This window comes from Corvus cornix, chromosome 8, assembly GCF_000738735.6.
Source record: "Corvus cornix cornix isolate S_Up_H32 chromosome 8, ASM73873v5, whole genome shotgun sequence".
NCBI lineage: Eukaryota > Metazoa > Chordata > Aves > Passeriformes > Corvidae > Corvus > Corvus cornix.
The window spans coordinates 2318567-2604608 of record NC_046338.1 but is presented as its reverse complement, the minus strand read 5'-3'; the positions used below and the strand labels follow the sequence as shown (position 1 = coordinate 2604608).

The 286042-nt window shown below is 45.1% G+C and overlaps 5 protein-coding genes across 24 annotated transcripts in view; 3 read left to right on the top strand and 2 right to left on the bottom strand.

The window, feature by feature from the left end:
* PATJ (PATJ crumbs cell polarity complex component) overlaps window positions 1–137862 on the top strand; it is a 140000-nt gene extending 2138 nt beyond the window's left edge. Inside the window, exons 2-45 of one of the 4 annotated variants that reach the window (XM_039555941.1) lie at window positions 2601–2660; window positions 3914–3973; window positions 4056–4222; window positions 5855–6037; window positions 7363–7502; window positions 9277–9469; window positions 11163–11291; window positions 12905–13117; window positions 15786–15888; window positions 17088–17176; window positions 18407–18545; window positions 23375–23451; window positions 25830–25886; window positions 27261–27395; window positions 30925–31089; window positions 31868–31996; window positions 46687–46896; window positions 47766–47885; window positions 50733–51104; window positions 52218–52338; window positions 52865–53021; window positions 54021–54092; window positions 54935–55112; window positions 55945–56055; window positions 56814–56891; window positions 59947–60064; window positions 82482–82678; window positions 89257–89348; window positions 96958–97030; window positions 99697–99789; window positions 103952–104023; window positions 104336–104453; window positions 105043–105176; window positions 117010–117093; window positions 119166–119359; window positions 121129–121276; window positions 122333–122419; window positions 125090–125207; window positions 126871–126911; window positions 127180–127302; window positions 128378–128482; window positions 131822–131925; window positions 133435–133558; window positions 135205–137862. In XM_039555941.1, coding sequence (XP_039411875.1) covers window positions 3952–3973; window positions 4056–4222; window positions 5855–6037; window positions 7363–7502; window positions 9277–9469; window positions 11163–11291; window positions 12905–13117; window positions 15786–15888; window positions 17088–17176; window positions 18407–18545; window positions 23375–23451; window positions 25830–25886; window positions 27261–27395; window positions 30925–31089; window positions 31868–31996; window positions 46687–46896; window positions 47766–47885; window positions 50733–51104; window positions 52218–52338; window positions 52865–53021; window positions 54021–54092; window positions 54935–55112; window positions 55945–56055; window positions 56814–56891; window positions 59947–60064; window positions 82482–82678; window positions 89257–89348; window positions 96958–97030; window positions 99697–99789; window positions 103952–104023; window positions 104336–104453; window positions 105043–105176; window positions 117010–117093; window positions 119166–119359; window positions 121129–121276; window positions 122333–122419; window positions 125090–125207; window positions 126871–126911; window positions 127180–127302; window positions 128378–128482; window positions 131822–131925; window positions 133435–133558; window positions 135205–135351 — 5532 coding nt within the window. In that variant the 5' untranslated portion in view covers window positions 2601–2660; window positions 3914–3951 and the 3' untranslated portion in view covers window positions 135352–137862. Of the gene's footprint in view, window positions 1–2499; window positions 2661–3913; window positions 3974–4055; window positions 4223–5854; window positions 6038–7362; window positions 7503–9276; window positions 9470–11162; window positions 11292–12904; window positions 13118–15785; window positions 15889–17087; window positions 17177–18406; window positions 18546–23374; window positions 23452–25829; window positions 25887–27260; window positions 27396–30924; window positions 31090–31867; window positions 31997–46686; window positions 46897–47765; window positions 47886–50732; window positions 51105–52217; window positions 52339–52864; window positions 53022–54020; window positions 54093–54934; window positions 55113–55944; window positions 56056–56813; window positions 56892–59946; window positions 60065–82481; window positions 82679–89256; window positions 89349–96957; window positions 97031–99696; window positions 99790–103951; window positions 104024–104335; window positions 104454–105042; window positions 105177–117009; window positions 117094–119165; window positions 119360–121128; window positions 121277–122332; window positions 122420–125089; window positions 125208–126870; window positions 126912–127179; window positions 127303–128377; window positions 128483–131821; window positions 131926–133434; window positions 133559–135204 lie in introns of those variants that run through there. The other 3 variants (XM_019291620.3, XM_039555943.1, XM_039555942.1) reach the window with 3 other exon arrangements.
* Window positions 137863–141368: 3506 nt separating this feature from the next.
* KANK4 (KN motif and ankyrin repeat domains 4) lies at window positions 141369–164187 on the bottom strand. Its single transcript, XM_039555958.1, is given in 12 exon segments — window positions 141369–142853; window positions 143505–143705; window positions 144558–144700; window positions 146040–146259; window positions 146628–146715; window positions 147260–147472; window positions 148750–148861; window positions 149813–151159; window positions 151162–151250; window positions 151393–151786; window positions 153156–153234; window positions 164085–164187. Coding segments are annotated over 11 exon segments (2913 nt in total). The 5' UTR covers window positions 153172–153234; window positions 164085–164187; the 3' UTR covers window positions 141369–142763.
* A 9728-nt stretch (window positions 164188–173915) lies between these two features.
* On the top strand, window positions 173916–185833 carry USP1 (ubiquitin specific peptidase 1). 3 transcript variants are annotated; one of them, XM_039556343.1, is made up of 9 exons: window positions 173916–174035; window positions 174238–174403; window positions 175666–175789; window positions 176123–176230; window positions 176728–176888; window positions 177483–178195; window positions 179301–179471; window positions 180602–180803; window positions 184215–185833. In XM_039556343.1, exons 2-9 carry the CDS (start codon window positions 174243–174245, stop codon window positions 184936–184938), a joined length of 2364 nt encoding a protein of 787 aa, XP_039412277.1. In that variant the 5' UTR covers window positions 173916–174035; window positions 174238–174242; the 3' UTR covers window positions 184939–185833. The 3 variants fall into 3 exon arrangements, with proteins under 3 accessions (XP_039412277.1, XP_039412276.1, XP_039412278.1); XM_039556342.1 differs by having other exon boundaries at window positions 174210–174403; XM_039556344.1 differs by lacking the exon at window positions 174238–174403.
* A 2295-nt stretch (window positions 185834–188128) lies between these two features.
* On the bottom strand, window positions 188129–280961 carry DOCK7 (dedicator of cytokinesis 7). 15 transcript variants are annotated; one of them, XM_039556326.1, is made up of 51 exons: window positions 280864–280960; window positions 272140–272245; window positions 258574–258749; window positions 258406–258474; window positions 255854–255983; window positions 255535–255747; window positions 255064–255149; window positions 253001–253067; window positions 251650–251799; window positions 250847–250927; window positions 249623–249788; window positions 248846–248988; window positions 247239–247332; window positions 246123–246285; window positions 230215–230332; window positions 229403–229473; window positions 228556–228694; window positions 228281–228382; window positions 227941–228027; window positions 226955–227186; window positions 225469–225633; window positions 224202–224371; window positions 220482–220574; window positions 219206–219295; window positions 218084–218179; window positions 217841–217981; window positions 217610–217723; window positions 216357–216527; window positions 215484–215623; window positions 211870–212039; window positions 210923–211077; window positions 210095–210277; window positions 209534–209669; window positions 208408–208504; window positions 207948–207965; window positions 206022–206118; window positions 205297–205431; window positions 204524–204676; window positions 203881–204039; window positions 203515–203615; window positions 202396–202588; window positions 201827–201970; window positions 200756–200887; window positions 200176–200190; window positions 194872–194997; window positions 193917–194006; window positions 192865–193101; window positions 192034–192177; window positions 191178–191284; window positions 190025–190192; window positions 188129–188663 (listed from the first exon to the last, which is right to left on the bottom strand). In XM_039556326.1, the coding sequence occupies exons 1-51, from the start codon at window positions 280899–280901 to the stop codon at window positions 188621–188623; spliced, it is 6414 nt and encodes a 2137-aa protein (XP_039412260.1). In that variant the 5' UTR covers window positions 280902–280960; the 3' UTR covers window positions 188129–188620. The 15 variants fall into 15 exon arrangements, with proteins under 15 accessions (XP_039412260.1, XP_039412261.1, XP_039412262.1 ...); XM_039556327.1 differs by lacking the exon at window positions 200176–200190 and having other exon boundaries at window positions 194872–195006; XM_039556328.1 differs by lacking the exon at window positions 200176–200190.
* ANGPTL3 (angiopoietin like 3) lies at window positions 235752–245414 on the top strand. Its single transcript, XM_010408742.3, has 7 exons — window positions 235752–236334; window positions 237403–237513; window positions 238291–238408; window positions 239117–239230; window positions 240450–240545; window positions 242120–242392; window positions 243894–245414. The coding sequence occupies exons 1-7, from the start codon at window positions 235831–235833 to the stop codon at window positions 244073–244075; spliced, it is 1398 nt and encodes a 465-aa protein (XP_010407044.1). The 5' UTR covers window positions 235752–235830; the 3' UTR covers window positions 244076–245414.
* Window positions 280962–286042: the final 5081 nt, after the last annotated feature.

Below are 286042 nucleotides of genomic sequence, written 5' to 3'. Positions count from 1 at the left end.
AGCAGTTAGTTAGCACTTGTGGGTTTTAATATCCCAAAAGGTTTCAGCCAGGCTGAGTGGGGAGAACATCCCATGAGGCCGTACTTTTCCTGGAGGGATGCAGGTTGTTGGAGGCCAGGTTGAAAGACACGAAGCAGAAGCGGTTGTGGATGAGTGGGGAAAAATGGGCAGAAGAATCTCTGCTGGCTGAACCATGTCCTCTTCCAAACCCCAGCAGCAAAGCCTCAATTTCCATCTTCCAGCAGCCCTTTGTGGAGAGCAGGTGCTTGTCAAGGCTGCTGATGGGATGTGGGGATGTCATGTTCCCCTCTGGCTCTGGAATCGCCGGGGCTGAGCGCTCCCTGTCTCTGTGCAAGTGGCAGGCGTCTGGCAGGGGGGTGATGGCAATGGAAGACTTAAACCTTTCAGCTCTTCTGATGACCTCTGCTGGCACCAGCATGGGGGAATTCCTTTTTCCTTATGTTGCTTTTGAAGAAGATCCAAGTCTTGGGATTTCATACAAAACCTTCTGAAGTTTTCCCACTCCCTCGGATGTGTTGAGTTCAACTCTCAGAAGTGAAGACAGTGGAACCCCAGATGGATGCTGTCCTGGGGTTGGAAAACACTCAACCTTCTGAAATTCATCATTTTCTTGATGATTTTATGGCTATGTTGGAAGTTGTGACATAAATGTTGAACTGAGGTTTCCAATAAGATAAATAAGCGTTTATAGAAGTTGGAGACTGGAGCTAAGGAAGCGGAATGTGGAGTGCATGGAACTGATTTTAACAGGACAAACCAAAGTGTTTTGGATCATTCTTCAAAATTAACACCTAGGAATGGACTTTCTAATTTATCAACTGTTTGTTGATACTCTGCCTGGACTTAGAGTGTGTTTGGAAAATGTTTAATGATAAACTGTTTGGGCTGTTAAACATAGACATCAATAATACATAGAGATGTGAGTTTCTCTGGTGCCCAAAAGCCAATCTTAGAGGCCTGTCCTCAATTATCCATGACTTGAACACTAAATTAGTTTATATTTTCAGGGTTCCCTTCACACCAGAAGGAACTGTTTGCTTTAATTTTTTCCCCCCCACTCTCTTATGGAAGAAAGGAAAAGAAAGAAGTACTGAGTGTGGTTTTAACATATTGTACCAAAAAAAAAAGAAAAAAAATCACTAAAAAGCATTGCAAGCTGGCTGGAGGCCAGCTCTGATCATGAGGAACCCCAAAGTGCTGTGTAAACTTGAACTGTTATTAAACCACCTGAGATCCACTTGGGCATCCACTGGCACAAGTGGCCTGCAGTGGCTCTTAGGGACACTTGGAGCAGCTCAAGCAAGAAGCTGAAACTTTCTTTAATCTTTTTTATTTCCTCCTGTTTTGTACCTCCTTCTCCAGGGAGCTTCTGCCTCGATGGAGCCAAGATCTCTTACCTATAATTCTTCTCCTTAAATTTAAATCTCCGATTTTCTCAGGTCATAATCAATCATTCCCCATTGTCATAATTGCTGTTGTTACACCCTCTGTAATGGAAAAAAAGATTAATTTTGGGGATGGTTAGCATGGCACTTGGAGGCTGTTTTGGAGTGAGACTGGGTGTTTCTCGTGGTGCAGTTTGGTCCTGCTATGAGGTGTGAACACATCACCACTTCCCCTCTTGTCCCCCTCCTGCCAGTGCTGGCAGCTCAGAGCTGGCTGGGCACAAAGCTCACCCCACCAAAATGTGAAGGATTCATTCTGAGTGTTTAGCTCCCTGTTCCAGCTCATGGTGGGATCAGCTGAATGGAAAATGGAAAGGGAAGAATAAATGCATGGAAGAGGGCTGGGGAGCTGGACCAGCCTCTTGGCTTTGGCTCTTGGGTGGGCATGGTGCTGTCAAGTCGTTATTTCCTGCCATGCTGGGTTTCTTCTCTGGGTTTAATCTTTTCTTCACCCCACTGCTGATTTAAAGGTGTTTCAAGCCACTTTTCCTCACAGGAGTTATTTTCCATCCCTTTCTCATTTTGGTTCGCTCGCTTTAGAGTTTTTTTTTTTCCTCTTTTAACTGCTGATGTGAGGTAGAAAAACAGAGGAGGGAAGCGAATGGAGTGAAGTTAACCCGGGAAGAAAGAACAAATTTCCATATTCTTTGTCCTGATTTGTTAAGGTTCATGCAGTATTTTCATTCGAGGAGGTTAAGTTTTGTCTTTCTGGTTTAATGAAGACTCAGGAGTGTGTAAGGAAATGGTGTTTTCATCTGTTCTTCACAATCAGCTCTCAGCTCAGAATCAAAGGCTGCTGTGCTCTTAGAAGTGTTTTATTTCCAATGGAAAAGAAAATAAAGCTGCAGCACTTCCAAAAGTTCAGATGCATTCCTGAAAATCTTTCAGGGGGTTGTATGGCTTTGCTGCTTCAACTCTTGCTACGAGTTTGATTTAAAATGACCTCCTAAATCTGTTAATAGTCTTGCAAAGCGACTCCTTTTGCCTGGCCCTGGGTGGAAACCACACAAACCCACCGAGTTCTGCAGGAATTCCTGCAGGAGCCAAAGCTGCTTGGATATGCACAGCAAAGGGTGCATAAATTTGAAGTTTCAGTTTGTGACACGCCTCCATCTACTTCTTCTTTCCCATTAGGTAAATCAACCTGACTCTGCAGGAGAAGGGAAGCTACTCACCTGCATAATTAATATTTTGGTAAATATAACACTGTCCTCCCAGAATTCCAGATGTTTTCACTGAGAGCACAGACAGCATCAGAGGCAGAGCTGAAAGGATCAGAGATCCTGCTGGGAGAGAGCCCCTGGAATGTGCTTCCCCTGGTGTCACGTTCACCATATGACCCTTGCTACTCTTGAGTTGCAAGACAAAAAATAAGTAAAAAGCTTTTATATAGAGAGAGGGGTATGGCTATTTTTGTTCCAACATAATTCCAAATATATTATTCTGAAATTACACACTTATATACTGGATAGAATTAAAATTACATAAATTGTGCTGTTAAATGGCTGACTTCTTTCAGAAGAGCTTGTACTAGGTGAAGGAATCTTGTTTGGTAGAGCTGCCGTGATAGATTTCAGAATGACAGGCTCCACATCAACTTAATAACATGCAAGCAAGGGTACAAATTTATCATCTCTGCTAATTGCAAGTCTGTTGTTTTTATACTGCCATCTAGGCCTCGGCCCCAGTTGGAGACCTGTTCTATTTGGCACTGTGGAGGAGCATGATAAAGGATATTCTGCTCCTTAAAAGCTTGATAAAGGATACTTTGCTGTTAGTGTATGTAGAAAAGAAAAAGGCAAACACCTGCAGGAGAAGAGAACAGGTTTCCTTCACCTGTTGTGAATCAGGCTGTGATTGGAACTGACCTTCCTTAGGAACATGTTGGAATAGGGATTACTATGCCCAATTTTGGGCTTTAATTCTGTGCTGTCCCATGAGTGGAGGGAACAACATTCTTTTATAGGGAAACACAAAAGTTTCACCTGTATTGCCATCCAGCAGGGCTGAACGATCATGATAAGAATACTGTCTACAAATGATCAGGTGGAAAATAATCTTCTAAATAATAGGTAGATTTTAGCTCTGTGTATATCTGTGAAGATCACAATTATAATGTCAATATCCAAAAGAATTTGGTTGAGCATATCTGTGTTTCGGTTTTCTTAACCTGCATTTTTATTCATATTTGAAAGCGTTGTTTATATTCCTTCCTGTGTGTGAAAGGCAAAGCACATGAAACAAGGACAAAGTTTTGAATATGCTGAGGCTATGTTGAGAGCTTTGTTAAATACTTGGGGTAAGCAACAGGGTAGTAGTATTTTTTTATTAAATTTGTTGTAGTTAGCTTAGTATTTTATTACTGCATTTATCAAATGTTACTATTCTGTTGGATATATCATTTATTAATTTGATTTTTTGTTGTTGTTGTTGTTTTTAAACCTCAGCTAGGTTATTTTGAGTAATTCCGAAAATACCCCTCAACATGCCTGAAAATCCTGCAGCAGGTATGTGGTCTGAAAATGATTCCTTTTGCTGAGTGCTGAGCAAAGAAGCTCCATTCCTAACCTGGACTCCTTTGTGGTGCAGATAAGCAGCAGGTGCTGCAGATCCTGGATCGGCTGCAGGCAAAACTGCAGGAGAAGAGGGATTCCCAACACCAGGAAAACCTGACTATTCTACGGAACACCCTCAGGAGCCCCTTGTTCAACCAGATACTGACTCTCCAGCAATCCATCAAGCAGCTGAAGGAACAAGTGAGTGTAAAATTACTGTTGTTGGTGTGATGATAACTCTGGGCAAGTGGAAGTTGAATCAGGATGTGTAGGCGTGTGTTAACGAGGGCGCTCTCGTTAATAATCTGTAACGTGGTGTGAGTGAGTGTTGGGCTTTTTTTCTTCTGTGGAGCTGGTGTCTGCAGAGGCACTGCTGAAATGAGAAGTGGTTTTGCAACAAACAGGTCATGGGGCAATGTGCTTTAAAAGGGATGCAGGAGAGGCAGGGTTGTGTTGGAAAAAAACATCTGCAAAAGACATCAGCTCCAGTATTTTGAGTCCTGAGCAGTGTTGGAACTGGGATCCTTTGTTTTTCACAGGAACTAAGTGCTGTTTATCAGCTCACTGGCAGCATCTTTTCTCCCTAAAAGACAGCATCACTTAATTCCCTCTAATTTTTACAAGAATGCTTAACCTGCTTCAGGATGTAAAGTGTAGAAAACCCAGCCTGAAGATTTGCCAAGCTCTGATGCAGCCGTACCCAAGCGAGTTTTAAAATGACTCGGCTTCAGCAGCAGTTGGAACTTGTGTGGGTTGGTTTATGAAGCCACGTGACATTTGATTTTGCGGACAGGGGCATCCACAGCACAACCTGATGAACACATCTCACCCTGCAGTTAAGATAAAATCATGAGCAAACTTAAACCCAGCAACTGAGCAGCAGCAATCCCCATCTGTGCTGCCACAGTGCCCAGCCGGAATTACAGCAGGGTGGGTGTCAGAGGGACAAGGCCACCTTGCTGTCGTTGCCAGATGTCTTGCAGGTGTTCCTGCCTGGGTGGCCTGGTGGTGGCTGTGCTTTTCATTATCCCTCCTTCCCAGGTTCCCATAGATGCTGCATCCCTTCCTTCCAAAGTTTGGATGCATGTTTGCAGGCTGTTAAAAAATGTATGAAAATGCAAATGTATCTAAGAAGTTACTGTGACGTAGTGGGGTTTATATTCAGAATGTTCAGAACTCTCATATCTCGAAAATTTAGGTTTTCTTGAAATTCTATTTAAGCATGGGCAGCTTCATTCAGGATGGGATTTTCCAGGTTATGATGTCACGCTAGGAATATTTTTGCATTTCTTCGTTATCAGTGAGGACTAGAAGTGCAAGTCCTAGCAGGGATAACATGTTCAGTGGTAGTTGGTTTGTACCCTAGACTCTCTCCGGGGAAGGGATAATACAGACCAGGCCTCAGGCTTCTGAGTGACTCAAAATATTTGGATTTTTGTGCCAAAGTTCTTACAAAGCTTTGCCTGACAGTTGCAGCAGTGCTTGAGAGCCTCTTTAGAGTTTGGTGCTTTTGCATGTGTTGTTTCTGGAACACCAGGGTGAAAAGAGGATAAGGGGCACGGGCAGGGGAGAAGCATGAAAGAAACAGAGAGAAATGAGTGGAGTAGAAACACAGCTGAAACATTCAGGGAACTTCTGAAAAACAGTTTAAATTTCATGTGGTAGCTTGGTTATAGCTTATCTATTAATGCTGCCTGATTTATACAGGTGAGTATATTTGTGTGAATGGGCACAGGTATTCTCCTTTGGCAGCCTGCACACAAAATGGTGTTTGTGGAAAACCTTTCCTTTTGTTTTCAGTAGTTTTTCCACACCTTTGTTCATTTTCAACAGCTCAATTACATGCCCCCTGACCGCTCAGTGGATTTTGATTTTACCAAGAGGGGGTTGTTGGTGTTTGCTGACAAATCAGTCACTGCTGGGACACCTTGCACTTCACCTGGACCCAAAGCATCAGCCTTCACTCCAAACCTGGGAGTTAATGAATTTAACATGATCATCCAGCAAATGGCAAAGGTAAGGCTCTCAGGGTTAGTGAACCAAACTTTTGTTCCTTTTGGAGCATTTCACACTGCTTTTTTTGTTGTGTGTCTGGAAGCATGGTGCCTCCTAACCAGGAGAGAGTAGAAGTGTTGAGAACTTTTCCCTGTGGAAGATAATGTCAGGAATAGGAAGTGGTTTGGTGGCTTGTTTTGTTTTTTAGCTTTCTTTGCCAATTTTCTGGTTTACTTTCTACCAAACACACCAACATAGTAAGAAAATTTCGATTGCCAGAAAGCATTTTTGGTATTTGATGACACTTAATTGAAATTGGACATTTTCAGCAGAAACTTGTTTTGATGGAGGCACTTTTTTATCAAGTACATTTTAAATTGGAAACGTACCAACTGTATGAACTGTGCAAAGTATTAAAAGAACTAGCATGTAATATTTTATTTAACTCTTTATTTAGTGTGTCTTAACTTTGTCAGACAGATGCAGATTTTAAAAGCTTGTCATGTAGCATGGACCAAATTCCCAAAGAATTTCTACAGGTGCAGACATCCACCCATGGGGGACTGGCATTTATACCACAAATGTATTGTTCTCTGTTATTTTCAACCATTAATTTAATTGGTTATTCATGCCTTTCTATATTAAGTAACTGTTGCTAATTGACTTCCTTAATGTAGCTGTAATATTTTGAGCATTACTCTGCTCATTAGTGTGTCATTAACTCATCAGAGATAAGATTTACAGTAAAGGCTGCACGTTATTTGGAATAAAAGAGCTGTGATAGCAGTGCGTTCTCCCAGTAATATTTCCCAGTAAACATCCCCAGCAATCTTGTATTAGAACTGAAAAACAGGCAGTTGCAAAAGCAAACTTTTTTTAGCATTAGGTGTGAAGCTACAGGGAGGGGAAGGAAATTAATTTTCTGTATTTAAAAGCTGCAGTCTTTTGAATGCACACCTAAAAATCAGCATTAAAAGCATGCGGAGCCAAAACACAAGTAATTTAGTTCAGCTATACAGCATTTCCAGAAATCCCAAATATATTGCTCTAGACAGCACTTCGTTCATAGTTTTCATCCAGTTTGGAATTCATCTCATAATGTGAATGAAGTGTGAAAGCAGCTCTTAAATTCCCTGAGGTTTCAGAACCTCAGAGTGCTTGCATATCCAATACGTTGCTATATTAAAAATAATAAATGGAGGAGCTTTTATAGAAATAACATATTCGGTATTTTGCCTTTGTTTAGTCTTAGGAGGAGAATAATTCTCCAAGTGTTCATAAATTTTGAAGTAGCTCATTCTATTGCTTTGAAAATTAGTAAGTCATTTTATCTTCTGTTTTATTAGGGAAGACAAATAGAATCAATAAAGATTGATAAACCTTCTGTTGGAGGTCTCGGATTTAGTGTGGTTGCCCTTAAAAATCCCAGCCTGGGAGAAGTTGGTATCTTTGTCAAGGAAGTCCAGCCAGGAAGCATAGCTGACAGGTGAGATCTTCATAATTGTGCTGGAAAATTGTGTTTTCCGTGAAGGGAAAAGTCATGACCTTCACGTTGAAAACTCTATCAGAATAACATGTTTGTCTGGGTTATCTGGTGGGATATTTTGGTGGTGGTATCTTGCTTTTCAGCTAAAGGGACTCATATTTTGAGGATCAGGTTTTCAGATGAGTTCTAAATATCCAAGCCATTCATAAATGGAATTTCCAGAAATCATTACTCACTTCAGAGAATCTTGAGTCCTGATTAAAAAAACAAAAGAAAACTCTGAAAAAAAACCCCAAAGAAAATAAAAATTAGATTCCATTTTAATTTTTATCCATTGTGTCCCTGAAAGATTTTTTTTTTCCCCCCCTTCTTCCTTTATTCATGTGCCTCTGACAATGCCCTATTTATAGTTGGTTTTACTGTTTATTTCCTGTGTAAATTTAGATCCACTCCTCCCGACAGATCCCTGCACAGATGTCATCATAGAATCGAGGCTCCAGGCAGTTTCTTCCTGTATTGTCTGTGGGTTTTCACCCAACAACAAAAGACAGAGCAATCCTTTAAAAATAAAATGTGATTGTAAAACCACAAGAGTTGGCATGAGACAAATGCAGTGCTTGGAATTATGTTTCAAGAAAATGTGTCTAGATTTCAAGTCATTGGTGTCACTTTTTAAATAACACATGTCAGGAAGTGCCAACACAGGATGACAAAAAGAGTGGGGAGAGGTTGGAATGATAATGGCGATGGGCCCACAGAGAACACACCAGAGAACACTTAAAGAAAAGCATATTAAGGCTCTTTCAAAGTGGAGACAGATGGACTGATCCGGATGTCAAAGGAGGGTGAATATCTCACTTTAGGATTTGATGACCTGCTGCTCACTTTCTTTGATGAGAGAATCTGAAATATGGTTAGTGCTCGAAGAAAGTGATTTCTGGGAAACATCTTAAACATGGCATGATAAAAAGGAAGTTTAAAATGCCTTAGTTAAGATGTGCAGTTACATTGTTTGGGAGTTTATAAATTTCCCCAGCATGCTTCCCATTTTGCTTCTGAGACAAGATCTCCTGGAGACTTTTTTGGATTCCTACAGAGCTTTGAAGGCAGTGTCTGTCTATGTAACAGTTTGGTCTCGTGCTCAGAATGAATATTTAACAAAGGAGATGAGTGATGGTTTCTCTCTTGTCACAAATCTAAATTCATCACTGGGGTGAATTAACTGTGAAATTTATATTATCTCAAGGTAGCAACTGAACTGTGTGTTGCTCCAAGAAAGTTTCATGTCTGAAGCTTGATACTATAAATTTTAAGTAAAATATAAATATGCAGGACATCAATCTTTAGATTAAATAATGATACAAAACAGCATCAAAGCCTGAGTTGTGGGTACTTAGAGATGGCATCATGTAGTGCTAAACATAATGAAGAATAGTTCCTAGTTTATTGTGTAACTACAAAAATACTTTTTTTCTGCTTTGTAGTTCAATATCATCAAGAAAGGATGAGGGAATTGAAATTAAATTTTGAATAGAGGCATGGTAAAGAGTTGAGCAAATTTCTGCACCATGCTAAAGCTGGAACAAAATGTGGCTGGGCAGTTCAGAACAGTGTGGATTGAATGTAGTTTGTAAGCTGGGGAAGGCACCCCAATAAGCAGATTTTTAAAATACATAAACATTTAACCTTGCACAACTGTTCATATTTCAGTTACACGAGCCTGATGTGAAGTCACTGTGCCGCGTTTAAAAATTGCTTTCAATGTTTTGTTAAGGGATCAAAGACTGAGGGAAAATGACCACATACTGGCCATTAATTGCACGCCATTGGATCAGAACATTTCCCATCAGCACGCCATTGCCCTCCTCCAGCAATCCACAGGATCCCTGCATCTGGTGGTGGCTCGGGAGCCACTTCAAGGGAACAGCAGAACCGCCTTATTAAGTGATGTAAATCCACCTGAGACTGTGAGTTGTTGTAATGCTGTCAAAATCAGATTTTCAGCTGGGCTGGATATTTTTTTTTCCGTGGCTCTAAGTGTTTGTGTTAGCAAGTTTTACATGGAGGGATTTTTTCCTTTAATCAGATTTTATATGTGATGACATTTCGTTTAGACTCACCGTGCAGTAAGTACAAGGCTTCCATTGCAAAGCTACGTGGAGTTGTCATCAAACAGATCCTGGGTTTTTATGGGATAGCAGAAGCTTTAGTAGATCACCATATTCTTATCAGCAGGGTCTGTTCAGCACAGGCTGGATGAAGCATTTGATGGGGATACCCAGCTGAAACCTACTTGTGCTCAGCAATTAAAGATGCTCTGATTACCTCTTAAAAGAGAGTAAACATAACCTGCCATGAGCACTGCTTGAAACAGCCCAAGCAATTTAAACTGGCACTGCTCACACCAAAAAGCCTTGTCTTTGTTTTAAAAAACAAACACAATTTATCTGTTAAAGAACCTCTCAATCCCTGTTTATTTATCAGCTTGTTTTGGTTCTGGTTTTTTTTTTTTTTTTTCCCCCATCTGCAAATTTCAGTGATTGGGAAGCCTTTTGTTTTTGTGACAAAGGAGAGCTTGTCACTGGGACATGTAATAAACCAGGGCTGAACTTCCATCTGTGTTCCACCCATATGGTCCAGGTGGCTTCCCTGAATTCGGTCAAACTGCACACCTAAATCCAGGGATTGCAATATTGGAATCTGAATTTATTATGCTATTAGATTTTGATGAAAATCTGGGTAAAAGCAGTGCTTTTCCTTATTCTTAGTAATTATTTCCCTCATGATTATTACAGAGGTAGTGAAATCTGAAGGTTTTAGTGGCTAATCAATATTGTTTATTGCACTGAAAATTTTAAAGAATTAAATTTTAACTGCTTTTTCATTGAAAGATCCGCACTGAACAGACTAACAAAATACAAATATATATCTCTGCAGGGGGTCTTTAAACTTCTTTTATGATATTTAACTGGCTTTGGCAAAGATTTTCAGTATGCTAATAAATCCTTTATTCGCAGAAGACTTAAATCTGCCTACTTTGCTCCATTTGGGCCTGTATGAGATATTAATCTGACAGAAACATTGGCTGGGTTTAGGTTGCTTAACAGCTTTGTTATTTTCAGGTTGTCTTGTAGAACATAAGGTCATGATACAGTGTAGCTTGGAAATTTGCTTCCAATCCAGTATGGCAGAATATTATGCTGTGCTATTAATTCAGTGCTGAATGGTGCTGTTCAGAGTGTGTAAGTGAAGTAACAGAAATAAGAATTTGGGCAACACTGACTGAAAACTGGACCAGTGCAAGCTCCTTGCCTCTGTTTTTCTCTCTTGTTTGCAGTACTCTGGATTTATAAAAAACGAAAAGGATACTTTTCATCTTGGCAGGAAAACCTTAAAATTGCTTTTTCTTCGTCAAGCTTTTTCCTAGTATCCTGTTATCCTGAAAGTGAAGGACAAAATGTGTGTTTAAAAACAGATGAGAAATCCCACTGCGTATTTATGAGGAAATGGAGCTGAGTGAACAAAATCCCACAGATCTCCAATACCTGGGGTGGAAACAGAAAATTGCTCTGATTAATTCTCCTCATTCCTGCTACACGTGGAAGTGAGAAACATTAACGATCATCCGAAATTAAAATCTCCTGTTTTTATTAATTGCAGATTCACTGGGGCCACATTGAAGACGTTGAGCTGATTAACGATGGTTCAGGATTAGGCTTTGGAATCGTAGGAGGAAAGTCGAGTGGAGTAGTTGTAAGAACAATTGTTCCTGGGGGATTAGCAGATCGGGTAATTTGTTATATTATGTCACTTCTTATTTGATTGCAAAGTATAATTAACTGCTTTTGACAGTCTTAAAATAAACTAATATACTTAAACAAAAGGAAGCTGATAGCATCAAAGTCTGAATGCCAACACATGCTTCATAAATAAATACATTAAAGGTATGATGGAGGAAAAAGTCAGCACCTGATATAAATTAAGTTGTTTCTCAGACAAGCTTTGGCTTTTTTAATGTTGTTGAACATGCAGAAATTCTGAAAAGTTGCCTGATATTTTTCATACTTTTGGTATTTTTAGCCTTTGGTCAGTCTGGGGCAGAACAAATACTCTGTAGAATTTGGCAACATCTATAGGGACAAACTCTCCAAGTGAATTGTCAAGCAAGAGAATCTGCCCTACCAAAGTCACTGCATTGCAAGGTTCAGTTTAGAGATTGAAAATGTCCTGTTTGTAGAGGGTTTCATTGAAGGGGATTTTGATCCCTGCCCTGCAGCCTGACCAGTCCAAGGAGACACTTGGGTTTGATGCAAAGCCTTTTGAAGGCACCGTTTGTACCTTGATTGTTGTCTTTAAAGACTGGGTGCTGAGTGTTGCTACATTTCAGGAGTAGAACACTTGCAATAACAAAACAGATTCAGATTTTTAAAATTAATTTGGTCACGATGAGTTACGATATTTGAGGACTGGAACCCATAGAGACAAAAGAGAGAGGCAAAAGTACTTCCTCTAGTACAGGATGGAAATAAAAGCTGGAAATTTGGAGAGCTTTACTGGAAAATGTTGGCTTTTTCTTGACTGTCTCCCTCTGAACCTGTCGTGTATAAATGAGTATTTTTTAATTTTTGTCTAACACCTGTTTTGCTGTAAGGAATAAAGTGTTTTGGCTACCAATGAAGCATGTAAGCTAAGAACTCACCACATCATTCTCAGCTGAATGAGACATCATTAGGAACATGTGAAATAATGAGGCATGTACATGTTAAAATTGGATGAGTTTGTAAATGAGTTTGAGTTGGTTCTGGGAATAACCCTGTGATTGCTGTATAAATCAGTGCACCAAAGGTGGTGGAGCTGTGCTGATCAATACCAGCTGAGGATGTGGTGGTAGGAATTCTTGCTTAAAATGGAAATGATGATGTAGGTCATGAATCACAATTATCAGGTGAAAAATAGGTTGTGTGGAGTCTTGTTACCTCCAGTGGATTTACTCACTCGAGTTGGAGCTGGTCACATAAGAAAAAAATTGCCCGGCTAATACAGAAGTATGAGGGAAAAACTCTAGAAAGTCCTCAGTCAAAATGCTGTGCTTTTATTCTAATCCCCTATCTGATGAGGAGCGTTCTATGAAACAGAACACACAACAATCTGTGAGATTATAAAACAGTGTTGCTGCCTGTTTTCTCCTAAATGAGTCAAAGGGTGGGAAACCCAGCATGTGACTGTGCAAACGCGTCCTTGAATTATTTACTATGTTGCCATAGTGGTCATTTTGCTGACATTTCCTCCCATTGGTTCTCATGGCCGTGAAGATGCCCCTGCATCGTTCCAGTTTTTGTGATAGAACAGATACTTTGTGTATGGACTGGAAACGCTTTTTGCCATTTAATTTGTGCTTGAAGGATGGGAGGCTGCGGACAGGAGATCACATCTTGCAGATTGGAGGGACCAACGTGCAAGGAATGAGCAGTGAGCAGGTCGCCCAAGTGCTGAGGAACTGTGGGAATTCTGTCAGGATGATCGTTGCGAGGGACCCCAAGTGTGAAGTCGTGGAGGCTCCACCACCTCCTGTGAGCTGGCCAGTCAGCACATTACCTTCGCTTCAAAATGGGAATGTGAGTATCTCTGCTGCTTCCTTGTGACATTTTTAAGCATGTTTGTGGCTTGTGATCAGAAAGGAAGAAGAGAACAGAATGTTCTTGGGGCCTAAAGTGCTTCTCCTCTCTTGAGTTTCCAGATACCATATGCTGGTATTTAAGTGGTCTTTATTATAGCCCTGCCTTCTATAATTTTTCCCTTTTTCCTGTATCTTATATATATATATACCTATAATCTTGGGATTGGAATGACTGGCTTTACAGAATTTATTTCAGAGTGGCTAATTTAATTACCAAGACCATAAATGTTATCGATAAGTGGTACTTTTAGTTCTTCTTCTTAGCTCATTACATTTTTTCTAATCAATCATTTGTAAGTGGATTTAAAACTGGACTGTGAATTTCCCTAGTCTGAAATCCAGAGAGCCACGGCCACACCAGAATTATTCAGCACAATCATCTTTTTATGAAACATAAGTGTAATGTTTTCATAGTCTACGCTACTGCCTGTGATAGGAAATATATCTAAAAATTTTGAAACTTGTTTTAGCAAATCTTATCATGGTCATATCAAAGTCTCTTGTTTTTGAAGTCATTCTTTTCAGTTTTGAGTAATTAAAATCAACAAATGCTACACTAAGTGTACAGTAGGTCTCGAAACATAAACAAAGCTGTGCTTGTGTACCATCTGCTACTACTGTGCTGCTTAGATTTAGGTGTAGAATCTGAGTAGCCTTTTCTTTCTTGTTTAGTTTCTTGAATATGAGTGAAGAGAGCTGGGGGTTTTTTGAAGCACTGTTTTTAAAAGTCACAGTAGAAGTCACTTCACTACAAACTCACCTCTTTGCTCCTTGGGCACAGTCACTGCAAAGGCAGCTTTGTGTTTTACATCTCTGGAAAAATGCTGGGGCTGTGTCAGTCGAGTATTTTGGGTCCTTCTCAAGCTCCTCTTCTCCCCAGGGGGATCCCAGGAGGGATCAGTGCAGTAGGAAACGCAGTGTCCAGGAGATGGGAGGGGGTGATCTGCATCCCTAAGGTTGGAGCCTAAACATTGGGCTTGTCCAATGCTCTGACAAAAGGCTTTCCAAGGGAATCAGTTATGAGGCCCTTCTTTCCTGACTGGATCATATTTTCCAAGGCCCATATTAGAGGCAAAATAACACAGTCTTAGTTTTGTTTCCTCCACAAAATACTGTTTTTCTCTCTTCCTGTTGTCACTGATCAACCCTGAGCACTGTAAATGCTGCAGCCTTTCTAAAATGGGATTCCTTCTGGATGTCTTTTCAGTGACCTCTGTGTTCCTGCTATGCAGTTTAGAGGAGGGAATATAATTTTCTGATCTAAATAGTGCCTTCATGTGTAGATTTGAAGAAACTCTTCTGCCTGGTGCTAGGAGAGATTTGCTGAAGACAAGATTAGTGGTTAATCTGAATGTATTTATTAATTTAATGATGATTTCAACGATCCACCATTCAGTTTGTGTCAGATTTATAATGGAACTTATCCCTATAATCTAGTTTTTCTCTGGTTTCTGAGTACTTTCACTAGCTGTGAGCTTTGGAATAGAAAACATTTTCCTTTTCTCTTTTTTGCAAACCAGAGAAAGGCATTTTTAACAGGTGGTTAGTTATTTTCAGTTTTATATTAATATTTGATTTTCTTTGGATTTCCTGTAGTAGAGAATAACTGAAACTACTTCTGTCTGTGTGTGAGCACAAGAAAACAATCTTATTATCTGTACTGTCCCAGGCAGTGACAGCAGTGTGAGCAGTGTGCTGACTGTATTTAGGACTTTGCATTTTGGTTTTCCTGGACTCCCTTTCGATTATTTTGCATTCTACCAGGAGTGTTACTTAGAGAAAAGTGTTTATAGGCAGAGCACTGACTCTGAGGAGCTTTTGATTGTCAAAACAGCCGGGCTCTTGAGGCCACAGCTCCATTTCAGGTGTTGCTATGGGCTTGTTTACTGGAGATAAGTGACAGCATCCAAACTTATCTTCATCTCCATCAGCCTTTTATGGAGCAAGGGAGTTGGAAGGCATTTAATGAGCTTAATGACTTTGCTGGTGGAGGGAGGTGTGTGTGATAACGAGATAGCTGCCCATCGATTTCTCTTCCTTTGAGAAGTGAAATAGGTATGGCTGGAACTCTGGGCTGCTTTTGATATGGGTCCTTCCAAAGCTGATACTTGGCAAGCATTTGATTGAACTTCTCTTTTTTCACTCCCTTAAGAAATGTTTTCCATTTTCCCAGTCCATTTTTTGCTGTTGGCAGTGACAGTATCCCTCTTGATTTCATCACTTTACCAGACCTTACTCTCATCATCTTCCTTTTGAACTCATTGGCCTGTATCTGATTACAGAAAGCAAACAACTCTATGTATTTTAATTTATCCCTTGCAATCCCAGATTTATGTGCTTGATTGTTTTTCTCTTTTGGTCTCACCAGTGTCTGTACTGTTCCCTGTGTGAACTCTTGCCTTGCACTTCTGATTTTTGCTGGTCAGAGGAGAGTTGCACAGACATCCCAGGGCCAGCTTTGTAGGGACTTTACAAATGAACTTACATTGCCTTTTAGAAGGAAAAACAAAATCACTGTTCACTTCTGAGGATCTTAATTAACCTGTAATATTGTAATGGCGCTCGGAAATTCAGAGGTTTTTTATTGTCTTGTGCTTTATTTATAGGATAATGACAACTTTTTTGATACCTATGATGTTGAACTTATAAAAAAGAATGGGCAAAGCCTGGGAATAACAATTGTTGGATATGCTGGCACATGTGACATAGGTGAGTTCTACAGGATTTAATTAAGTGTTGGACAGGTGCTTCTCAGGTAGCTTTTATTGACTATGGGGAAAATGAATAGCTCCTACCTGTGCTAGGATATGGGAATGTGGAATCAGGGGGTTTTCCTCCCCTCGATTCTCTTTAAATTAAAGCTCTTAACTTGTCTTTCAAATATCAGTGGCACAAATGATAGTGTGTTTAAAATTGGCCCGACTGAATGTCTGGTTTTATGCATAGGGTAGTGGTTTTTATCCCTCTGCTTCCTCATGGGAATCAAGGAAGTGTTCTGGGAATGTGGTGCAGCTGGACTTGCTCTCCAAGCCTCTTTGCTCCCAGGAGATCCTGTTGTGATGCCAGTCAGGAATCCCAGGCCAATGGCTGGGGAGGGGGCACGTGCCAGGCAGCAGGGAAAGGTGGGCTTGGAGCATCAGGGGAGGGGCTTTGCTGAGCACAGACAGACCATGTTGGGCAGGTGTCTGAGGAAGCTCAGTGTCCAAAAAAGGACGGATGAAGTGTCAAGATTCACTAGAACTACAGATCAGCATTTATTTATTAAATAAATGAACATATTTAGAGGGAGTGTGTGAAAGGGAAGTGTTAGTGTTTCAGGTTTTTGGTTTGTTTGGTTTTTTCTTTCCTTTGTTTTTATTTCCTTGTTCTCATTGGGAGTTAGAATTAATAATCAAACGCCAAACATGACAAAGGACAGCTTTTCTGATTTCCATGTTTCTCTTTTCTTTTTTTTTAAAGAAAAGTCCTTTTTCATTAAGATTTAAAGTACTAAATTCTTTAGCTGTAAGATGATTGAAGTCCTGATCAAAGTCCTTAAGCACATACTTTACTTTTAGCTTATTTAGTCCTATTGAAATCAAACGCAGCATGGATTTAAGTGATTGTGGTTTAAAGCCTGGGTAAGCACAAGGATGAATCCATGGAGGAGGTGGCCTTTTGTGAGCCATTTTAAGGAAAAAAATTTGAGGTCAGTGTACAGGTGGTTGTGTCAGTGCTGGTTTTTTCCACCAGATATCCTCAGTTTTAAGTCAGGAGTGGTAACGTGCAGATGGTGGGGGTTTATGGAATCATCACTTTGTGGACAGAAGGAACTGTGTGAAAAAGGCTGGAATTAAAAATCTTATTAAGAAAATAAACACCTTAGGTTAATGCAGTGACTTGTTTCTCTTCCCCTCCCCCCCCAACAGAACCTTCAGGGATTTTTGTGAAAAATATAATACCTGGTAGTGCTGCTGACCACAATGGCCAAATTCATGTTCATGACAAAATTGTTGCTGTAAGTAAATACTGTGCTTATATATTGCTGTAGAACTAATACATTTCATATCTCTGTTAAAAGAACAACATAGTAAAGACTTTCTAAAATTAATTAAACCTCCTCTGCTTTGCAGAAGAAATAATTTGGTGGTTCGTGTTTGTTTAGGTAGACTTGTGACAGAAATGAGCTTTGGCTTGCTGTGGTTAAAGTATTATTTTATATTCAAAGTAGTAGTAAATAGTAGTTAGCTGTGAAAGAGGCAAGCATTTGGATTAAAGTGTTTCAGAGTGGAGAATCTTGGCTCTTGGCCTGCAGTAAAGATGAGCAGCATTAACTTCTACTTGAATTGAATGTGATTCGAGGATTGTTAAGATTCTGCAAGACGTGGCACATTGTTTGTGTTCCTTAATGGCTGTGTAGTGTGGATACAATCAAAATGTTAATGGTCACAATTTAGGTTTAAAAATCCAAGCTTTATGTGTAGAAAAATGGAAAAACCACTGAATAACAGTGAATTGAATAATAGCCAATTTTGCATTCACAGCACAAGCAGGACTGAATTCCACAGTCTTTTTGTTTTAAGAGATAATATTTATAGAGATATGATTTTAAATTACTTTTAAAATGTATGCCATGCCAGACCTTCCAAAGCCAGCTTCTCCTTTGTGAGAGCAAAAACTAATATAACCTTTTATCTGCAGGAAAGGCCCTGTTGATGCATGATCTGACAGTGAGGTGAACAGACTATCTGGGGTGTAAATTAAAATATCTGAAAATGTAAGAATTGGGCTGTTTAGGGTGGATTATACAGACAGTCGTGTGTGGAAGTTTGTGTTAGAAATCCCTGGGACAACCAACAGTGATAATGAACAGAGCTGACTTTTAGGTTGGATACTCTGCATCCACAGTCCTTGTCAACCTGGTTTTGGTAAGCAAAAAAAACTTAAGGAAAAATCTGGGCATACTTGTATCATATTAGTAAATTCTGTTTTGTGGTTGTCCCCACGAAAACAGAAAGAAGAAATTACCGCTGTGTTTCCTTTTAAAATGCATTTTGAAAATAAATTCTCATCAGTGAACTGTAACGGATTTAATGAGATTGTTTTGCAAATACTGCTGTCTTGGGAGAGTAACCCTGTAATTCCTGCACTAAATAACATGGCTGTTGCTTACAGCCTGTGGTACTTCACAACACAGCCTAAGAATGCAGCACAATTACTGTTCTTTGATACAACTTTCTTGTTTTAGGTTGATGGAGTCAACATACAGGATTTTACCAACCAAGAAGTGGTAGAGGCCCTGCGAAACACGGGACGGACTGTGCGTCTCACCTTGCTTAGAAGGAAACCTTCCTCTACTGTTTCTTCAGAAACACCTTCAGATAGAGGTAATTTTTTTTTTTTTTTTTCTAGCAACTGATCTTATTTTTCACTCCATTTACAGCTACCTTATTTAACAGTTTAGGACTGGATACCACATGATCCTTGATGTTTTTAAGGGCGCACTGTTGAAAATTAAGATACTTAAAGAGGAATGGAAAGAGACAAAAATAAGAGATTCAGGAAAATTCTGTGCAAAACTCCTTGTGTAGCCACCCCACCAAAAAAAAAAGGGAATTAGTGCAGTGGTGTTCCTACTTCCTATAGTTTGCAGCATATGATTTGGGTTTTTTTCATCTATTTTCACAGTGCAGTCAGCTGTTCCAATCTTTGTGTCCCCTGGAGCTGTAGGGACTGAAATTAGTGTGGACACTAAGAATGAGGGAAAACAAGAGCAGAAGGATAATCTTCACAGTGAAAAGCAGCAGAGTCTACACCAAGCAGGTAGATAGGGTATCTTGCAGTGCCTCTTCTGCTTCTGGTTAAAGGTTACCATCTTTAATCCATTTTCAGTACTGGCCAGCTGTCATGGCTTACTCCATCTTTAGCTTTTACTCTGCAATGCTTTCTGAAGTAAAGCTCTACCTCTTGGATCTTCCAACTCTTTCACCCCACCCTGTCCCCAAAACGTAGCGCTGTCCACAGGTTTGCTCAGAGTGGATTCTGTGGTGTCTCAGGGCCTGTAATTCTCTGGATCTTCTTCCTTGCATAAAATTTGCCCTTTTCCAGTCAGCAGTGATCCCCTTTGTTTTGGCAGGGTCTTTTTAAGGTTACAGTCAGTGGAGGTGCTGCCCTTTCAGGAAAGACTCTCATAACTCTGTAGAGCTCAGTGATTCCCCTTTCTGGTCCTGGTCCTGCACTGATGACCTGAGGTGTCCTGCCTGCAGCCTTCCCTTGAGAGAGACTTTATCATCCTCCTCTGCTGCCAGGGCCCTGCACCAGCCTGCTGGGTGAGCAGCATCAGGAGATGGAACTCCTGGGAATTCATACTTCTTTCCTGATCCAGTGTTACCTCAGTCATACCCATTTAATGCTTGGACTCCATCATCTTAGAGATCTTTTCTTGCCTTACTGATTCTGTGATCTTCTTGCCCTCACACGTCTTAGACTCCTGCAGAGTATTTTCATGATATTCTTCTGGTTTCCTGTACCACATCTCTGATACCCATTTGCTGCAGTTTCCTCTTCTGGCACCGCAGTGACTTCATCAGAACTCAAGTCTTGGGTGTAAAGACCTGATAGCTGGAGTTCACAAAAGGCTTTTTTTAACAAAAGGCATTCAGACACAGGGGCAGGTCACAAAGGCATGGGCTGCTCTGGGTTTTAGCTGACTTTGGAACCAAGGCTGGAGGTCTTTCCAGAATCTTCAATTTCCCCACAGATTTCTGGGCTTCTCTACAGGAACTTCTGGGTGAATTTATACAGCTTGTGTTAAAGTCAGCATAAATTATCCTTATGCCTTGTAGTTTCTAAGATATGTAGATGTAATAGAGGATTCTAAATTACGGCTGTCAATGAATAGCAATTTTGCTGTGATTGTCGAAGATCTGTCAGTATTAAAGACAACCTGGAAATGAGAGAGATGTAGCAGTTCCTATATTCCATTCTGTTTGACTTTTCTGTCCAAGCCTTGTAACCAGACATCCTTTGTTGTGACTTTTGCATGTTCCCAGAAATAGCAAGCCAGAACAGAGGTGGTTGAGTAGCTGAGAGTTGGGGTTCTCAAAGCATTGTTTTGCTATGACAGAGGCTAGAAAAGAGCAACACTTTGTCTGTCCTGTGTCACTTGCCCAGGTTTTTTTTTACTGTGGGACTTCTCTGCATATTTCACTCCTGCAGAAATACGATGTATGAGATTTCACCTTGGAATAGAATTTAATGGCCAAGTTTAAATTCCAAAGATAGGTGCTTATTTTGGATGTGGTGATGGGCACTTCATTATAATGGTGCTAAAGTAAATACTGCTAATTTAAGCCTCTGACTAAACTCTGGAAATGCTTTTAGAAGTTTAATGTAAAAGGTATGTTTTATAAAATGCGTATTACTTCCCTTTAAGCCCAGTTGTGTGAAATTCTTATTAAATTGTGTTTCCTGGGGAGGTATTAAGTAGTAATTCTGGCCAGGCAAAGCCATGCTTAAGCAGTTCTGGTACAAAGGCAACAGGGTTTGGGCTGCAACGTGCACAAGGCCTGAAACTGTGCAGGCAATGAACTTAATAGCTGCCTCTGCAAGCCTGCAGTCTGGGCAGAAGTGCTCCATCCTGCCTTGCAGGAGTACTCAGAACTCAGAGGGACGATGATGGGAGTCAGGAGCTTAAGAGATGTCTGGGGAAAAAGCCCCAGCAGTAGGGCAGGTGAAGGTAGGGCTTTAATGAAGGGCACCAGAGCACAGTACACACCCTTGTGTAGTAACTTTGTGAGACCAGGAGGAAGCTGCAAGAAAAAAAGATCCCAGTTTTGAAGAAGCTGACAGTTTTGACCAGAAAAGATGATTTTTACAATACATTTGTGGTTTCTTCTTTATGCTTGCTAATTAGAAATTAAAAACCTCCTGGAAGCGCAGACAGAAGGGCAGGCAAAATATGCTGAAAAGTTGTTGCTAATGAAAGCTGTCCCTGGGAAGTGTTTTCATTTCTGAGGCCTTGGACATTATAGAAGACATGGTACATATGTCAGGTCATGAGGAATTCAGCTGGATGAGAGAGTAGAAGAAATTTCCTATTAGCTGCCATGTGGAAAAAGCTGTTTGGGGAAAAAGGAACATTGTAAGTGAATTGAGTGATGCCACTGGAATTGAATATATTCAATCCAAATCCCTTCAGCCCACATTTCCACAGTTCTAAGGACGTTACAAGCAGAGACTTCAAAGTGTATTTGAAAGAAAGAAAGGGGAAAACTTCAAATGGAGACGTACATCAGCACCTGCTCTGAACAACTCGTAGATTTTGGTAATGTGTTTTGGAAGTGACAAAAAAAAATCTGTATTCAGCCAGCTGAACACAGCTTACAGTTGCTGAACTGAACTTTGAGCCTGACCCTGAGATTCATTATTCCTGGTGAACCTTAAAATCTATATTTGGCTGTACCCGGGATTGCAGGTGCTTGGGTCCTGTGTGTTCACACTGTTGTAACTCTGTAATAGCAGAAAAAGAGACTAAGGAATTTCTGTCCCTGTGTTTGTCTGCAAATGGAAGGAGCAGAAGAATGCACTGGTGTTCTGGTTTTGCTACAGTTGGGAAGTAAAGCCAGTGATCAGCCCATGCTTGATGATAAGTCTTACATTAGAAACTTAATTTCCAATGAAGTCAAAAAACCTTAGCTGGCAGTTGAGAATTTTAGGACAATTTGTCTTCCCTTTTTTTTAAGGAGATAATTTATTTCAGAGAGAACTGTGGGCTGTATTTACAAACCCGAGTTTTTAATCTTGGTGGGGTGTGTTTTTGGTAGGAGAAAACAGCTGTCAGGATTGCTGGAATTCTCAGATATCTGTGTCTGCTTGAGCCTGTAGGTTGAAGATCCTCTTTCCAAATGACATCTCAGTTGTGAGGCTCTGAGGAGTGTGGTTTCTCAGTGCAGATCAGACAGAATTTGCCTGTCTGGCATGGCTGAAAGTGAGCTGGAGAGATGCAGGGGTGGGCTGTGTTGTAGAAGTGAATTTCAATCTTTGTTTTTGATGAGTGGAGAACTTCAAAGTTATCAAAGTGTGTAAAGAGGATTGTATTGCAGAGCTTTATCTTTGCTGTCTGCAAAGGTGTTGAGAGCAGAGGCAGCTTGACAGGCCATTTGTGCAGGCTTTTGCTCCTAGGTGGGCTCTGAGCTCCTCATGGTGTCTTCACAATTCCCCCCTGAGGTATTTTACTCACTGTTGTTGTGCAAAACGTGAGCTTGTGCTTTACATTCAGAATTTCAGAGCGACGCAGCAGCAACACCGAGTGGTCTGTGCCTTGTCTAGACATCTGACAAACTATTGCAGTCATTCAGGGGGGGGGAAAAAAAACCCCAGTTTTTGGTAATTCAGCCCCCAGATGCTGCTGCTGTAGCTGCTCGATGGAATTTGCTGTAGAGCTTGATTCTTACCAGTTACACATTGCTCCAGCTTGGAACTTTATACGTGAGCTGAGCTTCTGGCTGAGGTCAAACACAGGGCAGCCAGTCATTTTCTGCTGTCTAGCTCTGTCAAATTGTCTTACAGGACTGTAATACTGCCTTGGTTGCATAAGTAAGAAAGCTGAAAAGATATAAATGTCAAGATAGCCAAGTTCCCACGGAAGACTGGTTTAGAACTGGAGCTTATATTAAAGCTCATGTTACTTACTGGCCTAATTAAAGTAGACAAGCCTTTATACCTGCCAAATGTATAAATAAAGTCTGTGCCTGCATTGTGCTGACACAGCCCCTCGATAACAGCAATATCTTGTCAGGTGTTTTCCTTCTTCAGGGGGCTCGTTTGGGTGGGAGATGATGTTTCCCTGGAGTGGGAAGCGTTTTTATGGCAACAAATGATGAAGCCGTGTGAAATTTGTTTTGCAGCCTGAAAGAATGATTTATTTACAGTACTGCGTGGTACAGAACTCACATCTCATCATCAAGCATCACCTCTTCTGCCTCTCAGCTGAATAAATCACACTTTTACAGGGGCTGGCATTTTGCATTGTTTTTCCTAAGAAAGACATTTTTGATTTGCACTGTTTGATAGACTCAGCTTAATGCACTTCCCTTTTGGGGATTATTCCCTCTAATCTTTTATTTACACTGAATTTTTATTGGAGTATTTAGAAGTAAATGTACTTCTGAATGTACAATATGCTTGTAAATTTAATATTCACTTTCATATTTAGGAAGAGTCCCACTCCCTCCAGCACATGAGCTAAAATCCAAGTGGGAAAACCTGCTGGGACCAGAATACGAAGTTATGGTATGTTTTATTTCAATAAACTACGTTCATGAATGTTATTTCTTTAAATTACAGATCTGTGAGCTTAGCATTACAGGCTGTTTATAGAACAGTTCAGTGTTTCGAACACATCAGTAACATCAAATTTTCTTTCCTGTAACATCAGGGCTGAAATGTATGTTATAATGAGTTGGGAGATTTGTTGCCCTTTTATTTTATTCTGTTTATATAGATACTATTGTTATACAAATACAAGGCAGGAACAGTGATTTAAGGAAATCAACTGTCCTGTTAAATCTGCATCACAGCAGCCACTTAAAATATATGGCATTTTTATTATTTCATTCATGATCTATTTGTTTTACTGGGCACTGAATAAAGAAAAGGCTCAGGATAGAGCTTCTGTTTTCACAAGAATCTTACAATTCTATCTGAAGAATGAAAGAATGATTTTCAAACATGCTGAGAAAATACGAAGTAATTCTCAGTAGTGTAACTTTGTGGTGCCAGTGTCTAGTAGATATTTCTTCACTTCATATTAAATAATTGCCTAGCAAAAGATTGTTTTGATGAATTGTCACGAGGAGTTGATGGAAATTGTAATTCACTTGTGCTTTTCAGTGCTGGGTGAGCCAGTGAGTACAGATAAAAGACTCCGGACAGTGTTCTTTCCGAAGCCTTAAAAAATTCTCACCACCACCAAGAAAACGCCCTGTTTGTCTTTGCAATGCTTGTCCAGTTGATTTAGAGACACTTATTTTTACTACTTGGAGTAGCCATCGCTCCAGTCACTCGCTGGAAGATTTAAAGTAGCTTTAAGAATTGCCTTGAGAAACTCGCTTCCCTTCTTTCCATTAGCACTCCTTTAAGATCTGAAGTTCGTCTAAGATTATGTACATGATGCAATAAATCTGTTTGGCTGCTCACTTCAGTTGCTTGGTATTCCCATCCTTACATTTCAAGGGGCTGATATTACCTCCCTGAGCACTATCACACTTCCCACAGAGGACAAAAACCTGCTTAGTTGGTGAATCTGGCTGTTCCCAATCCTTCTTCAGCCGCCGCCGGTGAAATGTCAGCAGTGAAAATGTTAATGATGGGGCCTTTTGAATAATAGAAGGGAACTCTTGTGGCATCCCATTTTGAAAGTCATTTTTTGGTTCTGGTCGCCTGTGCCTCTCTCCTGTGTTCAGTAGCAATGTTCTGTTTGAGTCCAGGCTGTGACACCGCAGTCCCTGTGTCACACTGTCCTCACTCGGCTCCCAGAACTCATCCTGAAGGTCCCTACAGGATTCTCTCAGGAGTATTTATCTTCAGAGGAAATAGCTGTTTGAAGAGAAGGGTTGGTGGCTTCTGTGCTGCTGGTCCTTTGTGGTGCCAGTGGAAGGAGCTGAGATCCTGGGCAGGAACGTAGGACCATGTGGTATCAGTCAGGCTGAGGAGCTACCAGTCATAAATCCATTTAGTTACATGCATGGACATGAAATGGGTTCTATCTGGCAGGAAAAACACCCTGAGTACTGGAAAACAACATGCTGGAAGCCCTACTTAAAATTAATCCAAAAGAAAAGTCTAATCTTTATTAAACTAGAAGTTTTCAAAGAAAAGCTACCTGTTTTTTGCAGATCTACCCAAGTGTAGCTTTCTTTCAAATATTCAACTTCAAGTGTCCCAAATTCCAGCCCTGGGCCATTGTCATGATTTGACAGCCATAAATTGGTACTAAATGATCTTTAAGGTCTTTTCCAACCCAAACCATCCTATGATTTTGTCTTATTACATTTAAAATTGGAGTGAAGAACCTTCTAAGGTTACAGATAAATCTGTTATGTTAAGGAGGGACAATACAAGAAAACTGGTGGTGAACACAGTCATTTTATTAATCTTAAAAAAAGATACTGAAAGGGTTTCCTGTCCCTGCTTGAAATAACCCACTTGCCATTCCCATTTGGTAATTAAAGTTCTGTATTTCAAGCCATGTTAGCAACAGAAGTTGGTGGGTTAGTCTGGATGTGAGATGGCTGCACTATAGCCCGAGGTAACAACTTAAGCTGTCATACTTTCAAATTCTGATTGGCAAGTCCGTGTGGGTATTTGTGTCAAACATAATGGCATTTTGTGCTTACACAGGATTACTGAACTTGACTAAAATTGGCATTTGGGCTCCAGGAATAGGATAATATTGGAGTCTGCTAATAGTGCATAATCACCACATTCCTACTTGTAAATGTTCTGTGCCTGAAAGATTTTTCTAACATTTGTTTAAAATTCTTTCACATCAATGTGACTTTGTTTAAGTACAGTTTATTTTGCTCGTGAGTTTTTTTGGCAGAATTTCATCGTTCTGGTAAAGTCTTTATTGTCCCGCTGTTGAAAAATGTTCTGATGTCCAATTTTAGGTTGTGAACGTGGATATGCCCTTTACAGACGATTCAGAGCTCCAGAAGTACTCAAAGGTAAGACTTCCATGGTGGTTTCCTTCGTGGTGTATGTTGGCAGGGCAGTCCTGGGAGGACATGACACCATTCCAGATGTGTTTCAGGAATTTAGTGGTTTTGTGGCTCTATATTTTCCAAAAAAAAGGCTGCCAATATTCTGCTTATCTCCTGGACTGATCCGGTACCTTTTCATAGCACAGGCAAATGAACCTTTTAACAGTTCATTACCAAACCCCCAAACAACAAAAAAACTCCCTCAAACCATGCACATAAACCCTAAATTTAGGGGTACTTAATTGCACAGAACGGCAGAGGTTGAAACTGCTGAACTATGCCGTTGTCCTGCAGAGGAGTTTGCCACAGTAATCCTGGCTCAAGGAAAGGGAGGTATAATTAATTTAAATTGTCAGAGCTTACATTAATTTCACTTCTAAGAGATTTTCAAGATACATATGTTAATATTGTGGAAAAGAGGTTTTAGAGGTGATGAATTTATATATTTGTGGGGACATCTCACTGGGGAAGGGCCATAAAGTCATAATCAGACATGGCTGTGAAGGAGTGCTGTGGATCAATGGATTGCTCCTTTTACTTGCATCCAGAAAAATAGCCAGAAAATTCCCAAACTGAGGGGGCGGCTCCTGCTGATCATCTCTTCTTCCCAAGTTGCCATGATTTCTGCTGCCTTGTCTGGATAATGTATCACTTTTATTCGAGTTTTCCTAATATTAGACTTAATATTAAGACTTAAGGCACTGAGGGTTGGAGTCTCCCTAAGGAAAAACTCCAAATTAAGGAGGCCAGTGGGAAAAGGCTGACACAGAATCAGTGATTTCCCCTTGCAGAAAAAGGGTATCAGTTTTAGTAACTACTTACAGAGAACACTTCATGGATATTTTTTCTACCTCAGAGGAGTGTGGCTCCCAGAGGAGTAAGAACTTGTGGTGAGATTTTATAGCAATTATGGAATTTATTTTATTCTTTTATTTATTTTTATTTCTTTTATTTTTGTTTTGCTCCAACTCTATGGAAGAGGGGTTGGAACTGGATGGTCTTTAAGGTCCCTTCCAACACAAACCATTCTGTGATTTGTTGACAACTCACCTTTTGGGTGGGATGGACTTTAGCTGGTACTTCTCTCTGCATTTTTCCCAATAAGATCAATTATTTAAGAATACAGTTCAGATTGCCTTTTCCCCCAAAGAGCAGACTGGTTATTTTTATTTGTGCAAACAGTTTGTGAAGAGAAGTTATGGACATCAGATGAGGTCACTGTGAACATTTAATCATCTTACTGTGTGTTTGGTTCAATTTGGTGAATCCTAAATCTGATTTTATCATGGTAAGTAAAGATTTATACTTAAATATATACTTATATTTATCTTTTGGCAGTTACTACCCATCCACACTCTGAGATTAGGAGTTGAGCTGGACACGTTTGATGGACATCATTATATATCATCCATTGCTCCAGATAGCCCAGCTGCAGCACTTGGTCTTCTGCAACTGGAGGATGAACTTCTGGAGGTAAAAAAATAAAACAGAACCCCCACAAAAATAAAAATTATGTGTTTCCTTTTTGTTTGGCCTTCTTAAAATGCTTCTCTTAAGTTCTGGCGTGGCTGCTGTGTGTGCAATAGTAGTATTCCAGAGTTAGTTGAGGAAGCAGAGTTGTGCTTTGGAATTCACATTCACATTCACGCTTATGGACAAAATGTCAGATTCTTGTGACCTCTCAGTGACTTCATGGTTTTTTTTTTTTTTTTTTTCTGAAATGTTTTAACGTGAGTATCAAGAGTTACAAAGGCAGAGATAATATTTGTGTTGAATTATTTGTAGTCCTGTGGCTCAGTCTTTCTGCACAATCTGGCTTTAGCTTTTGTGGTGGATAATCTTTCTGAATATTTGTCACTCCTAAAAAATTTACAACAGTCTTAGGAATAGTGGTTCCAGTTACACAATAAAACTTTTTTGTTGAGTGTTGAAAGATATTTGTGTGTATGAGCAAATACATCAGTTTGTTTAAATGTGTATAAAGAGGTATTGGGAGTTATCAGAGTCACACCAGACCTATTTTCTCAGGAAAAATTATTATTTGATAACATTAAAATAATTCCTATTTTGTATGTGTGTGTACATGTATCCATTGGTATCTCAGCCTGCAAGTGAAAAGACATTAATTTCTTATTGAATGCATGCTCCTTGTGGAATATTTTGATATTTGAACCTTTTTTTTAGTGGATGCAAAGAACATTTAATGGAAACAGAATTAGGCCTTCTGAAAGATTGATTTGTTAGGTGTACAGCTATTTTGCTTTTACTTCTTCACTCTCTAACATCAAAAATTCATACTGATATCACTAAGACCTAAAACATTTTCTTATTGCTTAATGCAGGAAATCTTGATTCCTGAAGGAAGGGATTAATGGAATGCTGGGAGTGTCGTTTAAATTGCTTGGCCACTAAACAAAAAAAATTTACACAAAAAGCAATAATGCTGTGCTCTAGAGTAACTTAGGGAACTTTAATTGTATATATTTAACAGTTTCATGTATTACTCTTAGAATTAAGTTCACAGGTATGTCCAGACCTAGTGAGTATAAATTTTTTGCTATTCTGTAGTTGGGGAAAAAAGCCCCCAACAAAATAAAAATGTGCTCTGGGGCTAAAGCTGCATGTGCCAGGTTTAGCCCAAACTATGTTTTTGCAGCCAAGTTATAAATCCCCTTAAATAGGGGTTTGCAGTGGAAAAAGTGACAGCCCCATTCCCCAAACAAGCAGCCTTACCTGGGCCTGATACATTGGGGATTGAAATATGAGCAGCAAGGATTTTATTTTTCAGTCTACAGTGAGGTTGAATGTTGATTATTTTTAATGATGTGTTTGAATTATGACAGAAAGCACGTTACCCCTCCCCTGCCCTTCATTTTAGCTAATTCCATTGTGTTCTTTTTTAGGAGTAAATTGCTTCTTTGTGCCCTTTTGTTGTACAATTTCCCTGCTATTTGAGGGCTGGCTGGCTGATGGGCTGAATGAGTGGGTGTAGGGCACCTTGCCTGCTCAGAGGCTGATTTCTGGCAGCTGCAGCAGGAGAAATGGGAGTCCCCAGGTCTGCTGGGGGGTGAACAGTAGCTCTCCCCCATCCATCATGGGATGCTGAGAAGTGCTGGTAGCTTTCCACCACGCTGCCACTCTCCAAGCATTAAAAAATCCTTACGCGTAGATCCTTCTGCTTAAATAATTAACTAATGGATGAGGCTGATAGCTCAGCACTTGCTATAATTCTTGCAGAAAAAGCCCAGAGCAGTCTGTCTTACCGTGGTGGAGGCCAGTTCCACCACTCTCAATTTTTCTGCTTGGCTGGGATGTAGAGTGTGAGAGGAACTCTGTGTTTCCCAGCAGTACAAACTATGTTTACACTGCAAGAAAGGAAGAAGTGGGGGGAAAAATAGAAGTGGTCAGGAAGCAAACGTTGGCTAAAGTGGGATTGCTGTGGAGCCTAGCTTGAGGATTGAATCCCTCTAATTAGCAAGATCTGGGAGGTGTATGGAGAGGCTCTCCCTCAAGTGCACACATGCAAAGGTGTGTCCATGTCTGGTGAATGTTTCCATGCTCTGTTTTCTTGGATCAGATGTGGTTTCTTCTGCAGTTTGGGTATGGAGGGAAGTACTGAAGGTGATCTTTAGCTATCCCCACTTGCTGTGCCTCGGTTCCTTTTGTGGAGTGACTTGGATGGGGGGTGCTGGATTCCTAAACCAGTGGCTGCCCTCCAGCAGTGTGGACATTTGGTCATGAGAGAGGCTTGAGGCAGCCTGAAAGAAATCCCTGGAACACACAAAGTGTTGGGATTGAGTCCACAGCACTGATTGGGTTAAACCCCTGCTCTTTTGGGGCTGCAGTGCTGGTTAACACAGGTGATATTCAGACCTGTGACACCTGCTGACATCCTGCATTCCTCGTATTTAGGGACAGCCCTGTGGTGCAGATAGAAGTACCCCCAGGATATAAAGGTTATAAAATAGGTAAAAGAGGATGAATCACGGGGGTTTTTTCCTGCAGAAGTAGAATCACAGAGTGGCAGAATGGTTTGGGTTTGAAGGGACATTGAAGCCCATCCAGTCCCACCCCATGCCATGGGCAGGGACACCTTTCACTATCCCAGGCTGCTCCAAGCCCCATCCAACCTGGCCTTGGACGCTTCCAGGGATGGGGCAGCCACAAAAAAGTGCAACTGCAGTATCCCATTTTTAAAGCACCATTATCTATCTACCTACCTACCTACCTTTATCTTTTTTTTTCTGTTTCAAAGTCAAACACTAATGTTTAGAACATCCATTAACAATGTTCTTCTGTTATCACTCACAATCTTGGTTTTATGGTAAGGTAAGCTTTGACCCTTGTCTGGCTTTCTGGTTAATTGCTTACTGTCATTGGTTTCTTTCTTACTGTACAAATGCTCTTGCCTGTTTTCTGTAGGATCTATTTTTGTTTCAACCACTTTGTTGCACTTTAAACCGGCAAAGTTAGAATCACAGAATCATTAAGTTTGGAAAACACCTCTAAGGTCATTGAGCCCAACTTTTAAACTACTTGTGGTAGTTCTGATTTCAAGTTTTTGATTGGAGCTCAGAACCCCTGTTTGCTTAAAATACGGTGAGAAAATCAAATGTTTTAGCTTTTGACGTTCAAACATGTAAGCCTAATGTGGAAAAAATTCCCCAACAAAGAAACAGGTGAGAAAGAAATAAGAATTCTAGGAAAGGTTTAGGCTTGGAAAAGTGGTGAGCAGAAAAGAAGTTAGAGGAGGCTGAAGAGCCATGATTTAGCAGTCAGTAGTCACAAGATCTTGGAGGTGAGGTCTTACAATAACCTACATATTCTTCAGAAGTGTATGTTAATAAAACCGTGCAAGCTGTGCCAGAATCCCCAGGTAAAATCAGACTTTCACGCTCAGACGGGGAAAAATATACGCCAAAAAAAGAAAAAACTAAATTCAAGAATTCGGTGGATATCCTTTAATTCTCTTTGTGTGGATGTGTGTTCCTGTTCCATACAGGTAAATGGAGTGCAGCTGTATGGAAAATCCCGGCGTGAGGCCGTCACCTTCCTCAAGGAAGTGCCACCCCCTTTCACCCTGGTGTGCTGCCGGCGGCTCTTCGATGATGGCACCGAGTCCCTCGTGGATGAGCCCCCCGTGGCAGCTTCCCCTCCAGAGCAAAAGGTAGAGTCCTCCTGTCATCCACTGGTGCAAAAGGACAGTAACTTTGTGGAAAACTGCAGGTATTTCTGGGTTTACACGGGTTGGTCTTGAGAAACTTCATTGTCCTGGGAAGACAAGGTAGGTAAATCAGTGAGCTGCTTTGCTGACTGTACATCCCATTCGTCATCCCTGCACTTAATAGGTGAGTGAGAGCTCTGAATTACACTAAATCACATCCTTGCCACCATTAGCTGATTGCTTCCATGTTCTGAGTAGGTTTTCATAGAACTGGGAAAAAAAAAAAAATTAAACTTAGAAGTTTCTTTCCGTTGCAGGAGCTTTAAAGTCTCAAACTAAAGCTTGACACTTGTGGTTGCTCCTATTTGTAAAAGTATTTACAGCTTGGCTTCTCATCTTTTCTGATTGTCTGGCCTTTCTATTAGCTGTCTGTGGTTAAATCTTTTATGCTGTTTATTTTTCCTTTATGCATCTAATGGGGCAGCTGAAGTTCATCAGCATGTAACAGGTTAGTAATATTCTAATAATTAATTAGACTAATACATGGGTATTTGTGTGCCAGGTTGGGCTCTGATGCTCAAAACATGTAGGCCTGGGCCCTGGGGAGTACTCAAGGCAGCAAGCTGGAGAAAACTCTATTCATAATGCTCAGTGAAGGTTTAATTCCATGAAAGGTCACATTTTAGGGCATGTATTCACCATTAATAATCAAAATGTTGAAGGAATAGTGTTTGTAAAGAACTGAGAGAATGGTATTTGAACCAGAGCTTTTATTTTCCAGGTGAAACCTGAGGAAGACTTCAATCCCGAGGAGGAAGAAGGGGAATTGGCATTATGGTCTCCTGATGTGAAGGTTATTGAGCTGGAGAAAGACAAGAATGGTTTAGGATTCAGCATTTTAGACTATCAGGTATACCTTCCTGTATAACTAAATGCTAAAAATCCCTTTGATCCTTTGTCATGCATGGTGCCTTAAAGTGGTATGTGATGGTGATTACTGGGTAGTGGACTTGACACTTGGGCCTAGAAACTGTAGGGAAAAGCAATGTATTTTGAGGCCAACTCTATAAAGAAGGGAGTGTTCTAAACCACTGATTATTGAACATGATAAAGTGCAAAACCTTTAATGAAACTCCACCCCTTAACTCTTGAGTTTAATGACTAAATGTTGGGGAAGGTTGGTTTTTTGTTGTATTTTGTTTTAACTTGGAATGACTTTTCAGCTGTGAGAGTGGCAAGTGAGTATTCTTGGGTATTAGTTGGAGTTGATTATATTCTTAATTGCTAAACTCCTTAGAAATTAACAGACAAGTCTTTAATTGGAGGGAAATCCTATTAAAATTAACGATTCCTTCTTTCAAAAATACTGGCTTCAATTAAATATGTAGAAACTCTCAAAATCTGTAGTCAGAATGAAATGTTCTTCATGTTTCTAGTCAACGTGATATATTTTTTTAAACCTCCAGTCTTCATATTTATAAGGGAATCAAATAGCTGGATTACTCTTTATAATAATATACACATCACATCTGAGTGCTGCCTAAACATTGTAGTTTAATGAAATGTGTTCAACTGTTGTACATAAATGTCAAGTGATATAAAATTCACTTTTTGATACAATAAGGCAGGAGTTGGGAATGAATTAGAAGGAAAAAAATATTTGAAGTATTATGCAAACCCATTAATTCTATATTTTACCAGTGCGATTTAAGATTACTGAAAATAGATCCTGTTAGTCATTTTAGCTGACACATGTTGTGTTGCAGTGCCAGCTCTACTCTAGAGTTGCTGGGAGTCTTTACAGAGCAGTAATACACAGATTTGCTTTTAAGTTCTCATATAATCAGAATTAATGAAGGCTTTAATAACAGGCTTTTTATTTACTTATTCGCAGATGCAAATACACGAGCAATGTTGTGGTACTTTCAGCTAAATTTAAATACATTCTAATCAATTCTAAATGAGTGGTAAACCACTTAATCTCAGATCTTTATAATTTCAAGATATTTATGTATAAAGTGTATAAAGTACGTTCTTTTGTTTGGGATTTGCCTCTTAGATCTTTTACACTTTTCATCATCTGCAGATTAATTTTGATAGGGAGATATCTGTGACTGTTGTGTGTGTTTATGTAAATACATCCATCACATCCTTGAGTGCAAGGCAAAGAAAATAAATAATTGTCCATGCTACAGTGGAGGCAAGGCAAAAAAAAACCCCCGTGTGTGGTTCCTGGGAGAGTGTTTGGAATTCTTAACACAGACTTGCTGGGGAGCACAGAATTACAGCAGTGTTTAATTGTGCCTTAAAGGACCTGGAGAGCCTTCTTTAAAACATGAAAGGTGTTTTTTTAGGCACATACTCTTTTTTTTTTTTAACCAGAGAAAATTCAAGCCTTATAATGGAAAATGATGCTGCTTGTGCTGTGTATCCACTGCTGATTTTGCTTCTTTTAAGGAATTGGATTTTTAATTCTTTTTTAGGTGTTTTTCAATGAAGATGGGTCTTCCCATCTTCATAATCTGTGAGTGACCAGCCTTTCTAGGCTCCCATAGTGTTGATGGAGGTAGGGTGGGGAGGAAAATGCTTTTGAAGGGGAGATTTTGAGCAGGCAGCCTGTTTGTGATGCTGGTAATTAACACACAAGGACTGACTCTCTGTCCATTGCAGAAATTTAAGGAAAGTTTGGTGTTACATACCCAGCTTGGAGGAGGTGATGTCACTACCCTGGGTTTTGAAGATCTAATTATTTCTGTAGCTGTTGGTTGAAATGACGCTTCAGCAATACTGGGAGGGCTTCTGGAAGCTCAGTGGGAACAGGGAAGTGGCACCGGCGTTAAAAAGTGGCTCTACAATTCCACCTCACTTTGCCCCACACCAAAGTGTGACAACACCTTGGAAAGAGTGGATCCCAGCCCTAGAGAGGGACTGGTGGCTGTTGCCTGCAGTGTTTAAGGAGCCCTGCTCCTACATTTCTGACAGTGAGAGATGCCAGACACGCTGCAGAAGCACAAGAATGCTCAGCAATTAGAGACCAGGCTGCTCCCAGTGCTCTGGAAGTTTCTTCCTGCTGCTTTCCATTCCTCTTTGGTACTTGTTTTCAAGCACAAGGCTTTTTACCTTTCCATCTTAATTTTAATTGTAGAATTAGATGTGGTGCTGAAAGCTCCTGTTGTATATAATTTATAAAATTTGCCATTTTGTTTCTCAAAACTGGCTGCATTCTCAGCATAAAGGATGCTGTGCCTCAGTTGTCCTAAATTCTGTGCTTCCCAAGTCATGCTCTGGAAAACAGAATTAATAAAAACTCTTTGTGAGGCAGAATAGGAGTCTGAGTACGTGGAAAACTGAAGGCTGAGATCGAGAAAATTATTACTCTGGCATATTAATTTTTAATGGGCTGTCTTTCTAATAATGTTTCATCTATCAAATAAATGATAAGCATATCCCAAGTGACTTGCAGGATATTCCCAGAAATGTACAAGCATAATTCCAATGCCTATATATTTTAATGAACTAATTACAAATTAATTATACCAATTATGCATAATCAATAGTATTTCTACTTTGTCCTGTGTTTTCTTTTGATTGTCTTTAGGGATTTAAAAGCTTAAAACAGAGCCACCTTCTTTTTTTTAATAAGGTTTGTGCAAATGTTCTTAAAACTTTGGGGTGAAGTTACTCCTTTTACTGTGACAGGATAGTCTCAGATATTCTTCATTTTCCTGTGGTCTTTATGTATTAAAAAAAAACCCTTTTTCCCCCCTTTGAATGTTATAATTTGTAATTTTGTAGTAGGAAATCTGCTCTGCTGGCAGCAAGGTCAGTACTTGGCGAGAGGGGAGGTAGATGGGAAGCTGAGCCTGTGGATTCTTGAAATGATGGATTTCAGTGGATTCTTTTTTTTCTTTTATTTAAGTAAGAAACACTGAAGATGTCTTAAAATGAAATCTGTGGTTTTTTCTATTGTCACCACTGCTTTGGAGCCTGGTCAGAGCTCCTAGAGCCAGGAATTGCTTTTTCTTGATGGTGCTTAGATGGGAAGGCTGCAGAGGTCTCTTGGCCATTAAAAAGGTGTGCTGCTCAGTCTTGTGGCCAACTCCTCCATGAAGTAATACCCTCTGCTTCCCTTAATTTCCTTCTAGTTTCACTTGGAGAAGTTGCTCTGCCTTTCACCTCTTCACTAACCTTTATGTAGTGCTGCTGGCACAGGTAGTGCCAAGTGTGTTCTGATGCTGAGGGAGGGACCCGGGACGCTGCTTGTGGAGCGATTTGGGATCACCTGGGATGGAAGGGGCTACAGTCAGTGTATTTCATGTGCTTTATCAGCAGACCTGAAAGTATCCAGCTTAACAGTACATTTGTCTAGCCTGGAACTAATCACAGAATCTCAGAACGGTTTGGGTTAGAAGGGATCTTAACTCTCATCCAGTTCCAAACCCTGCACCTTCCACTAGACCAGGTTGCTCCAAGCCCTATTCAGCCTCCTGGCCAGCAAGTCAAGAGCTAAGCCATTGTTTTTGAGACCAATCCCTTTTTCTTAGACAGAAATTAAAAGATACTTTTATCAGGTTAAAATAGAGAAATGCTGTCTAAAAACACCCGTGATCCCAGGGCATTAGAGCAAGAGGAAAGAAAAATCCCACAAGACTGCTAGAGAAAAAGAAGAGATCCCAGTAGGATAGAAGGTCCTTTGAGCCCTGAAACCGTGTTTACCAAAGACCTGATGCTTTGCAGGCTAACAGACTCTGTCAGTAATGTTTTACAGAAATACTGGAAAAACCGCAGGTAGCTGAATTGCAGATTTCTTGAGGCAGTATTGACCAGAAGGTAACTTGAATGGTCTGATGAGCTTTTATCAAATTAAACAAAAAGCTGAATGGACTTTATGTGGAGCTTAATTTACTGTGCTTTGAAGTCAGAGTCTTTTTAAAGCAGCTGTTTCAAAGTGCATGAAACTGGAGAGGGTGAGGGGTGGAACGGGGAGGTTTGACATTTTACATAACTCTTGGGAAGGACTGTGAGATGCTGTTCCTCCCTGTCTGCGCTGAGAGATAAGTCCCCAGTGCCTGGTTGCTTCTGCACAGTCCAGCTGCCCTGGAGAGCTGTCAGGCTGTAGGAGCTCATGGACTCACCTGCTCCAAGTGATCCATGGAAGCAGAAAGAGGCATTTCAGCACTCCAGGAGCTTCAAGTTACCCTGAGCTGGAGAAGCAGCGTGAATTGTGCCTGCCTTGAGCTGCCTGGGTCAGTGCTGCGGGGATTTTCCTGTGGTTTAGCAACAGGGATCCCACAGCTGCCTTATTCCTGGCTTCCCTTTATTAGTAGTAGCAGTTTTTCGTGCTGTTGAACTGAAGTCTCATTTGCTGCACATTCAGCAGGTTATGTTTTGTCCTTCTCCCAGGGAACATGGGAAACAATTGTTTTCTCTTTTCTAACAAAATCACTGCATAGTCATTCACGGCAGGAAGTGGAGCAATTTAAGTGTCTCCAAATATCTTTCCTCTTTTCTTTATGCCCCAAACAGGCTCCAGATGCAGCGTTACAAAAATGCAAACTGACTTCTTATTTGTAGAAGGTGGTATTCAAGTAGATGATTTTTTTTTTTTTTTTTTACTTTCTTGGTCTGTTGGGCAGTGAGATGCAGGCTGGAATGCTTTGACAAGTTGCTGGCTAAACGTTTGCCCTCTTGTGATAATTTGAGCTTTTGTCTGTTCTTGTGATAAGTTTGTTATGAACAAAGAAGCATATTCACGTCTTTGTTAAGCACATTTTCACCTGATCATGTGATGGAAACCTGTGGCTTACTGGCAAAAGCTACACAGCTGTATTAAAAAGCAGTTTTACAATGGCTATCAGCTTGGTACTGGGAAAACTGATAAAGGCAGCTTTTCTCCCATCTCTACAACCCATCCACATTCATTAACATCAAAGTTCTGTAAGCCTCAGTACCAACTGTGTTGGTACTCATCTCACGGAGGATTTGCTTCTCTCCCCCTATGGGAAAGTTCTACATCCTTTAAATCATATTAAGCTGCTTCATGTGTAAAATAATTCTTAATAGTGTGTCATGAATTGAATCCAGTGTAGCTTTTTGAAAAATTCTCTTGGAGTTCAGCTTAAAAACTACTTTTCAGGACCTAAGAGCTGGTGAATGCAATTGAGCACATTCCTGGAGAAGTTTCTGAGGTGTTTGTGATTAGTGGATTCCGAAACCTCAGTGCTGCAGTAGTAATGTGTTGGGAGAGCAGAGACCACTTTAATAAGAAATCAAAGAGATTTTGTGTCTCACAGGAAGATACAGACAGACCCACAGGAACAGCTTGATGAGGGACAGATCTGGAGAACCTGGAGGCAGGAAGTCACATTAGGGGTTGGGTATTCCCTGACACTGGGCTGGAGGGGGTCATCAGTTTGACCCTAAATGAGAAGTTAGGGAGGAATCTCATAGAATAACAGACTTCTTTAGATTGGGAAAGTCCTCTGAGACCTTTGAGGCCAATTGTTCCCCTCAGCACTGCCAAGGCCACCACTGCCCCATGTCCCCAAGTGCCACATCCACACAGCTTTTAAATCCCTCCAAGGATGGGGATTCCACCCTTGCAGCTGTGCCAGGGCTGGACGGGCCTTTCCATGAAGAAATTTTTCTTCATACCCACCCTGAGCCTGCCCTGGCCCAGCCTGAGGCCGTTCCCTCTCCTCCTGTCCCTGTTCCCTGGGAGCAGAGCCCGACCCCCCCCCGGCTGCCCCCTCCTGTCAGGGACTTGTGCAGAGCCACAAGGTCCCCCCTGAGCCTCCTTTGCTCCAGCCTGAGCCCCTTTCCCAGCTCCCTCAGCCTCTCCTGGGGCTCCAGCCCCTTCCCAGCTCCGTTCCCTTCCCTGGACATGCTCCAGCCCTTCAATGTCCTTCTTGTCGTGACCTCAGGATTCCAGGTGCCTCAGCAGTGCCCAGCACAGGGGACAGGCACTGCCCTGGTCCTGCTGCCACACCAGTGCTGACAAAAGCCAGATTTTTGGTCATCCAAGCCATGCACAGCCAGTTTTTCCAGGAGAATGCTGTGGGAAACAGCGTTAAAAGCTTCACAGAAGTCCAGGTAGACACATCCACAGCCTTTCCCTCATCCACTAAGCAGGCTTTGTGGTTTTGGCTGGGATAGAGTTAATTTCCCTCTTAGTAGCTGGTGCACTGCTGTGTTTTGGGTTTAGCATGAGAACAATGTTGATAACACAGTGATGTTTTAGTTGTTGCTAAGTAGCGATTACTCTGAGTCAAGGACTTCTCAGTTTCCCATGCTCTGCCAGTGAGGAGGTGCACCAGAAGCCAGGAGGGTTGATCTGAACAGAGGGATATTCCATACTGTAGGATATCATGCTCAGTATGTAAATGGGGGGGAGTTGGCCAGGAGGGGTGAATCACTGCTCAGGAACAGGCTGGGCATCAGGATTGTGCATCACTTGGTTGTTTTCAGGTTTTATTCCTCTCTCTCTTTTTGTTATGTCCTTTTTCATTATATTTATTAGTATTAGCATTTTTATTGCCTTTTACTTTATTCAGGTATTAAACTGTTCTTATCTCAGCCTTGGGTTACCCCAGCCAAAACCGGGGCAGCAGATTTTGGTCGAGCAGGACATGCCTTTCACGTGCTGATCCCCAGGTTGTCCCGCATTCAGGAAAGGACTGAGATTTTCCTTATCCCTCCTTTTGCTGTCTTGTAGAGCAAATTCTAGGAGCATCCCTCCTGGCCCTGTGAGCTGCAGCAGCTCTGGACAATACCTGAGTTTGCAGAGAAACTGGAGCATTACTGAGAACATCTGTTTTTCTTTGCTTTGTTGCATATCCTTGAAATAAATGCTGAGCAGTATTATTACTATTAACCTTTAGAAATGTTTTCCCTTCTTCCCCTAAATTCTCCAATCTGGTTGTTCTTTTTCATTTCCTGCTAGAAAGAATAGCTTTTAATAAAAACAAAAAACCCCAAACCAAAGAAATTCATTATTATTCCACAGATGTCTTCTGCCTGCGAGAGAAGGCGAGAATTTAAAGGGACAAAACTGTAGCTGGATTTTCTGTTAACCACTTGGTAAATCTCAGCAAGGCTGAGATAATGTAGATGAGGCTCGAGGAAGCTGTGCTGGCCTGGCAGTGGGCATGTGGAGATGATGGAGCAGTGGGTGTGGAAGAGCTCAGCCCAGAGAGCTCCAAATCTGTTCTGAAATGATGAGATTTGAGGTGTATGTTGGTGCTGATGGATAAGCATGAAGTATCCTAAAAACTCACGGAAGTTTTGAGGTGTTCTGTTTTCTTAGTACCTCACCCTGCTGGAAGATGCTGCTCCCCAAATCCAAGGAGTATTGTCCCACTAGGAATTTTCTGTCTGTTTGCAATGTGGTTCGCTGTAACCCTAAAATTCTCTGCAACCTTTCTGCCAACCCTTCTGTCTGCTCCCCGTCTACCCTGTTCCGCATCCCTGGAAGTGTTCAAGGCTAGACTGGATGGAGCTCTGAGCAACCTGGGACAGTGGAAGGTGTCCCTGCCCGTGGCAGGGGGTGCAATGAGATGATCCTTAAGTTCCCTTTCAACCCAACCCAGGCTGGGGATTCTGTGAGCCTTTGGGCCAAGTCACTGTGTGCGGATCCTTGTTGCGTAAAACCCAACCTGTCCTGTGTGTGCCCACTTTTATTTTGCAGCTTCTTCTGCAGCAAGTCTTCCATAATTCATGCGTTTGCTGTTCGTGAAGCAAGGTTTCCATGCAGAGGAGAGCTCTGGTTTGTGTGAAAACACATCCTGCGCTTCCACAGGCTTTGACCAGTGCTGAGGCCAGCTCACCTCACTGGTGGAAGTGCTGCTGGGCTCTCTGGTTGGATCTTTAGTTCAGGAATTCTTTGAATCTGAAAGCTGATCAAACCCACAACCTGTGTTAAGGCCCACTGAGTGCAGGCTGTGTAGGTGATACCATTTATACTTTTTTCCTTGGCTTGTTGGTATTTTTTTTCTTCTTTCCCACACATCTCTATCTCTTCTTTATCTCATCACACAGTGGCTTTCCTCCACTTCCTTAGGAGTTCAGGGTTTTTTTTTTTTTCTTATCTCTGTGGCTTTTCCCTGTAGTCAGCACTCAGTGTGTATTTTCTGGAGCTGCAAAGTCTGAAAGTCTAAGATACTAAGAGAGTCTAATGAATGTAATCCCTGTGACTTTAGCTCTGTCGAGAGCAAATATGAAAGGCGGATAAAACGTTAGATGGATTGAGAAGTTTGATAAATTAAAAGATAGCGACAGGCACCTGAGTCCACTGCACAGTGACACTGAAAACGCCCAGAGCCGGTGCCTATCTTTGATTTTTTTGTTTGGGAAGAGCAGTAGTGTGTGAGGTCTTTTCCCTGGGGTCCCTGGTCCACAGCAGAGGGGTGGGGACTTCGCTGTGCTCTCCTGCCCTGCCAGACCCACGCGGCTCTGAGTCACTGCCGGCCACCGTGTTCGTTCTAGCTGGGGAAGGTTGATACGATTTCAGATCCCAGATGATGAAAGCCTGGTGTGGGAAACCCATTGTGCCACCTCCTCCTCTTATTTTGCTGTTCCCTCTCCTCCTTTGGGTGGGGCTCTGTGTGGTTTGTTTCTGGGTTTTTTTTTCCCTTCCCTGCAAATTCCTGTTTCTTTGCTGACATTTCCCACAACAGTTTTGATTAATGCCGGCTGCACACCAGAGCTTCTGAAATTCATTGCTTTATTCCCTCACTGCAGATCAATAAATAGTAATGTTTTATTTCCAGTGCTTTGCCTTACATCACAGCAAAGTTCACCGTTCCTTCTTGAATACTGCTCTGTATTTAAGTTTGTGTTGCTTCAGCACATCAGCCTGCAGTTTATTTCTTTGGTACAGCCAGAGGCTGTGCGTTGTGTAAGCTCCTTCCTGTGCAGTCCTGCTGACTGCAACCAGAGTGGAAGAGGCAGAAACAGGTCTGAAATGCTTCGGATTTCACTCCGATGCAGTGGATCTAACGAAAACCAGTTGAGCACTTTCTCAGGGATGTTTTTCCAGGCTCTAGAGTGCCTTTGGCAGTTCCTACAGCCAACTGCTGTAAACATGTTGGAGTGAGTGAACAGAAGATTTGGACCTTGAGTCTTAACCCTAAAGTGAGGCCACCTTAAGGAGGGAATCAAACCTCACTCACAGCTGGCTCTCCCTCTCTTCCCTGTCTGTTGTTGGGAGGCACTTTGTGCTTTGAAAAGACTGCAGGATGCTTGTCAGTCCTGATTCTTGCATCCCATTGGCATTGTTGGTGCCACTGTGGAGGGTGGCTCTGCAAAGGGAATAACAGGCACTTCACAAAATGAGAGCACGAATGAGTATTTTGAGTAATTGCACAGCACCGAGCATATAGGTACATTACTCGTGCACTTCTACCTTTGTTCTACATAATAGTGAGACAAACATAAAATGCCTCTGGTTCTTTTCGTTGTTGGCGGGTGTCTTTTCCTTGTACAGCATCAAAAGTGTTGTGTCTAAGAGTCTTCCAGCCTGGTATCTGAATCACTGAAGAGTTTTAAATATGGATATGTGTGTTAGACCTGGAAGTGGTCCCATGCAAAATGTAATGAAGCTGGGCTGCTCTGACCTCTGAGCTCCAACGCGTTTGTTTTGGCTCCCTCACAGAAACCTGCAGTATACAAATTGGCACTTGTAAAAATGTTCAGATAAATCAAAAAATGGTACAGGGGGAAAAAAGTTTCAAACTGTTTCTTTTGGGATCCTTTGCCATGCTATTTTGGATGTGTGTTTTTGTGGCAGCAGGCAGTTTGTTGCTTGAAGAAAGCTGAAATATTCTAGGAAGTCAGGCTAGCTGGATTTAGATCTCAAGTGATGCCAAAACTAATATAGCCTGTAACTAAGTGAGAGTGACTTTGCACAGGGAATGTCAGTCACCCGCAGCTTTGTCTTACATTTTCATATGAGCCTTTAAAAAAGCAAAACACAAACAAAACCCCGGCAAACGTGAGAGCTGCTCCCATCCAATAGAGTCGTAGTTTCAGTGCTCCTCATCCTCGGCGCAGGGAGGGTCTGCTGGGGCTGGCTGGGTGGATGGGGTGGGTTGTCAGAGCAGGGAATGCCTGCGGTGGTGGGAGCTGGGCTGGCCTGGAGTGCCCTCTCTTGGCTGCTGCACACCCCACCTTTCGGGAGGGACAAGGGAACAGGCAGCCTGGTTTATCACTTTAATTTCCCAGCAGAATGGACAGAGGTCAGCTGCACTGGTTCTGCCTCCAGAGTTGCTTCCTAAGGCCCTGTGAGTGTGGATGTTTGGTGCCCGTGGCAATCGAAGCCACAATAAAGTTGCAGCTCCAGCGTTGCACGTAGGACGCTCTTAACTCCCTGCTCCTGGGGCTCTTAACATTTTAGCAGAGCTCAGGTTTTTAAGAGATTTCATACTGCTCCTAACCCAGAGATCCCAGAGGCAGCAACTGCAGTGGCCCCTGCCTGACTCTCCACTGCTAAATGAATCCAGAACAAATGAGGCTCTGAAAATAAGGAGAAAAATTTGACACCTGGACTCCAGGAAACATTTGCGGATTTTGATGAGGGGCGGGGGTAGAAGGGAAAACCTATGGTTCAACATAGTTAAATATATGGTGTGCTAAGAATGAATAAATTGTGGCTATTTTAAACAAGTTCATAGACTCTGTGGCTGGCTTGGGCACAAAGGGAAGGACACCAGCTACAACACACGAGTTCCTCAAAGGGTTACCTGGAGGCCACTGTCCTGGGCTGCTGCTGCTGCATGGCAGGGGGCAGCTCTCAGCGTTTACACAAGTGGCAAAAGTTCTCACATGTAATTCCTGTCTTAAAAAAGAGCTTGTGTCAGTGCTCGTGAGTTAAGGGGGTTTGTCTCCTCATGGCCCTACTTTGCAGTCCAGTTCCTTTTCCCATTGTTCATAAATGATTCATTGGTGTAAAGGAATCCTTCAGGAAAGGTGAAAGCTCCTCTTAATTGTGCCAAGGCTTGTTCATGACCGTCTTGGAGGTTTTTTCCAATCTTAATGTTTGTATGATTCATTCTCATTTTAAGATGGCCAGTTTGCATGGGATTGCCCATTGCACTCTCCTTGTGCTCTGATACAAAGCCATGTGATAATTTCTTGAAATATTGAAATTGTATCACTTCTGGGTTTGAGGAAGGAGTTTCTCCCCAGCTTGCAAAGTCCATCCCAGTAAATGAGCCCTCACTTTAAAGCAGAGGCTGAAATCTGGTCCTCCCTGCTGGTGACTAAAAATCACTATTATCTGGCTTAACATGAGCCAAGTAAAATGAGTCTAGAGCCTCAGGGTAGGTGTACAGTCACACTGGTGCTCTTTAGTGACTTGGAATGGTTCTAGCTGGTCTGTTAACATGGAGGCAGCCCCGAAATCCCACTGTGGGAGTGAACTTGCCTTTTAACTATACTGACTGTATACAAACTATACCTTTGCCACTTAGTATAGAAGGCAAGGATCTGGTTTTCATCCTGCTGCAAGCACTGCTTTCTTTTAAAAACAAGGCAACAGCCCTCATGGTGCAGTTGCACTCACCATTTAGAAAATGTGAATTCAGTGAATTTGGTGTTTGCTGTCTTGTTTTGGCAGGTGTTTCTTTAGGGTGTGCTTGGGGTCGAGGGTAAATCATAAGGCAAGGCTTCAAAAAATCACAGTGATCCTTTGGCTTAGATGAGGAAAGCACAGTGCAATCCACCGTTGTGATAGAATATTAAATCACAGAGGGAATATGGATGCGTGATTACACCTTGAAATTCAGTGGGTCTGTGCCTTCTTGTGCAGCTTTTGTTGCATTTCTCGTGGCAGTCGCATCGTGGTTCAGCCACTGGTGAACTCTGAGGTTTTGAGCGCTGCTGGTGCTGCTGGCTGAGCTCTCACTGTGCAGTTCATCCCGCTCTTCTCTCCCTGTACAATAGCTCCCTCTGCTTGAAGTCAGCAGTGGAATTGTTTTCTGCTCTCCTGGACAACAGTTTTTAGCATGGACCCCTTTTTTAAGATTTCTGCTGCTCTTCATGAAGCAATTCCAGTGCATGGCTTGTGCTCGTGTGTGTTGTGAAGCAGGGAAAGTAACCACATTGTCCTCAAAACTTCTTTGCCTAGGATCTGTTTCTTTGCAGGACCTCTCTTCCTTTTTAGAAGGAGGACTAAAGTTGCTTGGAACACTTCTTTCAGCTAAATTATCTCTTACCAAAACATGGTGATTTATTGAGCAAAACTGTTTTTATTTCAGTGGTGAGTTGAAACAGGGCTGTTTCTCATCAGAAATGTGGTAGTTAGGCCACTGACCCTGCATAGAAGCAGCTAATGGTGAGATTCCCATGTCCTGCTTAAGTGGTTCTAGACCAGAACCCAAAAAAGAGCAGCTTTGGATCAAGCAGAGCAGGGGTTTGAACCTGGTTCTCCCCCATCCTCAGTCAGCACTGTAATTACTGGGCCAGTCATTCACTCACAGAATTTTGTAAGCTTATCTGCATGGGTGGGGGTGAGTGCTGGGTTTGTTTTGTTCATTTTTTATCAATATAGCTAAGCCAGCAAAAGTCATATTATAAAAGCTGTTGTGTCAGCAAAGGTGTAGTTTTGCTGAGAGAGCATTCACCCATTCAGGGAACCAGCATAAACCTCCCTTGCTACGGCGAGATGAGCCCATGATAGGAAAACTTGCTGGTTTCGTTCTCCAGCAAAGCCTCCCCAGTGTGAACTGTGCCTGCTTTGCTGCAAAGTGGCTGTCTGGGCAGGATCCTGGGTGTGCAGAGATGTCCAGAAGGTTATATCTAATTTGCAGTGGAGCAAACCCCCAGATTAAAACCACCTCAGAAGTCTGTGTTGGTTCCAGGGTCGTTGGGCTGGTTGGGCACAGGGGTTTGCTGGCAAGGGCAGGCAAAGCCAACCCTGAACAAAGAGCAATGATAACTTCAATTATCTACATTCAACACTTAAAGCAAAGCTGGTTTTTTTGGTCCATCCTGGAATCCCTTTGGATTCTTCTGAGCTTCCTGCTCTTTGGTCTGTTCCTGAAAATCTCCCGAGGGGATGCGGCTCATGGCTGTTGAAAGCACAGGGAATCCTCCCCTCAGCACCAGGTGCAGCAGGTTTGGGCACAGACACTCGGGCAGCACGAGCACCTTGGCACAGGAGGCAAACACAGGGAGCCTGCTGGGCTTGGCTGCCAAGACATGACACTCATGAGAAAACCTCTTGTGTGCACTGCGGATAAATTGTAAAATCGTAAGATTATAAAAGAGCAGGATCAAGCAGTAGAACGGGAGAGAATTGTTGCTAATCTTTATTTACTTGAATCCAGCTCCAGCTTGGCTCTTCCTGCTGAACTCTAATTTCACTTCTCTAATTTCAGCCTTTTACAGATATTACAGGCATTGCCTCATATGTTTGCACATACCTTAAAAAACATGTGCCCTCGGAAAGCAGTGTATAGTCATATAAAAATAAAGAGTTTAAAAAGCATTCCTGTTTTCAAATTAGCACTGAGGTGCTGAATTCACGGTGGTCTTTGTGATTTGAATTTTGCCCTTTTTTTTATCCCTCCCATGCCCCAAATAAGATGCAAGTCCTGAGGGAAAAACAGCCCATGATTATGCATTTGGAGAGCCAGTGCATGCAAGGAGCATTTCTGAACTTTATCAGCCCTTACCAAGGGGGAGAAAGGCTATTTGCAATCTTAGGAAAACAAACGAGGAAACAAAAATTTTAAAAAATTAAAAACCCACACAGTTGTTTTGTGTCTCTTTCTGCCACCATAAAATAATTTATATTTTCATTGGATTGAGGATAATTTTTTTAATGAGTGAAGGCATGATAGAAGTGGTACAGGACACAAAGGAAAGGCCAGTACTGGGTAAAGGAGTAAATGAAGTGGGTATCTTTGCATCAGTTTACAATGTGTATAATATTGTTGTGCTTCACACTCTCTGTATCCACCACTACAGTGTTCCTTGTTCTCAGTAATCATCTTAGTTACTCTTCTGTTGCTGTCTCCTGTACCCTGTTAAGGAGGAGAAAATGTCTTTTAGAAGTTGTCACGTGGATTTGACAAAGCAGAAATGCTACAGTAACACAGCACACATCAACTGCTGTCTCTTCAAGATTTGGGGGTTTCATTTGAACTTAATATTTTGAATTAAACTTCTGACGTTGCAATGATTTTTACCATCTTTTTTGCTGCTCTGAAGCCCTCGGGTGACGTGCGGAGTGGTTATTTTCTGTGACATTAGCACGTCCCAGGCTGGATGGAGGCTGGTGGAAGGCTGCCAGTGTTGTTGTTCTATTTGCAGGTTGGCCTGGCTGTGTCTGTGTGTGTAAGGAGAGGGCAGGCAGGGTATCGGTCACCTTTCAGATCTTAACATTTCTTAATGGATTAGGCAAGTGATGGAATATCTTCCTTTTTGCAAACTGTAAGCCCTGGCAGAGTTAGCAGACAGTGTTTTTTGAATGTCTCAGCAGGCTTCATTTCTGTAGCATTAGAGGATGAACGTGCTTGAGTGCTCTTTACGCACTCCAAACAAACATCATCTTTCAAGGCCTTCACTTGTGGGGTGTTTTTTTTTAATTTTTCCCCCCAGGATCCCTTGGATCCAGCAGGAACAGCCATTGTGATCAGCTCCCTGGTGGCAGGTGGAGTGGCCGAGCGCGGGGGGCAGATTTTGCCGGGTGACCGCTTGGTGTTCGTGAATGAGAAATACTTGGATGGTGCCACCTTGGCAGAGGCAGTGGAAGTGTTAAAATCTGTGCCCCCAGGTACAGTTTCCCTTGGAATCTGCAAGCCTTTGGTGGTAAGAACTGATTTTAACTATTTTTTTCTTATTTGCTCCTATGGCATGTGTAGAGGGGGTTGTTGTGTTTGTGGGGAAGAATTCAGGGTAGGGTATGTGTGCATTTGGGAAACAACTGAGTTGCTGTGCCTTGACAGGTCCAGAAATTCTGGCAAATGAGCAGCTCAGTGTCCAAAAGGTCTGACTGGAAAACCAGCACCCTCAAGTTCCTCCTTAAAGCACATCCACGTGGAACTGGGAGATGTGCCTGGGCAAATCCATGTGCACTGTGCACAGGTGTAACATGGTGCCAGCAATTCAGCAACCAAGTTAAATGTGTGCTGGTGCCCATTTCTCTCTGAGACACTGCTAAGTGCTTGCTTGAGCTTTGACATCAAAGAAACTTACTCTGTTTGAAGTCAAGACTATAAATTCAAGCAGAATTTCCTTTTTCGAATCAGGGCTTTGGAACAGTAGTTTACTGGGGAATGCTACAGTATTGTTCATCAAGGGCACCCAGGCAAAATTAATTAAAGCCCCAGTTAATAGAAAGTGCTTGTAATTCAAAGTGGTAAAGGAGTTGTGAAATAGGAATGTAGGAAAGCTGTTAAATACATTCTTTTCTAAAAATTGCTATTTCGATGTTCATATCCTTGTATTTGCCTTTCTTTCCTACACATCTCTTGAGGTTTTAGCACATCCGAACCAGTATCTTCAAAGAATAAAAGCTGTTGACTTCATCCTCTCTATTTATGGCTTTGTATTGTTATAATTCTGTAACCTTTCCCTGTCTCTAATGGCTGATTCTCCTTCTCCCTTTTAATTTATTGAAAAATGTGGGGATTCTTTTTGTCATTTTCCTGACTCATTGTTGGGATTACCTGTTTTAGGGAGAAAGCAGAGAGGAGGAGAACATGCACGGTGTGGATACTAACAGCATCAAAAGCAGCCCTGGGTCTCCAGAGCCAATAGATAACACCAATTTCTCAGTAATACTTGAAGCACCACAGGTATTTGGTTACTTTTTTGGTTCAACTCAAGTTTATACAGACAGGAAATCATGTTTTAAAGTAAAAAATACGGTATGTTTTTCAGATAAGACTGAAAGTATTGGATTCCCTCTGAAAAAGCCTCTAACAGCAAACTGTATGCCAAGTGCATCGTGAGCAGGGAGCACTTAGCAATGCGGTTCCCAGACTGCCTTATCAAATTTATTAAGTCATTAAAATACCTTGGGTTACCTTGGATATGAAATAGGAATGCTGTGTTGTTATTATTGGTCAGAAGTGGTGGGATCAGCTTTGCAGAGAAAGTAAAGAATGGAAGCAGAATGCTTTTAATTATCATGAAGCAAAACAAAAAAAGTAGTTTAGAGTACAAGGCACTCTTGAAATATTTTCTTCTTCATAGCCTTCTGTAGCCTTCTGATGTTCTCTGGAGTGATTTCTTTACTCTTGCCTCAACTATCTTCTTTCTTACTATCTGAGAAATAATTCTGTTTATTGTAGGAGGATGTGGCAGTAAAGATAGTGAGAAACTCAGATACCAGGGTAATAGGCAATAATATTGCAGTTCTCACCAGTGCAGAGCTAGAGAGATGTGGATATCTTTGAACTTTCATCTGTTCTCGAGTGCTTTGCAAAATTCATGCTGGTAAATGTATTCTTTTTAGACCAAAAAATACAATACATAAAGGATCATCCAGAACTGCAACACAGGAAGAAAAATAAATTCCAGATTTTCGTGTAGCTAAACATGTGTACCTGTCTCTGGATGCAAACCTATTTTTAATGCTGAAAGGGTAGATTAGAAGCACAAAAAGGAGCAGTATTATGGGGTAGATGTGGGTATACTGTGAAGAAATCAGCCTGGATGATGATAAATGATATTTACTGATTTTCACAGTGTAAAACGGCGTTTCTTGTTTTCTGGGTGTGTGGGAAGGGTTGCAGAGAATCAGTCCTCTGCCAGCTCAGATTGGTTTTCCATTTCCTAAATAAAACCAATGTCATTAAGTACTTTTAAAGAAAATATTTTATCTTAAAGTCCTGAAACTGGAGCGATCAATTTGGACAAAACACCCGCAGAGGAATTGACTTGCATTTTGTTTCACCTCATGTGTGACAGCTTTGGTAGTAGCTAAAACTCCCATCCATTTATTACCTTACCTGCTCACACAGGTGCCAGGAGTGGTGTGTTCTGATGGCTCCCACTCTGAGGCCCTGGCAAGCGAAATTTCAACCCCAAAATGAAGGAACTTGAGGATTTTATTTGCTGCCACCGTGGACTTCGGTGTCACGTTTGCAGCATTCCCTGTGCCACCGGTGGCGTCTGGTGCTGCAGTGCAGCAGTCAGGGATGACACAGAGCAAACTGCTGGATCAGGGACACAAACCCTGTGTGGTTCTGAGCAGAGCCAGCTGATTTAGGTGCCGTGCACTTGGGGAAGTGTTGGGAGAACGATGCTGCAGGAGCCAAGGGAAATGAAGTGAAAATGGAGAGAATTAGGATCTCTTCAGCCTGGGTGTTTTGTGAGATCAGGTACACGGATCGAATGGATTAAAGGGACATTTAATGCTAGTTAAATTAATAAAATGGGCTAATTTCTAGATTGCTGGTGTTCTGCTTTCGTGCCAGCTATTGACTGCATTGTTTCCTTATGCTCCTGCCTCTCTCTTGTTTTCTCTCCTGCCTCTCACTTGAATTATACAAACATCTTGGCAGTGTCTGGGGGCTTTCCCTCTGTATTTGTACAAATGTAACAAAACAGGATCCTGACACCGAAGGTCAGAAATGGTGCAGTGCCGTGGGGAGTCTGGGAAGGGGCAGGAAGCAGGAACAAAAACATTTTGTGGAAGGAGCCCTGAATCTGTCCATTGGTTTCAGAGTCTGGGGGTTCAGGGCTTTGAAATTGGGTTTGAGGGTTCTTCGGGCCACAGAAGCTTGGTGGCCTGAAGAAAAGAGGGGAAAAGCTCTCAGTGTGTGGCAAATTCTGGAATAAGTAGAGGGCATAAAATCTCTGCGGCCTCACTGTGAGCCAATGAATAGCACCCCATTCCATCTGGGAGAAACAGGAGTTGTTGGAAGTTGGGGAAGCACGTGACGAATCCCAGGAAAAGAACTGTTGAGTGAGATCTTTCACAGTGGGTTTTAATACCTTTTCCTTCAGTTTTGTTGTTTGTTGTTTTGGTTTGTTGCTCTGTGGTTTGAGTTTGGTGGAAAGGTGAGCTCTGTTCTCTTTAAAACAGGAAGGTAATGAGCAGTTATTTATATCCTTTTTTTGGGGGTATGTGGGTCATCCATTTCCCCTCCACTCTGGGTTAAAAGTTGGATGGAATATCCAAGATAGGGAAAAGCAAGTATGGCTTTTATTTGGGGGGGATTTGGGGTTTTTAAGTTGCTGACACTGTTGCATAAGCAAACTCTTGGGCTGTTTATTTAGCTGATAGTGTTTTAAGAAATGTTCATGCATTCATAAAGCAACAGCAGATATGTCTGAAGCACAGAGGTACTTTAACTAGATTTATATGTACTTTTTCCTGTGGTTCTTTTAGTGTTAATTAATAATTTCATTCCCTAACTTCAGTCCAGATTGGTTTTTCCAAATGGCTGCAGCAGTATCTTAGCTGTGCAACTTAAATTTCTTTATATTAAAAAAAAATAATTGCACTGTCTACTTTTGCTGTTAAAATCGTAAGTCAGAGAGTCTATTTTCTTGTAGAAAACGCAAAAGGTAGAAGACTTTTCACTTTAAATATCAGGATGCACTTTTAACATGGGCAAAAAATAAAGCATAGCTTTAAAAGAGTTGGGAGGAAACATGGTGTGAAATCTCTCTTCCTTTAATGATCTTTGCAGGGTTTCAGAGATGAGGCACCTTTTAAAGAAGAGTTTGTTGATGAACCCCATTTGGACTTGGGAAGGTCATTTCAGCTTCCTCAGAGGGATGATGAGTATGGGAAGGAGTCCTGGGAGATGTGTGAATTTCTGAAACCCAGAGCAGAGGACGTGGGCGAGGAACGGGAAATGTTGGTGGATGAGGAGTATGAAGAGGATTCAGACTTCCTGAAATGTGATGCATCAGGTGGAGAGAAGGCAACTTCAGACAAGAACCTGGATACAGAACGATGGGCAAAGCAACTGGAGACTGCTGAAATACAAGATTTAAGATCCAGTGTTAGCCTAAGTCCCAAAGAGTCCCTGGAATATGCATTCAGTAAAGATCAAATGGTAAGGAATGCTGTGCTGGTCTCCATGCTAAGCACAGATCCCTCAGGGCAGACTCCAAAACTAAACCCTGAGGACTCTCTCTAGTGTTTTAATTACTGCAACTTAACTAATTTATTTACTTGGGTACCTCTAGCAGACACCAGTCTATCCTTTTGTACATTTTGGAAGGGTTTTTAGGTTACTTATTGTCTGTATATTTACCTGCTGGAGCAAGATATGTGGTTGGTTATTTACAGGCATCCTGAATTTGTCTTTTTACCCATCTCTGACTTGTGGGGTTGGGTGTTTTTTTTGGAAGCTGTGCTGATATGGGGCATGTCAGTAGCAGCAGAATGTCACTTCATGGGTTTGATAGTCCAGGGTCTTCAGTGAAAGAAGATCCCTCTTCTCATTTTTTAAACCCAAATCAGTTCCTTCAGCCAGGTTGTGTAGTTGAGCAAAAACTGATGTGGTGCAAGGAATTATGGCAAGGATGCTGATGGATAAAGGAGTAGGAGGAGACAGCTTCAGGTAAATTGCAAAACTCTTATTTATACATCTTTCTCCAGTATTCTGAGAATTATTTTTTTTTCTGATTCTTTGTTCATCCCCTTACCATAAAAAAAGTTCTATTATCAGCCTCCCATGCACCAGCGTCTGAGGTGTGTGTGCTTTTATATGAAAAAAATGGAGCAGAAAAGGATTTAACATCACAGCCACAGAGAATTTCAGGTTTTGTTTGGCTTGTCCCCTTAAGCAGTGTGTGTAAACAGATAAAATGAAGTTTCTACTGACAAGAGTGCGCAGTATTAAATTTATACATTTGTTACTTATAAAAACCAAATGAGCAAGAGTAAAGAAATTTTTGTCTGAATTACAGGTGAGGAGAAAGATACAGTTGCTTTATATTTCAATTGCATACAACATTTTTCATGCCTCTTCTTAATGCAGTGCATAAATGAGCAGTTAGTATTTAAATGAGCAGTTAGTATTTCATAGTTACCTGAATAAATATGAATGTAGCTGAGAAAATGTGTATCTTTGCTGTAAAAATTAATGTTCCTGTCAAATACCCCTGTGTAAGTTAATACCATTGCTTTCTAACTTTAATTACTTCTTTTCTCCTCTGTGAAGTGTGAAGAGAATGCTACTGTAAGGTCACACTTTTCTGGAACCACAGCACACAGCAGCTACCAAAAAGACATATTTGATACTGAACCAACCCAGTCAGGAGTGAAAACTGAGATGGATTTAGGTTTGTAAGAAGGTTTTCCTTTATCTCATAATTTCATATTTATATATCTAAATTTTTTACCAAAACGCAAACACTTCTGAATGATAAAATATTCAAATGAAGATTGCTGCAGGCTCAGGGCAGTCTGGCTCTAAGTACATTTCAGCTTTGTAATCTCGCTTCCTCCTCCAAATCTGGTCAGTGATAAATAAATATAGAAATAAAGTGACAGGCACTGGAGGTGACTTTAGCACAACTCCCTGTGGTAGATAATTGCCCCATATCTTGGGTTTGTGATCTGTGCTCAGGAGCAAAGCTGCTCCTTGTCAGATGGCCAGAGATGCATGGTTAGAATTTGGTAGATTCATCAGGGAAATAAATTTATCAACCTGCCTGAAGTAGCACTCCCTGCTCAGGAGGAAGGAGCTCCAAGCCTTGTCCAGCCTGGCCTTGAGCACATCTGGAACCTGGTGGGATAAAGGGTTTCATTCCAAGGGTGTCTGGATGGAGGAAGCAAAAGTTCACATCTACCCCTTTTCTTCTTCAGGGGCAAAGCTTCAGAGTGACTCCAGAGGACCTGGGCTTACTGTTGATTTGGAAGCTATTGAAAAGGAAGCACTAAAAGAGGAGAATTATGTTTTTTCCAAGAACAAGGAATCTGAGAGAGTAACCACCTTAGCTCAGCCTAGAACAGCATCATGCAGGTATGGAGGAAGAGTTCAGGTTTTGAAAGACATTCAGTTAATGGTCTTAGCTGTCCTCTTGCTTTACTCAGCTGAATCATCATTAAGGCTCTGTGGAATGCTCAGATAGACATAGAGACAGATCTGTAACTTCTACCCCAGGAGACGAAGTTTGGCTTAAAACATTAAAACTTCCCATGTTTCCTCCCCTGAGTATTGGAACAGAAATGTGCAAATGGCTCTGCCACCCCTTCACTTAACTCCACAGTGAGGGATGTAGCCTTTACTCATGGCTCCTTAAGGAGCTCTCCTCTTGGTTTTCCCTTTCCTTTGTTCTTCCTTTTGGGAAGAGCAGTTCAGCCAGGGCTCTCAGGCCTCTGCAGGAAGCTTTAGTCCTGCCTGTGGTGCTGAGGAACCTTGAGCTGGCACTGGGTGTGGATATTTGCCTTATCTGTCCCAGTCTTTCCCCACCAATTTGGGGTCAGTGGGTATTGGAGCTTTCGGGGCCTGGTGATTCCAATCCTCAGTACTTCCCTAATTTCATCTGCAGTCTTCTCTCAGAGGGAAAGCAGCTCAACAGTAAGGTGAGAGGATTATTCTGTAGGATTTAATGGAACACACAGGATCTGTTCTCTCACTTGGATCATGATCTGCTTACTGGTTTTGGCATGTTTATATCCCTCTCCAAGCATCACAGCATATTTATCAGAAAGTAAATGTTAATTGCTTAAATAGTCATTTCAAATGAGTAAATGCAGTGCAGATTTGTGTATCACAGAGCAGCTTATAAATTTGGTCTGCCCATCATGTTTATTTCTGGAGCATTCCTTAAGTACATTTAAACCTAAATACAAAAATTCCTGTCTGGTCTGTTGACTCTGTACATTTGCTTTAAACTGGGCAGTGTGAGAAGGTGTTGCTGTCTTGCTGCCAGATACAAAGTATGTGAGGAATTGTGACCTGGCATGGGTGATGCCTCTTTTATTTTTTATTCCTCCCCTCCCCTCTGCCCCAAATTAGTGAATTACCCGAGAGAGAAGAAGGAGAAGGAGAAGAAACTCCAAACTTCAGCCACTGGGGACCACCACGGACGTATGTTCATGTGATTTCATTATTCCTTCCCACTTACCTTATGTCTTCTTTTCTGTGAACCAGATTAGTTCTTGTTGGGTGGTTTTTTTTTCCTCTCCTCCTCTGCCAATAACTTTAGGGTACCTGTGTACCTTGGGCTTTCCTGAAGACAGGGAATTTTTAACAGATGTTCAGCAGAATTATGCCTTCTATTTATACAGCTGACTTGGGGAAGCTTGGCTGGTTTAGGTTGTGGATGACCTACAAGTTCTTGCTCATTTAATAACTATTAGGTGTGAACAATGCACATAGTGCTGTGCTGTCTCCCTTTCCACGGGTTCCCTGCTAAACCCCATGGCAGAATTCCAAATTGCCAGGCCAAGTTTTAGCCACATCCTTGTTGTATTGTTAACATTTTTAGGTGAATTGTTTTTATGGTCCCGAGTAAAATATGATCAGAAAGTTCCTGCTTGAGGTGATGAATGTGTGCTGAAGTCAGTGTTCAGAAAGTTGTATGAAATACTTCATTATTTGTCTAGTGTGCCACTTGCAGGGCTTCCCATTCCCAGACACTTTGCTCAGGCTGAAAGAGGATGAGTGTTTACTTGAAGATCTGGCTTCCTCTGAAATAAAAGCCTCTGCCCAGTGGGCATGGATTGGCAGCAGAATTTTGTTCTTTTTGTGGGGTGAGATCTGCTCAGGGTGAAAACTCAACTCTGTTGAGAGCATTCTCAGGCTTCTGACTTTATCTCTTTACTATGTTAAATCTTCTTGAAAGACCAGGAGCTTACATTGATTTAAGGCTTTGCATTTGTAGTTTAAAAAAAAACCTGTTTGAAACTGTTAAAACGTGTTTTTTTCAGTGTTGAGATCTTCAGAGACCCTCACGTGTCTCTTGGAATCAGTATTGTTGGTGGACAAACTGTCATAAAGCGCCTGAAGAATGGAGAAGAACTTAAAGGGATCTTTATCAAACAAGTTTTGGAAGACAGCCCAGCAGGAAGAACAAGGGCTTTAAAAACTGGAGATAAAATACTTGAGGTAAATGGAGATAAAACTTCCTTTTTAGTCTAAGAAATAAAAATTGACTCAAACAGCTTTGGGTGGAGAGAGGAACAAAATACTGCCACCACTTCATGAAGTATTGACAACACTGTGTTTTGAAAACCAAAAGAAACCTCTGGTGGTGTTTCTTTTTTTAAGGTCTGACTATGGAGCTCTTTTAACATTCTCCTGTGTATTTAAGAAAAGATGTGTCCTGGTGTCTGAGGGAGAAGTGAAAAAAATAGGAGTGTCCTCCTCCCATATAAATGAGGAATAAGTTATAGCATATCTATAAGCATAAATTTAATACATACAAGAACAGAGACTGTTCATACTGAATTATGGGCTGTTATTTTGTGTGTGTGGATTTAGAGTAGTTAACTGATAACCAGTGTTTGGGATAAATCCCTGATTCTGGCAGGTGCTGGAGGGGGGAAAATGTCATTCCTGCCTCTTACCTCTGGTTGCTTTTTTTACTCATTTTTCTCCAAATTAATACTTCAGAATCTGAGGTGCCAAGCTGATAGTGCTGTTCAGGTTTGATTTACAAACAGGTAAAATCTGAAAGAGTTAGATCTAACATTATGTAACACTCTGACAGTCTCATTCCTTATGTTTTTATCTAGAATTGTTTTGGGCAACATATGGCCATCTTTTAATTGTGAATACTAAATAGTACACTTTTCTTTAAACCATCATCAAAAAGTACTTTACAAATAATTCCTCTTGACTGGTTTTGATGCCTTCCTCAGATACACTAATCTTCTGCAAGTGTGTCTGATGCCTTGTAATGACTCTGTACCTAACAAAAATAAACATTGTTTGTCAGGTTTCTGGGGTAGACCTACAAAATGCCACCCACGAGGAAGCAGTGGAAGCCATCAAGAATGCAGGAAATCCTGTGGTGTTTGTAGTCCAGGGCTTGGCTAATGTACCAAAAGTAAGTTTATTTCTATTTTTATTCCAAAACTTAGTAATGTGTAACATATAATGTGTAAATCTTATTTTAAACTTGGCTAAATTCCTTTCAGGCAGTCCTACCAATTTTTGTGCCCAAGGATGGATCCTTTCAGTCAGTTACAGACCAATTGATTGATTGATTACTTCTCTGGCCTGATTGGAAACCTCATTTCTCTGATTTACATGGAGTAGATGTAAATCTGTTGACTAGGTGTTCATTCAGCTCTCCCACCTGGGTAATAAGAGTCTGACCCTGTGCATTTTCATTTGTCCATATTTCATAATCTAAAAATAAACTCTGAGTTTATATCCAGAGAAACAAAGGTGTAATTAAAATCAGTCAGGTTCACACCAGCAGCTCCTTGTAAAGTGTGTCACCAGAGGGACCTGGAACAGTTACCTGGGAGCAAGTTTAATTTACAAGAGATTTGAGGCATCTCCTCATCTTCGAGGCCAAGGCAAGAAACTTTTTAAAGCCTTAGTAAGAGCAGGCATACAATTCTACCTGCCCAAAGTACACACAGAACCCCCCAACTTCTGTGTACTTTTGATGTAAGAATGTAATTCCGTAGATTCAGTGAAAGAATGTAATTTATAGACTGCACTGCAATGCCTTTCTACATGGGACAAAATGCAGAGTGCGCTGGGGAGCTTTGTTGTTGTCAGGAACTGATTTTGGATGTTTGTTTTGCAGCTATAATGCTCTGTCTGATGTGTGTAATGTACATTGTTTTTCAGGTGGTTTCTCCTGCCCAGCCTAAGGGAATCAAAGTCAGCAAAGATCAGGATGCAGACAAAGAAAATAAGAGTGATAAGGTATTTATTCCATTCAGTGCTATACCCAGGTTTTACTAAATCAAATGGTATAATAGCATGTATTCTAACTCTATGATAAGCTTCCTCCGAAGTCTGAAATTAAATTTGAAGTGTTTTGTTGAAATATCTTTGATTCTATGATTTTTTGCCAAATTTCTGCCAAATATTCTGACATATATTCTGTAGGTGTCTGCTGGGTGCTGAAACCCTGTACTTAGCACAGCTCCTCACTGTCATCTGTCTGAAGTACCTGTTTTGCTCCATGTGGAGGCAAATTGATTCCCTTTGTTCAGCAGAAACAGAGAAATGGCAACATGTACACAAATAATATCCTTGATGCAAGGCTGCCTGAAATGCAGTAAAATCACCTTATGGGCTGATTAAATCCACAGAGTCTCCTGCATTTCCCATGGCTGTGTAAAAGGAGGAAATGACCGAGGGATCTGTGGCTGCTCAGCTAATTGTGAAGCAGTTACTGCACAGTGACTTCTAAATCACTTCACAGCAGCTTTAAAGGAGAAAGTCTGTTTGGAAGAAAACAGGGAATTTGTTTTAATGGCTGCAATAAGGGAAAATTTTAATTTTTCATTTTCGTCTGTATCACTCTCATGGCCTTGGTGTTCTCCTGTGGGATTTGCCCTGACTGAGGAGTGTAGTTCAGGTAGTTTGAGGGTGTGAGAGCAGCAGCAGCAGAGACAGAATTAATGTAGACAATAAATTTTGCCTGGTGCAGTTTAACTACAAATAGGATGAAGTTTTCATTTGATCCTACTCAGCACTCTGGTGTTTGTTGGGTACCTGAGAGGACCCTCCTGCCTCCAAAAGTTTTTGTGAGACTCCTTTCAGATCCTGTCGGGGACAGGAGCAGCGAGGCTCAGTTATCAGAAAAGGTGTTGAAGACATGCTTTCATGCCAGAGGATAATACTTCCAATGAAGCACTTACAATCCCCTTTTCTTGTGTTTTTTTTCATCTGTATTTCCAATCTCAAAAGCTCTCATCCTCTGGCAACGTGCTGCCTTTAATCTGCAGCACTCCGGTGTGTCGCGTTCTGCAGTGTTCCAAGGTTAAAGTGGGAGCCTAATCTTTTTCAGACCTTTTTCATCTATTGCTGCTATAAACTGGTGGGTGGAATATAGAAGAGCTTCAGTGCATAAATATGTAGCTCCTTTTTGGCTTTGAACGTGGGCTCACAAAGCAGTCGCACTGCACTTCTGTGGGGCCGTCTCGGAGTTGGAAAGAGTTGCTATTAGTGGATTATTAGTCCACATCCCTGTGGGGAATCAGTGATATTTCTAGTCCAGTCTTCAGAGAGTCACAAAAGAGTTTGGTTTGAAAGCAGCCACATCCAGCTGGAAAATCTGCCTTTTCCTGTATCTTTTCAAATGCTGAAGGTTTTCTCTGATTTGATGGCGTTTATCCTCCTCTATTGATCTGTTTGTTTCAAAATGATCACTTTAATTTATATAAAACCACTTAAAACAATAGTGAACAAACCAGACGACAACATTATTTTGCTGGTTGGCTGTGTAAGCTGTGCTTTTGCCTCCGTGTTAATACAAGAACGTGGTGTAATGGAGTAGCCAGGCACAATTTTCTCATCTGGCTTTTCAGTGGGACAGGAGGAACGAGAGGTATTTGTCCCTCTGAGCCATAGAAAACTGCTGGGTAAGCCTGGGTGCCTCCTGTAATTTCACACAGACTTTCTAGCAAATGTTTAAGGTCTTAAAAAGCCAAAGGGTCAACATTTAGACTGTAAGTTATTGCTAAATTACAGCGATAATAAAGTGACTCATTTGTCATAGGCAGCTGAGAGAGAGGCTGCAGATTTTCCATCTTTACCTGCTCAGTAAAGTAGAACCCAAGTCCTCCCTTGCTTCCTGGATCATCTGGGTTTTGCACTGTTCTGTCTGTGTTGGCTTCAAGAAAAAAGTGGGAGGCACATTAAGTGTGCTGTATGCTTTTAGAAAGCAGCTGTTGTGCTTCCAAGTGCTCTCACTGTACACTTTTGCTACTGGTAGATTGAATTAATTTCATTCATTATTGTACTCTGTGTTCAGTGCAGCACTTTCCTGTTATGTTTTTTAAATGGATGAGATGACAGATATCTTTACCTCACAAAATTTTCCACATATTGCAGCTCACTACTTCCACCACTCTCTACAAATTCAGCTTCAAGAATCTAAAAATCAATACGCAGGTTCAGCTTTCATTGCACACACTGAAAAAAACCCACATTATCCTGGGCTTGGTGTGTTTGGGTGTTGTGTCATATTTCCCAGCCACAGAAGGAATTAATTACGGGAATTCTGGGTGCTCTAATGGCATCTCCTCCCTGGTGTTTCCTCTCTAAAATGCATCCTGCTATTAATAGTGGGCTTGCAAGGGATGCAGCTGAGCATCATTTAGTGGAGTCGTCGTTGGTGCAAACCAAGGCAGGACCCAGCTCCTTGGAGCTGTAAAACCAATTGCTGAGCTGAGCCAGTGCCTCCAGCAGACTCCAGCCTGCTCTGTATTCCTGCCATGCGCCGCTATATGCATCATTATAGGAGCTGCCTGTATTTATGTGAGGTAATAGAATTTTATTGGGAGATATAACTCAAAATCTTTATTAAATTTACGCCGAAGTACGGACGGACTGTGATGGTTGAATATTCATGTATGGACTAAGAGGATTCAGTTCTTATTTTATATTTTAAAGAGATTGACGTTTATCAGCACCAGACAGTTTTGTTATGGAGTCTAATAAGAAACAGGGTATAATTTAATGTTTGTTTTTAACCCTTGATTAATGTTCACACTTTGACGTTTATGACAATACACAAGTATTTTTGTCAACAAGTAAACGTGCATGCACAGTTGTGTTTTGGTTTCTTTTTCTTGATGTTCAGTGTCACTTCTTGCTCTGCTTTCTTGCACATAAAGCCTTTGCTGCAGAATTTAGCATTGTAATTAAGTGCTGTGCCTGTGCACAGTCAGTGCAACAGACAATGGGATTTCTTTTCGTGTGCTCAGAGGTTACAAAACATGTAACTCTTTGTCTTTGAATCCATCAGAGAAAATATGGGGCTCCACCTCCCATGAAGCTGCCACCTCCTTACAGAGCACTCGAAAGGCATCATGCAGAGGAGGCTGCCCTGGATGAAGAGGAGGATGAGGATGCTTGTGCAGAGAGTGAGTAGTGCTCCGATCATTATGTCAGATCGCACTTGTGGGACACAATCAGGTGGGGATAAGCCATTGATTGTTTGTGGGAAGTGGTGCTCAGTGTGGCCACAGCACCAATCCTCAGCCTGGTTTGTAACTTAGATAGTTCTTCTCCTCAGCCAGGCGCCCAGGGCTCAGCTCTTCTGAGGAGATACAGGAAGAGCTCTGTTTGTTTTCAGTCCCAGAACATCTAAGCCGTGTCTGGAGGAGTTGCTTGGGCAGAGATGTCAGCAGTGACAGGAGATGTTCTGTTTTACTGCTCTAACTGCAGTGGTAGTCGAGCAGTTGCGGGTTGAGGACCACTGGTGCAAAGTCCTTGTCCAGAAAACCTGCTGCTGATCCCAGGCAAGGCTGTTCAAGCAAGATGGTTTCCTTTAAAACGAAAAATCTGCTGACGTGTTGTTTCGGTGCTCTGCTTCTGGTTTTGTAGCACTCTTCATGGGAAAGGTTCTGAGGTTGTCCCATTTGGGTTTGGCAGTGGTTTGTGGTGATACTCACTCTGTTGGAAGAGCAGGGGCCTAAGGAGTAGGAAGCAGTGCCAGTGGAGAGCTTCTGGCAGCATGATTTAGATTCCAGCTGCTTTTGAATTACAACTTTGGTTAATTACAACTTTGGTTAAATGGAATATTATTATCCATATCTTATCTTGCAGTAAAATATTTAGGAATACTGAACTTACAATTAGGAGTCCTAAATTACTTTCTAAAATCAGTTACCTTTTATCTTTATGCTCTTTTGTACCAAATCAGCATAAGGTGGGATGAGGCCTTGACCAGCCTGGTCTAGAGGAAAGTGTCCCTGCCTGGAGCAGGGGGTGGAATGAGATGATATTTAATGTCCATCCCTGTAACATTCTGTATTCTGTGTGGGCTTTTGTTGGGGTTTAGTTTGTATTTTTTTGCTACAGTGATTTTCTCATCATCTTGAGCTCTCAAACCGACTCTGTAAACCTCAAATTGTAACAAACTAATTCCAGCTCGTTATTAAAGCTCTAATTCCCAGTTAAAGGATAAGTGTGATAAGTAGGCTGACACCTGAGTTATCTAATTAGGATATGCCTCAATCCAAGTGCTTGCTGGGCCTAAGTTAATACTTTGCACAGAAGTAATTCCTTATTCATGGGCTTGGTCATTTTTTAGCTGTCCTGCCATCCCTAATGATATTGCTGGCTGAGTCTGGAAGCTGAAAAGGTAAAGCTACTGCTGATATTAAATTCATCAATCCTACCAGACTTGGCAGCAGCACACAGATCTGTTCAGGGGAATCTCCTTCTCTCTCCCCTTTTTACTGACTGAATGTTTTGCAGTGGCCATCTTTTCCATGAATCTTGGAAAACAGAGATATATTCTTCCTCACCTCATTCTGTTTCTTTAAAAATAAAAACAGGCTAAAGAAGCTTCAACTAAGTTTGTGCCTCAACCCTTGCAGTGAAAAGCATGTTAGAAGTGATCCCTCTGTACTTGATGACATTAAGCATCTTGGCAGCTGTGGAATGGGCCTTTACAGAGTCCCTGTTCTGTGATCATTTGAAAAACAAAATTTTCTCTGCAAATTCCAGTACAGTATTGTTTTTGTGAACTACTTGATGCTCATAACTTCTGTCCTGATTCTTGAGCACCTTTCCCAGAAATCCCAACCCAGGCAAGAACTTGTCTTTCTTAACTGCCCATTTGTATGTCCACATTGCTCTGTTCCTTACCCACTTATCCAGCTAATTCTACTGGGTTTTTAACCTTAACTAATAATAAATCAACAGGTGAGCTGGATTTATTGCCCTCCTTATTTAGAAGATAAGGTATCTTAAAAGGAAGATGTGGTGTCAGCCCAGGTAAATTCACATCATTACCTCTCCTTTATTTGCTCCCTGTAGTTCTCAATCTCTGTCACAGCATGGAAAGCTTTAGAGGGCATTTTGAGGTGGGACAGCTGTAAATCTGTCCTCTGGTTGTGCTCCTGATGGATTTTACTTTATTTTATTTTTTAGCTTTCTTATTAATGCAGCTGCAGTGCCAGGAACCTGCCCATCAATTTCTTTCAAACTCCAGAAATACTTTACTTGCCCTTCTTGACATTTTTTGTCCTTGCTTTTCAACCCTTCCTCTCATCTTTTGTCTCCACATCCTCCATCATTCCCCAGACTGAAAATGAAAGTCGAGCATTGTTAGTCCTCCTTCCATACTTGGAGAATTTTCCTTTCCTTTCTGTCCCATCCATATTGCCTCAGAGTCTCCATGTTTTGTCTGTTTTCCCTTTAAAGTGGCTGCATAACCTTTTGGTATTGACTGAATTTCCCCTGTGGGGTCTAAACCCACTTGCCTTTTGGCAATGCTCCTTTTTATTTCAGCTTTCCCACTGCTGAAGCTGGAGCTCTCCTTGCTGACCTGTTGGAACAAACAGTCATTTCTTGTAGATGTTCTCCCTTTTCTTTCCAAGTGTTGCTTTTGATCTTAAGAGGGCAAATCCTTGTTGGGAACAGAACTGTGAGGTAGTTTTTGGTTTAGAGAAACTCCAGACATGTCCTCCATGTTTCTGTGGTTTAAGAAGTCTAAAGTTCCAGCTGTTTGGTTTGGTTTTTTTTTCAAATGTGACTTCTTGCACCCAAGACCCTCAGTTTCAGATCTGCTTCACCTTTATGTTTCATGCCACCACTACTTCCAGCATAATTTCCTAAGTTCCTAGGTAGCTTTTGCTAGACTTTGAAGGCGAATTGAAAGTTGTATTTCCTCTTGGTTTATTTCTTCTTCTAGTGGCACTGCCAAATCTTTTATCAGTACCCAGCTCTGAACCTATGTGTGGGTTTTGTTTTCTCTTTGCTTTGAGGTTGCTGTTTCAAAGCTTTCAGTTTATGCATGAAAACAGTTTTGCACAACTTGCAGTGTGTCCATCCTGTTGCAAAAGGGGCTTTCAAAATGCTTCATCCTCCAGACCTGAAACATTACAACACAGGTTTGGAGTTTTCCCTTCCCACACTTGCCCGTGGCAGACGCTGTTTTGGAGAAAGAGGTTTTTTTTTTTAGACATCCCAAATCTGAAAAACACCGGGTTGTGAATGGGATTTTTTTTTGCCTTTTTTTTTTAATCAAAACAAGTAAAAGGAGGGGAGAGCACACAAAGGAGCTGTTTGTTCTCATGGGCAGCTGTGCTGCAGACGGCATCAATAGGCACTGGTGTGTTTCCCTGGAGTGGGGATGGCTGGAGGTGTGCTCTAAGAACCTGCTAATGGACTTATGTGCACCCCGTGGTGGCTTATTGCCATAATGAGGGGTTGGTAGTAAAAAGAAGCAGAGGAAATGGATGGGCAGAGCAGTTTGTAATGGAATGTTTCGTGAGGTTTTCCTTGGGGGAATTCCTAGCTGTACAATTTGGATATGCTTTTGTGACCAAGTTGCAGCAAACATAAATTAGATAGGAGGGAGCTGAAAAACCATTCTAGGAAAACTGAAAAGACAACTGGCAAAAGAACTTGAAATCCTTCATTCCAACTGCTGTTACATTTTTAGTGAAATCTTTTGTCAGTTAGTTGACTGAGATCGATCCCGTTGGTTTCAAATGAGTCTAAAATAATAAAAATAGATGGTTAATAAAAAATTTGTGGAAGGTGGCTTAGATAATGGACTAAGCTACTGCTGTGCTCAGACTTCCTGTCTGCAAGGATATTTAACTGTATCTAATAAGGGGATAATAATGCCCCCTTCCTTTTATTTTGTCTCTAGATAATGTAGAAATCAATGAAGCTGTAAGAAAGCATAATGATTTATCTTCCTAAGATGCTTTTTGAGGAACAGTGGTTTCTCTGCTAAAGCAAGAGATTTTAAAACTTCCCTGGTATTTTGACTGTGCATTCTTGACTCAGAGGGTGGGGAGGCCCTGGCATGGAGAAGTTGTGGATTCCCCATGCCTGGAAGTATCCAAGGCCAGGTTGGGCAGGGCTGGATGAGCTTTGAGGTCCCTTCCAACCCAAACTGTTCCATGGTTCTGTGATTCCCCGTTGTGATAAATCTGTGGGTGCAGGAGGGTTGGGTTGGGATTGAGCAGCTCTTAACACACCTGAGGTTTTTAGCAGCATCCAGGTGCCAGTGATGTCTGTGATCAGTGAGAGCACAGTGATTTCATTAAAAATAAAAGATGGAAGTAAAAGGAATCGAGTTCAGTTGAGACTTTGAGGAAGGTATGGTAAAGTACATGGGCTGGGCAGAAACAGGATCTCTGGAAGTGTCTGTGCACTGCTGTGGGCAAGGATGGGAACGTGATGATCAGCATTTTGGGAAAATGCCAGGATTATTAACAAATGACTAAATAAAAGCCAACCCACTCACAACTCCTGGGTGTCTCACTGTTTAGAGTCTGGTTTATGCAAAGTTGTGCTAAAACAAAGGAAAATCAATCCTAACTTTTACTTTTCATTTTGGGGAGGGGATCAGCTGAAAATGTTGATCTTCAGTGGAGGCAGCTCGTGTAGCCAAGCGCTGCCTCTCCAATAGATGTCACTGCAATCAACAGCAAACAGAGATGATGCTCAGAGGGGAAGATGTAGCTTGGAGAAAGGCTTCAAGCTTTATGAAAATAAAATACTGCAAAAGTAGTAATTGCAAGATTTAATGTTCTTAAATATAGTACCAAGTGTTTTTAATACGGTGGATTTCCTTAGATCAGGCAAGAGCCAGGATTAGACAAATAGAGCAGACACTTTCATTTTTCTGCTCTGTGTTAATCTCTATTTAATGTGACTCTGTGCTGCTAATCTTCTTTTCCCATTCTTGTTCTGACCCATAATTAGCTCAAATGCGTGGGGTTTGTAACCAGCCCTAATATCAGATCCAGAACATGCTGGGCAGAGCCACAAAGCTGCTGTGCCACACGGGGAGGGATGAGGGAGTTGGTGTCACTGCAGCTTGAGGTGGTGGGTTCGTTTGGGGTTTTGTTCTCGGGCTGGTTTCTTCACTCCCTTTGTGAATCACACGCACAGTTATCATCTGATGAAGTATTGCGAGAGGAAATTACATTTTTGATGAAGTAATAGTAAAATTGCAGCTGGGACTTCTTGTGGTTTTTACTGTGTGCTTGACATAATGCACTGAACAGATGGCTGTGTGTGTGCTGTGAGACATATTCTAAAGGAAGGACAATGAACTTTAAAAATGAACAAATTAATGATATTAACGAAATAACTGAGTATTTTGAGTTGTTTTAAATGTAGCTTTTGGAAGAGAGAATTAGTAGGACTTCCCAAAATAACTAAGTATGTTTATAAATTCAGAGAGAGATTTTATCTTTGCTTTTTTTAATTACTAAATGAAGGATTTTGAGTCTTTTCAGTGTTTCAGTTCAGCATTCATTGCAGCGAAACTAATATTGCTTGTTTGGGGTTTCAGCAAAATACAAGTTATGATGAAGTTTGAGCCTTTTTATGCTTATAATGACAGATTGGTTTTGTTTTCTGACATTAAAAAAAACCCCAAACAAACCAAGCAAACCCTATGCCACGAACACATATCAGTGTTGGGAAACTGCAAGATTTGCAGCGTTGGGGAATAACAGATTTAATGAAGCTGTTTGTGTGAGAGAAATTAATTTTTAACCCCAGTAGCTCGCAGGAAAATGGATGCTCAGATAAATAACATTATTAACTGCTCCTTTGCCATGCAGTGGGTCATTAAGCAGGAAGGTACCTGCAGCTGCCAGCCACACAGCCACGCTGGGGGTGACTCGTGTTTGGGGATAGAGATGTCATTCGGATGCTGGCAGAGCACAAACAGCAGCTGGGAGCATCCGTGGGTCAGATGTGGGAATCCAGGGATCTGCTGCTCCCTGCATACTTCCATAGGCAGCTCTCCTCTGCTGGCAGATGTAACTGGGAGCTTGTGGGCAGCCCGAAATTAATATAATTGATGGCATCTCGTAATAGAAACAGACAGACGGTTTGCCCTTAAGGAGAGAAAAATCTCAGGAAAATAGGCCCAAGGTCGTCAGAAGGAAGACAAGCCCTGAGCCTGTGTGTGATGAGGATTTGAGCTGCTTACAGCCCTGAATGTTTGTCAGGAATGCAGATTTCCTGAGTACATGCTGGTATAGCAATGGTACAAGGGGGTTTCCCAGGTAAGGATTCACATCTATCTCTATATCGTGTTTGTTTCCAGCAAGTCATTTTTAAGCATTTTTAGTGATAATTTAGAACTAGTGAAGTGCTGGAGAGAGAAAATAATAGCAGAGATCTTTTTTTTTTTTTTTTTTCCCTTCAGTTTGAAGCATGGACATATAGCATGATTGGAATATTGAATGCATTTAATATCTTTAAAATGTTTTGGTTTGTGTTTGCTTATAAATCATTGCTTCTGTGTGTGTCAGTGCTCAACATTCTTATATACAAAACTGGCTGGAGCACACAGTGCTTAAAGTATAAGAATTTGTAGCATTAAATTTCTTGCTGTATAGAATAATCTACTCTTCCATAACTGTTATTGTAATGCAGAGACAGATGGCTGAATTTTCTTCACTTTGCTTGTTAAGAATGTGTTAGGTAAATGTTTTTAGACTAAAATAAAAAGCTGCTGGGAATCTAAACTGAATATTCAGCATTTTCATGGTAGAAGGAGGCATAGCAAGAATAAAGCAATGTGATAGTAAACAAATGAGCTATTTGCAATGAAGGATAATCTAATCTTTAAATATTGCCTGAGATTGCATTTGTTCTTAGGTAAGATCTTTTCTTCCAACACCAGCCAGGTATCCAGAGAATGGCACTGAAATGCTCGGCATGAAATACACTGATTTGATGTTATAAGGCTATTACATTGTCTGGGGCTTGGTGCAGGTGGCTGATGTTGTTTGGGATCTTTGATCTCGCTCCGGTGTTACAGATAAGTAATTTCAGAAAGAAGATAATGTCTGTGGTATAAATCTGTAAACACAGGTACAAACTTGCTAAGAGACGATGATCCAAGTAGGTCTTTATATTGCTCTCACCCAAGTACTCTTAATATCACTGCAATGACTTGCAACTAAAAACATGTTTAAAGGATGTAAATATTTAAATAGACAAATGAAAGGCAGACACTAGCTCGTAAAAGGTGGTTATGTGTTTATATTCTTGACTAATAACCTGGTTTTGAGATGGGAAGATACCTTTTGTCATTACCATCGTAAATGATGTTGCTCCAATGCACCGAGAAAAAAAAATTAAAAAGAAAACTCCACAGTGCCTCATGTCTTGCCCAGACTAGCACAGCATTGCTTCCAGTTAGAATACACAGCAGATTATTTGCATAATAGCTCTGTTCCAAAATGGTCTGCTCAGTTTAAGCAGTAGCTGCTCCCAATATGTACTGGAAGTAAGGCTCTAACAGAAGGGAAATATAAAAAATGTTAAATGACAATAATTTTATCCTTTACAGACGTTACCTAGTTTTCCACAGTATTGCAGCATTTGAGACATCTGTCCAGAATCACTTCTTGAACTGTCAGGAGGAAGTTGAAGTTATTTTTTTGCTTCTCAGTCTGAAGGCTTGATTCTCCCTTATTCCCTGTCATGGTTTAGGGGCCGCTCACCAGTTTGAGCAGGTGTGTAATTGCTCTTTATCGGGGTAGGTGGCATTGAAAAAGCAATCCCAGAGTATTTAGCTCTAGGTCTGCTGGCTACAGCACACTGTGACAGACCAGGGAAAATTTGCTTTATACCTTGTAGTGGCCACGTGTGTATTGAAAACTGATTGCAAGCTAAAGACATTAGGAAGGAAATCTATATGCAGATATACTTCTGTGTGTGTGTGTGGGCTGTCTGCATCAGAGGAACATTTTTTATCACCAAATTCAGAACACTTTTGCCATATTGGCTTTAGAGGAGATGTGGCAGCTGGCTGGAGGGCAGGTGGTTCTTTCTGCTACCCCAGAAGTAATAATGAGCCCTTTCTAATCAGTGTGATGATGTGCATGTCTGTTTTCTTCATCAGTGCTTGGAGATCGTGGCTTGTGCTTCTCTCTGTGCTTCCCCAAAAAGTTATTAGAGGAAATGTTATAATCTGAGGTTGCCAGAGAAGCTGTGGCTGCCCCATCCAAGTGGAAGTGTCCGAGGCCAGGTTGGATGGGGCTTGGAGCAACCTGGGATAGTGGAAGGTGTCCCTGCCCATGGCAGGAATGAGATGAGCTTTAAGGTCTCTTCCAACCCAAACCACTCCACGATTTTGTTATCAAGGAAACAGCAAATTTCTGCTGCTCTGGCTGTAAAAAGTGCTGTGGCTGGAAGGGATGGGGCTCTGCTCCCCAGAGGCATGGGGTGAGTACCTCCCTCCGAGACACCCCTTAATCCAGGCCACCTGAGGAATGGGAAAGGATTTCCAGCATCTAGATGGCACATCAGGTACCACTGACCAGGGGCTTCTGGTGCTGTGAGCTGCCAGCCCTGTCCTTGCCCTGCCCTCCACCTGCTGTCAGCATCCACAGCTGGAATTCAAGATCCAAGGGCAGAGTTCATATTGAGGGGGAAGGGAAGTGAGTGGAGCAATGGGGTTCCTGAGTCAGGAGGTTCAGCAGGAGCACGGGACCCGTGAGGGGACTGTTTGTGGTCGTGGTCTGGGGGAAGGACAAGAGTGGGGGAGGACCCTGCTCCTCTGCATTTCTTTGTGCAGACAGGCCAGCACAGAGCCAGGAGCCATCCCAGCAGCTGCAGCTGAGCCAGCTGAACTTGAGACCTCCTGCCCAGGTGATGAGTGTTCTACTGCCAGGGGACAGAGCTGCAGGTGAATTACAAACGTCTGAAGCTGGGAGTGGTAAACCATGACTTTGCCAGCTCCTTTATGATTGTTTTGTAGGTACTAAGTGCTTTTAACAGTGGGGATTTTGTTTTGTTTCAGTGCATTAGGTAGTTTCAGAGGGGTTCTGCATCCCTTTAACTGAAAAACAAGCACGTTAGTTATCACAGATTTATAAACTCCGGTGTGCTTTTTCTGCAGTTTCAGAATGGTAAGCCTAAGCAGGTTTTTTAACCTGTAAATGTTATGCTTGTACAGTATCCTGAACTCTTGTTTCTCTAGAGAAGTACAGACTTCCCACTCCTTAAGGTGAGGTGGGAAATCATCATTTTCGTGGTGTGATGGTCCTCGGAAGATTACAAGATAAGATAAGTTCCCATAATGTCTTGGGGTGACTTTATGATGTGTATCCCAAATCGCTGCCCTATGCCCAGAAATTAATTCTTGTGCCTTTCTTGTGCACACATACTTGTAATGTGCTGTTACTTAGTGATGAACCATGTACCTAAATTGGGAGGGATTTGGAAGGAAAAGCCAGAGGGTGGGAAGGCACAAGGCATTTTCTCGTGTGTGCACTTGCACATGGAGCTAAGTTACGGCTCTTAACACTGTGCTGTGAGAGCAGAGAGGGGTTGCACCTCCCAAATGGCTTTTAGAGGCCTTGTGCTACTGAGCCTCCATCCCTCCAGGTGCTCTGGGAGGAAAGAGCACTCCCTGTATGCCAAAAGGTGTATATCCTGTATCACTACAGTGTGTGATGGTCCTGGAATCCATCTGGCAGAGCTGTGACTGTTCCGTGGTGCAGAGGAAGGAGAAAGGATGAGATTCCCTTGGTGCTGGGCCTCTTGCTCCCTGTGCCAGGCTCACCTGCAACCTGGACCTTCAGATTTTGTCATTTTCCTGCACTGAACTGTAAATCTTAATGCAAGGTTCTGGACCAGAAACTATTTTTTTCCAGGTGTTTGGCAAAAAAAATCCAGTTTAAACCCATAAGGTTTGGCTGTAATTTCCTCCATCCATTTTGTAACTTGCTATTCTTTTAAGGATAAAACAGGTTATTTAGGGATTAATACAGTATCACTTTGTTGTGCATCATTAATGGATTTAAATAGACAATGCTATAATTTTACAGCAAGAGTTCATTTCAGGATTGATTTGTTAGAAGTACGGATGATGTGATTTTTAAAGTATTGTTTGTATAGAAGATGGGATTTTTTAAATACTGTTTTTCAAGGGCAGAAAGTCACTGAGGGACCAGCCTGCCAGCATGGTGCCTACTGAGGTATCTCTGAAGGGCTGGGAGAAGAGTGGAAGGGGAAAAAATGGGATGAGACAGGGATGTGATGGATGAGGGGGTAAGGAGAGCTCTATGCAAGGATGAGCACGAGCAGCTTGTGAGCGACGGCCAGGAAAGAGGTGGGAAGGGATTTTGTGAGGAATGGGGAGCTCAGCGAAGCCTTTTGGGGCCAGAAGAATGTGGCTGTTCCTTGTGTGTGCAGGAGGGATGTTGTGGGATGGGGATGGGCAGGCCTTGCACAGGGACACGGGGATGGGGATGGCTCCTGGCATTGGAGCATCCTCGGGATCACCCTCCGGCATCCCTGGATGGGGCTGTGCAGCAGCCAGCTGGGACAGCTGCCCCAGCCCCTCCTGCCTGTCCCTGGGCTGCCTGGTGTTGGCAGTCCTGCCCCTCTGCCTTCTCAGCTGATTCCACGATTCCGGAGCACCAAGGTGAGGCAGGGCAGAGGCAGCGGCTGGGAGCCTCCAGCCAGGGCTCCAGTGCAGAGTTGTGAGGGCTTTAATGAGTGGTGCTGTGAGGGCTGCAGCTAATGAACCTGGCTTCCTACAGAACAGTGTCTCCCCTTCGCCTGGCTTGGGTGTCAAGGAAGGTGTGAGCTCTGCTTTAAGCTTTTCCTGTGGCTGGAGCCTTCCTGAGGCCTTCCCTCGAGAGAATTCGCTGACTTTAATAAAGTGTGAGCTCACACCCAAGCCTTTCCCCCAGTCAGGGTATTTATCAGGTTTCTCTCCTGCCTATTTTCATGAACTTTTTATAGCACCTTGGAGACCCCTGGTCCACCATGAGATTTGCTGCCAGTCCAGAGATTTGGGGCCAGGAGCTTGGATTGCACGGGGGATGGTTGCATGTGCTGAGTTCCTGTAGGAAAACAGAATAAAATTAGCTACCCTATTAGAACTAAGCTTAATTTCTATTAAGAGACTAAAATATAATTAATAAACACTGGAGCATGACCCCTGGACTGCAGTTGGGAAGACCTGGCATCTCTTTGGTTGGTTGCCATCTGTTGGATGTCTTGCTTGGCCATCTGTCGTAAGAGACACAAAGCATCTTGAGACTTGTGGAGCTCCACGCCACAGTTCCCAGAGGTCAGATAGCCATGTAAATTTTAAAATAAAATAAAATAGAAAGCAGGATCCATGGAATTCCAGCTTACCCAAAAGACAGTGTTTATTACTGGAGAGTACATCGTGGATGCATCTGAATCATCTGATTTGAAGGCTAAATTCCATGAGAGGGGAAAAAAGAATCAATTGAATATCAAGCCAAAAGAATTACAGTAAAAATTACCATACCCCACTCTTATTTTTCCCCTCAGGCGTTTATTTTTTAACTTTCTCTTAGTTGATTTCCTCCTCCAGTCAGAGTGGAAAAAGTGAGTCTATTTAATATAGTAAAGTTTATCCATTTAGCTCTTCCTCCTGGATTAATCCTTGGAGATGGATTTCTTTTGCCAGAAGGAAAAAGAGAGAGTGCTTGACGTATTGCAAGTCTCTGCTCACATATATCATCAATTTCCTGATTATAATTGTGTTCATTTCAGAAATGCCCAAAGCTTAATGCATTAATATCTTTATTTCATTAAATACATTAGAAGAGAAGCTATCTGTTGTCTAATAACATATTTTGGTACTAAAAAAAAAAAAAAATCATCTCTTCAGACACTCTGTTCACTTCTTTGTGATACAGTTTTTTTCCTGCAGAAAAATGAATGCCTTGCTTAGCACCTCTTATTTGAAGGAAAGGTGCCTGACCCTGGCACTTTTATTTTACTCTTTTGTGGAAGAGAAAACAGATCTGCCAGGCTGCATCCTTTGGAGAGCTAAAAAATAATCGGAATAGAATTTCTAATACAAAATATTGTTTTATTTAATCAAATCTGTCAAGTGTTATGATGTCATAAGTGCAGCACAAACCTGATTAACTTCTCCAACAGGCTCTCAAGACAGCTGGTTAAATAAGATGTATGGTTTATTTGGGGAGAGTGTGCAACTGCTTTATGATTTCACAGGATTATTCAGTGGGGGATTTGTGTGGAGAGGAATTGTTATCCGTTCCTCTGTCCAGGTTCCCCTGCCTCACCTGATGGAAGAGGAATTTGGCAGCTGTAAATGCAGGAGCTGCTTCTTGACTGACACTTTCAGTGCTAGGGAAAGATCTGTGTTCTCATTAGCACTGGGTGCCCACTTATTTTCAATTTATATCACATAGGACAATTGAACATTCTTCTTAAAACTCTTGCTGTCTCATTTTAAGAAGAGACCTTTTAGTGAATTCTTTATTTTGTTGGTGCCTTTCTCTTTTGGAATAACAGCCATAGCTCAGCAGTGTGTTTTCAGCCTGGAAGTTTGTATTTTAGTGTATTTACATGAGAGGTGTTCACTTTGTCATCCTCTCTAATGTTCTGCTGAAAACCTCCTCCTCCAGGGAGGAGGAATGGATTTGCAGGAGTCTGGTATGAGAGCTGACTTTGACAGAGGAGGGAGGAAGGACCTTCTCCTTCATCTCCACTTCTCCTGGGACTTCTCCTGGGCTAAAACATGATCTCAAATCAGAGTGCTGGGCTGTGATTAACACATTAGACACCGTAAATTAGGACATCATAGCTGAAGATAATGGAAATACAAAGTAAAAGAATGATTATTGTGTGTTTATGAACAGAAGGGGTTTCAGAGTGGAATTGCAGGTGTGTATTTGTTTCGTTCCAAGGCACAGAAATCTGCAGCAGTGCCAGGTGTCGCAGTCATTTTTCACTCATTTTTCATTTTACCTCAGCAATCAAAGGCAGGCGGTGACATTGGGAAGCTCAGGTTTGTACCTAAACAAAGCCTGATGACTCAAGTACAGTTTGATAGCTCAAAGCTCAGAAGTCATCAGGTAGTCTGTAAATGTTTGAAGAGCTGTAATCAGTTTGATGGAAGACAAAGCAGGTATGAACCTAACAAAATACTGATAGCTGCCTAAATTTAAAGAAAATGAGGAGATAAACCATCTAAACAGCACTGTGGGGTTGGGCAGGACTTTTCCATAAGTGAACTCGCTGTACCTCATGTCCTCTAAAAGCTAGATATGCAGCTTTTTAAATATTTAGCTGCTTTTTAATTTAAATTGGCTTTGCAGTTCGTTTAAATCAAACATTTTCTGCTCTTAACATGCATTGGAAGTTTTAAAAGGCAATCTGCATAAAGATCTGAGCATACTCTAAGCCATTAGCTTAATTTTCCTGAATAGCTTTTTTCATTTAAAGTATGTGGGCACCCAGAGGATTGAGAGGAATCTGGACCCAGCACTGACCGTAGTAAAAATCCAGCTTTTTGCCTTTTTCCTCAGCAGCCTGAAACAAAGACCTTTTCTCTCCACAACTCCTTCAGTGGGAATGAAAACAGCTTATCAAACCTGAGCAACTTGTTAGGGGCTGAGAGAGGATATTTTTCTTTGCTAGCCCGCGAATAAAAGCTGGGAGTGTGAAGCTGAGAGTTGTCACCTGGAGAATTGTGGAAGTGTTTGTGGCCATGGTGTGGTGGCAGAGCCTCCTCTGAGGTCACTGCACAATGAGCTGTGTGTGAAACCCAGAGACAGACAAGAGGGAACCCTTGGCAAAGTGGAAATTAGACCATTTAAAACCAGGTTTGATCACCACAAAGCTGCCATTATCTGCCAGGAGAATAACAATGCTTCTGTTAAATATCCCAGTTTTAAAGGAAAACATGGCAGTACAGACATTTTTTCTTGTATTAATCATAATTGGCATGTTTGTGTGCAGCATTTTTATTACAAAGCTGTTGTTTGTATTTCAATTACATTCTCATTTCTGTCCAAATGCAAACAGTGTATGTTGTTAGGAAAAATATAAAGTATAGAAGGAAAGTTGTTCACAATATCTGACATGATTAATCTCAAGCATTTTGACAGATGTATCATAGATTTTATATTTCCTTAAATGTTTATATACCTTTATATATATACTTACAATACTTAGATCCCCATAGTTGGCCTAAAAAAGGAACGTGCAACGTTAATACAATATTTTGGTGCAGATAAATCTATTTTTGTAGTAACTAGCTTGACAGTTACAATCAATCTTTAGCAAAACAACTAAAACCTAAAAATAGTAAAGAACATTAAAATTTATCATTAAGATTGCCATTGAATTAATTCACAGCTGAAGTAGCTGATCATGATCAATCTTCTGTGGGGCTTCTTGCTGTTAAGGCTCTTGTTGTAATTCCCAGCCCCGCTCTTTCGGCATTTCCCTGGGCTTTACAGTCCCAGTGACTCATCCAGCTTTAATCTGTTTAATCACCATCACAGCCTATTTAAAAACTGCTGTGCCAGCATACTTAAGACTTCCATGGTGGGGGTTTTTAATCCTAAAGTTTAATTTAGTCATTGTCAAGTCACTGTGACGTGGCTCTGTTGTGTCACAGGGCTGTGCTGCCGTGGCAAGGAGTGGGTTGGGACTCTCCATCACCTCTTATCCCAGTGCCCAGTGTCATTTCCTCCCTTCACCTGCTCTTCCACAACCAGCTCCCTGGTCTTTTTTTATTTTCATGGCTTGTGAGTGCAACTGTTCTGATTTTATGTGAAGTTTTACATTGTTTGAGTGTTTTTCCTACATTTCACAAGGGGTGGCAGTTCCCCTGGAGATCTTCCTTGAAAAATGTTTTGTAGGTCTTTGGACTCATCAATACAGGCTGTGTTTGCTGCTCAAAAAGTCTTTATTATTAAATCCAAAAAGCCTTTCTATTTTCTCTAGTCCCACTCTAGATGGAGGAGGTTCAGGCTCTTACTGCAGGTTCTTAAATTTATTGAATTAAATGAATCACTAAGTGAGAAATGTCTCATCACCTCGACTTCTGAGAGGTGTTGTCTGTGCTGCCTCTTGCAGTTACTTATCATTGGGCCCCTAAAAGTCTTCATTAGGTAACAAACTCTCAGTTTCTGACAAGGTTCTCTTTAATTAGACTCCGTGCAGAAAGATTCCAAGATAATGGCTGTGCCAGTCGCTGTGGGAACATCATTATTAAAGATGAAGCACTGTCAGGATCAGCTGACACTATTACTGTCAGGGGAGGAAGAATATAAATGTTCACAATATTCATTTGTTTGCATTGAGACCAAGTGGGGAAGCAATGGATTAGAATTCCCAAGATTCAAACACATCAAATGAACGAGCAGCTTTCAAATCCAAACGTAGGGAACGGATCACAGATCCTACCAGAGCCAAGTGAGCAGGAGCAAGCCAGAAAACCTGCTCCTACCAGGAGCTGGACTTGGATGACCCTTGTGGGTCCCTCCCACCTCCTGAAGTCCTGTGATTCTGTGAGAGTAGGTTGGGAAAGAAATTTCTGTCCCAGCTGGGAGGTGTTTTTCAAACTGAGTTGTAAAAGGGGTCGTTAAAGCATCGTCTGTCGCGGCATCTGGGAATCTGGTGCTGGTGCATCCTTACGGATCCCTGATGCTGTGCCAGGGGACAGCTGGAATTTCCTTGGGACTTTGCAGTGTTCCCTAATGTTCCTGCCCTGTTCACACACCCAGGCTTCCCGGAGAGCTGTGTGAGGCAGGAGCACGGCTGTTTTCCTCGGGGAGGTGCAGCAGAGATAACTGAGCCTTATCTCCAGGATGCTCCCAGGCTGCAAGAGTGCAGGGTGTTGGCCTTGGGTGACTTCAGCTGCATAGTGCCACAAAATGCATATTTTTGGAGGGATATTTACAGCAGAGTGTTTTTATGGGATTTTTCTCTTAAAAACGGGGTCTATGGCAGCTGTCATTGGAGCCTACCTCACATTTTAAGGATATAACTACTCCAAAATGCCTTCAGTCTGGCATTCTGTGGCCTAGGCATAACCACGATGTGATATATTTTTACACATTACCATTTGTATCCTCATAGAGGATTTTATCAAAAGGCAAAAAAAGTCTTTGTTGCTATTTGATTGTGTTTAATCAAGCAGTGGCAGTGTGATGCTCCAGCAACGTGTTTCCTATCTGGAGGAAACACCCCGTTTGCCAGTGCTTTCCTCCAAAGCCTGCAGGACTGCGGGAGGATCGGCTGGAGCAGGGGCACTCGCAGCTCAGCTCCAGTGAGTCACTGATTGCCACATCACAGCACCCAGAGGAGGTCACTTCTGAGGAAACCCAAGTGCTTTCACGGGGGTTAATGCATCATTTGAAAGGCAAATGAGTGGAAGGATTGTGTGCAGGGGAAGGCAGATTCCCTTATAATCGCCAGTTGTTAACATCAGGATGATGTACTTAACCACACTTTCACTAAATCTCCTTTTACAAGATCCCGGATAAACATGGGCATGAACAGACTCATCGTGGCCTTCTCATCTAATTAAAAAAAACATACAACATCTCTTCCTCAGAGGATTTAAATGTTGTGTAATGGAAGTGCAGCCTTAGAATGAAGCCTTGGGCCTGAATAAGGAAAAAAATCGTTGGCAAAAGCTCCATTTGTGCAAAATGTTGGTGTGAGATGGTGCAAGCATTGGTTATGGACCACAAAACCTGGTTTTCAGCCACTTTTCTCTCTGCTGTTGTCTTTGGGGGTGTGATGGTTCCTTGATTATAGGAAGAGGTAATTAATGGTAACAGTTTCTAAATGCCACCTGCTCAAACTGAAATGGTACTTGAAGCGGATTGTGGAGACTCTCATTATCCCCTTCTTCCTGGATGAGTTAACAAGCACCAGCAGAAATTTCCACCTTCCGCTGTAAAAAGTGATGCGAGGGACAAGTGGGATTTAAGGAGAGCCTTGGGAGAGAAGGAAAGTTTTCTCTTGTGAGCTGAGAATGAGAGGAGGAAAATGGAATTGGAGCCTGAGCTGGAGGGAGCAATGAGAAGAAACTTGGAGATCCCAGATGAAAGCCAAAATCCTTCACACAAAACAAGAGGAAAAGAAGGAATCTTCAGGTTAGGGTAAGAATACTGTGTCAGGAGAGTTTAATGCCAGCTTTTCACTTGAGGTCAGGTGAGTTGTGTTTGTGAGGGTGTGTAGCCCACACCTGAGCTGTTTGTGGCACCTGGTGCATGCTCTCTCTCTCATGGAATTAAAAGTAATGTTAGAGTGTTTTGGCTGACGGTATTTTGGGGAAGAAGGGGCCATGGAGCTCTTTCTCTTAAATGGGAGAATCAGCCGAAGTCTGCCAAAGGGAAAATAGGAATGCTGAGTTTTGTTTTTCTCTGCAAATCGTCACTTCAGGTTTGGTAAATGGTTTCCAAACGGTGCACATGAAGCAAAGTGTTGCCAGAGGGATGTCAAAGGGAGATTGTAGGGGATGCTGAGTCTCTGGATCAGGTGGGGAACTCTCTCTGCCCCCGGGTTTGGAGGTAACAGCACTTAGAAGATGTGTCCTCTGTCATCACCTGTGGGAGGGGGACTGCTCAGAACAGGGTCTCTGGCTCTTCCATTTAGATTTTTCAATATAACTGCCCTATTTTTCTCATGCTTGCTGATCACTGAGAGAAGAGTTGCACTGATTTAATGGAATTTAAGGAAGCATTACAGAAATTCTCTCTGTTTTTCAGTTTGAAGCTCACGAAAACAGAGGAGTGCATCGCTTTTGAGATAAGGTTTAAAGAACTGTCTGCCTCCTTGGAGCTGAATAGAGGGCTAGTGGGAAGATTAAAACAATAAGCTTATTATATTATTAGTAGTGGGAGAATTCTAAGCCCCATTTGTTCAATTATGGTCCCTTCAATATGCTTATTTAGGTTCTTGTAAGTTGTAATCAGTAAACTAGATGTGCTGCCCTCACAGCTCTAGGGTTAGCTTTCAAGGGACTTCCTACATTAATTTTTTTTAATGTTTGTAGTGAAATCAAGAAGGGAATTGGTTGCTTGATATGCAAGGGTGGCTCTGTGCAGTGGATGCTGCCTGCATTCTGATGTCTGTCATTACCCAGTGACAGCAGTGGCCGTGGTGCTGCAGCACTGCTGCCTGAGCTGTGCTGGGAAGGGCCAGGACTGTAACCAGGTTTTGTGCTGTGGGATAAAAATGGGAGATAAACACATTAGAACGAGCACAGGCTGATAAATGAGATCTCCAAAAGCCAGCATATGCTGCTAATAGAGATCTTGAGGCGACACGAGAGGGATGTAAAATCCTCAGCATCACCTTCTGTATACAAATATCAGCTGTTGTCTCTCTTTGTGGTTTTTTTCCCCTTTTCTTTTCTTTATATTTTGCCTTGACATTTTTAATATTGAGCATTTGGTACTAAACCAAATCACCTCGCTGAGTCATCCAGAGCTTTGTCTTTCCTCTTTTTACCTGTTCTAGATGGACTCTCATTTGCATCACTCAGAGGCACCATTTTCCAAAGCAACACCTCTTCCCTTTCAGCTCATTTAACTGGAGATTTCAGCAGGCTTGGGAAAAAGGCTCCTCAGCCCTTTGCAAGTCCTTTATATATCTGTCATTTAAAGAGCCTCTTGCCTTCCTGAGAACTGGTGTCTGGTTTTGCTGTTGCAGATAAATTGTGTATTTGTTGCAATACTAGATCATGCAAGCTCCAATATCCTGACCATATTGTCCCCATTTATTTCTTTTATCTCTCTGTTTAATATAATAGGAATAGTGGCTGAGGCAGAGAAACACATGCAGCAGCATAATAGTATATTGTTTGAGAGCAGTTGTCTTCTATTTCCAGGGTTTCTCTTTGAAATGTAATTGTCTGCTAATATAACTGGGAAATATTCTTGCAAGAGTGATCACTAAAGCGTTTACTCATGCTTTTGGTTCGTGTTACATCTGTATGGTATTTTTAAGAGAAGCTGGCCGCAGTATTAGCTGGTGAGATGTGTTTGCAGAAGTTGTGATAGGCATATTGTCACCGAATGTGGAAACAGCCCCGTGTAGTGCCAAAACAGGAGATGCCGCGTCCCATGTGTAATGCAGCAACAACAGAATTACAATTGCCTCGTGTAAAGTATCTGGTAATGAAGGCAGATAATGGAATTCTTTGCAAAAGCAGATGCTAACTGGCTCCCCAACCCTAGGCAGAGAGCTGAAAACTGATACCAGCTGGAGGGGAGAAAAAGCAGCTGAAAAAGGCATTAAAAAGGAGATGCCTTAGATGCACGTTTGTTTAAACAGTAAATACTTGTTTAAAACAATCTTGTGAGATTCTTATTGAGAGGCAAACTGAGACTACCATGACAGAGCTGTAGGAAGTCTGCTGGATGCCCAGAGGATATTTGTATGCAGATTGGATGAGTAAGGCAACACCGCTGGGAATTTGTTGTCATTTATTGCCTGGCCAGGACAGCCCTTCCAAGGGCTGAACTGCAGGAGGTGGGACTGGGGAGAGCCAGAACCTTCTGTTGGCCAGGGAGAAGGCAGCCTGTGCTAAGGGAGGGTTGATTTTAAAAGCAGGGGTGTCTCTGCTTGTCCCTTCTCCAGGATAGCAGTGCCTCCTGCCAGGATGGAAATGGAGCTGGCATGGAGCATCCTCGTGCCTCCCTCCTTGCTCTCCCTCTGTTTTACCTCTTAGTCACCTCAGCCATTTCAAACCACGGAGCAGTTGCTTGGAAATGAATGTGATCATTTAGGAACAAGGGCTTAGTCCACACGGAGGCTTCCTTCTGTTGTAAGGATTTTTTCCAGCAAATGGCACAACAGGGAAGGCGCTTAAAAAAAACCCCAAAGAAAACAACCCAACCCCTTAACAAATAAAGTGACCAACCCTGGAGTTGGTCTGTGCTTTTTGCCCAGATAAATTTTTTCTTTACCCAAAGATTTGTTCCCACAGTGGGGGATTTTGGCACAGCTGGAGCACGGAGCTGGGATTCAACTCAGCAGGTTTCCAGCCCTGACCCAACGCAGGCAGACCAGGAACTTTAGTGGGGCAATTGCCCAAACGACTGATTTTGGAGGATTAAAGCTCACTTTCAGTTTCAGCCCAGCTCAGAAAGGAATATACATGTACTTCTGAACTGCCAACATTTCTCCCATGTGAGCAAACTCATTTTGGGGAGGAAACACGGTGGAATTACAGACTTACTGTCCGTCTCGGAGGAGGCACTTTGTCTGCAGGCAGAGGCTGGATCAATGTGTTTGCAGTGTCACAGGGCTGCTCATGCTGGGGAATTTCAAGTGGTTTTTACTGACAAGCCAGAAATGAGTTTTGAGGCAGTCTCTGAAGATATGCAGCTTCATCTGCACTGCATTTAAGCATGTGTGTTCCTTGCTCCTTCAGCTCCTGTCTGTGCACCCGGCTGTGAGTTGTTAAAATTACGCTTCAGACATGTTCCTTGCTCCTGGCTAACAGAAGTGAGATGTATTACCCGTGTACAGTGGAGGGAACTGTGGCAGAGAGTGATCGACAGCAGCCCTCCGGCGCCAATTCTTAGTTTTAGCCACAAAAATGCAATCAGCAAGAAAAATCCTTTTCTGCTGGTGCCCCGTTCTGGGGTGTGCTGCTGCTCCTTGCTGTGCTGTAATGAGTTATTTGTCTAATTGTGGTGGGCAGCAAATGTCTTAGAGCTCTTCAGGTCTTGTCTTGGCTTCATGGGCAAAGAAGTTAAACCTCGGTGCTGTGAATAAACCAGGTGTGGCTCTGTGTGCCTGTATCTCCTTTGCTTTCAGAAACACCATTTTTGAGACCCTTCCTGTCTTGCTGGTTTGTTATTAAGAAGAGAAAAACAGTTTCCAAATCCACGTAGCAAACCACACCTCTAATTACATGTTGACTCCATTAGTTAAGAAATACATTAAAGAACCATGCAGCTACATGGATTTCCATTTAATGAAGTTACATGAATTTTTTGGGCCATATAATTGATAGTAACAAGCGAGTTTTCTAAATTTTTTTTTTTTTTTTTTGGTGATATTCTCTGCAGACCTCTGTAGGACTTCAGCAGCTTTCCAGGGATAACATCCCACCCTTACTGTACATCCCCTGGGATTTTTGGCTCAGGCACTGGGGATTTTGAGCATGGCAGGAAAATGGCAGCCTGTAAATACAGTGAGGGGAGAGCTGGTTGGTGCCTGTGTTGCTCTCAGTGTGGGTAATTCTCTTGGGTGCACCTGGGGCTGGAGATGGAAAGCTGCTCTCCATGTCCCAGTGGGCTCTGCCAAGGCACAAGGGGCTGCTGCAGCTGGAGCAATTACTCAGGAAGGACCCTTGGCGAGAAGAGCCACTGGGAATGTCCCACATTCAGCTAAATCACCCTGGCAGCACAGGAGCTGTGGAAGGAACATCTCTGCCCCATCTTCTTTCTTCTCAGCAGTTTTTATTCACTTTTAGTTGCCTCCCTCTCACCTTCCCCAGCTCTTTTCCCTCTTTCTCGTTGTCATGGGAACATTCACTACAGCAGTTAAATCATACCGCTAAAATTTGCTTCCCCAGGAGAGTGGTAGTAGCTAATATTGATCTAGCTCCTGCTGCTGACTCAGGGATATGGTTGTACATATAATATCCCTTATTTCTCCTTTTAATGCATAATGCAGCAGTTTCTTTCACCTTGCTAAAGGTGACACCCAGCCACAGGGATATACTTTGACTTGCTCTTTCAAATGTGTGGCCCAGCTGAAGGGTGCAGGTGGTGGTTTAAACTGCCTTTAAAATCCGTAAAGGGAAAGCAGACGGGAAAGAACTGCCCTCCCCAGCAATGGTGATAGATGTTTACATGCCAGTGGTGAAAGGACATTCAGATTAACCTGTCAGCATCCACAGCCACGCCGTGTGCTCCGAATAACTTTGTAAATATATCGAGCTCTGTCACAGGAATGCTTGAAATGCAGATGAAAGACAAATAACTACCTTCATGTCAGGTGAGGCTGCATTTAGAAATGCAATCACTCATCTCCATTGTCACTGACATCTGCTCTGCGTAATCAGCCCGTCGAGTTAAGCAGAGCGTGCTGAGAAGATTCCTGAGTCACCAGGAAGAAGCAGAAGGTTTTACCTTGAGATGTAAGCTTGCAGTAATGTTTGAGCCATTAAGTGCTTCGGTTTCCCCGCAGTGGTTAATTAACCAGCTCGAACTTTATGAGAGTTTCCTGAATTTGATAGGTTTTGTAAGGTAAAGGTGCCTCTGGAATTTCCTTGTTTACCCTCCTTTCAGAAAAGTTTTGGTTTGGAACCAGGCTGTTGTACAAATAATTAAAATAGTGTGGGTTTAATGTGAATAGTATTTGCAGCTGATGCTGCATTTTGCTGTGTGACTGATACACACAGAGCAAATGGTATTTTAGAGCCTGTGCTGAAAAGACCTCTGTTAAAAACACTATTTGCTGAGAAGCCGTAAATTTCTGGCATATTTGTGTGTGTTGCTGAACATCTGCGTGTAACTCACTTTATGTTCTAACTCCCTTTATGTTTGACCTTCCCAGAAAAAATCAGGCAGAGATATGCAGATCTCCCGGGAGAGTTGCACATTATTGAGCTCGAGAAAGACAAGAATGGGCTGGGACTCAGCCTGGCTGGCAACAAGGACCGCTCCCGGATGAGCATCTTCGTGGTTGGGATCAATCCCGACGGCCCCGCGGGACGGGACGGACGGATGCACATCGGGGATGAACTCCTGGAGGTAATTGTTCCCTTTAGCTCCCGTGTGCAGGGAGAGAGAGGCATCTGTGGAGTCATTATTGAACCTTAAATAAAGCCTGCAAGTGGAATTAGGTGGCTGAGCGAGGAGCTGTGCTGATTTATGCCAACTGAGAACTTGGCCTTTGGCAGGTAAATGTGTTTGCAGTGAAACAAAAATCATTGGCCTGTGAAAAGCAATGTCTTGTCAGCGAAGTCTGTGCTCTCAGCATGTTCACAAGCTCTGCGTAGGGAGGGACTGTTGAAAGGCAGGAAGGGGACAGTAAATCAATCCTTGGAGTGCAAGTGTGGTTTTACAGGGAAATTCACACCTTGCGTTAAAAAAAGCCAAAACCCCCTCAACGTTACCATATGTGTTTTTACAGATGACAGGGATATTCCCTATCCTGGAAATAAATTTCATGCTATAATCTGTTTTGATCTGTTGCAACTTAAAATGCTTATTTTCTTTAGTTGTGTCTGGCACGAGTTCACGCACAAGGCAAGAGAGCTCATTAGCAAGTGGAGTATTTTGTCTTCACTTTTTCTTCAGTCTCCTTGCTTCACCTTCAGCCTGAAAACGCAGCTTTTTCTTCATCTGGTTTTCTGGGCTGTTGCAAAATGACATTTTTGCTGTGGTACCTGCAGCGATTCCCTACGTCGTGATTGCTTCAGTGGTTTAAAAAAATCATCCATCCCTGGGGATCTTCCCCTTGGAGAGAGACTCTCACTGAAGAGCAGGGATTTGCTGACCTGCTGCTCTCCGTGGGTGGTGATGCTTTGATCTTTCAGCAACTCCCTGTGCAGTCAGAAAACCACCTATTTTTTCACATTTCTTGACTCGAGAAAGAGCAGTTTGCCTGCCTGAGGATACCCTGGGAATAGTCAGAACTGCTCAAGCATTTGTCATTGTCTAACAATTCTGTAATTAGGAGGTTTCAATACACATAGTTCAAGAAGGACTTTTTTTTTGCTATAAAAACACCATCATCTGAAGCTGGTTTCATTTTAAGGGTGAGAAAAGGTATGAAGGAGCATTTCCCAAGGTGGTGGTGTTGCCCTCATTCCTCTCCCTGTTAAGTTGGAGATAAAAATATTTTTTTTCCTTCGGTAGAAGGAAAGTGAGGTTCTCCATCCCAAAACTTCCAAGCTTCAAGTAAAACATCAAGGAGGCTTTAGTAAATACCTTGTTTATCTTTGCAATCCACTTCAAGATGTGCCACCAGTGGGCAGGAGGACAGTTCCTTATAGCAAAGGATAAATTCAAACATCCTGCATTACAGAGGAAGGGGGTGGTGCATTAGCCATGTGCAGTGAGGAGATGACAGATCGTGCCTGGTTCTCACCTAACTGCACGTTTTGAGTACATTTGCATCTGCATCTTTAGTTACACCTCGATTTTCAGTATTGGAACATCTCAGCAAGAGAAGGGATTCACATCTTGGGAAGCCTCTGGCATTTCTGCGCTGTCCTGGGATGCCCCAGTGATTCCTGCTGGACAGTCCTGCTCCATTGAAACAGAGGATGCCACTGCAGGGTGTGCAGATTATTCCCTGGGGCTTTTGATGGAGTTAAGGTTAATGGCCTGGCCATTTACACAGATAGATATTACCTGTTCATTTGTCTTTTGAACTGGAGTTTGATTGGAGTCAGTTGAAGGATGTGGGATGCTGCCAGATTGCCTCAGCTCCTTATTCATAAAATCTTTTTTTACTGAACCAATGAAATACCAGCTCACTTTTGGCTTGTGCAAACAACAGTAGTCTTTTGGGGCATGATCCTGACTTGTTTTCACAACCTGACATTGAGGGAAATGCAGGTCACATAAAATACCTGCATGTGATCATTATTTTTTAATATCTCTTCAGTGATGTATTTTGGATGGCTATGTGGCTGGAGAAAACAGCTTTTTGAGGGAAGAAGGTCCTTTCATCCTACTTTTATACATGTGGGGAAATGACTTGGGTCAGAATTTGGTCCCTGTGCAGAAGAATATTTTTTTTTACAGGACACGAGTTCTGCTTTTCCATTCTTTTTCCGAGCAAAGGAACCATCTGTGGTGCTCCTGCCTCGCTCTCTTGCTGGTTTAGTGCAGGTGTCTGCACTGCTTCATGTCTTGTTAGCCTGAGCTCAGTCCTGTGGCTGATTGTGCCCAGCATGGCCCTCAGCAGGTTCACCTGGAGCTGTACCTGTGCCTCGAGTCCTGCTGCTCCTCAGCCCTGCATGGGCCTGTCCTGTCAGGAGCTCTTATTCACACTGAATAATCCACCCTGCTATTATCATTATTATCATTATTGTTATTATCATCTCCCCATGAGAGAGTCAGCTGAGTTCTATTAATAAACCAGGCTGTTCAGAGCCCTGTTACGCTGAATTACTGATGTTGGGATGTTCTGCCTTCTCCCCCTTCTCTTGCTGAAGATGGGGCAGGAGGTGGAAAGAAACTGCTCCTTTGGGTGTGGAGTTTTCCCTGCCCATGGCAGGGGTTGGAATGAGATGAGCTTTAAGGTCCTCTCCCACCCAACCCTTTCTGTGTTTTATTCTGTCACCTCTTGAAAGGGTAAAAGCCAGTCTTTAGAGTCAAAAATTGCTGTAAAAGTTTGCCTGTTGTCCATTCTGGACTGTTGCCCAAGAGACAATTATTACATTTTATTTCTTTATGCCATTTTTGTCATAGCTCAAAGCGAGGGAGCTTTTGTGCTAAATGCATTTTTATTGCTATTTTATTTTAAGAGGCTTAGATAAATAGAAGTTGTGCTGTAATAATATAATAGATACAGCAGTATTCTGCCCAAGAAAATGAGCCACCCAGCCAAACTCACAATGCCATTTTTGTTCTAAAATGTGGCAGATTGGCATTTAATTCTCAGTTTATTTGTTGTGGAATCATAGAGCAGAATCACAGAATGGTTTGGGTTGGGAGGGATGTTAAAGATCACCTCATTCCACCCCCTGCCATGGGCAGGGACACCTTCCACTATCCCAGCTTGCTCCAAGCCCCATCCAGCCTGGTTTTGGACACTCCCAGGGATGGAGAGGCCACAGCTTCTCTGGACAAACTGCTCCAGTGTCGTTTTGGTCTTTTGAAAAGAGGATAGAAATCCTTTCCTCGTGTGCTTTGTGTGCAGGTTACCAGCTCAGGTTGGGTTTGGGTGGTGATTTTCAAGCTGCCAGCAGGTAAAGCTGCGAGGGGGAGGTTGCTGAGCAGCAGGGCACAGACAATCTGTGGCTTTCCAATGTCCTTTCTCCACACTCCCCAGGTGGGGAACCACAGGGATCAGCTGCCAGCTCAGAGCAGGATATTTTCTGTCCTTACGGATTTTATGGTCTGTTGATCACTTTAGATGATGCACATGTTTGAACATGTGCCCAGCAAGAAATTTGGTGAGGAAAGGGAAATTCACATTCTAATTAGTTTTTCTTTCCAATGTTTTCCTTGTGCTTTGTTATTTGGGAGCTCGGTGTACTTTATGGGGTTTCAGTATATAAAATTTGACTGATAAAAAAGGTTTTGAAACTTTCCCCATTGTTTCAGAGAGTCTGGTTGTGTCTTGAAATGCTACAATTCCTGTGGTAAGAAGGAACCCAGTGCAATGTACAAAGAAATAATTATTACAGAAAGCTAAGCCAGTATTTTTACTAGCTTTGGGGTATCATTTAACTTGATTTTCATAAAAATCAGATGATACTAATTTTATGGATTTCCATTACTGCCACGTAGTAAAAACAGTGCGGGTTGGGTTTTTTTTTTAATATCCATATCTAATGTTTCTCTTCTGCAAATTAAAGTTTGAGAAGCAAACAATCCTGGAGATTTTCCCTCTGAACTCAAGAGCTCGGATTTCAGTGAGTTTGTACTTTCTGCTACTTCAGTGCATGAAACTGTAAACCAAAACTTTTGTAGGTGAAGGCAACAGTACATTTGGGATCTGTGATTAAATCTGCCGTAAAGCAATGTGTGATTACATTAAAGACTGAACTTGTGTGCTGACCTGACCTCATACCTGCAGCAAGTTTTTATCTTTCTCTCTGCTCTGCTGGCTTTCCAAGGGGTTATGGAAAGAGGCATTTAAAGAAGAGTTGAGGTTGATTTAGATCAGTTTATTTCTTTTGCTTAGTTGAGGCTTTCTTTTTCTTTCCTAATCTCTAATGCAAAAAGTAAAGCACAGATTTATAGGTTTTGACTCCCAGAGTACTATTTGGTTGATCTGACGTGCTACTTTATTTAATTTGAAAGATTTTAAATGGTGTTTCTTCTGAAACCCTAAATGTTCTCTGTTTTGTTTTATTTAAGTAGGCTTTGGTGCCTTGCTCATCACTGTGGTATCTGCAGCTAACAGGACATTAATTTATTTTGTAAAAGAAAGTCTACTTTAAAAAAAACCAAGAAAACTTGATACTAGGGGTAATAACTCTGTAGGACAGTCCAAAACCTTATGGAGATATATTACTTTGATTATGCTTTCATTTTGGAGTAATTAAATAATTATAACTTACAGACCCAGCTCACAGCTAATTAAAGTTTGGACTATTTGATACATGTCGTGAATAGGATTAATTTAGCCAGAGTAAAGACTATAAATTTTAATCTAAGAAGTCTGCTGTTTAGGAAAATTGATGGTAATTTAACTAAATCCAAACAATTTGTAAAGCATACAGTATTCCTAGTGAACAATTTCTTCTTGATCTTAGAGAAATTAAGTCAACAAACTCACTGAAAATTTCAAGTTGAGCTTGAAGCCAGAATGCAGCTGAGCATTCATTCATTCATTCATTCATTCATTTTTGCCACTGGATTTTTAAACTGATCTTTGATTAATGAAGCCTGACCCAGGATGTTGCTCCCCGCCCTGCCTTTGCCACCACAGCAGTTGCAGACAGAACCATATCAACCCCTTTAGGAATGGTGATGTGATGATATTTCCTTCTAGAGCTTTCTTGGGTCCCTCTTGGCAGGTCAATACTTTGCACTTCAATCCCGATCAGTAATCAAGTGTTAGGGCGTTTATTCTTGTCCTTGCATTGTCCTTGTTTAACTGATGAACTTGCATCATGTTTTGACCCACTGAAAATAACATTTTTGAGTATTCCCAATGTGTCTGACTAGCCCATATCACACCAGGCTGGGAGACTTGGCCTGTTCCTTCTTGTTTGAATGAAAAAAAATCCTTCTAAGATCACAAACCCAGAATCCAATACAAACATCTGCAGTAACAAAAATTCCTTCTATAATCACGACTAAATTGTTCCTGGGCTCCGTTGTCGTTATTGTTTTAAGCAGCATTGGTATATCAAATGTGAATGTAAATATTATGTTGTAAATTTAGAGTGGGAAGAAAAAACTGCAGCATTGAAGCATAGGATTGTTTAGGTTGGAAAACTCCTCTCAGACACGGAGTCCAACTGTTCCCTCAGCACTGCCAAGGCCACCACTGACCATGTCCCCAAGTGCCACATCCACAGGGCTTTTAAATTCCTCCGGGGATGGGGACTCCATCCCTGCCCTGGGCAGCTGTGCCAGGGCTGGACAGACCTTTCCATGAAGAAATTTCCCCAATGTCCACCCTGAGCCTCCCCTGGCCCAGGCTGAGGCCGTTCCCTCTCCTCCTGTCCCTGTTCCCTGTGAGCAGAGCCCGACACCCCCGGCTGCCCCCTCCTGTCAGGGACTTGTGCAGAGCCACAAGGTCCCCCCTGAGCCTCCTTTGCTCCAGGCTGAGCCCCTTTCCCAGCTCCCTCAGCCTCTCCTGGGGCTCCAGCCCCTTCCCCAGCTCCCTCAGCCTCTCCTGGGACTCCAGACCCTTCCCAGCTCCATTCCCTTCCCTGGACACGCTCCAGCCCCTCCATGTCCTTCTTTGACTGGGGACCCCAAAACTGACCCCAGCACTGGAGGTGCCTCAGCAGTGCCCAGCACAGTGGTCAGTCACTGCCCTGGTGCTGTGGCCACACCAATGCTGACACAATCCAGGTGCCATGGCCTTGTTGCCCACCTGGGCACACCTGGGCCGTGTCGTGGCCAGGCTGTTTCCCTTGAAAGCTGCAGCGTTTCCTTGCACACAGCAAAAGTGTCCAAAGCAGTGCCTGGTGTCTGCTGCTGTGCTCAGGTGTAGATCCATCACAGCAAAAGTGATGTGGCATCGTGTCCTTAAATTGTCCTTCGTCTCCCTGACTCCCAGTCCTGTTTCCTTCAGCAGAACTGAGGACTCGGTGCAATCTTAACAGCCAGTTTTCCTAAAGAGCCAGAGCCTGCAGGCAAAGTGCAGGAATGTCTGTCTAAACATCTGTGCTGTTGTCACATCCATATGATTCTTCTCAGATCAAGTTGTTTTCCAAAAATCTGGGAATAATCCATAAAACCCATTCAAGGGACCTGTGGAAAAAAAAAAAGATTTCTCTCGTTTGTGGTTTACTAATAACAGTAAATTAGCTCTGCATTGGTTCCTGTTTTATACAGATCAAGATTTGGAGACCACATTTTCTTTGAGTCTTATCTCCTTATCCCACAGTAAACTTGGAAGTCTTGGTGGTATAAATTAAAACAAGGTGCACTCCTCCACTTACATGAAAATCATTTTCTTTTAACAGATAAACAATCAGATATTGTATGGAAGAAGCCACCAGAATGCTTCTGCAATCATTAAAACTGCCCCATCAAAGGTCAAGCTGGTTTTCATACGGTAAGAACAGTTCTCATCAAAACATTTGTTGCACTTTAGCCTATTCCATGACATATTTACATATTTAGCCTGTTTTGCACATGCTGAACTTTCTCAATTCTCTTTGAAGCTGAGTAAGCCTTTTCCCTGACTATTCTTCTTGGAACAGTTGAAGAGTTCTCCATAATAATTTAAAAAAAAATAAATCTAAGGGAAATGAATGCTTATTTTAGGGGTGTCTGCTGAAAACTTGAGCTATTCCTCGTGGGCTTGGGAGCTGCTTCTCCCACAACTTTCTAAAGTGCTTTGGGATGGTTCAGCACAGGGTTGGAGAGGGCAGCTTGTTCATCCAGCCAGGAGGGAGTGGAAATGGTGCAGAGGCTTGGGATTGCTGGGAGAGGAGCAGGGATGGAGCATATGGAGCATGGGCTGGGTGGAAGTCTGAAGGATACCTTTGTGTGGGCATCAAAAGAGGATTTTGAAAGTGAGCAAGGGCTTGTTTGTACAGAGGGGAAGCCTGACTTTGCCAAGGAGCCCTGGGATGGATTGTGTGGGAGGGAATATGCTAAAACATCCTTTCATCTGCATAAAAATTGCATGTGGGCATTTTTCTTTTGCTCCAAGCATGAAAATTTTTCCTCTTTGTACATGAATTAAAGACACCTGCATGCACTCCCTCAGCAGTTCAGGAAGTGTTGCTCCTATGACCCTGGGCAGGAGGTCTGGGAAGAAGCTGTCTCTTTCCCAGGACTCCTACATGCTTTAATAGGCTGGAATTTCATAGATGTGTATTTATGAATAAATGGAGCTGTGACTTTTGTTGGGTGCTTACCCTCATGGCATTTTATAAGGTGGTCTTCCCACCAACATATGCATCATACTTGATATTGTTTTATATTCCTGGCTCATCCACAGCCTCCCTGTGAACAATGTAATAATCTGGGGGTGAATGCATATAAATGTGTACATTTACTGCCACGGCTCTGCCTGGTGCAGCGTGCCCAGAAATGATGGAAGAGCAGCATTAGCACCGTGAGGAATGAGTTGCTATCCTTGGCAGCTGCGAGGATCTGGAGGAGATTAATGCTCTTGCCTGCAGCTCCCGTGTTACTTTCCCCAGCCACTGAAAATTAAACGTCACGTCCCACAGCTCACTCACCATTATTTAATTGCGTGTGGAAAATGTGTCTAGTTGGAAGTTCCAGAGGCAAAACCACAACTTGTGAAAGCTCAAGCCAAGAGTGGGGGCTCCTTGCAGCCTGCCCTGGTGCTCCAAGCAGAACTCCAGGGAATGGGCCCTGTCAGCTCCACTTGCCAGGGACTGGACGTCCTTGGTGCATATTTTGGATTGTGTTTAAGACACAAAGGCCATGCAGGTTCTTAGCTAAAATTCTCCTTTTCAGATTGTGAGTTTCAAGGGAAAAATTCATCTCAAATGTTCAAGAGATACTAGAAATAGATATTGGAAATACCACTGGGTGATTCTTGTTTCCACCTCAGAGTTTAAAAAAACCCCCAATTTCTACTTTCAAATGGTGCTGCTGAGGTTGTAAACGCCTGTCTTCCCAAGAGCACAATGTCTTGTCATGTCTCTTGGCCTTACACTGACAACTGATGGGTCTGTTTGCTCAACCCAGGCAGCCACTGGAACAGCAAAAAGCAGGAATTCTCCCACTGAGAGGATGTCCTTAGTAACAGGAGCACTGCCCCAAACGTGGGGAGAAAACCACTGTCCCTTTTTTTTTGATGTGTGGTCAAGTTCTAGCAAAGACAGATTAGACTGTCTCTCTTAAATGTGGATTTTAAGGAGAAGCAAGAATTACTTTCTCTTCTCGTGTAAACTCTATGCCATGAGCCCAGTCTGCCTTGTCCTTCCCTTTCCTCCACCTCAGACCACAAATCCAGTGGATGCTGCTGAGTGAAAACATGAGCTGTGGCCTCTTTGTGCCCCTGGATGTGTTTTGGCCACGGTACACCACAGCTCACCATAGCAAAATGGCATGGACTGCAAGAGTTGTGAGAGAAATTAATTTGGTCTTCATGTTCATGAAAATACAAATATTCTCATTTCACCAGTGAAAAACCTGAGTAGATTATAATTTTGCAGAAACATATCAATCCACAGCCTAAAAAGGTCCTGACTGAGCTGACCCAGGGCATAAAAGCCAAACTGGTGGAATTCTTGGGCTTTTTCAGGGGCCCTCTCTGCTACCCTTGAGATGGAGGATGCTGAGCGATAAGCGTGCTGCTTTCCACTTGGAAGCAGGAAGCAGCATCAAGGTTTTCCTATTCCTGGTGTTTTGGTTCATGTGCAGGGCAGGGGGATGTTTCCATAAACTCCTTAATCAGTTGTGAAAGAAGCCCAGAAATTCCTGGGCACAGAAAAGCCTTTCTGTGAGAGCTGTAATAACTATCATTAAATAACTTCAGAGAATGGTTTGGGTTGGAAGGGACCTTAAAGATCATCCAGCTTCAACCCCAATTTTATTTTCTTTTCTAGAAAAAGATAAAGGATAAAAGGTGTCCTCAGCCTTTTTGACTTTTTGCTAAAATCCTGACTTACCATTTGTGCTATAAAAATCTGTTCACACTTTTTTACACCCAGGTAGTGTTACAATTGCATTCCCACCCCTTCCTGGAATTTTTGCTGATGAGATGCAGCTCAGTGGCTGTTGTGAGAATCTCAGACATCCCCTCATGTTTGAAGGCTTCTCACTCTGCTTTATGAGCATCTTTTCCTCAATTAAGTTGATGATGATGATTTAAAACAGTTGATTTTGGCCAGGTTCCAAAATATAGGTCTTAACACAGCCCTGTTTCCCAGTGGTCTCATTAATTACTTGAGCTTCTGAGAGCATCTAAAAGATTTGCAGTTACAGTGTCACTTTTCTTTTTTCAGGGGCAATAAGGGATGTAATGTCTTAGTTGCCTCTTGAAATTCTTGGGCTGATTCTCCACCAGGAATTAGCCAGGTAATAATATGAGAAAGGGACTTGATTCCCGTAGGAGTGCCTGTGCCCCAGTTCCCAAAACAGGATGTGTTTCTACCCATTGTGGGTTTTGTTCATGTGTTTTAAGTCCATCCTTGTAACATGCATAATGAGACAGTATAATTAGATTTTACATCTGGAGTAGGAAATCCAGTTTATATCAGAAAGCTCTTTTACAGTGAGAGTTTTATGATTCAGCAAATTCAATGTTTTTTCCATGCTCAGTTAACTGCCTTTAATCTGGTTTGATGCTTCAGTGTTGGTTTAACAAGCAGATCAAATATATCTGAATGCTTGAATCCAAGTGAGTTCCACTGATTTCAAACCATCCTCCCATTGTGTTCGGTCCTGTGAGTCACTCTTTGCTCTGCCTTTATCCCTTAAAAGAAAATTGCCTTGTGCTGTGATGAGACATGAGAAATGCTTTAATAGTGAGGGATTTTTCTGGTTTAAATGCCATCAGTTACCTGTCCAGAGCCCTCCCACACTGCAGTCACTGCTCTGATATTGTTGCTTCCTACTGATGGCATTGCAGCTCCTCAGTGAAGCCCACAAATGTGTCACCCAACCCCTCCTTCCATTTCCAGGTGTAATCTCCTGGTATTTATGGTGATGTGCAAAGGAGACAGATCCTTCTACTCCAAGGACTGGGGAAACCAGGGCAGTGTCTGGGTTGTTCAACACTCCCCATTGCTGTGGCTTTCACTCTTCTTTCAGAGCCTTTAGAAGTGACACTTGATGTTTAGTGCCACTCTCAAATATTGTCATGCTTTAGAAATTATTTTTACATTTGTTCAAACCTCCATAATTGGCCACATTTTAAGAGTATCAACTCCTGTTTTTACTTGCTTTGATTGCTGAGGTTCTTTCATGTGGGAAAGCTTTAAAAATAAGCCCTTGCCAGGCCCTGTGTGTGTGCAAGTTTGAACTTTTCCTGTTTTCTCCAGAGCTGTTTCCTCCTCTCTGTCATACACATGTGGGAACAGGCGCACGGTTCAGGAAGTTCAGTAATTTGGGCTCCTTCAAAAACCTTTGATGACCTAAGCTGCAGCTTATATGAACATTAGTTGTTCATTTAAAATACCTGTATGCCTGTGGCTCCCATGTAATTGGGAGTGGGTGCAGAGGAAGTGGAGAACAAGACTGTTCTTGCTGTCGTAGGAGAGATTTTTCGGGAAGATGCACAACACAAAGGTCCTGCCTTGCCCCAGCTGGAGGAGAAACCCAGTGTGGCTGCTCAGTGTGCAGCTTTTCTGCAGCTCCTCTTTTCCAAAGGAGCTTCTAGAGGGAAGACAAAGATGAGAAAATACAAGATCCTGCCCTGATTTTTTTGTAATTTAACAAGCAGGATGTGAACAATAGATGTTTTCCACAATCTGCAGGACTTTGTCCTGGTGTCATCTTACAGAGGAAACCTTTATTCCCTTGTTCCACAGCTCTGTTCCATCTAAGATGTTGTGTCACTTCATACAAGCTTTTGGCTTTTTCTTCTGGTTCCTGATGTACTTTGTATTCCCACAAAAATGTCCACAGCCCCTTGAAAAGCTGCTGTCAAATGCTCTCTCAGCCTTGATGAGCTGTGTGGCTGCAGAGATTTTGGCAGGAGGTTCTTCTCCCTTAGTTGAGACATCCTGAGGACATCTGGACGTCTGTGAAGAGACAACAGTTGTCAGGAGCCCTCAAAGAACAATTCCGTGTGTCCTGTGATAAATTAAACCATTTGCCCCTCTGAGTGGGTCTGGTTTGGGATTTCTCTGGGTTTTGCCTTACAGCACCCAACTCCAACTTCCCTTCAGGCTTCCTTCCTGCAGCGTGGAATGAGTATTCCCTTGAGATTTATATTTGCAGGTGGCTCTCTTTAGGCTTCTTTTGTACCGACTATTTGTGGCAGTTAAGTCAGTAATAAATGTATTTGCCTTTGCTGAAGCTGCAGGTGGAGCAAAACATCAGGAGTTTTTCTCTGGGGAAGGTCCAGGGGTCCTATTTAGACTAGAAAGAAGTAAAATGTAGTCAGGAATGAAGGCTGATCTTGAGTGTGAATGTTTAGACACCTTAACCCCAAGCAATATTGAGCACCATTAACTGAGAACAGCTTTTTTGGAGGTGGTTCTGGAGCAACTATTGGCAAATATGTTGAATGCTCGTCTGCAGTCACTGTAATTTGAATATGATGTTCAGCTTCTAAGCTGTCTGCCCCTGCATCAAAAGAAAATGATTGCTCCTTTTAGTCGTAAATAAATTCACGTTTTAGTTGAGGACACTTGTGGAAGTGGAGAGCAGAAACAGCAATTTATTATTAGATCTGTCACTTTAAAATATATTCCCACTTTGATTCTGCTTTGAAGCATTCTCCTTTGAAGCAGCATTAAAGTATTTAAATATGAACGAGTCCTAGCAGGGGGAGATTACAAGTTGTGACACTGTGTAACCTTGGGGATTTTTATATTTTTGCATTTTTTTTCCCTGGGGAATTACCATAAGTGGTTTTTTATTGCTTGGAATAAAAATGGCCATCCACTTAAAGCTGCATAAAGATATTTTCCCACTGGTGGAAAAAAGTACAAAGGTGTGTGGGTATGAAGTGAAAACTAGTTTGGATAATTAATTACACCCCAGTTTGTCATGAAGCTCCTGTCTAGCAATTTTTAGGGTGCTTCTTATAAAAGCTTGTATATATTCCTTTTTACTTCCATGTTTGCTCATAATTGCACGGCATGTACCCTGCATTGTGAGCTGCAGAGTGGGGTTACTTTTCATGCTGATTGTTCTTCACATAAACTATTGTCAGGAAAACCTCTGCTGTCAAGGAAAAATCACTGGGCCCCTCCCGTGCTGATTTATTCCTGTAGGTTAGAAAAGCACCGACCATAATGAGATCGATGTCTCACGAAGATAAGAGCAGGGAAAATGTCCTTGCCCAATATGCCCTGCAGGGTAAAATGCACTTGGAAATTGAGAAATGTTGATGAAATTCATGGGCTTGGTTCCGTGCCTGCCTCAGATGCCTGTCCTGGCCCTGCGTCTCTGCACCACGAACCCGCTCCCAGCCTGGGTTCTCACTCTTGCAAGGCTCTGAGCAGGGCCAGGAGGAGAGGCTGGGAGCCAGGACAGCACTGAGCAGCACCCAACCAGCTCCTTTGAATTGTGTGGCTGTGTGGTTGAAGATAAGCAAATGAATTCACCAACCTTTGCCTGCAGGATTTATCATTTCAAATGCCTGTGACTCTCGTTCTCTGCTGTGCTGAGAGCTGTTGATTCACAGTGTTATTTCTCAGTGATCAGAACATGCTAGCTCCATGTGTTTTAACCCTTCAGCAGGAAAATGAGACTTTTTTTCTTCCAGGCACTTCCATAAAATGTGTTTAAAGACATACTAGTCTAATAGTTTATTCCAGAAATTAAAGAGGAAAAAATTCTGCTCGTGTCACAGTAACATGGAATGTAGTAAACAGGACCAGAAATCAAACCCAGAAGAGCCATGAGAAGTCACTTCTTTCATCTAAGAACTGTACCTGTGAAGCAGCAACATCACTGATTCCTCCTGCAAAAAGGCTGGAGAGGGACTTTGTGAAAAGGCATGAAGTGACAGGACAGGGGGAATGGCTTTAAGCTGACTGAGGGTAGATTTAGATTGGATATTGGGAAGAAATTCCTCCCTCTGAGGGTGGGCAGGCCCTGGCACAGGGTGCCCAGAGCAGCTGGGGCTGCCCCTGGATCCCTGGCAGTGCCCAAGGCCAGGCTGGATGGGTCTTGGAGCATCCTGGGATAGTGGAAGGTGTCCCTGCCCATGGCAGGGGGTGGAATGAGATGATCTTTAAAGGTCCCTTCCAACCCAAACCGTTCTGTGATTCTGTGATGTTTTGCCTTAGGTGATACCACTGAAGTCACCTGTTACCTGGTTTTGTTTTACAGAGGCCAAAAAAATGCAGAGCTAATTCCAGAAAACAAATCCGTTTCAATGGCAGTCGAGGAAAAACATTAGCAAGGCAGAATGCTATTAAAGGAAAAAACATTCACAAGCTAATCAGATGTCAGCTTCAGAGGCATTTTAAAGAGTGAGAAGAAAATGCCATACATCATAAGCATTTTGAAAAAATAATTCACTTTATGTGTAGGGAGAATCAATGTTCATCTCCTCTGCATTTTATAAAATCTCTTCTAAGTTTTTACATTGAATCTTTTAGAAAAGACTACAGCAAAAATGAACAAAAGAAGAAAAAGCAATCTGTTATATTAAAACAGGTACTGTATTTCAGTAATGTGAACATGAAACTATAAACAAGCAATTTACAGATGCAGAGACTATTAAAAGAGGCTAACTGAGTGTTAGCACATCTATGGATGTGTAGGGACCATAAACTCCAACTGCATCCTCACAAATCCTAATCCACACAAAATTAGATTTCCAGAGGCCCTGATGTCAGTGTGGTCCAGATGAACCTACTCTGGTCCCTTGGAGGGGTGTGATCTGTTGGGGAGCAAAGAACCACAGCAAAAATGAAGTGATTTTCTAAGCTCTAACTCTGGTAAGAAACAGTTCTCATGCTAGTGAGGTATTTTCTTAATGGGCAGAAGCAACTCAAAGGAGAAGTTTGTCCACCCTGGTCTGATGTGTAACATGTTGTTGTTTTGTTGTACAGAAGTGAAGATGCAGTCAACCAGATGGCTGTCACTCCCTTCCCACTGCCTTCAGGCTCCCACTCTGCTATTGAGGTAAGGTTTGTGGGCTGTTGTTTTTAATTAGGGACTGCTAAATTGGTTAGATTAATCATAATTAGCAGCTCGTGATAAGTTCGAGCACCTTGTCCAATTAAACCCAGGATCATAAAATGCATTGGGTAGAGACTTGGCCTAATAGGCTTATTTTGCCCTGTCTCTTTTTTATTGATTTGGTTGTTACTGACAGGCCTGCATGGCATTAACAGCAGGTATTAAACAGGTTATTGCTGTACAGGAGGAAGAGAAGGCTCCAAATTAAAACCTTGCCACCTCCTGTCCTGCTCCTTTTTCAGCTGCTCGGAGTAGTTGTGGTGAGGCACTTGTGCCTGGAATTATCTTCCAATGCAAAAACAATCTCAGTGTGGTAATGTTGCCAGTGTTTTTTGTGATTCTTGTTGCTACTTCAACCCCAGTGCAGACTGATTGCTCCCCTGTGCACCAGGAATCCCTGCAGTCACCACACTTGTTATCATTTTGACATCTCAATATGGTGTAACTAAATTTTCTAGATAAACTACATGGTTAGCCTTGCTGTTACTTTTTAATTCTATTTCTATCTCAGCTAATAAAGCAAAAGATGTTTTGTAATTCAATTGGGGTTTGGTCTTGCCTCAATAAATTCATGTGCACTGAACTCCTGGTGTTTCCATGAGCACGGCTGGGATCCCTCAGCACGAGGCCACGGGAGGTAACGCTGGATGCGTCTCCTGTTTGCACTCTTGCTGTTGTTTTCCAGATTATATTACCTCTGATGGCTGCTCCTTGCAGGCCTGGTGCTGTACAGTGCAAGACCTGCTTAGATTTTACTTGGATCTGAGTCATTTTTGGACAGTGCTTTGTCTTTTCCTTCTCCCCTCCACACCAGCAGTGTCCCAGGTGCAGCTGGTGCTTTATAAATTACTCTACGACTTAGAGAGTTCATTTTAGTTTTGTTGACTCTTTAATACCTGCATTTGTTCCCAGCTTTGTTTAATATTTGTGCCTTCAGGGTGAAGCACAAAGCTTTGTTTAGGCACATTCTGGCTGTGGCCAAATGGCTGTAATTAGGCTCCACCAAAATGTGTCTTTGTTTGCCTTTAGAGGTAGATGCTTGTGGGGTGAGTTTCATGCATTAATGGGAAGTTCTTACTATTTATATTATGTTCATTTTATAAGTAAATGTAAGTTTTTACTTTGGGCTGGTATCTTTTTATTATATAAAATCAACATAACCAAATATAGTGATGTTATACAGAAGTTTACATTGCTTTCTTCGGCAGCTCTTCCTGTCTTTAAATAAAGAAAAAAAATAGCCCTCTATCTTGAAATGATATCTTCAAATTTCTTTGAAATACCACATAAATATTTAACATTGTGTGTTACATGGACCCTGCATGTAACTTGTCAGATCACATTAAACAGCCTGGCTGGTGTAATGGACTATCAGGGTGCCATAGTTACCATGGATTCTTGTGTTAGTTTTCTTCAGCTTGTCTCTTGATCTTTATCTTGTCTCTTTATCTGCAGCTTATCTCTTTATCTTCATTGTATGAAAAGTGATAAACAGTAAATACACCTTAAATCAGGGTTTAGCTTCATTGCACGGAGTTTCAGGACAGGATAAGACACTGTTGTGGTGTGATACTGTGGGCAAGCCACCAGAAACAGAGTATATTGACTATTAATTGCTGTAAAATATGGTTTAAGAAGTTTCAATCACCAGAAGGCTGCAGAATGACATTTTCTTTTACAACAGTGAACAGAGGTACTTTGTCCCCTCAAGTGGTGGTCGAGACATCTGAGTTATTCACTTAAATGTAAAATGTCTAATGAAAATTCAGAAATAGTTTTGTTCCTAGGCCTAACGGGTCCAGAGGAGGCCCCGGAGCTGCTCCAGGGTTGGAGTCCCTGTGCTCTGGAGCCAGGCTGAGAGAGCTGGGGGTGCTCACCTGGAGAGGAGAAGGCTCCAGGGAGAGCTCAGAGCCCCTGGCAGGGCCTGAAGGGGCTCCAGGAGAGCTGCAGAGGGACTGGGGACAAGGCCTGGAGGGACAGGACACAGGGAATGGCTTCCCAGTGCCAGAGGGCAGGGCTGGATGGGAGATTGGGAAGGAATTGTTCCCTGGGAGGGTGGGCAGGCCCTGGCACAGGGTGCCCAGAGCAGCTGGGGCTGCCCCTGGATCCCTGGAAGTGTCCAAGGCCAGGCTGGACATTGGGGCTGGGAGCAGCCTGGGATGGGGTGGCACTGGATGGGCTTTAAGGTCCCTTCCCACCCAAACCATTCCATGATTTTCCCAAGCTGTTCAGACTGTGTGGAGGAAACGTGCTGAGCATGAGACAGAGGTCTGGAGAAAGCCTCTTCATACCAAGTCAGCAGCTTTCCCAGTTGATAGGGATTAGTCTGGCCTTGAAAGCTGCCCCCGAGCTGCCCCTAAGTGCAGGTTTGGGAACACCTTGTGGTGTTTTGTGTCAGCCAAGTGGGGACCAAGGTCTGCCTTTCCAGACTTGCATCCCTCATTTGCCCCCTGACATTGGGAGGCTTTAATTTTGGATCTTTCTACCTTGTCATGCTGTCCCTTGTGTAAAAAACCAACAAAAAAGGGTAAAACTGTCTAATTTTTCTCTTCAGCTCTTATGGGGAGCCAGAGCTCTGTTTAAAAGCTGTTGTCAATCCTTTCTCCCAGGACCACGGTGGCACCGAACCTGCAAGCGGCGAGGAAGACCCGAGCTTGGAAGTTGTCATGAAAAGCTTGACTGATGAGGAATGCAACAAGGCTGTAAGTGACTTAAGGCAATATTTAATGATGATTAGAGTTTAGAAAATGGAGGCTCACTGGCTTGATTGGTTTTCTCTGCCTTTTCATTGGAGTGTTGCAGCACTTTTGTCAAATAATATCGAGTACAGGTAAAAGCAGAATCAAACTCAGCTTTACATACACAGCCTGTTTTCATGAACAAAGCATTCAGTACAACTTGTTAAAATACCAAGAGTTTTCATGTAGCATTTTGGCCCTCTCCTGGGTTCTTGGTGAGTGAGGGGATTGCATTTCCACTCCTGCCATCCATGTGTGACAGACTTCAGAAAAAGCCTGGTCTGTAAATCATATTCTTATTTATATTCATAGCTTCATAAATTCTAAGGCCAAGATGTCTATTATCATAATCTAGTCTTGCCTCCTGAATAACACAGCTATAGAGTTTCTCTCAGTAATTTCTGCATTAAGGCCATAACTTGTGGTTTAATGTGGTTCTGTCAGTGTGCACTGTAATAAATACTGAACTTCTCACTGATACAGGTGGAGCTTTTTGTTGTTTAATGGGTCAGGATCATGCATTATCAGGAATCTGAAAGTCCTTCAGGGTGCAGCTCTGATCTCTTTTTTTTGGACCCTGTGTTAAAAGTTTAAAATGGAAAACACTAAACATGACTAACCTGGAGGTACCTCCAGATTTGCTGAGAGAGTCTTTTTGCTGCCTACTCCAGTTTCAAGGAGCGCAGGACTTGCTGTGGGTGCACAGTCTTGTGTGTGTGTGTGTCCTCAGCTAAGGAAACCCAACATTTCTGGATATTTTTCCTCTTAGATATCTTCTTCCTGCTCCATCATGTCTCTTGCAAGGAGTGTCTCAGGGTTTGCAAATATAAACGTAACATACATAATGCTCTGTAGCTAGTAAGTGTTTAATTAATGAGTCTGCAAATTCCAAGAGTTAGGAAGTGTTATGTGCTATTCAAGCATCAGAATTAATCACCCATGGATTGATTTATGTCCCTAACGGATTACAGAAAGGTTGAGTTATTGCTGTTTGGTAGCCTTGTGCAGATTCCTCTGATGGGCTGGAATACAAATGAATCAGAGTTTCACTGCATGTAGTTGCAGGTGTCATTCACCTGTTTTTATTGGAGTTCTTGCTCAGCTTGGCAAGAAATTTGAGAGGGGTTGCAAGGTAATAGGAGAAATTGCTCAAAGACTGAAGAGGATAAAAACATATGAAATATGTTATACAAAAGTGAACTCTTGGTGTAGGCTGCTGTGCTGTGCAGCTCTTTGGGTGGTGTTGGAGGAGGAGTGGATTTAATGGGAAAAAGAAATTGCAGCAATCCAAGGCAGGTGTGGAGGGAAGACACCTCTGGAACCACAGGAAACCCAGAATATGTTGGCAGCTTCTTTTCAGACTTGGAGCCAGAAAGAAGGGAGCTCTGGAGCCAAAGGGTAGAAGTTGAAAGGTAAAAGAAAAGAAAGAAAAAGAGTTGTCCAAACAGAGCAATGGCAGAGAGGTAAGAGAAGGCAAAGGCCTGCACTTGGAGAAGTATTGGAATGCCTGTAGGTCCAACTGCTCATTCCATAATGCCTCCAGTTGGGGCAGCCCTTGGTTTATGGGTATAAATGGATGAAAAAGAGCAGTAAAAGCCAGTTTCATCATTTCAGAGTTTTCTTACCAACAGGATTTTAAACCTACATGGGAAATACTTCTGAGTGGATCTCAGTTTGGGAGTGCTGATGGTTCTGGCCAGAAGGGAGTGGGTTTGTAGGCACAACTGGCATTAAGACACTGACTCTGCAGTGGAGCACAAGAGAAATTGGTATTTTGGGAAGGGAGATTTCTCTTGCAGTCTTCTAGGGAGTGTGGAAGCAAAAGAAAACAGTGCCTTGTTTTTCATAGCATGATGGTTGCTACCAGAGCCTCAGTGCTACTTCACCATTGTTACTGAATTTCTCAGTCATATGTCAGGAGAAATCAGGAATGTAAAAGTCAACAAGTAAGATCAAGTTCACTGAGTAAATAAAAAGTATGTGCTTATCAGCAGAGATCTTCCACAAGTATGTACAGCTCAAAGCATGGGCAGGATGTCTCACCAAGTGACAGCTGTAATAAAAGGAAAATTAAAAAATTCACATCATTCTCTATTCATCTGTTGCTGATAAATTTGTCAGTCTCTCACAACATACTCTTTGTTGTCACTTCATCACTTTAAAAGCTATAAAGTTGTATAATGGACATCATTGTAGGCTGGGATGATAAGAAGGGGGAAGGAAAACAACTTTGTTTCTGAACTGGAGCCAGTGGAAGTACTAGGCAAAGTCTGTGTGTTTATTAGCTGAGGTTTGAGGTGGTCTCAGAGAAGGCCCTGGGTTTCTGAGGGCTGGAGAAATCTGACTTTCCATAAGGTGTCCTTGGAAAAGAATTGATGGAGGGGGCTTTGAGATGCTCTTGGAAGTTTTAATCTGACAGAGGTGAGAATGGATTCATTTGCCTTTAAAGGTTTGAACTTGGAACAATAATCTGTCTTTACCACAAACAGAAAACACACCCTTGAAACACTGGCAGAGAGGAGGGGCTGTGTGAAAGTGCTTTGGGATGGAGTTGAGGGGGTTGAACTTGATTAAACCAGTTGGGCTGCAGGCTTTTGACAAATGCTGGGTGTATTTGGTGCTTATTTTGTTCAGGTACCTCTAGCACAGCCTCAGTTAAAAGATCAGAGAGGCGTAAAGGTGGTGCCTGGTGCTTACTTGCTGTGCAAGATGAAGCTTCAGATTTTAGTCACATACCACAATGAAAAAGGGAAGTATGAAGTAATTTTTCATTGCTCATTAAAACAATCTCTCAGAAAATGACAAAGCAGTCTTCTCATTTCTCCCCTGACACCTCTGATAATACAATGAGATCACCACTTTATCTTTTTTCCTGTTATCCTTTTGGATAATAGTTGCAGTTGTAGAGTTACAGCAAGCTTGGAGAAAAATTCAAGGGGAAAAAAGAACTCCTGTGGGGGTTGGCATGATTTAACATAACAAAACTCCAGCAAACAAGGCCAGTATTCTCAAGCTGAGTTACCTGCAATTCTGTTTACTTTTAATTTATAAATTGTCATCTTAATTAGAAATTCTTTCTGAAATGCAGAGTATCTTTTGAATATTTGAAAAAGATTTGAAATATTCTTTGGAAGTTGGTGCTCATAATTTCTGCAAAACAGACTGTTTTTCAGGGTTTTTAATATGGGATAAGATAATTAACTATTACTGGGATCAAAGGGGCCTGAGTTTAGTGAAGAGCTAACAAGGGAGGGCACTGTAACTGTCTGGAAGCAGTTGTAGAAGTAGGAGATAAAAATATATTTTAGTGTATTGCAAAGGTACAGAAAGAAATTAGGCTAAAGGTGGAGCCAGTGATTGAGGTACCATTGTTGGAGGCCTTTTTAATGAGGCTGGAGGATGCATTTTAAGCAGTTGCTTTATTTAGGAGAGCCAAAAAAGGAGGGGGAGGAGAGAGCAGATGACTTTGAACCCCTTCCTGCTGTGGGCACTGAGGGGTCCCTGTACAGCTTGGGAATTGCTGTCCCAGTCATTCCAGAGCTTCACATTGCTCTGCAACAATACAGAGCACATGTGATCATCTCCTCCCCAAAAATCCCTCCTGTGCATTGCATGCCTTCAGAACTGAGGGGTGGGATTTTAGTAACTCCTGATATTCCCTGTGCTCACAGCAGCTTTTCCTCTTTTCAGTTTTGGCCTTCAGATTTGTTTAGTGCTACAAATGGGCTTACATGAAGAAATCATGGAATCACAGACTGGTTTGGGTTGGAAGGGACCTCAAAGCCCACCCAGTGCCACCCCTGCCATGGCAGGGACACCTCCCACTGTGCCAGGCTGCTCCCAGCCCCAATGTCCAGCCTGGCCTTGGGCACTGCCAGGGATCCAGGGGCAGCCCCAGCTGCTCTGGGCATCCTGTGCCAGGGCCTCCCCAGCCTCACTGCCAGGAATTCCTTCCCAATATCCCATCCATCCCTGCCCTCTGGCACTGGGAAGCCATTCCCTGTGTCCTGTCCCTCCAAAATATCACTGTATTTCCCTAGAACCATCTTCCTGAGTTTTGCAAGATATTTTATTGAAGCTAATGAGACATTTTCAATACATCTCACTTTCTTTTTTGACTTTGTAGGATGTGAAATGTAAAGCTGACACACCAGTGGTGGCAGATCAGCAGGAGACAGAGGAGCAGCTCCCAGAAAATGTATGTGTGTTTAGGGAAATGTTTGTGTGTTTATGTTAACCAGTAAGGGAGGGGCCTGAGGGCTTGATTTGGTTGAAGATTGAGTGATTTATGGGGGAAGGGATTAACTGGGGAGACATTAAACTAATTTTATTGATGGAAACATAAAAAATTACTGGCTCCTCTTTAAATGTGTGGAAATTGCTTGTTTTCCTTCTATTGACTTTGAGGATTTAGCGAGGCACGATAATCAACAGCTGATGCTAATGACCTCATCATATCCCCCTTCCTGTGACTCATCACTGATCTCTCTTGCTTCTGCTTTGCTTTTAGGTCCTCAACCAGATCAGACAGTCCAGATCTTCCACGAAAGCCCCCGTGAGCTCACAGGAGATTCCCCTGGAGCCAGCACCCACTTACCTTTCTCCCGAGGCAGAAGTCCCCAGCCGTAGTAGGAACCAGTGATTTTTCCACAATTCAGTGTATTTCTAGTACCCTAACCCAAGATGGATGTTTTCATTTTGTTTTCCAGATAACTTTTGCTGAAGTTTTGTTTCTTTGAACATCTAATGACTTATTCAAAGTTATTTTATAAAGTGTCTGTATTTTTCTCTCCTTTCACAATTTTTGAGAGCTTGAAGCTGTCTTCACTTGTCTCTCTTGACTTTTATGTAGAAAGATGATCTTGTTTTTGATTGAAATAGAAGGAAAGACAATTTGGGATATGCTGTCCATTCCATGGTGCTGGAATATGGCCTTATCTGTCCTGTATGGAGTATCCCTTGCCATCATGATATGAATTGTATAGGTTAAAACCAAATTAGATGTCCTCACAGGCCTTTACTGGGAGCATTTACTCCTAGAACTCAAGTCACTCTGGTTTAGAGACTTCAGAAGTGACTCAGAGTGGTTCTCTAGTTCAATTTTGTTACGCTGAAGAGCCAACAAAAGCTTAATTAGTTGTTGTCACACAATTCCTTTGGTGGTTCTCATTTTCTTGTTGTGTTGTGTGACTTACTATGTTCTTTTTATGTTCTCAGGTGTCTTCCCATCTCCACTGCCTGTGGATCCAGCAACATGTCCCATAGTTCCAGGGCAGGAGATGACCATAGAGATCTCCAAGGGTCGCTCAGGCCTCGGGCTCAGCATCGTCGGGGGCAAGGACACTCCACTGGTGAGTTTCTGTTAAACTCATACTTGCTGCAGACAAAGACAAAGGAAACATGGAAAATAACAATGCCCTTAATGTGTAATTGCTTTAATAAATTGCTCAGAAGAGGGAGGACAAGCCAACTATAACCTCCATTAAAAAACTGGCAATTTTGCCTTGTGTCAGATCAGATGATGTTCCTGTCTAAATTGTGTTTCAGTAGTTTTTCTGCTGTGGCCAGAGGTTGCAAATGTGTTTTCTTTTATTTAAGCATTGTGAATTAGGAGTTGCAAGCAGGTAAGTTACCAGAAGTTAATGTTGCAGAGGTAGAGCTGTCTCAGCAAGGATAACGCCTCTGTCTTGAGAGCAGAAATGCTCAGTAGCTGTTTAAACAAACTGTGATTTATCTGCCTGCCAGCAAAAGCCCTTGCAGAACAGAAGTAAACCAAAGGTAATCTTTTATTGTTTTCTGTGTCTTTTGGCTTAATCTGCCTCTTGGATATGATGGTTTTTAAAAAAACTGTCGTCAGATGAATTAAAATGTATCAGTTCAAGCGTGAGCTCAGCATATTAGTGATGCTACACCACCCTCTGCCTCTGCTCTTGCTGTCTGCTCTCCACTTTTCCATTTGAGAGATGCTTTGCTACAGTGTAAAAGAAGCCAGATTGGGTTTTTTAAATGTCAAATTCCGTTCTTTCAGTAAACAAGTCTGTTGCAGAGGTGTCTTTGCTGGGTTCTCCTGAATTCCCTGACACAGAGACTCTTCAGGCAGTGGAGCTGCTCTGGTACATGCAGTTACTCCCCAAAGTATCATAGAGGTGCATCATGAAGCATCAAAGTGCAGTGAGTGTCAGCATGTACAGACAGTTGCAATGTAGTAATCTTCTTCCAGACAAAAAAAACCCAAATAAAATAAAATAAAGAAGGAAAAAAATTGAAAGGGAAGAAGAAAGGAATTCAGAAGGAAAAGGAAAGTTTTGTTTTGCGGAGTGTGGGCTGGATCTTTTACAGCATTAAAGCTGAAATAGGAAAAAATTTAGGTTTTTCTCCCATTTATCCCAGTCTCCAGTTATGTAGAGCTGGAATTAATTGCTCTGTGTCCCATGGAGATGGAGCCGAGTTAGTTTTCAGTCTCTCCAGCCATGCACAGTTTTGTCCACAGTCCCTTTTTTTGTCAAGCTCCTCAGTGTTGAGTAAATTCAAATAAGTTGCTCAATGTTAGTCATCTCCCTGCTTTTTCATTTAACTGGAATTTGGAAATAGTACATGGCAGTCTGTCAGATGCAATATGGTGTGTGTCTTTCATGAGATTTTAATATAAATAAATGAAAATTGTAAATAACTGCTTTACAGAGCAGATGAGAAAAATGCAAAGGGTTTTATTCTTTAAATTTGAGTAAATGCTTTTGGTTAAGTATTACGCTTTCATTAGTTTATTCATTAAAGTGTCCTCCTAGGAGTTGATTTTAAAAGTCTTTGCACTGGAGTGCAGTAACTGAAACCATGAAGGGAGGGAGGTCCAACTTCCCACTTTTCAGATCCTCAGCTTACAGGACTTACCAAAATGAGTCCCTGTTTCTTTTCATTAACTCTGAATCTGCTCATTGAAAGGCAAGAAATGGTGTTTCATAGAAACAAGGTGCTTTTGGGAAACCACAGTCTAACCCGATCATTTGCCATGTGCAGAGAGCCTCTCTGGGATTCTCCATAACTTCCTTCTCCAAAACAGTCCCTGCAAGCCCTTCTCCTCAAGGCAGGAACTCAGGGTTGTGGCCACAGCTGGTGGGATCACAGAATCCTGGAATAGTTTGGGTTGGAAGGGACCTTAAAGATCCTCCAGTTGCAACCCCCTGCCACGGGCAGGGAACCTCCCATTTTTCTGTCTACTTTGTGCTTCTGATCTTCTCCAAATTATTTGGATGCCTTCCTTTTTTTTTTTTTTTTTCTTTTTTGGGTCCTGGAGTCAGAAAACCTTTTGAAAAGAATCGAAATGAAGTTCACATGACCTACGAGGAGTCAAAGCAAATACTGCTCAGGGCTGGAGGAAAGTTTCTGTGTTTCTGAGTTTCATAGCTTAGAGAGAAAACGTAACAAAACAGGTCCATGGAGCTGAGTGATGTATCTGTCTGTCTATCTGTCATTTGGTTTTAACTCAGTTACACAGATGGGCATCTTTTGTATTTTAAAAAAGGCAAAATCGAAGGAGTTCATCAGGTCTCAAGGTTTTGTTGTGTGGCAGGAATTTTGTGTCCAAGATCCACTGTTTGCTGCAGTGCAGAGAAATTGGAATGAACTGTAATTGGCTTCAGCAGAAGTGTCTGCAAACCCCTGAAGGACACGAACCCCAGCTCCTAGGATCTCAGAAGTAATTTATCAGCATGGGGGAAGCCAGGAATGCTGCTCAGAACGTGTCAAGTCTAAAATGGACATGGCAAGACTATAAGGGCCTCACCCATGTTGTACTAAAATGCTCTTGATCTGAAAATGCTGAGCTGAGGGTACTCAACAGCAGCGCACGTGGGATGGGAAAGCTCTCTCAGAATATTTTATATCATCCTTGAGCACAAGATGTACAGGCCCAGCTTTTGGAATAATAAATCTGGCAGCCAGGGACAGGCTGCTTCAAAATGAAATACAGAGTGTAACTTTTAAGTCATAACCTCGGGAATCTCATCAGGAATCACCAAGTAGAGACTTGAAAAATACAGTCTGTGAGCAGGGAGGTTAACTCATTCAGGAGGTTGGAAAGTGATGTCTTAACCCCTGTGCAATGTTTTTTGGTGAGGAGATGTCCATCCCATTAAACTCCAAACCCTTTCCAGTGATGTATTACAAGCCAGGATTGGGGCTCTGTGCTCGAGGAGCAGGGGAGCAACAGCTGGAAAGATGTGCTTTCAGGAAAGGCATGGGGAAGGAAGGATTGTCCTTGGGAGTTGTCTTCATGTTGTTGATCTTCAGGCTGCTCTAGCCCTGGAGCAGTTCTGTTTCATTTCCCTCTAAGCGTTGATTTTTTGTAAGTATTTTTTTTCTTTCACTCACTTTCATTTCACCTTCCCATGTACCCCTGAGAGAACACAACACATGGCCTCTGCTTTAAAGCAATTAAAGTGCAGAGTGGAGCTGGCTGAAGCACAGGGCTTTCAGTTTGTGATTTTTATTTTATTTTTGGTTGTAGTCCAATCAAACTTGTAAAAGTAACCTCAGAGTGGGAATTTAGAACAGGGGGAAAAAAGAGAAGTGTTTTCAAGAAGCATCCCCAAAATGAGGCTGTAACGCTGCTCCCCAGGACACCCATGAGATTTTCATCTTAAATCCTTAGAGGACTGGGCATCAAGGAATTGTTTTAAATTGTACTTATCAGGTGGCATGTGGGGTTTGTCCAGAGAGGTTGTGGGTGTTGAACAGGACTTAGATCAACCTGGCCTAGTGGAAGGTGTCCCATGGCAGGAGATGGAATGAGATGGGCTTTGAGGTCCCTCCTAACCCAAACCATTCCATGATTCTCTGATATCCCAACCCCATAATCCCCCCCAGAGTGGTTGAATGCTGCCATGTCTTGTCCAGTTAACAACTTGCAATGATTTTCTGTGATCCAGGATAGTCAATTTTGAAGGATTTGATTTCTGGCAATACATGGAAAAAGCACTGCTCTAAGGTACAAACATTTTCTTTGCAGGGTGGGGGCACTGCTTTGCTGCCAGCTGAATAATTTAGTGATGGTCGAGTTGATTACTGGTGGTTATTGACTCTGTCTTTGCTGCCTGAGTGATTAAGACACTCAGACATGCCCGAGGGGGTTCAGCAGTTTCAAGGCTGGTTTGGGGATGTTCCTCCAGGCAGGGTTAGAGAACCTGGGAGGGAGGAGGGCTCCGAGGCTCAGCTGGGGCTTGAAATCACAGCTAATTGCTGAAGAGGCACCTCTGATGTAAAAGAAGATTGCAGGAGCTGTAACTTAGGGCTCTCTGGAGGTGGAGTAGGCAGGGAGTGGTCATTATCTCAACCTTACACAGAAAGGAAGAAAAACAGTGTTTGTCCTGTGTGGTTTTTGTTGTAAACAACATTAAACTTCTTATGCAGGATTTTTTATACTGGGTTGTCTACTTCAAATGTGGTAAATTTTCTTTTTGTACTTTTGCTTTCAGCTGACTTTAATAAAAAGCATTTTTAAGGCAATTAACAAACTTTAAGGTACTCCATCTGTAAAATGAAGCGATCCACAAAGCCAGGGAACTGGAACACAAAATGTAACAGAATATGCTTGTGCTCAGCTAACATGAGTTGGTGGGAGAGCTGCTAACACTGGAGTTGGGGAGGAAAGAACTTCCCTGATCACCTGGCTTTGCCCAGAAGGTTTTCTGGGGAGCTTCCTGAGGGTGAGATGCAGGTTGACAGAAGAATATTTAGATTCATTCTGTCAGTCCAGGTGAGTCATCCCTTGAATAAACCCCATCTGTTAAGGCAGGGCAAGGGAATAATCAGGAAAACTGTGACTTGTAACTGCAGCTGTTCAAGCCCCGGTGTTTGCCCCTGGAGCTGCGAGGGATAATTACCCTGTGAGGGCTCCGTGCTGCCAAAATCAGGCTGTTCTTGCTCTAAAGCCAAGCCTGAGAGCTCTGCTTTGTGCCCTGCTGCAGTCTGTCAGCAGTGGGGACCTTCCTAAGCGTGAGGGCTCTGTGACTGCTGTGGCACTGAGCGGGTTCTCCCTTGGCTGGGCTTTCATCCCACACTCCCCACTTCAGTTATATTGAAATCCAGGCAAAAAATACCTTTATCAGGTATAGACAGACAACATCTGAGTGACTCCATAGACAGACATCCTGTGCAGCTAAGACTGAGAGAGTTCTAGTGAAATATGCTCTCCTTATAACCACAAATGAAAAGGGGGATACTGGCCTCAGGGGGGTTCCAGCAATATCTGGGCTGTAGATGCTGCTGCTTTTAAATCTGCCACACAGTGAATGGAACAATGGAATGAAAAACGGGAATAGGAGCCCTGAGTTTTTAATCGTGGCTCGGGTATCGTGGAGGGAGGGTCTGCGGTTGGGAGAGGGAAAAACTACAATCCCTCCTAAACCCTCTCCCACATTTATAAACCAGAAGGCAATTTAATGACAGGGTGCTAAATGCAGTTAGCTCGAAATTGTGAGGAATGGCCTTGACTTCTGCTTGGATAATGCTGAGATGGAGTTGCTGGATTCATCATCGTTCCAGGAGGACGTTGGCTTGCAGGAGCATGACAAACCCAAGCTGCTTTGTACATGAGTTGTCACAAAACGGAATTAGGGCAGTAAGTTTTGGAAATCATGTCTTTGATGGGTCTTTGGCAAGGGTCTGGCTGATGGTAGGGCGTGCTTGCGTAGCAGGGCCTTGCTTGGAGGAGCTGGTGTCTTCCAGGAATGTAAATCAACCATAAAATTTAAGTTAACAATATACAAAAGCAGCAGGACCTGTCAGGATGGACTTCAGGAGGATCCTGGCTGCTGCTGGTTGAAACCCCTGGCTTCCTGTGTCACACACATTCAGCACCTCATGCATTCTTTATAACCTGTGCTATGCTCTGTACACTGCAAACTTTCTTTTTTTTTTTTACTTAATAAAATAATGAGAGTGAGAGAGTTAAGGTTTTAATATGTCATTCTGTGTTTTATTATTCCCTCTAAAATGAGCATGTATACTTTTTCAAAAACTTTGGTTTGCTTTGGCATGTGATTCACAGGAACATAGCTCTTTCTATCATTCTGACTTAAGTCATATATTTTTACACTAAACATCTTATTACCTTAGTTTTATTATTTCAGAATCAAAGGAGAGCTTGCAAATGTCTATGACTGCAGAGCGAAGGAATGTTAATGAATAGTGCCATTGAATTTTCAGGTTTTAGCTTTTCTGATCTTAGAGAATATAACTGTAAGCAAAAATATTATGCAAGCTGAATAAAATTTAAATAAATAAGGACCAGATGTAACTATAGGGGCCTATAAAATGTAATACAAATACTATCCACTTCCTTAAAATAAATCTGTATTTTAGTATGAAAAATTATATTCATATTGATATTGTGGATTAATCTTTTTTACGAAAGTTGGCAAGTGAACACCATCTCTTGCAAGGGCTTGTTCTTAAATGGGAAACAGACCTTTTGTTTTGACCTTGAGCGGGGCAGTTTCTGGGTCTCGTGCAATGTGAAGCATTTCTGCATTAACACGGTACTGCATTTTTACATTCTGCAGCCTCTGTTACTGCAGTAGTGTTTGGCTTAGGATTTGGGGTGCCTGCTAATGGTTTGTGAACGCCAGCAGTGGCAAAATCCTGCAGTGCCAGAAGGAGGCATTTGCAGCACGATGCATCAGATAAAACAACCCCCTTAAGAAGTCGAGTGATTTGCTTGGGCTTGACCTTCACCCTCCCTTGCTGAAAAGTTATCTTAGAGATACCATTTGGGTCTGCAAATGGAAGATCAGAGATCATAGCAGTTGTCATTTCCTCTGCCTACAAGTAACCAGCAGCTGGGTTTATTTTAACTACTGAGGGATTCCTGCGTGGGGCTAATTCTCCAGTGAAACTCACTGTGCAACCAGTTGTTTTCTGCTTTTATCTCTGAACCAGCCTGTAAAAATGAAATTTTTACGATTTTACTACTCTGGACAAAGTATTATAGAAGTTGAAAAGGAAATAACAAACGGTGTTGTGCTTGCCCTGGGAAAGAGATAAATCGCTGATCCTGCAGTCAGCAAAACCCCTTGCAGTGTTATTATCCTTAATAGTGCTAATTCAGGGTAACATTTGTAGCTATGTAGGAAATTAGTTGGAAATGTGTAACGTTAGCTTAGGAAAACACAATGTGTCAACTAAATCAGAACCCGTATTTTCCAGAGCGTGGTTTTTATATGTAGTTTACTTTTTGTCTTCCTCGGGAAAAGTGCTCGAATCCATGCAGAAAGCTTCATTCCCTGCACCAAGTATGTGATTATGGTTGGTGGCAGGATTCATTCTCAGTCACTCTGTGCTGATTATTGCAGTCCTCAGTGGGGAGTGGTTCACCTTCCTTCTGTGAGGTGCCTTTGATCCTGTCCAATGATGGCTGGAGCTCATGGACTGAAACAGCTCAACAAAGACAAACTCAAAGCAAAGTTCAGCTCAGTTAAAGCAGTAGGACTTGCAGTAGTGCAGGACTGGTCAGTACTGTGCAGGAAGCCTCTTTACCACAATCTGGACCTTTTTCCTTGTCAAACCCAGCCAACACCAGGAATATGGAAATTTCTCTGTTCCACATCCTTTGAAATCACCCCTTTTTGCATACTGACCCGCCTTTATCACAGGATACAACTTCATCAAAATACTCTTGGTACTTAATATTTGTGCCTCCTTCATATCTTGTGTCCTTTTCCTCCCTCACCCTCTATTCCCAGCATTCCCAATAACAGCCTGGGGGCTGCTTTGCAGTGGCTTTTCAGTGGAAAGCTGCTGCTTGTCCTGCTGAAGAACAGCTGCATGGTAGAAAAGAAACACTGAAGAGACTGGTTCAGGAGCTGTAAACTTGCAGGGAACACGTGAACAGTCCAAGCCTAAAGCCAGCAGCTTGTGAGACTTTCTCACCGTGGTTTTTGCTCCTGCAGGCTTTTAAGGATCACTTGGTCAGTGATTTTCCTGAGTAGGATGCTGACTTGACCACCTTTCTCCCAAAGGTTCAATCAGGGCAGTGCTCTGTGGTCCTCGCCTGAGGTCTCTGCCATACTGGTTCTTGACATTTAAGATACAAAGATTAAGCTGTCCATCTGCCTGAATTTGATTTCAGAGTTAACATGTCTGTTTGTGCCCTTTGCTGAGGGGTGAGCATGATACTCTTCCCCTCACAGGTCTCTGAATTGTTATAAATCAAGCAGAAAAATATCCACAGCCTGGGGGGAGGAGTTGAGATCCATCTCCCTGGGAGTTCAGGGTTCTTCCCTCCTCAGATGAAGGGCAATGCAGTGCAGATCATGCTGTGCACATGGTACCAGCTCTGTTTTCCATAGGTGGGTGCTAATTTCTGTCAGGCTCCTTGCCCTCACTGTTCAGTCGTTGTTCACTCTGCACCAGCTTTGATCTTTGAGGTGTTGACCAAGAGGCTCCATGAGCTCTCCTGCTTCTCTGCCTTTATTTCCACAGCCAGACCCTCATTTTCTCACTCCTGGGCCTTCCCTTTGCTCGACAGCTGTGCAGTCACAGTGGTATTCTCAGGCAGAGCAATACTCTGCTGGTGAGGGGTCACAGCTCAAGTCTGAACCCTACAAAATACCTTCTCTTTGTGGCAGGTTTGGTGACCATTTCTGCTTCTAACAGGTTTGGGGCACGTCATATCCCAACCAGGTGCACTTCTGCCACGTTTGGGAACCATTCTTGCAGGTGATTTTTGTGGCAGTGCTGTGTCAGTGCCTTCAGCTTCCTTTGCTTGGACTGCAGGCCCTTCAATACAAACGTTTTTGAGCCTAGGATGGCAATCTCAGCAGTAGCAGAGAAATTCCCTTCAAGTCTGTCTTTCTTTCAGTGTTTTCATGGCTGGACAGCCTCAGTTTACACCTGCCAGTGTGGACTTTGTTTAGCATGGAGAAACGCTGTTTATATGGCCCAGCTCGTACTCCGCATCCTTCCGTCCCGGGCAAGAGCTGCTCAGCTCTGCATTGATTGCCCGTTTGTGTAATGGTCCCAGACTGTTCTTTGTCAAAATATACAAAGATTAAAGCCCCAGTTTGTTGAATGGATTTGTAAACTTTATGAAGTATGTGCTTTCAGCAGCTGGGTATCTTTTTTTAAACAAGTGTGTTCTTGATACGGGAGTGTTTTTATTTCCCCTTCTGCACGAACAGTTTTTGTGACTCTGCCAAGCTCGACCACGGAGAGCCATAATCTGTATGAAACTGGTGGTGAAAGGAGGTGGGGAGGGATGGGAAAATCTGTCCAGAGCCACCATGAATTCACAACCTTTAGTTGAACATTGACACCACTTTCTCTTCATCCCTCTTGATTGATTGATTTGGAACTATGTAGGTTTTGCTATCAAGCACACATTTAATTTAAACAGGAGCTGCAGATGTCCAGAAAATAAAACCTATCCTTTAAATAAATGTATTGTTTTAGTCATAATGGATCCTACTTTTTTCCTGAGGCACTGAGAGGGGTGTTCCAGCTTCAATCCATGCCTGTTGATAGAGTCATTACAGCTTGGGGCTTGGTTAGGTGGTTGGAGTATGACATCTCAGCACTGCATACAGTTCTTTCAAATATTGATATGATTAAAAATGTTCACTAGCATCAGCAGTTTGGTTTTAGTGATTTGTCATGGATGATCAAAACTAACAGAGTCTTATCCAGGTCCCACTAGATCCAGTGGAAAAAAATTACTTCTGGTTTAAGTACTTCGAGCTGATCCCAGGAGTATCAGAGGAAAGAGATGTTTGCCATGGTTCATAAGCTAAGGAAAATTAAGCTGGTATTTATGCTTATGGACTATTTAGAAATCTTTACAGTGCATCATGGACACGTTGCTCTGTTCTGTTCTTAATGGATTTGATAAGCCTGGTTCAGCTACACTACTTTAAAAAAAACCTGCTTAAGAAAAACAGTGTTTTGGCAGGTCAGCGAGATGTTTCCTTCTGCAGGGTAGGCACAGAGCGAGCAGGAATGTACCTTTTCATGCCATGTGTATTTTTAGTCCTAGGTCTGGCTTCTCACACATGCAGGAACCACAGTGTAACGCTGAAGTGTTGCCTTTTCAAATAGATGATGCAGATTATCCAAACTGATAACATTTGGTGGTTCCTGGGTCTGAGCCTTCGGTATGTGCAGTTTTACATTTAATAAAGCAGTGCTGGGAAAAGCTGGTAACTCCAGGTTGGTGGGTGTTTTAAAAGCAACCACAGATGAAAAACAAACTTAAAGAGATGTGATTGAAAGGTCCTTGCTCTGAGGTTAGGAAATATGAGATTAAATCCAGTCTGAAAAGGTTTAATTTGACCATGCTGTGTGCGTGCCCAGTGTACTGTTCCATGGTCACACTGCCAGTTTTCTACCAAGCCTCATGGTCACCCCCTGCCCTGCTGTGTCCCAGGTGAATGATGCTGCCTTAACAAGCTGGTCAATATTTTGTGTTCTCTCATTGGTAAAAGTCTCTTGTGTTGATTTGGAGTAACACCAGCATTTGTAAAACAAAGGTAAAAACTTACCCCAAACCAACCAACCAAAACCCCACAACAACCCAAACCCCACAACAGGGAGAGTATCTAAGACACAGAGGCTGCTGAGATGGACGTGCCCATGTTATTCTATTCTGTTAGTATTTGTTGCTCCAGTTATTGCAAATAAACCCTCTAGTTGCCAGTGGTGTATCTATATCTAGATTTTATTTTATTTTTTAATCAAACCACTCTTTTGATTTTCTTAATTACTTGGTACACAGCTCACAGTGTTTCCCCTTCATTTATGCAGATTGAAATCTCTTTTCCCCCATCTGGGACTCTTGTATCAGCTGTAATCCATTTGTGATTACAGTCCTCCAGGCTTTTTTCTGGGACTGGTGTCCATGTATCAGAGGGGACCTGTGGCAGTGGTGCCGTGCTCCAGCAAGTCCACATCCTTAAATAAGTTGTAGAGGGAATGAAAGGGAATCGTGCTCTCGGTGGTGTCAGGATCTGAGCGTTATCCGAAGGGCATTTGAGTTTTCTTTCTGTTCAGCATGTGCTGGGAAAGGATCGTGAGGCAGCACGGGCAGGGGGTGAATTGGTGATGAAAGATGTGGTAACCAACAGTGTTTTCCAAGCATGGAGGGACCTTTTCCCACCCCAGCAGCAATTCCCTGCCCCTGCTTCGAGAAGCCGTCGCACAGCAGGGTTCGCACGCTCCAACCTCACCACCTTTTCGTGGGAGCACTGTGGGAAAGCTCCTCTTTGGCTTGTACATCCAGCTGGTGGGGGACTTCACAACAGCACTTCTGGAGGGTGTATTTGAGAATGGGTTATCCAAAACCTATGTGTGCAATTAAAAATCACGTGTTTACCCAGAGCCAGCACTGGTGGCTCAGCTCTGAGGCCGAGGGTTTGCTGGTGTCGCTGGGGAGAGGAGCAGGTTTTGCACACTGGAGCATCCCATCCTGCAAGCTGAAGCACTGCAGCAGGATGTTCACCTATATATTTTTTTAAGGAAAAAGAACAAAAGAAAGAAAAGAAACAAACCAGAACAATGCAAAGGGAAAGCACCAGCAAGAGAACAGTATGTTCTTTGTAATGCTTTTTCTTCGGGGACATCTATTGCTGGCAATAAGATTAAATCACTGAAACCTTCCCTGAAGCTACATCTGCCACTGCCTACATTTTCCAACCTCAGTAATAAACTAACATTTGCCATTGTTCCTTTCTTCTGGATTTCATTTCTTACAGATTTAACCAGCACTATTTACCACAAGGCATTCAGCTCTTGCTTAAAGCCGAGGTCTGTGCCAAGTCCCTAAAAATATTCATAGCTCCAAAGAATCTGGTTTTAAATAATACCATTAAAAGTAGACGATATTAATACAACAGTTCACACTGAGTTCATGTGCTGCTGATGCCAGTGTATAAAAATGATGGAAGAAGCTCTAGACAAGACTACCCTGAAGTGGGAAACAAAATCCTTTGTACCTTTTTACTGGCTCTTGATTACAGGAGTCATTTTCTTATCCCAAAATACTGGAAATTTTGAAAATCTGTGTTACAGTCTTGCTTCTCCTGACTTGGAGTGCTGTATTTTTTAACTGTGGAGCTTGTGGGGAGTGTGGGGTGGGTCATGGTGGCCAGTTTGGGGGTGTTCAGGAGCAGGATTCATGCCACTGCCTTCTTCCCACAGGATGCCATAGTGATCCATGAAGTTTATGAGGAGGGGGCCGCAGCCCGAGATGGCAGACTTTGGGCTGGCGATCAGATTCTGGAGGTAAAATCTCTTTCTCTCTGTCTGTGCCTGGTTGTGGAGACTTGTTTTCAGTTCAACAGAGGTCCCTTGTAGGTTGAATAGGATCCATTCTCAAGGCTTCCCTTCTGTCACTAAGAACGTCCTGAAAAATTCATATTTCCTTATATATTCATATAAACTGAAGGTACAAATTGAGAATACATTAAATTTAATTGAGCAAGGCAGTTCTTGAATTACATAGTTCAGCTGTCATGTCCAATAGCTTAGTATTATTCATCTCTTTAATCTTTCATTCGGAAGCATGCGCTCCTAACGCCGCTCCAGTATCTCTGCTCTGCCTGAAATCCAAACATTGAGCTGGGATAACATGGGGTGAGGAGGAGAGGGTGGCTGTAGCATCCCTGCCAGCATCCCTGTCAGCATCCCTGCCAGCATGTCTCCCAGTATCCCTGTCAGCATCCCTGCCAGCTTCTCTCCCAGTATGCCTCCCAGCATCCCTGTGAGCATCCCTCCCAGCATCCCTGCAGAAGCTACCAGCTCCCCCAGGCCATGCTTCATCCAGCTGGGGAATGGTTGCTGTGAATAAATCTGGTGGTTTTCCCCCAGACAAGCACAGAAAAGGTGGAGGGAAAGGGTTAAGGGAGAAGTGTTGGTCTGCAAATGAAACTTTCGTCAGGCAGGGGTTCAGCGCAGCTGCTTTGCAGCTCTGCTGTCAGCTCAGGACAAATTCCCAGCATGGCCATTAAGGCCTCGGTGTGTAGGGTTAAGAAAATAGCAAGGGGTACTTGGGGAGTTGTCTTTACAGCTCTTGCACTGCAAATATTTTTGTTAGTGTTGAGGCCGAATGTTGTTTTGGTTTTATAAATAACGGTTTATTAACAGAGCATGATAATTAGGGGGGTAAGAGTGGGGCGGGTTAATTAATTCTTCTCTGGCCAAACAGGAAAGTGCTGATGTTTGTGGGCCATAATACTGTTATTATTTCAGCTTTTAAAAGCTGTATTCATCAAAAAGATGACTGAATTGGTTTCAGATTAGTGTGATAAAGCACACATAGATGCCTGTGTCGAGGAAAGAGTATCAATGCATTTATAAATAAATGTGTGCAGGATTGGTACTAAAGAATGTAATTTCTGTAGATTAGTCTTAATTACCTGAGTGTAAAATTAAGTATGATTGTAACTTTGCATATATCTTAATGAAAAATTACGGATGATTAGAATTTTGTTTCTCTAGAAATTCTGAGAAATATTTTCACTGCCTTAAAACTTCTGGAAGTGGATTAACATTTGTGGTTACTCTGCTACAGTTCATGCTACTTCCTAAAGAGACTTCAAAAATGCCTAAGTATTGATATGTTTTGGTATGAAGAAATAAAAGATGATTTTGTTGACAGAATATTGGCAAACACCTTAAAGGGCATCTGTGGATCAGGCTTGGAAAAATTAGGAGATTTAAGTTTCAAGTTGCAATAGGGTTTTTTTTTTTTAATACTGTAACATTGAAGCAGAACTTCTTGTTCTGCCTGACATTACTAAAATGCTGAAACCTTCTCAGGTTATGGTAAGAGAAGTGTAGCTGGGTGCTCCAGGAGCGGTCTGGTGTGCCATCTATTGGAAAAAATGGAAAATCACCATTTAATGCATCCTGCCTGGGATTCTCTGTGGCCATTTATTTGTTGGTGTTTCTGATTCCTTCTGTTTTCATCTTGACAATGTTAGGGAGCTGGGGGAGAAGGAACCTGAGTACTGAGATACACAGGGAGCTCAAAGGACCATATCCCACTTTGTGTAGTTGGAGAAAAAAGCACTGCTTGAGGCTGCAAAGGTTTGAGGTTTAAAAAGAAGGGAAGAACACCCAAAACTTCCAAGCCCAAATGTTCTGATTGTTGGGATTCACCCCAGGCAGTGGCACAAAGCTCCGAGCTCACACTCCGTAGGAAACCCAGGAGCTCGGCCCTCTGGAAATGGGAGCACTCAATTAGAACACCAAGGGGTGTCAAATTGATAAATCTGTGCTGTCACCCCCGGGTAGGGTGTGATGAAAAGATCATTTATCCACGTCATTTGGAAAGCAAACACTGATTATTCCAGGTGAATGGGATCGATCTGCGGAACGCCAGCCACGAGGAAGCGATCACTGCGCTGCGGCAGACGCCCCAGAAGGTGCAGCTGGTGGTTTACAGGAATGAAGCACATTACAAGGATGAGGAAAACCTGGAGATTTTCTCTGTAGATATCCAAAAGAAAACGGGCCGAGGACTGGGGCTCAGCATAGCTGGGAAACGGTAAGAGCGTCTCTGATCCAACACTGCTTCCAGTGGGAAATATTTGGGATTTTGATGTAGCCATTAAATGGACTATGAAAGAAAAGGCAAACTGCATAAGGAGCAGAATTTTGTATCTGAATATCTTCCAGGATGCAATGGGGCCGTGGTTCTGGTTCCTATGTCAGAACAACAGACCTGAGCAGTGGAGGCTGCTGCTGCCCAGGAGGGCTCCGGGCACAGAGCAGGAATCCCACCTGGAGGGAGTGTGGGACATGCAGAACTGGGGGCTCACTCTTCTGTGGCATCAGTGTAGCTGTGTCTCAGGGCTTTGAAGGCCCTAAGCATGGCTTTTCTGATTTCTAAACTGGGGGATAAACCTACCCTACCTCTTTCCAGGATGTGCCTTTGCAGATGGAGTTGTGAGTTAGGTGGAGCTCATGCTCGGTTCAAAGGGACCGAGGTCAGTGGAAGGTGAGAGGCTGAGTTAGACCCAAACCCTGAGCAGTTCAAAGTGACTGTGCCACTCTGCAGAGAGCAGCTTACAGAGCAGAACCTGAGATACAGAATCACTGGGATTGGAAAAGCCCTCCAAAGCCATTGAGTCCAACTTTTGACCAATGTCACCCAGCCCAGAGCTCTGAGTGCCATGTCCAGTCCTTCTTTGGACACCTTCAGGGATAGGGACTCCACCACTCCCTGGGCAGCCTCTTCCAATGTCTGACCACCCTTTCCACGAAGAAATTCTTCCTGATATCCAACCCAAATCTCTCCTAGCACAACTTGAGGCCGTTTCCTCTTGTCCTGTCCCAGCTCCGCCCTCCAGTCAGAGAGCAATACAGTGGGAGGTAACAGCAGCCTAATAAAATGTGACTTTTTTCTGATACATCTCTGAACCACTGCTATTAGATCACTCAAACCAGAGCACTGATAGTTTTAGTCTTCCTTTGCTAAAAGAGATTTATGGCATAACACTTGTTCGGTGTTGGAGTTGCCCTCCTGTATTGCCAAAAATAATTTACTTTTGCAATTACAAAGCACCGTGTCATTATCCTGACTGCCTATGGTCAGGAGAGTTTCTGCAACAGTTTTTGGGTAGCAGTGTTTAACCCAGGTGTTGTGAGCAGATTGTGGGGTGGGTAATTAATTTAGATGATGTAAATTACCCTGCAGATGGTAATCGCAGTCTCCAGCCCTCCTGCCTTTGCTTCTGTGCTGAACTTCTTGTGCTATTCCTGAATCCTTCAGAGTGGGGATCCCCTCCTTAGGGGGAGCCCAATTTCTGAGGTCTGTTAAATGATGGGAAGTGCTGTGTCCTTCAGGTGAAGGATAAAAAATGCCAGATCTTGTCATTGCAGCTGGCACCAGCTCACACCATGGAATCACAGGATCATTTAGGTTGGAAAAGCCTTCCAAGATCATTGAGTCCAGCCTTTAACCTAACACTGCCAAGTCCACCACTAAACCACGTCCTACCAGGAGACAGTTTAACTCATAACATCATAGACCAAACCTTGGACTTCTATTCATATAAATGGTGTTTTCCATACATCTTTATGTATCACACAGTCAGAATTAGCAGTTCAAGGGGAAAGACAGCATTAAATATTAGCAAAACGTGCTGTGGTTTTAAAACTCATCGATTTTTTTACACAGCTGAATGGGGTGTAAAACTGGTTCTTCCTCTGCTCACAGGTTTCTTTTAATGTCTCTTAAATGCAAGTAATCTAAATTGGTCTCCCAAAGAATATTGGATTGTGTAATTAGCCATATGCTTCTTGCATTGTTAGAAATGGAAGTGGAGTGTTTATCTCTGACATTGTTAAAGGAGGAGCTGCAGACCTAGATGGAAGATTAATTCAAGGAGATCAGATTTTGTCTGTAAATGGGGAGGATATGAGAAATGCCTCACAAGAGACTGTTGCCACTATACTTAAGGTGAGTACAGAATACATTTTGAGATATTGAATTGCAGTTACTGACACTGTGCAAGCTAATTATCCTGAAGTGCTATTTACCATACATGGGACAGCTCTATCTGATTACTGAGACAAGAATTTCATTTGAAATAACTGGGAGCTTCATTTAAAGTCTCTTCTCCGTGTATTCCTAGGAATTGGATGATATGAAGCAGGAACACAAAGACACATTTACTATTTAGGCATTTATTTGAAAATGCAGTTGTGTATCTCATGTGTTAGAAAAATACTTGGAAACGGGAGAGGCAACACAGACCAGAACTGAAATAAATCTTTGGCTTTGCTGTACTGACCTGCAGGGATAAAATGACAGCTTAAATCTGTTCCTGTGCACAGCTTTCCATCTTCCAGGAGTAATTTTACTCGGAAATTCTGGGAGAAGTTGCCTTTTTCTGTGGCAGATCAGGCTGGGGGAAAGGGCAGGGGTGGGATGGCCACAAGTGCCTGTGGATGCTGAAGACCCATTTCTATTCCAGGCTGCATCTGGTTCCAGGGCTTTCCCCCTGCCATCCCCACCAATGTTTCTGTGCATGATTTCTTTCATTCTGGAAGGGAAAGGTTAATTATTTCCTTGCTTTTTCCATTTAGGGTTGGTGCTTTGCCAAAAGTTTACCTATTTAAGAATTGGGAATCGGAGGTACGAGGGTATTTTGTTAAGTTGGATCCATATGGGTTAAATTCACCCTTTTCTGCAGCATTTTTCCTCTGAAGGGTTTTTCAAATGTCTGCTAAAGAGTTTGGGGCTTTTTGTTTATTTTTCCTGAGTAAATTGGCCATCAGTGTGCAAGAGGGAGATCCATACTAAATTCAGCAACCAGGAGAAACCTTCAGGACAAGCCTAAATCGACTTCACTTTTTGTATTGTCTAAATACAAATGTTCATGTTTTGAGCATTCCTTGTGGTTTTCTTCACGGACTTGTGGTGCTGAATATAAACATAATTCTCTCCAGGAGAGCATGAAATATTATATGTCTACTTAAATTGTACATTGTGGGCTGTGTTTTTTTTTCCAAGTGTGCCCAAGGCCTGGTGCATCTTGAACTTGGGAGACTGAGAGCTGGGTCATGGCTGTCATCACGGAAAACATCCCAAAACAGTCAGGTTAGTGAGAAATTCCTCTGTTTAAAGTGGAGCTGTGAAGGGCAGAGCCCGGGGATGGTGCACAGATGTGCTCATGAAGCTCATCCTTCCACAGACACTGCTGAGGGTGGGGAACCAAATATTTTATCCCCATAATTTTCTGTGCTGAACTGCAGCTGAAATGCTGATTGAGCAGAAGAGCTGGTTAATGTATTTATTGTCGGAATGTCTTCCCAAGGGACACAAAAAAATCTGTAAAATCTTTCTCAAATGGTGATGCCCAGAAACTTCTGGTTTTCAGACCTGCAAAAACCACTTGAATGTATTTTCTGCAGCTGTTTTGTCCATCAAAATGAGCTGATGAAACCGAACTGTATCTCTGCCTATCTTACAGCAGAACCACAGGAGAGCTGCTTTCCTCTCCAAGAAAACACAGAGCAATTTCCTGCTTCACTTGCTTTTTTACCTGAGGCGAGGACAATTCATTTTTCAATCAGAGCAGGGCCTTTCCCCTCTCCCTGTGCCCCCCAAGTCCGCTCAGACACCGATTCTTGGTGTTAAACCTGGAGGATTGCAGGGACAGAAACAAGGCACAGTGACTTAGAAAACTTCTCAATGGGTTTTCGTTCTGAAAATCAACTGCTTTGCCATTACACTGAAGGTGCCAATGTCTCTGAGAGAGTGATCACAGCACAGTGATGCTGTGGGGGGTTTTGGCCCCTTTCTGCCATGGGGGAGCTGCACATGAGGGGATCCAGCACTTCTAAAAGAAGGGTTTGTTTTTTGGAAACAGAGAGGAGGAGCCCTAGGAGGCTTAGGGGAGATGTGAGTTAAAGCAGGAATGTTTTTAAGGACGTCTGTAAGAGGCCTGTCCATGAACAACCCAAAAACGTGCCAAAATTATTGCAGCATGGCGTGATTTCTTCACTTCCTAAAGGCCAGCAGTGATCCGGGCTGGCTGGAGGTGGTGAGGTACCAGGAAGGGCTAAAGCCATGTGGGAACAGCTGGGCTAAGCCCAGCTTTAAAAAGAATGGCTTTGGAGAAACATCTGCAGTGCATGCAGCAGGCAAGGAGAGATGAAGTAACAGAGGGAAATGGCACTGATTGCATTAAGTCAGCAGTCAAGTACTGCACTTTGTTTTGGCCACTGTATCAGCATGAAGCCTAAGCAAGAGCAAGGTAATCAAAAAGTGACAGCTAAAAATTATCTGCCTGGTTTTACCACGGAAAGCTCAAGCTGAAAGGGAAGCAAAATGCCATAGTATCTAACATAGGTCCAGGTGAAAATTCAGATCAAATGACATCATCCCACTTTATTGTAGCCTAAGAGGCTTTTGCAGGAACCTGGTAATTCCTGCATTTCTTTTTAAGAAATCCTAATCTCCTTGATGCAGAGTCGTTTGAGAGCCTTCATCTCACTGCTCCAAAGCGACTTGGTGATTTTGAAAACTGAATAAATGTTTCTCACCAAAACCCTTCCAAGAGCTATAAAAATCTTGGCAGATGATGCAGCAGATCAGCTTGAATGATTTGGACAACTGCAAGTGCTGCTTTAGAAGGTGCTGGCCAAGAGCATCGAGAACTTTTGTCCTCACTTGGCTTTTTTCTGGGTCGACTGCATCCCTTGAGCAGTGGAAATTGAAGCCTTGAGGTGCGGGACAGGGGTTTCTTTCACGTGCATTGCAAATGTTGTTAACTGGGCCATGAATTGGCACCCAGAGGTGGAAATCTTGCTGTGCCTGGTGTTTGTCACTGACAGCTGCACACTGGCCAGTGGGATAATGTGTCAGGGCTTTTGAGTCACCAACTGATGCCTTTGGGGGGGAGAAATCTCTGCTGTGCGTGGACAAAGATGGACCAGATCTTTGTTTTGGACAAGGCAGCCCTGTTGGAAAGGTCTGGCCCTCGGTGGAACCTGTTGTTCAGATGCCCTTCCTAAATGGATAATTAGGTTTCCTCGAGGGGCAGAGTCTGAAGATAAAAGCCAGTTAAGGAGAGAGGGAAAAGGAGGGGAATGGGAAGGGCAACAGGAGCAAGCAGCTCCCTTTGGAGGCTCTCCCTGTGTCAGCTTCCACATTCTCCTGGAAATGGGAGGAGGTTCTTCGGCAAAGAGAAGGAGCAGGGACAATCACAGTGTGTTCAGCTAAAACAACAGAGATTCCTGCCAGGTGACAGGATGGGTGTCCCTGTTATCCCCTCCCTGTGTGAGAGAGCAGCTGTTTGGTGTCCTCCTGGGTGCCTCGTGCATAATTTCCCCTTCTCCTGAGGTGTGGAGACACCCTGGGAGCAACTTAGAGAGGGGAACACTGTCTAGAGCTGACCTGAGCAACACAGAAGTGTGCACCTAAGGGTCTGTAGTACTGTGAGCAGCACCATAGAACCACTGAGGTTGGAAAATCCCTCCAAGACCATCAAATCCAACCATTCCCCAGCACTGCCAAGCTCACCACTAACCCCTGTCCCAAGTGCCACGTCCACACATCTGTTAAATCCCTCCAGGGATGGTGACTTCACCTCCATGGGGAGATTTTGGTCGGTTTCCCCTCCCAGAGGGGTTTGCACTTGTGTGGCCAATGTGGCATTTCCAGTGTGGCTGGCACAGAGCACAGCTGCGTCCGTCTGTCGCAGGGCCTGGTTTAAAGTTCACTTCTGGGTTTGACTCACGGGTTTTTATTTATTTTTACCTTCAGGCGAGCCAACAGAGTGTCCACAGCCACTTCCACCCTGCGCTTGCTCCCGTCCTCTCCACCTTGCAGAGCTTTGTCAGCACAAAAAGGTCCTCGGCAGACACATCCCAGAGAAACTCAGGTACAAAGTGGGCAGCTGTCAGAACAGCTGAGTGTGATTTGCTTTATATTTGGGCTGCTTTAAAAGCCAAACTGAACACTTCAATCTGGTTTTCCTGCCCAGCCTCCCAGAAGACGCCCCACGGATGTTTTTAAGAGCCGAACACTTTCCAGCAGATGACATTATTTTATGTCTGCTGGAGGAGTAATGGCTCCTCTATTTCAAGTGCAGAATTCCTGTGCCCTGCTATTCCCTCACGCCCTTGTCAGAGGCTTAGCACAGGCATGGTTCTCGCATTAGAAACAGTTTTCTCAGAGAATAAAGCTGCCACCACTTCATTTATATCTTTGTTACTCTTGAGTGCATGAAGGGGTGTTTTGTAATGAGAAAGTCACAATGCCCAGTTTGCAGTTTGCAGGTTTAGAGAGCATTAAATCCACGACCTGCAGTAGCCTGGGGAGAGTTCCTCCAGGAGTCGGGAATCTTTGCTCACGTCTGACCGTGAGCAGGAGGAGAAGACATTTCTTCTGCCAGTTTGCAGGCACTGGAGGAGCCTGGTGGCTTTTGGGCAGCCTTCCTTGGGCTGTGTGGACAGGCCCTGCAGCACTGGGAGGGCATGTCCTGACCATGATTTGGGGTCCCCAGGGCTGAGCTTCCCAATGCCACGGACCTCAGCTGTCCTGGTCCTCCTGCACAGGCACACCTGCATGGATGTAGGGAGTGCTGGTGTTGGGGGGTAAGAATCATGGAAGTTCGGAAGAGACTAATTCTGCCAGCCTTCAGAAAGGCTCTTAAAACAGTTTCATTAAAGTTGATACAATTAGGGGTGGGTGTAGCCGAGCCTGGGACCTCACTACACCATCAGCTTGTAGGGCTGAAAACAGTTTGAACAATGCCTCTGAAGTCCTTATTTTCCTTTCTCCTTTTTCCTTTTCTTTCCATTCTCCTCTCTCCCCTCCCCCTTTCCCAGTTTCCCCCTTCTCTTTCCCCTGTTCCTTTTCCTCTTCCCTCTTTCTCCTTCCCCCTTTCCTCTTCCTCCTTTCCTTTCCCTCTCACCTTTATTCCCTTCCCCTTTTCCTTGCCCTCTTCTTTCCCCTTTTCTTCCCCCCTTTCCTTCCCCTCTCGCCCTTATTGCCTTCTCCTTTTCCTTCTGCTTTCATCCTTATTCCCTTCCCCTTTTCTTTCCCCTTTTCCTCCCCTTTTCCAATATTTTGAGTACTTTTCAATGCCCTATGACTGGATCCACACCAGCCTGACTTCTTGCCTGTCCATTATTTTCCAACACAGCACAAACGGGAAGAGGAAATCCCTGGAACCGCACCATTCCCAGAGCCCTTTGTGCAGGGCCGCTGTGATTTAGGAATAATAAGGCAATCTTTAATTGAGTGAAGGCACAATAGGGCTGTTCTCCAGGCTGGCACAGTGCTGCTGTTGCACAGATTGTGGCTGGGCTACAATGGGAGTCACGGTGACATCGAGAGCCGGAGGGATTGCACCGCATTCATCCTTCCTCCTCCTCCTCCTCCTCACGTGAGCAGCACTGCCTGCCTTGGCACAGGAAGGCTCCACTCCTGCTTGGTGATAACTCTGCCTAGGCAGCAAGGGACCGTTGTCACCTGACAGTGTTATCTCTTAATTATATTATCTCTTAATTACAGAAGCTAATTGTTTGTTTCTTTATTAGGAGGAGCCGATATGGGCCCAAGGACTGTGGAGATAACGAGGGTCAGTGAGTTATTTTCTATCCATTCATAAAGCCGACTCCTGTCAGTGAAGTTGTTCATTTTTGCAGCATTTCTCACAAGTCAAGCTGTATTGTTTGTGTTTGCAGTCGGATGTTGGATGTGTGCCTGTGCTTTGGGTGAGGAAATGTGTGTGTCAAACCCATTTTCTCCCTGTTCCACAAATCAAAGGAGCCAGTTATTGCCATACCCTGAACACGGACCTCTGCGAGTTGCCCCAGCTGCAGATGTTTGGTTTTGCTTTGTTTCAGGGCCCAAATGATGCACTGGGTGTCAGCATAGCAGGAGGGAAGGGCAGTCCCTTGGGAGACATTCCCATCTTCATCGCTATGATCCAGGCCAGTGGAGTGGCTGCTCGGACACAAAGGCTCAGAGTGAGTGCTGGGGTCCTCAATATTTCCTGTTTCATCTCCCACGTGTCCCTTGAAGCCTCAAGCACTTCTATGTTTGCTACCACTGATAATCTCTCACAGATTACTGTGCCTCCTTTTATATAAAAGCAAAACAAACAAACAAAAAAACCCACCCCAAAAACCAAATCTGCCCTTCTCTTCCCATCCTGGGAATAATGGTGATTGCTGCCCCTGAAAGTGATGTTAAGAGAAAGAGCTTAAATGCATTTGCAGTGGTCTTGGAATGTCTGTGTTCATCCAGGCCCAGGCAGGGCAGCAAGAGGGTCTCTGGAAACCACAGGTATTTTGGGAACTCCAGGCTGGGCATCATTTAGAGCTCAAACCAGGCAGAAACCAGATGAGAAATGAGTTGTTTGATCTTAAGGCACCTTTAAAGAAACAGCAAAATAAGGCACTTGTATCAGAGCCACAGCACGTGTGGGTTTCCAGGGATGGCCATGGTGAACACTTCCAATTTTGGAGAGAGTTGCAAGGAATCATGAGGATTGAAACGAACTTATTATGCAGATCCACATGCTTTGGCCCATGAGATTCATTAGGACATGCTGCTACACTCCTGCCTTGTCTCTAATGGAATTAAACAATGGCAGGGTCAAGGTCATTTTTGTGTGTAGGAAGAAGAAATCATCCAGGTTAATTGGATTAATATCAGAAGTTCCTACTCTCCTATACAAGATTCAGCATGTGCTTACATGGTCTGGAAGAATATGAACTTGTCTGCACATTCAGACACAAATGAATCCTTTCTGGATGGGAGGATAGCAGTGAAAATCTCCCCCTCTCTCTGCTTGCAAATAGAAAAAGTGAAATACAACCCATCTTTGTTTCTCTGATCGTATTGTTAGTGGTAAAAAAATCCATATTGTCCTTGCTCTGAAGAATGGGAAATGATCACTGGCAGTGCAGAATCCTCACAAAAGGGATCCTGCAAAAGAGAAGCATGACTATGCAGTGCCAAGTTCACCAGGAATTTTAAGCATTCTTACCTTTAATTTTCCCTAATGCTGTTAATTTTCCATTGCTGTTGTACTTTCAGGTTGGAGATCGTATTGTCAGCATTAATGGGCAACCTTTGGATGGGCTGTCTCATGCAGATGCAGTTAATCTACTAAAGAATGCTTATGGGAGCATTATCCTGCAGGTATGGTGATAAATTGAACATGCAGCTGCATCAGGGTAGATAAATGGCATTCAGGAATTAAAAAAAAACCCTGAGCATCCCTGGCACAAGGCATCACAGAATTGCAGGGTGCTTTGCTGGTGGGAATTACACAGAACGAGAGCAAGAAATCATTTCCATTCAAAAATTCTTCATTGCCATTCATGCAGGCTGTGAGCATGGTTCTATAAAAGCATAACAAAGAGAACAAAATGACTTGTTGCCACACGTGATAAATCAACAAGCTTCCAAGTTGTGGTTTTTTTTTTTTTTTAATTGGAAGTTAACTAGGAACAAGAAAATGTGTGTGTGTGCTTGTGATGTAACGAGACAGAGACCCACAGGGTGGTTTCCTTGTCCTTGAAAGAAATTCTAGCAGAATTTAGGAGAAATGATGGCATCATCACTGAGGCAGTGCTGCCTGGAATTGATTGTTCTACAGGTAAAGGATAAAAACACTCAAGAGAGAAAACAGTGCTGTCACTGCTGTGTTTCTGTGGTAGCTAAGAGGGACATCTTCTGCCACATTGCTTCTAATTGCTGCCTGCCACTGCATTGATCCAGAGTTTATTTTTATGTTTATACAAAGAAATGGGGAAAATACTTGCCAGAGAGAATTCAAAATTCTACTCGTTTGCAGAATTATTGCAACAATTGGAAAACAAGCTGAAGACACCACTAAAATCTACTCTTAACTCTCTTTATCATCCCAGCATTTTGGATTGGAACACATCCTGAGGGATTTGTGCAAGCTCCTTGCTTGTATTATGACACAAATGTGACTATAAAAACAGGGGGGAAAAAAGAAAAAAGGGAAAAAAGAGGCAATGAAATGATAATAAACTTAGTTTTAGACTTGCTTATTCTTTGTTTTGTCTGTCCATGAACTGCTGACCTCGTGAGTGATGAGCCAGTTCCAGAGCAGATGGTGTTTTGTGTAGTTCCATTGAAGTCAGAGGAAACACACAGATTTACACCAGCTGAGGATTCTCTGTTAAATTATAGTTATCATATTGTTACTAACGTTGCGTAATTTCACTTTTCATGTCAACGGTATTCCCTGAATAGAAAATTAAAAGCTTGATGCAGAACCTAAAATTGCTCATCTTGAAAGCTGTAATACAGCTCAATATTGCTCCTCATCATGGATTTAAAAATATTCCTGATGGAGCACTCTGTCACTGGGTCGCTCACACAAACAAAGAGGTTCTTCTAGAAGTGCCACTGGGTTAAAGAGCTTCCTCTGGAAGTGTCTTTGGGTTTGTCACTTGGCTGTTTTTCTTCCACATTTTGGCTCCCTGAGCATTCTGTCTCATTAAAATGAGCTTGATGCTCTTTACAGATGATACAGGTTTATTGGGATGGAGTAGAGTCTGTTCTCCTCTATTAAAAATCTGTTCTAGGAAGGTGGGATGTTGTACTTTAACACCTGGAGTGGTGTCAAAACGTGGGTCTGATGGTTCCCCACCAACCACAGGTACCTCACCACCACCAAGCTGCTCTTTCTTTATCACAACAATCCAAATGGAATAATCCTATCTCAGTGATGATCATGACTGATGTGCCATTAAGTAATTCTATTTATTATCAGGGTAGACCACTTCATGGCAAGCTGCTCTGAAAGGTCAGATAATTGTGTGCAGTGGGGTGGAAAGGCTTATTATGGGAATGTCCTGGGAAGGAGTTTGTAAATGCTGTTTGCAAATGGGAGATTAAGGTCTCAGGGGAACAATCATCCCTCTCGGCTGTTTTGATGCCTTGGTTTAATTTAATTTCTTTTCTGCAGGTGTAGTAATGAGATAAGGGGGAGCTTTTTTACAAGGTTGTTGAACTCTCATATGTTCTTGCTGCCAACTGAAGATTTTTGAATATAGATTTATTTTTGTTTTATTGAACGACAGAAAAAAAAAAAAAAACAAAAAAAAAACAAACCACGACAGATCCTGGCTGGAATTCCTTACCCTGATGCCATGGGAAGGGAACCTCGGTGGGGTCTTTGCTGGCTGAGCCAGGTGCTGCTCTCATCTGCTGGACCCCTTCCTTTGGGGCATCCTGGAACCCAAGTCCTGGGATGCAAAATTTGCATGGAAACCTCTTGGCTCTATCACCCTCTTGGCTCCAGATGATTGGGAAGAGGGAAATATTGCTATGGAAGAATTGTGAGCACTCACTTAGAACAGATTTATAGAACAATTTTTTTACTTTGAAAAGGGACGTTTTCCTTAAGCCACGTTCACAGCAATGAGTGGAAGAAGTACCTGCTCACCTGGATAAAATAAGGCCATAGCTAGAGGAAATACTGGAATTATTCTTCCTGGCTGTTTTTCACTGTGTCTGAGCTGAACTCCTGTGCTGCAGTAAACGTCAGGCAGAGAAGAATATCTCCTCAGAGGGAGATGGAGTTAGGGGATAACCACAGCATGTACTTGTTGGGAAATTGATGTCCTTTCAGCTGTAAATACTTCAAATCCAAACCACTTCGTGGTGGTTTCTTTGAAAATTTTCCAGAAAAAAAAAAAGCAAATAAAAAATCAGCATCAATGAAAAAAAAATAAAGTTATTGCCAGGGCCTTCACTACTCTCTCAGAAAGAATTCCTTCCCAATATCCCATCCAGCCCTGCCCTCTGGCACTGGGAAGCCATTCTCTGTGTCCTGTCCCTCCAGGCCTTGTCCCCAGTCCCTCTGCAGCTCTCCTGGAGCCCCTTCAGGCCCTGCCAGGGGCTCTGAGCTCTCCCTGGAGCCTTCTCCTCTCCAGGTGAGCACCCCCAGCTCTCCCAGCCTGGCTCCAGAGCAGAGGGGCTCCAGCCCTCAGAGCATCATTCAGGATGGTTTCAGAACAACAGAGGACCCAGAACTGGGAAGGTTAACAATCCAGTTTGTTTTCATGCTAAAAATTCAGAAAAGTCAAAACCGAGGATTAATTTGTTCCCTACTCATCAAACAAACCAGTCTGAGCTATTTCAGGGTACTTGCCTCATAGTCTTTTGGATCTTGGTGTTCTCTTAAAGGTTATGATGGTTTCATTCAAGACCCATCCTGGACCCTTGTGTTGACTCTATTTCCTTGGAAAAGTAACCTTTTTCTCTGGATTATCCAGAAAGACTCTTCCCCTTTGCTCAGTGTCCGAGTGATGGTCATGTGAGGGCAAGAGAAAGCTTCAGAGCAAAATTTGCATTGAACCCCCAGAAAAGTGGCTGCTCTTACCTGAAAGTGAGGAATTAGCAGGAGATTTGAGTGGAACTTGGTTTTAAAACTTGCCTGGGGAAAAAAGTCAGCAGCTGATTTTCCAAATGGTGTTTCCTTGCATCCCCCTTGCCCAGGTGGTGGCTGACACCAACATCAGTGCCATTGCCAGCCAGCTGGAGAGCATGTCCACGGGCTGCAGCCTGAACGCGCCCTCCGAGCACCCCGCCGACGATCCCGAGTAAGTTCCTGCTCTCCTGCAGAGCTGGGGTGGATTTCTGGGCAGGAGAAGGGGTGCAAGGAGGTCTCTCCCATTGCTTCTCTCTCTAATTTTCCATCACCTTTAAAATGAAAACACTGTGACCTTCCTTCCCCAAGCTGATGATGGGCTCGTGTCTGTCTTTGCCTGCTGACAGAAATTGCTTGAGTAAACAAGCACAAAACGTGTTTCCAAGCACTACTTCTGGGTGTTTTTCAAGGAAAAAATATCCCCTTTCTTCCCTAACGTTGTGCTGACATGGTAGTTCTGCCCTTGTCCGTTGGCTTCCTCGTCTGGAAGGAGTTCTGATCATAGCAATTTGAAATAATTTGGTATTGGCAGACTGATGCCAGAGGTGTTAAAAACACCTTTCAAAACATGTAAGTCCCAGGACTTTGTCTTTTCAATCTTTTTAGCTTTGTAATTTGAAAAAATCTGATTAAAATAATTCCTGCTTGCAGCACCTGTGTGAGGTGATGGAAGTTGGAGATCCAGCCCTGCCATGCATCATTCTCCATTGTGTGCTTTTCACACTGTAGCATCCCAATTACCATTTTGAAATTCATTTGGTCTCCATTTCAGCTCATCATCTTCATTATGTTCTTCATTTTCATTCTGTGGTTCATTCTGTTTATTTTAAGAAGTTGCTGCCCTACCTCAGGGGGGTTGAGTGTAAAAGTTGAGCTATTTGTGCTGCATTCTGTGGTCTCGCAATGTGAGATGCTGGTTTTATTGCTTCTCTCAAAGGAGAACTGCTTGCTTTACAAAAGGATTTGTATTCTTTTTTCATATCAAAGCAGTAGGGAAATTTAGAAGTGAAAATGTGAAGCAGAATTAGGTAGGTCCTAAAAAATGCAGATATTATTCAGCTTGGGCTGCACCCTTAGATAGGTGGAAGATGCCAAATGGCTTTCACAGAATCATGGAATGGTTTAGGTTGGAAAAGCCCTCCCAGATCATCAAGTCCAACTGCCAAGGCCACCACTGACCCGTGTCCCCAAGTGCCACATCCACACAGCTTTTAAATCCCTCTGGGGATGGGGACTCATCCCTGCCCTGGGCAGCTGTGCCAATACCTGACCACCTTCTGTCCACAACAATTCTTTCTACATACACAGAAATTACTAATTTCAAATTTGAGATGGATAAATTTGTATGAGTGGCCTAAACTCCACCAAAAAATCTTCCTTTGTTCAGTGTAGGCAGAGAAAACCCCCCAAAGAGTTCAGGCTCAAGGTGACAAGCTCTGGAGTTACGAGCACAGGCATGTGGGTATAATATAAGAATACAGTAATTGAAAATAAATTCTTCCAAGTGAGGAGCTGGAGCACATGGGAGCAGCCTTTGAACTACTCTGGGCTTTGAAGGAACATTCCAGTGCCAGGGTCATGGTTTGTGACTGTGTGAAAAAACTCATGATAGATAAATGTCTCTGTAAGTGTCCCCAGAGACAGACATTGCTTATCTAAGTGATATTTATTGTGTTTCCAGAGCACCTCAACCTAAGATTATTACTTTGGAGAAAGGCTCTGATGGACTGGGATTTAGTATTGTAGGGGGGTATGGAAGTCCCCATGGAGACCTGCCCATTTATGTCAAGACTATATTTGCCAAGGTATCTTTTATTTTTTGTTTTCTCCCCTTTTTTCTGTCTTATCTTTAAAAATAAACCTAAGATTGGGCTTGGATAATATATTATGTAGCAGAAAGCAAAATGTACTGTCTGAGTACGTTGCTGTGAGTTAGGGGACCCAGAACTCATAGCTGGCTTCTCAGTTTGTATTTCATATTACTGATGGCTGAAACAAGACACTTTGTCTCAGCAAAATTGCTCTGTGTACTTGGGAAACTTGGGTTTGTACATTAAAATATTTATAAGGCAGTTTTCTATCTGTAAATCTCCAGGACATTTCCGGGAGGTGTCGAAGGCATCCTTTTTCCCCACTGTGCAGGAGGGAGGCAGTTGCAGAGGTGCTGTATCCTGGTGAAAAAACAGGAATTAGCCCATCTCTGATCCCAGCCCTGAGTGTCTGGGGGCATTGGGGGTCCCTGCCAGGTACAGAGAGCTCCAGCCCCTGAGGCTGGGGAAGAATCATAATACAGCATATGGAGGAGGGAGAAATGCTCCTTTTTCCACCCGTCCCCTGCTAGCAATGAGCTCAGTGTGGGCCAGCAAGACACATCAGGCATGGCCACGTCAGGGGAGTTGTGGAAATGGAAGAGGAGGGAAGAAGAACAGTGGGAATTAGGGATACTTTCCGTGAAATAATTTTGAAGTCAGTCACATGCAGTTGCTTGCCCTGTCACTTGTGGCAGCACTTGTGGCAGGGTAGATGATGTCTTTGAGAAAACTTTGAAGGTAGAATAGAAGTCCTGTCTCCTTCTCCTGCTATTCTGGGGCTCAAACCGTAAATATCTGGCCTTTTTACAGTTTTCAATTATTAAAATATTGTCCCTTTCAGCTGGTGCTTAGGGTTACGAGTTTCTAGGTGAGAGCACAGCTGAGAAACCCTGAATGGAACCTAAAGTTCCTGCAGTCACTGGGGTGGGGCAGAAGGAGACACTGTGAGCCAACCTCTGGGCAGGCAGGGCTTGGGATTTAGGTAAAAGAACTTCACTGAGGCCTCTGGAGGAGAAGAGCCATTTCTAAAGCTCTCTGGAAGCTTTTCAGGACTGTCATAGAACTTTTTAGGTTGGAAAAACCTTCTGAGATCATTGACTCCAGCCATTTTTCCAGCACTGCCAACCAATGTCCCCAAGTGCCACATCCACATGGATATTAAATCCCTCTGGGGATGGGGACTCCGCTGGGCAGTCTGCTCCAGTGCTTGGCACCTTTTGTTGAACAAAACGATCCTGATGTTCAATCTAAACAACTCGAGGCCATTTCTTCAGCTCTGTCTGGGGTCCGGGGCAGTGCCCAGCTTGTTCCCTCTGCCTCCCCACTTTTTTAGCTGTTTCTCTACCCTGGGGCATGGAGCACATTTCAATGCTGCTTTAACAAGCCTCTCCATGATCATAAAATCCAGAGTCAGTCTTTCCCTGCCTTTTTTGAGGGAAGAGCCAATTCCCTTCTTCCTGGGCGTGTACCCTGGCAGGGTGGGGAGCACCAGGTGGTGGTCGAGGCACTCAGGGGAAGCTCAGCACTGCCATTTCTCCCGGCCATGAGGGATTCCCAGTGCTCCATCCCTCATTCCAGGCAGCATTCCGGGTCCCAGGAGGCCCGGTGTGCCACGGCTGATCCCTGGTTTGCCGTTGCAGGGCGCGGCGGCCGACGACGGACGGCTGAAGCGCGGGGACCAGATCGTGGCCGTCAACGGGGAGGCCCTGGAAGGCGTCACCCACGAGCAGGCCGTGGCCATCCTGAAGCGCCAGAGGGGCACAGTGACACTGACAGTGCTGTCCTGAGCGTCACAGAGATAAACACAATTCTTTTAGGCCATCAGTAGAGCTGTCAAGCACTGCCCAGCCCCTGGCAGAGCCTGGCAAACATGGATCAGCCTTCCCGCCGCTGCCAGGCCGCGCAGTGCGCATCTCCAGCTTCATTCAGCCTCCCACGTTTATCAGCCTTTCTCCCCGCCCTCCACAACTTCTGGTGGCTTCGGAGGTTTCTCTGGACAAGTTTAATTAAGGAACTTCAAAGGACGAGATTCGTTCTGCTTTATTTAATGCGTCGGTTTGTCCCCGCTGGTCCGAACCCCGGTTGCGACTGCTGAACCTGGAATCAGTTCGCACACAAAGGAGAATTCCGATCATCAACTGATCTCATCTGATGAGCAGAAATAAATGCCGAGTGACTTGTCATCTCACTCATGATTTACTTATGCTAATTGTTCTTTCAAGTATGCCAGAAAACATTAGCAATGTAATTAAATTACCACTGTTCCAAATGATGAAATATCAAATTCTCCTCTGGGAAATTATTTGTGCTCGGCACAGTAAGTCTGATAGTCAAATGTGAACTTCTCATGTTTATCTCTTTGGGTAGGTCTATGGAAGTTAGTCAGAGGTAATTACTGTGATGTGTCAATTTGCAGCCTTTAGCATGAAAAATAAACGAGGGGAGAGGGAAATTTATTTTTTTAGGCTTTTAAAATGTTTGAGCCTTTTCAGATATTTAGGCAGCATGAACAACAACAGCGTAGCTCAGTCTATTCTAATTATATTTTTTAAGAAGAAATGTGCTGTTATATGCCAGGCATGTCGCATACAAAGGCAGTTGTTGTCGTGCCAAGCTGCAGCATAATTGTTCATCCTGAAACTTTCACGAAGACAAAAAGTTTGCTTCGGGAATGTGATCCTGTAGTTCTCGGAATGACGGTGAGCAGTCCCTCCAGCTCGATGGAGTTCATCCTACCCAGCAAACTGATTTATATTTCTGGGAGTCTCCCCAGGATCAGGTAGTGCAAGGAAGAGGCTTTCATGCATCACAGAGGATGCTCCTCTCTTGGGGCTGCCAGAGTCAATTTTGGGTAACACCAGGCACTACCAGGCAGTGCTGGGATGATCTCCCACAGCCAGCTGCAGCAGTTTGGGATGATGTTTCTCAGTCCCCTCCAGCGAGTTGGGCAGCTCAGTTGAAACCCCAGCCAATTTTTGGGGGTCTGAAGCTCACAAGGAGCCTTCCCAAGGCCGGTCCCACTCCACTGTGGAGGTGGGAGTGCAGGAACGTTTAGCCAAAAGTTCCCAGCTTCATTCCATGTCCCAGCCATCCTGCAGTGATTATATGAGCATGGCCTTGGTGATTTAGCAGATGAATTTGGCAGGCAGATTCCTGGCAGTGCAAGGCATTGTGGGTTAATCTTCCTATCCAGAGGAGCAGGAGGGGTTTGGAGGAAGCAGCCCAGTCTGACTTGGACTATTTGGCATAATTTATGATGATGTAGCTGGGAGAAATGAAAGGGGGGGCGGGGTCAAAATTGGTTGCTCATTTTGTGTGAAAAATTCCAGGAATTAAATGGAAAGAAGGTTCAAAATCTGCAGTGTAATAACTGAGCAGTGCAGGGGGGTGTTGTTCTGTGTCATTTAGTGGAATTTTCCCCATTTTGCATACAGGAACAGGTCCTGAAGTGAGGTGAACTACACTGAGACAGGAATGCTGCGATTAGTTCTCATGGAGAAGGGTTTTCCTTATTTCCTTAGAAAGTTTTCCATAACTTTAGGTAATCACAAAGTGCATTTAGCCTGCTGGAACCATTGGTGGGTATTCCCTTAAGAGTGCCTGGAAGAGACTTCTCATTTTCAGTGGATTCCCAGTGTCCTGTTGGATTTGCCAAGTGAGGTGTGAATGGAATCTTGATTGCAGGAATAGCTCCAGATGTAGAAAACTGGGGAATTCTTAACAAACTGCTTGGGTTGCACAAGTATCCGAGGCATGCAGCAGTTCAAGGTGAGATGTGAGGAGGTGCCCTCAGCAACAGTGTGTGGAATTTGCCAACCAAAGGGAATGATTCCTCTGTCCTGTTGTTTTTATAGCCGCTGCGTTCCGACTCTGAGATGTTGCCACATTTAATCAATGAAGTTGTACACGGCTATTTATTAGCCTGGGATGCACATGCAGTTCATAGACATAAATAGAATTTATGGGCTGAGACATTTTGCACTTCTCGTTGCTCAGAAGGAGAGAGAACATTTTCTGCTTCCTGTAATTTGCACTTTGTGTGTTTGAGTATATTACTGCCAAAAAATTATATTGCAAATAATTGATAAACCAGTGACCACGCTCCACGTGCAGGACCAAGGCAGAGAATTCAGTTTGCATCACGCTTGTCTGGGTGGAGGTGTTCTGGTTTGTTTAGAACTTTATTTCTGCGCAAGGGAAAAAGCAATTAAACCTCCTGATTGTATGTTTACGTATATCAGTAAAAGGAGACGTTTTATGACTTCAGAGGTTCTAAATAAAGCTCGGTTGCGTAAGTAGTTGTGCATTTGTTTTATTCTGTATTTTAATTTAGGTCAGAGTTAAAAGCTATTGCATGAGATGTTGCCCTGGTATCCTGTCTAAACCTCCTCTGGCACAACTTTTCCTCCGTTTCCTCTTGTCCTGAAGGTTCTCCTGCCTTGGTTTGAGGACTCAGCTGTCAGAGCCTTTGCTTTAGAAGGGCCTTGTGCTGTTCACAGTCCCTCCATCAGCTTCCTCTCCTGGAGAGACGTGGAATAACCTGCAGTTGGCAGTGACAGCATCAAGGACATCTTTGACATCATCAGGAGCCATCTCAGGGCTGTTGGCATTTCTTGGCCAACTCATAACCAGGTTATGATGTGGTGGTGTTGGGTGGGCTGGTGGGGACAGCAGGTCAGCCTGGAGGGATGAGAGACTCCGCCTCATTATCCTGCTCATGAGGAACCATTGTAATGCCCCTAAATTCCCTGTAATTAATCCCGTGGTGATTACCACCCTGGAAGTGTGACATCCACAGAGCCTGTGGGGATAATGTGATTATGCCAGGATGGAGCAGTTAATGTCCCTCTGCCTGAAAGAACTGGGATGAATTAATTTAATGTCACACATGTATAAAACATCAGTTTTTACAGTTGTGCTGAGCACTGATGCATAATTCCATTATCATTTTTCTCCACAGCTTCACACATCTGTGTCTGGAATTGGGGTGGATTGATGGCCTGGTTCAACACTGCCATGGTCGTTGTTACCCCTCTTAGCAGGGCTTGTTCCCTAACATGCACATTCCTGTGATAGCTGCACCTTCCAGGATGGCAGCAAATCAGAGAGATCCGTGCTCTGCAGCATCCCCAATGGAAAAGGAGCAAGGATCACCCTGACTTTGCTTTTAGCCTTTTCTAAGTGGGCTCTGAGGGCTCTGATGCCTTCCCAAGGGTGGGGGTGAAGCAGAGTTTACTCCCAATTCCTGCACAAAAAAGGGGGAAATATGCAGTGGTAGCATAAACTCTTATTCCCTCCTTAGTTAGAATCACAGAATCCCAGAATGGTTTGGGTTGGGACAGACCTTAAAGCTCATCCCATCCCACCCTCTGCCATGGGCCGGGACACCTTCCTGTATCCCAGGTTGCTCCAAGCCTGATGCAACCTAAGGAATTCATGAACAGTTAAAAAGCTCATAAGGAATGTTATGTTTTGCAGGGCAGATGTTTCCATGTAAGGCTTTACAGTCCCATTTTGAGAAGGATGAGGAAAACAGGATAAAGATCCCTGGTTCTGGATCTGCAAGGTAAGCACTGGGCCAGGGCTGGGTCCTGGTACATCCTCATGGAACCACTCCAGACACCAGGCAGGGAAAGCTGCCCCGGGCCCAGCACGGCTCCAAGTGTTGTGCTCCGGATGCTTTTACTGCTGAAATGGCACTAGATGGAGCAGTCGACAAAATATTGCATTTCTGCAGCCTTCAGCCCAGGGCTGGAGGCCCAGCCACAGGAGCTGCCCCCAGGGATGCTCTGAGGATGCTCCATCTTCTCAGCCCAGCCCGGGAAAGACAAACTCCCAAACTGTGAGCTGGCCCTTCCCTATGAACAGGGGCATGCTGCAAAAAGGACACACCTGGGTGCAGTGACAGGAGGTTTCCAGGGAAGGAAATCATGGCCCATCTCACTCCTGCTGGTAACTGCCTTCCATCCTGGCAAAAATAGGGTAAATTGGCCCTTCCACACTGAGCTGTGGGGACAGAACAAGGGCCAGCTTGACCCCACTGACCCCAAAGCAGAGGAGCAGTCGCTGTGCCCGACACGCTGCCCCTGCAGCAAATAAATCTGCCTTTGCTGCTGAGACATTTATCTCTTCTAAGGAGATTAAATTCTGCTGAGAGTTGCTGCACTGACACCGTCCAAGCTGCTGATGGGGCAGGTTCTGGGTGATAACCATGTCAAGAGGAGATGTTTTTCTTTGGATGGATCCTGGAATGGTTTGGGTTGGAAGGGACCTTAAAAGATCATCCAGTTCCATCCCCCTGCCATGGGCAGGGACACCTTCCACTATCCCAGGTTGCTCCAACCTGGCCTTGGACACTTCCAGGGATCCAGGGGCAGCCACAGCTTCTCTGGGCACCCTGTGCCAGGGCCTCCCCACCCTCACAGGGAGGAATTTATCCCTGATCTCTGATCTGCCCTGCCCTCTGGCACTGGGAAGCCATTCCCTGTGTCCTGTCCCTCCAGCCCTTGTTCCTGGTCCCTCTCCATCTCTTTTGGAGCCCCTTCAGGCCCTGCAAGGGGCTCTGAGCTCTCCCTGGAGCCTTCTCCTCTCCAGATGAACACCCCCAGCTCCCTCATCCTGTTGATGCTGAGGATGATTGAGTGACAAGGTTCTCCCTGATCGCTGAGGGGCTTCAGATGAGACCCTCAGAGTCCCCCCTCCTCTCCCCTCGCAGCAAAAGAAAGGGATACACTGGAAATGCCCATAAGGAGAGTGGAAAAATCACGTTCAGCCGAGCTCCTCGTCATTCTTTCCCTTCATAGCTGAGGGGCTGCTGGATGCTGAGCCTGTAAAGATCATTAGATTAATTCCTTTCCTTGCTGTGACTTAATTGTCTCCATTTGTCCTGCGCAGTGCTCATGCCGGGGGTGTGTTTCTCCTTGCCTATATTTAGTTTGATCTCTACAGTGATATTGGAATATATAAATTAAGGCTGGCTCTGGCTCTCTGTGGCACTGAGATCCCACAGATGATTTTTTTGTGCAATATTGGTAATTTGACAGCAGGATTTTGGGCACTGGGAGATGCCAAGGGCAGCATCAACCCACCCGTGATCCCTCAGGGTCCCAATGAGCAGAGGAGCTGCTCCAGGGGATCACCCTGCTCCTCCCTGGGGAGATGGTTTGAGAGGCAAAGAGGAAATATGAGGCAAAGGAATGAAAATAAACATGCTGGGGATGCAGTTAACCAGCCTGGGCTGCAGGGATGGGAACAGGAGGGAAAGGGGGATTGGAGGGGGGCAGGGGAAGGCAGCAAAGTCTGTGGTGCCTCTCTGCAGAGCTGCAGCACACCCCAGAAACAACTTCCCTGTCCCCAAATCGAGAAGGAGGCAGGCACTTCCCAAAGCCACCCTGATCCTTAGCAGAAAATCTCCCTCACTTATTCTGCTGAAGCCAGAACGTTCCCCTTCCTCAGGGAAGCAGCAAGAGTCAGAGTGAAATTCCTCTCTGCAGGCACAGATCCAGAGCTGTCAGGAAAAAACCTCAGTGAAAACTGTCACAAAATGGTGTTACGGCTCTTTTTGTCTGCAGCTGGGGCCTGACGGAGATGCCCGTGCTGGCTTTTGTACACAAAGTGGAGGAATTCCTGCAAAAAAAATCCCACCTTGCCATGTCTGTGCAGGGGCCTCCCTGGGGATGGGGGGGGTGGGAGGGGGTGTCACTGATCTGAAGAAACACCTCAAAAATGGCTGGTTTGGTGCTGTGCAGGTTTGTGAAGTCACCCCAGAAAAGCCACAGCCATGGGGACAGGAGCACACACGGGGCAAGGTTTAACTCAGTTTATTTGTACATAAAGGAGGCAACTGCATTTTGGGATATAGATTTAAAAAAAGGCAGATAGAAGTTTGAGATAGTGAATGCTCTGGGCTGAAAATGTGAAGAAAGGAAAGAAAATTGAGCAGATGGCAGATTTCCACGGAAAACAGAGGTCAGGGCTGTTTTCCCCTCCCTGCAAGGATGGGGGCTCTAGGCAGCTCAGGAGACATTTTGTCAGGATGTGAACTGACTTAACAACGACCAAAGTGGTCTGGAATTTACTTCTGCTTAGTTAGGAAAAAAAAAAAAAAAAGGAGCAATTAGCTAATCAGGGAGATCTGGGTTTGCCACACACCAGCTCCACCAAAGCCAGGGGAGAGCATCCAGTGGGTCCTGATGCAGCAAAATAAGGATGCTTGGAAAAGTGGGGCCTGAGCCCTGCCTCCCCTCTCTGTCAGAAGCAGAGGGATTTAAGAGAAAACCCTGATCTGAGGTGATGCTGGACCCTGTGGCTGCTCCATGGTGGGGGAGACCCAATTCCAGCAGCTAAATCATGGCTTGGCTTTACAGGAGGCATTTGGGAATATTAAAATTCAACAGAGGGGAAGCAGGGAGCAGACACTGGTCCAAAAGGCATCTGCCAGCAAAGCCACTCCACGGAGCTCTTGGACAGCATTAACACACCCTGTGATGGGAATCTGCTGGGATCTTCCAGTGCTTGGAATGCCCTGCTCCGGCCTGCCGTGATGCAGAGCCTGTCAATGGGCTGCGCTTCCCCATTAGCTCAAACTTAATTAGGGAAAAATGAGAGCCATATGGTAATTCCAAATCCAGGCAAAACAATGTCTGTGTGTTTGGGTCTGGCATACTCAAATATTTTCCTAGAGCATTAATTTTTAATTCTTACATCAGACCCGCATAAGCAAATATAAATAGGATTTTGTGCTTTCCATAATCCATCCAGCTTGTGTTTGTTGTTACATACACTGAGTAATCACTGCCTGCCACTACTTACAGAAGAGCTGATAATAAATATTAGGACACAAACTTACAAGTTAAATGAGATACAGTTAAGTAGTCAATTAAAAGGACACTCACAACCTCAGGTTGGAAAAGACTAAGTACTGCTGTTCTAATGTGCTTTTCTCATTCCTTTTGGTTGCTCACCTGCCAAATCTACACCGGGAGGGGCGGGTAGGAGAGTCTGGAGTTGTTTGTGGCACTGGGCGCAGCTTAGGGGTGTGAGTGGGATGAATGAGGAGAATTAGACACAGGGAACATTATTCAGATGATGCAGGGAGGTTGCTCCCCCGTGACCCCGCGGTACTGGCCCTGCCACGGCGGGGCTGTTCGGGGAGGAGCTCTTTGCTCCCAGCTCCCCGTCCTGGCTTCTCCCCGCTGGGTCACACCGAGAGGGACGGGCTGAGCTCGAGGTGGGCTCGCAGGAGAGCAGCGATGTCCCCGTGTGCCAGTGACAGCGCCGAGTTACCGCCCTGCAGGACAGAGGAGGTGAGACATCACCGCCCGAATCCCTGCTCCATCCCCAAAACCTCCTTCCCTCCCTCCCCTTCCTCCCTGCTTTACAGTGAGTCACCGTCCCGCAAACCCTTTGGGCCTCGACCGCACCAAACACAGCCCAGCTGTGCCTCTGCCTGGCCCCGCTGCCCTCCTGCATGTCTCAGATAAAATTATAGTTTAATTAGAAAATAGTTCCGTAATTCCAAACGCAGCCCTGTGGCCCAGCAGGAGGAATTTCCAGCGGCCCTGCCGCTCCCAGCCCGGCCCCGTCCCACGCGTCCCCACGGAGAGGCTTCGTTCTCAGGGAGGAGTTAATTGCTGCTAATTTCTTGGAGCTGAAGCTCTGCTGATTCCACATGTCCAGGATTTCATCTGGGTTTTTTTAGGATTACACCAGTGCTCCTGCCCAGTCTACAGCTGGGACAGAGGATGCTGTCACAGCCATCCCATATGCACCAAAAACAGGGATACCCTCCTAAAAGTGATTCCCTGATTTAAAAAATGGACTGAAATTGCACTTCTTCACTTAAACCCCCCCCCCCTGTGGGATTGCTGCCTGGAGCACATGATCCCAGCTGAGTTTTCCCCCCTGGTGCAGTGAGGTTGTGCTGGTGCTGGAGCCTCACCTTGTCGGTCAGCGTGACCTGGCAGCCGGGCTGGGCCAAGAGCAGCCTGACGATGTCGGCGTTGCCCTGGCGACAGGCCACCATGAGGGCCGTGGTCCCCTCCTCGTCCTGCAGGTTGACATCGGCCTGGCAGGACAGCAGGGCTCGCACCATGTCATCCCGCTCGTGGCTCACCCCCAGCATCAGCGCGGTCTGGCCTCCCTGCGGGGTCACAGGGACAGGCTGAGCACCCCCTGCCCACCTCCTCCCACAGCCCTGCTCACTCTGACTGCCAGAGATGATGATGATAATAATAATATTATTAATAATAATACGTTTACAGAATCATAGAATCATTTTGATTGGCAAAGCCCTCTGAGATCACTGAGTCCAACCATTAACCCAGCGCTGCCAAGCCCACCACTAACCCCCATCCCATAACCACATATCACAACATTGCATATTATTATTGCATTGTACATCTATGATAATAATTCCTACTAATATTGCACCCTATTGCATGTTGTTATTAAATCACACTGGGGCTCCTCAGCAAGTGTTGTGAGAGACACACGTTCACTTCTGGAAGGTCCTTGCAGCAGCATGGACAAACTGCCCAGCTGTCCCCAAATGTGGGTCCCCCCAAACCTTCCTGGGCAGTTTAACTCAGATCTGGACTAACTTTTACAGCAGTTTGGGAGCAGAGATGGATGAGGGCACCCTCATCCCTGAGAACAAAATGTGTGACTCTGATGAAGCTCACCAGCAAGCCTGGGGCTCCCATGCTCTGGGGTTCACCCCCCACTGCTCCTCCCTGCTGTCGCTTCTGATTTTTACCTCAGAAAAACTTGTTTGAAAAATGTTCAGTCATTTTCAGTCCCTCCATTTCCCCCAGCTGTCACACCCCTTCCCAGGGAGCTGGTGGGTGGCCACACTGCAACTTAGCTGAGGTTGCTTTTGGAACATTTGGGAAGCAGCAGCTCCAACCTGCGACCTGCTGCCGAGCCTCAGCCTGGCGCTGCCACGGAGCGCAGGGAACCCAAATTATTCCCCCAGCTGTTTCCTGTCACGCACCTGGGCGGCCCTCAGGTTGACATCCCCCTCCTTCAGCAGCCTCATCACCACCTCCATGTCCTGGTGGGTTTCGGGGGTTGCCAGCGGCGTGAGCATCACGGCCGTGTAGCCGGCACGGTTCTGCAGGTCCAGGCAGCACACGCCTGGAGGGGATTGATCCAGCCCATGATGGATCACCCAGAGCGAACAGAAGGGAAAGAGGGAGTCATACAACGTGTGGCATGTTACATTCCCAGGAACAGGAGTTATTCCATGATGATACAGGACGGGGATTTATCGGTGTTAAATATCGAGGCTTCTGAGCTCAGCATTAAACCAACGGCCCCTGGTGCTACAGTTAATTACAACTGTTGAGGTCAACTCAATTAGCTTTGAAGACCACAACAAATACAAGTTAAAGGGGGATAATTAATGCCTCGAGCACATGCTGGTTGGAGCTGTGGGCTGTTTGCTTTGGCTCCCGTGGCAAGGGAGCAGCAGAGAGACGCCCGGCACCCAACGGGCGTGGAAAACATCCTGGTCCCATTTCACTCATTTTTCACTTCAAAGAGCCCATTTCCAGCTCCACCACGAGGAATGAGCCGTGTCTGAGGGTGAGGGCTCAGGTCCAGCCTTGCCCTGGGGAACCAGCTGCCTCAAACCCTTCCCTCCCTACGCCTCTGCGGCAACAATCGGGTTATAGATGTGTATGATAATCTGCCATTTCCCAAACATTTCATGGATTGTCCGGCCCATGAGAAAAGGCCAAAGTGCCTCTATTCTCTCAGAGCACGAGCACATTTTTGCCCCGTACAAGCTCAGCTGAGATTTTTGTTCTTTCATTGCAACACGAGCTGAAAGTTCAATAGTTGAACATGGGAGTTTTTCTGCGGCACTGGGGGGTTCCTTATGCTCTCAGGGGTCTGATCCTCCTGCCCCAAGCCATGATGTGGCTTTAGCTGCTGCAAGAAGCTGGGGAACCCCCCCATCCCACCTGGACTGGGGCCATGAGGGACATCCCTTTGGATACAGGGACCCTCAGCCATCCCCAAAGTCAGGCTGCAAAGCCCCCAAGATGTGTGAGGGCATTAATGCTTAATGTCCCTGAGGAGCCTCAGCTGGGACCCCTGAGTACACCCACGGGCCCAGGGCTGAGCTATGGGGGAGAATGCTGGTCGTGAGGTCAGCCAGGTCTCCTGGATGGACCTCGGCCCTATCCTTGTATTTTGGATGGATCTTGGGCCCCTGTTTGCCTTCTGGATGGGTCCTGTGCAGGGAGGTGGCTGTTGGTCCTCAGCCCCACCTCTGTGCCACCTCCTTTAGCTCCTGACTGAGCTCCCTGGGAGGACCCTGGACCTCATTCAATGTTTGCCATGTCTGGGACTGTTCACATCCCCCTGTTCCCTGTGTAGCCATCACTCACGGGACCACAACCCAGTGGCAAGAGCCATTCCCACCCCCTGCCCAACAAAGGCCCTGGCTGGGCAGAGTGGCCATTCCTACCCGTGTCCAGCAGGAGCTTTGCCACCGGGAAGTTGGAGTGGGACACGCTGTAGTGCAGAGCTGTGTTGCCGTTCCTGTCGGGCAGGTTCACCACCGTCTCCAGCAGCTGGGGCTGGATGTCCCCCAGCGCCTCCAGGTACGCTGCCACCACCTGCGGGCTGGAAGACTTGTGGCTGGACACCTGGAACCACTCCTGGGAGATGGAGCCGAGGACGTGCCGCTGCAAACACCAAGGTGTCACCGTGAGTGTCCCTGCGAAGCGGTGCCTGCCCCACTCCTGCATGCCCTGGCACCACCCAGCCAGCACTTAGCTTGTGGGTTTGTGATTGCTGCTATAACTTGAGGGGGAAAGGAATTTCCTGTGGTAACTTGGATGAGTAACCAGACAAAGCCTTCATCTTCCTTTTTTTTTTCCCCCCTTTTCCTCTCTTTTCGGCTGTTCTAAAACTGACTCAGATGTCACCTCACCCCCCTCTCCTCACAAAGCTGTCCAGGGCACAGCCTGCAATGTGCCATGGGGATAATCTCATCTATTAAAGTGAACAGAGCATGAACCGTGTCTGAAACGGGATTGGGGAATATCTGTACCAGATGCTTGTTGCTTGTGCTCCTGATTTCTGGGAGGTGTTCACTGAGGAGCTGGCAGGCGGTGAGGAAATCTTCAGAGGGTTTGCACCTAAAGGGAAAAGACTTTTGTAAATCCACCATGGGGCAGGACTTGCAGGAGGTATTGAACCAGGTAGGAGAACACAGGCAGATGAGGCTGGAATATGTTCAACACTTATTTACTTGCTTAAGTTACTGGACACAAATTGTCCCATTGACTTGACACAGATTTTAGGTTAAGCACTTAAATAAGGGTTTAAGCCCAGAATCACAGATTTGTGTGGTCAACTTCATCTATTACAAAAATCCTTAAGGTGGGGAAAAAAAAATCTTATTCCTGAATCTGCAAAGAACTTTACCAAAAAACCTTCCATGAGAGGGGAGAAATGAGCTAACTGGCCAGCCATGACTCAGTGTGGAGTGTAGGGCCTGAATCAATCCCCATTAGATTCTGCAGTAACTCAGAAAATATTTAGCTCTTTAAAGCCTTTTCCCTTGTCTGCAGAGGTCAGCACTGCTGTTCCACCAAGCAGAAGAAGTCCCAGCCCAGCCCTGCAGCGCCGTGTCCTGTGGCCATGACAGACGGCGTGGTCACCACCTGGTGTCCTGGTTACCTGTCAGCCTCGTGCTGAGAGCAGGGTGCTGCTCTTGCTGATGCCTCCTGCTCATCATCATCCTCACACTTCTCCCCTGAGGAAGCCCCTTTGCTTTCCCTTCCAGCCTGCTCAGGCTCCACGTCACCAGCTCTGCCTTCGGCCTCGGTCTCGGTGTCACCATCCGATGCGCTGTCGTCACAGCTCGTGTCTTCGCTTGATGTCGTCTCGTAGCTATTTGAGGACACCACATGTTACTCCCTCCTTCCCCTGATGGGGCCTGACCAAGGCTCATTGACTCCAATGGGCCTTGGGCGAAGCCCAGAGCGACAAGCAGCAAGTTAAAAGGTCTGAGCCATAGCCATAGTCGGGGTTAGTCTTTGTTTGGCTCCGTAAGCAGCAGGAGTGTGACAGAAGCAGTTAATGAGCAGCAGGCAGGGTTACTTCAGGGTTTGGAGGGATGTCCATCACACACAGCCCAGGCAGGGGCTGAGAGCTGCCTCCCTGCTGGCACGGTGACAGGGAGCCACCAGCAGCACGGCCCCTGTAGCAAGGAGGGACTGGTGGTGTCGGCAACCTCGAGGAGCACGAGACAAAAGCTGTGTTTGCACAGGCTGAATCCACCATTCCAGCAGCCCTGACAGAGATCTCTCCTCTGGCTGTCTAAAAGCATTAATAACATCTTCCACAAAACAGAACATTTCACCCTGACAGACCCCAAAACTTTCCTCAAAGTAATCAAGACTCCTCCACTCCCTACAAGTCGTACCCATTTGGTAGAAGCAGCTGTACACAACTAGAGTGAGGAACTCCTGATGAACCCAGCAGCTGGGAAGTCAGAGGAGCAGGATGTGAGCAGAAAGCAGCACCCAGACTGGCGCACACAGCCCAGCCCAGGGACAGTGACATGTGTCCTGCACTCTTCATGCCAGCACACGTACACCTCAGCAGGAGATGCTGCCCCTGCTTAGCTCACAGGGAGTGTTAGATATTGGACACACCTGGAATGGGGAGCACAACCTAAAGTTTCCTTCACCCCAAGGTAATTCCTTATTTACCAAAAAAGTCTATTCCCAGGCCCTGAACCAACTGCTGTTGGCTTTGCTGGAGCGTGGGGGCAGGTTAGTGGCAGCGTGCCCACCCAGGCAGTGCTGGCCTCCTCCAGAACCCACCAAAGTCAGTGGGAATCTTCCCAGGGAATCTTCCCATGGAATCTTCCCACCTTCCCCAGCTGGGTTTTGGATGAAGTCCCACGAGATGGGTGTGCAGAGAGCGTCAGTCCCCAGTGTGTCCCCTGCTGCTCTGAACACACCACCACCTGTTCTCAACGGGGTTACTCACAGCTTACTCAGAGTGCTGGATTAAAGAAGGGAGAAAAGAGGCTCCATTTCAACTGGCCTTTTAATCAGGAGGTTTGGAGGGGAAAAGAGGGGGAAAAGGAATGACTTCTCCAGCGATACAGAGGACATTCCACGTTAAAAGGCAGTTTGATCTTCTGAACAGATGCTTACCCACCATTTACCCCAACAAACTGGAGATTCTTTTTGGTCCCATTGCCTCCTGCATGGAAACCATAACCTTTCTTTTTCATGATGGATTTAAGACTTGTGGTTGGAGAGTTTTCTACCAAAATACAAAATAATAGATTAATTAAGCAGATGTGCCATAATTAGCAATAATTATTCCCCACCTCTAGCAACAAGCTACAAATCATAACCGTAAGCATCTTACTTCATCTTACGAGAGTCTTTTGATGTCTTGCAGAACTACAGATGCAGCTGGCCACAACCTGAACCTGCCCTGCCACCTTTAAATACAGGTCTCAAACATCTCCAGGTGACTGGGAATATAAAGGAAGTGACTGGGAATTATGTATTTGTCCTATGAATATAAGTAGATTTTACGTTTGTAATACTGTTTTGGTTTGGGTTTGGTTTTTTTTCCCCAGTGGTAATGTATTGGAAATTTCCTATATAAACCTGCTATAATACTACATGGATGAGTTTTTCCATTGGACTTTGAACAGTGTCTATATATTGCTTATAAGGAGTAAGTCACTTATCTATTTGCAAGCTCCCTCCCTCCCCCAGTGAACAGGCATTGGATTCCCATCTTCATATAAGCTAAAATTATTTTAGATGAAGGTCTGTGAGTGGGGACAGGTCTCTTCCCAGTCTGGTCGCTCAGTTTGACTGGTTTGGGTTCTGGAGAACTCCATGCTGATTTACCCCAGATGAGCACCAGCCCCGTATTCTCGCAAACTGAGATGTGCAATCCAAATAAAAGGAATGTTTGTTTGATGGAACAGCCACCAGTGTGGCAGCTTTTGGAAGTTGATCCTGCATATAAATGAGCCACTGCTTTATGAGCTCCTACATCACTTTGTTCGCTTTTTTTCATGTCAGATCCATAACTTGTGATGTGCAGAGATTTGCCTTTCTCATCATGCTTAGGCGAGACTGTTCCTGATCTGACTGACAACAACTGTTCCACCACATCCCCCCTGCTCCACGCTGGAATAAATGGGAAAAGATTTGGCCCGGACACATCGAAGCCTATGCCAGTATTATTTACCCAACTGTTGATAGTGCATGTTGGAATTCTCCTTATCCACGGGCCCTTGCGAGGAGTAGGCAGAGAGCAGGGAGTTTAGGGAATTAACCAATTGGTTCTGGATGGAGCTGAGCTTGGAGGCCGGCTGCTTGATAGCGCTGGCTAGCTCAGGGTACCCGTGCTCCAAACACAGCCACTGCTCCTGCAGGAGCTCCTGGATCTTTTTTACATATTGGCCAATGGGGTCAACAGCCGGGAGGTCCTCATGGCCAGGGGCACCTTCCTCTTCCAGCCCTTCCCGAGGTTTATCTTCTCCAAAGCCTGCCTTGCTTCCGGCTGCCTTTGGGCCAAAGGAGTCGCAGCTGTTCCGGTGGTTCTGGTTGTCATCACTGGGGTGCTCGTGGATCTGCAGCTGGGTGAAGCACGGAGCAGGAAGTCCAGCCTCCATGCCAGCCTCACCAGAACGTCCCTCTGCTCGAGCGTCTGCCAGTCCCTGCTCCCTCCACGCGCCCAGCTCCACGGCCTGTGCATGGACGTTGTCTGCCCTGTGGACACCACAGCCGATGGATCTGGTGGAGAGCGGGATGTTGACGTTGATGCCTTTGTCCTGGGCCTGCCTGAGCCCTGCCACCTGGGAGAGCTCGGTGTTCACCGCAGCATCGAGGCACTGCAGGGCCCCACTGCCCCGCCGCGACCGCAGCTCGGCCTCCTTGGACTTCTCCTGGCACAGCTGCTCTTCCAGCTGAGCTTTGGAGCTGGCCAGCAGCTTAATGCTTTTCTCCTTCTCCTGGATCTCATGATCCTGCTGCTCCAGCACTGCCCTGACCTGCTCGAGCTCCTCTTTCTTCTTGCCCAGCTGCTCCTCCAGGTCAGCGATCTGCTGCTTCAGCGCCGCGACCCCGCCGGGCTCTCCAGCGTCAGGAGCGTGCGGAACACCGCTCTCCTTGTCCCCTCCAGCCCGGACATCCCTCTCCTCGCCTTCCTGCAGCACATTCAGATCCACCTCACTCACACTTAGCCCCCTTTCTGCAGGGTTCATGCTCTCCTCTGCCAGCTGGAGGGCAGCCGCTGGTGCTGCTTCACCCTTGGCCACGTCGGAGCCGCCGCTGGCAACGGCGACATCGCCCTCCTCGCCGCCGCTCTCCATCACCACCTGCAGCTGCTGGTTCTGCCAGGGGGGCTGCACGGGGCCCAGCCCCGGCAGAACCCGGCCGGGATGCCCTAAGGAGCCGTCCTGCTCCGAGCTCATCTCCCGGGGCGGGGTGAACGGGCTGCTGTCCGAGCTGGGGCGGGAGGTGCTTTCGGAGCCGCCCTGGTCGGGGCAGTGCTGGGGAGGGGTCCGGAGCGGTGAGGGGACTGCCGGGGGCTCTGGCCGGGGGGCAGCGCGTCGGGCATGCTGGAGGCTCGCAGCAGCTGCGGCCGCGCCCACAGTGCTTCCCGCGGCCAGCCCGGCTTCCGCCTGCGGCCGGCCCAGCTCCGCCTGCGCCCGGCCCGGCTCCGCCTGCGCCCGGCCCTGCTCCGCCTGCGCCCGGCCCTGCTCCGCCTGCGCCCGGCCCTGCTCCGCCTGCGCCCGGCCCTGCTCCGCCTGCGGCCAGCTCTGCTCCGTCTGCCGCCGCGTCTCCGCCAGCAGCGCTTTCCTCCGGTAGCTCGGCTCCTCGGCCGCGGCCTCGGCGGGCAGGGGGGCTCGGGGGGGCTCCTCCCCCAGGGACGCCTTTCGCTGCGGGAAGGAGCAGGTCGAGGTCCAGCTCTTGCTGGGAGCGGCGGTGGAGCAGCCGCGGGAGCCGTTCTCGGGCAGGCTGAAGTTGCGGGGCAGCGTGCTGAATTTGGGCTGCTTGGCTCTGCGGTGGATGTGGACCCTCCTGATGGTGTTGCCTTTCTCGATGTCATCCACGTACTTCAGGAAGTCGAGGTCCAAGTGGAAGCCGTAGGGCGTCTCCAGGGAGTAGGGGAGGCCGCGGGGCTGCTCCCTCTCCCCGTTGGGTGGCTGGCCCTCTGCTGAAACAACCCGTAAAAAAGGAATTACTGAATTTTGAAAAAAAAAAAAAATTGTTTAGAGCAAGGGGGAGATGTTTTTTCTCTTCTCATCTCAGTTTTGGGCAGGCAGGGGCTGCAGCTCATTATCATGGAGGCTCGTGGTGAAGCTGTGCAGAGACACAGTGACACGCGCCAAGCTCTGATCTGCTTTTCCAGAGGTGCATCAGGTAATTGTTGCACTGAGGAAGCCAAAAATTTGCTGAAATCATGGCTCTAATTGGCAATTAAGAAAACAGCAGGTTTTGCAGGCAGTGCTACGTGTCTGTGTAGGTATAGGGAGCTGCCTGGTGGATAACAAATGCAGCTCAATAACAGAAGGTGGGACCAGTCTATGACAATGACATTTTTCAAGGCTTTTGGTTTGGTTTGAACTTTTCGGTGGCATAAGCAGTGCGCACCAAGCAGGAAAATCATTGCCTCGCTTCACCTGCAAGCGCCAGGTCACAAATTATTCCTTGAAAATGATGGATCCAGGCAGAGGCTGGACCCAGACAGCGCCAGCCGGGCGTTCAGAGCTGCAGCCATGCAGAACACGTGCATCCCAAGGTGACCGGCTCACTGCTCCCAGCACAGCTCTTAATTGAGGCAAATCACCACTAAATGGGTGTCCTGTGTTTGCCCACACAGCCAGCACAGGCAAACAACAGCTCTCTGCCGAGTCTTCCCCTTTTAACACAGCTTAACACAGCCATCTCCAGCCTGCAAACGTTCACAACCCCCAAATTTCCACCTTGAGAGCCCAAACAGTTAAATTTCTGCACCACTGATGATTTTCTTTATGCAGCAAGTCCCTGAAACCACAGTGGTTTGGGCTGCTGTGCACCTCTGAGCAAACAAGTTGGGCTTAGGGAGGAGGAGGAGGAGAAGGAACCAGGGCCCAGGGGAGACACCCCTCTGTCTCCATCCTGGTGGAGCAGCTGGAGAGGACCAGGACAATTTGGAATGGATTTTGGTGCTGCTCATCAGAGAGCATCACTGAGATGCAGGTGCTGTTTGGGTGGGAAGCAGCACATGGAAGTCAGAGGACGGACAGAGGGAAAACAGCACTGGGGTCATCACAGGGCACAGGAGCACAGCTGGAGGGTGGGAGCTGGGATCTGTCCCAGAGCACGGGAGGACAAATATGTGCTGATCTACAGCTGGGACCTGCTTTGCTGTGGTTTTTAGGAAGTCTGCATAATAATAAATGATGCATTATTTACCTCTTGGCCCCACATCTACAGAGAACAGGTTATTTACAGTATTTCTGGTGAGGAAATTACTCCAGGGCTTGGTTGGGTTTTTTTTTCAAGGAATAAATGAACAAATGAACATCCCATAGCCTCCATACCTTCTGTCTTCTCCATGGTGGGGTCTAGCTGGGCTGTCACTTAAACATCTTCCGACAAGGGCTGAGGAGTCGCTTCACCCTTGAAAAAAAAGAAATGGATACTTTTAATTTAATAAAAGAAAGCTCAACCATATGAACTTCATCTCTCCTTAAAGCCTTACAAGTCTTCCCAGTCCACCCCCCTCCCACTTCCCATCTTCTGCAGCCCAGTGGTGTCCAAAGGCTTTGAAGCTGCTGAAATCAATAGCTCCTTTTCCAGAGGCAACAACTTGTGCTTGACAGACACATCCCGGGGAGCTGGTCCTTGTAAAACATCCCCTGCATTACAGAGCCTTTGACTGCCAGCGAGGACAGACAGACATCTGAGATGACTCGAGATCGATGGCACAGGGACTCTCCACTGACTCCTGTAAGCTGGAGATATCCAACATGATATAACATCCCTGACAACAGGGGTATAAACTACACACAGAAATGACTGCTTTGCCTTTTTTTTTTAATCCACAACAAGCAGAGATTCAGAATTTATGTTGAATCTCTTTCAAATGACAGCCATTACTTCAGAGCACATCCCTACTGTTAAAAAGAACCTGCACCAAATTGCACTGAACCACAGACAAATTGCTTTCAGCTCAGGGAACAACTTCAGGTATCTACCCCAGCCAGCACTGAGATCTTTGTATCATTCCGGGGCTCTGTTGCCCTCCAGCTCCTTCCCATCATGTGGACAGGGGTGAGACCCTCCTGGAGCATGAGAAATTAAGGCTGGGAACAACCAAGAAAGGTCCTGGGTGAAACTTCTCTCCTCCAGGCCCTTTAGAAAGGCACAGGGAGGAGGCAGGGAAGGCTGAAGGAGGCTGGGGCAGTTGGACATCACAGCAGGAGGCTCCCTGGCTTGTGTGAGAAGGACAACAACGCTCTGAGTGAGAAGGTCTGGTTTTAATTTCTGCTACAGAGGATGAAGTGGGAGTTTCTTGAACAGTAGGTTGTTTATGATTCTCCTTACAGTATTCAGTTTGGTTCCTGGCCAGAGACAGTCCCACAGCCGCTTGGAAGTCCATCCCTTCTCCTCCAGTGCATCCCTGAGTTAGGCAAGATTCTCAGGGCAGGACAGAGCAGTGCAAAGCCTGTGCTGAGCCAGCCCCAGCTCACACCCATCTCATGGACCAAACCACCAGAGTCTGAACGCATTTTCTGCGTGCACAGCTTTGCCTCAGCTCCCCATGAAGCGGCTCCAGCCAACCTTTACCAAAGACCAGATGAAAAATGAAGTCAAATCCTGCTGTACTGTTACCATAGGACATTGCCTCATCCCTGGAAGTGTTGCCTCATCCCTGGAAGTGTTACCTTTTAAAGAAACAATTAGCTGTCAATCAGGTAGGCATGTTTATGGTGGATGTACAGCCCTGATGGAAAGTCAGGAAGGTCCCAGCCCAAGGAGAACATCAAAGCTCTCCAAAGCTCCTGCAGGGTCACAGAGGGTCACGCTGATTCCCACCCAGCACCTTGTGAACTCCTGGAAAGCTCCTGACATGCTCTCCAATTAACCACACTGCTTCTGCAAAGGGCAGCTCCTTTTGTCTCCTCCTGCCAATGAACAGCACGTGCCAAAACAAACACCAACCTCTCTCTCAAATGTTGTTTCTTTCCCTTAATTTCCCGACTGCAGCCAACTACAGCCTGACCAGTTATACTCCCCTCTTCTAGGTCATTTATTCAGAAGAGGGGGGAAAAGCCAGTGAATAGGATGGTTTTTAATATCTAGATAATTACATCTATTTGGATCATTTATGAGCTGGCCGGGTCCCAACTCTGCAGCCCAAACTGATACTACGACTACTCTCTTTTGACCAATCTACTTCAAAATCGCCTCGTAAAAGGATGCTGAATGTACCCAACCGGCTTGCTGATGTTCTCCTGTCCCCCCCAGGGCAGCTCAGGCATGGAGAAGATGGCTTCGAGCCAAAAATGTTCCTCTTTGGACCCCACAGCTGCTCTCCCATGCCTGTCCCTAAGAAAAATTAGATTAAAACATGAAGTCATCTGCCAGAAGTAGCAGACCCTGACACCCAGGGTCCAGCCCATAATTTGAGGCAGGGCAACACTTTCAGGTGGGTCTCCATCCTTCTGAAACCTGTTAGGCTGACCCTCTGTCGGGTTCTATATTTGCTGAGTCTTCTCTATTAAATAAAATGGAAGAACATTTCTTTTTCTCCCCATGCATCGCTGATTTTTACCTTTGCTACACAGAGAGGCCGTGGGGAGGATTAATCCGGATTGGAATTAGGCTGTTTTTCTTAAGGCAGGAATAAATACATACAGAAATGGAAACGGAGAAGCCAAATATGTGAGAAGGCAACCGCACAGAGCGAAGTGGTTTTATTCCCTGGGGCAGCCCGTTTGCAGGGACAATGTACTGTCTTTTTAACCAGCCTGGACTCAAACACTGGCTCTTTACACTCACATTTAACCCCTCTTTCACTCCATCCCACTTGCCAGGCAATGTGATCAGCTCCCCCATCCACCCCAGCCAGGAGAAAGGAGAGCACCATCGCACCCCCAAATATTTCAATTACAAATTAACTCAACCACATACCACAAATATACACAAAATTCATTCTGCCAGAGCGTCTTGATAGTAATTTTAACTGGGAAACAGTTAACCCTGAGCCTATAAATTAACAAGATAATCCACCAGCACGTTAGCACAGTCTCATTAGCTGTAACACAACATTATTTGAGCTCTGCCTGTCTGTTCTCCTGCACTGCAGCAGCGGCTCCAGCACTTTGTGGTGAAAGGAAAAACTGTGGTTAGCAAAGCATTTAGTCATGTTACCTTCTCCCGCTGGCACCTACAAACCCCCCGGGGAGCAGCAGCTCCTGCCTCCCTCCAAAGCATCTTCTCCCGTGCCCAGAGCCGGCAGCGAAGGGTTCGGAGCACAAACGCGTCGTGGCTGAGCCCCAGCCTGCTCCAGCAGCTACAAAGTTGGTCAGCTGAGCTGTGACCTTGCTCAGAAAGCAAATACAAGTTTAAACCAAGAAGCACAAAAGAGGGATTGATTTTCCAATAGAGCAGCCCACGGCTCTCGGATGACCTTTGCGAGGACAGTTCAATCCCGGTGCATAAAACGAGTGACTTTTCCACTTAATAGTTATCTTTCCCAGAAAACACAGAGCACCGAGTGCTGCCTGGGCTGTCGGGGGTTCTCCCTTATCAGGGCTGATAATTGAAAGGAGAGTCAATAATTAACGGCGGGGTTGTTGCTGTACCTGATGCTGCGGCTGCAGCCCTCCGCATGCTGCACCTCCGGGCTGGATGGAGCATTAGCAATTCCATGAGCGCCTCTCCCGAGGAAACGCAGCCGGCTGCCGCGGCTCGCAGGCGGCAGCTGGGGGGAAGCTGCAGAAGGGCTCAGTGTCCCCAGTTCCTCCCGGCGGAGCAGACACAGCCCCACGCCCTTGTCCCCGCAGCTCCGGCCCCTCTCGCCGTGTCCGGCCATCCGCAGCCCCGGGAGATGCCGGACGGGATGGGCAGGGGGAATGACGGCGGCACGGGCAGAGGATGTCGCGGTGTCCCCGGGCTCCCGGGGGGGACAGTGGCACTCTCCGTATCAAACTCTCCAGCCCTTGGCTCTGGGGTTATCCATCCAAACTTCCAGCTGGCAGAGCAGACACGTGGAACAGGCTGCCCGGAGAAGCTGTGGCTGCCCCTGGATCCCTGGAAGTGTCCAAGGCCAGGCTGGACGGGGCTTGGAGCAGCCTGGGATGGTGGAAGGGGTCCCTGCCCATGGCAAGGGGTGGAACGAGATTTAAGGGCTCTAAGGTCCCTTCCAACCCAAACCGTTCTGTGATTCTGTGATTTTGGGCAGGGTACTTGTGGCATGTGGCTCAGTGATGGGCAGGGTGCCCATCCCAAGCCTGTCCCGAGCTCCGGCATTGGCATTCCCCTCGGGCATCCTGGACTGCTGCCCCTCCAGGCTGGCAAGAGGGACAAATCCCTCAGTCTCCGCACTGAACTTGCAACAACCTCATGCTTGCAAAGGCCGAGGGGTTCACTCACTGCCCGGGCTGCAAACCTCTTCCAGGGCTGGGAAAGAAAATCCTGGGAAGTGGAGGAATCCCCTGGGACGCGGGGGCTCTGCTGGGGGCTCTCACCAGGGACTCCCATCACAGAGCAGTGCCAGCACCTTTCCCATCGCTGAACGAGCAGCACAACCCAAATCTCGTGCTAGGGAGGAAAACCACATCTTGTCACTGTGTGAGAGCAGAGCTGCTGGCGCTGCTCCAGCTCCCTACAACCCCCAAACGGGACTTTAACACATTAACTTTGAAGAAAAGCAGGCAAGGTTTGCCTTTGCAGGAAGCAGAGTATCTGGATGCGTAGAGAACCAGCAGTGTTTGTCCTTTTGCCAGCTCTCCCCGAGGCACGGATGGGTTAAACTTCCTACCCGAGGAATGAAAAATAATTTCAGCAGCCGGCTAAATGCCGCCTTTCCCAAACACTGCCTTTCCCAAATGCCGCCTTTCCCACGCGGCTCCATCCCACACCGCGCGGGGCCTGACTCGGTGTCGATGGCTTTCTGCTTTCACAAGCAATTACTGAGCCTGAGGTTCAAAACCAACTCCAGAGCACGCTGGCTCATTTTCTGCTGGATTCTTCTGCTTTAGTTACGCTTGCGCGTCTTTTCTGAGTGCATTCTGCTGCTCGTGCTCTCCAGACAAAGCAGCACGGTGGAAAAAATACAAGTATTTCTATATGATGCTGATTTAAAAGTCATTCTGAAAGAATTGTTTGGTCTTCCCACTGGAAAGACCTAGCAGGAAGCTTTAATTTGGAGCATTTCCTCATTGCAATTACCCACATACGACCTACAGTTGTTCCCAGATTTAATCCCTCTGCAACTGAAGAAGTCTGCGACCCCTTAAATAAGCTTTTAATCGGGAGCTATGAGGGGAAGGAGTCAAAACATGCAAATTAATTAATTATGGGCTAGTACTTGATGGATTTACATCTGGCCTCTGATCGCTTTGCCCAGGGGGGCTGCTGCAGGGGGGGAAGTGGGGAAGGGGCTCACCAAGATTGTCTCCCAGGCATGAGAACTGAGGTCATGGCCTGAAACTGCTGCTGCTTCACATCAGGCACCGCAGCTGGCGGGGGGGTTTTGCTCTGCCGGCTGCTCCCATGGATGAGAGGAACCAGACGGCCCTGAAGTGGCTCAAGAGCCATCCCATCCACCCCTGCTGGCCACCACTGCTGCCTCCCTGGATGCTGGCAGGGCTGCTGCCTTCCCCTCCCCACACAGAATCCCTGTGGCATGGCAGGTTTGGGCCTCACCCCCTCTCCTCTCCACCACGGATCCGTCACAGAGCGACTCAGGTCGGAAGGGACAACGGAGATCATCCAGTCCCACCTCCCTGCCCCAGCAGGGTCATCCCAGAGCACCTTACCCAGGATTGTGTCCAGATGGGTCTGGAATACCCCCAGTGAGGGAAACTCCACAGCCTCTCTGGGTAATCTGCTCCAGTGCTCGGTCACTGCCCAGGGAAGTTCTTCCTCATGTTCAGGTGAAAATTCCTGGGCATCAGTTTGTGCCCATTCCTCTTGTCCCATTGCTGGGCACCACTGAGCAGAGCCTGGTCCATCCTCTGACACCTCCCTTTGGATACTAATATCCATGGACGCGGTCCCTTCTTAGTCACCTCTTCTTGAGACTGACCAGGCCCAACTCCTCAACCTTTCCTTGTAAGAAAGATGCTCCAGGCCCTTCCTCATCTCCTCAGCCTCCACTCCAGGAGCTCCATGCCCCTCTTGTCCTGAGGAGCCCAGAGCTGGACACAGCACTCCAGATGTGCCTCACAGGGCTGAGCAGAGTGGCAGGATCACCTCAGAGTGACCCACAGACAGAGCTCACCCTCGGCACCCAAAGGGTTACACCCAAACCTGCTCCATCCCGGTGGTCTGGATTGCACAACAACCGGCTGAGCTATCACTGCAAATGGACATACCAGGAATAAAAACGGCCTCTCTGGGAATATTTGTTGTACGGATTTTTCAATTCTGTTTTCACTGCAAAGGAAGAAAAATAACCCACTTCCAGTCTGCTGGGGACATGCACACGGGTGGGATCTGCGCTGTGATCCGCTGCCGGCCGGCACGGCCACGGGAAGGAGTCTCCCTCCAGGAGAAAAAGAAAGAGGTTTGAAAACTTTGTGGGATTAAATAAATACCTAGCTAAATAAAAGCAGTTTAAAGTCCTGGTTTGCACTGCAAGGAGTTGTCACGAGGCTTCCCAAAGTGAGAGCAAGCAGGGTTCCTGCAGGATGAGATCTGAATCCCAGAAGTCCATCAGCCACCTTCCCACATGTGTCTGGCATCACACAAAACAGCTCTGCCAGTGGTCCTGTGCCCCGCAGCATCCCTTGGAAGGGCTGCTTGAGGGGACAGAAGGCAGCTGAGCAGATCCAAAATTAACGTGGGGAGACCAGACAATGCCTGAGCCACTGCTATAAACCCAACAGCAACCAGGAGGAAAAGTTTCCACGCTGGATCCATCCCAGCCTGCAGCCACGCCACCACACATGCGGGGCAGGCTTCCCTCTGCACTGGTATCACCCACAGCACGTGCTGAGGCAGAGCAGGACTGGATTTAGGGATGCAAAACCTGTTACTTATGGGAAGAGCCTTCATCCTGGGGCCAGTGGATCGGTTCAGCACATGGCTGATGACAGTGGGTACCCCACAGCACCGGGATCTTATCGCACCCCAAGAGGAAACTCCCTCAGCTGCTGCCTGCCCAGGGCATCTCCAGAGCAGAGTTGGGAGCTGGAAGCAATTTGTGAGTGCTGGAGAGGGACGAGCTCTCTCTGCAACTCATCAGCTTGTGGCTGATGATGGAGAGGTCCAGGCTGGCCTCCCACCCTCTCTGCAAAAAAAACAGCGGAGGAGGAGGAGGCGGATGGGGCTGGAGCCGGGGGCAGTGTGCATGGAAAACATCCTGGAGGCATGTGGGGCCTCCCCGGGGTTTGAAGGAGAGGGTTCACAAGGAAGCTGAATAATGAACCCAGCACCACTTAATAAAGAAGCCAAACTCTTTCAGCAACCCCCAGGTGTGCAACCCTTGGTACTTAAACAGCCATTTCAGGCCCCGTTCCCTGATTTTATTAAATCTGCTCATTGCTGTCTAATAAATGTTGTGAACTTCCTGCCAGCATTTCCATTAGAGACAGGTCAGACCTGGAGGTATCAGATATCCAAACCCTCTCCCTCTTTTACGGCTTACCAGGAGGGGAAAACGATCACATTCACCCCCTCCTCTGATAACCTCTTTCCCGACTGACCTTCAGCTCATTCCAGCCACAGACTTACAAAAGCTTTGGTTGATTCTCGTGATTTTTTCCCATGCCTTGAAAACTGTGATGTTTTCCCTAAAGTCTCCTTTCCCAGAGCCAGGTGATCACAAAAAACACCCAAAGCCCTGAAACAAAAGTGCTGCACAGTCAGAAGGCAGACAAAAATCTGAGGTGCCTCGTTTCTAGTGTTTATTCTTTTTGCCTCAATCCCACAAGTTTTGAGGGAAAATAATGAAGCCATGCTATGGCTTCTGGTCTCTTCCAAGCTGCTGGTTTCCACCTCCTTGACCTTGGGACAAGTCAAGCTTTGCTGCCATGATACTGAATAACTCCCACGTGGTCAAAGACAGTGGGACATTTTAGGTGCTTTTAGGAAAACCCTATTGTCTGCATTTCTCTCCTCTTCCCTGGGCAACCACCGCAGTCCCCCACGGAGACACGGAGCCATTTCACATCGATTTCTGACCCGAGCCAACAAGACTTGGATTGATCACACTCCTGACAGGTTTAAAAACCTCTTCACACAGGAACGTTTCTTTTTCAGGCCACCTGAAACCACCCTCCTCATCGATTGGGACTGCAGAGAGGATGGACGTGCCGCCTCCCTCCTCTGCTGGTGATTTCTGTGTGGATAACAGGAGCTGGGAGCCCTGGAGCAGCATTTCCCACCTCTCACCCATTTGGGGTTTTTCCTCCAGGTTTTTGACCAAGCCTCAGCCACATATTGCTGGTGTAGTTTCAGCTTTCTCACTTGCACCACACTCAACCCTGATGGGCAGAGGAACCGGCTGCAACGATGAATTTAAGATATTCCCATTTGGAAGATGGGGACCTCTCTGTCTGGGTGGGTTTTTCACCATATTTCACATTTCTGACTCCATCAAATTGTCCATTTGGGCAGTGTATCTTGATAATGACACCACCTTCTTTTTCCTCAGGTGCTTTTTTTTCCTGTGCTGTTTAAACCTTGGGATGGGCAGGACTTGAGGCTTCCCAAAGCATGAATTCCACCAAGGTCTAAAATAAATAGGGTTTTGAAGCAGGAGCTCCCTGCAGCCGGTTCCTCCCCACTGCTCTCCCCTGGCATTGTCACTGTGAGGATTTCTGCCCCAAGCCATGGGCTCCTTCACACCCCTTGAGCTGGGGTCAGGGTTTTATTGACCAAAATCTGCATCCCACTGCTCTGGAGTGAGGCAGAGTCACATAACCCCTGTCAAACAGGGCACCAAGTGGAAAATACAATAACTTTCCCTAGTGGCTTTTTTCCCTAGTGGCCTCATCAATGGGGCCACGCTCATCCCTGTGGCTGCTCCCAAAGCTTCCTTGAAAAGACCCAAGATTTGGTGAGTTGGGCTGCAACACACGGTGATACAAATGTGACTTTTAAAATATCTGGCAGCTGTAAAACCACCAGGGGAGGGACCTGAATCAGCACCGAGCTCGTGAATGAGCCTGTATTCATCCAGCAGCTGTGTCCCAGGATCTCAACACCGCTCCTGATTCAAGGAATGCTTTGAGGCCAAACCTCTCCCTCCCAAAAGGTTCCCATGCCAGAGGCTGTTTGATGGGAAGCAACGCAGCACTCCTGCTTGGTGGAAAAGAAATATGTGGGAATGGGACAGCCCCAGCACTGCATGAGGGGGTGACACCTGGGAGATGAAACCTTCCTCACAACAGGACCTTCTGGAGAGGAGCCGAATGCAACCATGGTTTTCCTGTTCACAAGGAAACTGCACCAGGAGTCTGACAGAGCCCACAGCAGCAACAGGCTCCCTGACATCTCCTCTTCCAGTTTTGATGAATCCATTCACTGATCCCTCCTCAAGCACAGATTCCCCAGCCAGGTCGCTGCTCATCGGGCTGACTGTCATTTCAGCAGATATATTTATTTTTTAAATATTGCAATCAAAGTGACAAATAATCAGTGATGAACCTGAGGTTACAGGTTCCCCCTCCTCATCTGCCATCTCAGGAATCATTTAAGAAATCAGCTTTTCCCATTAGCCCATCCCAAATCAAACACAAACCATCTGGAAGACTGCAAAACATGTCCAAAGGCAAATGCTGATATTTTTACATAATTTGCCTTCTCTGCCATTGCTGTGGTCGCTACCCTTGCCCTGCATGAGCAATGTTTTTGGGTGTTCACCAATTTCATTTGGGCAACACAGCTAAAATATTTCATATCTGGGGTGGCTCTGGACAAGGGAAACCCTTCCTGATGGTGTCACATCCCAGAGCTGTCAGGAAAATGAGAGATCCCTGCACAATCCAGACCCACTTCCATCCCTGAATGGTGAACATGACACCCAGAGCATCCAGAACACCAGTTCCTCCATCCTGCACTCACTTGAACTTCCAGCTGAGATTATCCAACCCACGTTCTGCCTTCTCTGACCTCCTCATGGATCACCCAGCCTCTTCTCCAGCGATCTCAGCGATGTGCACCCCACCGCAGCAGCTCCCTGCTCCCTGCTCCTGCTTTCTCCCGGAGCACAGCCCGAGCTCTTAGGCCTGTGTGAAATCACCAGCTGGACTCTGGGAGCCGAGGAAAGTTGCCCGGGGCACGCCTGGTCCCGGCAGAGTTGGGCTGCTCAGCAATACCCTGGCAGCGTTCACGGCTGTGGAAAGGCGATGCTGCCTGCGAGGGAGAGGCGCTGCCCGTCCCTCCTCTCCTTCCCCGGCCCTCCGCTCCCGGCCCGTTCGGGACACAGGGAACCCGAGCACAGCCCTGGCCAGAGCCAGCAATGAGTTACGGTGCCAGGAGCTGCTCCGTCCGGGCGGCTGGAACGCCGGCAGGGAAATGGGGAGAGGCTGCAGGCAGGAGGGGGAGACCACGCTTAGCCCGGAGGCTGGGCTGGGGCTTGGCTGAGCCACATCTTCAAGGCTGGGCAGGGTTTTATGCTTCGGCTTTGAGGCTAAACACAACTCTGGAGACTTCCACTGCAATGCCCAGGGCCTGGAGGCCCTTCCCAGCCCTCACACGGTGACCTCTGGGGGTCCCACCAGGGCTCGGAGCCTTCCTGCCCTCTCCCAGCTGCCCAGCCACGCTCAGTGCCTCCACCCCTGAGCCAGGGGTGCTCTGCAAACACTCCTGTCCCGAGTGATCCAGGGCTGATGCTGCCCCGGGGCAGCCACGCGAGCGGCCAGGAGCCCTGAGCACCCCCTGAGCATCCTTGGAGCACACCCAGGAGCACACCCAGGAGCACCCTTGGAGCACCCTCCAAAGCGCTCCCACACATGCCCAGGAGCACACCCAGGAGCACCCTTGGAGCACCCTCCAAAGCGCTCCCACACATTTCCAGGAGCATCCTGGAGCACCCCTGAGCACTTTCAAAACATCCCTCCGAACATCTTCCAGCGCACCCCAGGAGCACCCCCAGAGCACCCTCCCGCGCTCCTCCCAAAGCCCCTGAGCACCCCCAGACACACCCCCCACACCGCCTCCAAACTCCCCCAAGTCCCCCGGAGCATCCCGCCAGCCCCTCCGGTGCGGTGCCCGGTCCCCCCGCGGCTGCCGGGCCCCGCTGTCCCCGCTGTCCCCGCTGTCCCCGCTGTCCCCGCCCGGCGCGGCCGTACCTGCACGGGCAGAGCGCGGCGGGCGCAGCGCTGCGATCCCGCTGCCTCCTCCGGGAGGGACCCGGGGCGGGACCCGGGGGCGGGGCGGGACCCGGTGCCCTCCCCCGGGCAGCGGGGCCGGGGGCGGCCCGAGGCGACGGGGACGGGCTGCGGGCGGGACAGCGGGAGCCAGGAGGAGCGGCGGCCGTGGGAGGCCAGAAAGCCACTTTCTGGGATGTATTTTTTCCCTTCCCTCCTGCCCGCGGTATTCAGTTTAACGCTTTATTTATAGTTTTGTAGCTCATCCTGTTTGCACAGATGCGAATCAAGAGCGGTGGGAAGGGAAATCTGCGGGGATGGGCTCGGGATGCAGAACTTGAGTGGTGTTTGCACCAGCTGTTCTCTGGCTCGGCCCTTCAGCCCCGCCCGGTTCATGTCGGGCCCTTGTTCCTTAATGCAATCACAGGGAAAAAGTAAAGAAAAGGCAACTGGGGTTTTAGGCTTTGAGCCTCCCCATGTGCCCAATCCCAATGTGCCCATCCAGCTGCACCAAGCCACCATTGTGACAGTTCTGGGGACAGGCAGAAATCAGCAGTTTAGTGACGCCAAGTAATACCCTCAGTGTTAGGTAAAGCTTTTGATTTTCCTTGTCTTTGAGACACAGGGACAAATCCCAGCCCTGCTCCAGCTGTTCTGGAGCGTGGGAGAGCAGCAGCTCCAGTGATGCTGGGGCAGCATATGGTCTCCATCTGGGCCAGGAACTCAGCATCCAATGGGGATGGATGTGGCCCACTGGGATCCCCCCTTCCTTTGAGAAGAGCCCAGAGACCTTTCAACTCTGACTGGGAACATCACAGGGGGAGATCTGAGGGTTGGGCTCTGGCTGCTGCCCAATCACCCAGTAATTCCAGAGCCCTCCTGGCAGTGCCCAGGCTCCTGGTGAACAGGGAGGAATAAAATATCCCATTACCCAGTTCAGGAGTGACTGGGACTCTGCCCAGACATGGTCTGCCCTCATTCCCTTGTGAGGGGCTCAGGTGCTGAGTGAGAGGAACACATTTCCTGAGGACTTTTGCAACAGATCAAAGAATTAATGGAAAAGGGTGGGAGCCTTCAGGCTTCCCAAGACAGCCCCTGTTCCTGCTGCTCAGGGTATTCTGGCAGTGCCCAAAAGAGAGGGATCATGGTATCAGGGGATTTTTTTGGCTGGTGGAGGCGGGGGGTGATTCTGACATTGTTTTCTTCTCTTGTTCCTGATCAACGAACCAACTTTGATGTGTAGCCATGGCCTTGCAGACACAGCACCTCTCCTGCTGCTCCTGGGACCGTGCACCTTATCCATTACCCATCCCTTGTGCTCATCCCAAAGCCATGATGATGCCTGAGCCCTAATGACAACAACGAGGCTTTTGCAGCAGAAACTCTGGGCCTACAGGAAGCTCTTGTGGTCACAGACAATGAGCTGAACTTGTTTTTATTCTCTTTTCCCTGGGGTTAGATCAAAGTGCTCAAAGGTGTGTGTGGGGGGGTAAGAAGCTGGGGTGGCAGCTCACAGCACACATTTCTGTAAATGTGCCTCACAAAAGCACCAACTACCAAAAAACCCCATTTTTCAGGAAACAGTCAAACTTAGTTCCCCTTTTCAGTCACTGAGGTTTCACTTGCTCAACAACTGGAGGAAAAGGAGTCTTCTCCATGAGCTGTAGGTGCTTGGAAGTGTAATATGGATGTGGATCACTTGTGTGACCCCTCTTTAAGCCCAGAGGATAAACGGTGCTTTCAAACAAAACGGGATAAACACAGAGAACTTTGCTGTCTGCATAAACGAAACCTGATAATTTGTTTAAAAGCGGATTAGGAGAATTTGGGGAGCGCTCCAAGGCGGCTGATGCACATGAATATCGAAGAAGCCTCTTGCCAGGAGCTGGGAGGGGACATCAGGAATGCAGCCACAGCCTCTCCCTGCCCATCTTCCCCTGTGTCCTCCAGCTCCCCGCTCGGGCGGTGTCGGAGGCCGCGTCCTCTGCACTGAATTTCCATCTTGCAGAGTTCATCTATTCTTAGGCGAGGTTGTGAGTCATTAAGCGCTTTCAGATTGTTTATTTGTCAAGCCACAGGCACTTACATTTACTTCTGAAGCCAGGCAAGCCGCTCCAAGGATTTCTCTGTGCCACAGAAATTACTAGGTGAAATTCCACGGCAGGAGGTCAGCCCTGCCGCCCGGAACGCTGCGCGCCGGATCTGCCCAAGGGCTCCTTTTCAAAGGTCGATATAAGAGGGGAAAAGAACAACAAGAAGAATGTGGTTTCCTACAGCCTTTCACCACCTGATTTAGCTTTTATGTGTGTTTTTTAAGAGAGGCACTGGACTTTGCTGGCTGGCTGCAGCGCCTCGGAGGGTGGATGGCGGTTTGGATGGGGAAGGGACTCCCTCGGGAAGCAGGTTTCCCTACAGGGGTGGGATTAGACCCTCCTGCAGCTGCCAAGAGCAGCCCGACAGGAGCAGGGAGAGGCTCCTGCCCCATGCTGGGAGGAAAACAGAATTGATGTCGTGTCCAGAGCCTGCAGTGTCGGGGCAGGGGCTGATGTGATCAAGTCCCTTTGGAAAGTCACAGAATTGCTGTTGTTCTATAGGATGTCACATTTGTGCCAACATCCATTTTTGTAGATTTTCTGCAAACTTCTGCCCCTCTGCTGTGCTCACAGAGCTGCCTTGTATGGTCTGGGAATGCCAAAACCCTGCCCCATCCACCCACCATGCCTGTGGCCTTTCACTTTTGTCTGGAAGCATGAATGGGGCAAAATGCTTCTGCCAGTATCTGGGTGCTGCAGGAATACAAATATCAACCCAGCAAAGCAGCTCCATTTGGGAGGGGTTTATGGACCATGCCATGATTATCGTGAAACTTGACTGTGCATCCCCTTTCACACCCCAAACCCAGCGCTTCCTTACACATCCCAGCCAGCTGGATGCAGGCAGGAAAAATTGTGCAGGGCAGAGACAACCTCTGTGTCCAGGAGAAGAAACAGCCTCCAGGAACTAACCTGGTGCTCAGTCAGCCCTGTGGCACCCTGGTTGTGCACATCCTGTGATCCCCAAAGTGATATGGAAAAGGCTTCATTTGCTTATGGCACATGGATCACCCTTGTGACGTTCACATCAAACCCCGTGGGCTTGCCTGGCAAATTAATTTGCTGTAGTTGTGGTCCCAAAAAGGAATTGTTATGTCCTTGCAAGCATTTAGGTTGCCAAGAGAAGCTGTGGATGCTCCATCCCTGGAAGTGTCCAAGGACAGGTTGGATGGGGCTTGGAACACCCTGGGATAGTGGAAGGTGTCCCTGCCCATGGCAGGGGGTGGAGTGGGATGATCTTTAAGGTCCCTTCCAACCCAAACCAGTCAGGGATTCTGTGATGAACAAGAACTGCTGTTGCTCATAGCTCGGGTGGCTCTGGCACAGCCACAGCTGGAATTCACACATCCATTGATAGACTCCAAATCTACTCAAAGGGAATTTCTTTGTTCCTTTGTCCCTTGTAAAGTGGTTGCCATTTTTCTATAAATCTCTTGTGGACAGGTGTGTGTTCATGAACTTGGGCTTACTGTGGTGCAGCTCTTCTTAGGAGAGAGAACCCATGCACGTAACAGAGAGGCTCAGCTGTTCTCTGCCTTAGCTTTGGTTTCCTGGATTTTTACTCCTATGTCATTTGTCCCTCTGCTCCAAGGCATGGTCTGACTCCCACTGACTCACCACGCTGAGATTTCTGCCCCTCAGTAGTGGTTTAGTGCCTGATGACTCAGGGGCCAACTTCTCTGTAATCCTCCCAGGGAGCTGCACCTAGAAAAGCCCTAGAGATTCCTCCAGTTCCATCCTCCAGGCTGAAGGGTCAAATGTGACCTGTTGGTTTCACAGGGATAAAGATGTTACCTGTTCTAAAACTGCCAATTCTCTTTAAAAGCCAAGCAAGGGTGTTTAATGATGTTTTTGGTGCTGTGAACTCCACAGACTGCAGCCTGCGTGAGGAGATGTTGGTTTTGCTGGTCACCTCCCTCCTGTGACCCACTTCTTGTACCAAGGGATGGGGCAGAAGGAGGAACTGATTTACCCCTGCACACCTCAACATCACAAAGGCTTTCATCAAGTTTCGCTTCCACTTGAGTTATTCATTCACTCACGTGATGATGTCTTTGGCAGCTAACAAAACACAGCGTTCAATTTTAATATCTGTTAAGTCTCTGGGATAGGCAAGGATCCCATTCTTCAGCTGAGATTCCAGCAGGGAGTTCAGAAATTCAGGAGGAGAGGCTCTGTGGTGGGGACAAGACCTGGCACAGTTCTGTACGAGACCGGCACAGCCTCTGCAGCTCCCTGCTTGAGGTGGCTGTGTTGGGGTCACGGACACTTTGCTGTGTTATTCCTTAAAACCTGCAGAAATGGCTCTGCTGTGGATAAAAGCAAGTCCTCACCTGAATCTTAAACCTTTATAATGGTGGGCTCGTGTCCCTAGGTGTGGATGAGGAATTATAGAAACCCTCCTAGGAATGTCTGTCAGTGGAGATGCTGCCAGCAGATGGTGCAAGCATGTGCAGGTCGGGCTTCCTCCTTCCTCTGCTTCCAGGAGTGAGTAACAGCTCTGAGAGATGTTATTCCGACCTCAAACAGAGATGGGAGAGATGGTGTGTATATTTTTATTTGGTTATGGTTTGCAGTGTAGCACCTGCCTTCCCATGTGAATTCCAGCCCATAGCAAACTGCACTGCCTCTGCTACCAGAGAAGCTCTGGATCCGTATTTATATCAAACAGAGCAGCAGGATGTGAGCTGTGGAAGAAAATATGCACAGACAGGCAAAAGCTGGGGAAAACACACTTAAGGATGCAACAGCACCACATACAGAACATCCCTTTTTTTTCCTGCAGCTTTGCTTTCAGAGAGATCTGAGGAGAAATGTTCTGTTTCAGACCTGGCCACAGAACCCTCTTGCCTCTGGCAGATTTTCAGAACCACACGTTTATCTTGTTATGAACTAATTAATCTACTTTATCTCTACCTTATGGGTGCAATTATTGCTATTCCCTTAGATATCACACATGCATATGTAGCTCTAGGAAGTTCAGAGATCACATCCAACTGTGTTTTCTCCTAAGAAGGAGATAAATGAGAGCCAAGGCTGTGCTATCAGTAGCTAAATACCTTGACCTCCAAACTTATAAACTCGCCCACATGGAGGAACTTGTTATGGTTTGTGCATAGACAAGCTCATGGTTTGTGGCTCAGGCCTCCAAGCTGACATTTGCCCTCTGAAGCTGAAATTAAAAGGAGTTCCCTGCAGGCTTTCCATGGAGTTTACAGAACTGTAGCAATCTCTGATTTATTCTTTCCTGCCTTCCCTAAAATCTGTATCTTTATGGATGCCAGAAAACAGCTGGCCCCATAGGTCAGGGGTTTGGGCCAGGTTTTACTTGGCAGAGGGTGAAGCTGCTGTAAGTCCCCAGGTGGGAAGGAGTCGCTCTGTGACCCAAAGTAGGATCTCACGCCTGACAGAAGACAGTAGCTCTGCTGCTGCCTCACCCTCTCAGTCTGACATCAAATTGCCCAAACTCATCCTGTTTTGTTGCCCGAGCCAGGCACAGCCCTGCAGAGGTGCTGCTCTCACAGGGACTGGAGTTCTGCAGTGGCCAAATTGTTCCCACATGCCCTGAGGCAGCAGCACCGAAGTTAAAGAAAGGGTTATGAAATGATTTGAGATCCTCTGAAAGCAGATGTAGCTCGTCAAGCAGGAATAATTCAGGGTTTGTGACGTTCCCAGGCTGCTTGCTGTGGGAAGAGTCAGATTTCCTTTCCTGTGGAGTAAAGCAAGTTGGACAATTTGTTCCTGTTTCTGGCTGTGAAAGGGCACAGTCTGCATGAACTGTGGGGATCACCAAATAACAAAATCCCTAAATACTCATTTCTATTCCTTCTGCCTGAAGCCAGTCCTGTCCTGACATTTCATAGTCAGTATTCTTATTTGTCTGAATGGTTTCTTACCTTTTCTGTGTGGGGAATTTGACCAAGAGTCATATTCCTCAGGAATTAAATGGGTTTTGCCCGGCGTAGGCTGCAGAACTTCCCACCCCAAGGTCCCCGGGTGATCCGAGCCTGCTGAAAGAGCACATTGTCTGCACACAATTTGCACCAAAATTCACAGAATAATTCTAACAATACAAGAGCCCTGACAGATTTATAGGCCTATCACTGATATGGCTGCAGGCTCTGGCAGCTGATTTATATCATTCAGTAACAGCTAAAGGTGGGGGGGGTTTCCCCTGCTGGGAATCGTGCTCTGTACTGGAAGCTGCCTCCAAGACTCCAGAAATCCCATCTCTGGGGAATCTGCTCCTTCCAGGCATTTCATGTGGTTATTTTTGGCTGTGCCTGTGGAGATTTCTGGTTTCCCAGCACAGCTATTTTTATAACACATGGCTGTGAAGTCCATAGTATCAGACATAATTTGATTTTGCGCGTTGGAGTGCCTCAGGACCATACGTAAGGAATCACTGCCTGCTGCACCTGCTCCTTCTTTGGCCTGTGCCTGAAACACTCCTTTACTGTATGGAGCTGAAGCTTCAGAGCCTTCTAGACAACAGTGCCTTTATGGAGCGTGCTAAGCTGCCATAAATATTTAATTAGGTGTTACTGGGGGTTTGGAAAGATACAGAAAAAAATAATCCCCATTTCCTTGCATTTAAACAGAATGTTTCCCTGCTGGAAAAATTTCCCCGCATTAACCATTGACGGGGAGCCGTATTTTAAGAGGGGGCATAAAAATTTGAGAGGGTGTGAGGCTGGTGAAGAGGACATTTCAGGGAGCCAAGGGTTTTTCCTCGGTGGGAAGGAGCGGCTGCATGGCTGGTTTGAGATGGAGCTGTGTGGGTGTCTTTGAGGCAGCACAGCCCCATGTCAGGCTGGTGGGTGAAGCTTCTTCCCAACCAGGGGAGCTTCTGCTTCCCAAAAATAAATAAGTCATGGCTTCAGGGGCATTTTGTAACGAATCAGCAAACCAGGCTGTCCTGGGCATCCAGGTGGTGGCACTGCCTGGATTGTTTCCTGTGCCCCAAACTGTTGGATACAACAATGATCTGGACCGGGATTACAGTTGATGAACTCAGTAGAGAAAGGTGAGAGAGAAGAAAGAAGAAGCAGATGTGTGACTGTGCTGCCTAATTTTAAAAATCAATCATCTGTCAGACCTGCAGCTAAGTTTTCACCCCAGTTTTCCATCCAGGTGTCAGAGGGGAAGCTTAAATATCATTCAGAATGTCTCATAATTATATTGGCTTTGTCTCTCAAAGCCAGAGAGAACTAATTTAGAGTGGAAATTAAAAATGACATATGCATGGTTTGGTCAAAATAACGATGATGGGGAATTAGGGAGCAATTTGTGAGTATATTAAGGGAGGGAAATTATTTAGAGCAAGGTAAGGGCTATATGCAATCAGATGAAATTACCAGTAGAAAAAGTAAAACAGGAAGTTTTAATTTTAGTTTTAAAAATCTAGGACTCAGACCTGACACTGAGCTCTGCTGGGCTGCTCAACAGCTCAGCACAGGATGGCACAGAGCCTCTTTAAGGGGATGATTTGGGAATTGTCCCCACACTGTGGGTAATGAGCAGGTGAAGTTGTTCCAAACGTGTGCTGAGTGAGCATTCTGAGAGGTGCTGCCCTGTCTTGGCTTTACCTCTGTACTGCTTGTGTGGCAGGTGCATTTGTTGATTAAAATAATGATTATATCGATGGAAACTGAGGTGGCTGCTTCATTAGCCAAAAAAATGTAACACACAGTCCAAAGCCCCACAACCACCACGGGAAATGCACTTCCAGTCTCTCGAAATTGCTCTGCAAACATCTCCCTTCCCTCCTTCACTCAGTTACTGCCCCTGAAAGTCAAACCATGAGCCTGGAAATGTCCACGAGCCTGACTCTGCACCCAAATCCCGGCCTTCCGACGTCACCGATGGTGTTCCTAGGCACAAGCACACCTGGAGTTTAGCTAACACAAGGAATGAGGAATTACCTAACGTGGATTTAGACTCTCAGACTGTAAAACCCTTGGATATAAATAGTCTCCTCTCATGTTTGCTGAAGCAGATTGCAAAGCACACACTGGGCAGGGCAGACCTTGGTTGGGATGAACGGCCTCGGTCACGGCACTTCTGTATCATATTGAGCCAGCCTGGAGCAGCTGGAGCCCTGCCCTTGGAGCTCATTCCAGTCTGGAATCCAGTCCCAAGGCCCAAACACTCAGAGATTTCACCCTGTCTCAGTACAGCCACGGGTTGGACTGCCCAGCACCTTCCAGCTGCCTGTGAAGCGACTCCTCGGCCAATGACTCGAACCAGCAGCGTAACACAGACTTAATTAAACACTTTATTAATCAGCCAAGCACTTCCACGACCTCCGGGCACCACCCACCTGGATAAGACTCTCATCTCACACAAAAGAACCTCTGTAGTCCTGAGTGTCTATTAACTGCAGGGACCTCAGGCAGTGTTTGTTGAGCTAAAGTTCACATGGCAGAGCTCTGGGGGAAATCCACCCATGTTCAGTGGGAATGCAGTATCCCAACAGCTTCAGAGCTCTGGGGATCACACAGGCCAAGGAAATTAATCAATATATTCGCCTTCAGAATCTGAGCCTTGGTTCCTTGAGTGGGCAGGCACACATGGGTATTTTACCTGCAAGAGAAATCAAAACGTGTGCAGGAACAGAGCACGTCCCTGACGCTGGAATAGACACCATTCCTTCCATAATTCATATGAGTATTTAGGGATAGTGACCTGCTGTAATAGTGAATTCATGCAGCAGTGTAAAAAAAAAAAAAAATAAAAAATCCAAAAATATTGCAAGACTGCAAAAAAAAGTGGTTTTGTGGGGTTCAGTCTGGTTTAGTGTTTGACAGGCCATGCTCGGGAGAGGCAGCAGCAGCTTGTCCTGGGGAACCTCAGCTTCTGAGTGCTCACATTTGGGGTAATTCACCCCAAAGCCCAGACCTGGGTATGGCTCTAAGTTATGAAATTAATCCTATAAAATATCTTATGTGAAAAACTTTCCTGCTGGCAAACTTTTATGTATAAGCAATGTACACCCTTTATGTATAGACTGGTCCTGGAAGGGCCAGTTTAAAGAGCAGAATGCAGTGATCTATAGTATTTTCCCACATTCCATCTTTTTTTGAGCGTGGTGCTCCCTAAACCAGCAGTTTTGCAGCCTTAACAGCCTCGGTGACAACTATTATTTACTGCTGTCTCCACGGGTGTGCTGGTAGAGCCTTTAGGCCGGGATCCGATGGGAATTCGCGGTGGAATGCCCGGTTTTTGATGGGAAAAGCGCGGGAAGCCTCCGGCGGGGCCGCTCTCCCTCACTGCGGGCCGGGCCCTCGGGGGGGAGGGGGGGGGGTGTGGGCAACGGAGCCGCCGCCTCTGATTGGCTGAGCCTCTCAGGAGGCGTGGCCACAGCGGGACCAATCCACCTCCCGCCGGCGGGGGGGGGGTGGAGGGTTCTCCCCGCGCAAATGGTACAGCCCAAACCCGAGCCCTTTGGCCGGGCCGTTACCAGCGCCCGCGCGCGCCCAGCCAGGACCCACAGCGGGCTGCCCGTAGCGCTGCCTGATGCGGCGGCGGCCTTACGGGGCCGGTGGCGGCGGCGCGCCGGTGCCCAGCCGCCGTCGGACAGGCTACCGGCTTCCGGCAGACGCCCCGCCGCCGTTCGGCATGGCTTTTAGCCGCCGGTCTCCCCCGGCGGCGCGCTCGGTTTTCCGGCGTTCGCGAGGGGCGGCCGCCGGCGGGGCGGAGGGGTTGCAGCGCGAGGCGGGGCGCGCGCGGGGCGGGGGGGTCCTCGTCGGCGCGCGGAAAAAAAACGCGCCAAGTTCGCTGACGGTGTCCCCGCGGTCTCCATGGCAACGGCGAGCGGGAGCGGGGCCGGGATGTAGCGGTGAGTGAGGGGGAGCGGCCGCACCGCGGCCTCGGGCCCCGCCGGCCGCGGGGAACATGCGGGGGGCGCGGGGGGGCGGCCCGAGCCCGGGGCGGGGGGCGGCGGGTCCGCGCTCGGCCCCCTCGGGGAGTAAATGGCGCCTGGTGTGCGCGTGTGTGTGTGTGTGCGCGCCAGGTGTGAGCGCCCCGGCCGCGCCCCGCAGGAACCATGCCCGGCGTCCTGCCCGGCGACAGCGCCAGGGCCAGCCCCTCCAAGAAGAACAGGCTGTCGCTGAAGCTCTTTCAGAAGAAGGAGACGAAGCGAGCGCTGGATTTCACCGAGGCGCAGGAAAATGAGCAGAAGGGCGCGGAGTTCAGAGGCGCCGAGATGTGAGTGCCGCGCGGGAGAAGTTTTTGTGGCGATGTTGTGTCTGTCTCGTGGTGCTCCATCCTCCACTCCTTTCGGTTTCGTGTTCTTGCATAAATAACGTGCTGCAACACGCGCTAAATTAAATTAACGTGCGCTTATATTAAATTAACGTGCGCTTAAATTAAATTAACATGCACTTACGTTAAATTAACCGTCGAGCCAGCTTAATCAAACTGAAGAAACTAATTATTGCAACCAATTTCTGTAACTATTTTAAGAAAGCACTTTTGACCCACAGGGGATGTTTAGTTGGCACAAACTTTGGGATCACTTGCCGAAGTTACTTTTTAAAAACTTATTAATCACCGTAAACAATTTCTGATAATTCTTTTAAGGAAACAACTTCGCCTCACTGGGTGTGTGTAGTTGGCACAAACTTTGGGATCACTTGAAAAAGTTGCTTTGCTTCAAGTTGATATAAGTAGTTATTGTGTGCCTTAGCTGTTTATATTATTATTTACATTAATATTTAATTTTCTGCAAGGTGAGCTTTAATGAATGTGTGTTGGATCTGAAAAGTTGTTTCTGCTGCAAGGAAAGGAATTGATTGTGGGGCTGGCTGTCATTCAGTGGGGCTTTTCAGGCCCTGAGCAAATCTACCGACTCATTCCATTGCTGGTGAGGGGATTTAAGTGGGGAAAAAGAAAATTGTGGTCAGTTAAAAATAGTTGGAGACTTTAAAATTTGGTTCTGTTGCGTCATTACAGTGTATTAATCACTTATATCAGTGATTAATAATAATAATGATAATCAGTGTATAGCGTGTCAGGTTCATTGGTTTTGGGGGGGGTTTGAAAATTTTTTTTTCTGGTTTTATGCTTTTGCTTTGCATCCAGAAATGTAGCGGGGTGACCCTGGAGCAGGGGACAGTGATAAAAATATGTTCTAGGCACATTTTTTCTGCCTTATGAAGGAACAAAAACCATACAAAAGTATTTAAATATGAAAATTTTGGTCCTTTAAATCAGTCTCCTTAATTGATGTGTTGGAACTTAGAGCAGATTTGCCTCCTGCTTTGGAAACCTGTGTGGTTTTGGGTGGGTTGCTGAGGAGTCAGAGGTGAGGAGTCTGTGCTGGAGTGCCCAGAGTGAATTCAGACACACTTTGCCATGCTTTTGATCTGCATTTCTCAGTGCTGAATTCTCTAGGGTGGCTCTGAGGTGGGGACAGATGAAGGAGTGGTTTTCCAAAGTGTTTCTTACCCGGATTCTCTGTTTCACAGTGACCAGGTGGTTCCTGCAGCACAGCCCCCCTCCCTTGTCAGCTGTGAGAAAAAAGACAACATGTTGCCTTTTGTGGGCTTGAACAACCTGGGCAACACCTGCTACCTGAACAGTGTCCTGCAGGTGAGGCCGTGTCCAGGGGGGCTCAAAAAGGGAGATTTTGGTTAAGCACAAATGGGTGAAATCAGTTTATTCTCAGTGCAGTATAAAGGACATCCAATTACAGTGAGGGGAAAAAAGATGCTGCTGCAGGAAATGTGTGCACTGTGGTTGTCCTGATTGGGTAATTCTTCAGTTTCCATACTCAGGGCTCCTCCCTGCTGTGAAAAATCCTGGATCTTTGTGTGCTGTGCACAGCCTGGGGAGGTGCACAGCTGTGTGGATTATAAATGTGCATTTATGTGTGGAATAACTTCTTACTCGAGTTATTCTCGTGTTTTCAACTGTTGCTTTCAGGTATTATATTTTTGTCCTGGTTTTAAAACTGGAGTAAAACATTTATATAACATTATTTCAAAGAAGAGAGAATCTTCAAAGGATGAAGGAGAGCAAAAGGCAGAAAAGGTAACAGATCCCCACGTGTTCTTTATTTGTAACCTTGCAAGTGAGGCTGCCCTGAATGTAGTGAAATTTTAACTGATTTCTGTTCTTAAGAAGCTTTTCAGCATTGTTTTCTACAGTGTTGCTTCAGGTGAAGATGTATTTGAGTTGTTTTGAACTTTAGCACAAGTTTTAAAGTCTAACAGAAGAAATTTGAGAAAGATACCTGACCATGCTTCTGGCATTAAGATAATTATGATACAGTGTTTGGAGTGGATGCAAATGGGAGTTTGGGCAAGGATGATTTGGGATTTTAAACTAAGGGCTAATTGGGCTTTTATGTTTGTTTCCTACCTGAAAAAAACCCAAAATATTGTCTGAAATCCACCTGCCTCCCATAGCAGACAAAAAATTCTGTCAAATACAGAAAACCAAGGGAGGGGAGGAGAGAAAAAGTGTAGCTTGTTGTGACAGATGAAACTGATGCAAGTGTTTTTACTCCTATTACATTGTTATTGCAGGGAAGTTGTAAAGAAGATCCCCTGGCAAGTTACGAACTCATCTGCAGTTTGCACTCCTTGATCCTTTCAGTTGAGCAGCTTCAAGCCAGTTTTCTCCTAAACCCAGAAAAATACACGGATGAATTGGCCACTCAGCCCCGGAGGCTGCTGAACACCCTCAGGTACAAATCACCTTAAATGCTGACAGAATTTTATCCTGACGTTTCCAGGTCGTTACACTGCCCAGCTTTAGAGTCTGGTGAAAGGTAGATGGCCTTAAATTTGGGGTGACCTTTCAAGAAGTAAGATTTTTGTGCTTATTGTTACCACCATGATGTTGGAAATTTGAAAATAAATTTGGATTTTGTAAGACTGTAATGCAGAAGGGCTTTAAAACAGTGCTTGGCCTTAGCTACAGAAGTGTTACTGAATTATAGAGGGGTTTGGATTGGAAGGGACCTTAAAGCTCATCCAGTTCCACACCCTGCCATGGGGAGGGACACCTTATTCCAGGCTAGGTTGCTCCAAGCCCAGCCTGGCCTTGGACACTGCCAGGGATGGGGAAGGATCCTCTTTGGAGCTGAGGAGCTCCACTGCTGGGTGTGTGTAAATCCTTAAGGCTGAACCTCCCTACAGCTCTGTGACAGAGGTGACCTCTCCCTAACCCTGGAGAGGATCCTCCATGACTTCTAAATCCCTAATTTCAATCTCAAGTCACGTTCCCCAGTTAGCAAAGGATGACAAACCCTCATTCTTTGCTCCTTTCCTTTGCACAGAGAGCTGAACCCCATGTACGAAGGGTACCTGCAGCACGATGCCCAGGAGGTCCTGCAGTGTATCCTGGGGAACATCCAGGAAACCTGCCAGCTGCTGAAGAAGGAAGAGCTGAACAAACTGCCTGTGGAAGAGCCTGCAGCTAAACTGGAGGAAAAACCCAACCAAAACTCTGAGAGCAACGGCCCTGTCAGCCCTGCTGAGGAGGAGGATCCCAGCTCGGGCAGCCACGGCGGAGACGCGGCCGAGGAGAAGCTGCTCAAGGGAAACGGGAAAAGGAAAAGCGACGCCGAGGGTGGGAACGCCAAGAAAAAATCCAAAGTATCAAAAGAGCAAATGGCAGCAGAAGAAAATCAAAGACAAACCAGGTCCAAGAGGAAAGCCACGGGAGAAAAGATGGAAAACCAAACGGATCCCATTGCCAAGTGTTCCGGGGAGAGCGACAGCACCAAGCCCACGCAGAAAAAGTCGCGCCTTAGGTTAAACTGGTTAAAATCTTCCTGCAAACAACCCAGTATTCTGTCCAAATTTTACAGTCTAGGAAAGTTAACTACAAACTTGGGATCCAAAGACCCAGGGAAGGAATATGACTGTGAGTTCGAAGAGTCAGCTGTCAAGTGTGAAAATGGTGACAGTAAAGAAGAATATCATGAACCAGCGTCTCCCATGGAAAGCCATCATGGAAAAGGAACTGAAAGAGAACCAAAAAAGGAAGGTTGGTGCACAAGTGGATGGGCTTAAAATTAGTAGGATTAAGAAAGTACAATGCGTGGGAAGGCAGCCTTCAGACTGCGCAGCCTGCAGAGTTCTAAACACAAAATTAGATTTTTCAGGAATTGAAGACGATTTTTAGGAAAGAGAATTTATTTTTATACGTGCTTGTAATTTTTTTCTTTTAGAACTTGACCTGTTTAGCTTAGATCTCGAGGCACTTCTCTAACATTCTGTAATCATTGTATAATATATATAAAAAAGGCAGAATATTACCAGGTTTGTATTTACCACTAGTTTTTGTCATCCATAGAAAGATAAGTGGATTCAAGATTTAAAGGAATATTTCTGTGAGGAGCAAACAGAACCAAACCCCACTGGCTGTGGCTTTACAAACAATATCCTCTTTTTCCCTTCCAGTGCCTTAATCTTTCCATATTCCCAACCTTCCCAAGAACTAGGAAGGACTCAGGATGTATTAAAGATCTAATCTATTTAGATCTAATAGATACCAATTAGAAATGCTAATTGGCTGGCAGGTCTGGATTTTGTTTATGTCAATGAAACAAGATTATCTGTTCAGGAAAGGGCTTCAGTTGGAACCCAGTACTTACTGATTTGAAACTTTCCACCTACCAGTTTTTATAAAAAATTGAAGGAATGAAGAGCCTTTTGAGTTCTGCATTTCTCCTGTAGATTTGGCCAAAACTGGCCACTAAATTTAGAAAGGAGGACTAAGAATAAATAGAAGCCAGGCGAACCCAGTGTGGTGCTCCTTGAGGAGGCTCATGGTCCATGCTAAGCACTCAGAGCATTGATGACATCCCAGTATTCCAGAATGTGACACTTGTCACACTTGAAGTATAAAACAAGAGCCCAATCTTAGAACAGAAATTAAAGTTTGAGGGCCACAAGACAGAGGGGTCCTCATTTCCTTACAAGCAGGTGATACCATGAAAACTGCACGTGATCTGTTTTGCTTTTTAATTCCTAACTGAGATCCTTAAAAGGCCGTGGCTGTAACAGTGATTTTCCAAGAATAACCAGGTTCTGAATGCCTTTGGAATAAAGTGCACCTTGCTCAGGGATGTGCCATGTACTTTCTCCAGGTACAGAGCTGGCTGTCTTTGAGCTGGTGGAGAAACTCTTCCAGGGCCAGTTAGTGCTGAGGACGAGGTGCTTGGAGTGCGAGTGCTTCACGGAAAGGAGGGAAGATTTTCAGGACATCAGTGTCCCAGTGCAAGAAGATGAACTTTCTAAAACTGAAGAGAGTTCTGAAAGTAAGTAATTTCCCTCAAAAAGGGTTGTGAGGTGTGTTCCTGCCTCAGCCAGCTGTGGGGAAGGACAGTGCTGTAGTTGGGAAGGAACACGGCTCCTGTTTGTGCTGGCTAAAATTAGAGGTTGTTATCTCCTGTCTTGATTAACTTTAGACTTTGGAAACACGGTGCTGATAATGTTGACAGATCCAGATAATATTCAGATTGTTCCAGATCTCAACACATAGCATAAACTGCCTACAGTCCTTCACTTAGGCACCTGTTTTCTTGCTTATGAACAGGTATTTTCTTTGATTTGAGTCTTCTCTTCCTTCCTGGATAAGAAATCCTGCTTTTTCTTAATTTTACAAGAAATACTTACTTCAAAAAAAAAAAAAAAAACAAACAAACAAAAAAAAACAACCAAGAATCCAGCTTTTTTTCCTTAATTATTCTAAAAAAAACCCATTTAGTATTTTTGATTGTTGTTACCTTAATAACATTTGCATTATGTTTGTGTCAGTCCTGTGGTCTCTCTCACAAATTTTATTGATCTATATGTAGTTTTTTAGATACTTTCAAAAGGAAGCCTGGCAAAAACACATCTTGAAATTCAGAATTTTAGGGGAATTAATTTTAGTTGCCATGGACTTAATTTGGAGCAGCTTTTCCTGCTTTTACTCCCCATTTTGCTGAAGGATTCAAATGAAAATGTGTGGGGTGATGTTCATACGTGAAGTGCTGCCGACAGCGGGTGTTCCTGTCAGCAGTGTGAGGGTGGCAGGGGAGGCAAAACGCAAGAAGTGAGAGGGAACTTTCTGGTTATTTTGGGGATTTGCCTTAATAAGTGAAATTCTGGTCTCATACAAGCTCTCAATTTCTAGACATGGCAACAAAATTCTGTGATCTGAAACAAGCTTTGGAAAAATCCTAATTTTGGGTAACGAGATCCATTAAGCGACATTTTCATCCCTTCCTGAAATGCTTCAAAGATTGAAATATGTCACATATTTCACACATACTGGGTGTTCCTTGCAGTGTTGCAGGTTTGGAGTGGTCTGAACTGCCATATTTTGTTTTGTTGCTCTTCTGGCGGGATGCATTGGAAATGTAAATATTGGCATCTCTGTGAATGCAGCGATTCTCTTTTCTAGTTTCTCCAGAGCCAAAAACAGAAATGAAGAGTCTGAAATGGGCAATTTCCCAGTTTGCCTCAGTGGAGAGGATTGTGGGAGAGGACAAATATTTCTGTGAGAACTGCCACCACTACACGGAAGCCGAGCGCAGCCTTTTGTTCGATAAAATGCCCGAAGTGATCACAATTCACTTGAAGTGCTTTGCTGCCAGTGGCTTGGAGTGAGTATGCATTGCCTGCCTTACAAAACAGGGTCCTGCAGCAAGGGAAGTCTTATCTCAAGAGCTGCAAATGCTACGTAATGTTTCCAAAAGATTTCCAGATTGGAATTAATTTAAATTGCTGGGATGCAGCCCCCAATGTCTTTGTGTTGTTACAGGTAGTGGCAGAAATTACCTCCAGAAAAAGTGACTTTTAGGAGACTCCTGAACAAAAAATTTTTAGCTCTACTCTTACAACAACCTGATATCCTGATATTTCTTAAAACTTTATTCATTTTAAATATCCCCTGTGAGCTCAGAGGCAGCTGTAAGTGCTTTACCAGAACAAGTAATGGAACAAATCTGTATTTTATGGTCAGGTTGTTTCTACCTGAATGTGAGTACTAAAAAGGTGAATGTGAGTGGGGAGAAAAAGATAATCAGGAGATGAGACACTTTTTAAATAGCCAACACTCATTACCCCAAAACTGACCAATTCCTTTAAAAATACTGTGGTGTGTACCTGAATGTGAATACTAAAACTTTGGGGGAAGAAATTATCAGATAAACATTTTAAAGAGCTAATACACCAAAAAAATACCAATTACTTTAAAAACACCATAGTATCAGCATCACTGATATTCAGTTACTGAGTAATCAACTTGATGCTACTTGTAGCAATCCTTATGTTTTGAAAGAAATTGTGAGAGTTTTTTATCTCTTTTTTCATACTTAAGAACTTAGGGATTTTCTTTGGGATGAGAGGAAACAAAGAAAAATCCATCCTTGTACTCTACAGGAATATCCAGGTTTCTGACAGAGTAGAAAGGAAATTTCCTCTGTCTCTGCAATGTCTTTCCATACAAGTCCAGAATCCTAGCATAAAAAATTGTCTTTCCCTTGAGCTCCGCAATATTTGACTTAAATATTGATTTGTATATATTGACTTACAGCTGCACACTTAAAAATCGTCACTGTTGAGTAGGAAACATGAAAATTATCTTCCATTTACTCCTGTATTTCCTACTTGTTTCCATGAGGAAGGATTGGCAGGTTAATTAATCATCCCTCTCCTGCCTCACTGACCTCTTCTGTCCTGGCCAGCTTCAGGTGCTTGCTCCAAACCACTCAGACCAATTTCCAGGTCAGAGTGAATCCAGCCTCTTGTGGTTTTCCTCATGTGTCCTCTCAGTCATGCCATACATTTTCTGCCAAGGGCTACCAGCCAGAGATTAAGGAAGTCAGAGTGGAAAACCTGATGTAGAAACCTGTGGTGAAGCGGAAACCCTTCTAAAGAGTTTCCTGATTTTTGGGTTGGATGTTTTATCTTGGACAAAACCCTGTCCTTGCTAAAAGTAGCAACAAACTCTTCTAGTGGCTTTAAACTTAAATAAGACAAGAATCTTGAGACAACTTTTAGCTCCCATAAAAATTTGGAAATCTGATCTGCTCAGTTCTCCTCTACTGAGTTCTCTGGTGACTGAGTTGTAAATAAATGAGAAATGAAGGGTAATGTAAATATTTACAGTTAATAGGGATTTTATTCATCTTTTCTAGATGCTGCTTTTCAAAGTGTTTTGGTTTAAAATAAAGCAGCCGGTGTGAAAATCTCCTTGCCTGGAGAAGAGTAATTCTCTGGCAAGTGTGTGTGTGTATGTGTGTGGAAAAATGCCAGGCCATGTGTGAGCAGGCTGTGAAGCTGTTCAGAAGGAATTTGTTACTTGCTAACATGTAATTAAGCATTTCCACTCTAGAAATTTAACAATTTGTGAGAAAATCAGCTTTTTGTCTTGTGAAATTCACTGCAGTGGGTAAAATGTCACTAATTTATGGTCTCAAAAGATGTGGCTGCAGAAATCAGGTTTGCTGTGTTTGAAGTGCATCAGCCAGAGCAGGCAGAGTACTTGGCATGCAATTTTTCTGTCTTCAGATTCTTATCATTAAGAAGAACAAAAAGCTATAGGAAAAGATTTCCTCTCTTATTTCCTCCTCTCCAAATCTTTCTGATGCTGGATGTCATTGAGAAGAAAGGTAGAGCCTGCTTTTTCCTGTTTTCTGTGAATATGAGTGTCCCAGTGTGCTTGAGTGGAACTGGATTTCTGATCCAGGGTTATCAACCAGCAGTTCTGTGTTTCTTGACTCTCTTCTGAATATCTCTATTTCTGGCTGCTGACAATAGGGATTTTCAGAAGATTTAAGTTCTATTATTCCTGATTCTATGCTCTTCTGTGTTCCTTTTGCTGGAGTGAAACGTGTATGATAAGAGAGGTCTGAAGTGAGGTTTCACTTAAATGGAGTGACTGAGGATCTGTGTGTGGTGTCAATGTATTTATTTCTGTGGTTCTGAACAGGAATGAAGCAGAATCAAAATTAAATCCAGGAAGACAATAATCTGTCACTGCAGTTATGCCATGGCTGCCGTTTCCTTGGATTTAAGAGCTATTCTTTGCTGAATAATAGCAGTGAGCTCTTTGGAACCTCAGTTTTACAGGGCTTGTCTGTACTCCCCAGTATTTTTCCCTACAACACCCTCACAGTTGAGTAAGACTGAGTCATCCCTGGAATTTATTAGGACATCACAACCTATAGTTCAATAAAGGGGTTAATTGATCTGGGCTGATGCAATGTGTAAGTCATCAAGAGCACAATCATTCAAGGAGGCTGATGCACAATAATGAAATCCCAACACTGAGCCTCTTCAAACTCTGTAGAAGATCCTTGTAATGAAAGGACTTTTCCCCTCCTGGTAAATTTGTGTGCTATGAACAAAATACTGAATACTTAAGAATACTAGAGGCTTTTCCAAAGTAAACCAGCTACAGAACTGTTTGAAAAAACAGAATACCATAGGACAGCTAGTGCAGAATCCCAGGAGAGCACCACTGGCACTGCTACAGTGCACTGAGAGCTGAGGAAAATTAGTCACAATCTCTGAGTGGTATTAAAGCTACTTGAAAGTAAAATAAGTAATGCTTTATTTAGTAAATGACTCTTTCAGGAGGGGAAAAACCAAACCCAAGCCTGCTTGGTTCAGCCTTGGCTGTTGAAGAGGTTTTCAGTTTGTTTTTAAACAGGAGGGTGAGAGAGAGAAAGGAGGTGTTTGTGCAGAGGTAGAAGCATGAATGATAACAATCAGCTGAATTTTTATCATCCCTATTTAAAAATTTATTCTTAGGTGCTACTAGAAAAAGGGGATCTCTTAAATAGTTAAAATTTACCATTTCTGGGCTGTAAGATTTAACATTACAGTCATAAAAACGCCTTTCCTGATCTGGGGTGCTTGGGATGCTGGTGCTGAGCCAGGGAGCAGGGAGCAGTTCCCATATCCGTACCTTAGAGGAGAAGGATACGGATACACCTCTGGGCCACCTAAAGTGGGGGTTTTGGGAGCTGCTGTGGCACGAGCTGTAACCTATGTGTGTCCCTTGCCAGGTTTGACTGCTATGGGGGCCTGTCCAAGATCAACACGCCCCTGCTGACACCCCTGAGGCTGTCCCTGGAGGAGTGGAGCACCCGGCCCACCAACGACACCTACGGGCTCTTTGCCGTGGTCATGCACAGCGGCATCACCATCAGCAGCGGTCACTACACGGCCTCAGTGAAGGTCACAGACCTGCAGAGCCTGGAGCTGGACAGGGGCAACTTCCTCCCCGAGCCCGGCTACGCCGCCCTCAAGCCGGAGCCGCTCAACGAGGAGGAGGCGCGGGCCGTGGCCGAGGACTACGACGACGGAGAGGTCTCCTTCAGGCTCAACGGCGCCGCGCCGCCGGGGAAGGTGCTCAGCAAGAAGAACATGGAGGCCGTGGGACTGCTCGGGGGGCAGAAGAGCAAGTCTGACTGCGACCTGTACGTCAGCAAACAGCCCAACCCCGAGAAGTTCCTCAGCACGGCTCCCGAGCCCCGCAGTGCCGAGCCCAGCGGCAGCGCCGAGCCCAGGGCAGAGCAGGGCGAGCCCCCGGCGCTGGCAGCACACGGACTGGAAAACAAAGCTCTCTACGTGCTCCAGAGCCTCAAGGAGTACGAGGGGAAGTGGCTGCTCTTCGATGATTCCGAAGTGAAGGTCACAGAGGAAAAGGACTTTCTGAATTCTCTTTCTCCGACATCGTCATCTACATCAACTCCTTACCTACTGTTTTATAAGAAAATTGTAGAGTGATGCTGGACTTTGACTGTAAATATTCGGGATTTGCATACACCTCTCGCTCTGATTTGCGTCAAAACTACCTGGAAGGAACGGCTGTTTGTTTTTTGAAGCTACTGATTCTTCATCTTTCTGGTCTTTTTTCCTTTGGTGTCAAGTGGCTCAACTTGAATTAACAAAACATGGCATAGGACTTGACTCACACCATAATTTTTCTGCTGGAGAATAGTGCTATGACCTTTTAGAAATACCAGTTTGTATAGATCGCAAGCGATGCCTACAGCACCCAGTAGTGGTTTTAATGCAGCTCTAGGTCTCAGACATGCCTATTGTATTATTAGCTTTTTTTTCTTTTTTTTCCTTCTTTTTTTTTTTTTTAAATAAAAGTTATTTGTATTCATACCTTGGAGTAAATGTATATTAACTAGCAAATTTCATCAGAAGTTGTGTATTTTTGTAACTTGGGAAGTAACACTTCATATTTAGTCTTTGGGTAATCGACGTGGTTTATTCTCCTGTTCCAGTTCTTTCCTGTTCCTTGCAACTTGAAGCACAAGGAAAAGGGGTCTTGGAACCTTGTCCAGTGCATTGGAGGGAACTAAACTTGATGGAAGTGTTTGACTGGTCTAATTTGCATCTTGGTGCATAGGTGTTAATGAGCAAAGTGTAAATAGGTGTGATTAATACTTCAAAGCAGGGGCAGAGTGTAGTGTAATTAAAATAATTTTGTACTTTGAAGAGTGAAGCCCTCTAATCTGTATCTCTGTTTGGGGGGGTTGGGAACTTAGTGGTGACCTTCTAACAGTTCATTTGTACCTGGAGCTCACTGAAACGTGGGGGAAGAAGAGAGCATTTGGCTTTGATGCTTTGTTAAGAATGTATATATGAAATAAAAAAGTTATGATCCGCATCTGCGACAAGCAGCTCAGCCTGTTGTGTTTGGAGAGGGGAAAGCAGAAAGGGAGAGGGGTTTGGGAAGAGTTACAAAAAGGTTGGGAAATTATCTTAAAAACCCAGAAGATCTAAAGTGCGTTCAGAATAACATTCTGTGGGTTTCAGCTGATTCTTGTACAGTATCTCCTAATTTGAAGGCACTTTTTGACTAGTGAGGTTCAGGGGAAACATACTGCAAAACCAAAACCATTTGCAGTAAATACTAGAGATGAAAATCCCAGATTGTCTGTCATAGAACTGAAGGTGACTCCTAAAAACTTGTAATTAAAATCTTAACAAATACAACTCAAACCAAGGGGGATTGTTCAGTGGCCCAGGACGGATGGAATGGCACCAAGTGTTGCTGCAGGCTGTGAGTATACCCTGGATAGATTTAATCTTTTTCCACTACAAATTAATTGATTTACAGGAAAAGCCCTAAAAACCTCTGCCTAGTTAATTCTGCAATACTTAAATTTTTACTGTATTTTATTATAATGTATAAACACTGAGGTAAGTCAGGAAAAATCTCTTTCAGTGTATTTTCCATGTTAGGTTTGACCTCTGATTGTTGTGCAGGCTGTGATTTTGCAACATAAAAAATCTGCAGTGACAAAATACACTTTCCCTTTTCCAAAGCATTGCACCATAATAATAAATTATTTCAGAGTCTAAACCAAGAAATAGCTACATTACAAAAGTATCAGTAATCTTACCTTGCAAGGGCAGCCCAATCCCATTACAGAACGCAATTTTTTAGGCTTTGCTGAATTTCAGCCTGCAAATGAAAGTTTATTTTTCCACACCTGGTGCAAGACTTTATCTTTTTCATTCAACTGCGGGATCAGGAATGTTCCAAGGAAACAAAATACCATTATTTTCACCAAAACAGGATGTAAGGAAGACCCAGCTGCCTTCCATCATCCCAGTACAGCTTGGGAGGAGGTTCTTTGTGGCAGCTGAAAACAGCCTCTGCTGGAAGATGGTGAATAACAGCCTCTCCTCTGGCACAGGGAGAGGGATTGGGGGTGGGTTTTTGGGATATTTACTCAAGCACCACTTGCCCCCCGCCACACTTGTTGCTTGTAACTCCTGTCCTGGAGCAAGACTGCTGTAAATTAAAAGTTTCATCCTCTCATGGCTACTGGGATTTGTTTTCACTGTGTACATATTTTTAATGCCTCTTCCTGTAAATCTCTTCCAAAGCCATTCCTTCCTTCCTTAGTATTTTCCATTATGAGATTCCCTGACTCTTGTAGCACTTCCAAGGCCTTGTCAACACCCCTGGGCTTTGCAAGAGGCCTTGGACTATCCATAAAAAGGTTGAAGTTTTTCTTTCTGCAGGAAACTCCATGCAGGTGTTCCCATGTTCTATCCCGTGACACAGAACTAATTCAGGATTATTCTGTTCCAGGGAAACAGAGCCTGGCACACAAAACACATCCCTGTGGAGCTGTTGGGATAACAGAGCATGGGAGAAGTCTCCAATAACCTAAAATAAGTATCAGGAAGAAAAAAAGAGACCCTCCCCAGCCTAAACCCTCAGTGCTGCTGCAGAAGGGGGGGCACTTCATGTATAATAAACCCATTTTTCCTCTTATTTTTATAGAGTATGTTTATCAAATTCAGGTTTTCTGTGTATATCTGTATTTTTATGCAGATTTAGCTATTTATGGAGAGAGAGTAAGTGTGTTTAATCACATACCACCACTTCCAGGGGACTTCATTCACCACAGAGAGGAAAACTATTAAGGAGAAGATTTAGGAGTTGTGGACTCAGCTCCAAATCTGATGTTTCCTCGAAGTTCTGTGTTAAGACCCCGAAATATCTGCTGCAAAACACATCTTTCTTCACATAAACAGCAATGCAAAGAATGTTTTCTATGTACCCTTTTAAACTGTGGTACCATTTTAGGTTCTTTTTCCCCACAAAATTAGGCTTTAAATTAAAAAATGGACACTAAATCAGTTTAGTTCCATGGACACTGCTAATTCCAAAGGATGAGGAGATGCTGGGACTTCCCAGCTGCTGGAGATGTCCATGAACACACAGAAGTGAAGCTGAAACTTCACCTCATGGACTGAAGGAGCTGAAGAGGTACCAAGCTATCCCTCCATCTGCTGCTGGCTGCAGATGGAGTTATTTTTGTTTGCAGCAAAAGAACAGGGATAATAAACAATCACCACTTGGTTAATTAATGTTACTATGACTTACCTTGCTCTGAACCTTTTCCCCAAGGATGCTGAGCCCTGAAGTCCAATGCACAGGGAATTAAAGTGTAAACATTCACATATTTAATAGTACCATCAAAATAACCATCATCATCACTACATTAAAAACTTCCAAAATGCATTTGCGTATGCTCCTAATATAAATTAAATATAGGAACTAAAAGTAAATAAATTTAACATTAGGTAATGCTATAAATAAAGGTAAATGCGTTTAGTGTACCTTTGAGTCATAAAAATGCCTTAAAAAACAGGATAAGTTTACAGCTCATCACCAATACTCTGGATACCACTGCCATGATTTTTTTTTTTTTTTTCAAACATTGAGAAGTCTACATTTGACAATTCAGAATGATTTTTTGGCCACTGAACACTTTGATGGAGGAAGAGGTGTGTGGGATGTCCAGGATGAAGTCCAAGTTTTATTTCACAATAAAACTTCTTTGATTCCCAGCGCTGATAACAAGGCTCTTTTTCTTTTCAAAACCTTAATTTTTTAAGTGCTTTTTTTTTTTTTTTTTGGTTTTTAACTCGTTTAGATTTCCATTTTGCGAAGGCTCATCCTGCTGAAGGAGTCTCTGAGGGAGAGAAAATACAATGATGAGCTCAGATTTTCCATGGTGAAATAAGAAGCCTCAGCAGATGAATGACTCTGAATTGATTTCCAGTATCTCCTGGAGCTGATTACTACAAAAACTAAGAAACTAAGTCCACTGGCATTAAAACTCATTGTTTTTCCAATGGATTGGGTTTGGGTTTGTATCTGGGATCATCCAACTGCCCAGAAAACTGACAGAAGTACACAGAGAAGCAGCACAAACCATCTGCACAACTGAAACCTTATTTAAATCTGAATTTCAAATATATCCCTAAAGTGGATTTTGCCAGGAATACTTGGAGTTGGACTCGATGATCCTTGTGGGCCCCTTCCAGCTCAGGATATTCTATGATTTTCAGGATATTTTATGTCATACCTGTATTAGGCTGCCTGCACAGGCTGATTTTCACAAGATTAGGTAACAATTACCACACCAAAGGCACTGGTGGGGAGGGAAGTACTGCTACTCCCACCATCCCAGCCAGGAAAAGCTGCCAGGGAACATCTGGGACACAGTGCATGACCTGGGGAGAGCTCAGACCATCCCAATGCTGGGCAGGGAAGGAAGGGCACCTTCCTGCAGCACTCACAGCCACAAACCACCTCAGGTCAGCTCCACAGACATCCAGCCTTGTCCTGCTGCCAGGGAACTCCACAGGGTGCCCAGGTCACAGATTCCATGGAGGGTTCCTGCAGGGCACCACCCCTGTTCCTGTTCTGGGAGCCACAGCCTGGCTGCAAAGTGGCTGTACCCAAATTCCACCTGCTCATCCACGACCTGCCCAGGGAGGTTTTGGTCTCCCCATCCCTGGAATTTTTCCAGACCAGGTTGGAGCACCCAGCTCGGGTGGAAGGTGTCCCTGCCCACGGCAGGGGGTGGGACTGGACGATGTTTAAGGTCTTTCCAACCCAAACCCTTCTGTGATCCTGTGATCCCCACTGGGGTTTTTACACAAAACCCAGTCTCCAGCTTCCCGGTCTTTCAGCACAGAAGACACCAACAATTTTTCCCCCTGGAGCGTCTGATCCCAGTTTCACTGGGAATAAAGTCCTGCCACACTGAGGGTGGTTTTGCATCTAAAAAGAATGGGATGCAGGATGGAAACAAATAAAAAAACCAACTGTCACAGCTGAGGAACAAAAGGAACGTTGCAAACACCACCTACCACAGCTGCTGGGAAGGGAATGTGCTCTCAGGAGGGACAGAAGGGAAAAGGGATGGGCTCAGCCAAAAGAGCCAGGACTGAAAACAAACGGATGGCGCAGGATCCTGAGAAGTTCAGACCCCACAGTTTCACACCCTCCTTTCTCTGTGCCCCGAGAGGAACCCCAAATATGCACCTGTGGCACGTGACGGGCAGCACTGCCTTGTAGAGCTGCGGGATCTTCCTGTTGATCAGGGGCTGCAGAGCCTCCTTGAGCCGGTGGTAGTTGCGCTCCAGCTCCCGCTGATATTCCTTCTGGTCCGGCCCGATCAGGCTCTTGTTCTTCCTCAGGGCATCCTCACACCTGCAAAACAAAAACCCTGTGAGAGCTGGGCACACAGAAACACCCCATTGCTCCAGGTTTGTTAATCCAATAGTACAAGAACATCCATGCTGGCCCTCTGGGATCACAGGGTCCTTTATCGTGTCTTTTGGTAATCAAGGCTCAGCTGAACCACCTGGTGTCCAGGGGCAAGGAGAGGGAGTCACATCTCCAACTTCCATTTCACTCCCAGAGTGACAACTCCTTTGTTATTGTCATTTACTGTCCAGTTACATTTATCCTCTCTGAAGAGAAATGAAAAGCCCATCTCCACAGAGCCACTTCCAGTCCCAGTGGATTTAAAGATGGATGGAATCAGGAGAGATTAAGAAATAGCAGCCTGGGATGTTCGTCAGGAACTCTTCTGCTTGCAAAGATGCAATTTAAATAAAGCGTATGAAAACAACTGTATCAGCAAAGCCACTTATTTCATAGGGGAAAACTATGCTGCCACTGGATCTATTTGCTTACAACATTTTAATTTCAATTGTTTTGGTGTTTTTTTAATTTCTTGGTGCTTGTAAAAGATGCTGGACTGAGCCTGCAGTTTGCATGACTCCAGGAAAGTAGAGCAGCCAGCACATTTCTCTGGGGAATTGTGCCAGCACCTCTCCACTCTGCTTGGAGAAATTCACTTCAGAAGGAAATTTCATCTCCTGGACAGTCCAGCAGATCCTCCTGACCCTGCCAGGCTGGGAGTTCACTGTGCCAGCATGGCCTGTTGTGATTCCTGGGACACTTCACAACTGAGCTGGAAGCACCAATTTCTTCCTGATGAACAGCAAAGCCCCTGCGGCCACGGAGCAGCAGCACCAACAGGGAAGGGCTGGGCAGGTGAGGAATGAGCTGCACATGGAACCTGGGCAGGTGGGGGACACCAGGACAGCCCAGTGTCACTGCACGTGCCCCTGCCTGGGGTGGCAGCAGCCACTGCAGCTGGCAGGTGCCTTGGGGACCCTTTCCATACCTTTTTGTGAAGTCCTTGAAACAGAGCCGGAGTTTGTTGTGGTGTCTGAAGAGCTTTGGGTCGTTGGGGATTTCAGACAAGAAAACTTGTGCAACTTCTAACGGTCCCTTTAGGAGAAGAAGGGGCAAAGTGAGTTTCTGGAAACTGTCTGTCATATCCAATCGCTGGAGAAAGTTCAGCCACATAGAAAACATCCACAAAACACATTTCCTTACACAAAACATCCTGAAGAGCTGCAGCTGGGAAATGTGATGTAAATCACCAACCTCAGTGACAACTGAGTCTCTTTCAGGCCTTGCTTTGTTTTATTTAAAACTCTGCTTTTGGAAAACAGTGTGAGAAACTGCACAGATTCTCCATTTGTTTGCCTTTATAAGGACTCCTGACAACGTTTGCTCAACTCACTACTACGGCAAAGTTTAAACAATGCAGATGGAAGCCAGGGAGGGTTTGCCAGCACTGCAAACTTAACCCAGCACTCAGAACTCCAGCTGATTTTTTTCCAGCTTGTGCACTGTGCTTTACTCAAGCTCCTTCAGCTTTTCCTCAGTTTTTCTCCACTGCTTTCCATTTTGTTGGAAACCCCCAGCAGGACACAATCCTGCAGAGCCTGGCTAACAAAGGGAAAGCAATGAAACTTGGAGGGAAGAGCAGCAGGCAGAAATAATTTCAAGTGCCAGGAAGGAGCAGTAACTGAGGGAGGGATGTTTCTTCCCAGCCACTTTTCACATTTTCAGGACTCATACAGCAAAATCACTGAGAACAGCTGGCCTGGACCTACCAGTGACCTTAAACATCCCACAGACTCAACAGGGAAAAAATTCCAAGGGAGTCCAGCTGGGACAGTGATCCTTACCTGATTCACTGTGGTACCTACTGATCCCTGCAGCACCATCTGCAGCATCTTGGGGTCTGCAGGGTCTTGGTGGGTGGCAAAAGCCAATTCCTGTGTTTTCTTTTGCATGTCCTCAATGGCAACTTCAATGGGGGTCAAAATGATCTAAGCAAGAAGCCAGAACAGGATTTTTATTTATGGCTGAGCTTGGCAACTGGCACAGATCTTCAGGAACACCCAGGTCACAGTGGGGTGGCACCACAAAGAGGTGGAGGACACCAACAGGACTGACAGGACTTCAGAAATGCATCATCTTGGTTCAGTGGCATCAAGAAAAGGTTTGATTTTTAAAAGTGTTTCTGGGCACTCCAGAGCTATCTGAGATTTTTCTGAGTGGCACACGTGTCCCTTTGGGTCACTGCAGGGTTCCAGCACTGCCAGTCCCTGAGCACCGTTCACAGTGTCCCAGTGACTACATCTGACCTTGCCCACCCTTGGGAAATGAACACAACCTCCATTATCACAGAATCATGGAATGGTTGGGTTGGAAGGGATGTTAAAGCTCCCCCCATTCCACCCTCATCACAGGCAGGACACCTTCCCTAGACCAGGCTGCTCCAAGCCCAATCCAACCCAGTCTGCAGAGCTCTCCAAGAACCCTGCATGTACCAGGTCTGGAGGTGGTGGGGCAGATGCACCCTTAGATCAGTCTGGGCTTAGTTTGGGTTGAACAGGAACAGCGAGAAGTTCCTAGGAACTCCTAAGCTCCTAGGGCACGCTTGAACTGGAGCTGAAGGAGCCTCCTGCACCGTGCAGCGCTGGGCACTGCTCCCCCCCAGGCTCTGGCCTCACCTCCTCCTTGTGGATGACGTTGATCCTGGTTTTGATGTAGGGGAAGGCGTGGGAGGTGGTGAGGATGGTCTTGCGCTTGAACTGCTCGTGCAGGTCGCCGTGGGCGCGGCCGTCCAGCGTGAAGGGCGTGCAGTACATGAAGCGCCGCAGGTTGTAGTTCTTGTCGAAGTAGGTGATCCTGTCCTTCATCTCGTACGTGTCGAAGTAGGGCTCCACATACGTGATCTGGATGTAGGCCTGCAGGGACAGCAGGGAAGGTGCTCCTCAGCTGCACCGTCCCCGCTGGATCTGTGTCCTCCCAACACCACCACTGGACAAACCAGCGAGGGCTGGGGTTTGCCTTTAAGGACCCCACCGACACTGGAGGGAGCGCGGTGCTGGGAACGCTCACTTTGTGGGCTGGGTAAAGCACAGCTCGCTGTCCTTCCCCTTTCCTGCCCTTCACATCATGGAATGCTTTGGGTTGAGAAGGGACCTTAAAGCCCATCCAGTCCACCCCCACCACGGGCAGGGACACCTTCCACTATCCCAGGTTGCCCCAACCTGGCCTGGGACACTTCCAGGGATGGGGCAGCCACAGCTTCTTTGGGCAACCTGTGCCAGGGCCTCACCACCTCACAATGAAGAATTTCTTCCCAATACCCAATCTAAACCCTTCCCTGCCCCGAGCCACAGTCCTGTTTCCAAGGCCTGCTCCTGCTCTTCCTGCTACACATAAAGCACGTGGCACAAGGGTGACAAAATGCTGGAGCTGCACAAAAGCCAGGGAATGGCACAGCCCCTCCTTCCTTGCACCCAGCAGAGAAAGGCCAACACAGCCCAGGCCTCTGTCCTTCAACCTCCTCCCTTCCCACCCACCACTACCAGCGCAGGGAAGGGAGAGGCCAATTCTCCATCCCTGTGCTGGATCTTCCCAAACTCTCCTCCCAAGCAGCCACAAGATGCTCAGCACATGGATTTTGTTGCCCACGTGGTGAAATTCAAGGGAGATTTTGTCCCACTACATTTTCACCCATTCAGAACTTGTTCTACACCTGCACTTGTGCCATTACCTTGTTGGGATCAAGTTTACATTTGTCCACAGGGTTGGAGTCCTTGATCACTTCCAGAACATCTTCCCCAAACCGTTCTCCATAAAATCCCTACAATCAAGAAGAAAGCAACTGAAAGCAAACATCAAATGCAGCCCTGATGGGGGCTGGGGGACAAAGGCACATTCAGGGGAGGTGAAGCTCCACATGCCTTTCACAGAATGTGATCTGCTGAACCCAGGAGAATTCCAACAGTCACATTCCAGGGGCAACGGGAGAAAACAAGTCCTGGAAAGCAGGAGAGCTTTCCAACAGTGCCTGGTTCTGAACAAGGCACTTGGGTTTGTTTTGTGTCTGTGAGCAACTAAAATGGGTCAGTTTGGCATCCACTGGTGCTGAAAATGATAGAACTTTGTAATCATTTTAGTTAATGGTTTTAATTAACTTTGAAATGAATTGGTTTAAGCATAACATACATATATATATTAATTATAAATAGTGTGTTATTCTTAAATTACTCTTAGCCAGCATTTTGCAAAGATGTCATAACCTACTTCTGCAGGAGCACAGCCTGGGAAAATTAATGAAGCTTTAAGTTTTGATAAACTAACTCTGTTATGCTTCAATGAACAAGCCTGGGAGAGAGAGGGATTGCTGAGGTTGGACATCTGGAATGTAGAATTTATGGACCACAAGGACATTTTGGAGAGACCAGAAGATAAAGAAGAGACTAACACAGACTCATCTTATGCCTTGGAAAGACCCTACTGGATGAAGAAGATACTGGAAACACCACAAATTCTCAAGAAGAACCTCTCCCTGATCAGGGAATTCCTCTCCTCCCACAGAGGTGGCACCAGCAGGAGGACAGGAGATACTAGCCCCAGCTCTGGGACACCCAAACTGCTTTTCCAAGGGGCTGCTCCTGTGAAACAACTGATGGAAACCAGTTAAACTTCCAGTTAAACCCTCTCACCTCCAGCCGATGGGAGATTTCAGCTAACTTGGTTATTGCAGGCTCCTTGTAAACAAACTCTTGCTCATCCAGGTCTCCAAACTTAGTTCCATAAAAACCAACTCGGAAGTAGGTGCCAAACATCCTCTTTCCATCCTAGGGATGGAGAAACAAGAGGTTATTTCAGGGTGGGGACATGCACACCCCCAAGCACAGCTGCAGGCAGGCTCCTGAATTTATGCAAAATGAAAAGAAATTAAAAAACAAGGGAAAAAAATCAGAAAGAAAGAAGAGAAAGAAAAAAACACACCTGGAACTCAGCATGGATGCATTTAGCAGCAAACACCACAACGGAATTATAAACTAACATGGAATTACATGGATCAGTTACGACCATTAGCCCAACCCTGCAATGACTTCTCCCAACCCAGGAGGAGCCTGGAGGTGCCATCATGGAATTATGGAAAGGTTTGGGTTGGGAGGGACCTTAAAGCCCATCCAGTGCCACCCCTGCCAGGGGCAGGGACACCTCCCACTATCCCAGGCTGCTCCAAGCGCCAATGTCCAGCCTGGCCTTGGGCACTGCCAGGGATCCAGGGGCAGCCACAGCTTCTCTGGGAACCTGAGACTCACCACCCTCACAGGGAAGAATTCCTTCCCAATATCCCATCTAAATATATTCTCTTTCAGTTTAAGAAGCATCAGATGTCTCTGAGAGGCAGCCAAAGGTAAATCCCTGTTGGGATCATTATTTGAGGCTCTCCAAAGCCTGTGCAGAGACCCTGCAGGGGGGTCAGACACCCCTGGAATCACCCAGCATCGATTCCCGCCAAATCCACCCTCCAGGAATTGCAGGGTTGGGCCCAAGTCAATGACCAGTTCACTCACACACACACAAGTGCTTTTTAACCAGCATTTCAGCTGGGAGGTGTTACACTCTCTAGGAACTGTCTAGGAGAGAGGGCCAAAGTCACTCCTGGTGAAAGCAGATGCAATCCTGTGCCATGTACCTGCTTCCAGGGGAGCCAGTGGTGAATTTGGCCCCGAAACGCAACAAAAGTAGAGAAACAAGAAAGATTTTTTGCTGGAAAGGCAACGGAGAAAATCTGATTAAGAGAGAGAAAGAGAGAGAAGAAAAATGCTTTAAAAATTAAACACACCTTGCTTTTGTTAAAGAACTCACGCTGCATGCACAAACCAGGGATGCCTTTCAGCAAGAAACTCCAAAATGTTCACCTTTACTCTCGTGACAAAGTGAGATGCAGTTTAGGACACTCAGTGTCCCTGAGCTGGGTTAGATTTTGGCTTCAAACAGCCCTTACAGGTGTCCTGGCTGCCAGGTTTTATTTTAGTATTTTGCTATGGCAAAACTGATCTCTTGTGGTGATGGTGAACACGATCTATGGAAGGCAAAGAGGATAAATAAGCCAAACTAAAATTTAAAAAACCCTTCAGGCAAACTCCAGACTGAAAAAAGCACAGGCATGGCCAGCCACTGCCTTGGCCTGGCTGGAGGAAATTCTGGAGCATCCCACTGGACATGCCTGAGGTCCAAAAACTTCCACTTCACAGCTGAGCTCTGCCCTCCTGAAGGCACCTGCGGTGAGTAGCAGCCCTCATCCCAAAAAAGCAACACTTGGCTGTGTCCAGGCTCCCTGGCCCCTGCTCTAGCCTGTCCCTCTGGGAATCCTCTTCCAGAGAGGGGCTCTTCTCCAGCCCCACTGCCAGGGGTTTCATCTCAGCACAGGATCCCAGGAGCCCCTCCCAGGGTGGGAACTCCAGCTGCAGAGCTATTGCTGTTTTACTGGATGTGGCCATTTCCCTGGATTCCCTGTCTTTGCCCAGTGCCCCTCCCTCTGGATCCATGCAGGATTGAGCTACTGAACCCTTTTTCCTCATCACTACCTTTTCAAAGCCACAAGCCTGGATAACATCACCCACACTAAAATCCCTCAATGCCCAGCATGTCCAGCTTCCATCTCACTGTCACAGACCAAAGGCTCTGACTCCAGGGCTCCTTTCTCAAAGTCCTTCCCAAGGCAGCACCTGGTGGAAGGTGGGGTTAGAACCTGATGCTCTTTAAGATCCTTTCCAACCCAAACCATTCCATGACTCCCTGTCTGCCTGGGGGGAACTGCCACATGGATCAGCTCCCCAGACCCAGCACAAGGTTTGGGCATGCTCCACGGGGAAGTTTGTGGGATCCTGCCCCAACCCTGGCACAGGGTGGTGGAGGACACACTGATTTCTAATTAATGAGCTTTTTCCTTCTTCCTTGGCCAGGGGTTTTCAGGGTGTGAAGCATCTGCAGAACCAGATCCCTACAGGTTGAGTTTTTGCCATGGACACCTGCCCAGGCAGCTCCTTGTTACAGGCAGGGTAGAAATAACAGGGGAGGAAGAGGATGCTGCCTGTTGATCAGGATAAATCACTAAGGAGTTCTGCTGGCATTTACTAAATCCATAAAATAATAGTTTTGGGGCATTGGGGAGCCCCAGGAGTGGCAGAGCTGGAGGGAAGCCCTGTGAGATTCCCTGTCCCTGTGTGAGGGCAGCTCCCAGCTCATTCCCATGCAGACCCTGGCTTTCCCTGGTAAATCCAGATGCTGAACCCCAGTTAAAGGGACCCCAGGGAGAAGAGCCAGCAGTGAGGAGCACTGTCAGCCCCTGATGTGACTCATGCTGGGAATCTGTGCCTGGAAGCAAGGGAATGGAAGCAAATCCATTTGGGAGAAACACCTCCAGACCACTCCATGCCTCCCAGGGACACTCAGGAGCTGCCAGTTCCCTGGGATGAGCAGAGCTCAGCTCCATGCCTGGCATTAGGGATAGGGGATGGCTCCATACTGGGATCTCTGAAACTCAGCCAACACCAAACCACTTCCCAACCACAGCAGTGGAAACTGAACAAGTAACTTAATGCTCCATGGTCTTGTTTCTGGCAAGAGCTAAAAATGCAGGTATGAGGGAGGAATTATTAAAAGCATTGTATCTCCTATTATTTTATCAAAAATAATAGGACTTTGGGAGGAGAAGAGAATGAAGGTGAACACTGAATAGCCATCACACAACTGGCAGAGCAGGTAACAGCCACCATGACTTATGAAGGTTCATGATTTGTTATTATGCATGGTAAATACCTTTCCAAATTGCTGGGAATAAAGTTTTGGGGTTATTTCTTGCACGCACACAAAAAGCTTTGCCAACAAGATTTGGGGAAAAAAAAAATAAATCAGATGCAAGAGGAATCATCTGCTTCCTTCACCAAGACAGCAGCAGCTGCCTGAAGGGTGTAGGAATAAAAGCAACACCTTCCAAATGCAGAATCCAACCATCTTTACCAAACTCAGCACTGTTGTTTTTCTGCTCAATTTTAACCCAAGGTCCTTTACAGCGCTGCCAACTACTACAAGTCTTCCAATATTGATTTTTTCTGGGAAAGGATCAGCTCCTGGAGTCCTGTTATTCACTGGCAACCTCCCCCTGCACAGCTTAAAAAGCATTTTTAAATACTGATGGTGCAGCATGAAAAGATTTTTTTCTTAACTTTCCTAACTGGAAAGCAAACCAACAGAATGAATTTAATATTTATTCCATGAATAAACACACAAAGCCTTTCACTTGGTGTGTTTAAGGAGAGCTCAGGAATGCTTTGGTGTCAGACTCAGGACACTGCAATGCTTGTAGTTGGCAACACCACACTTCTTGTGCCATGAGGGGGGTGTTGCTGTTGGCATAGCTCTTTGTTAAAATGAAATTGGGGGTTCCACAGTGTAAAACAAACAAAAAAAAAAAAACAAAAAGGGGAGGTGGGGGGAAAAGGGGCAGAGAAAGGGAAAAAAAATTCCACAAGTAGGAACTTACCACAACAGACAATAGTAAGAGTGGGGAGGAGGGTCAGCAACCAGGGCGATAGAGGAGAAAACAGAAAGTATTTAATTAGGGAAATTCCATAAAACAAACAAGCAGCAAATTGGCAGCAAATAAATTTTAAAATTAAAAAAAAAAGGGTGAGCATCCATTAAAATATTTCAAATAAGGGAGAAAAAAAGGGCAAAACATGCAACAAACCTGAAAGCTACAAAGCACAAAGGTCAGAAAAAGTGTGGCAATGAAGGAGCACGATGACAGACGAGAGCTGAACCCACGGTGTCTTTTACCATGCAGTAAAACATGACCAAGTGGTGTTAGAATCATAACCAATGGCAGGAGTCTCTCCAGGGGTCGATTTAGGGGCAGAATAATAAAATAGATGCTCACAGGCCTTGTTGGCTTGAACACATTTACATCATTTCCACACCTAGGACAGGTTCTCTGCTGTGCTGCTGTGTCTGCCTGGACCTTCCGTGGGGACAAGGGGACGAGTTCCAGGGCCAGCCCTGAAGTGTCAGGGTTTATTTTAAGCTGCTCCATTTCCTTTTTTTGCTAGGCTGGAATTAAAACTGACATGCAGACATCACCAGCCCAAATTATGTCCCACAACACCAAAGGTATTTGGTTGCAGCCTCAGTTCAGTCAGTGTGTGGTAGAAACCTGGAGGGAGGTGGCCCAAAATGAGCTGCCTGATCCACAGAAAGCAGAGAGAAACTGGAAAGATGAAGCCTAAACAAATAACATCATATTCACAGAGCTTTTTAGTGCTTTCTGAGACTTCTCCATGCTCATGCACCCACTGTGCCAACTGGACTAGGGCTGGAGTCAAACTGGCCCTGCAGATTAATCAATTGCTTTGTCCATTTTTAACCCAAAAGCGTGGTTCTCGTGGTGTGTGTTGCAGAACTGTGAGCAGACAGCCTCCTCAAAAACCCAGGCAGAAAAACTGGCCCCAGTTAACACAACTGAGCCCTTTTCCTGCCAGATAAACCCCTACATAAATTGACTGAGAACAGAAGGAAGCAGTTTCTCCTCTGAGATCAAAGGTGCACCTGCAGCAAACCAGGTTTGTGTTTGGTACCTCTGAGCATTGGTGCTTAAATCGACCCCTGTGGGTGGGGTGAAAATATGGTATGGAGGGATGATTTTCTGTGTCAATGCTGATGGAAAGAAATATAAACAAATTGTAAAAACAAACTAGTGATGATACAGTGGCTCATTCACCAAAGAACCTCATTAGTGGAACACGTCAGCATCCATGCACTACCTACAGCTGCTTATGAAGAAATTCCTACTACAACCATGGTTTATTGGTATTTCTTTGGTTAATGAATTGTTTTAAACAGCAGACAGCAACAGAAATACCCACAACTAGCACATGTGGGCAAGCGTTGGCGTGAGTCATCTGGAAACTCAATTAGTGTTCTTTGCTAACTAAGATGGAGTTACCTACCTCCCAGCCAGTACTCTGTGTGATAAAAAGTAAAAAGGGCATGTCACAGAAACCAAAAAAAGAGTTTCAAAGGCCAAAACATGACCAGCAATAACCCTGCAATGGTTTCAATGGTTCTAAGTCATCATGCATCCAAAGCAGCCTCCTCTGGCCCAGCACAGCCAGGCTCTCACCAGCCCTTAAAAGCTGGTGGCTTTTGCACCATCCAAGTTTAGAAAGCTTCCTTCAATTATTTAACCACCACATGAACAAACAAATAAACCCCCCAGCATTTCTGGATGTTACCTACCAGGCTAAAGGCAAGGTACAGTGGGTTTTCCCAGCATGCAAAACACAGTTTAAAAGAACATCTGAAAGGATAAACTGGAATTTTTAACTCTTGGGCAGTCGTGAAGTTACAACAAAACTTGGTATGTGATGTTCTCTTGTGTTAAATTCCAGAGGGATAAAACCTCCTGTTAATGATCCCTGTATTTACTGCGGATCATCGTTTGACAATTCTCCTGGAATCATTTTCCTTGCACTGAGCATTTGAAGTCCCTTCACAATTCACCCTGCAGCTGAAAATTCAAGCCATTACCTGGTGAACAATCTTGCTGAATGCTTCCTGCAGTTTACCATGAATTGTAGACAACTTCTTGGCATCTCTGTTGGCTTCATGAATAGGAATAAGGACTTTGTAAACCTCATTAACTGCTTCATACATGCCAGCCTACAAAAATAAGGCCCATCAGATTGCTCCATCAATTCAACAGCCAGAATTACACACACAGCATTTAAATGATCAAACTGCAAAATGAAAAGGTGGCTGAGACACCATTGTGGGGCAGTCACATCTTTTCTTAAAATGTACCCAGAGATAAATGGAATAAAATCCTCAGTTACCCCTGAGACCAAGAGCCTGCTGTGTTACACCTTGCTATTAGTAATTAGGATCATTAACACAACCAGTCCTGGGATATTTTGGATGGATACAGGCACAAATGCACAACAAGCTAAACAGGATCCTAACCAAATCTACGGGAATTAAATATGGAAAAGATTAAGTGCACAGCACAGCTTTTTCTGTGCAGGACATCTCCAGCCTGTGTGACTTCTGCATCCACTTCTGGCACTCCAGGAGAGATGGACTTTGGAAAATCCTTAGGATCTCTCTCATGGAGTGGGTCCAGCCCACTGTGGGCAGTGACTGTATAGAGTGGCTTAGCAGGAATTCCAGGTTTTTGCCCTGGAATTATTGCTGCTTGCACTTAAGCCCACTGAATGACACTCCATACTGTGTAGTGGGAATTAATTCACTTGTTTTCCTTGGCCTCTGATGGATGCACTGGTGGCAGTGCATCCACCCTGGTCACAAAAAGCTCTCATCCCACTCTTTTTGAAGAGAGGGAAAACCACCATGGTCTTTTTTCCCATTGTGAACTCCCAAACGTGCAGTGAGGAGGTGAAAGGCACTGGGAACACACCAAGGCCTCTTGCTCCCAGATCCCACCCTTGGCACAGTTTACTCCAGAGGCCTTAATTCGAACTCCAAGTTAAATTAAACATTTACAATACAATTACACACTCAGAGAAAAAAACATTTTACTTCCTACTGCCCAGCAGTGTGAGGTTGCTGGAGAAGGGAGGTAAAGAAATTAAAGTCTTCTACCATGGAGAAAGATGCTGCAGCCTGTTCCAGCAATCCCACCAGACCAGCTTCTGTAAAATACTTCCCAGAACAGATTCCTTCTTCATCTGGGGACACAACATCATCAGAAACTGCTGACTCTTCCAAAACATTGGAAGATATGTTCTGAGGAGATAGATTAAAATACATTTACTCAATTTAAACGACACTCAACACTTTCAGTACTTTGAAAGCCAGCTGATTTGCAGTCAAATACTGGAATTTCTACCAAGGTGGCCTTCTATTTTCATGAAGTATATATATATATAAAATACAGCTTTCTATTTTTGTAGAGTAGATATGTAAAATATAGCTTTCTATTTCTGTAGTGTGTGTGTGTATATATATATATATATATATATATATATACACATCTATTTTTGTAGAGCATATAAATAAAATACACATTTCTATTCTCACAGAGCAGCATTTCATTCACACAACAGAGTGAGCACGGTTTCGGGATGTAAGCACAAGGACACCCAGCACATGGAGACCCTTTGTACCTCAGCAGCAAACCCCAAAAATCCCTTGGAGAGGATAATCCCCACCTGAAATGTAACACAGCCCACAGGGAGGTATTTCCTGTCCTCCAGCATGCTCAGGTACTCGGCCACCAGGGCTGCAGAGTGCACCAGGCACTGGGCGGACTCAGCGTGGTTGCTCCTCTCGGAGTGCTTCCCTGCCATGTTCTGCAGCCACGTCAGCCGCAGGTCGGGGGAATTCTGGTAGCCCTTGGCAATCCTGAAGGAAGAGAAACCCTCTGTGACTTCATTCCCTTTCCTTCTGAACCAGCACAGCCCTTCAGCATGGTTTTTTCACACCACGTTTGGTCCCCTCTGCTTAAACACCAACCCCCCTCAGTGCTGTCTCTTCCTGAGACAAGAAGCTCTACAGATGGGAAGTCACCCTAAATCACAGCTTTTTGAGCCCGTTAGTGGTGGGGGAGCAGTGGGGGATGCTGAAGCTCTTGACCAAAGTCCATGTCTCACCTGAGACTGGTAGCAATCCAAAGGTGTGGGACAGTCAGAGCACACCTGGCTGGCTCCCTACAACAAAACCTCTGCTGACTTCTAAGAAGCCTTTCAGAGCCATTTGTGCAGAAATTTGGCACTTGGGAGCTTAACATGGCTCTGGAATATCTTTTGCATAGGGAGACCATTGAATGTACCACCAGAAAGCCTTTTGGGCAAGCAGGTGCTGGAAGATCCCCAAGTTTTCCCTGAAGCAAGCAGGGAGAGTTCTCTCTACTCAGGTGCAGGAGGAGATTTCCAGGGATGGCTGGGGAATGAAACTACTTTTATCCAAGGTAAGCTGCCTAGATGCCAAACAAAACCTATCAATACCACATTCAAACACAACAGACAGGCACATACGGGTCTGTGAGCAGTGAGACCCAAAAACTCCTCCAAAATCAAGTCCTTCAAGTGCCCAAATGTGCAGCATCTGAGCCCAAATCTAAACAGCCAGTAGCTGTGCTGTTTTCAGGTGACACGGGATCATGGCAAGCAGTTTAAAACAGGATTAAGTTCAAAGTAAAATAATTGCTAATGAAAAACAAGCAATCAAAGCTCACAGCAACACAAGACCTCCACGAGTGCAGAAGGCACCAAGCCTTGCTCAAGCAAATGGAACACTGACATCTCCTCTGCCTACAGTGCCAACTCTACCTGTACATCAGGTCAATCAGCATTTCTGGATCTTCCTGGTGCTCCTTCATTTTAACTGTGTCTGACAGGATCATATGGAGGTTGAACACTAAATCCTGGACCTGTGAAAAACAAGCTGTTGTGAAGAACTGGCAATGGGAATTGAGCTACACATTGGTATGTGAGGAACGTGGTCACTGAATCTTTGAGTGTTTGTATCTTGTCAGAAGTAATCAAAGACCTGAGTTTTATGTGACTAGAAGATTAAAAAAACCAAAAAACAAACTCTTTTCAAGGAATGCATGCAAACTCCAGTTCTAGATGGAGGTTTAGGCACAGCCTGTTAATGAATCACATATTACTTGTCTTGTGGTTTATGTCTTTTACCTGGTCAGGAAATGTTGTCTCCCTAAGTTCCAGATCTTCTTCAGCATACGTCAGAATAGTCTTAAGGGAACGTCGCAGAAATTCTTCATTGAAGTTCTGGGATGTCCCCACCAGGGATGAGAGGGACATGGTCACCTGCATCTTCACTCTGGCAAAGTTCTGCAACAGAGATGTTGTTATGGTATTTCAGCAGCCTGGAGACAGTGCAGTATCAGTGCTTTGGTCATGGCACCCTCCTCCAGACCTGACAGAAAAAAGAAAACTGAAGTTTTGCTAGAAAGGCTGTCTCAGAGCAGTGATTAGAATAAACCTGGTGCTGCCAAACTTCATAACCTGATGATTATTTAGTTCCAGGTAAAGGTTCTCCTGCAAATATGTTAGTGTCGTCTCCTTCCACATGGTCTCCTCTCACACACCCTGGACAGGATGATGCTCTCATGATACAGCCTCGATCCCAGACAGCTGCTTTTGGTTTGGTCAAGCCTAAAAACTAGATTCCCGTTATCTTTGGTGCTGTCAATCCCCCCACAGTCCCTGGGCTCAGAACCAAGGTGTCTCCCAGTTCTGTGAGGGACAGTACCCAAAGCCAGCAGCCCTCAACCCCATTATCTGCAACAACCCAGTGAAGAGCAGCAGGACTCACGTTCCCAATCTCGAAGTTCTGCCTCATGAGGAGGTACAGGGATGCACTGGCATGTGACCTGATGGTGCTGATGCTGCTGCTGCAGTGCCTCAGGAGCCTCAGGCACAGGTCTGCACATTGCTCTGTCTCCTCCTCAAACAGCAGCTCAGGGAACTGGAAAACAGCACAGGAGGAAATCAGTGCTTGGACAGGCAGGAATGAACACTTGGACAAACAGGCAACAGTGAGGGTACACTGGAATAAGAGGGAGCCCAATCTCTCTGTTTTGAGGGGAGTGATGTTCCTGTGAATCATTCTACAGTAAGGCAAAACTGGCAGCACTGGAAGGCAACACATTTTACCTCCCCCCACAACTTGCTCCTACATCTACACCCCCACACTGATTTACATCACTCCCAAAAACTCAAGCTTAAAACTTAGAGCTTCTCCCAGCACACCTACAGAAACTGGGAAACAAATCCATTTGAAGTGAGATTTGTCCAGCTTAAACCCCACCTGTACCTTGTGCTCTCCACTGAGCAGGTGCCTCTTCCCCCTCAGCACCAGCCAGCAGGAACCCACACCCCACCCAGGTTGTGAGAGCTGCACTTTTTGGTGCAGCTAACCCCAAAATGCAGAAATGCAGGTACTGCCCATGAAAACCCAGCCAGGCTACACTGCCTGAAAATTGATACTGCCCAAAATAACAACAGCTTAGGGAGGGGAGCCCATACAAAAGAAGAAACAGTGCCTTCCTCCCTCAGGGTGGATTTCAGCCCCCACAGGGGATTCACCTTTGAGACCAAAGCTCTCTGAGTGGCAAAGCAGTGCTGGAGGTAAAGGGCACTTTGGTTGCAGGCCATGCTGTGCAGCAGCACTTTGAGCACCCCGCCGAGGATGCTCTCCTTGGACTCCGTCACAGACACGGTCTGCAAAGGGAAACCAAGATTCCATGAGAAAAATGAACCTCCTGTGTGTGTGGGAGAGAGCAAACAGCTCTGACCAGATGCCCTTTGCACAGGGGAATTACCCACTCAGCTGGGCCTGCGAAACAGCCCCATTCTGAGCCAATCCCCAGGTGAGCAACACCTGATTCGTGGATAAAGCAGGTGGAATGGGGATTCTCTGTTCCCAGTGAGGCTCTGACCTTTGGGGACATTGTTCTACTAGAGGACAAGCCCATAGCTGGGCTCTAGCTGGGTTGCTCAGGCACAAAGTACAATCCTTGCGATTCCTGGGTCTCTCTGCAGCTCAGAGGTGGATTTGGGAAGTATCCCCCTGCCTGCTCCCAGCCCATGCCCAGGAAATCAGGGGACAAAGTGAGCTGAGCACAGACCCAAGGGGCTGACCTGGAACCCAATGATCTGAGGCAGGTTTGGGAACCCCCCTTCCTGCTGCAGCTGAACAGCTCTCTCAGCACTCAGGCAGCGAGGAGCAGCAGGGAGGTTTTGTTTAACAAAGTGCTGCCTGGCCAGGTGACTGTAATGCCATTACATCTCCATTTTCTTATCAACCTCACCTGTACAACTATCTCTAGAGTATCCAAAATGATCAGGTTGGCTTCTGTTGCAAGATTCCCATCGATGAGAGCCTCATGTTCTATCTCTGCCCTTGACCTAATCAGAGAAAACAAAGCAGTAAGATTACTTCCTGATTAAGAAACAGACCTCTGTATTTTCCAGTCAAAAATGTTCTCTCACTAGCAGGAAACTCCCAGTTACTGTTTGTATATTTATCACTGGACAACACTACAAGGGTATTTCAAAGCACCCACTGAGAAGACAGGAAGGAAAACTCAGTTTTTTACAAGTACAGACTTACAGAGGCTTCACGTTCATCATGCTAGGAGAGCTCACACTGCTCTCTGACACTTCATTACTCTCCCAGGAACACAACAACAGTTTAGACCCCAAGTCCCACTCCAAAGTGGCTCAGCAGCATCGTTAGGCATGCGACAGCACAACCAGGAACAGGACATGTGGCTTTATGCTGCAGGCTGTGGACACACGGTGGTGCTACACGAGCTGGGAACCTGCACTCACGCTGGGAGCAGCCCAGTGCAGCCTGCCAGGGTGCAACCTTCTCTCTCCAAGCTACACTGCATTTAATCCTCAAAGCATAACTTCCTCTCTGAGGAGAAGGTCTCGGTTTTGCTGTTCCATGCCAAGCACTCGCTCTCCTGGAAAACTTTGCAAAGTCCAGACACCCACTCACACCTGTGGCTCCAGGAATTCAGCAGAAGCCAGCCCTTTCCAGTGGCACCAGCTGCACTGGGCAGAGATCCAGTGCTGTACTGAAAGAGCCCGACCCTGGCCTGCCCTGCCACAGGTGCCATCTCTGACAGACTCGTACCAGGCCAAATCCCAGCAGAAGGGTGACCAAAATCCCAGAAAAATACACAGAAAGAGAGAGGAACTATTTGGCTCTTGGAGCTGTATTGCAGCAGCCCTTCCTGCCACACTTCACATCCTCTGGGAGCTGGGTCACACACCCAACATCTCCAGGATAGGAAGTTTTGGGACCTGGCCCCACATAAAATAATTTCATCTGCATAAAATGACAGCAGCTGCAAGCTGTGCACAGTTCTTGGGGTGAAAAGTCTTGTTTATGGGGTTTCAAAGGGCCAGGCTCTACCTACACACACAGGACACAGCAGACCCAGTCACAGCAAGCAGGGGTTAGAAAGCAGCTCTGGAGAGTTTTATCTAAGCAGCTCATTTTGTGAGGTGAGACACCATCCTTTGACCATCAAGGAATTCCACAGCTGTTAAATGTGTCCGTGAGGTCCTTCAGGGAAGGGGAGGGCTCAGACCCAGTGCTGGCAGTGAACTGATGAGTCCTTCAGGCCAAATTTTAAACTGACATGACTCTGGAATTTGTATCTACACCATTTCATCAGCAGGTTGAAATCCCCTGGTCTTTCCCAATGACTCAACAGGACTGGAGCCTTGAACAAAAATCCACTACTTGTCATAAGGAGAAATTACATTTTTGTGTGGGGCAAAGCAACTAAAAGCTGTGAAGAATTGCTTTCTGCTCCAGGGAGAGTCAGTGTCTGCAAGAGTAAAATTTGGCCTGATCTCCATCTGGGCTCTGAGGATCCCATTCCTCAGTTTCTTCAGAGCTTCACTTGGGCTGAGATTGCTTTCCTAGGATAAGGAACAATTCTTTTGCTGGGAGGATGGAGACTGCAGGTTGCAATTTGAGGAGACAGAAAACGTGCACAGCAAAGCTCAAACACAACTCCTGAGCCCTCCAGATTAAACCACACCAAGAGAGGGAATTTTCAAGGAAATGGGTGTAATAAGCCAAAAGAGCTCATTCCAGTCAGTTGCACACACACACTGAGAAGTTCTGCCAAGCATCACAAACAACGCTGTGATGATTGAGTCTGCAGATGTACAAAATGGCAATTTATAAGAACTGCACACCAATGCTACAGTACCTGGCTGGTTTGTGGCTTCTAAAAGCACAGCACATGTGGAAAAACAATCAAAGTGATGGATTAGGACAGGAAAGGAAAGCGAGCTTTGTGAACTCCAGAATGCTCTTATGGAATAAAGGAAATATGACATGAGATATATATGCTATCTGTGGAAACTGTTAATGGATCTTCCCTCTAAATTACAGCTTAGGGCAGGGTTTTAAGAAAGGAATGGATTGCATAAATCTCTTTAAATCCCATTTGAAAGTCTAAGGAAGCATGGGACAGTGGAAAGGCAAAGAGTTGGGAGGGCAGTGTCGGAGTAAAAGCTCTTTGCTTTTTTTTCTCCACAATGCCAGCCCTGTCCAACCCAGTGGCACAAGGGCTGAGTGGCTGCTGGCAGTGACCTTCTGTGGGGAGGGGGGCCCTGCTCTCACAGGCCCTGGCCCATAGGTAGAGCAGAAGGATAAGGCAGAGTTACTTGTCAAGCTTCTCTGTGTTCTGCCGCCAGTGAGTCATATCCTTTCTCCACCTCAGATTCTCTTGACTTCCAAAGGCGCTCCCAGAAGGGCTCCTCTCTGCAGGAGAACAGCAAAACAACAGCAGTCAGCTGATGCTCATTTCTGCTGCACGAGCAGCAGCTCAAGATCTGCTCACAAGTGGCAGGTGGCAGCAAAGATGACCTGCTAGAGCCTGAGGCTGTGGCACTCACCCAGGATGTTTACACGGCCCTAATTCTATCCCTGCTGAGTGGCATGAGACACAGAGAGGCAGCTGAGACCCTCACTGGTAAGAGGAGTCCCTTCCTTGGACTGCACGAGAAGCCTGAGTGTGCCAATCCTCAGCATTCCAACACTGCTTTCCTCAGCTGGCACCCAGAAATGTTCTAAGAGTGTTCCAAAGCCCCCGTTTCCCACCTCACAATCTTTTGTTCTCATTGCTGGGAGGGCAGGGGAATTTCAAGTAATATAGACAATCTGTCCACATTAAGAAAAAAATAAACGTTCTCATCTCTCTGAAGTGATTCCTTAATTATGACTCTAAACTACCTATCCATCTTAGCCCACAGTGACAGGCTCGTGTATGGCAGAGCAGGAGACAAAACCACAGATCTGATTCTTGTCCTAACCCCTGGGCCACCCTTTGAATTTGAGTGTTCATAAAAATTACTGGGTTTTACAAACAGTAAAAATCATCAGAAGGTGCCTGTTAGCCCACCTACAGTTATTTCACATCTCCTTAAGCCAGCAGAAACATCCAGGCCTTTTCAGAACTATCAAAGCAAGATCAGGCAGTTTGCTTTCCTCTCTGATCCTTAAACAGGACACTCTAGAAGATGCTACACTGGAAAAAATTAAGGCAAGAACATCCCATAAATGAGATGTGATCTCACTTAAAAAGGCAGTCAAGTAATAAATAAATCATCTCAATTTAGGAAAAGTGCAGAGATTTAGCAGACCCAGGGAAAGATGCTGCAAACTGCAAACAGCTTTCCTAGGGGCCTCTTCACCTGTATCCCACACCACAGATGGGTGAAAATAATTGTTAGGGATGGGAGGAGAAGTTTTTGGAAAAAATGGGATGGCACAGAGGACTCCTTTACTTACCCAGCTGTCCTCTACTTCTTCGGACCATTTCCTGCCTTGCCCCTATGCTGCCCAAAATTGCTTCTTCAAGTTTGGCTCTCATGTCTTTCGACTTCTTAAATGTCAGACTGTTCATTCTTTCAAACACTTTCTTGCCCTGCAAGTTCCAAAAAAAACCATGAGGGAAGATTCTTTCAAATTGGGATATTTTCTGAGAATTATCAACTGAAAATATGTTTCCTGTTAAAAACATGCAGCAAGAAAGGAATACAGATTGAGTTGGTAGGCAGATAAATCACTCAGATTCCAGCATTGCTACAGAAAATTCTCTTTTCAAAGTGATACTGCAGCAGCTCCCAGATGAGGGGCAAGCAGCACAAACTGCCTGAGAAGTGGAACAAGGCAGAGACATTCACATGGCTGAGAAGTAAACACGGGAAAAGCCTGGCCTTGGGATTGTGAATACAGGAAATACTTTGGAGAGAGCAGGAAATGCCTTTCTGCAGTCGTGTAAAGGATGGGAGTGTAAAGGTCCACAGAAGGGCCCAGGAGGGACTGCAGGAGGTTTCAGCTTGGCAGTACCTTGTACTCAAAGCAGGACACACAGAGATAGAGCAGGTCCAGCAGGCGGTTGAGCTGCAGCACTGACAGGTCTGTGAACCACTTCTGCAGGACACTCTCGTCTGCGTTCTTCAGCACCCAGAGCAGGCAGATGAGGAGGCTGCGGCTGGACTCTGTTGAGAAGGTGGAGTGCTGCCTGCCACTCTGAAACACAGGTCAGGACAGAGTGCTTCACACCCACACATTCCCATCACCACCATGTATGACTTTCTTCCCTTGAGATGTCTCTAAAAACCTCCAGCAGCTTAGGAGTTAAGCAGAGGGGCTCCACTCATTATCTCACGCATCTGTCAGTGTCTCACTAAGAGTGCACCTAAATCCCAGCAAAATGGGGTCATGGTCCTGGAGTAAAGGCAAGAGAAGGCAGAAACGGAAGGGTCTGCCTGCTGCCAGAATCAGGATTCCCTCTCTGTGCAGAGAACAGGGAAAATGGCCCTCTGTGTCTTCAGCTAGGTGGGATTTAGCTGGGGTAGAATTTGTGCTTAGGGCTTAAAGCTCACAGTGACTATTGCACTTCACAAAGCTTTTATAAGACTGTTTCAGAGCAAGAGAATCTTTATCAGGAAAGACAATTCTTCCATTTTCTGAGGTTTGCTGATTTTTATCCATCCTTGGTATTTTCTCATGCCCCTCTGAGACCCACAGCAATGTGCAAACAGTGCTTTGTCCCCCTTGTTGCCCCTCTGCAACACCCAGCTGCAAACTGATGTGGGTCCCCACAGAAGCTGCTGAATATTTGCTGGTTGGCACAGACTGAGGGTCAGGAAAGGGAGAGGGATGGATTTGTACCGAGGAAGGGAGTAGAAAACTGCTGGGCCTGGTGAGCTGGGGGACAGATGTCCCTGCAATGGCCATGGCCACTGTCTGGCTGATCATGCTGCCACCCTCGCTCTCGTAATCGTCCACGGCGACACAGCTCGGCCTCCCCCGCTGGTTGTGACTCTCTGCAGAGAAATACAGGAGTATAGTCAAGCCCCAAATCCAAGGCTTCGCCCCCCAGACTCCCTCCACAGTGCTGGTCTCACTGAACTGGGAATGCAAACTAAAAATCATCCCACTCGAGGCATCCTACAAAGATCAGGAGAATGATTTGAGGGAATGAAAGCAAAGAAAGCAATTCCCAAATGCAACCTACACAACCTCAGTACCTAAAACTCTTCTAATACCAGACCTTTTGTCCCTTTGAATACTCCAAATCCTTTCTCAAAGCTTTATTGTGTCATTAAACTCAAAGGATGTAGAAGATAACTCTAAATTCCAAACTATTCCTGATTGGACTCCCTGCCCTGATTTGAAATAACCTCTGCTGCTCTTTGGGAGACATTGCAAAGAACCCCCGAAGATGAACTGCTGATGGAACATATGATAGGAGGAAGGAGAGGAACTCTGCTTATCCTTTGGAATTAGGAACTCTAGTACAGTATGAGGGGTGACTTTTAAGTAGGTCAGAGACATGAAGGGAAGCTGCCTGTGCATCTACAGCATCCAGTGGGACATAAACTAAAATGCACTGCTGATTTTTCACTTCAGGCCAAGTGGGCAAACACAACTTTTGAGTGTTAGCAGGCACTGAAGGCATATTTTGCAAGCAAAAACAAACATGAAAAAATGTCAAAGTCACAATTCAGAAACAACCTCGTCTGACACCAAAGGCGTTCATAACTCAATTTTAGAACCCGAACACCCAAGTCTGGGGAGCAGACGAACAGATAGCCAAGGCAGAGAATATCAAATACCTGTGAAGTCATAGAGCTGAGGCACAGTTTCCATGATCACGCCAATCAGAGGTAGATACAGCATTGCCACCCGGGCCTTTACCTGGGGGTCAGCGTACCGCGGGTCCGAGTCGTGGCTGGACAGCAGGTTGTGTACCATGTTGATGACCTTCTTATGCAATCCAAATAAACTGTTAAAAGACAGTTGGGTCATGCACATTAGTTAATATCTCCAAAGCAAACTCTCTTTTGTAACTAAGGGGCTTCAAAAAGGAAAAAATCCCGTTTTTTATTTTTAACTTCACACGGACTGCCACTGCATGTGTTTTTTTGATCTCCCACGGATTTTACAGATGGCTGGTTTTTCACTGTGCCTTGTAAAAAGGGCAAAAGTATCTTGTGGAACGTACACCCAATATAATGTGGACACTCATATTTTCCATTACACACCCCCAAAGTCCCAGCTACTGCTGTGCTGAAGCATTGAGCCTACTAAAAACTATTAGAAAAACTTATGCAATATGGAAAACAGGGAGAGAAACTTGACACAGTGGGTTTAGTAAAACTATTTGTTGCATTCTTTTTTTTGTTTCTATTTAGCACCATTTACAGAGAGACAAACCCTCCTAAGCCAGAACATTGCTTTAATCAAATGATCAGGAAGTTTCTGCTTCAGCTGCCCACCCTACCCCATGCAATTACTGAACTAAAACAGGAGACTACAGATCCATAACTCTGAATAAAAAGTGGCAAAGACATGAAGGGATAGAAGGAAAAATAGCCAAAATGGCCTCTCTCATTATTTAGATGCAAACACTGGCAGAGCCCTTCTATAGGGCACCAGGTGTGACCCCTCTGGAAAACACAAAAACTTCCATAAATCTCTCAAAGACTCTGCTTCTTTCAATCCCCTCAGCCACCACGCAGAGGCAAAACTCTCCCAGAGCAAATAGCAGGTTCTCTCTGCAGCTATTTGCTTCTGAAGGCAAACCAGCCAAGAAGACACTTTACCCCATGCATGAAGCAGCCAAGGAAGCTCAGACATTAGGCAGTAGCAAAACATAAGCTGCAATGTTCAGACCTGAGGTATTAAAACAAGTGCTGAATTTCAGGCAGTATCCACTTTACCTGAAAAGTAGAGGTGAGTTCTGGTTAAAAAAAGAGGCTTTGACTGGATTTTTGGGGGTTTGAAGTGACTAAAAGGCAGCAATACAGCTTGGGAGGACATTAGCTATTGGAGCTGCACGTCCTCCCTGTGGCTTTTAATCAAGCCATAATGAGATCCTACAATTGCTTGTTTGTGTAATTAGTGAGAGCCTTAACAACTAGGAAGGAAACACTTATTTAAGTGACTGGTTCCTTCAGATTAAGGATAAAGAAAAGTCTTTGTATTATTTTGAAGGAATTATTTTGAAACCTAAATCATGTTTTTAAAAATTCAAGGGAAACTATCCTGCAGGCCATAAAACCGCAGATAGGGAAAACATCCAAGCAACACAGTGTAATTCCAACCTAGGGATCCATGGATTTCTTTGTCACTTTTCCAGAGCTGAGTGGCCACTGTGGTGGATCGATCCATAGTGGAAAGGAGGAAATGCAGCCCCCTGCTCTTCCTGCCTGATAAGGCAGCGAACTGATCTCACCGCCCTCCCACCGTCCCCTTCATTATCTCAGTCCTGGCCTGGATCTCTGTCAACACCCACCCACACTTCCAAAAAACTGACTCTGGCACTGAACCATGAGGGCTGAATTCTGATTTTCGCACTTCTGGCCTGCACCATCAGCCAAGATGGGCAGTGTGGGCACTGCGTGTGATGGCCAAAGCACCCTGCAGTGTTTGCAGAGACAACTGTGCAGGGTCCAGCTGCTTGGACCGTCACATTCAGCTGGATCCCTTCCCCTGCATGCTTTGTTTGTCCTGTTTTTCAGGCTGCAGGTGCTCTGCAGGGCTGCACCATGCCCTGGCACACGGTATCCTGGCACACTGAGGGATGTATCCAACACACACCTCCAGGCACCAGGGAACTGACGCCCTTTCTGTCCAACTCAATCCAAAGAGTTCTTATAAAATGAGCTAAAATTGAACATACCTTGTTACTGGAGCAAAAAGAGCAAGGACAGAACACATTTAAGGCTCTGGATCACCTATCAAGGCCTAAAGCAGGTCTCTAACAATAAGAAACTAGATGAATATCCCTCTCCACTTCTGCTACAGGATAATGAACTGGGAACGATTCTGAGCTTTTTCCATTTTTCCAATATTTTATGGAAGGCAAGTCTGAGCTCTCTGCTGGCAATATTGTATGACTGTTAAAGTCTTCGCAGCAAGGGAAGAGCAGAGCTGGACAGACTTGGTTTACTTTATCTGATAGATCTACCAGGGCAAATACAGAGGGTTTGAGCTTGAGAAGTCAACAAACCTGAAACTGCAAGTTATTCTGGAAAACAATAAAAAAGTAAACGTTTTACAGGTATATATCTCCCCCAAATTCAGGAGCTTTGATCAAAATGCATCTCCAGAGCTGAGAAGCTATCAGGAGGCTTTCTCTGGCTAGACAAGGTTCGAGAGAGGAGCTGTCTCCCCAGCAGGCACCCACAAGCTCCTTTGTGCAGAGATTACCATCCCGGGCCAGGCTTAAGGGCTTGGTAGGCAGGTAGAGCACAGAAAGTTTGTGAAGAACAAGGGCAGATACAGTCAGAGACAGGGCCTGATTTCTAACCAGTGAACAGGATGCTTCTCTGGCACAAAAAGGATTTCTGCAGACAGCACATATGGGTAAAGATTTGCTGCTTTTTCCATTTCAGGCCAAACAAATGGGACTGCAGTGTGTTATGTATATATACAGGAAAATATTCCAGTTTATGGCATCACTTTCTTCTCCAAGAGGAAACAGAATGAATGTTTACCTCCAGAGACCTCTTGGCAAAGGGGCAGAATTAGCCATGAATCATCAGCATTTGTCGACTCGGCTGATATTTCTGAGTCCACCTTGAGAAAAATGCCTGTGAGGGAACTGAGGACTGTGGAAGCAATCAATAATTTCCATTGCAACCCATTTTAAAGAGGCAAGGCAGAAAACAGCCCTAAATAACACAAGGAACAGACTGGATGTCAGGACTACAGCAGAAAATTATTTGCTGCACAAGCCAGGCAAGTCACTGACAAACTCTGCATGCTTGACTCTATTTGTCTATTTATGTAACCCACAGGGGCCTCATCAATGCATAATTTACTGTTAAAAAGAATTGGGAGAACCACAGGCAAAATACACTGTAACATTTAAAACCACCAGCAAGAGAGGCTTCCTAAATGCTGGAAACTATTTTCTTGTTACAACTGAGAAAAGCTATTTTCCTTTCAGAGCTCCAGCAGTGCCCCTGTGGCACCTGGGGGCTCCAGCAGGAACCTCCTTCCTTCTTCTCAGCTGGAAAAACAGGACTGAAATCAGGTTTACAGAGTCTGGGATGAGGAAGAAACACAAGGGGCAAGAAGAAAGAAGATTCTTCAACAGCTGTTTTCTTATCATAGCTTACAAATTTAACTAACTTCTGGCCATGCCAGGACTTTCTTTGCATCCACCATTTGCTTGAAATCACAGAAAACTCTTGAAAAACAAAACTTTGTAAAGATTTACCCTTCTGCATCAGGATCTAGAATGACAGCCAGTTCCGTGAGCACCAGCCCAGCCAGGTAATGCTGCTGGCGGAAAGGCACAGACAACTCAAACATGTTTGCAATCTTCTGGTCTTGGACATTTGTGGAGAACCCAGAACTCTGAAAAAATCAAGTTTCAGAAGCTGCATCATGAAAAGAGACAAAGCTTAGGAAATACACCAGAAGCAGTTTTCAGAATTAAAGACAACCTCACACCTTTTCCCATTTTTTGTTTGGATCTAGGCACATCTACACTTAAATTCCAGCCCAGCTCAGTAACCCTTTCATTAATTCTGTTCGTTGTTACTGTCTTCCCCTGTAAGGAAAGTTAAACCAAATAACCTTTTGAAGTGGATTAGTTAAACTTTTAACTCAAGGATGCTCTTATTCAGGCTGAAGAAGGCTTTAATTTGATTTAGTTTATTTGACTTTGCAACTAATTAATCCACTTGAATGACACACTAATTCAAATTACTCCTTCTGAGCAGGCCAGGACTAAGCTGCAGTGAGCTCAGAAGTCCCTTGTGTTGCCAGAAAAGGGTAACACCGGGTAAAGTGTTTTCTTTGATGGCTCATTTGTGTTTGTCCAACATAAGAGGGGACCAGGTCCCTAAGGACAGTGTGTGGTCACTACCAGGAGAAGGATATGGCCACTTTTTTTCCAATAATAAAAGATCAAAAGAAATCAGAACCTATGTGGCAGGAAAAGCTGACTTCTAGCTAAACTCTTCCAAAAATATTAGCAAGAGGGTCTGAAGGTACAGTGATACAACTGCCTCATAAGACTTAATTCTCAGCACCGAGCTCAACTTGTATTCCCAGAGGATCCTGGTCACAGGATCCTTCTCAGTACCTGGGAGGTGGCTGAAGACACGGATGGTGATGGAGATGCAGGCGGTGTGAGCAAGCTGCAGGGTAAATTCAGGGTGACATAGTGCTCATGGCTGCAAATGATGCGCAGGAAGTCCAGCCTCAGAGATGCCAGGTTGCTTGGATTTGTTAAGGAATACAGCTTTGAAGACACCTGCAAAGTCCAGCCCATTGCATTGCAGTCAGCACCAAAAGAGAGTGTAACTGCAGGGTGAGCCCCCCTGTCCCACCACTGCTCCCCAAATTCACTCCCAAAGCAAGAACTGGAGAGCTTGGTATCATTAAATGGTCACATCCATGTCCACATCACTTCTTTGTGCCAGAGATTAAATTCCTGATGTGCAGGAGCCATACACATCCCAGACATATCTCTCAACACAAGATCTATAAACCAGTCATATTTAAATAACCAAATGAAGAACTGTGGACTTCACATATTGGGGGGTTGGAACAAGATGATTTTTAAGGTCCTTTCCAACCTAAACCATTCTTTGATTCTGTAATTCCCACATCCTATTGATTTCAGCAGGGAGTTGTGAGTACCACAGTGTGATGCATTAACAGCTCCAAGATACTGTTTTACACAGTATCTTTTATGTATAAAAAATATAATTAATGACACATAATGTATGTAATCTACAGTAGGCAACTTAAAATCTTAAATGCTTTTGCTATTCTTTTGCCCCTTATAGAGAATGTTTTAGACTCTGCAGGGAAAGTGAGTCTAAGCTTAGTCTCACTGATCCCTCGTTATCTCCTCTGTACACAGTGTCAGAATGGATGTTTGTACTCAAACAAAACTTGGTGGTTCAGGGTGATTTCCCTGTCACACTGCAAATGGGGGAAGACACCCTGCATCCCCCAAGGGATGGAAGAGGAGCTCAGTGATCAGTATGATCATCCAGGGTCACTGTGTCCTTGAGAGACCACAACAGCCTGAGCTCCCTCACAGAACCTCCCACTCATTTTTGATTCAATTACTCTGAACGTGGTGAGGAGAGGAAATAATTCTCTCTTCCTGCTGCATGTCCATTCACTCCAGGGAGTGACTCCTAATTCACAGTTAACAGTGTAATCAGAGAGGCGTAAACCCTAAATCACCTCTGAGAATGCCCCGCTCTAAGAAGACCTGAACAGTGGAATTCTGTGTCCATATTTTAACATCTGTCCAGAGAAATTTAACAGTAATAGGCTCTGCCATGGTTCAGTTAAGCCACAATGTTTATCCGCATTTACCTGCTTGTAGCAGGTCTTAATAAGAGCAAAAACAAATCCTCTGTCCATGATGGACAAGAGATCATTGAGGAAAAATGCGAGACTGGTGTTGAGCCGCTCGACCATTTCCGTGTCCTGGAGAGAAGGAAGAGAAAAACAGAAAGCAGATGAAGAACCCTGTGTGTTTTCAAGCAAACAAGAGGCAGGAGGGCTGGTGCCTGAGCTGGGCTCAGTGTAATTGTTTGCCATCACCTTCTGGAAGCGGGAGACTATATCACCAGCGATTGTGCTGACCAGCGCAGTCACGTCATCCATGAAGCGCTCCGGGAAACGATTCTTCCTCGGCGCATCCAGTTTGTCAGCAAAATACAGATGATGCACCATGCTCTTCACCTATGGGGATATAAATTACAGCACAGCCACTTGCAGTTGCTGCTGTTTCTGTTTGAAAGCAGGGGCTGGGAGACATCAGGGAGGTGTTTGGGGTTTGCTCACCATCAGCTCGAAGAAGAACCAAGCCTGCTGCAGGGCCGCCTCGCGCACGCTCCCGCTGCACACAACCCACTGCAGGGCCAGCTCCTCGTGGAAAAGCTGCACAGAGTCAAACCCAGAGTCAGCCCGAGCCTCCAGAGCAGCTCCCAACACAGCCCCCATGAGAAATGTCAGCACGGTCCATGGCAAGTATGGCAAACAATGAGTTAAGCAAACTAAATAACTGAGGACATGACAGCAGTGGTGGCATCCCATAAAGAAATCCCCAGCTAACAATGAGGGATGAGGTTATGACATGTGATGTGAGAAACGTTTCACAGCATCTCGCTCCAGGATTGAATCTCAAGTGTCAAAAGAATTTTCCGCCCACCCCCAAGAAATAATAATTAAAAAAAAAAGTTTGGTGCTCAAATTAGTTTAATTTAAAAAGTCTACCTTTCTGCCTGGTCTGATTTTCGCAGGAAAAAGGAGTAAAAAGTGGACATATAAAGTGATTTGTACAAAGATGTATATTTACTGTGAGAAAGGACTTAAAACAGTAAGAAAGAAACACGGGGCTCAAACAGCTCTTGGATTTCTTTTCTCAGGATGACCAACCCACAGACTGACGGTGGCAGTGGCCACGTTTTCATTACACAAAAACTCAGGCATTTTGCCTTTCTGACATAGCGTAGGAGGATCTCCTCTCCTCTCCTCTAAGGGAGTTCACTTTCAAGGTGACTCCCATTCCCCTTCTGGAGTCTCTTTGCATTAACACCTGGATAACTGTGCTCAGCACACTGAGCCATCCAACACATTTTCATTTTGCACACAAAATGTATCATTTACGTGTCTAGACAGTGCTATTCATATTTTTTGAAAGCCAGTAAAAAACTGGCCCCAAACACTACCATTAAATCAGACAAGCTACTCCTGATCATTTAATTCTTCCCAATTCAACTCCAAATACTTCACATTCCCTGCAGCCTGGATATTCAGAGGTGTTAAGCACCAGCAGTTCCTAATGACCTCGGGCGGGGGGGAAAAAAAAAATCAGGCTATAAATAAAAGAATAAATTGCATCATGTTTTCAGAATGACTTGACCTCCCTGCCCCACAATATCAATTGTCTCCACTGAAATCTACCTTTTTGGTTGGTAATCGTCCTGTTAATGTTTGTAAGAAACTTGACGTCTCAGTGTGCGAAGACATACGATTACAACTTCGATCCGTAGCCTACGGAGTGGAGATGAATGAATGATGACAGGACATTAAAGTTTGCCGTGGATGGGTTTTGCAGCTCAAGGACAACGAACGTTTACAAAAATACTCTTCCAACTGTAGGTTTTTACAGCTTTTTAAGCATTCTCAAACTCTTAGCCGTTTACAGATTGGGTCTAAACAAAACGACAGCAATTTTGATTGGTTTTAAGACAAACAGGTTACTTAAAGAACTGCATGTTCTGATGCACAAAGACAATGCTGCAAAGCATGAAACTTTTCCATCGTTGCATTTTATCAACATGCACAGGTAATACTTGAAATTTCAGCCCATACCTCTCAATCTACCAGAGGCCAAGCACAGGGGGATGTACCCACAGCCACGCTGCTGCTGCCACAGGCAAGGAGAAAATCACTCAAGTTCTGCTTCTGATGGAAATAATTTGCCATGAGAGCAAGTGAACTTGGACTAAAGATTTTGGGAAGGCTGATAAACTGGGAAGGAGGAGAAGTTGAGAGGTACGTTCAAGGCAACCATGCAGTGGAGAGCAGCAGGCAATGGGGGCTAAATAAACTCTTTCTGACTGAAGCTGCTGTAAAGTTTTCATACTTTGCAACACAGAACAATACAATTGGCCCTGGCAAATCACTGCCTCCAGCACTCAAATTGACACGTTTTAAGAAAGAATTCCACATGTGGCAATCAATTTGGGTTCACAGTATTCCACTCAAACAAGTCATGAAGGATTACTGGACGATGAGTACCAAATGCTTGATGAAAATGGCAAAATGGTTCACGACATCGAAAGGAATGGCAAACATGAACAAAACTATGAAGCTGTGATTAATGTTCCCACTTAGAAATGTGCTCCACCTGAAGCTGAAACTAGTGTGAGAGAGAGAGAAAAAAAAGAAAACAAAAGCAGTCACAGCATTTACATTTCACAGACCAGCAACCACTGAAATGAAAGGAGGGGACACGTTCACGCGATCGGAGGTTTTTCATGCAGTGTGGTGGGGTGGTGAGGGAAAAGATGAAAATTTATAAAATCAAACTCAAAAGCTTTCAAATAAATAAATAATCATTAAAAAAAAAAAAAAAAAAGAAACCACCAAACTGGAATATGCACTGAAAGGAAGATATTCTACAGGGAAACATCAGGGAAAACAAAGGCAGAAAAACCTCTACCGAAGACACCACCTGTGTTGACTCTGCACTTGGGCTGGGGTTGGATCCCCATGGGGCTGCTTTTGGACCACCAGTGTTTACCCAGGAATTGGAGCGGTCTAAGCCCTGGGCATGTAATAGAAAGCAGGTGGGAAAGGAAAGAAACATTACATGTTGCATGCCATACAGTAGTCAAAGTTCAGTCCTTACAAGCAATCAAAGTGGGTACACTGCAAACACATCATCACTGAGAACTGTTGGGGCAGCCTGAATTCTCAGGTGCCTGTCGAGACATTGACTCCAGAGGATTGTTTTATATCTCATGTACATACAGCACAATAATCCTGTCCACAGCTCTGGTCTGGCCTGTGCTATCTGGAATGCCTGACATTCAAAAACTCTCCTCCTCCTGAAAAATCCCACTTATCCTTTGCTCAGTTTAAACCCATTCCTGTGGAGCCAGGTGAGATTTACACTGTGGTAGAGGAAAATTGGTGCTCAGATGGGAGGATGCTCGCTGAGGTTTCCAGCGCTTTCAGGGCAGTCCAGAATTCATAAGCTCTACAACTCTTACAGAAATGCTGAGAAACTGAAGAGGCTGCCTGTCAACCCTCACAGGTTTCCTGTCTATGGAATAAAAACCCAGCCCTGCTGGCAGAATAACCCTGTGGATAGGATTTCACATGGACACTCAGGCATTTCCTCTGGGCACTGTGGCAAAGAGAGGAAAGAGCACATACCTTTTCTGGAACCAGCCTGCTTTGCCAAGCAAAATATTTGAAAAATCAACCTGCTTTTCAAAAGCTTAATCTAGCTTGTACTCCAGATTCTACTGCAATGGATCATTTTGGCAAAATTACTGTGGATCTCTGCTCTCTTCTTCTTGAGACACTCAGAAAGAAGGAGAAATTTAAACTTGTGTAGTCACCCAGGCTGCTCCCAAGTCAGAAGTATTCAGGGGGATGCAGTGGGCTTCCCTGGCTCCCAGGAAGCAGCTCTGACTGAGACAACTCCTTATAAATGCCACACATTGATTTTGACAACCCTCACCTGAGCAAGAGCTTTCATCCTCATTTCTGTGCCAACTTAGGGCTTTTTCCCAACACATAAAGCAAAGGTGCAGCCCATTTCATCCCAGTGATCAGCATCAGCTGCAAAGTCCACCAAGCCCAATCATCTGTTTCTCTCAGCAAACTAAAATCCACCTCAAGGTTGTACCTGGCATGAGAGCTGTAACCTGGGATTCAAACCATTAATCCACCGAGCTCCTCTAGGCAGAGCTTAGCAGTGCTGTAATTTTGCTTAAGATGTCCAATAAAAAAAAATACTGAACACATAAGGAGAGTGTTTTAATCTCAATTACTTTTTGGCAGGAATAAATCAAAGCCCTGTGCCCTGCTCAGCCCCATAAACATGTTTTATTTTGCTCACAGTGATTTAAAGTCGAAAGGACTTTGCAGAATGCTGAACTAAGCTCGTGTTTTGTAAAATCAGGCGTAATTTTGAAGATGCCTTTATCCCCCTCACATTTCTCTCTCAGGTTTCCTAATCTTGTTGCTCTGGTTCTGAGGATAACAACTAAACACATACTGTGTTTGCAGAAGCAAAAGTCATTTTGCAAAAATCTGGAAAGGGAAGGATTCTTTCCTCTTCAGAAAACAAAAGAGTACGAGAGCTTCTCATTGCTTGGCACAGTCCCTCCAAAGTTCACAAAGCTGCTGTTAAATTCTGGTCTGCCCCTGGGGCTCAACCTGCAGCTGGGTCTGTGCAGGAACATAACCCACACCTGTGAAAATCCACTGGCAGAGCAATGAAACTCCACAATGTTTTCTGGGTTTTTCCCAGCACATCTCCAACATTTCAGGATCATCTTAAACATGTCTTTTTAGACATTTCAAAGATTTTCTTTAGTAGGGAATAAAACTTACATGGTTTCAATTCACAAATGACAGCTAAATGAGTGACAGACCTAAAACCTCCTCTGCTGTGACAATAAACAGAAATCTTCCAAATCCTGTAAAGGGTTTTCAAAATGAAGTAAGAAGGTGGTAAGGGAGACTTAAAGCACTCGTACCACACCGCTAAATATCTTACATTAGAATAAAAAATAACACAAGACTGGACTTTGAACACTTCCCTCAAACAAAACCTCCACTATTTGAGTTGTTTTAAAGCAGAAAACCTCCTGTGATAGGGAGCCTGCATTTCAGATTAGAATCTAGCTGGGAATATTCCTTAAACCATTACTTGGAAAAACAATAGGAATTTTTGCACCCTTTGATTCATGTCAGCATCTCAAGAAGTGTCTCATTTTTGTCTACTGATACTAAGAAGTAAAAACAATTATAATCAACTAAAAGTCTGTATAGCCAGACTGAGGTTAATTCCTGATGCTCAGACTACCCTAAAGGAAACTCTTCCCTCAACAATTATCTATGGAACAGATTTTCCTTTAAAGCCTGGAGTACACCTCTGGAAGAAAATCTCTCTTCATTTTGTATTGTGACATTATTCACCAAGCCAGCACACGTTAAACTTCTGATAGCCTGGGTAAATTCCATATGCACATCAGTGCCTGTGGCATTTCACAAAAGGTCAGGCTTGTTTAATTAGCAAGATACTGAAGTGGTCTTTAAAATATTTTAAGACTTCTAAGTCCAGACTTTGATGTAAGAAATAATCATTTGCCTACCCACAATTCTTCAGCCTCTTATTTGGTCAGCAAATGATGTTGTTATTCATTTAAAATTGGTAACCTCTTCCTCAAACTGTGTTTTTCTTGCTCTTATAAAACCCAGCACCAGCCACGTCAAGCCTGTCTGGTCAGGGTGGTGGCTTTGGTAACAATCTTGCTCCTTAAACTCCCACAGGAATTTAACAGCTCCCTGAAAGGGCTCAGGAATTCACCTGTGCTGGAAGAGTGAAAGGTCATGGTGGGAAAGAGTCTCACCTTGGTGAAGTGATCAAAGTTTGAAGAATACAAAAAAAAAAAAAAAAAAAAAGAAGAGAGAGAGAACCCCAAAGCAGCTCAGGCACCCCTCTGAGGGGAGGAAATTACCAACACTGCCTTGTCCTGGCTCATCCCACCTATTTTTGGCACAAAATGAAGGGCTCAGATTGGGACTGTGGTGGTTCTGTGTACTCAGAAGCCACCAGCAGGAGGAGATGGTTTTACTGATGCCTCAAGAGCCAGAGTATAACCATGCTGGATGCTCTGCATCCACACCGCAATGTCACTTCTTGGTGTGGGAGTCAGCCCCCCTGTGCCTCAGCTGGCCAGACTGTGCCTCTCACCAACCATCCCAAATCCTCTCCGGGCCACACAGGGACCAGGAATATTCCTGCTGTGTGCAAGATACCTGCTCTGGACACAAGGAGTAGAGAAATCTGAGCAGCTGAATGCAGAGGAGAGGAGAGCTTGGGACTGGGAAGGAAGAGTAGGGTCAGAGGGTGCAAGGTTTGGGGAGACACAATAGAGCTGGGCACAGGATTCGGCTGCTGGCCATGCAAAAAGTGAGGGGGAGACAAATCCAGAAGGACTCCTGCCCTCAGCCCCCACTCTTGTGGAACCAGCACTCCAGGATGGCTCCAACAAACCAGAAAGAACCATTTCCAAGGAGTGGCATTCCTGCGGTGCCAACAACAACTGCTGGGAAAGGGCTGAGGAGGGGCTGGGACAGCCCCCAAGCCCTTCCCTGGCATTCAGGCAGGACTGGCCACGGCTCTGAGGGGTCCCTGGCAGGACACACGTACCTTGGTGCCGATGATGGAGCGCACCTCGTCATCGGGCGACGTGGGGGTGCCGGAGATGTCGGGGTTGCTGTTGCTGAGGCTGCGCGAGCGGTTCAGGTTGAGGCTGGCGGGGCGCACGGCTGACCTGGCCATGGTGGCGTAGTGCACTGACCCCCCCAGGCCGCCGGGACCTGTGGGGACGTCTGGTCAGTCTGGCCATCCCTCACCCAGACCCCCTCAGAACACCCTGTCCCCCCCCCAGGCCTCCCCTGCCTGGTCACTCCGGCCATCCCTCACTCAGACCCCCTCAGGACACCCAGACCCCCTCAGGACACCCAGCCCAGCTCTCCAGGATGGGAATAAAAAGCTGTTTTGTCCACTGGGAAGCAGGAGGCTCCCTGTGGGTTTGTCTTTAGCTAACAGGATGTTTTCCAGACCTCACACTCACAACCCACCAACAGTGGGCACAGTTTTAGGTACAAAGTCTTCCCAACACCTCCCAGAGCTTTTTCCCACTCCATGCAAGAACATTCCTTCCAAAGCCTGGTCTTCCATGGCTGTCACTCACACCACCTCTTTCCCATCCCTTGTTCTCAGCAGGGCTGGGATTAATTTGTTTCCCTCCTGTACCCAGACATGTGTTTCCCAGTATTTGACACTCCTGCTTTAAATCTATAATGTCTACATTTTTCGATATACACATAGAAATAAAAATATGTGATGTTTTTATATATATATATTTCTATGCATATATATCTATAGATATACATACATTAAATATGTAAAACACTATATAAATAATAAATTTAATTAATTTAGGTTCTATTTCTGGAATCAGCACAACTTTGGTCATCAATTGCAATGGTAAAAAGATGAAGTCTTAGTTTAATTGATGGATAATACCCTTTGGATGTGCATTACATCCAGCCAGTGTTTAAACTTCTGCTGGAACTGGATAAAAGTATAAAAGTTCTTGTGAAGGAGACTGGGAAACATGACAGGCCAAGAGTGCACCACATCTGTCTCACAGAAAAAACCCTAAAAAGCAATATTTTGCCATAATCATGGTCCTTCAGCAGTGACACTGTTACTTAAAATCATCAGATAATTAAGTCTCTGACTTGACTACCAGTAATTAAAGTCATCTTTTCAGTGGCTACACTGGTAAATTAATAACAGGGCCCTGCAGGGAAGCAGCCACACAGGTGGAGCTCAGGAGCACCTGCCAGCAAGTGGCTTCTGCCTTCTTTTAACAAACTTGAAATAAAAAGAAAACAAAAAGAGCTACCTGGCGATGGTGAGTTGGGATAGGTGTTGGGTAGGCGAAAAACATAATAAATATAGGAAGCAAGAAGGCTGTTCCTGCCATGCTGGTCCTGGTTCCCATCCAAGTTCTTGTGAAGTCTGTTTATGATCGATGCCATCGCTTCGAAAGATGCTTGGCCCAGGTTAACTGAAAGCAAAAAGTGAGGAGTTTGTTTTAGACTGCAGCAGGAGTCCAGGGGAAATCCTAAATGTGCTGTTCGTCCACCTCCTCAAGGGTAAATGGTGGAGCCTGTTAGAGCCTAGCATGCATTTCTCATCCCAAAGTGAGTGGTGTTTGAACCAGGTCTAACAATCAGCCTGACAGCAGGACAACTGCTCCAGTGATCAGCTGCCACTTTTATTAATAATAAATTTAATGAATTTAGGCTCCATTTCTGGAACCAGCCCAACTTTGGTCATCAACTGCAATGGTAACAAGATCAAGTCTTTGTTTAATTGATGGATAATATCCTTTGGATATTTATCATGCTTTTCTCACTTAATTATTTCCTCTATTTAAGCTTTAGCCAAAATACAAACTGTATTAAAAAGTACAATTTCATTTTGTTTGGAGAAAAAAGCTGTTCTGAAAATGAGCACAAAAATCTACACGCAGACTGAGACAGATATTCTAGACAAATTAAAGATGAAGTAAACAGTAGCTAGAGAAGAAAAATTCATTTTAAAAAAACCCAGTCACTAATGTCCTCAGTGTTCCATCCAAACCACCTGAACCAGTACAGAACACTGAAAGAGTGAAAGAACTTTAAAATATAAAATCAAAATGCAAGTAAATTCTTCCCCAGAAAGATTAAATAAATAAATAAATAATTGCTAGAGCTAAGAAAATATTTTTACAAGTATTTTTAACACAGTCTTAGATACTTATATTCCACCATATCCAAAGTCAGATTTCCTAAAAAAAATCAGCATAAAACTACTCTTTTAAATACTAAAGATCTAATCCTGACTTAAACTTGAGATTTTTTGGATGCCAGAGCACAGCCCTTCATAGGGGGCAAAAGGAGGGATTATTCATGCTGACAGTATCAGATCCACAACAGGAACATGCAGCATCTGTACTTTCCTACTTTACCTACTTCCAGATTTTCCAAGGTGACTAATAAGGTTGAAATCTCTACTTTCTGTCAGGATGGAGACACCTTAAAAAGCTCCAGTGCTAAAAACATGCTGAGCATCCAGGAAAATCAGGTTCCTTTCTGGTGCCTCAACTTGGACATCGAATTACCAGTCCTTCTTGGAAGCTTTACATTAAATATTAAATATTGCTCCTATGTATATCACCCCAGATCTGGATGCCAGCATGTTTTATTTGGGAGACACATGGTATATTAGTGGCACTAAAATAAAGCATAAAAATGGACTTCTTTATTTCTACATAAATATGACAAAATTGGAAGTGTCAAACTTTCAGCTATGTAATTCTCTATAAAACTTAAATAAAATACCTATTTGGCCTGCAATGACAGGAGGTCTTACTACCAGAAGGATCAGTTTGTCAAGCAGGAGATGAAGAAATCGCACTACCGGCTCCAGTTGAGAGGAATTTAAAGCTGAAATGCTGCTCTTCAGTTCATTTTCCAAGTTGTTTTCCATGATTCTCATGTCTCCTATTCGCACAGGGAACATGTGCTCATCCAGAGCATGGACAAGTGCAAAGAACTTGTCAAGGTAAGGGTCCTACAACAAGCAAAAAGCCAATAATCAGCAAGAATCTCCAAAATATCTCCATTTTCTGTGGATTTGTGCCTCATGGATGGGTTCTTACCCTCATTTTTCTATCTGGCTGCTTAATTTCACAAAACTAGCAGAAATTCAACATCTTTGAGAGATCTGCCCATATATCTGATTCATTTTCATACTAATTCTAGTTTAGAAGTTATCAGGGCAAAACTTGAGACTGTGTATTCTTAGAAAACCAGACAAAAATCCACTAAAAATCACATTACTATTTACAGCACAAATAAAAATACACAAACCCCATCAGCATGACACAGTGGGAATTAATAAAACAAAAGCTGAAACGATTAAACAAAGTGACTGTCATCTTTCTGTTCAGATCAAAGACAGAGGGAAAATACAGGGAGAAACAAAAGAGGAGGAGGGGAAAGGGAAAAACACGAAAACAAGAACAAGAAAACATCATTTGCCTGGGCTGTGTTAGAGCTGTTGCATCAAACACAACAGTCTGAGGTCTGAAAACACTGATGGCCATTCACCCTCCTGTGAATAAAGGCCAAGCCACTCATATTTTTAAGCAGAACTTCTCAAATATACTCACGGCACAAAGGAAAAACAGGTGTGCTGGCTCAGAACTGAAAATGAGCTTGTAATTTCACTACAGGGGATTGTTACACCCCTCACAACATCAACTCTGACAGTGTTTCAACTGTCAGAAAATTATTTTATTACAGTGACTGCTCTTGACATCTACCTGAGTGTGGAGGGATGACACAGCAACAACTTCCACGTTGAAAACCCCTTTGTGGTTATCCACCCACTTCATCCCGGGAAGAGGAACCTGCAGGTTGAGAGAAGAATGAGAGGGGACTTGGCAGAGAGCAGAGCTAAGGCTCTGCTAATTACATTTACCATTTATTTTCAGTTATTTTGGTCAGATCACACACACATACCCACACACAAACACTAAAATTCTGTCTAAATTTAACGGTATTTAAGAAATAAATAAATGCACACACAGAGATATGTACACATCCATCCTCTCACTTTTTCTCACATGTATTCTGGTTTTCAGCATGCAGAACTCAACTCACCTCTGGAGAAAGCACTGAATAGGCCTGTGGTGGCTTTTCCAATGAAACAGGAAGACAGAACTGACCCGTCTTTAGCCGGCCATTCTGAAGCATTGGGATCCACTGGAATGAGAGGGAAACAACAAAAACACACATTACTTAAGGCTTTCTTTGAGCATTTGCCAGTTTCTCAAGCTCTCCAATGGGATATGAGCTGACAGGGATGCTAAACAAAGTGCCAGCAAGCATTTGAATGCATCCTGTGCTGAAAAATGTAAGGATGGAAAGGCACTCACAGTGTAGCCGACTGGAGTCTCCAGGGGTGTGTTTTGTTTTTGTTGGCAACTGACGTGGTAGAAAGTAAAAAGCAGGTGGTGGTGGTCTGTCAAAGTGGCTGGAAGCTTAATCTTGATTTCCTCGTGAAAATCAGGTGACCTGTGCAGAGAGCAGAGCCTCAGCTGAGTCACCCACAGTAGTTTGCTACTTTGTGCTTGAGACTGAACCCTGTGAGTTAAAGGATCTGCAGGGAAGGGAGTATATGGACGATCCCAAGGGATTAAAGTTCACTTTCTCATCACCAAGGACTGGAAAAACTTTTCTAATCCACAAAAAATGGGCAGCAGCCCCCTCTTCACACAGGCACTCTGAACCACATGAGCAATAAACTCTGCTCTCAATGTGGACACTGCCACAACCCCGACCTGCAGGACAGGAATCTCCCCTGGAACATCTCTCCTTGGCACAGCTGCAAAGCCATGAAAATGTTCCTGCTGAATTCAGCACTCCTCACCCTGGCTGCAATGGAATTATTTTCAAGACCAAGTAGTTCCAATTTGTAACTAAAGTCTAAAACACTCCAACAAAACAATGGGGCACCTGCTACGGTGAGTTTGGAACATAAACCCTCATGACTACTGACTGGAAGTTGTACTTGGAGCATCTGCTGAGCTGGGCTACGTGCTCAGGATCACACAAAGCTGATTTGTACCACAGCAAACAAAGACTCTGTCTCCCAGTTATCACAAAACTCTAAGGACAGCATCAACTGGCACTGCAGTCACTGTGAGTGCTGTCCAGACGCTGATTGTTAAATGATTAACACCAGCTGCTGGCAAGTAACTCCACTTCCACACTGTGTTTTACCTGTTGTGATACACCACAGCTGTGTAGGCTTCTTTGGAAAACTCAGGACAGCTGGATTTGCCAAAGATGACCTGCAAAAAGAGAAAAAAACACGGACACCCTCTATAAAACTGTGCCAAGAATTTGTTCCATAACCCTGCAGAGGTATTTACAGCTCCATTTACTGTGCATCTGTAGTTACACCTGCTTGTTCCCTGCACTTTACTCAGTCACTGAGAAGGCCCAGTTTTAACAACCCCAGTGACACATGGACACAGACATGGCAGAAGAACTGATGGATGTAACCACCCCTACACAAATCCCCTCTGAGTGGGGTCACTGCTGGCCCTGAACACAAGGCTTTCACCTTTAATTCTTCTGGCATGGAAGCAAAGCTTCTGTTCCCACCACAAGCAGTGTCCACTGCAAACACAGAATCACAAAATCCCAGAACGGGTTGAGTTGAAAGGGACCTTAAATCCCATCCCATTCCACCCCCTGCAAGAGCAGGGACACCTTCCACTATCCCAGGTTGCTCCAAGACCCATCCAACCTGGCCTTGGACACTTCCAGGGATGGAGAATCCACCTTTCTGGGCAACCTCTGCCAGGGCCTCACCACCTTTATATTAAATAATCTCATGTTCAAAATTCCAGCTGCTCCACTGTTACCTTGCAAACTCTACCCAAATGCACCCTTTGCTCTGAAGTATAATTTTATATTCCTCTGAACTTGTTATTTTGAAATGCATTTCACTGAGGTTTTAACACAGGGGTTTTCTGACTGCAAGGAGTGCTCTGCCCTTCCCATGGAGCACAAAGCACTTCCCTCACCGGCATGGCATTGCTGGGATCCTCTCCATACATGAACTGCACTTTCACTGTGATATTCCTGGCAGATCCCTGGCGGTTGGCAAAGTTAAGGCTCTGTGGATACACATAAAGGAGATTCCTGCAAGAGACAAAGGTGATGAGAGGGGTCACACCTCCATTAATGCTGTTATTTAAACCTCTGTGGAAATACTCAAAGTGAAGGGTTTGGCATTTTCCATTCTCTCCAATGCAGTGCACACCCAGACAAACAATTTGATAATGACCCCTTCTTGCAGACATCAAAAGACATCATTCTTAAACCCTCATCATATTTAGAAACAGCTCCTGTTTAGAAGGGTACTTGAAAAATCCTTCTAAAACTTTCCCAGCAATTCTACAAACTGAGTCCAGGTGGAAAGAAAACATATGAATACAGCAGCTTTATTTACTCCTACTTTACATACTTTATTTCCTCAAAACAGAGCAGCTGGTTTCTGTTAAATACCTTCCTTCTTGTGGCCTGTCCTTTGTTTTTTTATTTTCTTTTCTTTTTAAAATCTCCTGACATCAGGATGACTTCAGGTTACATTTCTCCTCTGAGAATGGATTAAACAAAATGGATGTGTGTAGCTTCAGGTAATGACAACGCTCCCAGGTATCTAAAGAACTCTTCAAAGACTGATGTAATAAAGTGCTCATCACATCCACAGGGAAGGTGGCAGGATGTAATGGGAGGAAAATAGGCACAGGAGATTTAGGTTAGGCACAAGAGAAAATGTTCTAGCTGTAAGGAGAGTTAAAGCAGTAGAACAAATTGTCTTGGATGGTGTGAAATCTCCATTTTCTGGTGGTTTCTGAGGACAGGTGAGGCAGACACCCTCCAGATGGGTTTAAAGACAACCCCTTCCAGCCCCATTTCTCCAAGTCTGTGATTACTTTAACAGCCATGAGATGCAAAATTCTGCAGTATTTTCTGTCCTCCGAGCCCTGCTGGGCCCTTTGCCAACAAGGTGAAAGTTGGATTCCCACTTCATCAGCAGAACTATCCACTACAAACCCCTACCTGTCCTTTGGGCAAGTAATTTAGACCTACACAAAGTCCCTTGATGTTCTTTTAGAGACAAAAAAATTGCAACATCCCCCCCAGACTTTTCCCCTCAACACTCAGTTATTCAAAGGAAATTAGCATTGTTTTGCTGCCAAACAAGTGAAAATGTATGAAATGTTATCCATCTTTAAAAAACCAGCCTGGAAATCCCCAGTCCATCTCCCACACAGCCCTGCCCACCACACCAGCATCATTCCTCCTTGGACAGCCTGGCTCCTGCAGCTCCCACCAGAGCATCCAGGAGGGATGCTCACATGGAAGCTCAGTGAGAGCTTCAAGTGCTGCCTCCAGCTCCCAGGGATAAAGGACTGGCACACTGCATTCTGCCCAAACACTGCAGAACCAGCCCTGTAACACCCCTGGCTTGTGAGGCAAGAGGAAAAAGAGGTTCTCTTCCCTCTGGGAACTATTCAGTGGGTCTGAACACAATTTTTAAGTAGTTTCCAACTGTTCCTTGTCCCAGAGAGACAACAGACACCAGATGGGCTCAGAAAAGTGAAGTGAGGAGCACAGCAGGACAACATTTAAGGCATAATAAAGCAGCTGCTGTCGAGTGCTGGCAGCAGGAGGCTGATAACAAAAAGACTCTTTTTTGGATCCTCAGGAGGGCAGTAACTCAAGGAAGGTACCTGGTGCCTTTTAGCTGCCAGGAGATTCCAAAACACCTGCACTGGTGGGACACACTCCTGGAGCAGCAGCTGCAAAGGGGGGGGCTGCCCTTGGCTGCCCGAAATGGCACTGATGTCAATATTTTGGCCAATGAATCCCACCCAAGGACTTGGTTCTGAAGGCAATTCCATTTGCTCCCCCAAATAGTCCCATTTCTAGACACAGCTAACACTGTTCCTAAGGAATTCCCTATGAGCAGCCCAGCTCCAGGGATATTTGGGGCAGCCTTGTGAATCAGGCTCTGCTTCATCCCTGCAGGCAGAGAAATAAGCTTAGCTGGCAAGTGGGAATTTCTTCCCTCTCAAGTCCTTCATGGTGAATTAAGTTTTTGAATCCCATCCCCACTGGTCACTTTGCCAAATCAGCGCTCTCCTACTATTTCAGAGGGGGCCTGGGCCATTTTTGTGAGTCTCCTAAATTACTTTGTTCTGCCATGAATACATTTGCTGCTTGATGTTCTTTTTAAAATGAAAATGGATATGAAAATTTACTCTAAAATGTACCTTGCTCATAAAACTTTTATTAAGTATTATTAGCGCTTAAGAGAAGGATTTAAGGTATTTGTGAAGCCAGGCTACAGGAACCCTATATTAAAGGCAGTCTTATGCATAGGACTGATTTATGCTGAGGAAAGGGACAGGTTGTTTCCCTCTCCACTGCTTTTCAAGCCCTCATTAAGGGCATTTCACTGGGAAGCAGCTCTGGTTGCTTATGGGATTTCAGATGCACAGCTCCCACTGTAGTAGGGGACAGGGGGCTGTTCCCCCTTGTTCAGGAAGCCTCTCTCCAGAGGGTTTCCTATTACAGGCATCTGCCCTTTGTGGAAAACTTACATAGAAAGAGGGGGGAAAATGCCCAGCTTGCAAATCAGAATGTGACCCCAAATCAGAATGTGACCCTGCTTTACCTTACTGCAGAATCCCAGACTGGTTTGGGTTGGAAGGGATGTTAAAGATCACCTCATTCCACCCCTGCCATGGGCAGGGACACCTTCCACCATCCCAGGTTGCTCCAAGCCCCATCCAACCTGGCCTTGGACACTTCCAGGGATCCAGGGGCAGCCACAGCTTCTCTGGACAAGCTGTGCCTGGGCCTCCCCACCCACACAGAATTTATTCCCAGTATCTAACCTAATCTAAACCTACTGTCTTTCAGGTTAAAACCATCACCTCTTGTCCTGTCATTCCAGGCCATTGTCAGCAGTCCCTCTCCAGCTCTCTTGGAGCCCCTTTAGGCACTGGAAGGGGCTCTGAGCTCTCCCCAGAGCTCTCTCTTCTCCATCCCCAGCTCTCCCAGCCTCCCTTCTACCCTACATAACTAAAAACCTCAGCTCTTCCTGTCTAAACACAGTTACAGGAGCCATGGAAAGGGTCTGATGGCTGAAAAACTGACAGGAACATTATAAATGTCTTGATTTCTATCAATAAAAGTTTCAGGCAGGACCTTTAAACCCAAGGGCTTGTGTTTGGAGCTTCTATTAAAATGCTACGCCAAATATATGCAAAGCTTATCCTGTTATCTCAAACACATCTCAAAAGTACTTTTACTTCCATAAAACAAATTGCTAAAGTGCAAAGGCTTCCCAAGCCATGGAAATAATGGCACCAGGCACTCCTCTAAATATTTATGTAATATGATTGGAGCCATTTTGCAAAATCCTTCACCAAGGTATTATAACATTAAGAGCTGCTCCTAACTCTTAGAGGGAATTTCTAACTCTTACGAAAATTTCCCTTTTCAGTAAAACCCAGAGACCTTTTTCTTTGCTTTATTCCTACTATAAAAATCATTTAAAGCCCATATAATCAGGGTCACCCAGGTGCACAAAAGATCTTCAGGATCATGTTTCCTATATTCATCTTTTCCTGACTGGGCTGACAACTCTCAGAGGCAGGATTCCCTTTTAGGGTTTCCAGAGCTCCTGAATTTTATGATTTAATCATGCCAGAAGCTCTTCTCCTCTCTGCTTTCCTGTGTCTCACTTTTCTTCTGGACTCTGGGACTGTTGTGACATCTAGGGGTGTTTTGTAATGAGTTTAGCACTGCCTGACTTCACTGGCCTTGGCATTAATATGGAAGCGTGCTTGGCAGCTATTTGTGCTTTATTAGGATTTGCCAGCAGGGCCTTTTGGCTGCTGTTTCCCTTTGGAAAACAAATCTTTTCCATAGGTGGTGTCATGTCTGAGCAGCACCAGCAGCACATGGGACATAAGCTGCAGAAACCTGGTAAAGTGCCTGATGCCCAGTTGCTTGGTCATTGCTATTTCTTGAGTAACTTCCTATAATTTTCTAAAGACTAAGAAGCCAAGAATAAAGATTTTGGGGAGTGATGGGGTTAGGAAGAATTCAAAACAAACCAGAAGGATTTCTTGCATGAAACAGTTAAAACAGAAAATGATTCATAAAACCAAAGTCACTTAAGTACTGTGAAGTGGACTGAAGAAAGTCTATACACTTGTTTTGGTGTTTTTTTTTTTTTTTTAATTTTACAACCAGTTCTTCAAGTTTTGCAGCCCAAAATCCCTGTCAGATGCCAGAGAAACAATTTAGAATTTTCTTTGAAGGAATGCCCATTCTGCCCAGAGCTGGGCTTGATCATCTCCCTGCTCCTGCTGTTTTTCCATACTTTGGATACTCCAGTAAGTCTCATCCCAATCATACTGGCACAAAATATTCCCCAGCAATTAATTTGAGATCTAAAATACTTTCACAGTATTTAATTGTGAGTGGGGAGGTTACTTGCATATTACCAAGCCTTGAACACACAAAAAGTTCAACATAAGAGGTAACAAATTCGTTTTTTAAATGTTTTTTTCCTACGGATGCTTAATTTCATAGGTGCATGTGCACCTGAACAACACAACAAAAAGTCCAGGGGAAGAATTCCTAAGCAGACAAGAATTTAGCAAAAACCTGAACAGTCTCCAAAGTACATTATGCAATGCTTGATTTTGATTTCTTGGATTGCTATGAATGAATCCAGAAAGAGAAATACCTTTCACTCACACTGCAATACTACCCAAAAAAATCCATGTTTCTATGCAGGGGCCCACTGCAGAACTGGGCATTTATTTCAGAGCACTTGCAGCCTTTCTTTATGTAGTGTGAATCTCAAACAGCAAAAAGAATGGTAAGATGAGAAATGCAAGCGAGGTATTATTTATCTCATCCCCCTCTGGAAAGCAGCTCTTAAAAAATAAGTTTTATATGGTGTAAATTACTGCACAAACCTTAACACAGTAGAATCACATCCAGGCAATCTCTGGACCTAATTCCCTCTTTCTCACTTAATCTGGGCTACATGACAAGTAAATCCACTGCAGCACAATGAGTTACACCAGGAAACAGCCCAAGATGAAAATCAAGTTGTGTGAATCATCTGGGAATATTCTGCCCTTCCACAGCTTATCAAGGAGCTTCACAACCTGAACGTCCAGTGTGAAATCCTTTCCCACTCCTGAGGCAATAAAGGGAACCAAACAACACAAACAAGGAGCAGTTTAAGCCCTTACCAAGATTATGACCCCAAATTAATCTATTAAAAAGAGTGGTGTGAAAAACACTGTGTCATCAATAACATTTTACACCAGAAGGGCTGGCAGATGGAAAAGTTCAGAACCCGTTTAATCAGCAACGTGGCCATCTCTCAATTTTATATTCCCAGGTATTAACCTACATTCAGGAGGGGTTACACTCGTTCAAACACACACAGTTTAATGATCAACCCACTGCTCTGCCTCTCCTAAAATGAAGAGGGGTATAAATAGACCAAGTTCTGCAACCCACAAAAGCCACGCAGCAAAAATTATCACTGGGAAAAGTCTCTGCATCCTGAGCAAAGAGAACCAGGAGCAGGAAACATGAAGCTCATTCCAGTTTTACTAATCCTGGCCCCCCTGGCTCTCCCAGCTGGAGCTGACAAGGATTTTTTCTCTGTTGGTTCTGCCGGATCTCCTGAAACAAAATCAAGATTTGCAATGTTGGATGATGTCCGAATTTTGGCCAATGGACTTCTCCAGCTGGGGCACGGCCTCAAAGACTTTGTCCACAAGACTAAGGGGCAGATGAATGACATCTTTCAGAAACTCTACATTTTTGACAGGTCCTTTTACGAGCTCTCCCTGCAAACCACTGAAATCAAGGAGGAAGAAGAACAGCTCCGGCAAACCACGGCCAGGCTGCAAATCAACAACGAGGAGATAAAGAATCTCTCACAGGAGATGAACCTGAAGATTGAAGGCCTCATACAAAACAAAATCCAGCTGCAGGAGAAAGTGTGGGGACTGGAGGACAAGGTCACCAAACTGGCCATTATCCAGCCTTCGACGATGACACAAGAAACAAAAGAAATTTCTTCACTCAAAGTAAGTGACTTGTGAAAGGCCCTGACACATTGAGCCAAAACACACTGCAAAGCCATTATCAGTAATTATGCAATAGAAGCTCATGCTTTCCCTTGCTCCTCACTGGGCTACTAGTGTGCATTTTGAGAAATAAATCACTGTAATAACCTTTAAAAAAAAAGAAATCACTGTCTTACTCTGACATGGTGTTAATTTTGCAGTAGAATTCCCCAGTGAAATCAGTGAGAAATTATAAAGCTCTGTATCATCAGTAATTTTTTGCAAGCCAATTTTAAGAAATTTTGTAATCACAATGATAAAAAAGTTTTGCAATTGGGAAAATGATGAGATTCACAAGCCCATGGGTTTGTACGTCGTCAGCTCATCCCACATCAATGCAGTGGGAACTGCCTGCTCAGTGCAGAAACAGGGAGCTTAAACCTTTAGAGAGGGGCATTTGCAGCACCTGTAGGACCTCCAGAACCAAAGAACCTTACAAGTCTTAACAAAATTATTATGCTAATCATGCAAGTAGTTAGGTGGGTATAAGGTTTTCCATGGAAAAGGAAATATTAACTGTATCTTGCAGAAGCATAGAAAGGCCAAGCAATTTGTATCAGAAAATACTGGATGTTTGTGTCGAAGCAGAAAGATGAATCCTGATCTCTCAAACCCCAAGCTAATACCCTGAATGCTGGGAATTCTTCCCTTTTTTGATCAGTGCCATATATCCAGTTTGAAGCAAGGGCCAATTCCACAGAACGTAATTGTTCTTGATGTGAAAATGGAAGGGAAATAGCAATTAGAAAGAAGTCTACAAAGCGGCCAGTAGTTTGTCTCAAAAAAATGGGTGTTCACTCCAGAAGCAAAGAAATTTTTCAATTTAGAGGCAAAGCAAGCAGACCTTGATGATCCTTGTGGGTCCCTTCCAGCTAAGGATATTCTAGGATTCTCTGGAAAAGAAAGGGCAATGTTCAATGGTTCGTGCCTCTTAAAACTGGCCCCAGGACAAGAGTTACAGAGGCAGCACCACTGTGAAGGTCTTTTGCTGCTCCTAACCTTCCTCCATCCTTCCCTCCCTGTCCTCAGGCTTTCGTGGAGCAGCAGGACAATGACATCAAGCAGCTCCTCAAAATCGTGGAGGACCAGCACCTGCAGCTGGACAGGCAGCACAACCAGATCATGGAGCTGGAGGACAAGGTACAGGAACCACCTCTGCTTCTCCTTCCATCTCTCCTGACACTGAGGGAGTCGAGGGTCCAACCACCCCTTGGGGTCAGGTATCCCTTGTTCATTTTGGGGTGGTGAGGAGGGTGGGGACCATTCTGAGGTACCTGTTTTGGGGAGAGGCCGCTGTGCTGCCAGGCAGGAGCTTTAGCCAACAACAGCTTTGAGATCTTGTCCCTCAACACCAGGCTGCTGCATTTTCTGACTGCTAATTTTGGGGTTTTTCTCTTATTACCTATCATATTATTGTTCTTCCATTGGTCTGGAAGTCTCATTGTTTTCTACCTCTTCCTTCATTTCCAACATCTACTCCCAGAGTGGAAGTCCAACATGTGTCACTGTAATACAGTACAACCAACATGCTCATATTTAATTTATTCTGAGAGGAAAATGCATTTCAGCCTAAGGAACTGTGGGTTCTGTGCTCCTTAGCTGCTAGCATTATTTGTCTAAGTGATGTCACCTGAGGAAGTAAGTTAAATCTGTTTGCCCATTAAGGTGCACCACACGAGAATGGGTCATTTCCTCCCCTCATGAATCCTACCCTGTCTGAGCAGTGGCAATGTTGGCGTTCTCACACCTAAAATCCACCAGCGTGGAGCTGAAGTTATTTTTATGTGGTAAATTGGGTTCTACAGGATTACACTCACAAGTAAAAATTATTCTCTGCATGACACGGTTCGGCTTGATCCATGAATCTCATCATTCCAGAGCCTTGGGAAATTAACAGTGTAATTACGGCTCTTGCAGCTAAACCACATAGAGCTCCAGGAACTCCTGGAGAATTCCTTCACGGAGGAGTACCAGGAACCAGAGACCATCCCCTCTGCTGTGCACAGGCCCACTGCTGGGACATACAGAGCTGATGGTGAGACCCCATCCCTGAGATGTGACCACAGCACACGCTGCGTTCCCAGTACCCTCTGAGAAAGCCTTGGATTAGTTTTTAGGTGTCAAAGACTAAAAGTAGAAGATTTTTATGTTATACACTGGGCTGTGGGAAGGAGCTAGATTTCCTTCTTTGGCAAAATGTCATTATCTATTTAGCCCCACTCCAGCTGTACTTGTCCCTGGGGTGACACACAGGACCAATGTCCAAAAACGCAGTAATGGGATCCATTCCTCTCTTGTAAATATGCTGTGACCATCCTTTTATTGATGCCTGCCTTGTAGAGCCTGAAGAGAGAACTAATTTACTTCACACTGGCTAATTATAAGATTTAGAAGACCTTTCTTCGAGGTTGAAAGGCATTGGTGAAGTGCAGCAGTGGGAATGGTATTTACTGGGAGCTTTAAAAAGGTAGGAAAGCCCATTTGCCAGAGTCTAGTCTTAGGCCTTGGAAACTTTCCAAAATCCTCCAAATTGAAACCCTGCCTAACTTAAACTATGTTTTTTTAAGGCAGTCCAACCTATGTACACCTTGGCAGCTGTACTATTAAGCTCAAAGCAGTCTGCCCATTCTATGACATTTATTGTAAAATAAAATTACCAATATGGTCATTCTCCTTTTTTTTCTTTGGCTCTCAGCTCAGCACACCCCAGGCAGGATTTCTAACAGGCTGTCTGCTCTCCCAGGTGCTGCTGCTGACTGCACTGCTCTCTACCACACCGGGGTGCAGGCCAGTGGGGTCTACACTATTAAGCCCAATGGCTCAGAAGCTTTCAATGTCTACTGTGAAATGAAATTTGGTAAGAGCTGTGCCAACAATACTCTAATTTTCACAGAAATATCTTCCTCTAAGCCAAACACCTTTGTCTCATCCCAAAGTACACAAAAACTTATGATTTATGTAGCATCCTCCTGACTTATCTTACTGGCCTGTCTGCCCTGAACTCAGGTTTCCCATACCCTGAAATCTCCTTATCACTGCTCTCATTCTTTATTCCCCTCTTGTTTATACTGAGGAAAGGACATTCAATCATGTGACATTAATTATACCCAAAACCCAAGCCCCTTTAGCTGTAGGTAATGAAAATGGTCATTATAAAAGCCATCATAGGGCAACCATGAACAGATTTCCCAAAGAAAAGCAAACAGTAAATACCTTAGTAAAATTTTGTTCTATTAACAGGGGTTGCTTTAGACTTAGCTGTGCCAAACTAACCCAGAGAAGTGAGTGCTGGGGACAGGATTCCCATGCCATGTTTGGGTGGCTCAGCAGCAAGGCATCATCCAGGCACACAACTGTCACATCACCCACCCGAGCTCCACCTTCCCAAGGAATCCATGTCTGTTCCTTTTGCCACCAAGACCGCACACAGCTTGGCCAGTTCCCTCATTCCCTGACTTCTCTGCATGCCCCAGAGCTGCTCTGTGCCTGTCCTGCCTGGCTTCCCTGCCCAGCCCCTTTCCCACTGCCTCCGGAGTGCCGGGGAACACGCGGGGCCAGCTCACATGTTTGGATGTGCTAACAGAACTCACGGGGCTGCCCTCTGCAAAAAGCTCCTCTGCTTACATTTGGTGGAGCTGGTGAAGTGAGGGTGTCATGACCTGGGCTCAGCAGAAAGACCTCCCTGGAGCTCCAGCATGGACACGGCCCCAGCACCTCATCCCTGCCCCAGAGCTGTGCCAGCAGCCAGGCACTATCAGCAGAGAGTCTGACCCTCTGATCCAATGTCTGGGGCTTTTCATATCTATTCTTTATCAATTTCTCAGTCTCTCAGCCCTCATAAACAAATCAAACCCAGTCAAGGCAGCCTAACAAAACAATTCCGTGAGTGGAATCACCCCAAGTGTGGCCAAGGACACTCGAACAGCCCCAGGTTCTCTCCAGTTGGGCTCATTTCAATTCCCTTCACAAAGGTTTTAATTAACTCATTCTGCCTCAAAGTGGGAGCACCCCAGAGCACACTCAGGAACAGATAATGAGACCAAGGCCAAGTTGTGACTTATCTCCCCTTTTCACAGGCACATCCTGGACTGTAATCCAGAAGAGAGTGGATGGATCGCTGGATTTCAACCAAACTTGGGATGCCTACACAAATGGTTTTGGTGACCTCAATGGTAAATAGGCCTTTTTTGTGTGTCTCTTGGTAAAAATTGATTTGAGAAGCTGAATCTTCTTACGGAAAGGTGTTCCCATAAGAGCAGACTAAACCTGCAAGTAACAGCTGACTGATCTATTGGAGTACCAGAAAGTGCTTCCTAGAACACATAACTCACAAAATTCTCAAAGACATCCCTTCAAATGTCTATTTAGAAACTGAACCAAGACCAAAATGCTTTAAACACTATTTTATCAAGATTTTACTATTTATAAAAGCACCTCCCAAAGCCTTTCAAACATACACAAAGGCAAAACCTCATGAAGTTGCTGTCACTACTTTCTCTCAGCCTTCCTGCAATCCTGTTTCCCTTAAAACCACCACACCAATTTTTCCTCAAGAGAGCCCAAGGCTGCGTGTGCTCCCCTGAGCAAACACCTCAGGCTTCCCCAGAGTGGCCAATCCCCTCCATGGCTGGATAGGGTGAGGAAACACCCACGTTCCCCTGTTAAACATCAACTCCAAAGAATTTGTAGCACCAAGTGCTGCCCAACAGCTTTCTTGTCCAGAACATTTTCCTTGTTTTTCTCATACAATGAGATGAGTCTCCTCTTGTTTAGGAAATATTTTGACTTTCTAGGCATAGCACAGACCTAAACCTCACCATGGTGGGCAGCAACATGGACTTATTCCCACATCTTTTACAATGAAGGGCTGCTGTATCTCAATCTTTCCCTCATTTTTGGGACAGGAGCTCACAGCTGAGGTAGACTTCCACCTGTAAAGTTTGTCTGATCCTGCTGGATGCTTTACTGGCTCCTTGATTAGTCTCCAACTCCCAAATACTGCACCAAGGTGCAGCCACATGTTTTCAGTGCTGGGTTTTGCAGAGAATCTCACTGCTCTCAGCTATGTCCTATCCAGTGCTCTGCTGCATCTTCTGAGGTGATAAAATAAACCAGGTTACAGCTCCTAACCTGGAAATCAGGGAGTATTTTCCTCAATCTTCTTGTCTTCTACGGCTTTAAATGCCAGCTGTGTGCGTGGCACTCACATTCAGCCCCGCTTTCTACATGTGGTAATTACCTGCACTGATAATAAGCTACTTAATGAATATAATATATGAAACCAATTAAACTAATTATCAGAAATTCCAGCAAAAGAAAAATTCCCTTTGTACAGGAGGGTGTAGAAGCCCCAGTTCAGTTCTGCAGCTCTTCCCCCACAAAATGCAACAATTGCCATTAGGTTTTATGTATGTCACTCGCTTCATTTGTCACACGCTTCCAATTGCACACCTTTTAAATGTCTCCAGCTCCCTCTCAGAGTTTCACCCGAGGTGGGAAACTTAAAGGGAGAAGCTCCAGTTCATTTAGATCTCTTGCTTTTATTGATCATCAGAGTGTAATTAAACAGAGGTAAACAAAAAGAATGTAGCAGCAGACCTCTGCAAAGATCAACAGTCCCCAAGACTCAAATCACTGATTTAATTAAAGCAATTAATAAAGCCTTTTAAATACTGTATTTTCACACACACTACCTGCAGGTTATCCCTAAAAGCAAATTCAGCATCTCTTCCCTCCAACTTTGCAGAGGAATTCTGGCTGGGCCTGAAGAAGATCTACTCCATCGCCAACCAAGGGAATTACATCCTGCGGATTGAGCTGCAGGACTGGAGGGGGAACAGGCGGCACATCGAGTACACCTTCAGCCTGGGGGGCCCCAGCACCGAATACAGCCTGCAGCTCTCCAGGATGTCCGGGAGCATTCCCAACGCGCTCCCGGAGCACACGGAGCTGCGCTTCTCCACCGCAGACCGCGCCGAGGACACGGCCAGCGACTTCAACTGCCCGGAGAACCACCTAGGTACGCTGGGAATGGGGGCATGGCCACTCCTCTGCTCCACCAATTACAGCATCAGGGAATCACGGGATGGTTTGGGTTGGGAGGGAGCTTAAAGCTCATCCTGGTCCACCCCTGACACCTTCCACTATTCCAGGCTGCTCCAAGCCCCGTCCATCCCTCCCAGGGATGGGGAATCCACAGTCTCTCCAGACAACCTGAGTCAGGGCCTCAGCACCCTCACAGGGAAGAATTTCTTCCCAATATCCCATCTAACCCTGCCCTCCTGTGCAAACAACCAACACCAGAAACAGAATGAGCAGCACAGGTTGAAATAACCCTCAGGATCAGATTCTGAGCTCTGAAGCAAAGGGCTGTCCCTCCTCTGATGCCTGGTCTGGTGTGGCAGCCCCAGGTTGGATTGTTTGATCCCTTTTTGCAAAAAACCCAAAGACAAACTGACTCCTAACTCCATTTAGGCTACAACCTGAAAGTTAAGAATGACAGTGAGTTTCCACTCAAAGGCAGATTTTAGCTGTTTGTCAAATACACCCAACAGAACCACTCTCAAAAGAGCAGAAGATGTAAGGCTGAGGCCATTTCTCCTTGGAGACAATTGGGTTAAAAGGTTCTTAACGCTTTGATTTTTTAAAGCTTTTATGTTTGCCAGTTTATAGCAGAAAGCAAACAAGTGAAAAAGCAGTTAAATGACTAAACCACAGAATAACAGAATTGCCCTCCAGCCACCTGCTTCATGCAACAAACACTTTGTACATCATCCTCGGCTTGAATTTGTGAATGCCTGAAACAATGCCAAGAGTGTCATCTCGTGTCCAGGGAAGGACCCCTCAGGACAAGGACATTAAGGGGCTGGAGTGGGACCAGGGCAGGGAACAGGGCTGGGGAAGGGTCTGGAGCACCAGGGGAGGCTGAGGGAGCTGGGAAGGGGCTGGAGCCCCAGGAGAGGCTGAGGGAGCTGGGAAGGGGCTGGAGCCCCAGGAGAGGCTGAGGGAGCTGGGAAAGGGGCTCAGGCTGGAGCAAAGGAGGCTCAGGGGGGACCTTGTGGCTCTGCACAAGTCCCTGACAGGAGGGGGCAGCCGGGGGGGGGATCAGGCTCTGCTCCCAGGGAACAGGGACAGGAGGAGAAGGAACGGCCCAAAGTCATATCAGAGGAGACTTAAATTGATATGAGGGAGAATTTCTTCACGGAAAGGCCTGTCCAGCCCTGGCACTCCTGCCCAGGGCAGGGGTGAGTCCCCATCCCTGGAGGGATTTAAAAGCTGTGTGCGTGTGGCACTTGGGGACACGGGGCAGTGGTGGCCTGGGCAGTGCATGCAGTGCCTTTGAAGGACCTTCCCAACCCAAACAATTCAGTGATTTGGGAATCCTGGGTAAATGCCAATTTAGCTGGAATTTAGGGTCTAGAGCAGATTTCTGTTGCAAAGAGGAGCTGTTTGCTCTGCCATAGAGCACAGTGAGTTAGAGCACAACCAAGAGTGCCTGACATTCCCACATTGCTCCTCAGGAGGCTGGTGGCACAGCGAGTGTGAGGAAACCAACCTGAACGGCAAATACGTCACGCCAAGGTCCAGGGGAAGGCTGGACAGAGGAAAAGGCTTATACTGGAAGCCTAAGAAAGGAAGATACTACCTGCTCAAGTCCACCAAAATAATGATCCAGCCAACAGATCTAAAAAGCTTTGACTGAGTGCTGCATTTTAACTCAGAACAAACACTGAACTTTACCACACCAAAGGCCTTGATGCTGTGTTTGCCAACAGATGCATGTCCCAATCCATGCCCTGCATGGAATTTCTCCAAAACATAAACCTGAGGCATCTGAGATGGTCTTACAAAATGTTTGGTGAGTACTGCCATTCCCTCAAGCCTCAATGTCAACGTGCTGCAACTTTTCATGGAGCTTTTCCCTCCCCAGGATGAAATTCTAATGCCTAGGAGCCAACCTGTCATATATTGGTAATACTGTTTGGGGGAATGGGTTTTCAGGCTGTGCATTCCTCTCTGGGTTGTGTAGTAGGGAAAACAAAAAGTGTTTTCTGGGAACAAAGGGCTAGCAAAACCCTACGGAAAACATTTAGGGAAAGAGAAAAATGTTGTTTCTTGAAGTAACTAAGTGGATGTTTGGTTCATGTTTTTGTTGTGGAATGTTTCTAGGAGCAAATGAAAGGTGGGTAATTCCTCGTTTTAGGGCTCTGGGTATTTCCAGACAATTTTCCAGGAGTGCAGCTGAGGCCAATCCATCCCCTTTGGAGCACTGTCCTCACACTGCTGCAGGTGTGAGCACACACAGGGAGTCAGAGCAGTCCTGGTCCCCTGGATCCCACACTCTGCAGAGTAAGTGCACAACTCTGGCTGCTCACTGAAAGTTAAGAGCCAAACTTCAAACTCACTGAAATGAGGCAGAGATCTGCTCTCCTCACCTGAAATGAATCAGAGCCAAGCCTTTGTGACCTTTCAGTCCAACCAACTAAGGAATTAAAGAAACAATTAAGTGAGCACACAACAGAACACCTTCCACTTAGGGAACAGCTGCTCCAATGAGGTCAAGGGTGCCAACCCACAAACCCAGTAGGCACAACCCATGGGACAGTGTTGGTCCAGCTCCTGGGGTCACCCACGTGTTGAACTTCAGCTGCAGAACACTGAGTGACAGCCTTGGGCTGGCCCTGGAAGGGCTGACGGACAAAGCCCCCAACCCTGCAGTTCCACTGAGTCATATTGACTTGTTTATTTTACCCAACCCTTTTTTATCTGTGGGTTTTTTATCTCAACACTTGCAGTCGCACAGGAAATGGTTTTGGTTGTAATTTGTCAGAGTGAAACCCAGTGAAGAGAATGTGTTAATTACAGAAACACTGAAAAAAAATCCTTTTATTTCTCATGGGTTTATAGCAGAGATGAGATCATGCAGTGTTGTTTATTTGTACTGGTTTACTGTAATGTTAAATTACCTGTCCAATAAACAAATAGACAAATAAATAAATGGCTAAAACTTTCCAAAATACAGGATACGAAATTTGACTAAACCCTTCTTCTAAGCTTTGATTTATAAAAACCTGGTTTGTATCTAAAGTTCCAACAAGAAGTAAAGGATTTGGTAAGTTGGTGAAATTACTCAGCTGGTGAAGACAATTCCACTCAGACAAGTAATGTCTTCAAAGATATTGTGAAAAAGCTTTAAATTAATAACGGTACATAATGAAAAGAAATCTGGTCCCAGCCTAAGTGTTGTTACAGAAAGGTTAGTGTTTCCCAAGATATTTAGAAAAATTTCCTATTTTTCAGGGCCTCAGAAGATTTTTTCCAAGAATTTCAAACAAAGAAATTGCTTTGAAATCAAAATGGAAATATGAACGAAGGGATTATGCATTTTCTCTATTTCTATCCCTCACTTTAAAGAAAACAGAGTCACTGAAAGTGATATAAAATAATAAAACCAGTAGGAGAACAGTGAAAAACCCTACATAAAACTGAAAATAATTCAACCAAATTCCACCACGAATTCTGGGAGAAACTTCTCCTGTGTTCTTATTCACAGCCAAGTTTGATGCAAACCTGTTTGTCCCTCCCCAGCTGAGCCTTTTCTGCTATGTCAGCCTGAACCCTTCCCATGCCTCTGGCACAGCACATCTGCCCATGCACCAAATTTTGCAAGAACCCCGCTGATAAGGGAGGAATTTCTACACTTGCCAGGCTCAGGCCCTGAAAAGTGAAATGTATTTCAAAACTCTGACCTGTATGTGGTGTTTGGGACGTAGACATCCCTGGCAGGGAACTCCAGGATTTCTCTTGTAGGCCTGACTCTGCTGTCTGGGTAAAGCTTGACTTGCAGCAGCTCTGGGGTTAGGCAGTAGTGGGGGTTCTCTGGAGCTGGAGATATGTCTATCTTCAACTGAGCTGCAAGAAGAAAGAGATTTTACTAATTAATAAATAGAATTTATTAACAAATACAAATTCGTTTTTTAAAGCATAATCATGCTTTGTTTCTTCAGGTTAATATCCTATATATTCATTAATATCCTATATATGAATTTAATAAATCAACAAATGATAAATTACAGCCAAAGTGGATTTGTTAACAAGTATCAGTGGATCAAGCTGGTATCTAAGGCAACTGGGGGACCAGATAATAAGAACCAACAGAAAATACGCATCTTAGCATGTCACAGATGCTTTTTTCATAGGAAAACTGGGGAAATACAGTCCAGATAATGCTTCTGTGAGGCCTAATTATAGTTACAAACAAAACTCCATCAGAAGAAGGGTTGAAAAACCCTAAGATTGGTCAGGCTACAAAACAGAGGTGAATTGAGTGAACCACTGACAATACTCAAGTGCTTGGAAGGTTGAGGTTGCTGCCTGAGGTTGTGGCACACCAGATTCAGATTAATTTGCAAGGAAGGTAATTTTGCAGTTTCCTTAACACCTAACGTGGCTGCAAGGCCAGCTGAGTGCTGGGCAGATGATCCAAGAAAGAGGCAGGATTGCTGTCCCTGGAAAGTTTTAAGAGCAGGTTAAGCAAATATTGTCAGGAATAGCACAGGTCAGGGTTTCTATTCCCCTTTCTCAAACAGAGGTGGAGCCTGTTCCTATTAACCAGGAGTGGGAGCCAGCAGAGAGATCTCCTTTGGGAAAGAAAGTGGGAAACAGAGGTTCCTGGTTTTTGGGCTTTGGGGTTTGCATCTTCTCCTCACAGACACCACCCTCAGTGTGCCAGTAACAAACCTGCCCTGTAACACCTTCAGTGCTCCTGCTGCCCAGGGGTTGCTGTGGAGGACTTCTTTGGGGTGCCTGGGTGAGGAACTAACCAAATACCTGAACTTTTGAGCCCAAAGGGGCTGGCTAGATACCTGTGATGGGTCTGAGCCTGCGCAGCACCGACGAGGGACGTCTCATGTCAGCCAGGAACTTGTACAGGTCCTCATCGCTCAGGCGATCCCCCTCCTGCTCAGGGTGCAAGAATTTGGTTACCCAAACCACCCTCCAGGGCTGCCAGAGAGTGAACAAACCCTCTCATCCCACAGGCTCTTCCCTCTGACATCAAAATATCCCTTCCCAGAGCAAGGTGTTAACATTATCGTGTTAAATTACACTTCATTTCTCCATCCTTTCCCCTTCCTTCATCCCTCATGAATCATCCTGACAGCTGCAGGAACTTTTAATTGAAAGCCTTTTCTCTCCCCATCAATATTATCTTTTTCCAAACTGGAAAAGGCTGCTAAAAGATTTCCCAAAAATACCCATTTTTTAGCAAGTGTAATAGTTTGAAAAAGTATCTGTCATTCAGCAGGTGATCCTCACTCCTTCTCCTCTGCCTTTCCTTTGGGATGAGCCCAGAAGAGCTTTATTTTTCAGGAAAAGTAGGAAGTACAAGGAGTCTGCAGTCAGTTTTCCTTGTGCCACATTCTAGTAGCTCCGAGCTTTGCTAATTTTGGAAACATTACAGAAAATGTGACTCTGCCACCCCAAAAGCAGAAGGTATCTGATTTTAAAGGTAAGAAATCACAACACTGGAAAAAAAAAAAGCAGATGGAAGGAGAAAAACACTGGGTAGTGTTCAACTAATCATACTTAACAGGATAAACTTAACAGGAGAAAAGGAAGACAAAAAAATAAAGGATCAAAATCTTTAAATCTTAAATTAATGTTTGGCAGTTTTCAAAGGACAAATTAAATACAATGAGCTGCTTCCAAGTAAAAACAACCTCAACAAAGTAAGCAAATACGTGCTTTTGTGAATCATTACTAGCTTAGTGACCAGTTTTTCCTTAACTAGATGTGGCCATTAAGCAAATATTAGGAAATAGTTTCAGCTCATTACTTTTTGCTAAGCTTAACTAAAAATTTTGTTCCCTTTAATCATGTTTTCCACTTCTCAGGAAAATCCCAAGCTCTGGCTAAGAGGAGCTGCCACTCAGCAAAGCAGCATCAGAAGCAGAATGCTTTGTTTTGCTCAGGGATCCCTGGATGTGCCCAGGGAACTGATGTCAACCTCAAATCACTCTGAGGAACTGGATTCACTACTGCCAGAATTAATATATGATGTAAAATTATGTAACATATCACTGAAAGAGAAGGGGTTTAGATTGGATATTAGGGAGAAATTGTTCCCTGGGAGGGTGGGCAGGCCCTGGCACAGGGTGCCCAGAGCAGCTGGGGCTGCCCCTGGATCCCTGGCAGTGCCCAAGGCCAGGCTGGAGCAGCCTGGGATAGTGGAAGGTGTCCCTGCCCATGGCAGGGATGGCACTGGATGAGCTTTAAGCTCCCTTCCAACCCAACCCACTCTGCTATTCCATGACAATTGATATGTAACACAATAAACCCACTGAATGCTGTTCAAAGATTCCCTGTGATCAGGGAACAGACATGAAATGCAAACTAATCACTCAGTGATCTCACACGATCCAACCTTTCTGTCCAAGGAACAACTCCTTAGTGAGACCTTTTCATGCCACACCTGTTTGAAGAAGTTTGTCACTGTCAGGGTGGCTGGTCTGAAGCTGGTCAGGTTGCAGGCCTCATCCCCACTCGTGGTTCTCTCCAAGGAACGCCTCCCCACGATGCTGGAATTCCGCCTCTCCGACCACGACCCTTTACGTTCTGCAAGAAACATCAGTGAGAAGGGGAAGGAATTAGAAAATAAAGAAGGAAAACTACAGTCCAAGAGCCTACTTTTGTTCCAAGCAGGATTTCTACACAGGAGGAGAGGGAATGATGCCATGAGGTGACAGAAGAGGTGGTTATGCTCAGGCAATCCCATTCCAGAGGCATCGGGAGGCTGTGGAGCACAGCTGACTCCTGCTCCCCTCACAGCCACCTCACCCCAGTGCCTTCCTGCTGTTATAAAAGTCTTTATCATGCTGAGATTGATGTATTCCCCTTGCTCTGAAAGATGATGAAGTTGGCAGGTTTGGGGATGCTGAAGAGCAGTTTCAGATGAGCTATGTGGCTCACAAAGATTAATCCACTCCTTTGGAAAATGTTCATCAGCCTGTAACACTCCCTCAGTCTCACAAGCCTGGTTTTAAATAATATAACAGATGGTTTGCTTGTAAAATCCTTGAAAGATAAATCTATTTGTTATCATGGACTTCTCTGTTTTAGTTCAACCATGACCCCAGACTATCAGGGCAGGGGGAGGGAAGCGATAAAAGGAGCAACAGCAGCTCCAAGATATGAATTAAAACCTCTGGATTTGCCCCACGTTCCCTCATGCAGATGCCAAGTCCTGTACCTCCTGTGCCAACTTCAACTTCTGTGGAATCTCTTTCCAAGCTGCCAGCACTGCTCACAATATTCATGAGGTGAATGGCTGTCCAGGCAAAAGGCATCCGGTACTTCCCGAGTCTTTGGCAAAACTGTTCTGCCTGGCCTTTCAGTTTTTCCAACTTTTCCTTATTCTGTGAAGAAAATATTCAGTCCAAGAGGTTAAAAGGAGAGGAACAAGATCAGAGGTTCATTTAGCACAAGCAGTTAGGAATGATGGTGTCTTTTCTAACTCCCCGTGATTGTGCGTTTCAGTAGCACCTTCCAGACCAGGATCACCAAGTGTTGGGAAAATGCAACTTCTGCTTCCCAAAACAGGCCACCAGAGGACAGTCAGAACAGTCTTTTACGTTAACCCTCCTGAACAGCCTGAAAAATCTCAAGTGAGCTCATCTGCCCACTGCTCCTTCAAGAAAATCTGAATTTTCCCCTGTGAAGTCTGGAATGGCCTTTCCTAATGTGGTTTTATGCAGCAGGTGCCCAGATCATCTGAAGTTGTGTGGGAAACTCAAAGCACTCCTCAAATAAGTAGTATCGTGCTCATTTTGTTGAGGAAAAAAAGGGAATAAAAGAGGATTTCTCCATAACTCTGCATATTAAAGAGCAATTTTTAGAGCTTTGGGGAGGAAATATTTTATTAAGAGGTTGACTAAAACTAACAAACCATCCAAGCTCCTTTGAGAAAGCCTAATGGAGAGGCTGGGATCACAAGAAGGGCTGGAACCACTGCTTTGCCCTTCACCCAGCCCTCATTATTACTCTTTGATCTCCACTTGGCTCAACCCAACTGCACATGAAATTAGGAACCATTTTTGAGACTCTTCTAGAATCAGGCAGAAGGGATGGGGTTAAGCTGCAGAAGCAGTGGAAAAGTTAAAATTTTTACTGCAAATTCCCATCAAAAGCTGCCTTCCCTTGACCCAGCTGATCCTTTGGGACAGGGAATCACAGATGACTGAGCTTGATGGGAACCACAAATCTCCCCTGACAGTCACAAAAACTGGTGACCTTTAACTACTCTACCCCAATAAGGCATCAAGACTCAAAGGTCTTTGGCTCTTTTTTGGCCTTTAGAATGGGATTAGATTCTTAATTAAAAATGGATCCTTTTAAAGACAGGAACAGTATCAACAGTCCAAAGTAGAAGAAAATACGTTTAATTTTTTAACAAAACACCAAAAAAAATTCTTACCTTTGCTGCATCAGATTCTTTAAAAATCATATAAGGCTCTGCACACTCCCCAATATCTCCCTGCTGTAGTACTTTTTCCAGCTGAGAAGGGAAAATGAACCATTATAAGGACATGTATCCAGCAAGGACTGATAAATTGAACAAACACAAGGAAGCAAAAAATTCTTTCACAAGAGCAAAAGCCTGGTGAGTCCTTGTGTGAGAAGCATTTCCTGCAGAACTTGCATACTGCCTGTGAACTGAAAATATGTCTTGAACTCCCCTTTTGACCACAGGATGATTTTTATCCAGAGTTAAAATCCTGGCTGAAACACCCACCTGAACGAGCAACATTTGTGCTCTCATTGAATCAAAGGAGAGAAGAGAGAATAACTTTTATCTTTGTGTACTTTATCCCAGGAGTGACCAATGTTGCATTTTATTTCAGTTATGGATCTCACTCTCAGCAATTTCAGCCCTTAAATACATCTGAAAATCTGGCTGAGGGGTGTATCCTTTTTGAAATGAGATTCAGATCAATAGGTATTTTTAAATCACTGACTTATTTGTCATTTTAAGGAGTCAGCACATTGGTTTATAGGAAAACCAAGGTCGAGCCCCAGAAAACTGATTTATATCATCAAGCAAACCTTTGTGCTCTTTCCACTTCCAATGCATTGAACTGGTTCTGTTAAAAAAGGAACTTAAGTGAGACTATCTGAAATAAAGCAGCACTGTTTACACTTTTGAGAACAGAATTTCTATTTTATTTTAAATAAAAAACAAGAGACCACAATAATTTCCACTTCCCTGGCATTTCTTACCTTTATTACCAGAAAGACATCTTGAGAGGGGTAGGTGATAGAAAAGATGGCAGATCTGGCCAGGGTGGAAATAGCAGCAGGGGGGACATGAGGCCGGAGCATTCCCTTCATTTGTTCAGAATTTAAATCAAAGTAGAAATTCTCTGAAATCTAAGGAAGAAATTGGGTAGTTTCAAGCATTAGTTATATCTCTTTTTTTGCAACTTCTTCATGAATGCAGTTTTAAAAGACGTGTAAAAACCTCCTCATTTCAAATCATGTAGAAAAAGGAAAAAAAAAAGCCTTTTTGATTAAGAAATCAAGACAGGACAGTGAGAGAGAAAATGGAGGAAACAACACAAACCACCTATAAAATTTTCTCAGCTCCTCTAAGGTGTGTAGCTCCATCACAGGATTAGGAATTACCATTGTTAGCTGAACTGAAAATACCAACATATCAAAATAGAAACAGAGAAAGAAAAAAACACCACCTCTTGAAAGACAGACACTGAGTTTTCTACCCTGAAACACCAAATCTTTGACTGCAAAGCTTCAGAGCCAAAAAAGGATGTGAGCAGGTTACCAACACCAGAGGTCACTAAAGAACTTACTATGTTACAGCCAAAAAAAAAGGAGTAATGAGATGATAAAATTGGCTTATGAAATGTGATTTAAATATTAAACAAAGTTCACATAATATTCCACATACTCTCATCTACATAACTTAAATCTCAATGCATTAAATTCAAGCCTTAAAGAGATAAATGTCAAAATGCATATTTTTAACATTTTTCTCTCCACTACTGCTAATATCTTGAATAAGGAAAACTAAGAGACTCTTTAAATATTAAATACAGAACATAAATAGGAGAATAAATGTATTTTGCATTCCCTATAACTTAGATCTTGAAAAGACTCCTCAGTTTTGTTTTGATTTTAGCACTTTTAGCCTGTGTGACTTTCTTGTGCATTATTGAAGTGTTGCTTGGACCCATGCCACACTGAATCACCAAAAAGAGATTAAGAAAGTCATAAAAACCTAATCTAAATAAAAGGTTTCAGTTACCTAAGATCTCTCTGGGGAAGAGACTTTTGAAAGCCAAAATTGGCCTATACATATATATATATATATATATATATATTCTGATTTCAGGCAGTCACATATTAGATGGTATTTTTAGAAGAGTGGTTATACCTTAACTGCTTTACCAAGCAGAAGAAGAACACACAAGATGGTTCATGAAATGAAATCATTCTTCCAACCTCTATGTCACTGTCTTCTTAAAGCTTTGCCACCACAATTAATTCCTCCATTTTTGTTCTTAAACACAGCTTCAGTGGAAATGTCACACTCAAGTAATTAAAAACCTACCTTCTTCTTTTCTTTAACATCATACAAAGCCAAACTCGCAAAAATGGGCTCAATTTCTATTTCAAATCTTGAAAGAAAGAAACATAAAATCAGTTGACTTGAATTTTGTCAGAAGGAATAACCAGCCCTGTCCCCAGATCCTCCCTGGCTGATGGGGACCAAGATGTCAGGAACAGCTGAGCCAGCCTAAGGGCTGCCTCCTGCTCTAAAGGGATCTTGTTTCCCAATTTCCACCCCACTCCTGTCCTGGTCCCTCCCACCAGGACCATACCAGTGCTCCCTGGACCTTCTAAAAGCCATTTGAACCCACTGACTCATTGAAAGCCCAGCAAAGCAGCCCAAGAGCTTCCTCAAAGTGAGAGGAGTTATTAACTGGGATAACTGGGATAACTGGAGCACTCAGCTCCCCTGGCTCCCTGGCCTGGCTCATTTCCTGTGCTCTATGGGTAAATGGCCAACTGCTTCTCTCAGCATTACTGACCAGAGGGCTCCTGCCTCTGGACACTCAGGGACAGCTATTTTGGCAATTTCCAACAGTTAACTGTTGTCAGAAAATGCCAACAGCTCAAAGATTTCCTCAGAAATTGACACAGAAAAGTGTCAGCTTTTTGCAGCGAGTGTTATCCAGTGTTTATGCAAGCTCCAACACTCCCAACAAGAACACTGACCCACCAAACAGAGCTGAACTTATTGTTAGAGCACCTGGAGACTTAAAGGAATTTAAAAACATTCAAAACCTGTCCCTGCACCAAAGCAAGCAGGGCTTCAAATGACATTCTCTTTTCTGCACAGCCTGCCCACAAAATTCATGCCTCATCCACGTTGGGATCCCCTTCACACCCAGCCCTTGCACAGAGCTCTCAGCTTCTCAGCCTGGAACTCCTTCTTTCAACAGGGAGAACACCACCAAACAAGGTGTTTTCTCCAGTTTTGCAACAAAGCTGAGATTAACCTGGAAATGACCCCGCTTAGGTCATCTGAGCCTTCTCCCCGGGGAAAATGTCTTTGTTTTGTGCCACTGGGATGGCACAATCTTGGATTACAACCCTGAGCACAGGCTCAGAGATTCCCAGGTACACAAGCAAACATGTAGCTGGGCAGATTTGCTATAAATTTGCAGTCAGCAAGAGATGCTTAAAGAGCAGAAAACATTAATTTCCAGCATCTAACTTATTTATGCTAAAGACACCCTCCTTTGGAGAGAAAGCTGCACTGCTACTGCATATTATGTTGTTCCAGTTCATAAAAGGCTGCAAAATCAGTTCATCTCTACGGCTATATTAGGTCCTGGAGTACTCTACGAGCAGGAGATATGTCCCACACATATATCTCAGTTATGAGCAGCAACTGGAGCTCTCTAATAAGAAGGGTTGACCTAACTGAGGACACAGAAGATGAATACAGCAGTGTGGAAAATCAGTTTTGTACTTTATTTCTCCAAGGGAATAACAGTAAAATTTTACCTTGTGTTATTAGAGAAGAGTTATAGGCAATGAACCAGCTGCAGGTAACCCTATATTCAGGAGCTCCACTTCATTAAACTTGTTTAACAGGTTTCTATTCCTCCAGTTAATGCTTACTAAGTATATAAAGTCTTCACTCTTAAAGGGACACAGTCAAGGTTGTTGAGCCTAAACTTTGGCAAATCTTTGGTTGTCTTTGTGTTTTTAAGGCTCAAGCATTTTTAATCTTTAAATTTATCTTAAATTTCCTCATCAGGGAGGGGAACACCAGTGACTGGCCAACTTCAGAGCCCTGGAGGAGCATGGAGAAGCCTCATGTCACGTGCCAGTGGCATGGAACAGGTAGAGCTGGAAAGCAGCAGGGAGAAAAGCCAAGGGAGGTGGATATTTCCTGCCACACCAATCTGCAGGAAGTCTTGAAGATACAACTGTGTAACTCAACCTTTATAAAATTAACCTGGGAGCCTATGACCAAACAATGCAATGACCCTTCCAGGGCAATAAGCAAGGCAGTGGAGTTATTCCAGGTGCAGGTGGGTACAGCAGCAGATTTAAATGCTGAATTTCTGCAGTGCAGCTGTCTGTTGGAGTGGTACTCACTTCAGGGACAAACACTTCACCAGGAGTCTTTGGCCAAAGTGTTCTTTGGGTACTTCAGGGACACTGAGTCTCTCTATGGGCTCCTCCTGGAATTAGAGACACAACCCCTGTACAAACCACCAGCAGAATTAAGAGACAAACACATGTATCACTTTCTTCTTCTAAGACACAGCACCAATTTAATCCAAGGCTTCCCAGCACGGTGCATTCATCAGCAGCTATAAATACGCTAAATTAAAGCCCTTTAATGTTTCTACATTACTGGGGATTGCATAAAGTAAGGGAAACCCAATCTTCAGAAAGGAATATCTATGGGCAAGACAAAATGCTGAAAACCACAAAATAGCTCCAGTTCTCATGGATGTTAAACACAGGTGACCTTAAATCCTTTAAATCCGTGGCAGACTGACAGCTTTCACATTCCCTACACCCTTCACTTTTTTAGTCTCACCCACACGTATATAAAAATACCTCATCTGGTGCTGGGTGTAGTGCAAAAAGCTCCTTATGCCTACTGGACTTCCTCTGGTCCTCGTTGTGGTGGTCAATCTCCTCGTTTGGGGTTCTGTCTAGAAGGTTTGGGAGAAGGGCATCAGGCAGGGAGTTCTTCAGATCGAAGATGCTGCAGGCCCAGCTGCCCCGGGGAGTGTCGTCGATCGACATTGAGCGTCGCTTAAGGTCATCCTGAGAGCCAACAAATTAAAAGCAACTTATAATGGGAAAAGGACTGCACTTTTAAAGCAGGACTATAAATTAGGTTTTATGTAGCAAGGTTTTAAAGGCACATTACTTGTTCATCCTGGTAGCTGTTGCCATCGGGAGCTTCGTCAGACTCGAAGATCTGTTTGGGGAGCCCTTTTTGCCTCTCCTTCTGTTTGTCCAAGGTGTTGGGATTGAACCCAGTTCCCAGCTTGTGGTATCTGCAAACAGAGTATTTCAAATGCATTCTTAGCAGCCCTTTTGACCCCGAGCCCAGAAGCAGCACCCCGGAACAAACCCAGCATTATCAGCGTGGGCCCTCCCGAGGCAGGAGCTGCTCTCTGCAAACACAATTTCCAGTCAGCTCCACTGGAGCTGGGGCATAATCCAGCAGCCACTATTCCAGCACTACAATGTCACTCTGTTCATCTATAAAGCCACTCTGGGTGATGTCAAAAGGAGGATTATCAAGGGCCAATTAAAGTCATTGTAAAACGTGCCATTGTGATGCCAAGCTAAAAACAGGCCGGGAACACGAGGGCTGAAGGCCAGTGGTTCTGCTGGAGCACGAACTGACTTGGAGCAGATAAAATGATTAACTGGAAAACCAAAACAGCAACTCAGCAAAGTCCTGAGCACCTCTGGAGAACAACTTTCCAACTGTGACTAAACCAGCATCTTCCCATAGCATCTTTGTAGGGAAAGTGGGTCCTCCAGAGCTTTCCAGGGTGTAAGAGCTCTTGCAAGTGAACAGTCTGCCTGCTGTGCTGACAGGAGCAGATCTCTTTGACTAACAAATTTTTGGGTGCCATACATCACCACGTCTGTATTTACACACACATGGACAGAGCCACAGCCTCCTTACAATACTTACTCTAAGTCAGTTCCTGGGCTCACATCTAGAATTAATTGTTTTTACCATGCCCTGGTACTAAAGTTACCACAGACGGATGCTCCAGACATGGGAAAACCATGGATATGCTAACACTGAGTACAGGAAGGGAAATGAAAAAGGAGGAATGCATTTTCCTTGCTAGGCTGTAATTCCTGAGAGCTGAACAATAGGATCTGTATAATCCTCACCTGCATGTCTGCATTTCCATCACAGCTCCACCAACAAGTGTAAATCCATTTTAATTCACACCTGACCTCCTCAGTCTGGCACACAGAAATTATGCCATAAGCTTGAAATAAGGATATGCTAGTGGGCTTTTTTCAAGAGAACTTACTCACCTTCTCCAGTATCATTGGAGGAATTACTGAATGGTGGATTTCCCTGCCCCAAAAACATTTTGGTTACAAAGAACTGCATGCAGAGATGGGCATGAAGATTATTTCCCCTGCAGTGGGGAAGAGAAGGATGGAATGTCCCAAGTCATGTTCTTCTAATCCAAAAGAGCTGGGGTTTGTGCCCCTGGAGCTAGCCAGAGCACTTGGAACCATCCAATGGGATGGTTTAAGAGGAAATTGTTGGCATCCTTACTTGAAAAACAATTCAGTCCTTCTCAACTGAGCTTTTGGATTCTTCCCCTGCTCCAGCAGTAACTCCTTTTATTTCTACCCAGTCCACTGCCATGATTTTATCCAAGCAAAAAGTGCTACGACTCTCAGAGGACAAAAGCCCACCAAATAAACCTCATCAGAGCAGGAATCACAGCCAGGACTTCCAGGTACAAATGAAAGCCACTGAGAAGCCAAGAGTGGGTGGCTGGGTGGGTCACACTGTCCAGGTCTGTGGTGCATCCAAGACTCTGCTGCAAAGGCTGGGAGTTAATAAAGCATCTCTCCTCCCTCTTGGGTTCCTTTCTGGGTGGGTTAGTTTTTTTTTTTGGTATGAGATTACAAAACACTTTTTTATTAGGTCACGTTAGCAGTGCCAAGCATATCCTGAGCATCCCCTGAAGTGGCTCTCAGGACAACATTAAACCAGTGAATTGTAGCAACTGCCACAAGGGCAGAGCTGGAGCTGCAGTGGAGTCATTTGTAGGTGATACACATCACATGGATCACTTACTCCTTGACAGCAGCTCTTGAAGTCATCAGACTTCCAATCATCCGAGAGAGCCTATGCTCCAACTAAAGCCTCTCAGAAACCTTCCTGCTAATTTGCATGGAATAATCAATGCATGCCCATCCTCTGAACTGTTAACTCATTAGGTAAATGTTGTGATGGTTCAAATATTAACAATTATTTGTTTGAATGATGTACTTTCCCCAACTCTCTTTGAGAACCAGTGGAAGCTGCAGAGGGCACCTTGTCTATCAGATGGTTGTGACTGCACATAAATCTTACATCATTGCAAAATTAATGCAACTTCTCTCTAAAAAGAACTAAAAACAGATGGAACAAAGAAAGAAACAAATGCTGAAAGTAATTTTACTTGTCCACATTCCCTCATCGCTCTACCATGGTAAAGGAGCAACTGGGGACTGAAATGGCCTAGATTTTCCAAAATGCCCCAAGGGGTTTTGACATCCAAGATCCAATTTTCCAAACACAAAGCATCAGTTCAGTTGAACCAGGCAATGAAAAGCCAGAGCACATGTAATCAGCAGTCAGGATGATATTTTTGAGCCTCCTTACAGCACTAAGCCACAACTTAAATATGAACTGAAGGTGACGAACACCACAGGGGAACTCACTTCCTGTTCACGATCGCCCAGTCCTCCGTGTAACTCCTGACACAGTCCCTCACGTGAGGGTCCATCTCGCTGTGAAAACAATAAAAAACAAGAATCACAGAGATCATGATGATTTCCTAAACACATATTTAATTCCCTGGAGCATCACCATGTCACCTCCTATCCCACCTCTCCTCGGGCACAGCCGACACGAGCGTCCGGCACTCCCGTGGGGTGTAAACCACCTCGATGTCATCGGGGGGAAACTCCAGCAGGTCCCGCAGGGGCCCCGACTCCACGGCCAGAGGGTGGGTGATGAGATAGTCCTCCAGGTCCACGGGGTCCACAGCTTCTGTGAGAGGCACCTGGGAACACACAAACCACCACAGGGTCTTAAACCGAGGTGAAAGAATAAAGAAAAATCACACGTGCATCTTCTGCTCTCTTTTTTAAACCAGTTCCTCTGCCTCGTTGAGGAATTTGATGCAACATCAGGTGATTAACCCCAGTGGTGTTAACCTCAGCTAACACACATCACAGAGCTGGTTTTCATGTCTTATCTTTTATCTGATATTCCTCTGCATATTTCTGTGGTGCGTACCATCACCACCTAAAAAATACAACTTGAGCCAGAAAAGGCTACATCTATTTTCATGAAATTCAACAAAAGAAAACTTAGTACTTTATTTCCCATGTATCTGACCCTGGATTTGTTTTTACCAGGCTCTGATCACAAAGGGAACCTTGACCCTGATCCAAGATGCAGGAACCCCTCCTCCCTCAGGCACGGCCCCCAGCCAGGAATCCAGAGCAAGGCCTGATTTACCAGGAACTCAGGCAGCCACACCACCCTGAACACTAACATTATTTTGAATTAAACCACCTCTCTGAGGAACACAAAACACAATGTTCACCTACGGCAGGTACAAGTTTAACCACCTCTTCTCCCTGATATTAGAGCCTTTAGTGCCACGATGACTCTGCCCATGCCACGAAGGGACTCTGCCCTCAATAAAATGGATCCTTAAAAATCATCTTTACTGGGCATAAAGCCCTTACCTGAAGCACAAGGAATGACTGAACACGTGCAGGAAAACAGTAGATTTCACTGGCAGTGCTGATCTCACCATCCTGAGCTTTTTTTAGATACATGAAAGGAAAATTTGCATAAACTGGATACATACTCACATTGCATAACTTGTATTTTTACATATTACATTATATAAATACATATAAATATTCTGATATGAGATCATTATGCTATGAGGCTATACATAAACATAGACATTAAGAAAATTAAACACTAAAAACAAGTTTGGAGAAAGCTGTCTCTACAGCAACTGACAGATTTCCTAGAATTCCCTGGCACATGCCAGCAAGGCTGAGTGTTTTAACAAGAGTCACAAAAACACATCCAAATTCAGCAGTTTTCTCTACTAACTTCCCCTTTCCTGTCATCCAGATGATTTCTGTGGGACAGGGAACTACCCTGTAGCTTGTGTTGGAGATGACTTTAAAAAGAACACTTAGTACTTCAGTTTTAAAAGTGCTTCCCGAAAATATTGCTATACAAATCCCAAATTCCAGTTTTAAAACTATTGCCAATGAGTTCTGAAATGAATCAACTTTTTATTCAAGGAAAAGGACTTGGCTAAGATAGAGGGTACTGAAAGAATCTCCCCACCACAACCAACCTCAATGAATACTGCAATTTTCTTAGAAGGCAAATCCCTCCAGCAGGAAACCGGCGTGACTCCAAGGAAGACAGGGGAGTTGGACCAGATGACTTTTTGCCAGATAAGAATCTGGTTCACCAAAAAAACATGTGATGTCTAGAAACTTGGTATTTGGTTCTGCAATTTAGGTAAAATAAACAAACTAATTTCTGTGTAAAGAAGTATCAAAAGAGTCATAGAAAGGTTGGAAGGGACCTTGAAGACCAGCAAGTTCCAAACCTCTGCCATGGGCATTCTCACTAGAAAATGACCATTATGTATTTAACTCTGACCCCATAACCTTTTCTCCCCCTTCTAATCCTGAACTCTTGAAATGGACTCGAAGTATGTGATTTTGGAGAACTTTTGAAAATACAAACCAAATACTTTTCCCTGTTTTCATCGCTGCAACGCTCACGATGAGCAGAACTTGTCACTGCTCCTTCCCACATCACAGCTGACACATCACCACCTCACCCAGTTCCTTACAAACAGACAGACCAGCTCCATTTGGCACGAGATCCCTGACAAATGTACAGCACTGAGGGGTGACAGCTTTTCCTTAAGGAATCACTACAAGTGCCTGTTTGTTCACAACTGCTGCAAACTTCCACTGCCGCTCTGCGTCACGTCGCCCCTTCCACTGACAAACCTCAGAACTAAAGAGGAGGAGCCACCCAGGAATGGACACTCCTTGCAAATGAAGATAAAAGTAACAAAATCACTGGGCAAAAGCCCCAGAGGCAGTGGATGTCCAGAAATGCTGGGAAAAGCACCCCCTTCGCATCCTCCCGTGGCCAGTCCAGAGCTCCATCCATGCAGCAATGCTGCTCCATGCTGGACACTGGCAGCACCTCCCAGAAGGGTAAGGAAGCCTCAGAGGGTGATTTAAAGCTGCTTAGCTGACCCTATTTTTAAGCCCTAACATTTTAAGACTTACTTTTATTCTTCCTTCTGACCTCCCTTCCACACTGGCAGCTCCAAAGCTGAGGGATCTTCCAAAAGTGAGCTGCCCGTGCAAGCGTTGTGTTTTAATCTGCACAAACTCATTTACCTGTGATTCTCTAACACACAGGAACCTTTCCCTCCTCCCTTCCAATCTTTCCACTCCACTCATCCTGATCAACAGAATTACAAAAAGATGAGGAAAAACCCCTGTATTAAAGCAGAGCTGAGGGGGACATGCAGGACTGAGGGCATGAGACTGTCACAGCCCAAAACACGCTATGTCTCCTCATCCCTGGCATGCCACATCTCAAATTCCCCTTGTCCAACAGGAGCATTGTAATGTGTTGGCCAGGAGATGAATGAACTGGCTATGCCAGTTGAAAATCACCCAATCCAGACAGGCAGGCAGCGCTTAGGGGCTCTCCGTGCGCTCCGGGGATTTCCAAGCCCTTCACACACCTCAGGATTAGGCCCAAGGTTGCACTTCACAATTTTCCAGTTTGTCTCTTCGGGTAACTATTGTACCATGAAGATGTAAACAAACATAAAAGTCAAACCCAGAGGCCTGTGTTAGACTCACCATCTGTGCAGCCAGAAATACTGTCTAGCACCTGAGTAAACAGGCCAAACATAAATTCATGGGTATGGAGAGGAACTACTTGGTGTCAGACTATTGGCAGATAAAAGGCAAGCACATTATTTTAGGCTTCAGATATTTGTGGGGGAAGAAGTGATGGAAGAGGAGGAGGAGGAGGAGGAAAGAAGGATGAATAAATGCACCAGAAGGAAAATTAACCTAAAAGATGTCCCCATGTGTGAGCAGAACCACAAGAGTTCCTCTCACAGCTCTGTCAATGGTTTAACCTTTCCCCTGCCCTGCTTCATGCTCCAGCATCGCTCCAAAGGTGTGGATGGGGACAAGGACACACAAAATACCAAGGGCTATGCCTGTGTCACCTGGCCAAAGCATCAGTCACCTGAAATTGCCACACAAACCCATCAGGTGAAACGTGCACACTGGAGGAGTTGGACAAGCCCAGATAAACACCAGGTTACCCAATCTCATCATCCCAACCTCATCATCCCAACCTCACTGCTGCTGGAGAGGCAGAACCTGCTCTGTCATCTCACCTCCAGCCCAGCTGACCTCCTGTGGCACCAGAAAAACAAGGAGGCACCCAACAGCTGTTTCCCCTGGCCTGCAGGATGGTGACACTTTGGGACAGCTGATCTCAACTATCAAAGAATTGCCAGTCCCAGCAGCTGCACGTGAAAAGGTTTGAAATGTGCTGCAGCAGGAAGGGGGAACAGCTGAGCAGGAGAAAGCTGTGCTCTCCCACAGCCCTGCATGCTGGCAGCCTGCAGACACAGCCATCTTCAGTGCATCTTCATCCTGCTCCCAGGAAAAGCCTTCTCCATTCCTCCTGACAGCTCTGGGGAAGTAACAGTAGGTGTCTCCTCCACAAAACACAGCCAGTTCTTCTTCACTGGACTTTCAGAGGCAGAAGAACAACTCCAGTCAAGTATTTGCAAACGTGCAGTCCACCAACCAACTGGCTAATCACAGAATCCCAGAGTGGTTTGTGCTGCAAGGGACCTTAAAGCTCATCCTGTTTCAACCCTGACACCTTCCACTATCCCAGGTTGCTCCAGGCCCCATCCAACCTGGCTTTGGACACTTCCAGGGATCCAGGGGCAGCCACAGCTTCTCTTGGCACCCTGTGCCAGGGCCTCACCACTCTCAGAGTCAGGAATTTCTTCTTAGTATCTCATTTGAATTTCTCCTCTCTTAGTCTGAAACCATCCTCCCTATCACTGTATGCCTGTGTAAAAAGTCACTCTCCTTATTTTTTGTACGTCCCCTTTAAGTACTGAGAGGCCTCAGTGTGGTCTCCCCTAATAAACCTAAAGGGGAATTCTGGAGTGTTACTGCAAGAAATCCTTGCCAGGGGGTCTATTTCTGTTGGGTTTATTAAGACCCTCCAGAAACCAAACTCTGCGAGAGCCCTGAGCATTTTCCCCACTAGGACTAGAGAATAATGTAAATTAATGGCAAACACATGCTAAAAATATGTAAAGGAAACCTGCTCCCAGAATTGCTGCTCTTTTAAAAAAATACTCTTTGATTTTGTGCAGGCTGTAATTACAGATGAAATTTTGGACAACCTTTCAGACAATTCCCTAACACGGTTTTCACCCAGTGTTTATCCCAGGATCAGGCACTGCAGCCTCACTCATGGCAAGCACTGTCCTGGTGCTATTTAAGTCTACAGGAGGACTACATGGGGGGAAAGGGCAGCTCAGGATGAGTAAGAGGGGCATAACCTGCTCCCTGCCAACATAAACACTGTGTTTATCACAGTACTGATACACTGAAAGTACGGAAGAAATCAAACAGGACTCCCTCTCTCAGACTTACAATTACCCAAATCAAACCCCTCACCTGGAAATAACAATTCTGCATGTCCTTAACATGACCACAGACATGTTCAATCAGTTAACTCAGGCACCAGCCTGTTTGATTTGGCTTCTCTAACCCATTGAACAGGCAGTTTCTAGAGGTGCACCTGTGTTGCTGCAGTTCCGGCTCTCAGCACCTGCAGGACAAACCCTTATTTCAAAGGTTTACAGCTCTCATACAACAGGGACACTCAAGCTTTCTTCTTTAAGGTTGTGTTATTCTTCACTGTTACATCCCCTTAAAAGCTGGAAAATAAAACTGTGTTCCCTATCGACTTTGCCCTTCTCCAGACAGCAAACATTGTATTTTTGTGGAGTTTTAGTGCACATGTCTCTGTCCTATTTATTTCCTTCTTTTGAGCACCTACCTGGATCATCATCATCACTTACAAAAGCACCTGCACAAATCTGCAGGAGCCTCAGTGAGGGGATGTGGCATCCCTCCATGGAGGGTAACACAAACTTGCACTCACTTCAGCCAAGCATCCCAAGGACACGGGAACAAAGGGATAACTTGCAGGGAAAGCTACACCTAGGGCACCACGCTGCAAAGCTCACACAAGGAAACAAAAAATACAATGCAGAGGTCAGGTTTGAACAAGAGCTGCTCTGTTGTGGCATTCCTGGGAACAGCCTGGACAGCCTGCCCCTTGTTCCCCGCCTTCCTGAGCCATTTACACCTGTGCAGGTACCTGAAGATTCAAGATCTGCTCTCCTGGGCACTGCACAGCAGCTCAGTACTGGAGCTCAGTAACAACTAGGGCAGAAAAAGGGACAATTATTATCTCCATCTCACAGGGACTGAGTGAAGCACAGTTCCCTGACATCCACAAGCATTCCCAGTTTTGCCTGGGGGATTTTAGCCCATCCCTTCCCTAAACAAACAGCTGGGCACAGGGGATATTTGCCCAGCTCACAAGTGCTGTCCTGAGCACCATGAGGAGTCTCATGGGACACTCTGGAAGCAACACACTCAAATGCCAGCTGTGATTCTGCAGACTTTTCCAGCCTGTGTATGACAGCACAGCCATGGAAAACAACATTCCCTCACATTTCCTTCTCCCTGCCTCACCTCTGCCCTCCCAAGATGCCCAATCTCACAGGGAGCCCCAAGAGCACTGAGAGGTTATGATGGGACAGCTTGGCAGGGTGCATCTGGCACAACAAGGATTTGAACCCAAGCTGCTGTGGCCCAATTCAAGCCAAATTTTCCCTTTATCTCAAATGAGATGCATAATTCCCAAGGGCAGAGACCCAGCCCCTGTGAGGATCACAGCACAATTGAGGGCTCTGTAAAAATGACAATGGGAAAGCGTGGAAGGTTGTACCTCCTGCCTCCTGTGTGGGAGTAAAACCCCCTGTGAGGATCCGATAAGGGACCTTGAAAAATTAACCTTGTAGAGAGCTCCTCATCACAGGGAGGATCCTGACTGCTATTTTTACTTGGCAGCTAAAGCACTTCTTCAAAATCAGGGTGATATTTCTTGCCAATTTTGAAATCAGGACAAAGTTCCATCTTAACTTCAATACCTCCTTAAATATTAAGCAATTTATAACGTGCTAAAACTGCAACAGATTGTGCCAAAGCTCCAAATTCTAAATTAATACCGACTTCCCACCCACCACCTTCCCTGGGCAAAATCTTGGAAGGCCAGAAGCAGCAGATTAACATTTCAAAGCTGAGCCCCAGCCTTCTCTCAGCTATCTCTGGGTCTCCAGGGCAAACAGTCACTTCCCTTGCTGAGCAGTCAGGAATGCAGATGGCCTCTTCTTGCTGTGGCAAAACCCTGTCACCCTTAAAGGGATACTGGTATCTCAGGGAACAGGAGTCAAATCTGATGTACTGGAAGGACTCAGAATAAATCTGAGAATGAAGGAAATGTAATATGCTAAAAAAAAAAAAAAAAATTCACAATTTGCAGGCAGGTTAAAGAAGGTAACAGTTTAAAGAAATAAGCTTGCTAATCAGAGGCACTAGATTTAAGTGTGAACTACAGGCAAGTCACTCTAAGAGGTTTTGAAACATGAGCATTGTAATATTAACCACTGACAACACTCAAGTCATGAAAAAACATGTTTTACTTGCAAAAATGACATTTTCTTTCAACTAAGCACTCCAAAAATAATCCAAATGGATCCAAATTCAAAGACTCACATATCTGTCTACTGCCATCCCTGCATTTCAGAAAACCCATACTCCTGATTTCCTTAGCCTGATGAATGGTGAGCCCAGAGAACTCCTGCCTTTCATTTCTTGGCTGCATTTATAATACATGGAAATATTCAAATGAACCAAGGAGATTCCTAGGCAATCTCTGCTTTCCATCAACCACATACAGCTCCCAAGCTTCACCAAGGATGACACCTCCCCAGCCATAAGTGCAGTCATTACCTCCCCACTGCCTCTGGAATGCAGTTCCCTATCTCCTGCTTTGTTCTGGCTCTTACTCCTTCTTTTGCATCATGTTCTGTGAGATGCCATTACCATAGAGAGCAGCTGATTAAAGTCCTTTATTTCAAATTGCAATTGTGCCCCAAAAATTGCTGTAAGCATTCTCTGTGTCTGAAACCTCCATCTTTAGCATGTGAGAATATTCAGTATTAAGTTCTGGATTCTGTGAGATCTGCAGTGTGTGTCAAGTTCTACCACAATGCTTGAGTTAGAAAGAGCCTCTAATGAAAGGAAATGGATTCCCCATCCCTGGAAGTGTCTGAGGCCAAGCTGGATGGGGCTTGGAGCAACCTGGGATAGGGGAAGGTGTCCCTGCCCATGGCAGGGAGTGGAATAGGATGAGCTTCAAGGTCCTTCCAACCCAAACCAGTGTGGGATTCTGTGAAATGATTACAAATACACCTACCTAAAGAAGGATCCTACATGGAACAAGTAACAGCCAGTCCCAAAACCAGTGAGATGCTTTATGTACAAATACTGCCAGGTTATTTGCTATGATAACTGGTTGCTAATGTAGGAAGCCATCTGGGTATAGAAATATTAATATTAATCAGAGATTAATTAGTTATCTGGGAATACTAAAGCAATTTCTTACCAAACCTAGAAAGACACGAGTTATGCCTCCAAGGACGGGTAAGAAGACAAGATCTTTGATGACTAAGAATTGAGCAATTTCACCAGGAGTATTTGGAGAACACAAAGACTGATATAGAAAATGCAGGTGCTGAGACTCATCTCAAAGAGTTTCCCTCTGATAAACTGTGACAAAACTGAAAGCAAAAACTGAGACAGCAGCAGAGAAATGAAAAAGCCAAACAGTTTGACCAGAGATTGCAGAAAAATCAAACTTCTCACTTTTGGCAGAAATGTCACATCAGCTCAGTGGAGACGGACCCCTCCGGACCCTCGGCGCTCACACAGGCAGACCCTGGTGGCTCTGAGCCCTGGTGGCTCTGAGCCCTGGCAACCACGGACACGCTCTCCTGAGTGGGAAATACTTGGCACAGCCACCTCTCAATTCCCAGGGGACAATTTATCCCCTGCATGGATGGATTCACCAAGAGACAGGCGAGGAGCCGGCGCTGGCGTCACGCAGAGCTGCCCGGGCTGCTCAGTGCCCTTGGACACTCCCAGGGATGGGGCAGCCTCAGGGCAGCCTGTGCCAGGGCCTCATCACCCTCTGAGGGGAGAAATTCTCCTAACATCCAACCTCTGGCAGTGGGAAGCCATTCCCTGTGTCCTGTCCCTCCATGCCTTGTCCCCAGTCCCTCTGCAGCTCTCCTGGAGCCCCTTCAGGCCCTGCCAGGGGCTCTGAGCTCTGCCTGGAGCCTTCTCCTCTCCAGGTGAACACCCCCAGCTCTGCCAGCCTGTTTATTAACAATTACTCGGTATAATATCATTAAGAGTATTTATCTCTGCTAGCATGTGAACTGTTTAAGTTCTGATACTGTGAACTGATTCTAGTGGACACCAGGCTCACCAAGAAAGATAAAACACTCCTGACCTTTGCAACAGGGCTCACTGCTGACTTCAGCAATAGAATGGGAGCAGTTTTAATGTCCTACAGAAAGTGCCTGCACCAGAGCAGAGCTAACTGTGAGCAGTCCCCAAGGGGAGGAGGCAGGGAAGAGGATGTGGATGCCTCTCCCATCCTCCCCTGTCTGATGAGGATAGACCATTGAGCCAGGCAGGGCAAAACCTCCAGGAAACCCATATAATGGGAGGCACTCTTCAGCCTTCATCAGCCCTGAGACAGCAGAAAGACTTGGCTCATTTTCCTTTTCAATTTTTGGTGATAAAATTACTTGGCTCTGAACGCTCCAAAACGCCCTTTTCTGTGCCACATAGGACATTGTCATGTTTTCCCTTGCTGTGCTTCCCATTCATTTGCACAAATCACCTTTCCTTCTTCTCCTAAATTACGTTAAAATAAACAATGGAAATATACAAAGGAACCTATATTCTCTTATTGAATAATTAGATGCTATCTTTGAATACATGGCCAAAGTCTGACATCCAATAAATCCAAGACAAAGCCTCAATTAGCCCAGATAATGCCCATAAAGCCAGCAGTGCTTTACAAAGATATGTAAATGTCAGCACCTTCATTTTACAGGGAGAAAATGGAGTGCTGAGAGCAGACATGGTCAGATCACATCACATCCAAGAATCCAGATCCCTTTATTCCCAGACTAATTAGTATCTCTTATAACAGTGTTCCTTTAAATACTAACAATCCTCTCTGCTGTAACATACATCAACAGACAGGAAATATTACCCCAATCCCTTGGAAAAAGCTGTGATTTTTCTATAAAACAACTGAATGTACATTCATTCTGCTTATCTGCAAGTTTTGTAAAAAGCTGCTCTTCTAATTAAATCAAAAAATCATTAAGGTTGGAAATGTCCTCCAAGATCAAGTCCAAACTTTGACTGAACACCACCTGGTCAACCAGACCATTGCACTGAGTGCCATGTCCACCTATTAAAATATACCTCTAAAGATGTAAAGAAATAGAAAAAAGAGACCTGTAAAGATTTTTTAAAAATTAAGAGAACTTTTTCTTGGGGGAAAAAAAAAAAAATATCAAGCTTTGGACAACAGCCAAAAACATTTCAACAATTATCCTTGGCAGTCAAAAGTGAAAAAGAAGTCCAAGATTTTATAAGTCTTTATCTACTTTTAGCAGACAGAGTTAACTGGCACAAGGAGCTGCTCCACAGAAAAAACAAACTCGGGAAGAAAAGAAAGTGGTTAGTCACGAGGAATCATAATGGCCCATAGTAAACAGTCCAGTTCATCAAACAAACAGAGCAAATTCCCCATCCTGCAAGATGCTGGGGAATTCTCCCAGAAGAAGTGCAGGCTCTCTGCTTTCACCCAGTGGGGCTGGTGGTGAGAAGCACCAGCTCCCAGCAGGGAATACTGAACTCTGGAGGAACCCAGGATGAGCAGAGCACATGGCTTCCAACCCAGAGCACACCCAGCAAGGTGCAAATGCACACTCCATTCACCAGTGGGCTTGGAGAGACTTGCAAAAATCACTTCAAAAAAATCAACCCTCCTTCATGGAACTCTCTGAGCTCACAGCTCCTACTCCCCAACAGCAAACTGTCAGTGCCTTCTGTTGTGGGTTGCAAAAATAAAAGCTCAGAGCTGCAGGGACTGCATCCTGCCAGGAGTCCCAGCCTGGCACGCTGGGTTACACAGGAAAAGCCTCTGAGGGCCTTGGACCTGTGTCTGGGGTTTGAGGAATGTGCAATTAAAATCAGCTGCTCCTGAAGTGGCAGAAGGGTGGAGGCTGACAATAATAAACTCATTTGAAAGCAGTGTCTTCTCCCCAGCTCTACCAGTTACCAAATTAGAAACAGTTCTGGCAGCATTTTGTCTGCTGCTTGTGAGGCAAAAAGGAAGAGACTTGCTAAAATTCAGCTGACAGGTTTTTGCATTTATCCCAGGTTCAACCACGGGCAAATCTGTGGAGTGAGGAACATCCCTGCACTGGCTTCAGCTGACAAGAAACAAAAGGCCCAAGCAAGCACAGAGCTGAGGACTCTTCATTCACAAAAACCTCCATTTTTCCATAAAAATATCTCCACTGATAAGACTCTCACACAAACTATCATAAGCAGCTGCTGTTGGCAACTGTCAGAGAATCAGTGCTGACCTTGTCTGGACCAGAATTACCTCACCACAACGAGCAAGATGGGCATGAGAGACCACATCCGCACAATCACTTCAGTTGTAGAACCATGGAATATCCTGAGCTGGAAGGGATCCACAAGGATCATCCAATCCAACTCCTGGCCCTGCACAGGACAACCCCAACAATCCCACCCTGTGCCTGAGAGCATTGGCCAAATATTTCTTGAACTCTGGCAGGCTGGAGCCCCCCCAGTCCCAAGGTGCTGCCATTGTGGAGATACTGAAACTCAATCACACAACATTTTAGCAGGAATTTCCTATTCACTCCCATACGACATGCCCTACTTCAGGCTTTTAAACCAGTGTGGCTACACAGAACTGAACTCTTCCAGAGCAAACACAGCTTCACACAGCGATGCTTTCCCTCTGCATAATGCTGATTATCAAACCAGGCCAGGCAGGCACAGCAGATCCTGATGGATGCCTCAGGGAGAGAAATTAACCCAAAATTCAGACAAGCAAACCTCTGTCGTATTCTGCAGCCTCAGGATACAGACTCATGACTTAACTAAGTAGACTTTTCCTACAGACTATCTCCTACAAACCATCACCCCGTGTTAATCAGGCCTCTGCAGAGCATCTCTGCTCAACACTGAATTTCATGTGACAAACTGGGAGCTTATCACAGCAGCCATCACACAATGCAGTTTGATAGGAAAAGCTCAGAGCCTGCTTCCAGCCAGCACGACCTTTTCCAGCTTTTTTACAGATTCTTGCATATATTTACTAGCAAACAGCACGGCAAGAGGATAATGAGAGCTGCTGACAATACCATGACCAACAAGTGTGACGCTGTATCAAAAACTGCATGTGAAGATCAACAGGACTGAAGCTTTGAGCATGAATTTGGTTGACGGCAGAATGGAAAAACCTTAAAAAGAGGAGGAAAAAGTGGAAGAGACAATTCAGAGTGAAAGGAGGTGACACGAGGAAAAACTGATCAAAAACATGGCTGGGTGAGGAGCAGCCTGGAGAAGCTCAGAGAAGACATCTCACTTTATGGGAGTAGAAAGGCAATTCAGCCAACTCCTTCCAAGATGAAACCACAGGTGAGACAAGTGAGGCACAGCAGCTGCTGGGATGGACATCCCATGGGAGTGCAATCCTCAGCTATGCAGTGCTGCAGGGAAGTGCAGTCAGTGACCCTGAGTGCTCCACACACCGCTAATAGCAGGGGTCCCTCCCTATTCTAATGCTGGATTATGCAAAAGACCATCCAGAACTGCCAAGTCAGGGCTTTGCATTATCACTGCACAGCCCAGCAGAGCCACTGAGATAAGGCATTAGCATTAGCAGCAGCTCTCATTAACCCTTCTATCATTAACCCTTCTATCATTAATCCTCCTCCGTGCTCAGTCCCCACCACGCTGGGCACCAGCTGACAGATCAGCCTTCGGCTCTCCCTGTGCTCCTGGGAATGACAGGAATTCCAGCCCTCCTCCATCCCCAGTGCCTCTGGCACAGTCAGATCCCCTCAGAGATGAAGTTTGTGCCCGCAGTGAAGTCACTTTTCTGAGCTAGAGGTCAGCCTGGAGATCCCTTTAGAGGTGACACTCAGCTCTGAGGATGCGTTTGTGCTCCACAGGAGGAAGCTTTAACAGGTTACATTGGACATGAAGCAGAGGGAATTCCCATGAACTCACTCCCACAATCCCAGGAACTGAGGAAACACTACAGGACCCTACTCCAAAGAGAAGAACTCTTGTAAACTCACAACACTTGCACAATCGAACTCAGGGCACATTTCCAGCCCTGCCTGACCTAACCACCCCTCTCTGAAGAAAACAAGATGCTCTAATATTTGTTTTCCAAGTTGACTGCTGCAAAAAGAACTGCTGTGACCTGAAGCAAGACCCCAAATCAAACATTTCCAGCCTGAAAAAGTTTGCTGCACTTCTTGAAATGTTGACCACAATAAATCTGGAAGGTTACTGGTAGGCCATGCAAGAAAGTCTGACTTCAGAAAAGGTGATTCTGACAATGCAGCTCTTCAAAGTGGGCTGTAAACTTGTAAGTAAATATACATTCCTGAGGAATAACCCCACTCAACTTGCACAATAATATTTAAAATACTTCAGAAGAGTAGAGGAGCCGCTTTGGTCCTGCTCTCAAGAGTGACAAGGACAGGAAAACAGCAACCTGAAGTGCAGGAGCTTGCAAAGAGCTCTCCATGCAGAGAACCACACACACATGGAATTTAATGCCCAATCCAGGCTGTTTGGGGATAAAACAACGAATACCTGCTCAAGAGAGCTCCTTGTCCTACAAAGATTCTGCAGAAACACAAACTCCCAGCCACACCAACTGATTTGCAACACAGAAATCCCCAAAATTAGTGGGTTTTGCATGGAATTTTTTCCTCTGTGTTATCAGGGCCGCTTACATCAACAACGTGTCAGCACTGAGTCTCTTCCCAAATGGTAACATGACTGTGGACAGCATGCTCAGCAATCCCTGCTCCAGGCATGACTTACAGTGGTGTGATGAGAGACGCTGCCTCCGATGTTGAGGTTCTTGAGGAGCTGAGGGGAGCCTCCATACTGCCCCGAGATCTGCTTCCTGACCTCGGCTGCCACGGTCCTGGAATGAGACAGGGACAGAGTTATCTCTGAGAGGGACATGGGGATGGATCAGATCCACCTCCCTGTGCTGTGCTGAGACACTCACTCACTGGAATAAGGGTGTCACCACCTGCTGGGAACAGATCCTGCATAATGGATTCCCAGGAATCACAGAGCTCTCACAAGGCTGCAGATACAGATTTTTAACAGCAATTAATTGTTTTTTCTCCTGTTGTGAACTGCTCTTCTGTGCACATCTGTGGCAATAAAATGCACGTGACCCCAAGCACAAATTAACTTGTTCCCAGCAGGCTCTTCCAAGGAAAGCTCTTCTCCAGAGTTCTCCTCACCCTTCAGCAGTTCCTGGTCACACAGCTGCTCCTGTACTCTCTGCATTTTCATCCATCATTTTGGGGGTTTGCAATCCCAGTCAGACAAAGGACCAGGAAACAAACGACTGGGTCAGAACAAAAAGGTGTTTCCCTTTCCGTGTAGGAAAGGCAAAGGTGGGATGACGGTGACAAGCAGAGGAAACACTGGCACAATGCCATGTGTCTCTGCCAGAGAGAAATTCCACCACGGGGTAATTTTCTCACCAGGAATGGAAAACACAGAGCAGCCCTTCCATGCCTGGAGGGTGACAGCTGTGACCCTCCAGGGTTCTCTGTTTTGGCTAAAGAGCCACATTGTCACTGCTAAGGCTGAAAACACAACAGGTAGGTAAAGCCACCTGGAGGGGGAAGGAAGAGCATGGCAGAGAGGGAAATGCTGATGGCCAGGGACTGTCTAAACAAAGCCATGGGTCCAGCCCTAGCACAGCCATCCACAGCTCTCCATCCTGTATCCCAGCAGGAAGCTGCAGCTCCTCTCAGCAGGGATAGCCAAACTTCAGAGTAGGGTGGAAATGGTTTTGTTCCAAAGGCAAACCAAAAACCCAGATTCCTTCCACAAACAAACTGTTTTGCTGAAAAGCTGCTGTGTACTCCTGGCCTACAGGACCTCACCAACATGAATGCTCCCCTCTAGGAGTCAACACCCAATTTATTAGTGACAAACCCACCCCAAGTGTCATTCACCACATCACAGCACTGCTGGCAGCTCTGGCTCCCAGAGCCAATTCCCAGCTCCAAGGAGACACTAACCAGCCCCTAAGGTAGATGAAGAGGCTGCAAGGACAGGGGTGGCTTTTTTCTGCTCCATCAGTGATCTTTGAGCATCCTCATGGCTAAGAGACTCCTGATCTCACCATGGGACTGTGCTGTGTATCAGCACGAGCTGCTGGAATCCTGCCAAGGAGATGGTTAAATCTGCCCTAAGCTAAACCTGGACATCAGGATGGGCTCCTGGCTTTGGGACTGCTGGTGGGCAGGAATGAAGGCAGCTGGAGGCAACTGCTGTCAGTGGAAGAGAAGGGAACTCTAAGAGGGAACTGGCTGGGACAATTGAGGCTACCATGGAGAGCAGATGTTTCCTCAGGCCAGAGGATGGATGTAAGATTAGCTAGAGGAAGCATCATTTTGTCTTTTTTAAAAAGTACACTGCAGGAGGAAAAAAAATAAAGTTTTATGTATTCTAGCTGCAAGAAGTTATTTCCTTCATGTTTGCCTTTATCCACGGGAGCTGATGTTTTCACTTCTGGAGGGTGGCTTCTGGAAGAAGACCAAGCAGCTCCTGCTGGGGACAGGGAACATCCAGGAAAAGCCCTCTCCCTGTTCCCACCACGTGTGCACACAGACACACGTGAGAGCAAACCACGTGTGCTGCCAGCTTTCGTAAGGAAATTTGGAATGGATTAAAATGGCTGCTTGGCATGGAAAACACACCATGCATCTGTGGCTGAGGACTGAGAAGCTTGTCCCCAGGATGCAGACGGGCTCTGCTTTAAACCAGGCTCACTCTGTGTGTTTTTTGTCACTCCTGATGAGGCACAGAGCCCTGGCAGGAAAAATCAGAGCCCAGCACAACACAGGAAAGACTAAAAACCCTTCCCCATTTTCTAGAGGCATTGTTTCCAGATGGGAAGTACAGCCAGAGGAGGGATCCTGTCCTCAGCTGGGGAACCACAGCCGTGCCTGGCTCCTCCTGAATCCGTGGATCCCCAGGAACCAGAGGCACCTCCATGGTCCAACAGGGGAAGGAGGGTGGTGCCACAAAAGGGTGGCACTGATCAGCCATGTTGCTGCTCCATTAATACCTCACTGGATATTGAAAATTCCCCAAAATTCCCCCAAAGCCCGACCACAGAAAGTCAGAACCTCCAATGGGTTTCACCAAGAAATCACCAGTACTCTCAAGTGTGAAGCACTCCTGCCTCTCCAGCTTTCACAAGCACTCATCAAAACTCTCCCCATGTGAAGTAAATACTGTCTGAACCTCAGAATTCAGTGGAGTCTGCAGGAGTTACTGCTATTCATTCCAAGCCTGCAGTCCAATCCACAGCTCAGGCTGATTCTTTCTTGTATCCCTGCTTTGCAGAGGTTTTGGACACCACTTCCCTACTGGAAAGCATCCTGCCTCTGACACTTAGAAACCATCTCCTAAGGTAACCTCATCTCCAAATGTATTTACAGGTATCTATGCCCATCTGGGTTTGTGGCAGCAGGATCAGGCTCAACAGCCCTCTCCCACTCCTTTCTACCTGCCAGGTATCCCCTCCCAGCCTTTGGGCTCCCTTGATCACCCAATGGCTTTTCTAGAGCTGCTCCAGTTGGGAATCCCATCTTTTAGCAGATGTGCTTCATCCCGATCACTCCCTCCAGAGAAGGAGTGGAACCTTTGGAGAACCCAGTGAGTATTTCCCCATTGAGATAACACCTCAGCTGACTACTTTTAGGGCTGCTTCCTCACTGTTTCCTCACAGAGGTTCCCAGCTTCCCTACAACAAATAAGACCTGATCTAGTGGAAGTGTCCCTGCCCACAGGATGAGCTTTAAGGTCCCTTCCAACCCAAACCATTCCATCACTCTGTGAACACACTTGCCTTCTCCTCCTCCTGCATTCCCAAAGGCTGTTTGTCCATGACAAACTGTTCACGACCAGCAGTTCATGTTACACTATAACCCTGAACACCATTTCTAACCTAAAGCAATGCTGGGGTTACACCAAACCCCATCAGAAAAGAGAAATAAATATTCTCCAAATGTAAAAAAAAAAAAAAATTAATTTGGTAGAGCTGAAGAGCCATTAAAGCTTTGATAATTAAAAGGACAAATAAAAAAACTGCCTCTTTAATAACTTATCTAACATTCAACACGTAACCTGGGAACCTCAGACAAACATTCCAGTTAATTACAGCCCACAGCCTCATGCACGTCTGTGTTTAAAGTACATCTTCCCCAGTCACTTCCTTTCTGACCTTCTTCACTGGTTAATTATTGTGTGTGCATGTGGTTCACACAGAAAAAGGAAAAAAAAAAAAAACACACAAAGAAGAGGAAGAAAATTCCCCTTGGAACTGGCTCCTAAAGCAAAACAAAACTGGTCATTCTCAAAGTCCTCCAAGCTGCAAATAACAAAATGAAACCATTTGTTTGCACTCCCAGGGTTCTTTACTACACAAAAAATCATTTCTGTTTCTATGTGCCCTGCCTGGTCAAACCCAAAAACTGTTCCTTTTTTTTTTTTAACTTTTTTTTTTAGCTTAAGCAGCGAACTGGAAATATCAGTTCTTCTTTTTGCCTTCCCAAAAAAAGACTCCACAAGTCATGCCTGGTGATGCCAAGCAAGGTTAGGAACTCTCCCTTTTCCCAGCAAAGGTGGGTCAGGGACAGCCTCGGGTGATGTGAGGAAGCCCTCTCATCCCCACAGCCCTCTCCACTGGGAAAGGACAAGGTAAATTGCTTCTCCCCATCCTGCTAATTAGGGAACTGTTCCTCCTGCCTGTTCTTCACCCTGGGTGTCACGTGCAGGGACTCTACACCCAGGGAGCCTCTGAGAAAGGCAGCCTGGCACAGTGAGGCATCTGCAGCCCCAGCAAAGCTGCCTGTTCTCCCTCGGAGAGAGAAAACTGCATTTACACATCATTTACTTCTTCAAGTGAAAGCATCACCCTCTGTTCAGCCAGCAAGGGCTGGAAGCATCCATCCCACTGACTCACTGTGCTTGGATCTGAATTCCCAAAGCCCAGTGGCACTGGCTGTGTGTGCCACCTCTGCAGAGAGAGGGCCTGGCCCTCTGTGCCCACGTGCTCCAGCTGGGCTGTCCTGCCTGCAGCCCCATCCAGGTGTGAGTCACCATCCAGGGAAGCTCCTGCTGGATGAGGGAACCTGCTCCAGAGATCCAGGGAGAGCTCTGGCCTGGAGCCACTCTGCCAGTTCAGCCCTGCACCCAGCCTTCCTCCTAAACCCCAGGTCCTGTTTCCTTCTGAGTGAACTCCTTCCCCTGGGAGTGAAATGGGTTTGATTTACAGCTGAGGAAATGCCCAGCCTGATCCCGACCGCTGCAGGGTGCGTGTGGGTTCCTAAATTAACACAGATGAGCAACAACATGTTCCCTTTTTCCTCACCATTGATTAAAAGAGAAAACATCATACAACGCTGCCTGTGGTGTTCTTCTGATAATATTTGATTATTGAGGCTGAAACTTCACCCCTGAGCTGCAGTGGAGGGAACGAGCTCCCAGGACACCTGACTGTGGAAATCACCACAGCACCGGATCCTGCAGGAGAGCAAAGTCACACCTCATACTAAAAACACCCAACCACAGAAGGAAGCCTTGGCCAGAGATGCAGCTCTGTAGCACAGCCCTGGAGATAAAGTGTTGTCCCTGCCTTCTCCCTTGCTTGAAGCAGTCAGGGATTTTCTTGGGCTTCCCAGAGCGCTGCCAACTCCCACACGAGACATCCACAGAGGCTGAACAGGGACAGCCAATGGGACTTTTGGAGAGGATGGGAAAGGGATGCTCTGAAATTCCTGTTAAAAATCCTTTCAGTTATCCATGACAGTGTTTTGACAATGCAAATGGCAGCTGGATGTGAGAAGAGAATAAACTGTGATGAATATTCTGCTGTGACCACGTTTCTGGCCCGATTTGGTGCTCCTGGGAGCCAGTGACAGCTCTGCTATTGATTTCAGTGGGTGCAGGTTTCACACCATCCCTCTTTACCCTAGGGCTGGGCACAGGAGGCTGTCAGCCCCCCCGACACATCCTTCAGGCAATGTAAAAAACACAAATGCAAATTTAGCCTTCCCAAGTCCCCGTTTTACAGCACCCCATCAGTGTAAAGGGAGCTGCAGCAGAAATAAGATGCTCTGAATGTAGTGAACACAAGTGTTTTCCCCTCAATTCAAATCCATAAAGACAAGCTGTGATTACTCCAGGAATCCCATACAATGTAAGAGCCCTGGATGATGGGGAATTTCCAAGTCACTGAATGTCTGAAAGCAGGATCAGCCCCTGCTGAAGACCCCCCAGCCCTAGAGAGCAGCACCTCACGGGGTTCCTGCTCACATGGAAGCACCTGGACCCACAAGGTGAAAACATTTTTCTGTGGACCCCATTGACAGCTGGGCACAGGAAAACTGAAAATTCTCAGCAAGAGAATGCAGAGCAGTGGTAAAAATGACACTGTGGGGTTTGTGTGAGGCTGATATGCACTGTAAAACAGAGGGCAAGGCAGGTGTGCTGTTCCAAGTCACAGGGAGCCTCTCTCACCATGGGAGCAGGAAAGGAAGATCAAAACTCTTTCCAAGCAAAGACACTTCCACGGTGATGGTCTGACCGAAGCAGCAGCTCTGAATTCCCCAGATAACCCAGCTTCAGGATAGTCCAAGAGCACTGACAAGGCCCTGAGTCAGGGGCTCACATTAAAGGCTACATGGGTTTATCCCTGTAATGTTTTTGCTGTGTGAGGTTTAAAGGGGGAGTTTTTCTTTCCTTCTGAACTCTGAAAAGCCTGCACACCTTTTCCTCTGCCTGCCCCAGGAAACACTGCAGTGCTGGGATACAACATGCTCCAGTTGCTGGGGCATTCAGGAACTCAGAACTGACCTTTTGGGGGGGCTGGGGGGGATTTCCACATCCTGCTTCTTTGCCAAGCAGCCCCATATCCAGAAAATGTACTGGGATAACACAACTGGGAACATGAATTGGACACAGGTGGCACTGGAGTTCCTCTGCTCTTCCACTGAGATGGAAGCAACAGCCTCTGTGCCACTACAGAAGCATCATGATGCTGCAGAAGGATGTGATCCACTACAGTTTAATAAAAAAATTTCCTAACAATTTATCTCCAATTAAAAATTAGCAGCAGTATCAGGCAAGATCTTATGTATTATTAACGCATTATACTAAGTTCAACTCAGGAGTTTCTTCTGATGAAGTCAAGAAGAATTACTAAGTACCTGTGGTGGCCAAATTCTTGTTTAAATCCATCCCACAAAAACGCAGCAGGACCTAATCATGGAGATACCTTGTAACATAGTCTTAAAAAGATATTTTGAAACTGCTGGGCAATTACTGATAGCCTCTGCCCAACATTTAAAGACTTTGAGGCAATGACCAGGCAGCCATGGCACTGGCATTCTGCACAGGCCCTTGAGGGGCACCACAGTGGCTGAAGAAAGCATAGCAGGTAAATCAAAACTGTGGAACCACATCCCTGAGCATTCCAAGAAACAGCTCAGCCCATCTCATGTTTGTTTTTAGTTTAGTTTAGTTTAGTTTAGAACCTTGCAGCTGGACTAAAGGAATTTGCCTTGGTGGATCTGAGTGACATCCATTTGAAGCACGGGCTCTCAGGCAAGGCAAGAGCAGCATGGCTATTTCATGTGAATAAGACAAATGCTACGGCTACCTCGATGAGTCAGCCAAACCAGAGGGCAGAGTGTGAAAATGTGAGGGATCTATTCTTCTTGAAACAATGGAACTGGCGAGGGCATCCAGCAGCCACCAGCACAGCTCTGGGACTTCTGTGCACCGCTTGCTCCAATCTCTCATCCCCTGAAACAGCAACATTCCCAGCAGCACGTTCTGTGCCAGCAGGAGAAGGGCAACAGCCCAGGCTGGGCATCCCCAGGTGCAACATTCTGCCCACAAGCTTTTGCCATCATGTGCACTGGATGTGCAGGCCACGAACCAGGAACATGAGATTTCTCAGAATATGACACTACAACATGGGAAACCCCAGAGAAAACACAATAATCTTCCAAGTGTAAAAGACAGCTGGAGATGCAACAGCCCTGACCTCACTGCAAAGCACCTGGGTCCTTCCATGGGCACAGATGAACCCGACCTGCTTAAAGACCACCTCTGCCCACACACACACACTGGGAAACACATGGAGAGGATCAGATTAGCCCAAAAAGGTGCACAGAGGTGGCACATCTGTGCTACAATCCAATGAACCCTCTGCACCAGGCAGGAGCACTGAGCACCACACTGGTCACCCCAGGGCCATTTTAGTTAACTTCCTGCTAGGGCTGCACAACTCTGACACTCCGACTCCTAGTGCTTGTCTCTCATGTGACTATTTCTATGACTACAATCAAGAAGCAGGAAAAACGGTCTGGCAGCAAATCCATCTCTCCCCATTCCTTGATCTGTCACATTAACCCCTGGCTAGTGCACATCAAAATGTGCAGAGAACCTGAAGGGAAGAGCAGTGCTTTCAGCTGTTTCCAGATCATGAGTGGGGTGGGACTGATGTCACTCCTCTACCTCCTCTCCAGCCTTTTCCTTTGACCTCCTTTTTCTTTGTCCGTGACCCTTCTCCATCACAGTTTCTCTAACTGCAACTATTTGTACCTACAGCTTCTCACTCAAAGGCATGAAAATGATACTCCTTTTGCTACTGTCCACAGCCTCCTGAACAGTTCTGGCAGAACTGATGGGTTCTCGCTTTCACTCCACTGCTGGTTACAGGTAGGAGAGGTACCACGGTCACCAAAGGTTACCTGGTCAGACCTGCAGACAGAAAAACTGTTCCTACCTGGAACCACACGCCTAACTCAGAATGTAAATCTGCAGAAACCTGCTACTGGCAGGTAAATTTCTACAAATGCTCCTCTTTAAAAAAATAACAAAACTTTGAGAAATCCAAGGATGCTCAGCACCGCGAGCCTCACGTAGCTCTGCGCGTCCAAGGAGCGGTGCCTCCGCGAACCAGCCCTGCTCACACACAAAAGGAAGGCGCTGGAAAGGAGCTCTCTCTCCATTTTCCAGCCAGGAGGAGGTGGGCGCTCCCCTCCCAGGTGCGGGGCCGGGGCAGCGCCGGGAGGCGGCCGGGGCAGGGCCGGCTCCGGCAGGAAAGCGCCGGGCCGCCCATTGTGCGGCGAGAGGGGCTGCACAAAGCGCCCGGCCGGCCTTTGTTCGCGGGAGCGGAATTCCACGGCTCTTTTCCTCCTCTTTCTCCCTCCCCCGCTTCCCCGCGGCAGCTCCCCCGGGGGAGCGGCCCCGCTCTCGGCGCCCGCCGCGCCCGCTCCGGGCCCTTTGTGGCGGGCGGGGGGGGCCGCGCAGCCCCGCGGCCGCGCTGGGCGGACCCTGCCCGGCGCCCCCGGAGGCCGGCAGGGCGCGGGCGCCCGCGGGCCGCGCCGGGCCCGCTCGCCCCCGGGGCGCGGCAGCGGCGGAGCCCCCGCGGCCGGGCCCGCCCGTCCCCACGCGCGGTGCCGGTGCCGCCGCCAGCCCGGCCGCCCCCGGTACCTGCTGATCTTCTGGGCGAAGGCGCGGCGCTCGGCCATGGCCGCGCTGCGGGCTCCGCGCTGCCGGCCCGGGCAGCGCTCGGCCGCCGTAATGCTCCGCCGAGCCGCGCACTTTAGCGGCGCAGCTCCCACCCCCGGCGCTCGCCGCGCCCGCCGCCTCCTCCCCCTTCCCGCCAGGGGGCCGCTCCTCGCAGATATACGGGCGGGGCGGGCGGCCGGCGGGGCGTGACCGCGGCCGGCCCGGTCCTGTCCCCATCCCCGTCCCCATCCCCATCCCTGTCTCTATCTCTGTCCCCACCCCTGTCCCCGTCCCCATCCCTGTCTCTATCTCTGTCCCCATCCCCGTCCCCATCCCCATCCCTGTCTCTATCTCTGTCCCCACCCCTGTCCCCGTCCCCATCCCTGTCTCTATCTCTGTCCCCATCCCCGTCCCCATCCCTATCCCCATCCCCATCCCTGTCTCTATCTCTGTCCCCACCCCTGTCCCCGTCCCCATCCCTGTCTCTATCTCTGTCCCCATCCCCGTCCCCATCCCTATCCCCATCCCTGTCTCTATCTCTGTCCCCATCCCTGTCCCCGTCCCCATCCCTGTCTCTATCTCTGTCCCCATCCCCGTCCCCATCCCTATCCCTATCTCTGTCCCCATCCCCATCCCTGTCCCCGTCCCGATCCCTATCCCTGCCTCTATCTCTGTCCCCATCCCTGTCCCCATCTCTGTCCCCATCCCTGTCCCCGTCCCGATCCCTATCCCTGTCCCCGTCTCTGTCCCCATCCCTGTCCCCATCTCTGTCCCCATCCCTGTCCCCGTCTCTGTCCCCATCCCTGTCCCCATCTCTGTCCCCGTCTCTGTCCCCATCCCCGTCCCCATCCCTATCCCTGTCTCTATCTCTGTCCCCATCCCCATCCCCAGGGTCGTGACCCCCACCAGCCTCGGTTTCCCACGCCGAGCGCGTCCCGTCCCCGCCGCGGTGCCGCTTTATTCCCATGTGAAAACAGAGCGGTTGGGGTTGTTCTTGGCACTGATGGGGATTCGCCGGTGGTTTGGGGAAAAGGCTCCTCAGCATCGCTCCCCGGCCCTCAGCCCAAAACTGCTGCCAAAGTCACGTGTGTGCCGACCCCTCGAGCACCAGAATCCCAGGATCACTGGGGTTGGAAAAGCCCTCCAAGACCATCAAATCCAACCTGTGCCCAGTCCCCCCCCCCGCCACCAGCCCAGAGCACTGAGTGCCACCTCCAGTCCCTCCTTGGACACCTCCAGGGGTGGGGACCCCAAACAGCCCTGGGCAGCTCCTTCCAATGTCTAATCACCCTTTCTGTGAAGGAATTCTTCCTGATGTCCCTCCTAAAGACCTCACTGAGTGTCATGGGTCTCCATGAAATGGCCAGGTCCCTTGGCCACCTCGTCCCTCTCCAGCATGGCACTAGGACACACCACTGACCACCACAGCCCCACCTGCATGGACAAACGGGGCTCTCAGTCAATCCTGCCCCATATCATACCATCTTTTCCTTCAGAAAGGCTAAAAATTGTCCCTAACGATGATTCAGTGTCTTCAGAGGAAGACTGTACCATCCATCTTCCCATCCAAACATGCCATCACTACCAGTGTCTCCCACCACGTGACGGTTTTGGGGTTATCCTAATGGGAAGAGGAGGTAGAAGGTGGGGAGTTGAAAAAAAAATTACTGTTTTGCAACTTCAAAAAAAGACTGAGCCTAGGACACAAGCTAGCAGTAACTCCAAGTCCCCGTTACCCGACATATGCTGTCCATTAATCCAAACCAGGGAACTATTAATAGTCATGCAGGAAGTGTCCAAAAGCAGGAGTGTTAATTCCCCCCACTCCATCTGTTTGCATTGTGTGAACGTTTCCCACACACGGAGGACACGAGTCCTTCCCCTCACAGGAGCCACTGATTTCCAGCTGCGTGGAATTCCTCTGCTTTGCTGTTTGCATGTGTTTACACAGGGAATGCCCCAAAATCTGCAAAGATCTCCATGTGTGAGTGATCCCAGTGGATTTAATCAGGCTCTGCACAGCCACCAAGTGAATCCCAGCACAAAGGTGCTGTCATGTGGCACACACGTGCACACAGATGGAGATCCTGGGAAGCAAAGACCTATTGTAGGCACTGAGAAAGGGATGTTCTTCTCCAAGGGGGAGGGGAGGAAATATCCCACAAATGCCTGCCAAGACAAAAGACTTTTGCTCTGGAGTTGCTGTCTGCGTGTGGAATTGCACACCAGGGAAGTCCCTCACACAGTGTGGGTGGGATAAGCTACTTACCTCCTTACATCCATAGAAATTGTGGGTGCCCCACCTCTGGAAGTGTCCAAGGCCAGGTTGGACAGAGCTTGGAGCACCCTGGGATAGTGGAAGGTGTCCCTGCCCCTGGCAGGGGTGGAACTGGATGAGGTTTCAGGTTCCTTCCAACCCAAACCAGTCTGGGATTCTATGAGCAAAGTCTCACACATATGAGTGTACGTGCTCACAAGAACAGACCAAAGCATCATGGACCACCAGCAATGTTCCCTCTTTCCCCCCTCTTTTTACTTCCCAAAATGGCACCAATCTGGAATGCAGGAGGGCAAAATATTCCTGCCTAACTCAAACTCTGAGACCAAAACTGGGAATCCTGCAGTTCTGAAAGGGAAACTCTTCCTGCTGCCAGAAGCTGCAAAGAGCAGCCCAGCCCCAGCAGCCCTGGCACACAGAGCATGGAGTATCCAAGGTCCATCAGAGACCTCTTGCATTTTAGGTTTCATTTTCCCTTCCTGTCAGTCATTACCACAGAGAAAGGACCTAGGTTAGGTTCTGGGCACTGCTTGCTGAGTTTTGATGGCACCTTTGCTTTTCCTTGACTTTTTCTGTAGTTGAGAGCTGGGCCAGAGGAGCTCCAGCCATCCTATCTGGATATAAAATGGATCTCTATCAAACACAGCATATATTATGTTCTCACATCAGGAGGGCATTGCTTTGCAGATAAATAGGTTTTCTCAGTATAGCTGGGTTAAATACGAGCAAAATCCCTCAATTAATAGTCAACACCCAATGAGTTTAAGAAAAACAGATTCCTCATCAGTTTTCAGATAGTGACAGCCCAGCAAAAGTCTACAAAGTCTGTGAGTTCAAACAGTAAGAGCTCACTGACTTTGGCAGAAATGTACATGAGACCTTGTAAAAAAACCCAGAAGCTTCCGTAGATTGGCTCTAAATTTTGCAGTGCATGCAGCATTAACCAAGAGACATCAAAGAAAAAGTGAAGAAATAAGAGGGGAAAAAATTGCAGTTTTTGACCATTATAAATTCAATAATACCAGACACTAAAAGTCACGGTAACAACGGGGGGGGGCGGGGGGGGGGATGTGGTGGTGTTGTGGTGCTATTTTGGGTACTAAGGTGAGTGTAGCCCCTGACAGGCACAGTCACAACCCTTCTGCCTCTTGTTTCCTCATCCTAGAAGTGAATTAACTGAAGGAAATGCTTGGTCTGAAGAAACAAACTCAAGCTTTGCAAAGAGGAGACTGTGACCAACCAGCCGGACAGAGAAACCTGTAACACAGAATTACAGTCTGCAAAAAAAATACTTTTTTAGGAACTAGCAGCGCTCCCTGATTCAGAAACAACTGTTGTGTGGCAAGTTTTTCCTGCAGCAGATGGAACCATTTTCTTTTAATATAGGGTGAAATTGTATGTGACTCATGATGTACTTGGAGTGTTACACTGTTGTTGTTTGTGCCCATGTATTGTCCTCAAGGGTGCCTGGTATCCTAGAATGAGGGTGAAGACAAATCAGGAGTGGAGGGGCTGTGTACATGCAATTAATACCTCCAGACAGCCCAAATTAATTTAAATTAATGTTTGAATAGAGGCTACATATTCCTAGTAACCAATTTAAAACCTAGAACTTTACCAGCATTATGAGGATACTGAATAGTTACTCCTCTAACACACTGTAACTCTTCACCACGTTTTAGGAAGCAAAGAAGGAACCTGGCTTGTTCCACACTGGATTCCAAGAGAACACATCAGCCTTGGAGGTGCATCACTGCCTCCAAAAGGAGTCCATGGCCTGGACACGGGGCTGTCTCTTCCACTCTCACACTGAAAGGGGGGGACTGAAGGAGCATTTTAATCAATTCACCAAGATACCTGCCCATGAACTACCTGCATCCTTTGAAACAAGTGGCTAAAATGCGCTTTTTTTTAAAATTGAGAATGACTTCTACTGGGCTATAATCAAATTTGGTAAATGCATCCTACAAACACAGATGGAACTCCTTGAGCCTGATAGATACAGCCTTAAAAGATTAGGTCCTGCACAAGAAAATTCCCTTTGGATCACAGCCAGAAAACATTTGGACGAAAGTGAACTGATCCTTGCCTTGCTTGTTAGCAGATTATTTACTCAGCCCAGGGCTTCCTTGTTCTTCTGACGTAAACTTCCTCGGGGCAAACGCAGGGAAAACATTTTCCACGGAAAACGCGTCCAGCTCATTCCATAAACAAAGTAGTAAATAGGGACTGCAAATGCAGAGAGCCACCTCCTGGCAGCTGCGGGGAACGAGGAGCACTCGGGAAGGGCCAAATCCCTGCCTGTCTCAGCAAATGTTGAAATACAAAGAACTCCACGTGTCACATAAACTGCACAAACACTGTGATTTTCTCTGGACACCTCTGGCGAGAGAGAATGTGCTGCTTTTCTCAGTCTGGCCAGTGCCCAGATTCTGCTGGATTCATGAGAAACCAGGAGATTTAAGGATGAGTGAGGACTCTCTGAATGCTTCCAGCCTTCACTACATCCCTCACATACCTGTTATTTCCTTTACAGACCCACAGAACTGTACCAGCCTTTCCAGAGCCTTCTTCCTACGGTGGTATTTGATGGCAGCTTCACTTCTGCTTTATTGTCTCCTGGCACATTTACTTTCAGATTTCTTCACTTCAAAAGGTGGGTTGCTGAAGTTAAACCTCCTCGGAGAAGGACTCAAAGTCTTCCCAACTGAGCTTCTGTGAATTCCTGCTCATAATTCATAATTTCTGTAGTTTATGTTTCTACCCCGAGCACAGCTCACAACCTCCCCCAGTTCAACACTCTATAAATGCCACTAATGTGTTTCATTTCCTCCTGCATAACCAAGATCTTACATTTAGGGTGGCTTGGGCACAGACTCTTCC

Excerpts from the sequence above, each read along its gene's own strand:
- DOCK7 (XM_039556326.1), bottom strand. The coding sequence starts at position 280,901 with ATGGCCGAGCGCCGCGCCTTCGCCCAGAAGATCAGCAG. Across the intron at positions 228,383-228,555 it reads AGACTCCAGTCGGCTACACT|TGGATCCCAATGCTTCAGAA; the intron begins GTGAGTGCCTTT and ends CTCTCATTCCAG. Across the intron at positions 202,589-203,514 it reads CTGATTGACCTGATGTACAG|GATTGCCAAGGGCTACCAGA; the intron begins GTAGAGTTGGCA and ends CTCTTCCTTCAG.
- ANGPTL3 (XM_010408742.3), top strand. The coding sequence starts at position 235,831 with ATGAAGCTCATTCCAGTTTTACTAATCCTGGCCCCCCTGGCTCTCCCA. Across the intron at positions 236,335-237,402 it reads AAGAAATTTCTTCACTCAAA|GCTTTCGTGGAGCAGCAGGA; the intron begins GTAAGTGACTTG and ends CCCTGTCCTCAG. Across the intron at positions 237,514-238,290 it reads TCATGGAGCTGGAGGACAAG|CTAAACCACATAGAGCTCCA; the intron begins GTACAGGAACCA and ends CGGCTCTTGCAG.
- USP1 (XM_039556343.1), top strand. The coding sequence starts at position 174,243 with ATGCCCGGCGTCCTGCCCGGCGACAGCGCCAGGGCCAGCCCCTCCAAG. Across the intron at positions 176,231-176,727 it reads GAGAGCAAAAGGCAGAAAAG|GGAAGTTGTAAAGAAGATCC; the intron begins GTAACAGATCCC and ends TTGTTATTGCAG. Across the intron at positions 180,804-184,214 it reads TTTGCTGCCAGTGGCTTGGA|GTTTGACTGCTATGGGGGCC; the intron begins GTGAGTATGCAT and ends GTCCCTTGCCAG.